Source organism: Hemiscyllium ocellatum, chromosome 23 (genome assembly GCF_020745735.1).
Source record: "Hemiscyllium ocellatum isolate sHemOce1 chromosome 23, sHemOce1.pat.X.cur, whole genome shotgun sequence".
Classification (NCBI taxonomy): Eukaryota; Metazoa; Chordata; class Chondrichthyes; order Orectolobiformes; family Hemiscylliidae; genus Hemiscyllium; species Hemiscyllium ocellatum.
In genome coordinates this window covers 13,533,218-13,821,575 of record NC_083423.1, presented here as the reverse complement: position 1 = coordinate 13,821,575, position 288,358 = coordinate 13,533,218, and the positions used below count along the sequence as shown (strand labels likewise).

Genomic DNA, 288,358 nt, shown 5'->3' with positions numbered 1-288,358 from the left:
TAGCTTCTCTGCCCACATTTGGACTAAGGCTGGTATAAGGTCAGGAGCTGAGTGGCCCTGGTGAAATTCAAACTGAGCACCAATGAGTAGGTTTTGATGGGTTAATACCAGTTAATAGCAAAGTTGATGTCATCTTCCAACACCTTGCTGATGAATCAAAGTAGACTGATGGGGTGTTAATTGATAAGATTGAAACATATAAGATTCTTAGGCAGCTTGATACAGTAGACGTGGAAACATCTTTTCCCCAGTGGGAGACGCTAGGACCAGAGGGCGTATCTCAGACTAAGGAGTTGTCCATTTAAGACAGAAAAGAGGAGGAACTTCTTCCCTCAGAAGGTTGTGCATCTGTGGAACTTGTTACTGTTTTGAGGCTTGGTGTTTCTACATATTCAAGAGTGAGATCGACAGATTTTTAATCAGTAAGGGAAGCAAGTCTGATGAGAAAAAGACAGGGAATTGCAGTTGAGGATTATCTAAACAACCATGGTCTTATTGAATAGCAGAGTGGACTTGATGGCCTACTTCTGCTCCTACACCTTACAGTTTTACTTAAGTTCTTCTCTTCTCATGAACATGACATACCTGGATAACATTCTACAACACTGGGTAGATACCCATGCTGAAACAGTAAGGGGGGAGTCAGTTCTGAAGTACAATTGCCTGAATATTGTCAGGGCCCATAGTCTTTGTAATATCCAATGCTTCCAGTCTTTTGTTGATATCACGTGGTGTAAATCAACTGGCTAAAGACTGGAATTTTTCATGCTGGGACCAGCTTAGACCAGATTGTTGCCTCAAAGCTCTACTAAACAAGAAGAACTGAACACTGAACTGTAAACATAGCTGTAGATACTCTGCGACTGCTGAGATAATTTAAAGAGCTATAACTAAAACTTTTTGCACACCTAGAAATTAGTGTTGCCTCTGCATTGTTCTGAGGTGAAAAACATACAAGATTCACTAAGTTAGAATATCATGGCTTAAATTTTATGACTACCACCGGAGCAGATTTGACAAAGAGTCATCCTCTTTAAAATTATTCATTTACATGTCACCGCTTTTCTGAACTAGAATTTTGAGTTTCAACAGTCCCCCATCCACCCATTAGACATAAATCTACTCAATGCAGGTTGCAAATCAAGACATGTCCTTTTATAATGGCACTAGTTATGATGTTTCGCCAGTTATTGCCAGGGTTGGAGGGCTTGAGTTACAGGAAGAGGCTGAATAAGCTGGGGCTATTTTTCCTGGAGCGTCAGAGGCTGAGGGGTGATCTGACAGAGGTTTAAAAAATCATGAGGGGTATGGGTAGGGTAAATTGACAAGGTCTTTTCCCATGATAGGGGGAGTTCAAAACTAGAGGACATTGGCTTAAGGTGAGAGGGAAAAGATTTAAAAGGGACCTAAGGGGCAACCTTTTCGTGCAGAGCTTGGTCCATGTGTGGAACGAGTTGTCAGAGGAGGTGGTGGAGTTGGATATAATTACGACATTTAAAAGGCATCTTGGTGGGTACATGAATAGGGAAGGCTAAGAGGGATAGAGGTCAAATCCTGGCAAATGGGACGAGATTAATTTCGGATATCTGGTCAGCTTGGATAAGTTGGACCGAAGGAACTGATTACTTGTTGTAAACATTATGACTCTAAATCATTTAACAGTCTCATACTTACTTTGGCACCTACTGATGAAAGGTAGGTGTGTAAGGTGAGTGAGGGAGTAGAATAGCAAATGGGTGAAGTGCAGCGGGTGCTACGTGGGTGAGAGGATCTGATGCCCAGTAAATAAAGAGTGCTAAGGGCATATCCAGGGTGCAATTGGATCAACAGCAGTGATAACTCAGCCGTTGTTGGACCATAGAGAGACTCTCCATCGGCAGAACATAACAACACGACGGCTGGAGGAGTGCCTCATCTTCCGCCTGGGAACCCTCCAACCACAAGGTATGAATTCAGATTTCTCCAGTTTCCTCATTTCCCCTCCCCCCACCTTGTCTCAGTCGGTTCCCTCAACTCAGCACCACCCTCCTAACCTGCAATCCTCTTCCTGACCTCTCCGCCCCCACCCCACTCCAGCCTATCACCCTCACCTTGACCTCCTTCCACCTATCCCACCTCCATCGCCCCTCCCCCAAGTCCCTCCTTCCTACCTTTTATCTTAGCCTGCTTGGCTACTCTCTCTCATTCCTGATGATGGGCTTATGCTCGAAACGTCGAATTCTCTATTCCTGAGATGCTGCCTGGCCTGCTGTGCTTTGACCAGCAACACATTTGCAGCCATAGAGAGATGGGTCAAGATTAGAGTGGTGCTGGAAAAGCACAGCAAGTAAGGCAGCATCCGTGGAGTAAGAAAATCGACATTTCGGGCAAAAGCCCTTCATCAAAGGCTTCCTGATGAAGAGCTTTTGCCCAAAATGTCAATTCTCCTGCTCCTCGAATGCTGCCTGACCTGCTGTGCTTTTCCAGCACCACTCTAATCTTGACTCTAACCTCCAGCATCTGCAGTACCCACTTCTGCCATAGAGAGATGGGTGTTGTGTCAGAGTTGCAGAAGGGTGTGATGTTCCACCTCAGGGCTTTTCAGGATCAGCAGGGTCAGTTTGGGGCAGGAGGGATGGTTTTGGGTTGGGTCTTGGGAAGATCGAATGGGAGGGGGGAAAGCTGATATCAGGTTTTGCAGGGTCAGGTCAGATGAGGGAAGTTGGGTATTGGATTAATGAGAGTGGGGGAGTTAAGGGGAATGGGGCCAGCAAGATTAGGTTGGACTGGGGAGGGGTACAGAAGGGAATTGAGTTGGTGGGAGCAGAGTGTTGACTTGGTGGGTGGCCAGTTTTGAGTCAAGAATGGAGTGCCAACTGAGGGGATGGGGATGTGGACCTGGTATGGTTTGCAGCAGGAAGGAAAGGTTGGGGGGTATTTGCTAGGTCAGCAGGCATCTGGGGCCAAGATTGGTCAGAGACTGGGCTTTATCAAGCCAGGGAGTGGCAGGGGGACAGCGGGATGTGGTCAGTGGTAGATCAGGTTTGGTTTACTCGGTAGAGTATATGAGAATTCAAGCAGGTGCTAAATTCTCTAAGTTTTCTCTACAGTTTAAATGAGTTGAAACATTTGGAAATCTCTGGATTTAAGGGGATTGTTTGGAGTCTTTCAATTGCAGAAGACTTCAATTTCACAGCTAACTCCCTCAGAATCAGCTGTATCACATTTACTTCATACAACTCTAGGAGGAGAAAGTACCGTCTGCAGATGCTGGAGATCAGAGCTGAAAATATGTTGCTGGAAAAGCGCGGCAGGTCAGGCAGCATCCAAGGAGCAGGAGATTCGAAGAAGGGTTTATGCCCGAAACGTCGAATCTCCTGCTCCTTGGATGCTTCCTGACCTGCTGCGCTTTTCCAGCAACATATTTTCAGTTCATACAACTCTAGTCAATGCTGAAGAAATCGCTCTCTGGACATGGGAGGTCTACCTGTGAAACAGCAGGGTCATGTTGATGGAATTGGTTGTGGGATGGTGGTAGCAGAAGCTTGAACGGTGGAGTGGACTCTTCCTGTGCACTGCCATCTCTGTAATTACCGTGTTTTGAACAATTTCAGCCCAGCTGCATGTTAATTATACCCAGGGGGTTTGAAATAAGTCCGATCGGATTTTAGCAGCAAGTGAGATATCATCTGCACACACAGCTGGTTTGTGCTCAAAGTGAGACTGTTGCATTAATGAAATGTCACAAAACTTTTTCAAATTGTTTCATATTATTACCACGCACCATCAATGTTATTGCATAGGCAAAGGTGGTAGTTGTTTCACTTATAATAAAGTTCCAATGGAGTGGTGAAAGAGCAATTATTTTCGGCATAGTGAAGAAAGAGAGAAATGTTACAGAGAATTTGCATCAGAGGAGCGGGCCATGTATCTAGGATAGGATGTACTGGCATTGGATGGAGTCCAGAGGCAGTTTATAATAATTATCCCAGAGCTTGTCATATGAGGAGCGTTTGAGGACTTTGGGTCTGTACTCGATGGAGTTTAGACGGTTGAGGTGGGACCTGATTGAAGCTTACAGAATACTGAGAGGCCTGGATAGAGCAGATATGGAGAAGATGTTTCCATCAGTAGGAGAGACTAGGACCTGAGGGCACAGCCTCAGAGTGATGGACAACCCTTTAGAACTGAGATAGGGAAGTATTTCTTCAACCAGAGGGTGGGGACTGTAGAGAACTCATTGCCACAAAGGATTATGGAAGCCAAGTCATTGAGTGTCTTTAAGTCAGAGGTAGATATGTTCTTATTTAGTAAGAGGATCAAGGGTTATGGGGAGAAGGCAGGAGAATGAGACTGAGAAAAATATCAGCCGTGATTGAATGGCAGGGTGATATGATGGGCTGAATGGCCTAATTCTGCTCCGATATCTTATGGTCTTATGGTCATTCAGCCCAGCTGCACAGCATCGACCATGTGAGTGTCACCCAACCTAGGCCATCCAAAGCCATCGGCACAGCCTTCTACCCTTTCCTTCCACATTTTAGTTTAACTTCCTAGGACTTGCAATTATGTTAGATGCCTCGATGATAGCTCCAAATTCCATATACTCTCCATGACGAAGCAATGTCTCATGGACTCCTCTGAGTTGAAACAGCTGGAGAAATCTGCTCTTTTTCCACATAGTACCCTGAGAGTTAAGATCACCACTTCCCCAGAGAGATACCCCTTTCCGTCTTATGTCTCCTGCCAAGTCCAGAGGCACAGTATTTACTCAGTACTGCACTGAACTGTAAGCTCAATTATGAAGCAAAGTCCATTTTGTGCCATTATTTTCTAGCTTTTACCATTACTCATTCAATAAGTCATGTCATTTATACAGGTCAAAAGGCTCATTTCTGCTTGTTAAGGAAGGAAATTTAAATCATTTCCAATTCTCCCAAATGGGATGGCTTAATTAATGAAAGTAAGTTAAAACCCAGTGGAGCATAAAATGCAGCCAATTGACTTGGCAGTTGCTGTCGGATATTATCACCCTTCTCAGTTTACAGATACTTTGCATCTGACCCATCATTATCACAGAAATCAAACAGGGAAGTGCAGATCCTAGATAACATTCTTAACCAGGAGCCTCTTAACTGAAGGTGTCTCCTTATTCCAAAAATATAAAGAGATACAGGACTCATGAAAGAAGATGGTTTGATTTAATTTTCAACTTAGCTGTACAGCCAGTAATGTTTCTTTGGATGGAGTCATGCCTGGCAAATCTGTTAGAATTCTTTGAGGAGGTAATGAGCAAGTTAGACAAAGGAGAGCCATTGGAGGTAATCTACTTGGATTTCCAGAAGGCCTTTGACAAGGCACTGCACAGGAGGCTGCTAAAATTAGATTCCCTACAGTCTGGAAACAGGCCCTTCAGTCCAACAAGTCCACACCGACCCTCTGAAGAGCAACCCACCCAGACCCATTCCCCTACATTCACCCCTGACTAATGCACCTAACACTACAGGCAATTTAGCATGGCCAATTCACCTAACCTGCACATCGTTGGATTGTGGGAGGAAACTGGAGCACCCGGAGGAAACCCACGCAGACACGGGGATAATGTGCAAACTCCACACAGACAGTCACCCGAGGTGGGAACTGAACCTGGGTCCCTGGCACTGTGAGGCAGCAGTGCTAACCACTAAGCCACTGTGCAATGGAGGGCTTAGGAAGAGTTGAGGATTCTGGATCTGTCCTAGATGGAATTCCAAAAGATGAGGGGTGTCTTACTGAAATGTACAGAATTCTTAGAGTTCTGAAGAGAGTGGACATGAAGAAGAGAAGAGCCCATGGTGCTAGAGGCAAGTACTGACATGGATAGAGGATTGGTTGACTGGGAGAAGGAAGAGATTGGGGAAAAGGGGGTACCTTTCAGGATAGCAGCTGGTGACTAGTGGAGTTCTGCAGGGGTCAGTGTTGGAACCATAACTACTCACGTAATACATTAATGATCTGGACAAAGGAACCAATGGCATTGTTACTAAGTTTGCAAATGACACAAAGATAGATGGAGGGACAGGTAGTATTGAGTAAGTAGGGAGGCTGCAGAAGGATATGGACAGGCTAGGGAAGTGGGCAAAGAAGTGGTAGATGGAATACTATGTAGGGAAGTATAAGGTATGCATATCGGTAGAAAGAATAGAAACATAGACTATTTTCTATATGGAACAAGGCTTCGGAAAGCTGAAAATCACTGAGCAACTTAGGTAGTTCCAGTTCAGAATTCTCTTAAGGTTAACATGCAGATTCAGTTGGCAGTTAGGAAAGTAAATACAATTAGGAAGGTAAATTCAGTTCAAGAGGGCTAGAATACAAGAGCAGAGATGTACTGCTGAGGCTGTGCTGGCTTTGGAGGGGGTCTAGAGGTGGTTTACAAGAATGATCTTGCAATGGAGGGCTTGCCATTTCAATGTCAAATGTTTTGATTCAAAGGAGAGTCTAGGGCCTGAGGGTACAATCTAAGAGTGAAGGGATGACCTGTTAAAACTGAGATGAGGAAGAATTTCTTCAGCTGGATGGTGGGGAAGCTGTGGAATTCATTGACACTGAGGGCTATGGAGGTCAAGTCATTGAGTGTCTTTAAGACAGAGATAGATAGGATCAAAAGGTGAATGGGAGAAGGCATTGGGGAAATGGGGTTAAGAAACATACAAGCCATGATTGAATGGTGAAGTAGACTTGATAGGCTGAATGGTCTTATTTTTTTCATATATCCTATGGTCTTTAGTCTTATGGAGTGCCCACATGCCTGTTAACATAATTCATCCAATGTTCAGGTGATGGATCTCAATGGGATGTCAATCAGACCATAGGTATACAATCTGCTTTGCTGCATTACCAATGTTGCAACAAGGTTATTAATTCTACATCATCCCTCCCAAAACCAAACTACTGTCCCACAACCTATTATATATAATGTGCATAATTACCTCACTATTAACAATGTCTTATTAGGTTTTGACACAGTCCATTACGGCGCTCTATTCTGATCTGTGTTTTGGCCTTTATAATGTGAGTATGTGGTAATCTCTACATGCTTTGCTAGCTTTCTGTGAATTTAAGAGATGAAAAGGTACCTACCAATAGTCAAAAGAAATTGACATCTTCCAACAGATTGTCAACAGCGTGTTTGCTATTCTCTTATTTAGTTCATGGACAGAAGCTGGTGAATAGCCACCGTCAAGATGTTCCAAAACACTTCTGATAATGGATATACCGTACTGGCTTCTATCCTGATCACCCCATGTGCAGTGAGCTAAATGGAGATGCCACTCATGCCTATCTTGGTTATTAACGTGTACTTCTTAAGAGCTAGATTCAGTTTTTGTAGAGTGTGAAATACTTAGAAAGGTGAAAGGAAGTGCAGGTGACAAGCTCATTAGGATGTTCCAGTCTCTGGAGCAGAGAAGTTGGAAAATAATTATTTATATTTTTGTGGGGTTTTTCCACATTCAACATCCCAGGGGACTTTAAAAACAATTAGATACTTTTGATATATTATTATGGACCAGATCAAACCCCCCTCAAAATATAAAGTCAGAACTTACACGACATCAGGTTAGAGTGCTCCTTCATCTGGTCGAGTGAAGAAGCGCACACAGCCACAGGATTTATCAGCAAAAAGATCAAAAGATTGTATAAATGGTGTAAGTGGAATATCAATAGGCTGAATAATAACTCTCTGCAGGTGAGCAAAAGTGTCAGACGGTGTGAGTAAAGTGTCAACAGCTGAATAGCAATTGAAGGGATGGCCTATAATCTGATTAACTCAGGCAGAGAGATAATTACAAACATTTGAAAATATGGTGGTGCTGGAAACAAACCAAATGGCTGGAATAATATGATGGGTATGACAGTCACATGCCGAGGAACTAACCAAAGTAACGAGTAATCCTAAACTGTAAAAAGTAATAAAGGTAGTAAGGTTATCAAGGTGATAGTGTCATAATAGAACAGTAAGGAAGATTTTACAGATATAGAACAGTGTGGTGGGGTTACATATAGTGTGACATGAACCCAAAATCATGTTTGAGGCTGTCTCCATGGATACGGAACTTGGCTATCAGTTTCTGCTTGGCAATTTTGCGTTGTTGTGTATCTTGAAGCCCGCCTTGGAGGACTCTTTACCAAAATACAGTATGAAGACAGTCTCAACTCTAAGTGTAAGGCACTGTGTTTCCAGGTGCAATTCAATTGGTCAAACCACCAGGCTTGAAGCAAAACACATTTCATTCTTACATTATAGTTATAATCCAGACAAAAAAAAGAATTTTAGAATTAACTGTAACTGTATTGAAATATGTAGTAAAATAATATACATGTTGAGTACCAATGATTTATTTTTCCATGATAGTAACATTCCATAAACACACCCTTGGCAAAGGCAATTCAGTAAAATAGTGTGTCCCACATGCAATTCTCCAGTCCTGGAGGAAAGAACATCAAGAGAAAACTCTGTGTAAGAGAGAGAGAGAGAACTCAAGTGTTTTGCTGTAGCAGAGAGAGATGTTTAACAGCTTCCAAACCCCACCAGTTACTGAAAGTTAAACTAAAGTCCTGGTTCTCTGGGAGCTTACCCCCACCCCTTTATGCTGCTTCTACTGTTTCAACTTTTAAAAATACCAAAGCTAGCTGGGCTCAGAGCAAATAGCTTAGCCCCAAGTTTACAACAATTGCTTGCAAAAGAAACATAACAGAACAAATCCTTCCTAAAGGCACATCTCATAACAGTATTGTCAAAGTTTTAATGCAATATAATGTAACAGCAAATAAAACTTAGATCCAAAAGAGCTGATATCCAAAATTAATGTATTGATCAACATGTCTATGGTGTATTATAGTGTTATCAAGTGGAAGTTTAACTTGCCATAATCATGTCAGCACAGATTGTGTGGATGTCCAGAGTTGTAAAGATAGCCAAGCATTATAAGGAACTGCAAGGAAGAGTTAGAACAGCAACCTACAACTTTGATGTACTGGATGAGTCAAAATTGTCTTATGTACTGTAACATTCCTTTATTTACATCTGCACGACATGTTGTCAAATATTGCTTCATAGTGTAGAGTCTAAGGCCACTCGCTTCACATGGTCGCTCTAGACTGATGTTGAAAGATTATCAGGATATGCAAGAATGTGAAGTTGAGGTCAAAATCAGATCAGCCAGATATAAATAGAAAGTAGGAGACAACAGCTTCGCTTCACTTGGAGGTCACCACTGATGATGTTACCTAGCCAGGTAATGAAACGTCTGGATATCAAACCTACAGCTCAGTGAGCAAACCTACACCCTAAACCTCAACCTGAGCTACAAACCCTCACAAACCTTGCGATCTTATTGAATGACAGAACAGTCTTAAAGAGCTGATTGGCCTACTGTTGTTCCTTGTTCCTATGTTCATATGCCTGAGTTCACTCTGCCTGAAGTCATCAGTATAGTCAACATGATTTATATGAATCCCTTTGCAACACAGAAAGGGGAGTTGGGTAGCAGGAATAGAATAATCTGAGGGCTCTCCAAACCAGCAGAGCCACAAAGTGATTAAATGACAAAAGGAAGGATGTGTAAGACCATAGGGAGGAATGATGAGACAAGGGCAGAAGCAAAATAATGCCTTTACAGGGGGCTTAGAATGGTTCCAACAAGAGGAAGCAAGAAAACCATGGAAAGTCTCACCCAGTGGAGAAGGTTGCAATGGTCCCAGAAAGTGATGAAAGAAAGGTAAGTGAATTTGATGGCATTGCCTTCTTTAAAAATCCATGGACCATAACCATTTTAGGTCTGACTGGAAATTCTCATGTGGAAAAATTACAAGCATGCCTAGATATCTATTGTTCAGCCAATTTGATAGGAAATCTTGATAAATACAATTGCTACATATGCGCTTCATATAGTTATTCGATTTATTTCAAATCCAATTTCAAAAGATGATAGGGATTTAATATTGAAATGGGAATTTATTTGATTTTGAATGAATGCAGTTGATATATGGGTCATGTTGAATTCTGAAAGATGTGAAGTAACTTGAGATTGCAACCTCACACTGGTATGTAAGCAGAGTTTGCACTTCACGTTCAAAAATGGCTATCCAAGATGGGGCAATGATCTGGGAGTCCCACCAAACATCTGTTTACTGAAATATATACGGTTGTCAACACTTGAGACTGTTAGTTGCTAATCTGTGAAATATCTCATCAGTGATCCACATATCGCTAAATCGCCGCAAGATTTACACAGGCCAATTTGCCACAGAATATAATCAGCACTCAGCATTTGTTTCGGGCATTTGTCACAATGCTTCACAATTTATTGTTATTGCACAAAGAGTGAAATAACGTTATGACTGAAATAGGGGAAGGCACTGGGAATTGAACCCCACTACTCCACAAGTGGCCCCAATCCTACAAATGTTTTGATTGATTCACCAAAATGTCCAAGTGTTTTCCTTTGGTACCTTCATCAGGCTTCCTAAATTATCCCAGAATATCTCATTCATTATAAAACAAAACTCATTTTTTAAAACAAGTGACAACAGTGATTTACATCTGAGCTATAATCCGTAATCAGATCTATATCCCCTTTCAAACCCAACAGAGACACATGCGTACAATATAAAAGACCACAGGACTCTGTAGATATGATATTTTTAAAAAGGCAAAATAAAAATATTTTTATCGGGCAATGGTCTAAAAAAAACATAAGACAGAGTTTGAAGAATTATCACAGTCCACTGGATTTCTCCTTAACCAAAGTGAGGAATTGCTGACAGTCACAGACCAATGAAAGATCATCCAAGCAAGCTTTGGTTCAGATAGAAATCAAGCTGGTTCTCAAGTCTTTGGGATAATGGTCACAGTTCAGCTTCTCAGGTTTTACAAGGTTAGAAAAATACTCAGATGTGTTGCCCCTCAGGTCCCTTTTAAATCTTTCTGGTTTCAGCTTAAACCTATGCTGTCTAATTTTGCACAACCCTACCCTGGGGAAAAGACTTTTGCTGTTCGCCTTATCTATGCCCTTGATGATTTTGTAAAATGCTGCCAGGTCACCCCCTCAGCCTCCTACACTTCAGGGAAAAGAATCCCAGCCTATCCAGCCTCTCCTTATATCTCAAATACTCCAGTCTCATTAGCATCCTTTCAAATCTTTTTTGCACCCTTTCCAGTTTAATAACATCCTTCCAATAGCAGGGCGACTAAAATTATACGCAGTATTTTAAAAGTGGCCTCAATAATTTCCTGTGCAGTTGTAACATGACATCCCAATGCCTGTATTCAATGTTCTGACCAATGAAGGCAAGTAGGCCTGACACCTTCTTCACCACCCTGTCTACCTGTGACTCCACTTTCAGGGAACTATGTACCTGCACTCTTGGATTTCCCTTTTTGACATCACTCCCCAGGGCCCTACCATTAACTGTGTAATTCTTGCCATGATTTGTGTGGACAAAACAAGGTCTGAGGTAGGATGCAGGCCACAAAGTTGTGAATGAGCTCAATTTATTGAGGTTGGAGAATAGGAATACAATTGTGGGACTATTGAACAGTTAAATTTGGAGGTAGCAATGGCACAGGTGCATGTTCCAGTTGCAAACAAACTGAGACAGTGGAGAAGATGCATAATGCTACGTCAAGCAATGTAATGTAGAGGTGGGCTGTCTCAGTTGTACCTACAGCTGCCAGTAGATACAATTTGTTTTGAATGGGCCATCCACCTTTTTGGTTTAAGTTGTAGAGATTTGGAGAGTAGAGTAAGGTAAATCATCATCTTTGGCAGTCCCTCGCAGACGAGGATGACTCTATTCCACTCTCAGGGTGAGTCTGTAGGTGGCAGTACAGATGGATGGGGCTACCGCAGGCTCTGTTACACTTGGGACAGAAAGTGGTTGCGGGAAAGGGTGGGTTGGGCAGCTCACTCCTGACGCTGTTCTCACACGGCTTCTGCGCGAGGTGTTCGACACCTTCCTAAACGCTCCTCCTCCACTTTGGACAGTCTTGGGCCAGTGATTCCCAGGTGTCTGTGGGAATGCCGTAAATAATACAATGTTTGCTCCATAGGAATTTCTACATCTCTCCACTGACTGTCTCAGACCCACAGTCTATACATGGCATTCATGAGAACAACTGGTGTTAATCAGACACTTCAAGATCTGAATCCTTTCAGAACCATCAACAACACTGATGGCAAAAATACTGCCAGGTGTTGAGACAGAGATCTATGAGTGCATAAAGAACTACAGTCCCTCCTCCATGTGTGAACATAGTGTATTCACAAGGTGGTATGCCATTGCTTTGCACATAGTTAAGCCTCACCTTATCTGACAACCACAAGTGCTTCATTTTCAACAGGAATTAATAGAGGTTTTTAACTCTCGCTCAAAAAAAGCCAGGTCGATTGTAGTATCCCAACCTGCCACCAATTGTCATGGAAATATCTGGATTCCAAAATGGCTGCTCTGAAACTCAAAGCATCAAGACAGCATGATTAGATTAAATTCCCTACAGTGTGGCAACAGGCCCTTCGGCCCAACTAGTCCACACTGACCCTCCAAAGAGTAACCCAACCAGACCCTTACCCCATATTTACCCCTAACTAATGCACGTAGCTTTATGGGCAATTTAGCATGACCAATTCACTTAACCTGCATATCTTTGAACTGTGGGAGGAAACCGGAGCACCCGGAGGAATGTGCAAATTCCACACAGACTGAGGCTAGGATTGTACCGGGTCCCTGGCACTGCGAGGCAGCAGTGCTAACCACTGAGCCACATGTGGAAATCTTTAATGCAGCCATGTTTTAAAATACTTTCCAGATATTTGGATTCATTTACCTGTACAAAGCCATCCATATCCTGACTAAACTTAACTACATTCATTAACAGGTTGGTGGAAAAACTGTGCTGGAGCTAATTATTCGCAATGTGATTATAACACACTAATAACTCAAAATACTGAATCAAGAAAGACAAATCAGGGCAGAACTTATACACTTAATGGTAAAATGCTGGGGAGTGTTGCTGAACAAAGAGACCTTGGAGTAGGGGTTTGTAGTTCCTTGAAAGCAGAGTCACAGGTAGCTAGGATAGTGAAGAAGGTGTTTGGTATGCTTTCCTTTATTGGTCAGTGCACTGAATAAAGGAGTTGGGAGGTCATGTTGCTGCTGCAGAGGACATTGGTTAGGCTGCTTTTGGAATACTGCATTTAATTCTGGTCTCCCTCCTATAGGAAGGATGTTATAAAACTTGGAAGGGTTCAGAAAAGATTTACAAGGATGTTGCCAGGGTTGGAGGATTTGAGCTATAGGGAGAGGCTGAACAGGCTGAGATTGTTTTCCCTGGAGCGTCAGATGCTGAGGATTGACCTCACCAAAGTTTAAAAAATCATGGGGTACATGGACTGGGTAAATAGACAAGGTCTTTACTCCAGGGAAGGGGAGTCCAAAACCAGAGGGCATAGACACATAAAGTCATAGAGACGTACAGCACGGAAACAGACCCTTCAGTCCAATTCATTCATGTTGACCAGATATTCCAACCCAATCTTGTCCCACCTGCCAGCGCCCGACCCATATCCCTTCAAACCCTTTCTATTCATATACCATTCCAGATGCCTTTTAAATGTTGCAATTGTTCCAGCCTCCACCACTTCTTCTGGCAGTTCATTCCATACACGTACCACCCTCTGTGTGAAAAATTTGCCCCATTGGTCTCTTTTATATCTTTCCCCTCTCACCTTAAACCTATGCCCTCTGGTTCTAGACTCCCCAACCCCAGGGAAGAGACTTTGCCTATTTATCCTATCCATGCCCACTCTTGACTTTATAAACATCTATAAGGTCACCCTTCAGCATCCAACACTGCAGGAAAACAGTCCCAGCCTATTCAATCTTTCCCTATAGCACAAACCATCCAACCCTGGCATATCCTTATAAATCTTTTCTGAACGTTTTCAAGTTTCAGAACACCCTTCTGAAAGGGTTTAAGGTGGAGGCGAAAGATTTGAAAGGGATCTAAAGGGCAACATTTTCATGCAGAGGGTGGTACGTGTATGGAATGAGCTGCCAGAGGAAGTGGTGAAGGCTAGTGCAATTACAACATTTAAAAGACATCTGGAGGGGTATATGAATAGGAAATGTTTAGAGCATTTTGCCAAATGCTGGCAAATGGGATTAGACTTGTTTAGTATATCTGGTCTGGCATGGACAAGTTGGATTGAAGAGTCTGTTTCCATGCTGTATTTCTCTATGACCTTTCTGACTTTTTGACTTGCATCATGAAAGCGACATTCAAACTGTTCTTTCGGTAAATATAAAAGATTGCAGGGTCCTATTTTGAAGAAATGTCGTGGGTCAATATTTATCCTTGTAAAGTCCCTTATTCTAATGAATGGGATATATCAGCAAAGATGTCTGCTGACTTCCAGGTACACTTGGAACTGGGCTGAGCCTGCAATGCTCAGGAATGCGTTACTGTAGTGACTGGAACCAAGTGGATCTTCTTGACTATGAGATCCTTGATTAGGGTAGTTAACCTGGATCAATCAGGAAGCCCTGGCTGACCAATAAAAAAACAGGGGATTCAGAATCTCCCCAGTTGAGGGACTGACCCCAATCTGGCTGGTCATAGCCAGTGTATTCTTCAGAAGTAAATAAAGAGGGACTTGGTAAGGGGATGCTGGCTTCTGTGCAGTTTTTCAGCTCCTTAACCTTGGTAATTAACAAAAGGTTCCCAATCACCAGTAAGAAAACTGACTTACCTCTCTCAGAAACAGCAATATGGCTTCACATCGACAACCAACCTCACTCAAAACGGATTAACAGGTCATTATCACATTGCTGTTTGTGGGGGCTTGCTGTGTACAGATTAGTCATCACAATCCCCTTCACTGCATCAATGACTACAGCCCAAAATACTTCACTGACCGTAAACTGCTTTGACTCATCCCCTCGTTGTTGATAACCCCATCCTGCAATGGGGGAGCAGTGTAGGTTGGATTTTTGCTGTTTGTCAGTACAGGCACAGAATGGTTACAGGAAGTCACAGTCTGAACAGAATTAAACACCTCTAGGATGATGCGAGTGTCATTCTTTCTGTGCACACCTCAGTTGGATTGCCTGACCTCTCGTCTAGTTTTTATGGACCTGAAGTGTGCCTGTATCATACCAAACAAGTGTGCACTTCTCTTTACTGGAAGAGTTTTATTTCATTTTATTTATTGCAAGCTCTGACCTTTCTTGACTCAAACAAAACTTTCTCATAACCATTCAGAACATTACTAGATTTAGCCCTCTTGCAAAGAAACTCTGTACTTTTCTTATGATTTTTTTTGCCCTTGACATTGCGTCAACCCTATCTAAATATTAATACAATACTGCTAAACTTTCTCTCCACCTCAAAACTCTTTGCTGCAGGCAAACCTAATTTTTTTTTCTTTCTGTCTGAAACATGTTGTCCTTTCCACTAGAAAAGTGTGTCAGCTGTACATCAGCTGACATTGCACTTACCCTGAATCTAAATGTTCTGGATTCCTGGCCCACTCTGAGAGAAGCGAATGCCTATTCCAGGCTGCGTTTCGGGTTCAATCCTGATGGGGCGCTGTGGCCGCCACAACCATAAACTTTGCTTATGCCAAAAAAAAAATGGAGAGGTGGTGACATGGTGATAACGAAACGAGACTGGTAACCCAAGAGTCAAAGCAAAAAGGCTGCTGGACACTGGAAATCTGAAACAACCCACAGAGAACAGTGGAGAAACTCAGTAGGTCTGACAGCATCAAGTTTGTTGTCACTCCTCTTTAGTAATCTAGGGCCCCAGATTAATGTTCTAACATAAAATCTGGGATAAAGATTTGCTTCATGTTGGCTATTTAACCAATGTCAATGGCCATAAAAGCCCATCAATGATACCCTTAAGCAAAGGAAATCTGCTGTCCTTACCCTGGTCTGGCCTACATGTTAGCAAATAAGTTTTCACTGCCTGCAAATCTGGATCAGAAGTTTAACCACGAACACTATCACATCTCTAGTGTTACCAGAATCACTAGCGAATCTTACAACATGGACTAGTGATCCAGTGAGGGATATCTGACCAATTTTCCAAGTCTTAGTGAAAAGGATATGGAGGTGAACATTATTCCACCTGAGATGTTTGACTTAATTAAAGGAATCATATCAATGCATGTTGTTGTTGTTTGTGATAGTAAGTCAACCACATTCAAAATGAGTCAGGGGTTGAAAAGGGACGAGATGCTGAGTCAGAGATGGGAACATCCAACATCCTTCTGATGGCTAATCACTAAGAATCCTGGAAATAAGAGGTGGTCATTCGGCCTCCCAGTTCCTGTGGAGGTACTTTCAAAGATCAGTTGTGCTTGGAACCCTATAAACTCCTCATTATCAAATACCTGTCCAACTCTCTTTTAGAATTAGTTCTGGAAACGTGTATCAGGTAGAGCATTACAGATCATGACAATTGTCTGAATGAAAACATCTCTCCTTATCTCTGTCTGACATCCTTTCCAGTGATTTTAAATTTCTGATCATTGGTTATTGACTCAGTTGCTAGATGGAATTGTTTTCTCTTCATCCACTCTATTGAAATCTCTTGGAAGGCCACTGGGGAACAGCAGCATGAGTTACCATTTCAAAACAAGGTATATACTGTTATTTTGTCCACTGGATTCCTGCCCTAGCTCCTGCTGGTGGGATTTTGATAGCTTAGGCTATCAGTAACAAATAACAATAGCCTGTATTGATAAAAGTGCATTTGATGTTAGAAAGTGTCCCAGAGACAAATCACAGGGACAACAGTTGACATTGAGCAATATCTGCAAGATGCATCAGAGAGTCACCTCAAGGAGGTGGGTTTCAAAGCAGTTCATGACTGAAGAGTGGAGAGCCCAGCCCAGACAGAATGTTGCAGTGTATGGAGCCAAGGTTTCTAACAGACCTGCTCCCTCAGCCTTCTCCCTCAACCACCCCTTCAGCAGCCTCTTCCCCATATCCACTGACATATCCTCAAGAGTTACTGAAGGGAGAAATGATGCAAAGAGGGTCAGAATTCTTCCACGAAACTGAATCCACTCAATGTCTGAGTGGATTTCAATCAACTTTACCTCACAATTTTCAATGTACTGGATATCCCAAACTTAAAGTGTCACATTTGAAGAATAGTCTGTTTTATTTTCATGAATGACAAGCAAATGAATAAAGCGCAAGATCCAAGGAGATAAATAAAACTCAATTTTATTGAAACCAAATTTGGATTCAGAATTCTCACCCTATATCTTTGCAAGCTAGCTGTCAATGTGCATAAAGAGTCAGCAACATATAATTATTGTAAAAATGGCGGCCACAATGAGCACCTGCCATGGTTGTTGCGATAATTATGTTCTTGGATGGCCTGAAAGACGCAGAGAGGTTACAGATGGCCTCTATGATTGTAGTTGCTGAATTAATGTCCAACTGTGCCAAATATAAAATGCAGCTTTGTGCTGTGAGCCTCCATTCAAAGATTGAGTCTTTGTAACTGTGTCAAATATCACTGTTATGGTGAAAATTACAGTGAACTAACAAGGCCAATACCCCTAAATTGGCACCAATGTGCTTAACTAGCAACAACGCTTATGAAATTACATGCAAATTGGTTGCTTTTCGAAATAATCTTTGCAAGGATGATCTCACCCATTCTCTGAAAGAATGCCCAAGAGGAGGGGCAGGGGCTCTGTCAGCAAGGGCTTGACTCTGCTCAAAACAAAACACTCCCGTTAATTATCAAGAGCTTGGATTCAATCCAGAATGGATGATTGAAAGACCACTTGCATTTCATGCTGAATGCAAGACTAATTACAGTCATTTGCTGGCTTAAAGAGTCCTTGTGGTATGGACATGCATTGGGTTCAGCTGTGCAGCTCTGCCCGAAGCCAAACCCAACTTGTAGAAAATGAACCTTATTGTCTCCATATCATAAGTCAACACTGTCTTCACCCCGTGATGCTGAAAATGTGGATAAAGACGAGGCAAACCAAAGACATGTTGCATTATTCTGTACAAGTCATTACAGACAATGCAACAGTGTGACATCCTTGATCAAACGTTTGGAATGGGAATCACAACAGCAAATGAGACTGAAAGAAACAGACTGACCATTTTATATAAAATTTGGAATGGACTGTTGTGAATTGTCAAAAACAAGTACTTGGTGCCCTCTGGCAATGACAAAACATAGTATAGCCATCCTCACATAGTACAAAGACCACTTGGTTCCAAGGCAACAATGTTTCTTCCAAAGAACAATCCTACAATGTCTTTTGAGATTCAATGGTATTAGTGTCATTGAATCTCCTACTATTAACAAACTGGGGGTTACCAAAGGCCAGAAACTGTACTGAACTGCTCAGATAAATACTGTGTCTACAAGAGCAGGGTGGAGACAGGGAATCCTGCAGCACGTAACTCACCTCTTGACACCCTTAAGTTTGTTTACTATCTAAGGGCACAAGTCAGGCGAGTGATGGAATACTCCACAATTGCCTGGTTGGGTGCAGCTCCAAAAACTGTCAGGAAGTTTGACACATTCCAGGACAAAGCAACCCACTTGATTGACATCACATCAACAACATTCACTCCCTCCACCACTGATGCTCAGTAACAGCAGTGTGTATCATCTACAATATACACTGCAGGAGGTACTCACCAGGGGGCCTTACAAAGCCACGACCACTTCCACCTAGAAGGACAATAGCAAGAGATACATGGGAACGCCAAGTCCCCCCCCAAATAACCCACCATCCTGACTCAGAAATAAATCACCATTTTCTCACAGTCACTGGTTTGTGTTTGTCCCAACATCAAATGATGTGAAAAAGTTCAAGATGACAGCTCACCATCACCTATTCAAGGGCAAACCAGGGACAGGCAATAAATGCTGTCACAGCCAGTGATGCCCACATCCCATAAATGAATAAAGAAAGGAATAAGCTGCTAAAGAAAATAGTTATGATGTGGAGCTGCTGGTGTCAAACCCGGGTGGATGCCTTCAATCACTTAAAACCTTTGAATCTCATCTTCAGGTCATTTCCATTTATAATTTCTTAATTATCAGGACTACACAGTTTTGTTAGTGCTACCTATTGAAGTATTGGCTGAACGTGGATTATAGAGTATCATGTCAGCCCAACTTACAGCAGAAGCAGTAGACATTATATTGACACTGACAATTTATTTCAATTTTCTAGACTCAGAGGTGTATGTACAACACAATATGTATCTGAAAAGGCAAGCTCCCTCACGGGAAAATTCAGTGGGTGTTTCTTCTTGATACCAGGGCTTTCTATAAACACAAGAGATCCTCTCTGACAAGTCAAAAGGAGCAGGAGACCTTCTCTGCAGCCCACAAGGAAATTTGCCATAAACATTCCCTCACTTTCCCTGCAATGGAACTACTCAGAGAAATGTGCTCATACACTGTAGTGTATATATGGTGACTTGCCATAGGCACCATGATCTCGAATGCAATCACTTTCTACTTAGGACAGAAAGGTTAAAAGCTGACGCGTGGACTATGTCATCAGAAGTGAGTAGCTGATTTTGAGAGCTGATTAAGTGCCAGCTGCTCTAAGAAGCATGATTGAATCATTCACAAACATTCGTCTGCTACACTGCACTGCTGGGTCAGTCAGTATGGCCGCGAATTTCCCAATCCCTGCTCCTGTGGAGATGAAGAGCGATGTGAGCTAGAATTGGAAATGCCTCCAATTTTATGGCAAATTATAAACCAGCCACTAAGTTAAACAGAATTTCTGAATAAATGAGAGTTGCAACTCCATTATGAGTGCTGGAGAAGTAGTGCTACAAGCCATATTAAACCTCACTGGAGAACAAAAAAATCCAGATTAGAGAAATTTTGAAAGCCTTGAAGTTTGATTTCTAAACCACTACTAACATTATTTCTGAATGGACTATGTTCAATATCAGAACTCAGGAAGAAAGGGAGAATATTGTCAGTGTACATTGAGACATCTAGATTGCCAATTTAGTAAATTGAAACACAGTATAATCAGAAATGGGACTGTATTAGGAATAGGAGATCCTACTGTGGGAGCACATCCACTGAGAGGTGGCACAGTGGTTAGCACTGTGTCCTAACAGTGCCAGGGACCTGGGTTCAATTTCTGCCTCGGACGACTGTCTGTGTGGAGTTTGCACATTCTCCCTGTGTCTGTGTGGGTTTCCTCCAGGTGCTCCTGTTCCTCCCACAATCTAATGCTGTGTAGGTTAGGTGAATTGGCCATGCTAAATTGCCCATAGTGTTCAGGGATGTGTAGGTTAGGGGTAAATGTAGAGGAAATGGGTTTGGATGGAATACTCTTTGAAGGGTCGGTCTTGACTTGTAGGACGGAAGGGCCTGTTTCCACACTGAAAAGACTCTTCTATGAGAGTGAAAAGCAACCCACTGTCAATGAAACTACGGACATATCCAGAGCTTGGAGGAGACTACATTATGAGCAGCAAAGACAACAGACCAGATTGAGTGAAGTGCAGGTAAATCACTATTTCACCTGGAAGCTGTGTCTGGGACCTTGGATAGTAAGCAGGAGGGAAGTAAATGGACATTGGGGAGATGAAGCATAGACTGGGTGATCGCTTTAGAAAACACTTCTGTCCTGTCCACAGAAATAATTCTGAGCTTCCTGTTACCTGCCATCTCAGCACAGCAGCATGTTCCCTGACCAACATCTCTGTATCGGGCTCGCTGCAGTGCTCCAATGAAGCTTGGCACCCGCTGGAAGAACAGCACTTGCTTTTCCGCTTGGGAGCCCTGCAACCTTCTGGACTTAGTGTTAAGTTCAACAGCTTTAGGGTTTAAGCATTTTCTCCCGTGTCCTTACCCCTTCCCCCACACACCAGGTCCTGTTATCTCATGGGCTGCTACCACAAAAATAAACATTGCTAATCACTAGTGGTCTCCATTAGCAACTATTGATTCTCCCAGGCTGACCTTTTCCCACTGCATTGTCTGTGTTACTCTCTCTCTCTCTGAGCTCCATCTCCACCTATCATTTACTCCTTCCCCCTTCCCTCATCCCTTCGTTAACATAAACAGCAGTCTTTCCCCAACTCTAATCAGTACTGAATAAGGGTCACTAGACCGGAAATGTTTTCTCTCCACAGAAACTGCCAGATCTGCTGAGCTTTTCCAGTAATTTCTGCTTTCTGGATTCAGAATGAGAGGCTACTCAGTACCTGCTGAGGTGAATTCCAGGTGGCCCCAAGTTCAGCCTGAAAAACAAGGTAAAGGAGTTAGAACAGAAAGGAGTAAGCATGAATGCGACAACTTCAACAGTTTGGATTAGCAACACAAGAGCAATGGAAAAGCAGGGAATGTTGAAAGTCTGTCGATCAAAAGAAAAGCTTTGCAAAGAGCTCAGTACTCCTTCCTGATCACTGAAGAAATAAAGAAATCTTGCCACAAAATGACATGCAAAGATCTTTGCTATTATAGAAGGAAAGGTTAGATCTCAGCATGTGCATTTGGAGGAAAGCAGCTGCCTTCTGAACACATTCTATGTGCTATTTGGGAAGGTACAAGTTGTTGTGTATGTTGTTTGACATGTCCACTACTCCAAAGCACATCAACACAAACAGCAGGAATTAGTCAATGAACTTTTCGATTGGAAGTGAATGTGGATGATCTGCTAGTCTATGAATGTAGCGACACAATGGAAGAAGCCATTGTAGACCACGGTCAAAATCCATTGAGACCACTAGAGATAACTCACCAGCTAAAGCTGAACCTTATGCGGAAAGGATATGCAGTTGTCTTTCCACCTTAGGCATTAATGCAAATTCAACAACATTCCCTGGAGCTGGAGAAAGAATTTCACTCCAGGAACAAGCGTACAACAGGCAGACAGCCAACAATATCTCACATGAGTATCATTAGAAGACGTGAACTCTTTAATAGGAATGTATATAGAAAGGCTGACAAAATTGGGACATCGGCTAATAGTCTTGAACTTGGGGACAGTTCTGAGCTGTAAGCCATCTGCATTGGAAACAAGTTTCTTTTTGGTATTTATCAGGACAGGAATACTGGATCTAAAATAGAAAGGGTTTATGGGTGGCACAGTGGTTAGCACTGCTGCCTCACAGCACCAGAGACCTGGGTTCAATTCCCGCCTCAGGCGACTGGCTGTGTGGAGTTTGCACATTCTCCCATGTCTGTGTGGGTTTCCTCTGGTTTCCTCCCATAGTCCAAAAATATGCAGGTTAGGTGAATTGGCCAGGCTAAATTGCCCGTAGTGTTAGGTGAAGGGATAAATGTAGGGGAATGGGTCTGAGTGGGTTGCTCTTCGGAGGGTCGATGTAGACTTGTTGGGCCGATGGGCCTGTTTCAACACTGTAAGTAATCTAATCTAACCTTACAGCACACAAATAGATAACAGTGGCATTTACCTTCTGTAAAAGCAGATAGGAGAAATCACATTTTATCATGGGCAAAGCCATCAGTTATTACTATTTTGAGTTGCTCTGAGAAAGCAGGCAATGCAAACTAACCATTTGCCTGTCGCTGGACCCCACTCCACCATTCACTTGTGTAATCTAATCTTGAACATGGACCTAGTTTCTACCTCAGCTCTCACTGGAAGGGATTTTAAGCATCTCAACTCTTTGTGCAAACAAGTTACACTTGTTGTTTGTTTTAAAGTTCCTGTAGTCAGGCCCGGTAACTTTAGCCCTTTGTCCTTGACTACCGCAACTATTGAAAACAGTCTGCATCTATCAATCCTGTGCCATCCTTGAGGATTTGTAAACTCTCCTTTCCTAACTTCCATTGACCTGTTCTAGTGAAATGAGGACTCCCTTTTTCTCAAATTTTGCTTTTCTAATTGTAATTCCTCACAGGAGGCAGCATCAGAGGGGCTGTATCGATTCATAGAGATGTACAGCATGGAAACAGACCCTTCAGTCTATCCCGTACATGCAGACCACATATCCCAATCCAATCTGGTCCCACCTGCCAGCACCCAGCCCCTATCCCTCCAAACCCTTTCTATTCATATACCCATCCAAATGCCTCTTAAATGTTGCAATTGTACCAGCCTTCACCACTTCGTCTGGCAGCTCTTTCCATACACGTACCACCCTCTGTGTGAAAAAGATACCCAGTAGGTATCTTTTATATCTTTCCCCTCTCACCCTAAACCTATGCCCACTAGTTCTGGACTCCCTGACCCCAGGGAAAAGACTTTGCATATTTACCCTATCCATGCCCCTCATGATTTTGTAAACCTCTATAAGGTCACCCCTCAGCCTCTGATGCTCCAAGGAAAACAGCCCCAGCCTGTAATATTTTTGATTTTTCCAGATCTTCATCCTACTTCATAAAATGTTAAGACTGAATCTGCACACACTAACTGAGGTGCTCTCCAGTTGCTGTGGTTCTGTTCACCGAGCTGGGAATTTGTGTTGCAGACGGGTTTCGTCCACTGTCTAGGTGACATCCTCAGTGCTTGGGAATCTCCTGTGAAGTGCTTCTGTGATCTTTCCTCCAGCATTTATAGTGGTTTGTCTCTTCCGCTTCCGGTTGTCAGTTCCAGCTGTCCATGTCGTTTCGTGGCTAATTGGTGTGACCAGCTATCCTTAGTAGCCACACACTCAGATGACAAGCAACATGAGTTCGACTGGGACAACACTAATATTATAGGACAAGCCAAACAGAGAACAGCCAGGGAATTCCTAGAGGCATGGCACTCATCCACAGATTCAATCAATAAGCACATCGACCTGGACCCAATAATACCGACCGCTGCAGCAGACAGCTGGAACTGACAACCGGAAGCGGAAGAGACAAACCACTATAAATGCTGGAGGAAAGATCACAGAAGCACTTCACAGGAGGTTCCCAAGCACTGAGGATGTCACCTAGACAGGGGACAAAATGTCTGCAACACAAATTCCCAGCTTGCCGGCCAGAACCACAACAACGAGCACCCGAGCTACGAATCTTCTCCCAAACTGTGCTCTCCAGTTTTTATGTAGGTGCCAAAATTGCCTCTTCACTTTTAAGTTCCAAACCTCCCCCGTGATAAAACCTAAAATCCCATTTTGTGTGTTTTACTGCCTTATCTAACTATAGATTGCTAACTCCAAATGCACCTGTTCTTCCACATTACTCAGCTTATTCCCAATAAGAACATGACTGCTTTTTTTTCACTAAAACATAGCATCTTAGATTTACTGGCATTGAGTTCAGGTTCGCGAGTGTGGTGCTGGAAAAGCACAGCCAGTCAGGAAGCATCCGAGGAGCAGGAGAATCAATGTTTCGAGCATAAACTCTTCATCAGGAATTATGCTTGTGCGCTAAAGGGGCTGAGAGATAAATGGGAGGGAGTGGGGCTGGATAGAAGGTATCTGAGAATGTGACAGGTAGGTGAGGGTGGGGGAGGTGATAGGTTGAGAGCAGGGTGGAGCGGATAGATGGGGAGGATGTTGGACAGGTAGGACAGGTCATGAGTTGGAAGATTGGATCTGGGATAAAGTGGGGGAGGGGGAAATGAAGAAACTGTGGCAGCAGGAGGGTCCCAAGGCATCAGGTGGTAAGTTTTTGGCAATGGAGGAGGCCCAGGACCTGCATGTCCTTGAGGGCGTGGGAGGAGGAGTTAAAGTGTTTGGCCATGGGGTGGTGGGGTTGTTTTGTTTTGTTTGTGTGTCCCGGAGATGTTCTCTGAAGTGTTCTGCAAGAAGGCATCCTGTCTCCCCACACTGGGAGCAACAGTCACAGGAAAGGAGTTCAAGTTGCCATACAGTTTCTAATATTCCCTTTTCCGCTTCCTTCAGTCTTTCAAAGAATTAATTATTCCTCCTACTTCTGTATCATTCACAAATTCTGACCAATTCTAAAATCGATAAACGGTAGTGGTCCTAGAATTGTCATTTGTAAAGCTTTGCGGGTTCCACCCTGACAGCTACTGTTGACTAGACTGTACGGGAGGGGACACTGTCAAAATCTTTAATTCCATTTTAGTAGCTGCATGCAGTGATTAGAATGGACAAAACGACGTTAGAATAAAATAATGACATTTTTAAAAAACTTGCACACTTTGCCACAATTTGCATAAATCCTATTTGCATATAATTAGAGTTTGATGTATAATTTGTATTTAAAATTATATGCTGGGTGTGGAGCAGCAATGCAGTACTGAAGAGCTGAACTTTAGAGAGAATGAAGTGAGAGGAAAGAATCCAGATTCACAGCTGAAGCCAAGGCTGCAGAAGTCCCATTGGGACCGCAGCTTGTGTCAGAGAAACCTTTGGTCATTGTTTGCTGATAAATAGTTCATCACTGCCATCTTGAGATGACACTACAGAATGAGCTCAGCACAATTAACTCAGTCATCAGCAGGACGGGTCTGCCCCCTCTCGCTCATCTGCCAGTACTTCAAGCATTTCTCAGTTGAGGAAAGACAGCGGGTTTTGCTACTAACTACGCACTAACCACTTGGGTCAAAGTTGGTAGGTACAGTGAGGTCATTGTCTGAACCAACGTAGCAATTTCCACAACCTCCTTACCCAGAGGGCTAAAATCGCAGTACCTGCCGAGTGAGTTGAAGTGGATAATAGATGGCTTTTGAAGGGAAGCTAAACAATCAAAGGAGTTTTATGTTTGAGTTATTTATTTATTGTCATATATGTCAAGAAAAGTGTTGTGTTGCCACAATTCAACACTATTTGAGTTACAAGAAGAATAAAAACAAATTGCACGTAGAGGGAAGAGGGAAATGATCTGCCAATTCGTTCGGCACAGTGGTTCAGTGATTAGCACTGCTGCCTCACAGCACCAGGGACCTGGGTTTGTCGTCTAGCCTTGGACGACGGTCTGTGTGGGGAGTTTGCACATTCTCTCCACGTCTGCATGGGTTTCCTCTGGGTGTTCTGGTTTCCTCCCATAGTCCAAAGGTGCACAGTTTAGATGGACTGGCCATGGGAAATGTGAGGAGTGTGGTTCTGGGTGGGATGCTCTTATCAGAGTCGACGTGGCTGAATGGCCTGCTCCCATGTTGTAGGGATTCAATAATTCTACATGGAGTAGGTGATGGCTCGTGATACTATTGGGGTGAACTTGTACATTGTACTTTGCTCAAAAACTGCACGAATCCATGTAAGACCCTGTTAACTCATTTTTTTATATAAGAATCAGTCGAAACATTATGGCACAGACAACAGAACACAGGAGGCTAACACCTTCAACATTTTAACATCTTACCTGGGCTGACACCAATTGTTACAGTTAACCTGAGAATGAAACTTTTTAAAAAAAGTTTTGTGATTTACATGTGAAAGAAGTGAAACTATCATGGTCATTCTAACAGATGAGAGATTTAACGAACAATCAAAATATCTTCCAATGTATATTTTCAGTACATCACACTGTAAACGTTTGCTATAAATTCTGTGTCTTACAATTGTGTACTCACAACCACCTGATGAAGGAGTGGCGCTCTGAAAGCTAGTGCTCCAAATTAAACTCGTTGGACTATAACCTGGTGTTGTGGGATTTTTAACTTTGTACACCCCAGTCCTACACCGGCATCTTCAAATTATTGCTAGATTATTTTCCAGAGACCAGGTAATGTTCTGGAGACCTGGGTTTGAAATTTGATGGTGAAATTTGAATTCAATAAAAATCTGAAATTAAGAATCTAATGATGACCGTGAATCCATTGTCAATTCTCAGGAAAACTCATTTGGTTCTCTAATGTCCTTAAGGAAGGAAATCTGTCATCGTTACCTCATCTGGCCTACATGTGACTCGAGACCTACAGCCATGTGGTTGACTCTCAATTGTCGTCTGGGCACTTCGGGATGGGCAATAAATATTGGCCTGTTTAATGACACTAACATCCCCTGAATGAATTTTAAAAAAGATCAATTTACATGAGGAGAGGTGGGAGAACCTCATGTGGAGCATCAATAGCAGCTTGAATGGCCTGATTCTGTGCTGCACATGCAATATCCTGTGTATTTTCAACTCATCGGTTACCTCTCCGGAGCACCAGCTGAGGCTCAGTGGGTTCTGAGGCAGACATTATGTGTTTAGAAATCCCGCTCTAGAGACTTGAATGCGTAATCCAGGCTGATAGTACAATGCTACGCTGAGGGAGTGCTGCACTGTCAAACCAAATGTTAAATCTCAGGGCCTTTCTGGCTGATGTAAAAGGTCCATGGCACAGAAGAAAAACAAGAATGTTGTCCCAAGTGAACTAGCGAAGAGTTATCCCTCAAACAACATTTAAACAAAAACTCATTAAGATAGTCTTATTGCTTTTAATGCAGCCTTTACAATACTGACAGACTGTCCTGATGACATTATTGTCAGAATGCCTCAAGGAGGTTGAAAGTGCTGTATAACTGCAGTTTCCATCTCTTCCTCAAGTGGAAAAAATGGAGGTCCTGGACATGCCCAACCAGGTAGGATTTGGCACAAGCACCACACAAAACTGACTATATATGATTCATTGCCGGAAACAGGAAAAATGGCACAAAAAAACACAGCCTCCGCAGAATCGAACCTCCCAACGCAGTAATGCCAAGATCCAGTTGCATTCCATAAAAAGAGAGGAAGGAAGTCACATTTATATTTCAACCTTTATGACCTCAGGATGATGTGAAGTACAGAAGAGCCAGTGAGAGTCCAGTCTTTGCTGTAATGTAGGAATGGCATCAACCAATTCACACACAGGAAGCTCTTGCAAACAGCCAATAAGCTGGGAATCTGTTTTCAGCTGCAGTCTCAGGGAGAAATATGGATTAAATCTCCAGGGAGAAGTGCCATGCTCAAAACTCCATTGGATCTTTGGCATCTGCTAAGAAGAGAGACAGGTATTTGAATGAATGTCTCTTCTGAAAATTGGAACACCCAACATTGCAGCACCGCCACAGCAATGCTTTTGGAGCAGAACAAGGAATAATCTCCACTCTAACAGGGGCATTGCTAATGGGGGAAGAGGCTTGAGCTGTAGGAGAGTGGCAAACATCCCACAGCACTGATGGTTCTCAGCAAAGAATTAACACTACATAAGAGATTAAATGCAAAGGAGAATCATTCAGTTTAAATACAGACATAAATTAACAGCAGCCAAGACAAGCTGCCTTCATTCCTGGAGTATGTTCATTGTTGTCTTCAGACATGCTCTATTGTACTCGAGGGGAATGTGATATGCACACCCATGTTCTGCAGTACGAACTGTGATCTTGTGATGATAGCTGCATTCACTGTCCTTCACTATTTGTATAATTCATGTTTTTTCTTTATTTTTTTCTCTTAAAGCATGAATTTAAATTTAAAATGAGAGAAGGAAGAATTCCTAATCTTGGTTGCCATGACTCCAACGATGGCTACACCAGGTTGGCCCAGTGAAGGAAATGTTGAGACATGTGAATAATAGAGAACCTTATTCTTCTGTACACAAGGGAGGCTGCCTTCTGGAAAAAAGTAGTGGGTGCATCAGATGCATATACACAACCACAGACATGCACCCTCACATACACAGACACACACATATACATACGTATCTATGTGTGTTCATACACAAACACATGGATTCACATTTACACACACTCACAAACACACATATATTCACACATACTGACACAGGCACACACACTCCCAGAAACTTGAAAGTGCTGCTAAGTGCCTCCGGACAGTCTCCTAGGTGAAAGGTGCTGTTAAAATGCACAAGATTGCTGTGGATGAGCTTCAACATTCTGTGCCTATGCAATAAGGCCTACTCAGAACATCAGTAATAAAGATGGGCACACTGATAGTCAGTAACAAAGACTGACACACTAACTGTCAGTTCTGCGAAGGATAGAGGGTGCAATAATTTGACGCAATATTTGAAAGAAATTTTTTAAATTGCTATTGTATAGTGCCTTCCACAACTTCAGGACCCCCCAAAGAATTTTACGACCAATAAGAATATGCTGAGGCCCAGGGTGAGCTTGCATATAGTACTCTGATGTATCTGAGGAGAAAGTGAGGTCTGCAGATGCTGGAGATCAGAGCTGAAAATGTGTTGCTGGAAAAGCGCAGCAGGTCAGGCAGCATCAAAGGAACAGGAGATTCGACGTTTCGGGCATAAGCCCTTCTTCGGCCTTCTCGAATCTCCTGTTCCTTGGATGCTGCCTGACCTGCTGAGTTTTTCTACACTGATGTATCTGTCAACAATGAACGGTTCCACATGTTCATTCTGAGAAATTTCACCCAAAAATCCACACTTAACCTGTAAATAAGGTGCCTGCATTCATATAGTGCTTTCCACAGCATCCTAGAGCAGACTGCTGTAAATGAATACATTTGAAGTGTTGCCACTATCAAACGTAGGAGCCTAGTTGCTCATAGTGAAGTGTCACAAAAATTAACAAGAAAACAATGGCCAGAAAATCTGTTTCAATGGAGTTGGTTGATGAATTAATATTAACCAAGACCAGTAAGAAATCCCACCTGCTCCTCATCAGTTGGTAGCATGGGATCCTTTCCATCCACTAAAGGGATAAAAGGAACTTGTTGAATGCTAGATGGCATGGAAGATAACGTTAAAAGGACACTTTAGCCAGATCTCATCTGTTCCAACTGTTTCTCTCTGTTCGTTTTTCTTTTCTGTGGCTTTGGTTCTTCTTCTCCTCTCTTCTTTCTTCTTGACCTTCAACTCCCAGCCTCGGTGCAGACCTGGCGAGGCATCCTCTCAGTCTCATATGGTGGACTCTCAGTAGTTCATGGCGGTCTCTCAGTGACCTATAATAGTCTCACAGTGACCCATAGTAGTCTCTCAGTGACCATAGTAGTCTCTCAGTGACCCATAGTGGTCTCTCAGTGGCCTGTGGTGGTCTCTCAGTGACCCATAGTGGTCTCTCAGTGAACCATGGTGGTCTTTCAGTGGTTTATGGTGGTCTCTCAGGGTGTATAGTGGTCTCTCAGTAGCTGATAGTGGTCTCTCTGTGGTCTATGGTCGTCTCTCTGTGGCTAATAGTGGTCTCTCTGTGGCCTGTGGTGGTCTCTCTGTGGCCCGTGGTGGTCTCTCAGTCTGCTGTGTTGGTCTCTCAGTGGCCATGACAGTTACTCAGCCCAGCATGGCCTTAGTGTAGACCTCCTGCCTCAGGGGTGAGTCCAGAGCGGTCTCCTGGGCTTCAGAGCCTCAATATGAAGCCCACAGTGGTCTGAAGTCATGAACCAGTGCAGACTGGAGGCTAGCTGCTAGCGTGGGCTGGGATGGAAGGACTGTCGTTCTGAATTTTTTATTTCTCTATTATCCCTATGATCTGTAATGCTGAACTTTTATTTCTTTTAATATTTCTTTTCCCAAGAATTTGCACTGATGTATCTTTGTCCCTAAGATGACGCCGTAAGTGGTGACTTGTAAACTTCTCACTGTACTCAGGTAGTACGTGTGACAATAAAGCTAATTCTAAAAGAATTGGAATTCATCTTGCCAACAGTGCTTCTGACAGTGCAGTACTCCCTCTGAAATGCATTAAAGGATTATAGGCTCATTTCCATGGATTGGGACCTGAAATCACAATCTTCTAATCAAAGAACAGTACAGCACAGAGCAGGCCCTTTGGCCCATGATGTTGTGCCAAAGTTTAATCCTAATGTAAAATATAATAACTTAACCTACCCACCCCTCAACTCACTGCTGTCCATGTGCATGTCCAGCAGTCACTTAAATATCCCTAATGACTCTGCTTCCACCACCACAGCTGGCAATGCATTCCATGTATTCACAACTCTCTGAGTAAAGAACCTTCCTCTGACATCCCCTCTATACCTTTTTCCTAATATCTCATATCTATGACCCCTCGTACCAGTCAATCCTGCCCTGGGGAAAAGTCTCTAGTTATTGACTCTATCTATTCCTCTCATTATCTTGTATACCTCGATCAGTTCTCCTCTCTTCCTTCTTTCCAGAGAGAAAAGTCCGAGCTTATTCAACCTTTCTTCATAAGGCAAGCCCTCCAGTCCAGGCAGCATCCTGGTAAACCTTCTTTGCACCCTCTCTAAAGCCTCTGTATCTTTCCTATAGTAGGGCAACCAGAACTGGACACAATATTCCAAGTGTGGTCTCACCAGGGACTTGTAGAGCTGTAGCAAAACCTCGCAGCTCTTAAACTCGATCCCCCTGTTAATGAAAACCAAAACACCATATGCTTTCTTAACAACCCTATCCACTTGGGTGGCAACTTTGAGGGATCTATGTATTTGCACACCCAGATCCTATATTCAGCATTCAAGTTCGGCCTTCCAAATGTATCACTCCACATTTATCCAGGTTGAACTCCACCTGCCATTTCTCAGCCCAGCTCTGCATTCTGTCTATGTTGTGCTGCAGCCTGCAATAACCCTTGATACTATCAATGGGACCTCCAACCTTTGTGTCATCTGAAAATTTACTAACCTACCCCTCAACCTCCTCATCCAGGTCATTGATAAAAACTCCAAAGAGCAGGGGCCCAAGAGCAGAGCCCTGCGGGACCCTAATCAACACTGACCTCCAGGCAGAATACTTTTCATCTACAACCACTCTCTGCCTTCCATCAGCCAGCCAATTCTGAATCCAGATAGCTAAATCTCCCTGTACCCATACTTCCTGACTTTATGAATGAGCCTACCATGAGGAACCCTATCAAATGCCTTGCTGAAATCCATATACACCACATCCACTGCTCGACCTTCGTCGACCTGTCTTGTCATCGCCTCAAAGAACTCAATAAGATTTGTGAGGCATGACCTGCCCCTCACAAAGCCATGCTGCTTGCCTTTAATCACACTAAACTTTGCCAAATAGCCATAATCCTATCCCTCAGAATTCTTTCCAAAACTTTGCTGACCACAGACGTAAGACTGACTGGTCTGTAATTGCCAGAGATTTCCCTATTACCCTTCTTGAAAAGTGGAACAACATTCGCCTCCTTCCAATCCTCCTGTACGACTCCCGTGGAGAGTGAGGAGGCAAATATTCTCGCCAGCGGCTTAGCAACCTCCTTTCTTACGTCCCGGAGCAGCCTAGGATAAATCTGGTCTGGCCCTGGGGACTTATCAATCTTAATGTTTTCCAAAGTTGCTAGCACATCATTTTCATCAAGCTTGATCTGATCAAGCCTGTATCCCAGCTCCTCAAAGTTTTCATTCACAACAAGGTCCCTTTCCTTGGTGAATACCGAAGCAAGAAACTCATTTAGGGCTGCCCCTATCTGCTCAGACTCCATGCACAAGTTCCCTCTGCTATCCCTGATCAGCCCTACCTTCTCCCTGATCATTGCTTTATTCCTCATGTATAAGTAAAGTGCCTTTGGGTTCTCCCCAATCCTTCTTGCCAAGCCTTTTTCATGCTCCCCCCTGGCTCTCCCCAGTCCATTTCTGAGTTCCTTTCTAGCAAGTCTGTAATCCTCTAAAGCTGTGTTAGATCCTTGCTTTCTCCACCTTACGTATGCTGTCGAGAAGCTTTTGACAAGAAGCTCCTCTGTTCTTGTCATCCAAGGTTCCTTCATCTTACCCCTTCTAACCTGTCTTAGAGGAACAACTTCATGTATCACTCACAAGAACTGCTCCTTAAATAGACTCCACATGTCTGCTGTGCCCTTTCTGTGGAACAATTGCTCCCAGTTTGAACTTCCCATCTCCTGTCTGATAGCATCATAATTTCCTTTTAACCAATTAAATATCTTCCCTCAGTAACTGCTCCTTTCCCTCTCCAAGCCTACGGTAAACGTGAGGCAATTGTGATCACTGTCACCAAAGTGTTCTTTCACTGTAAGATCTGACACCTGTCCTGCCTCACTGCCGAGCACCAAATCCAAAATAGCCTCTCCCCTCGTCTGTTTGTCTACATACTGAGTGAGGAAACCCTCCTGAACACACCTGACAAAAAAAGCTCCATCCAAACCATCTGCACATCGGAGGTTCCAGTCGATATTGGGAAAGTTGAAATCACCCATAACAACAACCCTGTTACTCTGCATTTTTCCAGAATCTGCCCGCATATGAGTTCTTCAATCTCTCTACTGCTATTAGGTGGCCTATAGAAAACCTCCAATGCGGTGGCTGTTCCTTTGCTGTCCCCAACTTCCACCCATGCTGACTCAGTAGACAAACTTTCCTCAACAACCTTCATTTCTGTAGCTGTGATGCACTCTCTGATTAGCAAAGCTACACCCCCTCCTCTTTTTCCATCCTCCCTGTTCTTTTTAAGTGTTCTAAACCCTGGAACATCAAGCAACCATTCCTGCCCCTGTGAAACCCACGTCTCCGTTATGGCCAAAACATCGTAGTCCCAAGTACTAATCCATGCTCTAAGTTCATCACTGTTATTTCTGACTCTCCTTGCGTTAAAGCAGACACACTTTAAGCGATCCCTTTGTTTCATCCCTTCCTGATAGATTCACTACATCCTGTCACTGCCCCATCTGCAACTGTCCCCCTCTCAGATATGTGGCTCTGATTTCTACACCCCTGCCAAACTAGTTTAAACTAGTTTAATCCAGAAACAACTGAGTGCAGGATCTTCCTAGCAAGACTATGGGGAATCTAGGTCTTGCCTTCCCCAGTTCAATTCCTGCAAGTTTTCCTTTTCTCCCAGAACATGCCAGAGTAAAACTGATAATTTTTTCTTCCGACTTGTCTCCATATCATATCTATAAATCAGTCACAGGCATAGTTGGAATCACATCTTGTATCAATTTCCAATGTTGCCAATTGTGAGCTATCTGCCTGTCCCATCACTTCTCCCTGTGAATATTACTGAACGTTTCCAACTGAGAAAATGACAATGTAAAGAAATGGAGGGGTAAGTGGGAAAGGGCAGCTGGTATATCATCTGTCCAAGGAACTCTAACATAAGGAGACAGGGAATGAAATATGACCACTTAGGCACAAGGTCCACTCTATGGATGCACCATGTGTAATTTGACCTGTGTTGGACTTATCAATTTGTTTACTCTCCTGAGGGAAGGTTCTGTGAAATATTTCTTTCACGGAGCCCAATTTGTCTGACCTTTAACCTCCATTATTTAAAAAGAGCTGCTGGCTTTCCATTGAAACCATTAGCATGATTCCAGCATCACTGTGTCATTGAATGTTTGACCACTGCTGTCTACACTCATCCCCATAACATTGAATCCTATTCCTACCTGGATATTTATCTCACTTTTCTCACCATAAGGACTTAATAGAAACAGTACAAACCTATTTACTTGGCATCAAGTCCAACACTTTTAAGACACACATATCATGTTCCTTTCAATGCAACCTGAATGCAATAAAAACTCTGTCTCCCATAACTACCTTGCATTGAATCCCATTCACCCTGTCCTTTCCAAGCAGCTTGGCTACTGGTCTGGCAAAGACTCGATTTTAAAATTCTCAGCCTTGTTTGCAAATTTCTCTGTAATCTCCTGCAGCCCCCAAACCCTCCACATGCCTGCAATTCTGATTAGATTAGATTACATTACTTACAATGTGGAAACAAGCCCTTCAGCCCAACAAGTCCACACCGACCCGCCAAAGCAAAACCCACCCATACCCCTACATTTGTCCCTTACCTAACACTACGGGCAATTTAGCATGGCCAATTCACCTGACCCACACATTTTTGGAGTGTGGGAGGAAACTGGAGCACCCGGAGGAAACCCACGCAGACACGGGGAGAACGTGCAAACTCCACACAGTCAGTCGCCTGAGTCGGGAATTGAACCCGGGTCTCTGGCGCTGTGAGGCAGCAGTGCTAACCACTGTGCCACCGTGCCACCCACCATGCCGAGGATCTCTTGCACATCCTCGATTTTAGTTGTCCCAGAAATGATAGCTGTGCCTTCAGCTGCCAGGGATTTAAGTTCAATAATTTTTTGCTAAATCTCTACACCTCTCCCCCATTAAGATGTTTGACTTTGATTTATTATTGGAACACGTACTGAGATAGAGTGAAAAGTGTTTTGCGTACTATTAGGCAGATCATACCATACAAAGTGCATCAGGTTTGCCAAACAAAGTGCAGAATATAGTGTAATGGAAACAGAGAAGGTGCAGAAAGAGAGATCAGAATTAACATTGAGAGGTACATTCAAAGATCTGATAACAGCAGTATCTGTTCGTACCTGTATTCAAACTTTTATACTTTTCTTAAAATCTTCCTCCTTCAAGTTTTGGTTACACTTTATGAGGGTGTAAGGCTCTGAAAGGGTTAATGCTGAGGAGTAGTGGCTCAGTGGTTAGCGCTGCTGCCTTACAGCAACAGGGACCTGAGTTTGATTCTATCCAAGGGTGACTTTGTGGAGTTTGCACATTCTCCCCGTGCCTGCATCAGTTTCCTTCGAGTGCTCTGGCTTCCTCCCACAGCCCAAAGATGTGCAGGTTAGACGGACTGACCATGCTAAATTGTCTGTAGTGTCCAGGAAAGCATAGATTAGGTGAGTTAAGTATGGCAAATTTGGGGCGATGGCGATAGGGTGGGATGCTCTTCAAAGGGTCAGTGTAGACTCGATGGGCTGAATGGCTTCTATCTACACTGTAGAGATTCTATAATCCTATGCGTGCATTAAACACCATATGTTGGGTGTGACATGGACTGAGTTGAGAGAAGTATTTTGGATCTTGAAGGACATTGATGCTACTGTCATTGTCTCTATACTGATGTCCAGTGCAATTTGTACCTGATTACTAACACGCTATAACCTACATCTTATTTAAGCAGAGAGCCTCGTCTCTTTAAACTACCAGGTATTTCTCTCCACCCACACCAGACTGACCAGGCCTGGAGATCTCTCCTAAAAAAGTGAATGGTGGCAGCATGGATCAGGCAGCCTGATTGCAACAGTTCAGCAGATTCAACAGTTATCGGTCCTAACATCTTCTTGAGCAATGAGGTGCCCAGTTCTGTTTGATGATGCTCGATAATGCTTGGGATGTTTTCACTGACACTAGATAAAAACACTTTCTTGTGACTGAGCACATACTCTCGATGCCGAGTCAGGAACACTGTGGGCTTCGAGTATGTCTGGAAGAACTGGAACACATGACATTAGGCTGCCACTTTGGTCCACATGGTCAGGGTGGATTTAGCTGCAGTGCTTCCAATGAGTAGGTGGAATTTCCTTAGGAGCTTCTGTGCTGAGGATAAGTATCAGAGCCTCCTTAGGGTCAATATACATAGCCAACATGTCCATTGGGAGCTCAGCCCTTCCATCGAACAGAACCACTGGGCATTCCTGAAGAAGGGCTACACGCCAACTTCTCCACCTCCTGAAGCTGCCTGACTTGCTGTGTTCTTCCAGCCTCCTGCCTGCGTCTGCAGGTTTTATTTTGCCTCTAACCACAATTTAAGATCGCAGACCACAGAGTTCTGATGACATGTCATCATCCCGACTTACTAAGTGTTTCTTGCAATTTCTATTTGCATTTCAGATTCCCAGCATCCATAGTAGTTTGCATTTGACGAGTGAGCTATTGGCCAATGATCTGAATCAAATCAACATGACTCAACGTGAAAATCGACCACCATCTTCTCCAAGGCATTGAGGGATGGGCAAAATGTATTGGCCCAGCCAGTGATTCCCATATCCCATGAATGATTTTTTTAAAATCCATCTCATTGCTGCTAATGGGACTTGGCAGTATGTTAAATATTGTTGTTTTCCTTTATGGTAACACACTACGTTTCAAGTGCTCGTAAAACATTTTGGACTATTTCAGAAAAGTGTGATAAATCACCCCGAAAAGGTCAGTTCTTCCTTCTTCCCATCGCACTGTGGCTGACAGATTTTGAAGACCCTGCAGAAGAAATAGAACAAGATTCAAGAAAAATTGTATTGTGAATTTGGTTATGAGGGTAAATGGATAATGTTGATTCTGTTTAAAAATCTCTGCATTGTGGAGCTGAAATGGACATGTGTCTCCAACCCATCAGTTTATCCCACTCCATGCAACCTAAACTATCACGTCAGTGTATGACACTACAATCTTTTGCTATAGATTCTGTGTCCTATGATCCTGCCCCACAAGCTACCTGATGAAGGAGCAGCGCTCCAAAATCTTGTACTTCCAAATAAACCTGTTGAACTATAACCTGGTGTCATGTGATTTTTAACTAAACTCATCTCAATGCTCTGGATCAAAATACAAAGATCAATAGTTCTACAGCTGTGGCAGTTCTGGAGCCACTTTAACTTGCCTGCAGGTTTAGGCTTCCGGTATATACTCATTAATGTGGGGTAATGAGAATGTGTACATTAAAGACATGACGTTATCTGAGATCAGGTAACTCTAATATTAGCAGTGACGTGTAATGGAGACCCTGTGAAGGGAGAATGGAGTAACTGCACTAGGGAACATCAATGTTCTGCATGGGTGACTTTTTTAAAAAACCATTCAAGGAGTGTGATCGTTGGTGGCCAGCATTTAATGGCCGTTGTGAAGTACCCATGAGAAGATGGTGGTGAGCTGCCAATTTGAACCACCACAGTTCTTGGAGTGTAGGGACGTCATCATGCTGTTAGGCTTTTGACCCAACCACAGTGAAGGAATGGTGATATCGTACCAAATCAAATTGGGGAGTGGCTCGGTATGCATCTGCTGCCTGTATCCTTTGAGATGGTGGAGGTCCCAGATCAGAAGGTGCTAACAAAGGACTCATGGTGAGTTGCTATATCGTGCAGCCAAGTACGCACTGCTGCCACTGTGTCGGTGGTGGAGGGAATGAATGTTGAAGATGGTGAATAGGGATGTAGGTTTGCTCGCTGAGCTGAAAGGTTCATTTCCAGACATTTCGTTACCTTACTAGGTAACATCTTCAGTGGACCTCATGCGAAACAATGCTGAAAATTCCTGCTTTCTATTTATATGTTTGAGTTTCTTGGGGTTGGTGATGTCATTTCCGGTGGTGATGTTATTTCCTGTGGTGAAGTCACTTCCTATTCCTTTTCTCAGCAGGGTGGTAGATGGAAATATCACCACAGGAAATATCATCACCACCAGAAATGACATCACCAACCCCAAGAAACCCAAACATATTAATAGAAAGCAGGAATTTTCAGCATTGTTTCACACGAGATCCACTGAAGGTGTTACCTAGTAAAGTAACGAGACGTCTGGGAATGAATCTTTCAGCTCAGCGAGCAAACCTACATCCAAAACCTCAACCTGAGCTACAAATCTTCTCAAAACTTGCTATGGTGAGTAGGGTATCAGCCAAGTATTCTGCTTTACCCTGGATGGTGTTGAGTTGCTTGAGTGTTGTGGTGTTGCATCCATCCAGGCCAGTTCAGTGTATTCCCTTGCACACCTGGATTTTGCCTTGCAGATGGTGGGCAGCCATTGTTGAGGAGTCAGGAGATAAGCCACAGAATTCTTTGTTTCTGCACTGCTCTTGTAGCCATCATATTTAAATGGCAGATTCTGTTTCAGATCAATGATAACTCCCAGAATATTGATAGGGGAGAATTCAATGACGATAATGTCACTGAATGTCAGGGTTGGGATGAGATTTCATTTTTCAATTATCTCTTGCTCGAGATGGTCATTGACTGGGACTTAGCGTCATGGAGATGAACAGCACAGAAACAGTTCCTTCGGTCCAACTCGTCCATGCCAACCAGATTTCCTAAATAAATCTAGCCCCATTAGCCAGCATTTAGCCCATATCCCACTAAACCCTTTCTATTCATGTAGCTAGCCAGATGCCTTTTAGATATAAGTCTAGCAGTGTCTGTGGAGACAAGTCACATTTCAGGTTGAGTGACTCTTTCACAGAACTCAATCTGAGATCTGAGTTTTGATAACCATTGCTGCTGCTTGTCTTACCCCCACCAGGAGATCTTCGGCCTTGCAATGTCACACTCATGTTTTGCACACCCACTGTAGCTCATCTGCAACATGCCCATACTATTCAACATCCAACTACGCCTAGACCGACCCCCCCCCCCCCATTCTGTGCCCCCACTTTGCTGTCTAGAAGAAATCTCTGTCAGTTTTCAGCTCTGATCGAACAGCCCAAATGCTGATGTTTTCTTTTCTGAATATTGCTTGTTAAAGTTCCTTTTGCTCCTGCAATTCCAAGTACCTTTTAATTTGTCTTAAAATCTATGCTTGGAATTTTGAGCACGTCTTGGCTTTCTCAGTTCAAAGGTCTTCGTTTTTTTTTGTAGACCTTTATTAATTAGCATCGATTTCACCAGTTTCCTCATCTCCCCTGCCCCGACTTCACCCCAGTTCCAACCCTCCTACTCAGCACTGTCCCCTTGAACTGTCCTGCCTATCCATCTTCCTTCTCACCCATCCGCTCCACCTTCCTCTCTGACCTACCACCATCATGCCTCACCTGTATCCACCCTTCGCCTTCCCAGCTACCTTGCCCCAGCTCCACCCCCTCCTATTTATCTCTCAGCCCCCTTTCACCCCCAACATTCCTGATGAAGGGATTACATCCGTAATGTTGATGCTCCAGCTCCTCGGATGCTGCCTGACCTGCTGTGCTTTTCCAATGCCACACTCTTGTCTCTGATCTTCAGCATTTGCAGTCCTCACTTTCTCCTAGACCTTATTGTCCAGGTTTCTGAGGCAGACAAACATGAATAGAATGCCCTACCTTACAAGTGTTTTCTTTGCTAAAATACTGAATTTTCTTGTTGCTAACACAATCTTCACCTTTACAAATAACTACTGTCTCTATTCTAATACTGACATTGCATCTACCGTCTCCTGTATTATCAGTTCTTTTAAATAGATAAACATATTGTTCTATTGTGACACCATCCACTTCAAACCTCACAATAATTTCTTCTAATTAGCATTTTTTTTTCAGTGTTCTAATGCCTCATTCACCATTTTCAAATAGTTCGCACACAAAGAAACAAATAGCAGACCCATAAAGGAATGTTGTTTCTCACTGCAATGTAAAAAGGCAGATCCTGCTCATCAGCGGGCTGACTGCATCAGCCAGGGACATTATCTTGACATGTGACATTGTTTACACCATAAGTACTTTCGAACTGGGAGAGAGCAACTTGACCCAACATGGCCCAATCATTTTAACGAAAACCTATCTACCCATCGTGCAGGCATATTCTTCAATCTCTTTGCCTTTCTTCCATCGTCGAATTGCTGGGATAAACAAAATTGTGGGTCTCTCCTGGGACCAGGCAGGGAGGTGGAGTGAAAGGCAAGTGCAGCTCCAGTCACAACAGTATTGAACAATGGGCTAGGCTTCAGGGGCCAAATGGCTCCTACTTCTTGTATTCAAATACCTGATTTCCTTTTTTGCAAAACATCTTAAGAAGGCTGCAGTTACAATGTTTAAAAGACATTTAGATAAGTACATGAATATGAAATGTCTGGAGGGATGTGGGCCAGGAGCAGACAGGTGGGACTAGTTTAGTTTGGGAACATGGTCGGTGTGGATTAGCTGGACCGGAGGGTCTGTTTCCGTGCTGTATGATGCTATGACTAAGCATCGCAACTGCTGCAGACAGTCTGTACTCTGTAAAATTGCAGTGCGTTTTCAACGACTCATCTTTCTTGCCATCTCATGCACGTGGTACAGGATCACTGGGTTCAGAAACTGCAGGCAGAGATTCCTAATGGGATGATCTTTTAAAGAGGTGGCTAATCAGCAGCTACCAGAGTCCCTAATATATGCCAAGCACTGGCTTGGAGTATTTCACACTGCCTCTTCAAAAACACAGGCCTCAATCTTCAGCAACGAGATTGAGTGAGATTGTAGCTTTCACACACATCACGAGTAGCTCATGTGGAGCAAAGCTTGGCAATCGTGTCCTTGTAGCACTGAACTGGCAGCTCAGACCTCATGAGTTTGGATCCCATTGAGCTCAGCAAGAGGACAGTCAATGACCCCTGTCACTCATACTGAAGCCATTGTACTCATGACTCCAATTCCAATTTTAACACTTCCTCGACTGGCAGGAAAGGTGCAGTTAGAATGGAGCGGCTCTGTTCTTCTCAATTTAATGTCACTGGCTTTGATCTTAAAGACCCAAAGTCTGACAAGATTGAAAGAGAGACAGACAGAAAGAGAAAAACACACATGGGAAGTAGAAACATGAGTAGGCTGTACTGCTCTGCCATTCAAACACAGCACGGCCGATCTGATATTGGTTTCAACTCCAGAGGACATATGTTTAAGGTAAGGAGGAAGTGGTGTGCAGGGGATATGAGGAAAGATTTTTTCACCAAGAGGATAATAGAAATATGGAACTCACTGCCTGACAGGATGGTGGAGGTACTGTCACAATATTTAAAAAAAACTAGATGAGCACTTAAAATGCTATGGATTATAACCAAGTGCAAGTAAAAGGAATTTGTGTGGTTCAATGTTTCTGTCGGCATAGACATGGTGTGTGGAAGGGCCTATTTCTATGCTGTATGACAGTATGCCTCCATTCTGTTACCTGTTCAAATGACTTTTGGCTCCCCTGTTAATCAAAACACTGTCTGCTTTAGCCACTAATATGTTCAATGTCTCATTGTTCACATTCCTCTGGGGAGAAAACTCCCAAAACATTCACGACTCTCCTTAGAGAAATTCCTCCTTATCTCCATCTTAAATTGGTGAGGTATAATTCTCGAATTACACATCCAATTGTAGATGTTGCTGAGAAGAGATAGAGTTCTCACCTTCAAGAGCGTGACATCACCTCTTTTTGGGATGGTCTGGCAAATCCAGCACCAACTAGGCACTTAATAGGATAACAGTAGCTAGGATGAAAGACCACAGGATCGAAATCTCACCTCACCCACTCATCTCAAACCCCCATCCTCATTCCAACTTCTCTTTGGCAACTCTTGGCTAATTAGAGACTAACAGTCATGCTCAGCAGCACCACTGGGAAGGCTTTGGCTGTTACCAGTAATGCACCATCCAAGGCCCACATTCGCGAGTAGTGGGAGTGCAGAGGATGAGTGTGGGAGAGGTCAGGTCTGCAGCAGTAAGCCCCCTCCCTTGATGCTGGATTCTATGATCAAACACTGAGGGTCTTTGATGATGGACATCCCTGGAAGACCAGAAGCAACTCTGACAGGGTTTACTTTTTGTGGTTCATGTGAGTTGAGTCCCCTGCCTACTGCTGGAGTGATGAGGCCCAAATTGGCAGGAGGGAGCTATGTCTGTCCACAAACCTTCCCACCTTCACCTTAATCAGGGGAGAAGCAGGAAGCCACTGGATGAGTACTTAAAATGCCAAGGCATAGTAGGCTATGGACTGAGTGCTGGTAAATGGGATTGGTGTAGTTTGATGTTTGTTGGACGGCATCGACACAGCTCCTCATATCAAACTTCCCAGAGCATTAAACCCCACCCACAGCCTCAGCACTGAACCCACCAAGACCCCTGAGATCTTAAGAGGTTCTAAGCCTTCCAAACAATGAGGAATGTCGGTGCAACCTCTTCTCATAAGATAGTCATTTCATTCCAGAAATCAGCTGAGTGAACTTGCACTGAACTACCTCGAATATGGGTTGTGATAAAAAGTCGTAGGGTCATCACCTTGCCACAGGATATCTCCAGTCTTCCAATTGTGATGTCCTGGCAAAACACTCTCATCTCCCCTCTCGCCCCCTCACTCATTCCACCCATTCCCCCGACACAAACATACATACCTCTCCCCCTAACACACCCTGATAGACTTCTCTTGCTACCAGGAGTTTCCTGGTGGTATCAAAAGGTTGCTTCTGTGTGAGACAGGTTTCTCTATTGAGGAGAGTCCTCTACACCCAAGGTAGAAGCACAATGGTGACGGGAGGGGTCCTACAGAGTTTCGCTCAGATACAACCTGGAAAACTGCATTCAGTTCTGGACACTGAACCTGAGGAGAATTAAATTTGCATTGGAGTGTGATCAAGTACAGATTCACCAGAATTATACCAGGGCTTAAAGACTTAAACAATGAGGGTGAGCTGCACAAATCTGTTTGTATTCTGTTGAGTGGAGAAACCTGGGGAGTAATCTGATTGAGATGCTTAAAATGTTAAAAGTATTCATCTCCTACTCATCTTCATGTCATCATCAACCTTAGAGGAACAATGAGGGAACATGTCCTTAAAATTTGGAACAAACCTTTCAAGACTTCAATCGGGAAACATTATCTTGTACAAAAAATATTGAAAATGCAGAACAAAAACCTTTGAATTCTGAGTGTTTTAAGACCAAGATTTAAGTTACAAGATTAAGATAAATAGCTTTTTCCGAGAGAGGATATAGAGTGCTGTAGAGCAACGGTTGGTAAATGTATTTGAGTTGTACTTCAGCAGTAATCTCTTGAGTGATGGAACAGACTTGAGAGGCTGAGTAAAGGGGCTGAGTGGCCTTTTCAGGCTCCTAATGTTGTTCTGTAGAAGTCTGATTGAAAGCAATTTCTATCGATTTTGCATGTGCTGAAAGTTAAAATAAAAATGTTATAAAACCAACTTAAGGAAGTGTTAATCGAATTTACTCACCTCCTGCCCTCTGTGCATTCTCTGTTTCGCTCTACCTATAGCTGAAATGCATTAGGCTAAGTGAATCGAGTGAGGAAATGGACCACCTTAAATAACTAAACGTAATGCAATCCAACCTCAAATATGGTCAGTGGAGGCAGTAATGTTTCTTTACCCTGTCTGCAGAGGAAACCATTCAAAATGATAAATATCTAGTCTGTTATCATACAGATCACAGAATCCCTGCAGTGTGGAATCAGGCCATTTGGTCCATCGGGTGCACACTGACCTCTAAAGAGGATCTCACTCAGATCCACATGCCTACCCTCTCCCTGGGTGACTTAACATGGCCAATCTACCTCAGTTGCTCATCTTTTGGACTATGGGAGGAAACTGGAGCACTTGGTGGATATCCACGCAGACACGGGGAGAGTGTGCAAGCTGCACGCCATCACCTGAGGCTGGAATTGAACCCAGGTCCCTAGCGCTGTGAGGCAGCAGTGCTAACCACTGAGCCACCATGCCTCCCTTTGAGCCAGCGTGCCAATCATCATAAGCTCCACCACCTTATGGTGTCACCATTTGGCACACACCAGATCTAAGCGTTTACATACTGCCAACAAAGCAGGTGCTTTCCATTCATAGTTCAACCCTTTTTATCATCATCTGTAGTCACAACAGCACTGACTCTGTTTTACTAAATTCCTTCTCAGTGACTCCTTTGTCCGGTTGGAAATTAACATTACACATCAACAAGAGACGGCCGCTTGGCCCTTCAAGAATGCTCGGTGATTCAACAAGATCATCGTTATTCTGATTTCCCCTCAACTTGACTTTCATACCTACCTCCGATAACCTTTCACCATTTTGCTATCTATCTCTGCCTTAAAGATATTGCATGCCTCTGCCTCCTCCACATTTTGATGTATAAAAGCTCACAACCTGCTGAGAGGAATAATGTCTCCTTATCTGTTTTGATTGGGCAACCTTTTGTTTTCAAAATAGAGTTCAACAATTTGTCCTCCATTTGATTACTTAGCAATTCCCACAGCGTGTCTTCTGGATTTGTTCTCGGACAAGCTAGCCTATTTTCTCAATTTTAAACCAACCATTAACACCTAGTTAACACTGCAATCCTTCCTTTACCACCATTCATACTCATTTTTGTGCTCACTGTCTGTTCCACTTGGTCCTTCTCTCCTCTTGTCAATGACTTAAAAGCCATCATTTTCTAGCTCCCTTTCAGTTCTGAAGAGGAGTTTTTAGACTCAAAACATTAACTCTATTTCTTCTCTACAGATATATCAAGAGCTCCTGAGCTTCTCCAGCATTTTCTGTTTTTATTTCCAATATTTGTATTCTGTTCCCTCAGAATCAGTAACAATGTTACATTCATTTTTCTAATTACTCACTGAATCAGCATAATAACCTTTTGTGATTCATGCAGAGGGACATTTAGATTCTGCTGCATCTCAGAATTCTACAATCTCTCTTGAGGTAATATGCTTTATTTTTATTATTGCTGTCAAAATGGACAATTGCACATTATCCCACATTACATTCCATTTGCCAGATCTTTACCCATTCTCTGAACCTAGCCTTTATCCTTTAGTAGCTTCCTTGAGTCATTTTCACAACTTACGTTCCAACCTATTTTTGTGATATCAAAAAAATTAGCTATCATTCTTTTGATCCCTTCAACCAAGTCATTTATGAAAATTGTAAACAGTAAGCTTGTTACATTTTTTCAACAAGAAAATTACCCATTTATAATTAATTTCTTTTTCCAGTTAGCCAATCAATCTCCTGTCCATATCAATCTGTTACCTCTGCACCATGAGCTTTGATTTTTCACAATAACTTTGATATGATACCTTATTAAATGCCTTCAGAAAATCCAAAAACAGTAAATTCATTGGTTCTCCCTTATCCAAGGTACGATTCTTCTAACATCTCCAATAAATTGATGAAGAATGATTTCCCTTTCAGAAAATAATGTTGACTCTTCCTGATTGCTTTGAATTTATTTCAGAACCTTATTATGGCATCTTTAATAATAGATTCTAACATTTTCCCTATGACAGATGTGAAGCTAACCGACCCATATTATCCTGATTTGTCTCCTTCCCGTTTTGAATAAAGGAGAAGTGTATTGCCATTCCTCACTATCTCTGGGTCAAAGTCCTGGAATTCCCTCCTTAAAGGCATTGTGGGTCAATGTGGACTGCAGCCATTCAGGAACACAATTCACCATCTCCTTCTCAAGGGCAACTAGGGATGGGCAACAAAACGCTGGCCAGCTAACAACACTCAAATCCCACAGACAAATTTTAAAAAGATGCATTAATTACTTTCTAATCCAATTGAACCGTCCCTAAATCTAGAGAATTTTGATAAATTAAAACCAATATATAACTGTCTCGCTATCTACTTTGTTTAAGACCTTAAGATGAATCTAGGAAAACCTAGGAGAAAAATTAGGAGCTGGGAATGTGTCAACCAAAATTTCAATAATTTGCTAAGTACAACTTTGAAGGTGGTTATAATTTTCTTGAGTTCCTTCTTCCCTTGTATTTGCTGATCAATAGCTATTTCAGGAATGTTACCTGTACCCCCTATAGCGAAAATTGATGCAAAATACCTGTTCATCTGGCATCTCCTTATTTTCATAGAGTTATATAGTGTGGAAACAAATCATTTGGTCCAACTCGTCCACCCTAACCAGATGTCCTAAACTGACCCCGTCCTACTTGCCAGCATTTGGCCATATCCCTCTAAACCCTTCCTATTCATGTATCCATCCAGATGCCTTATAAATTTTGTAATTTGTACCAGTCTCCACCACCTCCTCTGGCTTCTCATTCCATACACACACCACCCTTTGTGTGAAAATGTTGTCCCTCAGGACCCTTTTAAATTTTTTCCTTCTCACCTTAAACTGATGACCTCTGGTTTTGGACTCCCTTACCCTGGGGAAAAGACCTTGACTATTCAACGTACCCATGCTTCTTACGATTTCTTAAACTTCTAAACCTGCCAGCGGTCCATGGAAAAAGGCCCCAGTTTGTACAACCATTCCCTCCAATCCCAGCAACATCCTGGTAAATCTTGTATTAACAATTTCATAGACCCACTTTCTATCAGATCAATACTTGCTTTGCTTCTTTTTGTGAAATAGCTGGAGAAATTCTTACTGTCTGTCTTTCTATTTTTAGCCAGCTTTCTTTTGTAACCTATTTTTCCTGACTTATTAAGCTTTAAGATATTCTTTGTCTTTCCAAAAGAAATTCTGACCTGACCCCCAGCTCAATGTACTGAAATGCCTTCCTTTAACTGTAATCCTACCTTTAACTTTGTTGATTAACCACAAATAGTGAGTCCTCCCTTTGGAATTTTTCTCTCTCACTGGGATGTATCTATCCTGCCCATTCTTAAATATTCTTTCAAATGTCTATCACTGTGTCTCTATTGACTTATCCCTTTACCTAAATTGTTAGTTTACTTTCACTATCTCCGCTTTCATTACCTCATGTCCTTTCCTAAATTTACAATTCCAGCTTTACACTCAACCTGCTGCTCACTCAAACTTAATGTATAAAGTTAAAAATCACACAACATCAGATTATAGTCCAACAGGTTTACTTGGAAGCACTAACTTTCGGAGTGCTGCTCCTTCATCAAGTGGTTGTGCAGTTTAAGATCTTAAGACACAGAATTTATAGCAAAAGTTTACAGTGTGATGTAACTGAAATTATATATTGGAAAAGACCTGGATTGTTTGTTAGTCTCTCATCATTTAGAATGGGCATGTTGGTTTCAGTTCTTTCATATGTAAATCCCAGAACTTTCTTAAAGTTACATTCTCAAGTGAACTTTAACAATAGGTGCCATGTTGGCCCAGATAATGCATTGAAGGTGTGTGTGTGTGTGTGTGTAGTACAATGAGATCACCTGTAGTGTGACATGAGCCCAAGGTCCTGGTTGATGCCATCCCCATGTGTACCGAACTTGGCTATCAGCCTCTGCTTGGCTACTTTGCATTGTTGCCTGTTCCGAAGTCTGCTTTGGAAGATGGTCACCTGAAGGTCCGAAGTCAAATGTCCCAGACTGCTGAAGTGTTCTCTGGCTGGGAAGGAACACTCTTGTCTGTTGATTGTCATGCAGCATCCATTCATCCGTTGCCATAGCTTCTGCTTGGTCTCACCAATGTACCATGCCTTAGGGCAACCTTGCCTGCACCATATGAGATAGACAACGTTGGCCATGTCACATGAATATTTGCCATGTACATGGTGCGTGGTGTTCCCACGTGTAATGCACTCACGCTGACCCTCTCTCATACACATTCCACGTCCCAATGAACGTGTCAACTCTACACAAGCATCCCCCACAATAATGGCATCATGACAACAGTCTCAGTACTCAACACCAATTGTACCAATCTCCATGCACCATCCTACAACTCCGCCAACGTTGTCTATCTCATATGCTGCAGGCAAGGATGCCCTGAAGCATGGTATATTGGTGAGACCATGGATGAATGGGCACCGCACAACAATCACCAGACAGGAGTGTTTCCTCCCAGTCAGGGAACATTTCAGTGGTGCAGCACATTCATCCTTGGACTTTCGGGTGACCATCCTCCAAGGTGGGACAGGCAACAACTCGAATTGGCTGAGCAGAGGCTGATAGCCAAGTTTGGTATCCATGGGGATGGCCTCAACTGGAACTTTGGGTCCATGTCACAGTACAGGTGACCCTTCTACACTATATACACACCCACACACACCTCCCAACCCACCACTCAGGCAAACCCTCTGTCATATGCTCACACATACACTCCCACACTCACATGTAACTTTAAGAATGTAACTTTTAAAAAATTCTGGAATTTACATATGAAAGAACTGAAATTAAAATGCCCATTCGAAAAGATGAGAGACTTAACAAACAATCCAAGTTTTTTTCAATATATACTTTCAGTTACATCACACTTGAACTTTTGCTATAAATTCTGTGTCTTATGACCTTATACTCCACAACCACCTGATGAAGAGCGCTGCTTTGAAAGCTAGTGCTTCCAAATGAACCTGTTGGACTATAACCTGGTGTTGTGTGATTTTTAACTTTGTCTGTCCCAGTCCAACACTGAACCTCCAAAACCTCATGTCAAATTCAATAATTATTATGATCATTGTTACCTCTGGATACTTTCGTTAATTCTAGCCCATTGACCAACATCAGGTCTGCCTGTTGTTTACTTTGTGCCAGAACATGCTATTTCAAGAAACAATCCCAAAAATATTGTGTGAATTTCTCAGCTACCACGCATCTGAGTTTTTCTTTATGTAGATTAAATTCCCCATGATTTTACCCATCTGAGGTGTTCCCATTATTTCTTGGTCGATGCACTGCACTACCATGTGACCTCAGTTAAGCGGCCTGTTCACCATTCCCCTAAATGCATTCTTGCCCTTGTCATTCCTCATCACGACCCAACCTGCTTCCTTATCCTGGTTTCCAGAACTTCAGTCATCCTCCCCATTGTAATAAAATCAATTTAATTAAAAGAGCTGCCCATCCACTTTTTCCTAGCTTCCTGTCCTTCCTAAATTAATGTACCTTTCATGGGTCAGGTCTCAATGTATGTCCTCCTGCAGCAATGTCTCTGCAATATCTATTAGATCACACTTGTCCATCTCAATTTATACCACCGGTTCATCTGTTTCATTTTGAATTCTATCTGCATTCAGATACTGAGCCTTAAACATAGTCATTTTATTATTTTAGTAGCCTTCCATCTTATCTGTTGATTTCTTTGATCTATACTTTCTGTTGCTTCCTGTCGTGGTCTGTTTATCATTTTCCATATTAATATCTTTCTCTCTTGTCTTGTAACTGTTCAGTTCACCACATCTTACAAATGTGGTCCTTTGACCCTGATATTTAATTTAAAACCCTCTCTACTTTTGTAGTAAGAATAGTGGCCCCAATGCAGTTCAGGTGGAGACTGTCCCAATAGCCCAGCCTCTACTTTCCCCAGTACCGCTGCCTGGAGCGTGTGAACAGTTCTGATGAAGAGTCACTGGACTCAATGTTGTATAATCCTGGATGCATGAAGATTACATGAAGTTAGGACAGACAGGAAGCTAAGTAAAGGTAGATGAGTGACTCTGTTGATTAAAAATGGTGTCAGCGTAATCCTACTGAACAAACTTGGCATGTAAACACAACTTTATAATCTAGCTGTACTGAGTCGTAGAATCCTACAGAATGGAAAAAGGCCATTTGGACCATTGAATGCACACTGACCCTCCAAACAGCATCCCAGCTCAGACCCCCTCCATTATCCTATCCCTCTAACCCTGCATGTCCCATGGCAACTTCACCTAACCTGCACAGCTTTGGACTGTGCGAGGAAACCAGAACTCCCAGAGGAGACACGGGGAGAATGTGCAAACAGAGAAAGGAATAATTTGATTAGGGATAGTCACACGGTTTTGTGAAGGATAGGTTGTGCCTCACAAACCTTATTGAGTTCTTCGAGAAGGTGACAAAACAGGTGGATGAAAGTAAAGTGGTAGATAGGGAGTATATGGACTTCAGTAAGGTGTTTGATCAGGTTCCACACGGTAGGCTATTGCACACAATACAGAGTTTCAGGATTGAAGGTGATTTAGCAATTTGGATCAGAAATTGGCCAGCTGAAAGAAGACAGGGTGGTGGTTGATGGGAAATGTTCATCCTGGAGTTCAGTTATTAGTGGTGTGATTGCAAGGATCTGTTCTGGGGCTACTGCTGTTTGTCATTTTTATAAATGATCTGGATGTGGGCGTAGAAGGATGGGTGAGTAAATTTGCGAATGACACTAAGTTGGCAGAGTTGTGGATAGTGCCGAAGGATGTTGTGGGTTACAGAGAGACATAGGTAAGATGCAGGGCTGGGCTGAGAAGTGCCAAATGGAGTTTAATGTGGAAAAGTGTGAGGTAGTTCACTTTGGAAGAAGTAACAGGAATGCAGAGTACTGGGCTAATGGTAAAATTCTTGGCAGTGAGGATGAACAGAGAGATCTCAGTGTCCAGGAGCATAAATCCCTGAAGGTTGCCACCCAGATTTATAGGGTTGTTAAGAAGACATGTGGTGTGTTGGCGTTTATTGGGAGGGGGATTGAGTTTCGGAGCCACGAGATCATGCTTCAGCTGTACAAGACACTGGTAAGGCCACACCTGGAGTATTGCGTACTGTTCTGGTCACCACATTATAGGAAGGATGTGGAAGCTTTGGAAAGGGTTCAGAGGAGATTTACCAGGATGTTGACTGGTATGGAAAGAAGGTTTTATGAAGAAAGGCTGAGGGAACTGAGGCTGTTTTCATTGGAGAGAAGAAGGTTGAGAGGTGACTTAATTGAGACATATAAGATAATCAGATGGTTGTACAAGGGTGGACAGTGAGAGCCTTTTTCCACGGATGGTGAGGATTAACACAAGGGGACATAGCTTTAAATGAGAGGTAATAGATTTAGGACAGATATTAGGGATAGTTTCTCTATTCAGAGAATAGTACGGGCATGCAACGGCCTGCCTGCAACATTAAGGGGCATTTAAATGGGCATTGGACATACATATGGATAATAATGGAATAGGTTAGATGGGCATCAGATTAATTTCACAAATCGGCGCAACATCAAGGGCTGGAGGGCCTGTACTGCACTGTAATGTTTGATGTTCGACTCAGAGAACAACCTGAGGGTGGAATCCAGGTCCCTGGTGCTGGAAGAATGCAGTTCTGACCACTGAGCTATCATGTTCTCCTGTAATACCCAGCTGTATAGCCCTACCTTATCATCCTGCGATATAACCCACCTGGACAATCCCACTGCATAATGCTGCTTCGCCTGTCTGGATGAGTTGACGTGATCTTTCCCTTTTGAGAAGGTTGGGCGAGAAAGCTCTTGAGGGGTCCCACTCCCCACCCTCCCATCTGATTTTGAAACTGAATCGGGGTGTTTTTATTCAGTCTTTTCACAAGTGTTTTTGCAGAGGTCGGGTTGTGGGTTTTGCATGGGGAGCACTTGCCCATCACCTCACAACTTCAACAAGGTTCCAAATCAGTGGCAATGAATTATAGGTCGGTTTTGATTCAATCCATGCGAATGATGATGACATTTGATTAGAGATGTGGAAAGTGATAATGTACAAAATGCACACTTTGTACATTATTTCTATCCAATAATCACCTATACCCTCAAATGAGCCTGCCTCCACCACATTTGTGCATTGCAGACCTTAAATACTCACTTGGTGACTCAGTTTTTGTCTCACATCTTTTTAAAGGTGAGTTCTCCATCAGATACAGCCAGAGCTCATGTATATTAAAGAGATATGGATGGCAGTGAGAAAAAACAAGATAAAAACTAATGAAAGAATCTTAAGTGAATCTTAAATATGTTTCACAGCCACTAAATCCCTGAAATTCAATATTGCTGTGGGCCTATGCTCCAAGCATAGATGATTGATAGCTCTCCTGTACTTGATTCCTCAGCTAGCCAGTTCAAATCCCTCTTCAGAAACTACAGCACAAAGTCCAGGCTGAAGCCTTGCTGCAGTACCAAGGGAGGACTGCAACGTTTGAAATGGTTTTTATAAAATGAAACATTCAGCGAAGATTGTGCCCGTATAAGATCTCAAAGGACCATTTGAAGAAAGGTCAAAGGTGGTCTTCACTTTGTCATGGCCAATATCTATCACTCAACCAACAAATAAACAGACGATCTAGTGATTTATCCAACTGCTGCTTATGGGAACCTGCTGCTGAGTTTCCCAATATTACAATAATAGTCAGTAGTTAGCTCAGTGGTTACATTGTTGAACTGGTATTGACGTGGATTCATGAATTCAAATCCCGCTGGGGCTGTCGATAATGTAAATCTGATTAATCCACAGCATTGCTATTGTGCAGAAGAAGGCCATTTGGCCCATTATGCCTAGCACCAGCTATGTTACTGAGTGCCAATCTCTGGCTTTCTATCCACACTTTGTACATTATTTCTATCCAAAAATCACCTATACCCTCAAATGAACCTGCCTCCACCACATTTGTGCATTGCAGACCTTAAATACTCACTTGGTGAAGCAGTTTTTTTCTCACATCATCCTTGCATTTTTGTACATCACTTTAAACCTATGTGCTCTCAGTCTTGTTCCTTTTCCAAGTGAAAACAACTTCACCCAATCTATTCTGTGTGGCTCCTTCATGATTTTGAAAACTTGATCAAGTCTCCTCTCAGCCTTCTTCTTTCTGAGTAGAATAGTCTCAACTTCTTCAATCTGTCCTCATCACTGAAGTTTCTCGTCCTGGACCCGTTCTTGTACTCTCTAATTAATAACTAACTAATTTCAAAAGCTCGCATCAGTGATATTGGCCATGGAGCTATTGAATTATTGTCATAAGCACTGATACCTTACAGCCAGTGTCCCAGCCCTCTCTGGATCTGCCCTATTCCACCCAACAAGATAGACCCAACCAAAGATGGCGCTGGAATGGCCCGTGATTGGGAAGGAGTGTTCAACATCATTGACTCTAGATATCAAGTAGTGTCATGGTATCTGGTCAACCATGGGCAAGGAAAGAGTATAGCAAAATCACACCTCCAGGATGCCCCTGAACAACCACACACACACACACACAAAACATAAGGTACACACAGACACACACAACACAAGATACACACACACACACACACACACACACACACACACACACACACACAAAACATAAGGTACACACAGACACACACAACACAAGATATACACACACACACACACACACACACACACACACACACACAAACATTCTGCCACATAGGGCAGAAAGTGTTCAGAATATACTCTGGGTGGGGGAATGTCATCACTGCAGGTAAAGGGAAAGTTGTCATGGTTTACCAGACCATAGGGCTGCTCTCTCTTTAGGGAGCGACATCTGATGGTAGTTTTGAGTCATAGAGGTTTAAAGAATGGAATCAGGCCTTTTGGCCCACCTTGTTTGGGAGGCAGATTTTGGAAAGGTGCAAAAGTAACAGAGTTGTTGTCATGGGTGCCTTCAACTTCCCTAATATTGAATGGAACTTCCTTTAGGCAAATAGTTTGGATGGACCAGATTTTGTCAGGTGTATTCAGGAAGGAGTTGAAAATGTGTTGCTGGTTAAAGCACAGCAGGTCAGGCAGCATCCAAAGAATAGGAAATTCGACGTTTCGGGCATAAGCCCTTCATCAGGAATGAGGAAAGTTTCCTCATTCCTGATGAAGGGCTTATGCCCAAAACATCGAATTTCCTATTCCTTGGATGCTGCCTGACCTGCTGTGCTTTAACCAGCAACACATTTTCAACTGTGATCTCCAGCATCTGCAGACCTCATTTTTTACCCGTATTCAGGAAGGAGTCAGCTGTGACTCAGAATGTAGATAAGCTGACTAGAAGGGAGGTCAGATTGGGCTTGTTGCTTGGCAATGAACCAGGTCAGGTGTCAGATCTCTCGGTGGGAGAGCATTTCAGTGATAATGATCACAACTCCCTGATCTTTACTATAGTCATGGGGAGGGATAGGAGCAGACAGTATGGGCAAGTATTTAATTGGGGAAAGGGGAATTACAATGCAACTAGGTAGGAACTGTCGAACATAAATTAGGAACAGATATTCTCAGGGAAATGCATGACAGAAATATGGAGGTTGTTTAAGGAGCACTTGGTGCAAGTGCTGGATAGGTTTGTCTCACTGAAGCAAGGAAGGGATGGTAGAGTGAAGGAACCTTGGATGACAGGAGATGTGGAACTTTTGCCCAAAACATTGATTCTCCTGCTCCTCAGATGCTGCCTGACCTGCTGTGCTTTTCCAGCACCACACTCTCCACTCTGACCTCCAGCATCTGCAGTCCTCACTTTTACCTAAGAGATATGGAACATCTAGTCAAGGAGAAGAAGGAAGCTCAGTTAAGGTTGAGGAAGCAAGGATCAGACAGGGTTCTAGAGGGTTACAAGGTAGCCAGAAAGGAACTGAAAAATGGACTTAGGTGAGCTAGACAGGAGCATGAAAAGGTCTTTGGTGGGTAGGATTAAGTAAAATCCCACAGTATTCTACACTTACATGAGGAATAAGAGGATGGCTAGAGTGAGGGTGGGGCTGATCAGGGATAGTGGAGGGAACTTGTACCTGGAGTTGGAGGAGGTAAGGGAGGTTCTTAGTGAATACTTTGCTTTGGTACTCACTACTGAGAGAGACCTTGTTGTTTGTGAAGACAGTGTGAAACAGGCTGATATGGTCAAACAGGTAGATGTTAAGAAGGAGGATATGTTGGAAATTTTGAAAAACATGAGGATAGATAAATCCCCGGGCCATACGGGATATACCCAAGATTACAACAGGAATCGAGGAAAGAGATTGCTGCGGCTTTGGCGATGATCTTTGCATCCTCACTGTCCACTGGAGTAGTGACAGATGATTGCAGGATGGCAAAGGATGTTCGAGAAAGGGAATAGGGATAACCCTGGGAATTACAGACCAGTCAGTTTTACATCGGTGGTGGGCAAATTATTGGAGAAGATTTTGAAAGACAGGATTTATGATTATTTGGAAAAGCATAATTTGATTAGAGATAGTCAGCACGGCTTCATGTGGGGCAGGTCATGCCTCACAAGCCTTATTGAATTCTTTGAGAATGTGGCAAAACACATTGATGAAAGTAGAGCAGTGGATGTGGTGTACATGATTTTAGCAAGGCATTTGATAAGGTTCTCCATGGTGGGCTCATTCAGAATGTAGGGAGGCATGGGATACAGGGAAATTTGACTGTCTGGATACAGAATTGCCTAGCCCGTAGAATACAAAGGATAGTAGTAAGTGGAAAGTATTCAGCCTGGAGCTCAATGACCAGTGCTTTTCCACAGAGATTAATCCTGGGACCTCTGTTCTTTGCGATTTTTATATTTGACTTGGATGAGGAAGTGGAAGGGTGGGTTAGTAAGTTTGTCGATGACATGAAGGTTGGTGGAGTGGTGGATAGTGTGGAGGGCTGTCGTACGTTACAACAGGACATTGACAGGATGAAGATCTGGGCTGATAAGTGGCAGATGGAGTTCAACCTGGAAAAGTGTGAAGTGATTCATTTTGGAAGGTCAAATTTGAATGCAGATTAGAGAGTTAAAGGTAGGATTCTTGGCAATGTGGAGGAACAGAGGGATCTTGGGGCCCAAATCCATAGATCCCTCAAAGTTACCAGCCAAGTTGATAGGGTTGTTGATTTGGCATATGGTGTGTTGGCTTTTATTAGCAGGGGGATTAAGTTTAAGAGCTGCGAGGTTATGCTGCAGCTCAATAAAGCCCTGGCTAGACCATCTTTGGAATATTGTATTCAGTTCTGGTTGCCTCATTATAGGAAGAACGTGGAAGCTTTAGAAGGGGTTCAGAGGAGAATTACCAGGATCCTGCCCAGGCTGGGGAGGGGGACATTCTTGTGAAGAAAGGTTGAGGGAGTTAGGGCTTTTCTCTTTGGAGCAAAGAAGGATGAGAGGTGACTTGATAGAGATGTACGAGATGATGAGAGGCATAGATAGAGTGGATAGACAGAGAGTTTTTCCCATGGTGGAAATGTCTATCTTGAGGGGGCATAATTTTAAGGTGATTGGAGAAAGGTTTAGGGGAGATGTCAGAGGTAGGTTCTTTATGCAGAGAGAGGTGGGGGCATGGAATGCACTGCCAGTGGTGGTAGTAGAGTCAGATACATTAGGGACATTTAAGCAACTCTTGGGTAGGCACATGGATGATAATAAAATGAAGGATATGTAGGTCAATCGGATCTTAATGTATGATAAAAGCTCAGCACAACATCAAGGGCTGAAGGGCCTTTATTGTTCTATGTTCTTATCCATGCCACCTAGTTTTGACAATTAAGCTATTCCCATTTGCCTGTGATTGGTCCATATCCCTCCACACCTATCCCATCCATATACCTGTCCAAATGTTTAGCCTGAGGCTTACCATGCCTCAGACAAGTGGAGTGTTTGAGAAGGAGACTCCTCCATGGTAACCTCAGCTGGTGTAGGAATTGAGCCCACACTGTTGGTGTCACTCTGCATTGTAAACCAACCATCCAGCCAACTGAGCTAATCCAACCCCTAATCACCAGGCATGACTTGGCAAGACCACTACTGACTGAGCTGGTTGAATCTGAAAAGGATTCTGTCCAGATTGGGCTCTGGGGTAGGTGATTGGAGAACCAGCAACAGGGAGACACCTCCTTGACCTTCCCCCCACCTCCCTCTCCTACACCAATGTACTCGTCCATCAACTAGTCACAGCTGTCTGTCTGTCCATCTCAGTAATAATAGGAGTGACCACTGCACAATCCTGAAGCAAAGTCCTATCTTCAAACCCAATCGTAGTCCTGATGGACAAGGTCAGAGGTCAGACAACACCAGGTTATAATCCCACAGGTATATTTGAGATCACAAGCTTTCGGAACGTAGCCCCTTCATCAGACAAAGGAGCAGCACTCCGAAAGCTTGTAAACTCAAGTAAACCTTTTGGACTATAACCTGGCGTCATCTGACCATGGTACCTCCAACAGTGTTGACTGGCACCACCACAGTGTGAAACAAGGAGAGATTCAGTACAGAGCATGCAGCTCAACCTGGGCCAGTCATGAGGTGACGGGGAGTGGGAGGGGGGGGTGCGGGGTGTGGATCGAGTCATTTTTGCTCCGTGACTTACTGATAGTTTCCTGAAAACCATTGTGTTCTTTCCTTCCAAAACTGGGATCAGAACTTGTTTTTTTTTTATTTTTAGCGTTGATTTCCTTCAAAGCGAGCGATAATAAGCTTGCCTTTCCTGGAATACAGCAAAACATCTTACCACCTGACGCACTCCAGTGTAATTGTGAGGCTAATTAATGTAAAATTACTCTGAGAGCTGGAAGACAGTCTGCATTGTATAACCATCCAGTCCCCTTGTGACATATTTGACAATCTATTTCACCAATTAAGCAGCAAATTAACTTAAAATTTGAGTCTGTCATATTAAAATACAAAACCCACCAGAAGATGCACATATCAATAATCCCTCTGAGAAAAGAAACATTCCCGAAAAATTCCCATCTCAAGCAAACTTGTAATTTGGAACGAATCGATTGATAAACGTTTTGCCATCATTTGAGACAGGGAGCTTTTTACGTTAAGCATTGAACTGGATCTCACTTGAAATATTAATGAGTTTAATTATAAACTTGATACTGGCAATAAAATGAGAGCTTGAATTGTATTAGTTGCTGCATTAGAAGAGCTAATGGCTACAAGATGATGACATTAATCACTCAGAGGGTTAGCGAGGAGCTTTGGCGGGGGAGCGACTTTGTAGATTTTGTTTTAACGAAAGTGGACTCGAGATTTCATCCTGTTCCAGGGAATGAATTATGAATGTGAGTTTCAAAATGCATTTGGGCTGTTCAGCTACACAATTTCAGCACTGGGCTCATTTTACTGCAGTCATAACTTCTTAAATATTTAATGTTGGGGAAAAGGGCCAATTCTTTTTTCCAAACAATTTGAGAGATTGACAATCTGCAGTTCATGTGAGGATACACGCAATTGTTACAGCACAGGCGGAGGCTATTCGGCCCGTCGTACCTGCACCAGCTCCACATAGTAATCTCCTGCCTTGTTTCCAAAAATCCCTGCACACCATTATCACCCAATATCTTCTTGAATGCCTTATTTGAACTTGTCTCCACCATACTCCAGGTGTTCTTTGTCCACAGCATAGCCACTATAGTCCTATCAGGCTGCACTCTCATTAGACAGAGATGATGAATGGTCATTTAACCTGAGGGTCACAATGCCTCAGGTGAGGGGAGAGATTGAGAAGGACAATCCTTCGTGATAACCTCAGCCTGTGTGGGAATCGAACCCATGCGGTTGGCATCACATTGCATTACAAACTAGCTGACCAGCCAACTGAACCAATCAACCCCAATTACTTGCTAAGTGAAAAAGACTTTTCTCACATCATGTGTGCTGAAACTATGCCTTCTTGTTCAATTTCCCTGAATTAGTGGATATAGCTTCTCCCTATCTATTCTGCCCAGCCCATACATGACGTTGAAAATCTCTAAGTAAAAAGTGAAGTCTGCAGATGCTGGAGATCAGAGCTGAAAATGTGTTGCTGGTTAAAGCACAGCAGGTCAGGCAGCATCCAAGGAACAGGAAATTCGACGTTTCGGGCCAGAGCCTTTCATCAGGAAGGGCTTCCTGATGAAGGGCTCTGGCCCGAAACGTCGAATTTCCTGTTCCTTGGATGTTGAAAATCTCTATCAAATCTCCTTTCAACTTTCTTCTCTCCCAACTTCATCAACCTATCTCTATTCTCATTTCTGGAACCATCCTTGTAAATTGCCTCTGCATTCTCTCCAATTCATTCAGATCCTTCCTACAATGCTGCACCCAGAGCTGTCCACAATAATCCAGCAGAGTTCTATCAAGTGTATCATACAACTACAACGCCACCTTCTTGTTATGTCTCCATTAACAAATCTGATAACACTGTGTGCCTTATTTACCACTCGCCCCATCGATTCTGCCACCTTCAATGATCTGTGCACATGTAAACACAGGTCCATCGGCTCCTGCACCTCCTTTAAAATTGTATATCTTACTTTACATTGTCTTTCAATGTTCATCCGACCAAAGAGCATCACCTCATATTCCCCTGCATTAACAGCCACCTATCTACCCACTCTGAGGAGAAAGTGAGTACTGAAAATGCTGGAGATCAGAGTCGAGAGTGTGGTGCTGGAAAAGCACAGCAGGTCAGGCAGCATCTGAGGAGCAGGAACATCGACATTTCGAGCTTTAGTTCTTCATCATTATGCTCAAAACATTGATTCTCCTGCTCCTTGGATGTTGCCTGACCGGCTGTGCTTTTCCAGCACCACACTCTTTGATTCTATCTACCCACTCCACCAACTTGTCAATGTCGTTTTGGAATTCCACACTGCCGTCCTCACTCTTTACAATTCGAACAAGTTCAGTATCATCTGCAAACTTTGAAATTGTTCCCCTGTGTGCCAAAATCCAGATCATTAATGTAAATCTGGGAACAACTACAGATGTGGTCAGTATAGATTATGAGGTTTAATTCAGAATATCACTTAATCAAAGATATCTCCCAGGGGGGTCAAAACATCTATTTATGTATCCGTGTCACTGATGAAAGCTCTCCCAGTATAAGGCCCAGTCACCACAGCTGTTTTGTCATTTCGGTGAGATGTTAAGGCAAGGACTCAGTATGGATATACAGGTAGTCATTCTATAATGTAATGTTTACGTTCTTGTGTAACCCCGCATTATAGAAAAATTACGCTTTAGAAACAGCGCTTAAAGTGTTGGCGATGTAACTGCGTTACAGCCAACACACATTTTAAAGGTTTGTGCTTTAGAAATAGTGTTCCCAATTCGTCATGAATTTATACTAACGACAAGCATGTTATACCAGAATAACCCGTAAGAAAATCCTCAATCGTAATTTGAAGAATGGGAGGGGAGTTCTTCCTCATGTCATGATCAAGATTTATCCCCCAGTTGCTGACACTGAAGTGTGATATACGATTATCCATCATATTTCTGTAGAATAAACTCTATTATCGCCTGACAGCAAAGACAGGACTTTAATTTAAAATCTCGCCTCAAGAAATGTTATCTTTGCCTGTGCAGCACTGCCATATTTTACTGAGTATAATATCAAGGAGCCCAACAAAACTAGAGTCCGTGAGAATTAGGGGTAAAATTCCCATGGGTTAAAGTCAAACCCAATATATAGGGAGTTGGTTGTGGTTGTTGGAGACCAGTCACCTCAGCTCCAAGACATCAGAGCAGGAATCCCCCTGGGGAGTGTTGTTGGTCCATCTGCAATAACAGACAATCTAACCACAGCCTCAGCTCCAGGACATCAGAGCAGGAATCCCTCTGGGGAGTGTTGTTGGTCCATCTCCAATAACAGACAATCTAACCACAGCCTCTTGACATTTACTAATGTTTCCATCAGTGAAGCCCCCACTATCAACATCCTGGGGGTTAACACTGAACAGAAACTCAACTGGACTCACCATATAAATACAGTGGAGACCAACACAGCCAGTTGCTAGTGATACTGCAGTGAGTAACTCTTCCTGACTCCCTGAAACTCATCCACCTTCTCCAAGGCACAAGTCAGGAGTGTGATGGAATAATCCCCACTTGTCTGGATGGGTGCAGCTCCAATAACCCTCAAGAAGCTTGACACCATCCAGGATAAAGCAGCTCGCTCGACTGGCACCACATCTAGAAGCATCTACTCCCTCCACCACCAACACTCAGTAGCTGCAGGTGTGTACTATCTACAAGGTGCGCTGCAGAAGTTCACCAAACATCCTTAGACTGCACCTTCCAAACCCAAGACCACTTCCATCTAAAAGGAGAAGGGCTGCATATACATGAAACATGAAACAACGCTACCTTCAAGTTCCCCTCCAAGCCACTCACCACTCTGACTTGGAAATATATCGATGTTCCTTCACTGTCGCTGGGTCAAATCCTGGAATTCCCTCCTTAATGGAATTGTGGGTCAACCTCCAGCAGGTGGATTGATGCAGTTCAATAAGGCATCTCACTCCCACCTTCTCAATAGCAGCTAGGGATGAGCAATAAATACTGACCTAGCCAGTAATGTCCACATACCCATGAATGAATTTTTATAAATTCCCTTAGTATTGCACTGAAGCATTAGCCTGATCTCAGAAATGAACTTGGAAAGAATAGGTTTAAACAATCTAAGTTAAGGTACCTTCTTTGTGAACTTAAAATCTTCCTTAGACACTGGGGTTTAATACAAACAAATGATAATGCACTATCCTATTAAAATGGCAAATCCATTCACCTGTGGATTGGTAATTAGAAATCTCTGCAGTGCAGCATTGCCATCTGCTGACGGAGAGCAGTACTGCAAAGGTTATAGATGGGGAAATGTCAAAGTTTCAAAAGCCAAAATGCTGGACAAAAGATTGGTAAGCGTAAGAGAAGATAATAAAGTAAATTAGAAAGCAGGAGTTGAAATGTTTTGGTTTTGAAATTTCAGAATACCAGCCCAGTTCTAAAGTCCAAGTCCAGAGTCTCTCAGAGGCTTGGATGGTTTTGGAGTTCTGCTGTGAAAGTGGGAGAGGAAGGGTCATTGGGTACGTTGTAAGGCAGTGGTACATGGATTCATGCAGGAGGACAAAGATTTCTGTGGATCTCCAAGCACAATCAGACCAGACATGGTCTTACTGAATAACACGGCATGCTCAAAGGACCAAATCGCTTGGCCCAAATTTGTAAATTACAACAACAACTTTGACTTATGTGGCACCTTTAAAGTAGTAGAATATCCTGAAGAGCTTTGCAAATGTATGATCAGACAACATTTGACGGTAAGCTATGAAAGTTGATCTTTGGTGATTAAAATCTTGGAAATTCAGTTAGGTTTTCTTCAAGGAGGAGGGTGAAGTGGAAGCACAGAGGGGATTAGGAAGGGAATGTCGGAACCGAGGAAACTCTGGAGGACGTTGCAGTCCACGGGAATGGGTCTGGAAGGAGCTCCCTGTGCAGTTTCATTATTTTCCACTTTTTGAAGACTATATCTTTTGGTTAGAGTGGTGCTGGAAAAGCACTGCAGGTCAGGCAGCATCTGAGGAGCAGGAAACTCGACGTTTTGGGTAAAAGCCCTTCATCAGGAATGCCTGAAACATCAATTTTCCTGCTCCTCAGATGCTGCCTGACCTGCCGTGCTTTTTCAGCACCACTCTAATCTTGACTCTGATCTCCAGCATCTGCAGTACCCACCTCCGCCTAAATCCTTTGGTTACTGACTCACCCATCAGTGGAAACAGTTGGTTGTTTTTTACTCCGTTTTACTCCCTTCCCAATTTTGAACTCCTCATTTTGAAAACCTCCCCCTCATGATTTTGACATTTTCTTTTGTTCTTGTTTGATTTATTTTGTGGGATGCAAGCAAGATCAGTATTTATAGTCAAAACAAACACAGAGAATATTGGATAGCAGGTCTGGCAGCATCTGTGGAGAGATTAGATTAGATTAGATTAGATTACTTACAGTGTGGAAACAGGCCCTTCGGTCCAACAAGTCCACACCGACCTGCCGAAGCGCAACCCACCCAGACCCATTCCCCGACATTCAGCCCTGCACCTAACACTACAGGCAATTTAGCATGGCTAATTCACCTAACTTGCACATTTTTGGACTCTGGGAGGAAACCCACACAGACATGGGGAGAATGTGCAAACTCCACACAGACAGTCGCCTGAGGCAGGAATTGAACCCGGGTCTCTGGCGCTGTGAGGCAGTAGTACATACAAAGTTAACATTTCAAGGCTGGTATGACACTTCTTCAGATCTGAAAGCCTGAAATTCACTTCTGTTCAGTTCAGTTCTTCATTTCTGAAAGAGTCATTCCAGATTTGAAATCTTAACTCAGTTCCTCTCTCCATAGATGCTGCCAGACCTACTGAATTTCCTCAACATTCTCTGTTTTTGTTTCAGATTTCCAGCACCTGCAGTATTTTAGCATTCATTGTCCACTCCTCATTTTCCTTAAGAAGGACATTTTAAAAAATTTCCCGTAAACCTTTCTGTTCTGAGGAGAAATGCCGGACGCTGGAAGAACGCAGCAAGCCAGGCAGCATCAGGAGCGGGCGATGTCAATGTTTGGGTATAACCCTTCCTCAGGACATTATACCTGAAACGTTGACTTGTCTGCCTCCTGATGCTGCCTGGCTTGTTGTGTTCTTCCAGCCTCCTGTCTGTCTACTCCAGCATCTGCAGTTTTTTTTTGGTCTCTAACCAAGGGGAACCATAGCAGGCTTTTGGATCTTCCAGCATTATTGAAGCCATTCACCCCCAGTAACACTCTAATAATGTCCATTCTTCCTTAATTATCACGCCAAACATTGGACAGAATCATCTAGCTCAGGCACAGGCAGTAATTTGTAAATGTTTAGAAATAATGAAGTTGATTTAATACATTGCCTCTCATGATGCCAGATCATCGCAAAGTACTTAACAGTCAATTAAGTCATTTTGGGAAGATTTCCCCTCAATTGCAATACTCCTGGAAGTAATAGGCCGAGCAGAGTTTAATGAACAAATCAATTCCTGGACCTGAAACAGAAGAACCAGTGAATGAGGATTATGCACTTGGCAACTGCCACTAAAGTAAGCATTCATCCAAACTCCATTCCCAGGCTGACCCTGTTATGTGAAATAAACCATGGAATCATTAAACAGTGTGACAGAGAAGGAGGAAATTCACTGAGACCCTAAGGGACGGAATAGGGTGGATGCTGAGAAGAGGTTCACCATGTGTGGAATCTCACACTTGAAGATAGAACATAGACATAGAACATAGAAAAATACAACGCAGTACAGGCCCTTTGGTGATGTTGCGCCGATCCAAGCCCACCTAACCTACACTAGCCCACTATCCTCCATATGCCTATCCAATGCCTGTTTAAATGCCCATAAAGAGGGAGAGTCCACCACTGCTACTGGCAGGGCATTCCATGAACTCACGACTCGCTGAGTAAAGAATCTACCCCTAACATCTGTCCTATACCTACCACCCCTTAATTTAAAGCTATGCCCTCTCGTAATAGCTGACTCCATACGTGGAAAAAGGTTCTTATGGTCAACCCTATCTAAACCCCTAATCATCTTGTACACCTCTATCAAGTCACCCCTAAACCTTCTTTTCTCCAATGAGAACAGCCCCAAGTGCCTCAGCCTTTCCTCATACGATCTTCCTACCATACCAGGCAACATCCTGGTAAACCTCCTCTGCACCCGTTCCAGTGCCTCCACATCCTTCCTATAGTATGGCGACCAAAACTGCACACAATACTCCAGATGTGGCCGCATCAGAGTCTTATACAACTGCAAGATAAAATTTAAAAATTATGGGTTCCCTATTGAAGAGCAAGATGAGGAATTCATAGGGAGGTTAACCTGTGAAATTGCCTTCGCTAGACAACAGTGGAAGCTGGGTCATTGAATATGTTCACGGTAGAGTGTAATAAATTTTTGATCAACGAGGGGGCCTACGGGCATGAAGTAAGTGAAAATTGAGGCCAGGACTGGATCAGCCAAGGCCTGATTAGAAGGAGAAGCAGGATTGAGGGACTGAGTGGCCAACTCCGAATAATAATAATACAACAAATTGTGTTCTTATGACCCAAGACATAGAAATTAGTAGCTGGAGTAGGCTACTCAGCCCTCCAAGCCATTCCTATCCTTTAATATGATCATAGCCAACCTTCCAACTCAGTTTCCTGTTTTCACTTTCTCCCCATATCTTCGGAACCTTTCATTCTGAAGAAGTATACTACCTTCTGCTTTAAAACATTCAACTTTTCAGCCTCAGTAGTTTTCTGTGGAAGATAATTTCACGGGTTCACCGCTATCTGGTTAAAGATGTACAGAGTCATAGAGATGTACAGCACAGAAACACACCCTTCAGTTCATCTCATCCATCCCAACCAGGTATCATAAATAAATTTATTCCCATTTGCCAGCACTTGGCACATATCCCTCTAAACCCTTCCTTTTCATGTACCCATCCAGATGGTGTAAATGTTGCAATTGTATCAGCCTCCACCACTTCCTCTGGCAGCTCATTCCACACATGCACTACCCTCTGTGTGAAAAGGCTGTCCCTTGGGTCTCTTTTAAACCTTTCCCTGCTCACCCTAAAACTATGTTCTCTAGTTCTGGGCTCCCCCACAGAAGGAAAAGCCCTTGTCTATTCACCCTATCCATGTCCCTCATGATTTTATAAATCTCTATAAGGTCACCCCTCAGCCTCTGACGCTCCAGGGAAAACAGCCCCAGCCTGTTCAGCCTACTCCTATAGCTCAAATCCTCCAACCCCGGCAACATCCTTGCAAACTTTTTCTGAACCCTTTCAGGATTCACAACATCCTCCTGATAGGAAGAAGACCAGAATTGCATGCAATATTCCAAAAGTAGCCTAACCAATGTCCTGTACAGCTGCAACATAACCTCCTGTACTCAACACTCTGACCAATAAAGGAAAGCATACCAAATGCCGTCTTCGTTATCCTCTCTACCTGCAACTCTATTTTCCCTCGCCTCTTTCCTAAGTGGCCTACTCCATGTATATAAACTGTGACCCCTGGCTCTCTGAAGAGCAAACTAATTTAATTTTTTTCTCTCAGTAAGATTAGATTCCCTAAAGTGTGGAAACAGGCCCTTTGGTCCAACAAGTCCACACCAACCCACCCAGACCCATTCCCCTACATTTACCCCTGGCTAATCCACCTAACATTATGCACAATTTAGCATGGCCAATTCACCTAACCTGCACATCTTTGGACTGTGGGAAGAAACCAGAGCACCCGGAGGAAACCCACACAGACAGGGGGAGAATGTGCAAACTATACACAGACAGTTGCTCGAGATGGAATCGAAACCAGGTCCCTGGCGCCGTGAGATAGCAGCGCTAACGACTGAGCCACCGTGCCGCCCCTAAAGGGTACAACTGTCTGCAGCACCATGCTTGATAACTCACAGGAGCCTACTTCAGTAGCACCTTCTCTTCCTGTCAGTCTTACCAGCAAGAAGGACAAGGGCAACAGATACTTGGAAGTACCTGGCTCCCCGCCCCCCCCCCCCCCCCCCCGCCCCCCCCACTGACCCAGTCACCGTCCTGACTTGGAAACTTATTGCTGTTCCTTCACTGGTCCTTGGTCACATTTCTGTAACTCCATCCCCAAACCCCCAAGGCTCAAGCTGGCAGATCACCATCACTTTCTCTGGTGCAATTACAGTAAGGCAATAAACGCTGGCCCAACTAGTGATGCCCACATCCCGTGAATAAATAAACAGAAGACGTGATTCTGAATGTGGCACAAGTCCCTTACTTCATGACCAAGCTAAAGGAACACTGTATAACCACAGGAATTGGCCATGACTCTCCTGGGGATGCCTTGCAAGTTCTCTAAGTGGGAAGAATGTGATTACAAGAGATTTGGTTTATAAATATACTCATTACAGTAATTAGGAAAACACTAATTAGCATTAAACTAATCCAAGGTTTTTGTAACTTAAAATATGTTCAGTCTTGGCAATAGAAAGAAAGTTGGGGGAGGTGCAGAGGGAAGAGTGGGTTATTATGTGAACTGCAATTACAATTCTGTAAATGCTTTCTTTAATCGTTCATTTGAAATTATAGGCAACTGAGTTGCAAAAATAAAATCCGAGGTAAGAATACATATTAAATATAACCTTAACACTGCGAAACAAATGCAAAGATAATTTTGTTCTTTGAGTTAAATTATTTCAAACATGAATAACGTCGGAAAATAATAGTTTTCTTTAATTGACAGCACAATTGAGGATTTGAGAATCACATCTCTCTCTCCACCTTTAGCCACTGGTTTAAAACTAGGATTTTTCACACTGTCCCCAATCCTAACACATTCTGTCTCAGGAAGCTCCAAAATGAAGCTCTTATCATTCACAATCTTACCTTCTTTACATAACCTTCAAACTATTAAAATCTGAAAGCTTGTTTGTTCACATAAAGATCAGGGCCTTTACTTGTAAAGGCCACATGTCTTAAAGTACTGTTGATCACTATCAAGATTAGAGTGGTGCTGGGAAAGCACAGCAGGTCAGGCAGCATCCAAGGAGCAGGAAAATTGATGCTTCGGACAAAATCCCTTCATCAGGAATGAGGCTGAGAACCTCCGGGTGGGGAGATAAATGGGAGGGAGTGGGTCTGGGGCAGAAGGTAGCTGAGTGTGAAATAGGTGGATCAGGGTGGGGGTAAAGATGATAGGTCGGAGAGGAGGGTGGAACGGATAGGTGGGAAGGAAGATTGACAGATGACAGGTCATGATGGTGGTGCTGAGCTAGAAGGTTGGAACTGGGGTGTGGTGGGGGAAGGAGAAATAAGGAAGCTGGTGAAGTCCATATTGATGGCCTGGGGTTGAAGAGTTCTGAGGTGGAAGATGAGGCGTTCTTCCTCCGGACGTCGGGTGGTGAGGGAATGTCGGTGGAGGAGACCCAGGACCTGCATGTCCTTGGCAGAGTGGGAGAGAGAGTTGAGGTGTTCGGTCATGGAGCAGTGGGGTTGATTGGTGTGGTGTCCCAGAGATGTTCTCTGAAGCGCTCTGCAAGTAGGTGTCCTCTCTCCCCAGTGTAAAGGAGACCACATCGGGAGCAACGGATACAATAAATTATGTGTGGAAGTGCAGGCAAAAGATTGATGGATGTGGAAAGTTCCTTGGGGGCTTAGATGGAGATGAAGGGGAGGTGTGGGTGCAGGTTTTACAATTCCTGCGGTGGCAGGGGAAGGTGCCAGGAGGGGACGGTGGGTTGTTGGGGTCGTGCAACTGACCAGGTAGTCAAGGAGGGAGCAGTCTTTACGGAGGTGGATAGAGGTGGGGTGGGAAATATATCCCTGGTGGTGGGGTCCATTTGGAGGTGGCGGAAATGTTGGCAGATGATGCGATTTATGCGGAGATTGGTGGGGTGGAAGGTGAGGACCAGGGGGGTTCTGTCCTTGTTACAGTTGGAGAGTTGGGGTTTGTGGGCAGAGGTGCAGGATATGGATAAGTTGCATTGGAGGGCATCTTCAACCACATGGGAGGGGAAATCATGGTCTTTAAAGAAGGAGGCCATCTGGTGTGTTCTGTGGTGGAACTGGTCCTCCTGGAAGCAGACGCGGCAGAGGCGGAGGGCACGAAATGACATGACCAGCTATCCTTAGTAGCCACACACTCAGATGACAAGCAACATGAGTTCAACTAGGACAACACTACTATTAAAGGACAAGCCAAACAGAGAACAGCCAGGGGATTCCTAGAGGCATGGCACTCATCCATAGATTCAATCAATAAGCACATCGACCCGGACCCAATATACCGGCCACTGCAGCGGACAGCTGGAACTGACAACCGGAAGCGGCAGGTACGAACCACTATAAATGTCGGAGGAAAGATCACAGAAGCGCTTCACAGGAGGCTCCCAAGCACTGAGGATGTCACCTAGAAAGGGGACGAAACGTCTGCAACAGAAATTCCCAGCTCGGCGAACAGAACCACAACAACAAGCACCCGAGCTACAAATCTTCTCACAAACTTTGAAGAGGCGGAGGAATTGGGAATATGGGACAGCATTTTTGCAGGAGGCAGGGTGGGAAGGGGTGTAATCCAGGTAGCTGTGGGAGTCGGTGGGTTTGTAAAAATTATCTGTGTTAAGTCGGTCATCATTGATGGAGATGGAGAGGTCCGGGAAGTGGAGGAAGGTGTCAGAGATGGTCCAGGTGAATTTAAGGTTGGATGGAATGTGTTGGTGAAGTTGATGAACTCTGGACATGAGGTGGTGCTGATGCAGTCATCAATGTAACAGAGGAAAAGGTGGGGAATGGTGCCGGTGTAGCTCCGGAAGATGGACTTGTCTACGTAGCCAATGAAGAGATAGGCATAGCTGGGGCCCATGCGGGTGCTCATGGCTGCCCCTTTCATCAGGAGGAAATGAGTGGATTCAAAGAAGAAATTGTTGAGGGTGAAGAACCGTTCAGCCAAACGAATAAGAGGGTCAGTGGAAGGAGACTGGTGGGGCATTGGGAGAGGAAGAAACGGAGGGCTCGAAGTCCCTGGTCATGGCGGATGGAGGTGTAGATGGATGTCTACGGTGAAGATGAGGCATTGGGGACCGGGGAAACGGAAGTCTTGGAGGAGATGGGGGGTGGCTGTTGTCTCAAACGTATGTGGGAGTTCCGGGAGTACTGTTGATCACTAGCCAATTCAATGCGATATTCCAGTCCCATGGTTCATCAGACCTTCTATAAGAGTGTGGTAGAGATCTGATATCCTATATGAACGTACCAAATAGAAACCGAAGTAAACCATTCAGACCCTCTAGTGTAATCTACTATTCAATAAGGTTATGGCTGACCAGTTAAAGCTTCAAATTCCACATTCCAAATCGACCCAAAAACCTTCAATTCCACTGTCTAACAATAATCTGCCCATCTCTGCCTTAAAATATTCTCTGATTTCACTTTCATTGCCTTCAGAGGTAGAGAATTCCAAATCTCTAAGTCACACAAAATCCCTTCATCTCACTCCTAAAACTTGGAATTTTAAAACCGTGCCCCCTAATTCTGGACTTGCTCGACAGGGGAAGCATTCTCTCCACATCAACCTTGTCAAGACAATTGAGAATCATATGAACATCAAACAAGTCATACCTCAATTTTCTTAAACTCAAGTAGAAACAGGCCTGGGAGAAATGGAAAAGCACAGCAGGTCAGGTAGCGTCTGAGGAGCAGGAGAATCGATGTTTTGGGCAAGAACATTTTGCTGATGTTTGCCCGAAACGTTGTTTTGCCCGAAACACCGATTCTCCTGCTCCTCAGATGCTGCCTGACTTGCTGTGCTTTTCCAGCACCATGCTCTCGACACTGATCTCCAGCATCTGCAGTGCTCACTTTCCCTAGAAACAGACGTGGCCCATCTAACCTTTCCACGTAAGATAAACCGTTCATTCCAGGTATCAATCTTCTGATCTGCCTTCAAGTCATCTATAACTCTCCTCAAATAAAGAGACCAAATGTATAGTGTTCGAGATGTACTCTCATATACTTAGCTGCCAGCTCACACTATCTGTATAGCTTTTTATCTTCAAAGAATACATCTTATAGTTGATCAATCCTGATGTGTTTACAGCAAAGATAACATAAGAAGGTCACATAAATAACCGGATTATCTGTTTTTATCAACATAGTTGAGGGACAAGTATTGGCCAGGACACCATGTAGGATTCCTCTGCTGGTCTTCAAAGAAGTGTTATAGAATTGTTAATCGCACCCTGGAGAATAGATGGGGCCTGAATTTAACTGAAAGATAATCGCCTTCAATGGTCCAGCAATCCCTCAGTAAATTCCTGAACTGGAGCATCATCCTGGATTAAACTGGTCTGGACAGGAGATTGATTCTGAGGTGAGAGTGGTGGGCACAGAGCCACTTCCAGGACGCTGGGCAGCTGGATGGAGAGCCAGTGAGAGACTGCACTACCCTCTCCACGACAGGCCCACTCAGTACTTACATCAATTAGAGAACCAGAAGGCGTTGGCCTGGGGATAGAAAACCCACTCAGCAAGTTCTACCAGGTTGGCAGCTTTGGAGCCATGGAGAAAGCTGGAGCTACTACTGCTACTGGAGGGCTCCCTCAGAGTTCCACAGTCACAGGGACAAAAGGTAAGTGATCCAAACCCAGTAGGTCAGGTGGTGTGTGTGTGTGTGTGTGTGTGTGTATGTGTGTGTGTGTGTGTTTGTGTGTGTAGAGAGAAGTTATAGAGGGACCGTTTCCAATCTGGTATGACTCTTCAGAAGAAGAAGAAGAAAGGTAATTGATGTTGTGGAGAAGGGTTCCTGGAGGTTGGTGCCACGAGGAGAAGGTTGGAAGCAAGGACAATGTCATGGTGTTCAGCAGGAATGCCTCCCCACCCAATCCCATCAGTGGCCTATATCCAGTCCCTCAAACTGGCACTAATGCCTTTGTGCGATGATCCACACACCCTGTCACTCCCATGCCCACACAGGTAGCAAGCAGCCCCTCTCACTAAATGGGAACAGGCCTGTCCACTGCTGGGTTCCTTCTGCTCCAATGAAGCCTATAAGTCATTAATTGGCTTCATTGAGCAGCAACGTGGGTGATGTTGACCATAGCTCTTCCTGCCTAGAACATGATTCCAGTAGATGTGAGAATAAACAGGGTCTGAAGAAGGTCTTCCCGACTTGTACCTTTCCAACTCTGGGAGCAGATTAATTTGCGCATTCTTGCAACGAAACATCTCAAGTTGTGCTGACGTTTGTTAACTTTGCCACTCATACTAATGCTGTCATGCAGAATTATCACCGTGAGGGCACGACTGATCTGTCTTATTATATTGCAATGCTCTGTGATTGCACCCTGACCCCCTCAGCCATAAACAGTGTTCAGAGGCTTTGGAATAACAGCTTGCTGCCTGTCCACTGCATAAAGGGAAGGAGCTGCAAGAGACAACAGTAGTAGGCAGTGTCAGCCACTTACAGAAAGTTAAAAAATCAATCAGGAAATGTGACAAAGAAAAGTGATAATAGCATGGCTACTTGCTTGCCACTTAAGAATCCAGAGTGGGTGTCACAAGATCAAAATGGCCTCTTAACATTTTTTTATGTCTCTGCATCATGTGCCAACAAAACGAGCAAAATACTTGACATATTTGTAAGCCAAGGCTTCCTCAAGGATTTTCTTAACTACACTTTGTGGAATCTTTCTCCCTGACTGTCTGCACTGTTATCCCTTACATACTGAATGTGTTTTACGCTATCAACCCCTCACACAGTGAATGGGTTTCACACTGTTAATCTCTTACACAGTAAATGGGTTTCACACTGTTAATCTCTTACACAGTGAATTGATTTCACACAGTCAATCCCTCACACAGTGAATGGGCTTCACATTGTCAATCCCTCACACAGTGAATGGGCTTCACACAGTCAATCCCTCACACAGTGAATAGGTTTCACACAGTCAATCCTTCACACAGTGAATGGCTTTCATACAGTCAATCCCTCACACAGTGAATAGGTTTCATATTGTCAATCCCTCAAACAGTGAATGGGTTTCACACAGTCAATCCCTCACACAGTGAATGGGTTTCACATTGTTAATCCCTCACACAGAGAATGGGTTTCACACAGTCAATCCCTCACACAGTGAATGGGTTTCACATTGTTAATCCCTCACACAGAGAATGGGTTTCACATTGTTAATCCCTCACACAGAGAATGGGTTTCACACAGTCAATCCCTCACACAGTGAATGGGTTTCACATTGTTAATCCCTCACACAGCGAATGGGCTTCACACAGTCAATCCCTCACACAGTGAATAGGTTTCACACAGTCAATCCCTCACACAGTAAATAGGTTTCACAATGTTAATCCCTCACACAGTGAATGGGTTTCACGCTGTCAATCCCTCACACAGTGAATGGCTTTCACACTATACCATACACTATATTATTAGGTGTCCAGACACCTCTGTGGTACTGAGAATGGCTGTGGCATCACATCCAATGTATCGATCAGCATGCCTGAATTGGGTCACCACAAAAGGCTGGCAGTAATTCCATTTAATTCCTTGTCTTTAAAGGCGACTTGGCAATGGCTGGTGGACAGGGAAAGCACTGGTGTCTCTTGTGACTCAGTTTAGCCCAGACATAATGTCTGTGGTTTTAGATTAGATTAGATTCCCTGTATTATGGCTATTTGCCCCAACGAGCCTACACCGACCCTTCAATGTGTAACCCACCCAGACCCATTCCCATACCCTATATTTACCACTGACTAATGCACCTAACACTATGGGCAATTTGGCACAGCCAGTTCCCCTGACCTGCACATCCATGGTTTCTTTGGCTGTTCTTGATTGCAGTATGGGACTGAGGAAATAGTCCTCATGTCGGCCAAGTTTATCTTTTTCTTTCTTACTCTCAGGGCAAGATTTCCATTGTGTTTTAGCAGTGGGAATGGAGTCAGGGGTCAAGGTGGTCTCCTGCCAGTGACTGAGGTGTGAGCTCCAGGTGCCATCCTGCCTCTGAGCTACTCTCCCATGAGAACCAGATTGCGCATTAGTCTAACTGAAAGATGAATTAAAGTCAGCGATCAGAGGGTGACAAGAATTGCCCAGACCACCTGCAAGCCCCTCCCGCTGCCTGGGGTTGGCAGTTAGGCCAGAGGGTCAGCTCCTCCTATGCCCCTCAATTCACCCAGCTTCCCCCTTGACAATGTCCTTCTGTCAGCCACTCTTCCATGCCAACATTTTTTGGAGTTGCTGAGAGGATACGTCAAGAGGGAGGAACCCTTTCTATCTTTCTCTTGCTTGAAGAGCAGGCTGCATCTATATCTGCGCTACCTGTTAGGCCAACAACTTTGAAAGGTTACTCACCGTCTTTAGTTCATCAGGGAATGTGCATTCTGATTGGCCAACAGGGTGAGGGGACAGCTCCCAACACATCCAGACCAGTGTTTTGCCACGAGTACAAACTCTAGCCTTTTGGTTATGCCTGTCACTGATTGTGTTGTGCTGTACACTGGATTACTGTGTATCTGAGCAGCAAAGTCACCATATTCTCCCCCGCCCTTAGGGCCTTTGTTTTTGATTAGAGAGAGATGACTGGTGGTATGGTTTAACCTGAGGGTCACCAAGCCTTCCTGGTGTGAGATTGAGAAGTAGAGTCCTTCATGGTGATCTCAGTTGAGTCCATCATGTTGGTGTCACTCTGCATCGCAAACCAGCCATCCAGCCAACTGGGCTAACCAGGCCCCATTCTGTTTACCAAATGGAATACAGATCAAATCTCAGGACTGAGAGATTTATCGCTGCTCTTTTTTGTTATAATTATACAAAATGAAAGATGTTGGAATGAGACAATTTATTCAGGTTCATGTCAATTATGATCGATGAGGTTGATATGCCCATCTTGGACATGGATTTTCAGCAGGTGTGCAAGATGTCTCACTACAGGCACTTTCACATTGCCTCTGCCAGATTGGAGGAAATGCAATGGCTTTGACAGAAATATATTTGATAGGCAGCAAAGGACAGTGTGAAATACGCAGACAGGATTTTTATCCAGAGGTCAGTCCTTGCTGCATCTACGTTCTTGGTCTATTTAATTTGGGTCTGGATGTAAGAATCATAGAATTCCTACAGAGTGGAAACAGACCATTCAGTCCAACAAGACCCTCTGAGGAAGAAGCCACCCAGACCTCTTCCCTTGCCCTATTACTTTACATGTACCCCTGACTAATGCACTACGGGCAATTCAGCATGACCAATTTACCTGGTCTGCATAGGTTGGGATTGGGGAAGGAAACCGGAGCACCAAGAGGAAACCCATGCAGACACAGTCAGAATGCGCAAACTCCACACAGTCACCTGAAGCTGGAATCGAACCCAGGTCCCTGGCGCTGTGAGGCAGCAGTGTTAACCACTGAGCCACCGTGCCACCCCAATGTGGAACACAAGGAGCACAGCCTCACGATTTACTGTCGATATCAATGTGGTAGCTTTGGAGAGTAATGAAGAGGATTGTAATATACTTCAGGAAGGCAACCAAACTTGCCACAAGAATCTATTTTATGTGGATAAGAGGTAAATGATCAATGTTGGGAGGATAGGGGCTGGAGATTATGGAAAGCTATTGAAGGCTTTCGGTGAAACAAAGGACAGAAGAATTCAAACACGTAATCTCTGAATATGAATGTGCAGGCACACAAAGCCATAAAAATACGAATAAAATCCTAAAATGGAAACAGTAAGTGTTGGAGAAAGTTAACAGGTCAGGGGGCATCTGTAAAAAAAAGAAACAGCTAAAACCTTGAGCTCAATGACAGGAGTTGCCTGCCTAACACAAGTTATATTTGGATCTGCCTCTGTCTTGCAGGGGAACACAAGATATTCGTGAAAGGGCCTGGAGGATAAAGATGACATAAAGGAGCACCGGGATGGTACACTGCGATACAACACAAGACTTGGAGCAAGTTGACTGCTCAATTTCCACAAATGGACTTCCTCTTGTCCCTGACATCAACCACAAAATCTGTGCATTAATGTGCCAACTGACCCGTCATCTTAATCTAAACAAAGGAGATTGAAAGTTTGTGGGTGTCATGGTGGCTCAGTGGTTAGCACTGCTGCCTCACAGCGCCAGGGTCCCAGGTTTGATTCCAGCCTTGGGTGACTGTCTATGTGGAGTTTTGCACATTCTCCCTGTGTCTGCATGGGTTACCTCCCACAGTCACAAAGATGTGCAGGTCAGGTGAACTGGTCATGCTAAATTGCCCATAGTGCTAGGTGCATTAGTTAGAGGTCTGGGTGGGTTAATCTTCGGAGGGTCGGTGTGGACTTGCTGGGCTGAAGGGCCTGTTTCCACGCTGCAGGGATTCTCTGCAGATTCTCTGCAATTAAGAGAGATTCTCTCTCTTAATTGTATGTCCCAGACAGGCCTTAAAAGCTGAAGGGATTATTGAGTGATGGTATGCCTTGTTCCTATTCCTTCCTCCAGACAGACGCTTTGAAAAGTGTGAAGTTTCCTGAAGCATTGCAAACTGAGATCACTCCTTCAGAAGCACATTGACTCAGTCATGTTTCTCAAAAAAGCTTTCAGATAATTTGGGATGGGCAGCTAGGTAGAGAGTAGGCCATTCCTGAAGAAGGGCTTATGCCCGAAACGTCGAATCTCCTGCTCCTTGGATGCTGCCTGACCTGCTGCGCTTTTCCAGCAACACATTTTCAGCTCTGATCTCCAGCATCTGCAGACCTCACTTTTTCCTCAGAGAGTAGGCCACCCCCTGAACTTTGCAAACATTCCCCACCACACTAGTCCCCCTCCACCACCTTACAACCTGCACATGATGGAGAGCATGGGGTGGGGAGGGGGGTACAATCTTTCCTGTCCATTGTTTTCCAAAAGGACTTAGCTGAGCCCCAGAGAAGAAAGTGAATTGCAGGCCTTCGGGGGAAAGGGACAAGCCAGCTGGTGGTGCTTTAACATGAGGGTCCCCACACCTCATGTGAGGTGAAGACGTTGAAAAGGTGGGTCCTTCGTCGTGATCTCAGGGAATAGAGCTCATGGCATCACTCAGCATTGCAAACCAGCTGTCCAGCGAACTGAGCTAATCTCCCCCACCAAGTGAAGCTGCAATCCGCCGAGATGATTTCCTGTTAAAACACAGGAGCTGTAACTGGGACTTTAAAATGGTTAAAAGTTCTGATTAAAGAACTTGGGAATTGCTATTTCAGCCGTGCTGGGAGAGCCCACTGGCAGGGGCTCATCAATTTAAAAGGATCACCGAGAGAGTAAGGCAGGTGATAAGGAGAAATGTCTTTATACTGCGATTGCTGGAGCATGGAATGTGTTACCACTGGGAGTGGTTGAGACAAAGATCATTGCATCTTTTAAGATAAATATTTGAGGCAGAGGAAGATAAAAGCTATCAGGATGGAGCAGAGCAGTGGGAGTTGTTTAGAATTGCACACGTAAAGAGCCTGCACAGATAGAATAGACCACATCGCTGTCATCTGTGCTGCAGTCCTCATAATGACTTTTGTAAGCTTTGATCTCACTTTATTTCTTCATGACAACCACCACAAGCATGTATTATTTAATTATGTTGAATAAAACACACTGCAAATACCATCATGACTCCAGGATATTCATGGGTAAACTGTTTGTCTTGTCTGCTTAGCAATATCCCTCAGTATCAAACTGTACAAATCCTTTAGTAACGCAAATATCAAATGTTGTTAAGTGGAAACTGATTAACTAAGCTAGGCTAGCGACAGCCACACTGTCTACACCACATTTTAACACTATATGTTTATTTATGAAGTTATAATGTATTGGTGTTGTAAATCCTGATATTAAAGAGCATTGCGTGTTCATAATGCATAAGTGAACAATCCAACACTACAACAATAAAGGTTGACATATGAAATAAATCAGAAACAGTTTAGTCACAAGCGTATTGCCTTTATAGATTTAGTTTGCCAGATCTCAAAGTGTCGACTGACCGAACAGCAAAAAGGGAGTTGTTTTACTTTGTTATCGGGGATTTTTTTCCAAGTGTTAGACATTGTGTAGTGTGAGATAGAAGGGAAGGGGAGTGCAGTACTAAATACTCTTCAGTGCCTGCTTTATGATTGATTGTTCCTGTCCTGAGAAGTTTCAGTGAAGAGGATGGTACAGGGCGGGAAGTAGAATGAAAAATGAGGTAAACTGAAATGATTAGTTGACTCCTATCTTACACTTGGCTTTGTCGTAGACTGAAGGAGCTGAGTGGCTAACTCTCATTCCTTTGTTTCTCTGAGATGGGTTCAAAAAAGACCAGCAGAATAGAGGGAGATTGCAAAAATCCTGACAACTGTTGCAATCCTAGGAAAGAATGAACAATGATAGCCCCTAATCTGGGGCTAACAGAGCAGGCTAGACCCTCACCTTAGCCAACATAAAGCTGGACAGACTTAAGCAACTTCCATTTATATGGCAACCTTAACATGTTCCAAGGTTCCAGGGGCCTTCACGGGAGCATCCACAAACAACATTTGAGACTGAGCCACAAACGGAGATATAAGGATAGATGATTAAGGTTTACGGAGCACCTCAAAGGAACAAGAGAAATGGTCAAGAGGTCTTGGAGGGGGACATTCCAGATCTCAGTGACCAAGGAGGCAAAAGCACACCCATTGAAATTGTGGTGCAAGAGTAAACAGGGATGTGCAAGAAGCTTGGAGGAGTATAAAATCTCAGATTTATAAAATCATGAGGAGCACTGACAGGGTGAATAGTCAAGGTCTTCTTCCGCAGGGTAGGGGAGTCCAAAACTAGAGGGCATAGATTTAAGGTGAGAGGGAAAGATTTAAAGTGGACCTAAGGGACAACTTTTTCACGCAGAGGTTGGTGCATGTATGGAATGAGCTGCCAGGGGAAGTGGTGGAGGCTGGTACAATTGCAACATTTCAAAGGTATCTGGATGGGTATATGAACAGGAAGGGTTTGGAGGGATATGGGTCAAATGCTGGCAAATGGGACTAGAGTAATTTTGGATATCTGGTCAGCATGGACGAGTTGGACCGAAGGGTCTGTTTCTGTGCTGCACAATTCTATGACTCTATAACTCTAATTGGAGCAGGTTATAGAAAAAGACTATCAAATAGACAAGGCCTGATGCCTGCCTAAATCTGTTGTCAATGATGCAAGGAGAGTGGGAAAGAGAAATGTGAATACAGTGGACAAACAGAGTCAGGCAAAGAGAGAGTGCTGGAGAAATTCAGCAGGATGGCCAACTTCTGAGGAGAGAGAAACACAGTTAATGGATTGAGTTCAATCTGACTCTTCTTAGAACTCACTTGCTGGAAGTTGGTTCCTGCTCCAACAAGGAAATCTCTCGACAAATGAGAATGACTGAGCTTTTAAGTGATTTTCAGAAGTGCTGCTGATCCTTGGCCCTGGGTTTCATGGACAAAACCAGGCCCTGACTTCACTGAGGTCTTTACCTATCTGGGGTGAGGGCTGCAAAATGTGCCAGTCGGAATTTGCAATGGGCAGCATTCATGTGTTGTTCCTGATAGTATCAATCATTCTGCCTAAACTTTAATTTCCTTTTTCCGCTGCCCAAAATGGCCCCTTTTTTTCCTGTAAAATTTTCAATTATTTCAAACCCTATTGTCATGGTTTATTTCAACAACAATGATGATAGTCCTGGCAGCCAGAGGTAATACTTAGGACTTAGATCCCTCACTTTATTCATAAATGCAGCCCCTTAAATTTAAAGTTGAGAAGTGTGGTGCTGGAAAAACACAACACAGGCCAGAGAATTTTAGTGATTTTGTTTCTCTACAGATGATTCACTGTATAATAAATAGATACAGATCCCTATTTTCTCTTACTCCATTGCTTTAATTCAAACAGTTGCATTGATTATGTGTTAACATATGTTCCCAGCTGTAAAAATGGCATGAGGTTATCTATCACCTTCCAGAATTGGGATTAAAACTTTAAATTATGTCGATTAACAAAGTGAAATTAAATTAACATGTCACTGGGTTACAGTTTCCATAAATTGCATTTCAAGTGAATGAGCCATTAATAAAACAATGCATTGGCAATGATGCAGTGCAATCTATCATTAGAACAAATTATGATTGTAAATGAAAAGCAATGGAAGGCGGTCTCGCTAAAACACAATTTCGACAAGTGCACATCGCAAAAACATTTCGGCTCAATGATGTCCATTGGAAACTATAGGCCAGTAGCATAGCCCAATGATACTAGGAGAAAATGAGGACTGCAGATGCTGGAGATCAGAGTCGAAAGTATGGTGCTGGAAAAGCGCAACCGGTCTGACAGCATCCGAGAAGCAGGAAAATTGATGTTTCGGGCGAAAGCCCTTCATGAGAAATGAAGCATGAACCTAGGGAGTGGTGAGATAAATGGGAGGGGGTGGTGCTGGCGGGAAGAAAGCAATAGGTATATGGAGGTGGGGGCTGATGGTGATAGGTCGGAGAAGTAGGTAGACTGGATAGGTGGGAAGGAAGATGGACAGGTAGGACAGGTCATGGGGGTGGTACCGAGTTAGAAGGTTGGAACTGGGATAAGGTAGGGGGAGGGGAAATGAGGAAACTGGTGAAATCCACAATGACACACCAAGCACTACCTCACATGTGGCATCATGTATTGGCTCTGCTGACAATTGTCAGGTAGACGGAATGACTTCCATTGTTGTGCTTTTCTCACCTCCTGAATGTCTCACATTTACAGAGATTTACCAATATACTTTGTTCTTAAGTGTAGCTGTTGATGTAACATAGCAAACACTGTAGCTAATTTTGCATTCAGCAAACTCTTAAATCAACTATTTGATAAGGGTGATGTAATCTATTTACTGTGAAACTGATGTGAGGGGTAAATGTTGGCCTGGAAAATGGGGAGAACTACATTGCACTTCTTGAATATAGACCCATGGCAATTTTTACATCCCCTGGAACAGGCAGATGAAGCCTCGGTTTAGCATCTCATCTGAAAAATGGCGTCTCTTACAGTGCAGCACACCCTCAGCGGCACTATGGAGTATGGCCTGGATTTTTGTGGTTGAATGCTGGTGTATCTTGAATTCAACCAACACCTGACGGATAAGGAAAGCAGGGGGATGGTGGACTTACAAAAAGAAAACCTGGGAGGGAGTGATTTCCACGTGTGTTGCCAAATTTAAGTGCTTCCACACACAACAACTGGTGTGGGGGTCAAAAACATCTGGGAAGTGGATCACAGGTAGGTCTGACTTGAGGACACAGGAGGGGGCTCGATATTGTGGGGGCATAGATGGAGTCAAGCACCAGTGTAAGTGGGTGGGGTCAGATACCATGGGGGGGGGGGGTGGTGCAGATATCAGAGTGAATGAACCAGTTGCAAAATTAGCGTGCCAGAGGGAAGCACCTCCCACTGTCAAAATCCACTCCCACCCCCAATTCTTTCATGGGGTGTCTTCCTGCATCAGAGTGCTAATCAAGAATGACCTGCATTTATATAGCACCTCTAAGATCATAAAACATCCCAAAGTGTATACGAGACAAAAGTCAACATGAGCCACAGGGAGATAGAAGGAAACGTGACTAATAGTTTGGTCAGCAAGGAAGGTTTTGGGAGAGGTTTAGGGGAGAAAATTCCAGAGTTTAGGGCTTATGCAATTGAAGACACAGTCATTTGTTGTGGAGTGATTGAAATCAGGAATGAGCAAAACAGCAAAAATGTCAGAGTGCAAAAAAACCTGTGGGGTCACTGAAGGTTGTAGAAATGAGAAGAAATGAAGTCATAGAAGAATTCGATCATGAGAATAAGAAATTGAGGCATTTAAAGAGGGAGGTGATGGTCCACAGCAGATGGTGAAATTTGAATTCAATATAAATCTGGAATTAAGAGTCTTACGATGACCACGAATCCACTGTTGATTGTCAGAAAAACTCATTGGGTTCACTAATGCCCTTTAGGGAAGGAAACTGCTATCCTTACCTGGTCTGGCCTACATATGACTCTAGATCCACAGCCAATATGATTGATTCTGAATGAAGGATGGGTGATAAATGCTGCCTAGCCAGCGATGCCCTCATCCCATGAATGAATAATAAATAAGCTGCTGGCAAGGGAAAACCAGCATCAGAATTCTCTACATCTGTGCTGTTGGTGCTGGGGTTGGTTAGCTCAGTTGGCTGGATTATGATGTTAATAGTGCAGGTTCAGTTCCTACACCAGCTGAGGTGACCATGGAAGTCTTGTCTTCTCAAACTCAGCGGAGGAGAAAGTGAGGTTTGCAGATGCTGGAGATTAGAGCTGAAAATGTATTGCTGGAAAAGTGCAGCAGGTCAGGCAGCATCCAAAGAACAGGAAATTCGGCGTTTCGGGCATAAGCCCTTCATCAGGAATGAGGAAAGAGGACTTTCCTAATTCCTGATGAAGGGCTTACGCCAGAAACGTCGAATTTCCTGTTCCTTGGATGCTGCCTGATCTGCTGCGCTTTTCCAGCAATACATTTTCAGCTTCCCAAACTCAGCCTTTGCCTTAGGTCAGGTTATTCTCACCACTGGTTCTGACTCGCTCCAATGAGAGAGCAGCCCTGTTAGACTGTAGTGATTTTCTAGTGGCGAAACATTGCAGCATTCAGCCGTGCAGAGGGACCCAAGTGTCCTTGAGCATGAATTACAAAAACTTGGTTTGTCAGTGCAGCAAGTAATTAAGAAGGCAAATGGAATATTGTCCTTCATTGCTAGAGGGATGAAGTTTAAGAACATAGAAGTTATGCTGCAGCTGTATAGGGTGAGGCCACACCTAGAGTGCTGTGTACAGCTTTGATCTGCTTAGTTGAGAAAGGATGTATTGGCACTACAGGGAGTGTAGAGGAGGTTCACTAGGTTGGGATTCCAAAGTTGAGTGTTGCCTCATGAGGAATGAGTGAGTAGACTGGGACTATATTCATTGGAATTTAGGAGAAGAAGGGGGGACCTTATAGAAACATATAACATTATGAAGGGTATAGATAAGATAGAAGTGGGTGAAACCAGAACTATGGGACTTGGCTTCAAAATAAGGGAGAACAGATTTAGGACTGAGTTGAGGAGGAACATCTTCCCCCTAAAGGGCTGTGAATCCATGGAATTCCCTGCCCCGTGATGCAGTTAAGGTTACCTCATTAAAAGTTTTTAAGACAAAGATTGAGAGATTTTGAACAGTACAGAAATGAAGGATTATGGTGAAAGGGCGGGTGGTAAGTGGAGCTGAGCCCACCGAAAGATCAGCCATGATCTTATTGAATGGCCGAGCAGGCGTGAGGGGCCAGATGGCCTACTCCTGCTCCGAGTTCTTATGATCTTAAGTTCTTATCCTTTATAACTAGCTCCAGACACAAGCAGAAAGACCAGGAAAGAAGTCACCTTTGGCACAATCATCTCAGCAAACCATTGGATACTAGTGGCAAGAGGAGAGAAAAGAAAAGATACAAATTCTAGAGATCTTGCAGATTAGCCTTTCCAGCATGAAGCTTGCCTCACATTATGCGATTTCTGTCTTTAAATCAATGGGAAGTGCAGTAATTAATGGACCAAGACATCTAATAGAACAGTGTGAAGCCACTTCCAGCTCTGTCAATTAATCTGACTAAATGGTTCCTATTCACTTTTTAAAAACTTGATCATTGGATTGCCTAAAGCTCCATATCATTAACTCCATTCTTTATTTTATAATGATAATTACGTTCATTCGAGACATATTAAGCATAAAAGAGCCCCTAACGTTTTGTACTCAATCATGGGATGCCAGCATCGTTGGCTGGATCAGCATTTATTGCCCAAATCTAATTGTCTTCAAAACAACGTGCTGTCTTCTTGAGGCCAGCATTTTTTTGTGGAGTAGGTGGGTACACTGCTGCTGGGAAGGGAGTTTCAGGATCTTCACCCACTGAAAATGAAAAAAGAGCAATCCCATTCCAAGCCTAAATAATGTATGACATGGAGGGAAGTTGTAGTTGGTGGTGCTCTCTTGCTCCTGTTACATTTATTTGCCTCAACAGTACGAATGACTGAATGAATTAGCTATATTGCCACATATACTCAAATGAGTATCGTGAAAAGTTTATAAGTCTTCACTTACAGCGCCATCTTAGCTACAAAGTTATCTAGTAGATAGTGTGTGTTTGTGCGGTACTGTCAAAGAAGCCTTGATAAGTTACTATAGTACATCCTGTGGATGACAATAAACCCAGTTGCTCAGTCCTGGATGGCATCAAGCCTCTTCAGTGTTGTTGTAGCTACACTCGGCCAGGCATTTGTAGAGTATTCCATCACACTCCTGACTTACCCGTTATCTATCCTGATAACATTCTGGGGAGTTAATAAGCGAGTCCATCATCACATATTACCCAGGTTGTGACCTGCTCTTTTAGCCACAGTACTTATCCAGCTGGGTCTGTTAACTTTCCAGTCAATGGTTAACATCAAGGATGTTAATGGTGGGGGATTCAGTGATGGCATTGCTCTGAATGTCCAAAGGAGATGATTAGGTTTTCTTTTGTAAATGTTTATTGCATGGTCCTTGTGCAGTGCAAATGATACTTGCCACTTAAAAGCCTAAGCCTTAATGTTTTCTAAGTCTTGTTGCTTATGGACACTCAGTTTTGCATTCAATGGCTGCACGCTGCGATCATTTAGGACTGGGTTGTTCATGGAGCCTCCTCTTCTCCTATTAGTTGTTTAATTTTCCACAAACATTCACAACCAAATGCAGCAAAACCTCAAAGCTTTGACCTGATTCATGGTGAAATCACTTTGTTCTGCCTATAGCACACTGTTTAACAGGTATGTTGCCCTATACTGTAGCCTTACTAGGCATCACGTTGTTTCTTTGTTATATCTGGTACTGCCCCTCACTTGCTGTTTGATGTTTCTTAAAAACTAGGCTTGTTCCTTTGGCTAGATGGTAACTGTAAAGGGAGGGATATGGCCATGGGATTGCAGATTGTGGTGAGGTACAATTCTGCTGCTACATTGGCCCACATTTCCTCATAGATGGTCAGTCCTGAGCTGTTAGATTTATTCCAGTCAGCACATGATGCCACACAAGAGTGCGAAGAGCATCCAAATATGATGATGGGACTTGGTTTCCATTGAGAATTGTGTAGTGGTGGCACTGAGCAGATGCAGCTGCAACAGATCTCCTGATGAGGATGTGGCCAAACTGGTTTTTATTTAATGAACTCCTCCCACCGTTGATTATGGACCCAGTGTGGCAGGTAAGTTCCATAGGATTCAGTCAGCATGGGCAGAGTTGATGCTACCAAGTCACTTTGACATCCCACACTCAAGTGTATGCAATACGTCCATTGGCTATGCATTAATGCTTCCAGGATATATATGAATGAAGACAGACTATCAGAGAACATATCAAAATTCAATGCCAGATATTATGAATCAACTCCTCACCCTCCGCTTTCTACATAAAACCTTTGGTCATTAGCTATGATGCTAAGATCCAATGTGCTACTCATAAGTTCACAAATGTGCACTGTGCTTTAACTGCAGTAGCTGCCTTCAGTGAAATAATATAGTGATACCCATATCACTATATAAAAACTGCATAGCTTAGATCTAGCATATTAATCCACTTTTGCCATTATAATCATAGGACTTACTCATTCTGACTGGACTAGGACTACATTCCTTTCTCACCAACTGTGAATTTTCAACTTGCTTCTTCAAAGATACATTATACGTATACTTCATTCAGATAAATCTTTCAAAAGAGCTGAAAGAGATCATCAATTGTTTTAAAATCTATACTTTCCCGTTTAATTTTAAACTGGACTAAAATATGGCTGCTGCCAAATACATTTTGCAAGTTGATTATATTTCTGGAAATTTCTAACCAGCAGTTATCAAGACAAAGTTTGGAGGACACTGTCCTCCTAGAATCTCACACTTTCCATTGTGTGGTCAAAGGAGTGAAATCAACACAAAATAGTAATAGGTAACATGTCTCCCTAGCTGGATCTACTAAATAACAGGAAGGAATGAAAATGTATTATGCCTGACGTGGCGCTACCAGCCCAATAGTTGTCTCTTAGCATAAACAATTGTTCTTGCTGAAGGACACATGATACTACCCCATTAATGAAAGTGACTAATGTTTAATTAAACTATCTCATCACCAAAACATTTAGTCTTTTAAACAAAAGGTTTAGTTGTATATTTTCTGAACCACAGAATTCTTACAATGCATAATGTGTCTATACTAACTCTCTGAATGGGCATTATGACTTAGTACCATTTTCATGTCTTTTCCTCATAATCCTGAATATTGCTTGTACATAAAAATAATGTCCTTTTGAATATCTCGATTAAACCCCACCTCCACCATATTTCCAGGCAATGTGTTACAATCGCTAACTACTTGATGTGTTAAGACAATTGTTTTCAGATCATTTTTGCCTTCTTTGCAAAGTTCTTTGTATCTTGTCCTTGATTCTTTTGTGATTATGAACAGTGTGTCCATAGATTCTCCACTCAGCCTCCTCATGTTTTATCAAGGAAAACTGCCCTGACTCCAGCAATTTATTTTCAATATTGAAGTTTTTCATCCCCTACTCATAAAATTTTCTGCACTCCCTCAATACATTCACATAATTTGTAAACTATACACAATATGCCAGCTGAGCACTTATACAAGTTCAGAGTGTGTTCCTTGCTCCTGTGCTCTATGTCGCTAGTAATAAAACCTAAGGCAATGCAAGATATATTGACTGCATGTTCTAACTTCCCTAGCATCTTTGATGACTTATAGACAGATGGACCCAGGTCTGTCTGTTCCTGTACACCTTTTAGAATATTTCATGCTGCATCTCCAGGTTCTTTCAAATCAAAATGTATTGCTTCACACTTCTCCCAATTAAACTTCATTTGCCACCTATTAGCCCACTCTACATTCTTGGCAATATTCTTTGTAGTTTTAAACTGTCCTCGCAATGCTCACAAAGTTTGTATAATCAGTCAATTTTGAAATTGTCCTGGACACTAAGGTCTAGATCACTATATATGTGTGTGTGTGTATATATATATATATATATATATATATATATATACACACACATATATATATATATATAAAACAAGATTCCCAAAACCAAACCCTAAGAAATTCAATTGCCAACCTTCTCACAGTGCAAGAAATATCCAGTGACCATTAGTTTCTGCTTCATGTCACTCAGTCAATTTTGTACCCTTGTTGCTGTTGACCTGCATTTTCTAAGAGCTATAGTCTTTTCTACATTTGTGACAAAGCTGCTCCTTCAACAAGGTTATGTTGTCCTTGGTTGATTTTGCCAGAGAGAGCGTAAAAAAACACAGACCCAGAAAAGTCTAAGTTGAAGGGTTTTAGAGTCAGTTTGATAATAGCTAACAGATACTGCCTGAAGCAACAGGCTTTCAAGTATTTGAAATAAAATGCTTGTACAATGAAAGGGGAATGGCCAGTTCTCCCAGCTCAACGTTTTACCGGTTTGGTTTGGTTTTAGTGTTGTAAAAGCTACTAGACCATAAAGAAGCAGATCCAGACTGGTACACCCTCTCTCTCTCTTTCTCTCTCTCCTGACCACTCTCCTGTAAGACCCTGTGGTTGATTTTATCTTTTGTGCCAAGGGGTGTTTATGGGGATTTGGAACAGCATCATTAAGTTGGGATGATCTGTTGGGTTTTCAGTTAGGTTAAGTTATTCAGTATTCTGTTCTCTTTTGTTTGTGTTTCAATCAGTAATCTTGTTAAGAAATTCTGTTTTATTTAAAACTATGTGGCTTGACCAATTGCATCACTCCTAGAATATCTGCGTTACACTTACTTAGCACAACGAGTGAAGTTAGGGTCTGGGCTACTTTCTTGTAATGTTTTAAGGCGGTCTGGCATGGTCCATAACACATTTCCCTTTGGTGTCACTATATCAAATACCTTTTGGAAGCCCATGTACAGCATATCAACAGCATTACCCTCACCAGCATGTAGAACCAACTCTATTTACTCTTCATAACAAATCCCTCTAAAGAAAACCAGACTCCAGGCTGAGCTAAACAAAAACAAAATATGGCAGATGTTGGAGAGCTGAAATAAAAACATAAAGTACTGGAGAAACTTAGCATCTGTGGAGAAAATGTTTGTATCCAATGACGTTTCCTCAGAACTCAAAAGAGATCAGGTTCCAAACAAGAGTCATATCATACTTGAAATGCTATTTTTATTTCTCTATCCACAGCTGTTGTCAGACATGCTGAGTTTCCCCAGCAATTTCTGTGTTTAATCCAAGCTGAGCTATACCTGCCTCAAGTCCAGCACTTCCTCAAAGCTTTGTTCTCTGAAAGATTTTTGTTATCACAGCAAAAGTAGACCAAGTCCATACAGAAATGCCAAGTTGCTGCAATTTGTTAACTTCAGAAGAAATTCTGAAACTTCAACCAACTTCACCAACCTGAACATGAGCTTCTAAAGAAAATAATTTTCACTAGACACTGGCTTTCTGGACTCAGACAAAGCTGTGTGAATGAGCTTCTATAACGTTAATTTGTAGGTTATTCTTATTTGTAAATTGTTGTCCTTTTTTAAAAATTTTTCTTCCTTTTTTTGCTTGTACGTATGTGTATTTGTATGTGAATGTGTATATGCAAATTTGTGTGAAAAGGTGCATGTCAGCATTTGTATACATATCTGTGTGCATGTAAGTGAATGTGTATGTCTGTGTTTGTATGTGTATGTGTGGTGACAACTGTCCTCACATTTAAATAAACCGTAATTTTGTTTTTACTCTGAAGTGAGTCTCTTACAGATTGTTTAAAAATTGGATTTCATCGAGCCTATGAAAAGATTACACCATAGCCTATTTCAAACGGAAAAGAATAAAAAGAATCAAAATTATCTCTCTCTCCCAGTCTATAACAACCTGACAAATGAATAACAGCTAAGAATCAAGTTCTTATTTTTGTAAATGATCCGGCTTCATATTCATTCCAATTTCATGCAGGAGCAGATCAGTCTCTGCCCTGGATTGGTCATGAATCCTGACACATGATGTGATTAAAAACTCATGAAACCCACAGTGAATCAGTGAAGGATGAAAGGGCTCTTCGATTTCTAGTCAGGAGCTAATGAGCCACAGCATGCTAACATAGCACAAGAAAGCAGTGTCCTGGACAGAGCCTTTTCACTTTGCTCCGATAAGCATTTCCAATAACATTTCCGAAAACAAACCTGCCTTGTCGTGCACAGAGACAATGTGCAATTGCTGAGTAAACATGGTCACTTCTTCACTTGGCAGGTACATCAGAATACAAGAACTAAGAGTAGAGTAGATAATTCAGCTTCTCAATCCTTCCTCACCATTTAATACAATCATGGCTGATCTCAGCTCAGCCTCAACTTCACTTCCTGCCCACTCTCTGTAAGCCTTCAACCCGTTACTTATTAAATACTTGTCCATCTCCTCCCTAAACTTACTCAATGTCCCAGCAGCTTGGGGGTGGGGGAATGGTTTAGAGGGGGATGCATTCAATACAATCATAACCCTTTAAGAGAGGTTATTTGTCCCCATCTCTGGTTTAAAGCTTTACCTTAAAAAAGGACCTCTCATTTTAGATTGCCATACATGAGGAAGCATCCCTTCTATGTCTATCTTGTCAATATCAGTGAGCATCTTATCGCCTTCAATTAGCTCCCCTCCCATTCTTCTAAACTTCAGAGAGTAGAGGCCTAAACAGTGCAATCTCTCTTCATAAGACAAACCTCTCATCTCTGGAATCAATCTCCTCTGAACAGCCCACAATACAACTACTCCCCTCCCCAAATTGTATGCAATACCCCAGGTGCACTTTCACTAATGCACCCTCTGCCTTAATATGGAGCCTTAATAGAAAAGGATAGCCAACTCCCATTCCTAGACGTGATAGTACAGAGAACACCGAACGGAGAATTCACCACAAGGGTACACAGGAAAACAACACACACAGACCAAGTCCTAAACTATGAAAGTAACCACCCCAACACACACAAACGAAGCTGCATCAGGACACTATTCAAAAGAGCTACAACACACTGCAGTACACCAGAACTGCGAAAAGAGGAAGAGGAACACCTATACAAGGTATTCGCCAAAAACAGATACCCGCGCAACTTTATCAACAGATGCCTAAGAGACAGACCACAGAACGAGGACATGCCACAACCAAAAGGACTAGCCACACTACCATACATCAGGAGCGTTTCAGAACTGACAGCCAGACTACTGCGACCACTAGGACTCATAACGGCACACAAACCAACAGCCACGCTCAGACAACAACTTACTAGAACAAAGGAGCCAATACCCAACATGAGCAAAACTAATGTAGTTTATAAAATACCATGCAAGGACTGCACAAAACACTATATAGGACAAAAAGGAAGACAGCTAACAATCCGCATACATGAACACCAACTAGCCACGAAACGACACGACCAGCTATCCCTAGTAGCCACACACTCAGACAACAAGCAACATGAATTCGACTGGGAAAACACTACTATCATAGGGCAAGCCAGACAGAGAACAGCCAGGGAATTCCTAGAGGCATGGCATTCATCCACAAACTCCATCAACAGACACATCGACCTGGACCCAATATACCAATCACTACAGCGGACAGCTGAAACTGACACCCGGAAGCGGCAAGGACAGACCACTATAAATGCCGGAAGAAACATCAAAGAAGCGCTTCGCAGGAGGCTCCAGAGCACTGATGATGTCCCCTAGCCAGGGGACGAAACGTTTGCAACAAAAACTTCCAGCTCGGCGAACAGAACTACTGCAACAAGCACCCGAGCTACAAATCTTCGCACAAACTTTAATATGGAGCCTCAGAATTACTCTAGTGAATGGTAAGAGTTAGAACAATGACTGTGAAAAGTCTAGTCTTTGCACATAGTTAGGATGAGGGAGCAATTTCAAAAGTCCTGCCTGTTTAAATATTGACCTCCAACATGTGCATTCCTGAGGTATGCAGACGAGCTGATAAATAAAAGAAGGAACTTGTATACCATGATCAAGGGAGAATTCCACCGGAGATTACCAGGATAAGAAGATTCTAAATTGCAAGTTATAAAGAGATGACGTGCTGGCGAAGTGGTAAGCATTTATATCCTGTGTGGTTTACCCAAGATGGACTGAATAACATCCCACACCCCTATTTATCTTGTGGTGACACATTCTGGGGCTAGTAAACTCTTACAAGGTATCAGGTATGTTTACACACCACTCAAACCGTCAGCTGTTCCCGAATGGGTAGCACTCTTGCCCCTGAGACAGTGGATTTGAATCCTGCAACACAAACTTGGGTTGGAAATCTCAGTTGGCATTCCATTGTAGGATTTCACTAATAGAATTCTGTGTCACAGGATAAATCCTCAACACTGCTCATCGTGGTGTATGAAGCAACCTGGTAGATTAGTTGGAAAATCTCAGCAGGTCTGGCAGCATCTATAAGGAGAGAAAAGAGCTGATGTTTCGAGTCCCACCGACCATTTATCAGAGCTTTGACAAAGGGTCAGTTAGACTCGACACATCAGCTGTTTTCTCTCCTTACAGATGCTGCTAGACCTGCTGAGATTTTCCAGCATTTTCTCTTTTGGTTTCAGATTCCAGCATCCTCAGTAATTTGCTTTTATCTGGTAGTTTTGTTGCTGCTGTCTTCTTTCACATCTAGGATCAACAAGGCCTGCTTGGTCTGTGGTGATAATGGAAAATGACCTGGCATGCTAAAGAGTAAAGGTTCTTCTCTTTAACAAGGTGCAGTTCATTGTATGGTCACATCTATGTACAAGATACATTCATGTGATGAACTTTAGCGAGGTTTGAGAAGATTTGTAGCTCAGGTTGAGGTTCTGGATGTAGGTTTGCTCATTAAGCTGGCAGGTTCATTTCCAGATGTTTCGTCACCCTACTAAGTACGGAACTTTGATACAGAGATCACGAGGTTGGCCTCAATGTTCGGTCTTACTTTGCTAACATTCTAAGCTGTTCTCCCCTCACATCCATACAGGGTCATTGAAGGGGCAAAAGGCGCTCTACAAAGTTAATCCTTTTAGTCTATAGACTCTTATACATCATCTCCTCCAAAGCCTTTTCCCAATATCAACATTTATACATTTGTGTATTGAATAACCCATCCCACACTCCTTTCCCATCCCCTCAATCTCTGACTTTACAAATTCAGCAGGTATAGAGATTTCACTATTCTCCCAAAATAGAGCTTCTCTTTGGACATGGAAAATGTTTAGGTCTCTGGGTTGAAAACCATCAGCAACGATTGTTTCCTATGAAGTGTAAGGGTTGAACATACCTTTCAACAAGAGGACCTTTAATCTGCCGGATTTCCTTTGTGGAAAAGGGCTGTTCTTTTGAAACAGGCGCTTTCTTTCACTAAAAACCAAAAGAACTGTAGATGCTGTAAATCAGAAACGAAAACAGAAATTGCTGGAAAAGCTCAGTAAGTCTGGCAGCACCTGTGGAAAGAAATTAGAGTTAACATTTTGGGTTGAATGCCCCTTCCTCAGAACCCTCCCTGGTTCTGAGGAGGGGTCACTTGACCTGAAAACTTAATTGTGTTTCTCTCTCTGCAGATGCTGCCAGACCTGCAGAACTTTTCCAGTAATTTCTGTTTTTGTCACTTCCTTTCTTTGTTGTATCTTGGATGTCTGAACCAGATACTTTTCCCTTGATTGTATCTGTATGAACATTGGTCAACCTGCCTCCCAGGTGACATACACCAAGTTGTATGTGCCACATCTTCAAATTGTGTCAGCAGAATTTTATTCTCACCCTTTGGCTAAATCTGTGCTGAAGTGTGTGCACTCTTTGACCCGGTGATTAGATTTATTCATTCTCAGTCTATGTATTACTGGTGACATCAGCATCATCACTTCTGCAGTCGCTCTCTTTGAGTACTGTTTCTTGGTCAGCATGATCTCAATCACAGGTTCCAGGAATGAGAAACTTTAGTGTTGAGGCTGGATTGAAGTTGCTGGGACTGTCCTCATTGGAAAGAAGAAAGCTGAGAGGAGATTTGACAGAAATTTCCAAAACCATGAGTTGGCTAAAGATAAGGAGAAACTGTCCCATCACGTGAAAAAAAAGAATAAAAGGGCAGAGATCTCAATGAGCCCTCATTTCTAGGTGACACGGAGTCTCAAGTGGTTAGCACTGCTACCTCATAGTGCCAGGGATCCAGGTTCAATTCCCTCTCAAGCCACTGTTTGTGTGGAGTTTGTACATTCTCCCTGTGCACGGATTTTCTCTGGATGCGCTGGTTTCTTCCCAAGGTCCAAAGATGTGCAGTTTAGATGGATTGGCCTTGCTGTAGTGTCCATGGATGTGGAGGTTATATGGATTAGCCATGGGAAATGCGGGGTGATCGGGTTGGGGGAATGCATCTGGGTGGGATGGTCTTTGGAGGGTCGGTGTGGACTCGACAGCCTTCTTCGACACTGTAGGGATTCTGTGAATCAAGGATGATGCAAGAGAAAGCATTTTCACACAGTGAATAGTTAGGGTCTGAAGTGAGCTGCCTGGAATGTGATGGAGGCAGGTTCAACTGAGGCATTCAAGAGGGTTGGTTATTTAGAAATGGTGTGAAGGGATATGGGGAAAAGGCAGGAGATTGGCGCTTGTAACGGAACTGGCACAGTGGGCTGAGTGGTCTCCTTCTTCACAACAGCAACTTTGTACTGAGGACTCTCGCTGCGAAGATAAAGAAATGAAACGTTCTGCTTGAACTTGCATCACCTCAGTATCTAATAAATGATTTGAATCTGTCATCACTACACGTTCACCAAGTTGCATTGCAGTCTGAGTTACAGCAATTAAAGAAAAGTAAAGTAGGGCATTCTGCTCATTGGCTTTCTGATTGCTTGGGTTTACTCATATATCTTGCTGATCCTTTGAGTCTGATTCTCTGCAGTATTAATGCCAATCAAATATAGTCACAGAATCCCATCTTGCTGACAAGAGTATAAAACTAACTTTGTATGTCGACATAATTAATCTCAATGGATTCTGCTTACTCTTTGGGTTCCACCATGAATCTACAGAGTGCTGTGAAATCTTCTACGGGTAGTCCTTCGAGAGATTGTTTCGTGACATGGATTTACATCATTTACATGGATTGCATTTAAAGATTAGCAATAATTTAACCCAGGAACTGACAAGGTTAGATAACTTACATGAACCTTGTTAATGTCAGTTTAGGAGTAAAAGCTTGACATTATGAAAACTGGAACCTGATAAAGCATATTACATTCCAGAGATGTTCATCCTTGCATAAGAAAATAACAGCAGATAACTTTGAGTTCCACAACTTTAGATCATAAACAAAACACTCGTTTTCTCAGGCAACAGGTGGCAAGAATATTTCTGCATCTGCTCTAATGTCTGCTTATGTGGCTCAGTCAAATTTTATGAAGTACCATATGTGAAGTGTCTATATGCTCTTCAACTGCAAGCTGTTGTGAAATGCAAGAGTGAAGGGATAAACTGAGAATCAATTTGGGGCAGGTGGGACAAATTGCTGTTAAAATAGTAACAAGTAAGTAAATAAATAAATCATCAGGGACTCTGAGAAGTCTTGATGTATCACAGTTTCCTCACTGTTGCTGGGTCAAAATCCTGGAATTCTCTCCGTCAGGGCATTGTGGGTCAACCCACAGTGCATGGACTGCAGCCGTGCAAGAACTCAACTCACCACCACCTTCTCAAGGGCAACTAGGGACGGGCAATAAATGCTGGCCCAACCAGTGACACCTATATCCCACAAAAACATGAACTGTTTAGAGACAGGAGGCCTACATTGAAGTCCCACCTGCTCTAGGCGCATGTAATGATATCTCTGAACAGATTGATTAGGAAAGCTTATTTTTGCGCACTTACTTGTTCCTTCTGCCTTGCACATCACTCTCTTGTCATTTAATCATCCTACCTCCATCCTATCACAGAGTTCACTCCTTGATTCTACTCCCTCCATTGAATCTCCTTTTTTCCAGACCTCTTACTTATACAGAACTTATTAAATCTCCAGTTCTGAGGATAAACCACCAACTCAAAGCTCATTTTCTCTCTCCAAGCATACTGCCTGATGAGCTGTTGCATGTCTTTCAAGGTTTACTGGTTTCACTGTTCATTCTCATTGCTGTCTGTATCTATGCCGGAGTAGTTGAAAATAAGTACCTTTGAAAGAATGTGTCATCCAGACATCTACAACCCCTGAAGAACACACTGCAAATATTAACGTACCTCCAAACGCAAATTAATGGGGATATTAGTCTGTTGTAAAATGTATCCATTGTAACATTGGATAAAGAAACTGCATATGACAATGTGTCGAGTATTGTACACTAATATTGACACAGCTTAACTTCAGGATCTGAAAGTCAGTCCGTCTCCACTCTATTTATATGAATCAAACCCTGAAGCTAATCTGTTTTTGTTTGGAAACGTTACGGTTGAGGTTATGATCTGGAAAGGCATTGCCTGAAAAGGTGGTGAAAGTAGATTCAACAGTAGAAGACATGTGAGAAAAATTCTTACAGAAGTAAAGCAAAGAAATATTAAATTGAGAGTAATTGGCTAAATTACTGAAGAGCAAGAAAGAGCACAATGAACTGAATGATGTCCATCCATGCTGCACGGCTTAATGGTGCTGATGTTGACTGGGGGTCATTTTTTCAGAATACCTGGCTGGCAACTGAACATTCCACTGGCAAAAACTTTGAAACTGATGCCCCCATTCCCCACGTACTGATGATTTAACGCAGATGATTCATTACACTTATAGGTGTATACATTGAAGTCTGTCTTTTCAATTCTTGGTTCGGATGTCCAGAGGAGAATTTCTGGCTCCTTTAAAAGTGGCTGTCCACCCTCCATACTTTCAGTCCCCATTGAGTTCTATGAATGGAGCTGTTAATCTGGTCCAATCAGGGAGCCCTGGCTGACAGGTACACAGAGGAACCTCAATTACCCAACCAATATGGACACGGAGTATTTTGTTCGGATAATCGCATGTCCAGATAATCGAATGCCAGATAACACAGTTTAGTGAAGCATCGGGACCTTGCAAATTTGTCCGGATAATCCGAAATTTGGAAAATTGAATGCTGGATAATTGAGGTTCCTCTGTAAACAGGAATGTCAGAGATACTGAAATTCTGGATGTTGACTCTGACAAGGCTGCGCCAGAGTCAAGAACTTACCAAGAGTAAATAAAGAGTGACTTGGCGATGAGATACCGGCCTCTGTAGAGTTAATTCACCCACCATCAGCGTCCCCCTCACCAACCTTCCTCCCCCACCCCAGTCCGGCAGCCTAGGAATAGCTGAGGAACCGGCCTGTTTCCTAGATGGAGTGGATGAAGACCATAAGACCACAAGACATAGGAGTGGAAGTAAGACCATTCGGCCCATTGAATCACTCCGCCATTCAATCATGGCTGATGGGCATTTCAACTCCACTTACCCGCATTCTCCCCATAGCCCTTAATTCCTCGTGACATCAAGAATTTATCAATCTCTGCCTTGAAGACATTTAGCGTCCCGGCCTCCACTGCGCTCTGCGGCAATGAATTCCACAGGCCCACCACTCTCTGACTGAAGAAATGTCTCCGCAAGATAGAAGAATAAAAATTATGACGCCCCTCTAGTCCTCACTCTCCCTCTGACTCACACAGTTCCCATGTCCCTGCATCAAATTCCTCCGTTCATTACCCATGGACCCTCTCTGCTACCTTATATCCCTCTACTCATCTCTCACAGCCCTCAATGCTCTTTATGCCAATTTGTGCCCACCCCCAAGAGTAACTGATGACACCCCCACTACTGAAGGATTCCTAACCCCTCCACAAAGGATTCTTGAGTACCAAATCCCTAACCAACAAAGAAGCCTTGACCTCCATTCCCAAGGTGTCCTGGGACCATGTTCACACGAGTTGTTGAACTCTCCAAAGAGACACCCTAATTATTCAGAACAAATGCACTGACATACCTACTCTTATCAAGTCTAATTTTCACACTCACACTCTGGCTTCCAAACACCAGGGACTCCAAATTCCACCTTTCATGGAGAATTCTGATCATCACAACCCGAGCTGCCCCTGGAAAATATGAGTGCATGAACCCCAGCCTGCCCTTAATCTGCCTCTGCAAAACATCGAAAATGCCAGGCTCAGGGGCGGGACATAACATTGTCCATCATCTTCCCCTTGGGGGTGGAGAGGGCCTCCATCATGGCTGCTACATCTCTACACATTTAGGCCAACTATTAAGCAACCTCGGTTTCTTCTCAACACCAATGCCTTGCATTTATATAGCACCTTTAATGCTGCGAAACATCTCAAGGCACTTTGTAGGTGCATGTTGAGACAAAATTTAGCACTGAACCTAAGGAAGAAATGTCAGGGGAGGTAATTAAAAGCTCACACATTACAAGGTTATAGGAAGAAGAGAAGTAGGGTATTTGAACTCCCAGATATTGGCAGTTCAATAAGATCTTAGCTCCACTTTACGGCCTGCTCCTATTAGCTTTGACTGTCTTGCAGATCAAAACTCTGTCTCCATCTGCCTCCACTGATTTTTGGGGTAGAGATTTCAAGGAATTAGCATATACAGCTCAGCATGCTGTAACAGGGACAAAAAATCCTCCTTATCTCCATCTAAAATGGCAGATCCCTTATTCTGAAACTGGATCCTCCCCTTCCAAGTTCCGCCATGAGAAGGAACATTCTTTCAGCAGCTACTCAATTAAATAACCGTTTCTACCATCCACCTTTTCACTGAGCTCTCCTTTTGGCTCTTTTTCCCCTTCCCCCACCCATGGTCTCCCTGACATCATCCAGGCTAAATCTCCAGTTCTGATTACACCTTATGCATTTCCATAACATCACCTCTCATTCACCTAAATATCTGTGAGTGTAGTAGCAACGGCTTCTCAACCATCCCTCATGAAATCATCTTTTATCCCAGAAAGCATCCTAGTGAGCCTTCCCAGTGCACAAAAGGGTGGATTTTGGGGTTTAAGAGTTTCTCAGAGCTATAAAGAGAGGGTTAATGACTTGAGCAGTGTTTGTTAAGTGCAAGTCAGGTAGGTTAATTATGACATTAAAGGACCAAGGGGATACTGCTGATTGGAACAGGATAATTTACAATGAAATAGCATAGTTCACTGCAGTAAACTGACATAAATCAGACTTGTTAATTATATTTGTTAATGACAATGACAATGCTGAGCTGTATATGCTAATTTATATGAAAATGGCAGGGTTAAACACAGTAAACTGATCAAAGTGAGGTAGGTACTCAGAGAGAAATGTGGCGAAGTCATCAAACAACTGAGCCACAGGAAGACAACTTGGAAACATACTAACAGCCGATAATCCAACTAACAGTTACAAGCCAAAACGATTATGCACAGAGTCTTTACTCGTGAAAATCCCTACAGTGTGGAAGCAGGCCATTTGGCACATCAGGGCTATAACAACCCTCCGAAGAGCATCCCACCCAATAACCCTGCACTTTCCATGGCTAATCCACCCTGCCTGCACTTCCCTATACAAACATTGGGCAATTTAATATGGCCAATTCACCTAACCTGCACATCTTTGTTGGAGGAAATCAGGGCACCCAGGGGAAACCCATGTAGACACAGGGAGAATGTGCAAACTCCACACAGAAAGTCACCCAAGGGTGGGATCAAACCCAGGTCCCTGGCGCTGTGAGGCTGCAGCGCTAACCACTGAGCCACGATACCACCCACATTTTTCAAAAACTATATTCTGTCTGTAAATCCCTGAACAAGGCCTACATGGCAGGGCCTTGTAGAATGGAGACTGGAGATAGGAATTCGAGGGAAGACAGCTGGAGAACCTTCCTATGGAGCAGGACAATCTCAGTCAAAGGTCACTGCTAATCACTTGACCATTATCTCCATTTGACCACTGAGGGGCGGCTGTATGATTTGATTGGAAATGTTTTGTTTAAAAAAACTCAATAAAGTGGTGGATTTCATGTGAGATTGAATCAATCATCTCAGTCACTGAGTATGATGAAGAGGCAAAATCACTGGCTTAGGGCCTAGCTGTTGCTGGTATGGTTAGCAACTGCTGAACAATAGCAATTGGGAAAGTACAAGAAGATAGAATTTGAAGAGTCGTTGGATTGAATTGAATTGGATTGAATTTATTGTCACATGTACCAAGGCACAGTGAAAAGGTTTGTCTTGCAAGCAATACAGGCAGATCACAAGAGTTATGTAGCATAGATAGTAAATAATAGGTAAACAGCAGCAAAAACAAAAACACAGGTACAGGCGAATGCTAAGAGTTTGTGAGTCTGTTCAGTATACTAACAACAGTAGGGTAGAAACTGTTGCGAAACCGGCTGGTGCATATGTTCAGGCTTCTGTACCTTCTCCCCGATGGTAGAGGTTGTAGAAAAATATGGCCAGGGTGGGATGGATCTTTGAGAATGCTGGCGGCCTTTCCTTGACAGCGGGCCTGGTAGATGGATTCTATAGATGGGAGGGTGGCCTTTGTGATTGTCTGGACCGAGTTCACCACTCTCTGTAACCATCTCCGATCTTGAATGGTACAGTTGTCATGCCAGGTGGTGATACATCCTGACAGAATGCTCTCGATGGCACACCTATAAAAGTTGGCGAGGGTATTCACCGTCATGCCAAATTTCCTCAGCTGCCTGAGGAAGAGGAGACGTTGTTGGGCCTTTGTAACCAGTGCGTCCAGATGAAGAGTTCAATAAAGCTTGTTGTGGATGACCATTCCCAGGAGCTTGACAGTCTCCATTTGTTCCATCTCTGTGCTGTTAATGTGTAGGGGGGCATGAGTAACATCCCACCGAAAGTCAATAACATATCCCTTGGTTTTGCTGTCATTGAGAGCTAGGTTGTTCTCAGTGCACCATTTTTCCAGGTCTACCACCTCCCATCTGTAGTCTGTTTTGTCACCATCTGAAACTTGACTGACTCTTTGGTTTCATCAGCGAACTTGTAAATGGCATTAGTCTGGTATTTGGCAATGCATGTCATGGATATACAATGAGTACAATAGGGGGTTGAGTACGCACCCCGGGGGGTTCCAGTGTTGAGTGTTAGTGAGGATGAAATATTATCCCCAATCTTCACTAATTGTGGCCGGTGGGTCAGGAAACTACGGATCCAGTTGCAGAGAATGGGGTTTAGTCCGAGATCATTAAGTTTAGTAATCAATCTCGAGGGGATAATAGTGTTGAAGGCTGAACTGCAGTCAATAAGTAGGATTCTTGGTGGCAAGACGTTCTAGGGAGGAGTGAAGGGCAAGTGATATGGCATCTGATGTGGATCTGCTGGTTTGATAGGCAAATTGGAGTGGGTCAAGAGTAGTGGGGAGGCTGGAGTTGATTCATGCCATGACCAGCCTTTCAAATTACTTTATGACCAGTTCTGGAGCATTGTGTAGTAAGATTAGGGTTGAGAGATTCGGAGGTGCGAGGCCACTAAGGGATTTGAAAACAAGGAAGAGAATATGAAGATATTATTTCAAATGTTCAAAGCTTTGGTTGTAGAGCTAGGTTATTGACAGTGTCTTCAAGGAGAGGAGATGTGGCGAGTTCAGGAATGGAGCTGAGGGCCGTGGCCTAGTCAGCTGAAGGTAGGACTGCCTTCACACACTTTGCCTCCACCAAAAGTTGGCAATAAACCAGAAAACTCAGCCTTACCAATTTATCATGGCAAGGGGTAAGAAGTAGCTAAACTATCTGACCAGATATCCCTGCACTGCACAGCCCAGATGGCCTCCTTCTTCAAGGACCGCAGATTCCCCCCAAACGTGATCGACGATGCCCTCCACCGCATCTCCTCCACTTCCCGCTCCTCCGCCCTTGAGCCCCGCTCCTCCAACCGCCACCAAGACAGAACCCCACTGGTTCTCACCTACCACCCCACCAACCTCCGTATACAACGTATCATCCGGCGTCATTTCCGCCACCTCCAAACGGACCCCACCACCAGGGATATATTTCCCTCCCCTCCCCTATCAGCGTTCCGCAAAGACCACTCCCTTCGTGACTCCCTCGTCAGGTCCACACCCCCCACCAACCCAACCTCCACTCCCGGCACCTTCCCCTGCAACCGCAAGAAATGTAAAACTTGCACCCACACCTCCTCCCTCACTTCCCTCCAAGGCCCCAAGGGATCCTTCCATATCCACCACAAGTTCACCTGTACCTCCACACACATCATCTATTGCATCCGCTGCACCCGATGTGGCCTCCTCTACATTGGGGAGACGGGCCGCTTACTTGCGGAATGCTCCAGAGAACACCTCAGGGACGCCCGGACCAACCAACCCAACCACCCCGTGGCTCAACACTTTAACTCTCCCTCCCACTCCACCGAGGACATGCAGGTCCTTGGACTCCTCCACCAGCAAAACATAACAACATGACGGTTGGAGGAAGAGTGCCTCATCTTCCGCCTGGGAACCCTCCAACCACAAGGGATGAACTCAGATTTCTCCAGTTTCCTCATTTCCCCTCCCCCACCGTGTCTCAGTCGGTTCCCTCAACTCAGCACCGCCCTCCTAACCTGCAATCGTCTTCCTAACCTCTCCGCCCCCACCCCACTCCGGCCTATCACCCTCACCTTGACCTCCTTCCACCTATCACATCTCCATCGCCCCTCCCCCAAGTCCCTCCTCCCTACCTTTTATCTTAGCCTGCCTGGCACTCTCTCCTCATTCCTGATAAAGGGCTTATGCCCGAAACGTCGAATTCCCTATTCCTTGGATGCTGCCTGACCTGCTGTGCTTTAACCAGCAACACATTTTCAACAGATATCCCTGGCACTGACTATAGGATTATTTAAAATTTTAAAAATACAGAGATCCTGGATGCAAATAAAACCCAGGAAGGGGGATCCAGGGAACCAAATGGAAGAACAAATTACTATGTGATGGAAAAATCAGGCAGCAAGGATTTTGTTCATTCTCCATATGATGTAGGAAGCTAAGAGAGTGGATACAGCTGCAAATGTGTTGCTGGTCAAAGCACAGCAGGCCAGGCAGCATCTCAGGAATAGAGAATTCGACATTTCGAGCATAAGCCCTTCATCAGGAATTCCTGAGATGCTGCCTGGCCTGCTGTGCTTTGACCAGCAACACATTTGCAGTTGTGATCTCCAGCATCTGCAGACCTCATTTTTTACTAAGAGAGTGGATACACTGAGCGACCAATAGCAGGAGCACAAGGACAGGAGGCAGTGGTCATATGATGAAATCTTTTGCAACATCCACCCAAGTTGCCAACCAGAGTGTGCTATGGTTATAATGGGTTTTACATGGCTAAATTATGAAGAGTTCCCTCCATATGTAGAGGGACTTGGATGTAGGTGAATGTATTGGAAGCAGAAAAGACAGACTGTGTTCAGGCTGACTCACAATGCGAAGGAATTGTCAGCAAAGAAATGGTCAATCTCTGTACAGTCAGACAGAGAGGAAAAAGGAGTTGGCATGTCATAACGGAGAGAGAGCTTGAAATTAGCACTCCTTCCGCCTTATAAAAGACAAAGGCTGCATCAGGATTTTGGGTGTAATTCCTTCCTCAGAACAAACTGATGAAGGTTTAATGTCTGTAATATTAACCCACCCATCCTCTTTTCCAGAAAGGCTTCTGTCTTACTCCAGAGTGAGCTACTCAGTTCACTTTCCTTTACAGTTACTAGGCGCTGAATCTTACCATTTCTGTCGAAGTCTGTGTTGCGGCAAGTGTTTTGGAAGAATTTCTGTTACAAGGCCCAAAGTGATATTTCTTGCCGTATCTTAATAAACTCACCCCAGTAACTAAATAAAAACTGAAAGAACTGCCAATGTTGTAAATCAGAAACAGAAACAGAAGTTGCTAGAAAAGCTTAGCAGGTCTGGCAGCATCTGTGGAGAGAAATCAGATTTAACGTTACAGGTGAAATGACCCTTCCTCAGAACTGGGGAAGGTTCCAAGGAAGTGTTGCATGACCTGAAATGTTAACTCTGATTTCTCTAAGATAAAGCTGCCAGATCTGCAGAGCTTTTCCAGCAATTTCTACTTTTGCACTCCTATTATCTACCGCTCCTTTATCTGCTCAACTGTCTTTCTCCCTGTCTCTGGGCTCGATCTCCATTTATCCTGTACTCCTACCTCTCGTCCCCACCCCATCTTCAGTATATATACCAACATTTTCCTAGCCGCAACCAGTTCTGCAGAAGGGTCACTGGAACTGAAGCATTAATTCTGTTTCTCTCTCCACGGATGCTGCCAGGCATGTTGAGCTTTTCCAGCAATTTCTGTTGTTGTCTCTCATTTCCAGCAACCACGGTTATTTTTTAAATCATTAACTACCCACCTTAGAGTTCCCTCACTTCTGATTCCAACTCCATCATACCAATGCAACATTCCGTTACAGAGGTGTACAAGATCATGAGAGCACGGATAGGGTGAAGGCACTCAGTCTTTTTCCCAGGGTTGGGGAATCAAGGAGTGGAGGGCATCAGTTTAAGGTTAGAGGGAAAAAAAAATAAAAGGGAAGCTGAGGGGCAAGGTTTTTTACACAGAGGGTGGTCCGCATATGGAATGAACTGCCAGTGAAGTAGTTGAGGTGGGTATATTAACAATTAAAAAGCATTTGGACAAATACCATGAATAGGAGAGGATTAGAAGGATATTGGCCAAATGCAGAGTAACGGAGTTAGCGTGGACAGACATTTTGGGCAGCATGAACCTGTTTGAGCCAAAGGCCCATCTCCGTGCTGTCGGGTTCTATGACTCTATGACTCTAATAACCCGCCACTCTGAAGATACCCACTGAAAGATTGGTACACCCAGGCCCACGCCACCTTTAAAAGATTTCTGAGCACTGGCATTCCAATGGTGGCTAGTTCAGTCAAGGACAGTCATTGTGATGATGTCAGAGAACAGAGATGGCACAGCAGTTCACTTGGAGGTGAGGAGTCAGAGTCATCCTCTTCCCAAAAGAAGCGTCACCAGACACTGCCAGCCTGAGGTGGCCACTAGGATCAGATCCATCGCCACAGTCCAGGGGAATAAGCAGCAATGGTGTGAGAAGGTCAATGACCATGGTAAGTGCCACACTCACTCCATCTCTGCTGCTGTTCTCAGGACCAAACTGCTACTGCAGCTATTATTGCCTGCAATATCTTCTCTCTCTCTCTTGCTCTCGCTAACCCTGAGTGTGCCCCACCCCCACTGCCTTCCACCAATCTCCCAATTCTCGGACTGTGCTTGACCTCTGCGCTGCCTCTTCACTCCCTTGGACACACCTCAATACTCTTCACCCATTCATCGCAGTCAAACCCTCTTTTCCTCTCATTCCAGGAGGGTTGGGCAGCGCACCGGTGCTTCAGCGGAGGCTCACTAGTAGTGTTGCTTGGCGTGGTGGTGAGGCGTCTGGCGGCAGGCCACCAGCTCAGCGGGCAAACTTACAACCTGAACTTCAACCTGAGCTATAAATCTCAAAAATCACATTGAGAGTGGCACGGTTCAGAGACGGTAATTCCTTTGAATGTCAAGGGAAAATGTGAAGACAAACATTTTTTTGATTGTCTAACATTTCTGCCATTACCTTATCCCCCTTAATTATTTCTCGTCTCTGCCTGTAAAGGTTTTTATTTTTGCATCCTTGTAATAGCTTGTCAATGTGTTTTTATATATCTTATCAATTTACACTTGTTTGCTTCCCCTTTAGGTTTTTAAAAGTAAGTTAAAATTTCTCAGGTCAGACTTATTTTTTGGAAATATTATAAGCCTCTTTTAATCAAATGCTATCCTTAATTTCTCTAATTAAGCCACTTGTACCATGTTTCCAATAGAGATTTTATTCCTCAAGGGAACGTGGATTTAGAATTATGAATTATTTCTTCAATGAAATGTTAGAGGCTAGTACAATTGCAATATTTAAGAGGCATCTGGATGGATATATGAATAGGAAGGGGTTGGAGGGATATGGGTCAGGTGCTGGCAGATAGGACTAGATTGGGTTGGAATATCTGGTCGGCATGGATGGGTTGGACCGAAGGATCTGTTTCCGTGCTGTACATTTCTTTGACTCTTTGACTCTAAGACAGCCCACAATAGGACAGAAAGGAGCTCAATGAGCGTGGAGAGGTACCCAAAATTAAACTCCTCTGTCCCTACAAGGAGGGAACCCTGGTCCTCACTAGAGAAGACCAAGACCACTTCTTCTGTGTTGAGGTTTTTCATTGTTTCACAGATTCTTACAGTGTGGAGAGAGGCCATTCAGCCCACTGAGTCTACACCAGCCATCCAAAGAGCATCCCACCCAGACCCATGATCCCACCCTATCCCTGTATATACTATCTACCTAACCTGCACATCTTTGGACAGTGGGAGGAAACTGGAGCACCCGGAGGAAACCCACGCAGATGCTGGGAAACTCCACATAGACAGTCACCTAAGGGTGGAATCGAACCTGGGACCCTGGCGCTGTGAGGCAGCACCAAACCATCATGCCACTCCTTGCTCAGCTTGTTTGATAGGATAGAAAGATGAACATTAATGAGGCACACTCAATGTAAATAAGGCATTTAACAAGCAATAATCCCTCTTACTTAGCAACTCGCCACTGCCTATCCAGAAACCCACCACTCAGGAAACGATGGAGCGAGTTCCTCTCGATGTCTCAATGGGTTTTGCTGAAATTCCCACTGAACTTTGCCACAAACCATCGTGTTGCTCCGTTGCTTGGTGAAAGCAACAAGGCTATTTTAAAATGTTTGTTGTTTTAAAAACCCAGTCTTTTCAACTCCCTTCTCTAACTTCCATTGAGACAGGTTCTGCGTCGAGTGAGAGATAAGGAAGCTCTGTATTGTTAACAGTCACATAATTAGCTATGAAGCAATTTGGGATAATCTGAGGTTAGGAAATGTGTCTTCTAAATACAGTTCTCTCTTTATTTAAAATTTGGCATGTATTTAATTCAAAGTTTAATGTCTACCTAGTGTGCCCATGAGCATGTTTTTAAAATTGACATATTCAAACCAGATAATTTATTTCAGACGTTATGACACCAGGGGAAGGAAGATGGATTTTTTTGGTGTTATCCTGAGAGACCTAAGTGCTAGATTCTTGGGCAGATATTCAGCAGTATCCAGGACAAAGCAGGTCCAGTCGTTAGTATATCACCCACCCACCAGTTTTAAAATAAGCAGATCCAGAGGACAAAACTAAAGAACTCATGATATTTACCTGATGAAAGGCTTTTGCCCGAAACGTCGATTTTGCTGCACCTCGGATGCTGCCTGAACTGCTGTGCTCTTCCAGCACCACTAATCCAGAACCTGGTTTCCAGCATCTGCAATCATTGTTTTTACCTCCATAATTACAATGATGTTTTTTGAAACGAAGGCATGGAGAAAGTTAGGACAGCAGATGCTGGAGGCCAGAGTTGAGAGTGTGGAAAAGCACAGCCAGTTAGGCAGCATCCGAGGAGCAGGAGAATCTATGTTTTGGAAGGTCTTATGCCTGAGGAGCAGGAAAATTGACATTTCAGGCATGCTGATGACATGATTCCCTTATTAATTCCCTAATGGGAAAGACATGAATCCCCCATTATCAACATCCTGGGGTTACCATTGAACAGAAATTGAACTGTACTCACTACATTAAACATATATTAGCGGGCTCTAGATTAGAGTGGTGCTGGAAAAGCACAGCAGCTCAGGCAGCATCCGAGGAGCAGGAAAATTGATGTTTTAGGCAAAAGCCCTTCATCATTCTAACCTAGAATCTGGTTTCCAGCATCTGCAGTCCTTGTTTTTACTCTATAGAAGCAGGCTATAAGAGCAAGTCACAGGCTACGAAAACTGCATCAAGTAACTCAACTCTTAATTCCCCAAAGCCTGTCCATCAGCTACAAGACACAAGTCAGGAGTGTGAAGGAATACTCCCCACTTGCCTGGATGGGTCCAGCTCCAACAACACTCAAGAAGCTTGACACCATCCAGGACAAAGTAGTCCATCTGATCGCCACCACATCCTCAAACATCCACTCCCTGCATCACTGACAGTCACAGCAGTGTGTACCAGCTACAATGCACACTGCACAAATTCACCAAAGGTCCTTAAACAACACCTTCCTGATGAAGGGCTTTTGCCTGAAATGTCGATTTTCCTGCTCCTCGGATGTTACCTGACCAGCTGTGCTTTTCCAACACCACTCTAATCTTGGCTCTCCAGCATCTGCAGTACTCACTTGTGCCTACCTTCCAAACCCATGACCACCTTCATCTGGAAGGACATGTGCAGCAGTTACATGGGAACACCACCACATACAAGTTCCCTTCCAAGCCACTCACCATCCTAACTTGGAAATATATCGCCATTCCTTCACTGGCGCTGTGTCAAAATCCCAGTATTCCCTTCCTAAAGGCATTGTGGGTCAACCTGTAGCACATGGACCACTGCAGTTCAAACAGGCAGCTCACTAACACCTCCTCAAGGGCAGCTAGTGTTGGGTGATTAATGGTGGCCCAGCCAACAACACCCACATCCCACAAGTGAATAAAAAAAAGAACATGCCTGCGATTGTGGTATTATCTTCCCCATCTGACAAGACAAACACATCATTAGCACCCAATTCTGCTAAAATTAAAGGAAGAAAATCAGACATCATTCTCCAAGGCCAAGCCATTCCGCAAATACATTTACCAATTCTCTTGGGCATTGCACAGAGAGAAGCTGCCACTACATACAGGCTATAACCTGACATGTCCAGCCAACATTCCTTTGCATTCTCATGCAGTGTGTATGGTGTGAATGCCTGCTTGATTGAATAAAGGTAGCACCACCCATGCCCAGTGCCTCATGAGGAAACAGGCCCTTCGGCCCAACAAGTCCACACTGACACGCTGAAGCACAACCCACCTATACCCCAACATTTACCCCTTATCTAACACTATGGGCAATTTAGCATGGCCAATTCACCTGACCTGCACATCTTTGGACTGTGGGAGGAAACCAGAGCACCCGGAGGAAACCCACGCAAACACGGGGAGAACATGCAAACTCCACACAGTCAGTCGCCTGAGGCGGGAATTGAACCCGGGTCTCAGGCGCTGTGAGGCAGCAGTGCTAAGCACTGTGCCACCGTGCCGGAGAAATCAAACCAAGATGGATGGGCTCCACTGGAGATACATCTCACCAGCCCATTTCAGTTTCCTGTATCTCCAGCAGGAGAAAGTGAGGACTGCAGATGCTGGAGATCAGAGTCGAGAGTGTGGTGCTGGAAAAGCACAACAGGTCAGGCAGCATCCGAGGAGCAAGAGAATTAACATTTCGGGCATGAGCTAATTCCTGATGAACATCTTATGCCCAAAACTGTTCCTTGGATGCTGCCTGACCTACTGTGCTTTTCCAGCACCACACTCTCGACTCTGTATCTCAAATGGATCAGAATTTCCAATAACCATGGGCAATAGGAAACTCTAATTTAATTCTATTTGGATTTGCTGCCAATAATTTGGATGCTAGTGCATATTATTAAGGCAATGAGAAGGGTAAAAAAGTTTTAATGTACAAAATGTCGGCTTAGGTGCTTCACAGGAACGCTGTCTAGACATATATGGGGATCTGGGCAATTAGGGATGGGCTATAAATCTGGATAAGACAGAGATACCCACCCTTTAGGGAGGAAATACCAGGATTTTAATCCAGCACCAGTAAAGGAATGGTGAATGAATGAAAGCAAAATATATTAAGACAAATTAACATCATTTGACGCAAAGAGGGAAAGTTTAAGAAGGCTCTTGAAGGGGAACAGTGAGATGGAGAGAGTGGAGGCGGTAGTACAGAGTTTTGGGCCTTTGTAATAAAACTATTTGCAGGCATTGTTGCTGAATGCAATATAAAAACGGGAAGAATCAGCAACTGAAACTGAATCTGAGAGGAAGTTCGCCAAACCACATTCTGATTTGACTGGTTTCCCAAATGCGCTGTGAAGGACACCCATAGTGTGAGAGCCGTGGACCTCCTGAATGTCTCAGTGCTGTGGGATGAAGAGCAGCTTTGGGACAACGGCTCCAAAAGAGTTTCTGCCTCTACTGTGTTTCCTTCTATTTATTGGTCAGATCCCGGACTCCAGACAGCATCGGAGCAAGTGTCCAGCTCCAGCTGGGACTGGGGGTTGCTCACTGAAGAATGTGAAAGAGCAAACAGTTCAGGTTATCAATACGCCCAGTGACAGGCAGCACCAGGGCCCGAGTCAGGAGTTGCTCTCAGAGCATTAGCAGGTCATTCAGAGGAGATAACACCGAGCTGCGGTTGGGCAGATAGGATGCTAATTGCCTTCATGCATTCAAGCTTTTAAAACAGAAAATCAACAGATCAAGTGAATGTGGCGATCATGCATCTTGCTTCAAATTTTCATTCTATTTTTATTTGTCTCCCATCCCCTAGTCCCCTGAAGGCTAATTTGGCTCTGTGTCAGTTTTACACAAACACCAGCAGCTCCATTTAAACAGAAAGATTTCGCCTTTATGCAGCGCCTCTTGTAGGAATCCCAAAGTGCTTTAGAGCTATAGAAGTATTGGAAATGCAGCAGTGAATTTATGCACAGCAAGATCCCACTAACAGCAATGTGATGATGGCCATATTATGATTAGATTAGATTTACAGTGTGGAAACAGGCCCTTCGGCCCAACAAGTCCACACCGACCCGCCGAAGCGCAACCCCTCCATACCCCTACATTTACCCCATTACCTAACACTACGGGCAATTTAGCACAGCCAATTCACCTGACCCGCACATCTTTGGACTGTGGGAGGAAACCGGAGCACCCGGAGGAAACCCACGCAGACACGGGGAGAACGTGCAAACTCCACACAGTCTGTCGCCTGAGTATCTGTGTCATAGAGTCATAGAGTCACACAGCATCGAAACAGAGGCTTCTGTCTAACCCATCCATGCTGACCACATGTTAGTGATGTCGATTTGAGGGGTAAATGTTGGACAGAAGAGCGGGGAATAAGTTTCCTCAAATTGTTCCATCAATCTTTTAGGTTACTGTAAAGGTTACATGACATCTCGGCTTTCTGTCTCACACAAAAGACAGCAACTCAAACGGTGCAGCACTCCCTCAGAACTGTACCAGTGTGCCCTGATTTTTAAAAATTCGTTCATGGAAATTGCCAGCATTTATTGCCCTTGGCATGCCTTCTTGACTTATGGCAGTTCCTGAGGTGTTCCTGTAATAATGTTCAGGAGGGAAAGTTCCAGGTTTTAGACCCAGCGACAGTGAAGGAACGGCGATATATTTCCAAGTCAGGGAGATGAATGGCTTGGAGGGGAACCTGCGGGTGGTGGAGTCCCATGCACCTGTTGGCCTTGTCCTTCTCCGTGGTAGAGACGGTTGGTGGCGTAGTTTGTAGCTTCAGTGGGTGCTGTGAAATTACTGCAGTACTCGGGTAAGTGAGAACTCAGAGGCATGAGTGTTATCCAGCTCTGCATTCAGCTAAATAAAAAATATGCATCTCACTTCATGTTAGAAACTCCACCAATCTTAGGGCATTTCAGCTGTGCTGAAATTTAGCAATTAACATGGATTGTCTTTACATCTCATTGAGTAATGCCACAATGAAGTATAATGCTATAGTGTAGAAAATCTTACAAGCAAAAGCCAGAGCCTTCCGAACATTTCATGAAGTTGTGGAGGAAAGTTGCAAACCTACAACCTGTGAAGAGGCAGCAGGTCACAGACTTCACCAGAGGAACCTGTAAGTGGAGCTGACTCTGATTTATAACATTCAGGGGTTAGAAGAGGTTTAATGTTCAGTATCTTTACTGGTGTTTAATGTAAACACAAGAGAAAAGACTGAATCCAGCATCAATCATTATTAAACAATTGCACAAAATATAGTCTCAATTTTTTGCTCTTTCTGTCAAGGTTTCACTGACATGTGAACTGTATGAGTGTAGATAAAGGCATGAGAGGTTCTAACGGTGCACCAGCCTGTATCAACAACATCAATAAACTGCATCTACATAGCACCTTTTATATTGCCGAACATTCCACGACGCTTCAGACTCGAATGATTAGCCAAAACTGTACAGTAAGGAGATCTTAGGCCAGGCAATCACAAGCTTGGGGGAAAGGGGTAGATTTTAAGGAGAATCTTGTAGCAGACAGAGCAAATTAAAGAGAAGGAGAGCTGTGGGGAGGGAGTTTCAGGGACATCACAAGCCATCTACACACCTGAATATCACAAATTCTCCAGAGAGCTGAGGGAAACGCAAAAGTCAGGTCAATCTTTCAGCATGCTGTGGAGTTTTATTTCAACAGAATGCAAGGGATATCATTGACAAAGTTATTTTCCTGAGGTTCAGTTGCCAACTACAAATAAATATGTTCTTGGAGGTTTGCCTTGCTCTAGCTGTTAGAAACATAGAAGCATTGAAAAACAGAAGCAGAGTGGCCCTTTAAGCCTGCCCTGCCATTCAATATGATCATGGTTGATCATCCAACTGAGTACTTTGTTCCTGCTTTTTCTCTATAACCCTTTGATACTTTTAGCCCTCGTAACTGTACCTCACAATTAAACAACTGCACTTTCATTCTTTAGATGTCTGATTGCACGGAATTATTAAATGGGCTCATTTTATCTATCCTTTCCATCTTGTATGCATCAGGATACTTTGCAAGAATACCAATTCAAGAGTTAAAAAGTGAGGTCTGCAGATGCTGGAGATCAGAGCTGAAAATGTGTTGCTGGTTAAAGCGCAGCAGGTCAGGCAGCATCCAAGGAACAGGAAATTCGATGTTTCGGGCCAGAGCCCTTCATCAGGAATGAGGAGAGGGTGCCAGGCAGGCTAAGATAAAAGATAGGGAGGAGGGATTTGGGGAAGGGGCATTGAAGATGTGATAGGTGGAAGGAGGTCAAGGTGAGGGTGATAGGCCGGAGTGGGGTGGGGGCGGAGAGGTCAGGAAGAAGATTGCAGGTTAGGAGGGCGGTGCTGAGTTCAAGGGAATCGACTGAGACAAGGTGGGGGGAGGGGAAATGAGGAAACTGGAGAAATCCGAGTTCATCCCTTGTGGCTGGAGGGTTCCCAGGCGGAAGATTAGGCGCTCTTCCTCCAACCGTCGTGTTGTTATGTTCTGGCGATGGAGGAGTTCAAGGACCTGCATGTCTTCGGTGGAGTGGGAGGGAGAGTTAAAGTGTTGAGCGACAGGGTGGTTGGGTTGGTTGGTTCGGGCATCCCTGAGGTGTTCCCTGAAGCGTTCTGCAAGTAAGCGGCCTGTCTCCCCAATATAGAGGATGCCACATCGGGTGCAGCGGATGCAATAGATGATGTATGTGGAGGTGCAGGTGAATTTGTGGCGGATATGGAAGGATCCCTTGGGGCCTTGGAGAGAAGTAAGTGAGGAGGTGTGGGCGCAAGTTTTGTATTTCCTGCGGTTGCAGGGGAAGGTGCCGGGAGTGGAGGTTGGGTTGGTGGGGGGTGTGGACCTGACGAGGGAATCACGAAGGGAGTGGTCTTTGTGGAATGCTGATAGGGGAGGGGAGGGAAATATATCTCTGGTGGTGGGGTCCGTTTGGAGTTGGCGGAAATGACGGCGGATGATACGCTGTATACGGAGGTTGCCGTACAGCCCAGTTGGCCTCCTTCTTCAAGGACCGCAGACTCCCCCCAGACGTGATCGACGATGCCCTCCACCGCATCTCCTCCACTTCCCCCTCCTCCGCCCTTGAGCCCCGCCCTCCAACCGCCACCAAGACAGAACCCCACTGGTTCTCACCTACCACCCCACCAACCTCCGTAAAGTAAAACAATACTTTAAAAGTGTCCCAGAGATTGATTTCAATTCCAAGAGACTCCATGCTAATCCCAGGAGGTAAGCAACCTGATCCTGAAATCAACTTGGATGCCACACTTGGTATTTTGATTTACAGCTAGAGATCTAGGGGTTGGGGGAGGGGAGAGAAAGCAGAATCAAGAGTTTGGGGACGTTAGAGGGGAAATGGGATCTGATCTTGGCGATGTCATTCATTGGGACAGTCCAAGCCAGGATGGAACTGTGAGGTCAAGTCCTGAGGCACAGAGGATCAGAGGCTGGATAGTAGAATTTGGGAAGGAGTTTTCAAAGGTCCTAGAAGATTTGGAGATTGAGGGGATTCAAAGTGTGAAATCAGAGAATGGGAAAGGGGTAAAGTCAGAGACTCATTGCACATGTTGGTGGGAGGGCGGAAATGTTGGACCGAGCATTTGATTGTGAAGTTTGATGAGCAGATATACTGGATTCAGCAGTGAGTGGAAAGGTACTTATTGCTTGATTTGCAACAGTCCTGACCTCTCTGTAGCTGGTAGGTTTGCTCAGCATCAAGAAACCAAAAGGAGAGAGATAAATATAAAATTGCGCAAGAAGGTGAGGCATACATTCTAGTATTTCCACTATTAATGCTGGCCATCCCATTCCTGTTAAAACCAAAAGTGAATGCTTTGCAATTGGGATTGAGATGTTAACACGTTAACCTTGCTTTAACTCAAATGTGTCTATTTTTCAGCTTTAAAATTCGCCCCGGTCATTTTATAACATAATGCTCATGCAGACTAATTACTACACCTTCTATTGGCATTTAGTTAAACTTCAAAGCAATTGCAATGCATGTTTAATTTTCCTTTTATTTTCTTTAGACTTCCGCACTTAGCTATAATAAATGCATTTATTTATGCATACTGTATTTTTGCAGCTTGGATATCAAAATAGTTATGGATGGATGGGAGTTACTTCTTCAAAACCTTTTTTAAAAAGATCAGAAAGTCAATTTGGAACAGCTCCCATGCTGTTCTGAGAAAGCATGTGATGCAGTTCAGTGGTTCAGTGAATCCCTCTAATGTCAATGGATGGAATGTTTATATTGTTTCGTTTATGCCAGGCAAAGAAAATACATAAAGGCAATTAAATTATTTTCATTTTTGAACAGACGCCCAATGGTGAGTTTTGAGAAGATTTGTAGCTCAGGTTGAGGTTCTGGATGTAGGTTTGTTTGCTGAGCTGGAAGCTTCATTTTCAGATGTTTCGAGACATTTACCACCCCCCTGAGAGAAAGAACAGGAAATGACATCCCCACCGGAAATGACACCACACCAGGAAATGACATCGCCAACCCAAGGAATCCAAAACATATAAATAGAAAGCAGGACACTCCAGCAGTGCTTCATCCAGAGGCTCACTGAAGATGTTACCTAGTATGGAGATGAAACATCTGAAAATGAACCTTACAGCTCAGCGAGCAAACCTACATCCATAATGGTTCAATGCTTTAGTTCACTACAGTCCAAAGTTCTGTTCAGAAGTTGAACAGTTTCTCTTTGCAGGAGAATTAAGTCAGTTCAGATGAATCAGTCACCTCAGCAGAAATGGTTTCGAGTTGGTGAAACTTCCAACCAGGACCATTTGGATAGAAATTTTCATCTTATGAGAACTGAGAAGATTTAGGCATGCAGAATAGTAAGAGGTCAATACCAGAGCTCTTTGAAAAGAGTCAGTTAAAAATGATCTCAATAGTCAAAAGAATGACACTGAAAAACCTCAGGTAAGTGAAGGTTGAAAACCTTCTTCGACACTAGGTCTCTGTAAGATGATGCTAGGAAACAGGTTAAACTTTTGTTTTATGTTTGTGTTAAGCTCTTCCTAACTAAAAGTAAATTTAGTCATTTAGTAGTACCAAACTTGAGTAATGCTTGAAAGAAAAAAATTTTGTCAAAACATTTTGTCTGTCATTCATCAGGACAATTTGCAAGGTTACCATTTCAAGGGAAAAGCAAGGGAAATTTCAAGGGAACATTATGTTGCATGGGAGAAGTGTATTGATTGGTTGGCAGCACTCAGACTCTCAGTGCACTTGCCAACTAATCTCCTGTCATGCAGTACAACCATTGGTTTTTCCATTCAATTGGTATTCTTGTGAATAGTCCTGATCAATGCATCATAAAAAGCAGCAACAAAATATGTCCATTAATTTATATATATCGAGTTTTGTTTAATTTTTCTTCTTTTGTGTAACAATCTTATATTCTATTGTGGATCAAAACCGCAACCCATGGAAATTTGTTTCTGTGAGTAACAATCAAATTTTTACCTAATTAGGGGGGGCAATGGCTGAGTGGTATTATTGCTGGATTGTTAATCTAGAGACCCAGATAAAATTCTGGAGGCCTGGGTTACAAAACAAGCCATGACAGATGGTGGAATCTGAATTCAATTTTGAAAAATCTAGATTTGGAGTCTCATGATGACCATGAATCCATTGCCAATTACCAGAAAAATCCATCTGGCTCACCAATGACCTTTAGAGAAGGAAACCATCCTTACCTGGTCTGTGACTCCAGACACATAGCAATGTGGTTGATTCTTAACTGCCCTCTGGGATGGGCAATAAATGCTGGCTCAGCCGGTGACACCCTCATCCTGAAATGAATTGAAAAATAAGCAGCAGGACCCCAATCCAGAAGTAATCCCATCAAAAGTAGAATCCTCATATACTTCGCTAGTCACTATGGTAAAGATAACAACGGGTGCATTCACAGCAAGATGGTAGACTTCTCCAATTGTTAGGGTCTAACCTCTAAACTCCTCCATGCTCGATTTAAAATCCAGTCCCTGGAATATTACAGCACAGAAGGAGACTATTCAACACACAGTGCCAATGCTAATTCTTCTAAAATTCTTGGACCACGGTGTTGAAGAAAGAGATGGAACCGGTTAGCTCAGCTGGCTGGGTGGCTGCTTCCTGATTGCAAAATGACACCAACTGCGCAGGTTCAATTTCCATAAAGACTGAAATTATCACAAAGGCCCTACCTTCTCAACCTCTCTCTATGCTTGAGGTATAGTGACCCTTAGGTTAAACCACCACCAGTTGACTCTCAGTAATGAGAGAGCACCCTATGGTTGTCCAGGACTATGGCAACTTTGAAAACCAAAGTGATCACAGTATGGGTTTGTGGTATTCAAGTAACTGTCTGTGTGGAAGGACAAAACACTTAAAGGTCTGTTTCTCCGCCATAACTTCCCTTTACTTCTGTGTCGACCTGGGAATAAAATAGCATAGGAAATTATACAATTGCTCATAGAGGGAGAGAAGCAAACTTTTTTTCATTCATTAGATGTGGGCATCACTGGCTAGGTCAGCATTTATTGCCTGTCCTTAACTGAGCAGACAGCAGTTAAGGGTTAACCAGTTTGCTGTGGGTGTAGGAGTCACATGTCAACCGGACCAGGTAAGGATGACAATTTCCTTCCCTAAAAACATTAGTGAACGAAATCAGTTTTTCCCAACAGTCGACAATGAATTCCGGGTCATCATTAGACTCCTAATTCCAGATGTTTTTTCAATGGATTCAAACCATGAAATGGCAGGGTTTAAACCAAGGTTCCCAGACCATTACCTGGACTAATAATGCAGCGATAATACCACTAGGCCATCACTCCACTAATGCATGATTCCTGGGAAGGTCAGACAATATTATGAGCACAAACTCAGGAGTGTGCACCAATATTCTCTGGTGTCTTGAAGAATGAAAGTCGATCTTATTGAAACTCACAAAATTCTTACAGGGACCGACAAAGAAGATGCAGAAACAATGTTCCTCCTGGCTCTGGGTTATAGAACCAGGGGACAGTGTCAGAACAAAAGGCAAGCCCTTTATGACTGAGGTAGGGAGGAACCTCTTCACTCAGAGGATGGTGAATCCTTGGAATTCTCTACTGCACAGGATGCTCAGTCTTTAAGTAGATTCAAAGCAGCAATCAAGAGATTGTCAGTTATTAATTAATTCAAGGGGGATAGTATAGGCATGTCGTGTTGAGTAGATGGTCAACTAATAACCTATAACAGAAGGGCAGGCTCAAAGGGGCTGAAAGGTCCATTCCTGCACCTATGTGCCTAAGAACAAATCACCCCAATTCAGTGTCAACTCAAGAAAACCATGAATAGTTCCACAAGTTTACTGGAGGATACATTACTCTCCAGCAGCATAGCAAAACAACAGATAGTGAATCCCAGACCCAGACTCACAATTCTTCAAAAGTACAATATAAGACAGGATGTACATGTATTTGGAAAGGCAAGGACTGATTAGAGGTAGTCAACATGGCTTCGTGTGTGGGAAATCATGTCTCTCAAACTTGATTGAGTTTTTTGAAGAAGTAACAAAGAGGATTGATGATGGACGTGATCTACATGGACATTAGTAAGGTGTTTGACACGGTTCCCCATGGGACACTGGTTAGCCAGGTTAGATCTCATGGAATACAGGTAGAACTAGCCATTTGGACACAGAACTGGTTCAAAGGTAGAAGACAGAGGGTGGTGGTGGAGGGTTGTTTTCCAGACTGGAGGCCTGTGGCCAGTGGAGTGCCACAAGGTTTGGTGATGGGTCCACTACTTTTCGTCATTTATATAAATGATTCAGATGTTAGCATAAGAGGTATAGTTAGTAAGTTTGCAGATGACACCAAAATTGGAGATGTAGTGGACAGCGAAGAAGGTTACCTCAGATTACAACGGGATCTTGATCAGATGGACCAATGGGCTGAGAAATGGCAGATGGAGTTTAATTCAGATAAATGCAAGGTGCTGCATTTTGAGAAAGCAAATCTTAGCAGGATTTACACACTTAATGGTCAGGTCCTGGGGAGTGTTGCTGAACAAAGAGACCTTGGGATGCAGGTTCATAGCTCCTTGAAAGTGGAGTCGCAGGTAGATAGGATAGTGAAAAAGGCATTTGTTATGCTTTCCTTTATTGGTCAGAGTATTGAGTACAGGATTTGGGAAGTCATGTTGCGGCTGTACAGGACATTGGTTAGGTCACTTTTGGAATATTGCATCAATTCTGGTCTCTTTCCTATCGGAAGGATGTTGTGAAATTTGAAAGAGTTCAGAAAAGATTTACAAGGATGTTGCTGGGGTTGGAGGATTTGAGCTACAGGGAGAGGTTGAACAGGCTAGGGCTGTTTTCCCTGGAGCGCGGAGGCTGAGGGGTGACCTTATAGAGGCTTACAAAATTATGAAGGGCATGGATAGGATAAATAGACAAAGTCTTTTCTCTGCGGTCGGGGAGTCCAGAACTCTAGGGCATAGGTTTAGGATGAGAGGGGAAAGATATAAAAGAGACCCATTGGGCAACTTTTTCACACAGAGGGTGGTATGTGTAGGGAATGAGCTGCCAGAGGAAGTAGTGGAGGCTGGTACAATTGCAACATTTAAAAGGTATTTGGATGGGTGTATGAATAGGAAGGGCTGAGAGGGATATGGGCCAGATGCTGGCAGGTGGGACTTGATTGGGTATGACTCTAAGTAGTGCTTCTGACACACTGTTGTCCATTTTTGACCCTGTTCACGACTGGCATTGCAGAACTAAAGTATCCTCACCAAGAGTGAGAATGCCCAAAAGCAATTTTGTTGAGAATGTTTGGAAATTAACTTGTCAGCATTTAAAATAAATTGCTGAGGTCCATAAAATATTCACAGATCAAAAACAAAATTGGAAAATTACAGCAGACTATTGTTGAACATGCATATCAATTTCATTGAGGTTTGTATCCTGGGGAGTGTTTGTGTCAGGAATAGCTGTTAAAGAAAAATCTCAAATGGAAGCATATTTTTCATCTATAGTTTACGTCACTGAAGTAGTTATTTATCTGTCGGTGGTTTAATTAGGGAGGCTCATGTATGAAACATGTGGAAAGTGCCAGACCCCTTGATAAGTGAGTTGCAGATGTGCATGTACTCTCTCAAAGTGGAATGTTAGGTAAGGACTTTAAAAGCGAGCACCATCACAGACTCTTCCTCAATCTTTCACATTCTACAGACATTCCTATAATGAGAGCAGATCATGAGAGACAGGAATTTAGAACTAAACTCATATCCCTCTGTTCTCTAGCAAGTAAATACACCAAGTAAATTAACTTAAGGATTAGCAATCAAGGAGTCACATTTATATCACACTTTTTACCACTGAACATTGTAAAACAATTTACAGCAAGTTAAGTACTACTGTGCCTTCTTAGGAGGTTCTTAGTTTCACTGATGACATCTTCAGCCAATCTGATTCATTCCTCTTGATATCAAGAAATGGCTGAAGTCATTGGATACTGCAAAGCCAATGGGTCCTGACAACATTCCAACAAAGTACTGAAGACTTGTGTTCCAGAATTAGCAGCATTCCTAGCTGAGTTGTACCAGCACATCTACAGCACCACTGCCTACCCAGCCACTTGTAAAACTGCCCATGTATGTCCTGCCCACTAATAGTTGGATAAACCCAGTCAAACTAATTACCACCCCATTACACCACTCCTGGTCATCAGCAAAGTTATTAAAGGGGTCATCGACAGTGCTAACAAACAGTCTCCCTCCTATAGGAAGGATGTTGTGAAACTTGAAAGTGCTCAGATTTACAAAGATGTTGCCAGAGTTGGAGGATTTGAGCTACAGGGAGAAGCTGAATAGGTTATAGCTGTTTTCCCTGGAGCATCAGAGACTGAGGGGTGACCTTATGAAGGTTTATAAAATCATGAGGGTCATGGTTAGGGTAAATGGACAAGATCGTTTCCCTGGGATGGGGGAGTCTAGAACTAGATGGCACAGGTTTAGGGTGAGAGGAGAAAGAATTAAAAGGAACCTAAGGAACAACTTTTTCAGGCAGAGGGTGGTGCATGTATGGAATGAGCTCTCAGAGGAAGTGCTGGAAGCTGATACAATTACAGCATTTAAAAGGCACCTGGATGTCAGCATGAATGGGCAGGGTTTGGAGGGACATGGGCCAAATGCTGGCAAATGGATCTAGATTGGTTTGAGGTAACTGGTCAGCATGGACGAGTTGGACTGAAGGGTCTGTTTCCATGCTGTACATCTAGATTAGATTAGATTCCCTACAATGTAGAAACAGGTCCTTCAGCCCAACAAGTCCACATCAACCCACCGAAGAGTAACCCACATTTCCCTCTGACTAATGCACCTAGCACTACAGCCAATTTAGCGTGGCCAATCCACCCTAACCTGCACATCTTTGGACTGTGGGAGGAAACCGGAGCAACCGGAGGAAACCCACACAAGCACGGGGAGAATGTGCAAACTCCACACAGTCAGTCACCAGAGGCTGAAATCAAATCTGCGACACTGATACTGTGAAGCATCAGTGCTAACCACTGAGCCACCGTGCCACCCAAACTACTTCCCTGGGCAAGGAATTCCATAGATTCCCAATCCTCTGGGTGAAGAAATTTCTTCTCAATGGAGTCCTAAACCTAATCTTGAGGCTATGCCCTCTTGTCCTAGTCTCACCTGCTAGTGGAAACATCCTCTCTGCTTCTAACTTATCTATTCCCTCCATAATTTCATATGTTTCTGTAAGATCCCCCTCATCCTTCTGAATTCCAATGAATATAATCCCAGTCTACTCATTGTCTCCTCATAAACCAACCCCCTCAACTCTGGAATCAACCTAGTGAATCTTCTCTGTACCCCCTCCAGTGCCAGTACATCCTTTCTCAAGTAAGGAAACCAAAACTGCACACAGTACCCCAGGTGTGGTCTCACCAGAACTTTGTACAGATGTAACATTACCTCTCTGCTTTTAAACGCAATCCCTTTAGCATCTCTGTGAGTCTATAATACCTGCTCTACAGTAACCTGCTAACTGCCTCTCAAGTTGCGTTCCTGAGCTCCTGACCTTTGTCTGAAACATAGACGAAAGAGCTGAACTCCAGGGGTGAAGAGAAAGTGAATGCCCTTGACATTAGGGCAGCATCAATTGATGGTGGTATCATGGAGCTCCAGCAAAAGTGGAGTCACTGGAGTTGAGGGAAATCTCTCCACTTATTAGAGTCTTACCTCGCACAAAGATGGTTATGGTTGTTGGAGATCAATAATTGCAGACTCAGGACATCTGCTCAAGGTAGTGTGCCAGGCCAAACCATTTTCAGTCTGCTTCATTAATGATTTTCCCTCCATTAGAAGTGGGAGGTTCGCTGATGGTTGTAGGATTTTTTGCATCATTCATGACTTCCCAGATACAGAAGCAATCCATGTCCACGTGCATTTAGTCCTGGACAACATGCAAGTTTGGGCTGCTAAGTTTTAAGTGATATTCACACCACACAAATGCCAGGCAATGATGATCTCAAATAGGAGAGAATCTAACTATCTCCCTTTGATGTTCAATGGCATTATGATTTCTGAATATGAAACTATCAACAGCATGGTGGTTACCTTTGGCCAGAAATTGGACTGGACTGGCCATCAGAATAAAATGGCTACAAGATCAAGTCAAAGCCCAAGAATTCTGCGGCATATAATTCACAGACATCGAGGTGTCAGGAGATGAGTTACTTGCCACAGAATTCCCAACTTTCTTACATGGATTTGGTGCATATCCACTCAAGGAGGCAGCTGGGGTCTTGGCATCACATCACATTAGAAAGGCAACACCTACAACAGTGCAGTATTCCTTCAGTAGGGCACTGGAGTAACAAGCTTGATTTTTGTGCCTAAGCTCTGGAATGGGATCAGAACCCAGAATATTGTGTTTCAGAGCTGACATTCCAGTGAGAGATCTAAATCTTCAACATGCCTTGTCTTCACAATGAGTTACTTCAATAGGGAGATATGACAAGCAATTAGTGTTGAGCAACTTCTCAAGGCAGTAATGCGAAAAAGATCAGATTGTGTTTCTTCATGATGTTGGCCAAGATGGTTTCTAGTACTTGAAGAAGACTCTCTCCCATTTAGTTGTACAGTATCCCAAAAGGATCAAATGGAACAGTCTGGAAAATAATTGAAGTCCACCTTCAAACGAAGTGGGCCAGAATAAAATAAATTCAAAGGATATTATCACTTGGAATAATCTGAACAAACCCTTTAAATAACAGATTTATGAACTGAGATTTAGACTCAGGAGGAAATGAAGGGAAAGGCAGCTACATTCTTAGAATGTTTTAGTGTTTTGGTGTTGGGTAATGAGGCAGATTGGGGCAGAATCTCTTCAGGCTGAGAATGGAACTCAAACTATCAGCCATATTAAGAATGTAAACAGTTTGGAAGAATTATCATTAAACTCCTTTCAGGAATTTCCCACCCATTCCAGGCACTTTGCTTCATATTACAAAAATAACTGGTTTAGACAAACTTTGCTAATGGCATTTTTTAAAGAAAGTTTCAATTGGGGTATAAGGAAGCTGATTGGGTGTCACGAGGGGGCGATAAGGTTGAAGGTCAGTGAAGTCTATACACTGCCATAAGAAGTGGGATAAGTCAGTTTTGTATGTGCTCTGCTGAACCCAGTCAAGCTTCAGAAATTAAGGGCGAGGCTTCCTCTGCTCTGTTCCACTTCAGATGCTTTCCTAATACTTACGGAAGTTGTGGAGTATGTGAGGAGTATAGATATTGGAGACTTCTGTTCCTTGCTACCCCAATCCAATTCTGTCCCAAGAAAGTAACCAGTAGTAACCACTCAGCTCCACATGGTAGGTTCACAGCTCCTGTCTTTGGAAATCAATGCCATGACCCAAGTCTTTGTGACACTCAGTAGAGACATTCCTTCCCAATACCTCTCTGCCGGTGTACCTCTCTTCCTGCTCTGCTGTCCTCCACTTAAAATGTCCCCCTTTGACGATGCTTTTAGTTACCTGTCCCAATACCTCATTCTGTGGTTCAGTGTCAAATTTCATTTGCTAACGGTCCTGTGAAACACACCAGGATATTTCATGATCTGAAGGCAGTATACAAATACAAGTTGTTTTTTTCTGAGTGAGTGTTAAGTGAGAAATCAGCAGCTGCATTGTGAAACTGAAAGATGCATGAATAACACAAGGAGCATAAGAACATAAGAACTCGGAGCAGGAGAAGGCCTTTCGGCCCTTCAAGTCTCCCCCCCACAATCAATGGGATCATGGCCAATCTTTTTGTAGACTGGAACTGGAATTGTATTCCTGCACTAATCACCACTTCAAATGAGGGCACAGCATGTGAAGTCAGATGTTATCCATTCTCATTTTTAAATTCTTGTGTGAGAGAGAGAGAGAGCTATTCTGTCTGTGGATTCCCTGAATACATGTAAAACTATGAGAAACATCCAATAAAAATGCACTAGACAAAGTGTCTTTCAAAAATGGTTGATTCTGCAGTCAATTTGCACATAATGAAATGTAATTTCACGTACAACTCTTGTATCTGTCCATCTCTCTATCTATCTCCGAGTTTTTTTTCTCTTTCTCACTTTCAAAGTATTGTCTTTGTGTCTGGTCTGAGTAGCTATTTAGTTAATTTGTGAACTATTTATATTCTACTCCTTCATTTATCTAACACACTATCTATAGTGTAATTAGTGACTATTTTGCTGAACTCGCAATCCAAATCCTGGACTAATGGACAGAAGATGCAGTTCAAAACTCATCACTACAGCAATGGGGAATTTAAAATCAATAAGTGAAATAAAATTTGGAATAAAAACTGTTTATCCATAATGGTTCCTGGGAAATTACAAGAGTATCATTAAACATTCTATCAGTTTTACTTATGGCTTTAGGGAATGGAATCCTTCATCCTTAATCAACCGCATTTCAATGTCACTCTAGACCTACCGCAATGTGATTGATGCTAACTGTCCTCTAAAATAGAGTAATATCTCTTTCAGTTGTATTCAAGAAGGCAGCTCATCGCTATCAAGGAGATCACGGATTACAGGAAGAAAGCGGGAGAATGGGGATGAAAGATTTATCAGCCATGATTGAATGACAGAGCAGACTTGATGGGCTGAATGGCCTAAATTCTGTTCCTATGTCTTATGATTAGGTTCCCTCCAATGTGAAAACAGGCCCTTCGGCCCAACAAGTCCACACTGACCCTCCGAAGAGTGACCCACCCAGACCCATTTTCCTCTGACTAATGCACCTAACACTATGGGTAATTCAGCATGGCCAATTCACCTAACCTGCACATCTTTGGAGTGTGGAAGGAAACTGGAGCACCCAGAGGAAACCCACGCAGACACAGGGAGAATGTGCAAAGTCCACACAGACAGTCACCCGAGGCTGGGGTCGAACCTAGGACACTGGTGCTTTGAGGCAGCAGTGTTAAAAATTGAGCCACCGTGCCGCCCTATTATGGTCTTAATTATTTTCACAAAGCCAGTCAGGGGCCAAGCATTAAATGCTGATCTCTTCAACAACACCCACATCCTATGAATGAATTAAAGGAGAGCTCTATTTTCATAAATATCCCTGTCTGCATCTCCTTTGAGATTCTCCCTGTGTCCGTGTAGATTTCCTCCTGGTGCTCCAGTTTCCACCCAGAGTCCAAAGATGTGCAGATTAGGTGGATTGGCCATGCTAAATTGCCCATAGTGTCCAGGTATGTCCAGGCTAGGTGGATTAGCCATGGGAAATGCTGGGTAACAGGGATAGATTAGGGGGATGAGTCTGTGTGGGATGCTCTTTGGAGGGTTGGTGTGGACTTGATGGGCCAAATGGCCTTCTTCCACATTGTAGGGATTCTACAATTCTACTGAAAATGTGTTGCTGGTTAAAGCACAGCAGGTTAGGCAGCATCCAAGGAATAGGAAATTCGACGTTTCGGGCATAAGCCCTTCATCAGGAATGAGGAGAGTGTGCCAAGCAGGCTAAGATAAAAGGTAGGGAGGAGGGACTTGGGGAGGGGCGATGGAGATGTGATAGGTGGAAGGAGGTCAAGGTGAGGGTGATAGGCCGGAGTGGGGTGGGGGCGGAGAGGTCAGGAAGAAGATTGCAGGTTAGGAGGGCGGTGCTGAGTTGAGGGAACCGACTGAGACAAGGTGGGGGGAGGGGAAATGAGGAAACTGGAGAAATCTGAGTTCATTCCTTATGGTTGGAGGGTTCCCAGGCGGAAGATGAGGCGCTCCTCCTCCAGCCGTCGTGTTGTTATGTTCTGGCGGTGGAGGAGTCCAAGGACCTGCATGTCCTCGGTGGAGTGGGAGGGAGAGTTAAAGTGTTGAGCCACGGGGTGGTTGGGTTGGTTGGTCCGGGCGTCCCTGAGGTGTTCTCTGAAGCGTTCCGCAAGTAAGCGGCCTGTCTCACCAATATAGAGGAGGCCACATCGGGTGCAGCGGATGCAATAGATGATGTGTGTGGAGGTACAGGTGAACTTGTGGCAGATATGGAAGGATCCCTTGGGGCCTTGGAGGGAAGTGAGGGAGGAGGTGCGGGCGCAAGTTTTACATTTCCTGCGGTTGCGGGGGAAGGTGCCGGGAGTGGAGGTTGGGTTGGTGGGGGGTGTGGACCTGACGAGGGAGTCACGGAGGGAGTGGTCTTTTCGGAACGCTGATAGGGGAGGGGAGGGAAATATATCCCTGGTGGTGGGGTCCGTTTGGAGGTGGCGGAAATGACGGCGGATGATACGCTGTATACGGAGGTTGGTGGGGTGGTAGGTGAGAACCAGTGGGGTTCTGTCTTGGTGGCGGTTGGAGGAGCGGGGCTCAAGGGCGGAGGAGCGGAAAGTGGAGGAGATGCGGTGGAGGGCATCGTCAATCACGTCTGGGGGGAATCTGCGGTCCTTGAAGAAGGAGGCCATCTGGGCTGTGCGGTGTTGGAACTGGTCCTCCTGGGAGCAGATGCGGCGGAGACGAAGGAATTGAGAACATGGGATGGAGTTTTTACAGGGGCAGGGTGGGAGGAGGTGTAGTCCAGGTAGCTGTGGGAGTCAGTCAGTTTATAGTAGATGTCTGTTTGAGTCGGTCACCCGAGATAGAAATGGAAAGGTCTAGGAAGGGGAGGGAGGAGTCTGAGACAGTCCAGGTGAATTTGAGGTCGGGATGGAAGGTGTTAATAAAGTTGATGAACTGTTCAACCTCCTCGTGAGAGCACGAGGCAGCGCCGATACAGTCATCGATGTAGCGGAGGAAAAGGTGGGGGGTGGTGCCAGTGTAGTTGCGGAAGATGGACTGTTCCACATATCCTACGAAGAGACAGGCATAGCTGGGGCCCATGCGGGTGCCCATGGCAACTCCTTTAGTTTGGAGGAAGTGGGAGGATTGAAAAGAGAAGTTATTCAGGGTGAGGACCAGTTCAGTCAGTCGAAGGAGGGTGTCAGTGGAAGGGTACTGGTTGGTGCGGCGGGAAAGGAAGAAGCGGAGGGCTTTGAGTCCTTCGTGATGGGGGATGGAGGTGTACAGGGACTGGATGTCCATCGTGAAAATAAGGCGTTGGGGACCGGGAAAGCGAAAATCCTGGAGGAGGTGGAGGGCATGGGTGGTGTCCCGAACGTAGGTGGGGAGTTCTTGGACTAAAGGGGACAGAACGTGTGTCGAGGTATGCGGAGATGAGTTCGGTGGGGCAGGAGCAGGATGATGCGGAGATGAGTTCGGTGGGGCAGGAGCAGGCTGAATTCTCCAATTCTACAATTCTACACCTATCTGTCTTAGTTGCTGCAATCTATGCATCTTCTGCAGCTTCTTTTTTTGAAGACATGTTTCCTTCTCCATTTACTTACCAGGGTAGCCTTCTTCCTCCAAGCTCCTGCGAGTATGACCTTTTCCATTCACCAGTTTCTTCATAATAAAACTGTTTCTTTGTGTAAGCATTTATTGTGTTAGACATGAGGCCTCTCCATGTCAACTAACTCAGGAGAGGTCTCAGTCTTATGCAGTGTTGCTTGTCATAGCTGGATGCTGACAGTGTATGTGGTGAAGGATGACTGGGCCCACCAAAGACGCAGCCACACCAAAAGAGATTGACTGTCCCAGGCAAACAATACTCAACTACAAAGGCCCACAGAAAGATGGGTCAGGTGGAACAAAACAGTGGGGAACACTTCCCAAATGATGTAGTTATCAGGGGCACTGAAAGGATGCAGAGAAGGGAGGGAGAAAGGTGGGGTGCAGAGGGGGAAAATCACAGTGAAAGCAAAGAGGGGGAGAAGGAAGGGCGGGAGTCTTACATTGAGATTGGGGGGACACAATGGGGTCACTGTGACTGTTTCAAAGGGAGAACAATCAGGTGAATTGTCTGGGAAGTGATTTTAAGGCTAAAGCTGGGTTTGGGAATTTTAGACAAGAGCGGGATCAAGAGGAAGAGTGAGAATATAGAATGAGATAGCAAAAGGACCAATAGTCACAGTGAGAGATTGTGAAAGGTAGTCTTGTTCCCTAAACACGACTTCTCAGCATTAACACTGTCACGCCTCCTCAGCATCTTATATGGTTTATAAGCACTCCTCATTTTTCTGAACTCTTCCAAATTATTTGGTAAATTATTTACACTGGCTGCATTAAATTAAAAAGGATGTTCGTCACTAAACTCGGATATCTCCCTCCAGCCAGAAATGTGGCTTGGGCTTTTAATTCACTGAGGAGAGAGTCAATAACTAGAAGCCACTGGCAGTGCCTGTCCCTTTAAGAAGGAGTGACGCCTGGGATTTTCCCTTTGGTCTGTTTCAACGGGACTGGCGCTTTTGTCATTTCAGTTGCTGAAGGTCTGGGAGCATCAGTGAGGCAGGGTGCAGATTTTACACACACACACACAGGAGAAAGAGGACAGGGAGGGAGAGCAAAGATCGGATTAGTTAGGGAACAAACCTGCATCAAACCAAATTCAAAGCCCCAGCGAAGTTTTAACTTGAGTGAAGAGTTACAGATCAAAAGAACTCAACAAAAAAAACTCCCCTACTCAACTCCATCACTGCGATCTGAGACCAGGAAAATGAGGCTGTTGCTTGTGGTTTGTTTGCTCGGTAAGTCTACCACTTCACTTTATATTTTGGTTTGTAAAATAATTGCTTTATTTTTGGAGTGGAAAATGTGTAATGGTGCGTTTACTGGTAGCCTGCACCATAACTATAGCCCAGTGACGCTTTCAGACTGTGGTTTCAACTTGTCCGGGGGAACTGTAAATGTACTGACCTTTCAAAGGCATTTACGATGGCTTTATATACAGCGAACAGAGGAATTCAGAGCGCCAGGAGACTTTGCAAAAAGTGTTATGCTGATCTTATTGCTGTACGTTATCTCAATAAATTACTATTCATGTCTGGAAGACTTCACTTATCAAATAACAGTTTGCTTGTTTTGCTACAACTCTGATGGTTTGCAGTGTGTGATTGAATATTTCACTTGTGAGCATGTGAATAAAATGCGACTCTTGGTCTGGGTGAGTTTGCTCTGTTCTGGGGCTCCCATTGGTCACAGTCCCTCTCTCGACCCACCTGCTGAATGTGTAAGGGACGGTTCGGGAATCTGGGTCAACGTGGCCATTTGCTTAGAGCTGTGCCCATTACTCCCTGGCAGAGGTTTGGGAGGACAATGCACTGTCCCTGAACAGCATCGTTGAGTGGCTCAATTCATGTTTGAGTAGCTTCCAACTTCAACACCATTAGGATTACCAACTCTCGAGGATGGGGTACTCCTGGGCATTTCATGGTATCCTTACAAATGCCCCACCCAGTCAAACAGCCTCCACCCACCAATCTTCAATGTTAAATAAAACAGTAAAGGCTGGAGAGACTCAGCAGCTCTGGCAGCACCTGGACAGAGGGAAGCCGTTAACTTTTTGAGTCTAAGGTATGATTTCTTTGGATGAGGGAGGTTCATACTGAATGCAAGATATTGGCTATATTTCTCTCTGAAAATGTGTTGCTGGGAAAGCGCAGCAGGTCAGGCAGCATCCAAGGAGCAGGAGAGTCGACGTTTCGGGCATGAGCACTTCTTCAGGAATGAGGAAAGTGTGTCTCCGCTGATGATGCCAGATCTGCTGAGTTTCTTCGACATTTTCTGTTTTTATTTCAGGTTTTCAGTGTCTGCGGTATTTGACTGTCGTCAATATTGTTTTGCAGCTGAAAACACTGGGCAGTCTGCTGCTTTATTTTGACATGATAGAAGGCAGCAAATTGATCTAATAGAGATGTTTGAGAGGATAGTCTTTTTTTAAATTTTCATGCAATGTGAGTCTAAGGACAGCACAGGAACATTCAAACATGGTACAGTAATAGGCCATTCAGCCCATTGAACCTGTTTCACCACTCAATCAGTTCATAGATGGGCTGATTGTTACCTCAAGTCCATGTTACTCTTGCTAACCATTCACTTCCTTGCTTAAGAAGAATTTGTCTATCTCTGCCTTTAAAATGTTGAAGGACTGTGATTCCAATACCTCTTCAGAAAGATTCCCAAAGACTCTGAGTATTTACTAACATCCCTGATTATCCTTGAAATGAATGGGGTCCACTTTTCTCTCCCAAGTCGTAGAATCCTTACAGTGTGGGAGCAGGCCATTCTACCCACTGACCCTCCGAAGAGCATCCCACACAGACCTTTTAATCCTGCATTGCCCAGGGCAGATCCATCTGCCAGCACCTCCCTGGACACTATGGACAATCTAGCATGGTCAATCCACCTAACCTGCATATCTTTGGACTGTGGGAGAAAACCCACACAGACACAGGGAGAATGTTCCAGCTCCACACAGACTGTTGTCTGAGGCTGGAATTGAACCCAGGTCCCTGGCTCTGTGAGGCAGCAGTGCTAACCACTGAGCTACCATGCCACCCCACATAGCAATCATAGGACAATCCAAGAGCATGTATCATACACATTTCTTAAATGTTAAACCTCAGAATTGCTTCCCAACACCCACTAGTGGGAGAATTACATTGAACAGGGATCCATTAGAGATTTAAAAAGTCATTATCACAGCAAACTAAGGCTTGAATGGAAACAGAAAATTGCGAGAGAAATTCAGCAGGTCTGACAGCATCCATGGAGAGATAAACAGAATGAATGTTTCAAGAGTCAGATCCACAGATGCTGCCAAACCTGTTTGTATTTTGCCTTATAAGGAAAGGAGCAGAAGGTTCGGAGGGGATTTGAGGAAAACCTTTTTCACCCAGATGGGTGTGGGTATCTGGAATTCACTGCTAAAAGAGTGGTAGAAGCAAAGACCCTCAATACATGAAGATGTGTTTAAATGAGCACCATAGAGTAAAGGTGACAAGCCCAATGCTGGAAAATGGGACGAGAGGTAGACAGATGCTTAATGACTGGCACATACGTGATGGGCTGAAGGGCTTTTTTCTGTGCTGTAAGAACTCTATGTAGTTTCTCCAGCATTTTATATTTATGATTTCTAGCATTTGCAGCCATTTTGCTTTTATATAAAGTTTTAACTCTGAGCATTGTTGTATTCTGATGACTACCTTTATAAACTTGAAGACTCTGCATCAAAGCCAAATACCTGAGCAGAACAAAATAGTGGATTTAATCCCTATTCGATTGGTTATGGGAAACTCCAATCAGTGCTAGAACTGTGCATACTTCATTCGGACACACTCCCTCTCCCCCTCACTGATGTGCTTTCTGGAGTTGGATCCTGAGTTGCTCTCTTCAGTTGTATCCTGTAAAGTTTGTTTCTCTTAACTTAAAACTGGTTCCAGAGGTTTCTTTTAAATATGCTATCTTTTACATCTTGTGCAAGTGAGAATTCTCTGTTTATAATATTTATAATGAGTTCCTTTTTGAAACTTTGTTCTCTGATACTTTAATGAGAGTTTTAAATAACTTGAAGTGAAATAAGATCCTCGAAGTGAGTGTTCAGTTTACATGTGAGCGTAAATAGTCCAACAGGTTTATTTGAAAGTACCAGCTTTCACAGCTGATGAACAAGCAGCACTATGAAAGATTGTGGTTTCGTATAAACCAATTGGACTATAACCTGGTGTCGTGTGACTTGTGACTTTGATCACCCCAGTCCAACACCAGCACCTCCATGTCGTGAATGTAAATAGGTTTGTTACTAACATCACAGTCACTAATACATTGCTAAGAATTTACAATTACTGACAGAATGAAAAGCCAGAACTGAATTATACCATTGGGTCTAAATGTCCTGATGTAAAAGATTTTAATATTTAAAGTTACTGTCCTTTACCCCAGTCTGGCACCAGTTCTCTAAAATGGATTCAGAATCAGTCCATTGTTGGACTCGAACTGATATTACTCTCTGTACCTCGAATGACAAGCTGAAAAAAAGCTTCATTTCATTGCACTCTTCTCTACATCAGATGTTAGTCCTCTCCCCATGTCTGCAGCGTGGGGGTCAGAGGCAAATGCATAACTCTAACACCTTGTTGGATTGTGGGCTTTGCAAGCTTTCACATGGTTGTAAATACCTCCGGAGGAGTAACTCTTGAGCACAAACAGTGGAATGTGCCAGAAAGATACCACACTCAGGTCTGCTTACTATCAGCTCACTTACAGCCTTTGAACAAGCCCTGGGTCATCCCCAGGCATGATTATAATGTTCTACAAGCAAGGATGTGATTACACTGGAGGGGGATGCAGAGGAGATTCACCAAGATGTGGCTTGGAATGGAACAGTTTAGTGATGAAGAGAGGCTGCATACGGTCAGGTTGTTTTCTTTGGAGCAGAGAAGGCTGTGAGAGGACCTGATTGAGGTGTGTATGAGTAGGAGGAGCATGGACAGAAAGCAGCTGTTCCCCTTAGTTGAAGGGTCAACAACACAGGGCATAATTTTGAAGGTGAAAGGCATGAGGTTCAGAGGGAAAAAGAAGTTTTCATCCAGAGGGTGGTGGGAATCTGAAATACATTGCCTAGGAGGGTAGCTGAATTGGGAAATATCACAACGTTCTAAAAAGTACTTGGAGGAACATTACAACATCCGAGGTTATGGGACAAGTAGTGGAAAGTGGGACCAGTATAGCATTAGATTGGTGTGCACACACACATGATGGGCTAAATAGCCTCTCCTATACGATATGATTCTCCGAGAAGTGACTCCATGTGGACATTAAAACTATTATTTCTTCTGGATTCTTTCCAGGTAAAGGTCTGCTGTTTAATAAAAGATTTGCTTTCTGTTCAAAATTAGATTAAAAGCTGCAACAATGGCGTGCCACTTGCAAGCATCAGCCCCGCCTACTGTAGGTACAAGCTGCAATAATAGACAATAATTCCATCAGTACCACAGACGGTGACTGTGGATTTTATCACTTTGTTAATGATTCGATGTCAAACAGCAACAGTATGTTGTGATAAGCAAATCCTCTATAATCATAAGCATTCCTAGTCAGTGCGTGATAAGTCTGGTCCACAGTCTGTTGTATTTCATTTCGAGTATAGTCCCACGTCAAAGGATTGAGATTCTTTGCCATTTCCATGGAAACCTAGCCCAATCTTCAAGAGTTTGTGAGCCTGACCACCAAGAGATGCCCATACATGGAAAGGAGTGTTTTATAGCTTTATTCTTAGGTATGCAACATTTGAGCACAGCAAGACGCCGCAAACTCTGGTAAGGTGAATATCCTGATCATCGTCAGTTTGTCAGGACACCCTTTCCCCTTTTCAAGTACCACCCTGGACCTTTGTACATCAGCCAAGAAGATAGATACACGCTATATATCAGATTACAGAGCAATCCCTCAGTACCGCCCTGAAGCATGAAATAAGATTGTATGGTCAAGGCTGTGGAGTGGTCTTGAACCCACTACCTTCTGTATCAGAAACAAGAATGTTTCCACTGAGCACGTGAGAATTTGTTTCCTTATGGTGGTGTTGCACAAAGTTAAGATGAGTTCTCTTTGGTTTGGAAACATCCTAATTACATAAGACTAGAGATTATCAGTCTAACTATGTAAGGTTAAGTCAAGGTAAAAGGATAAAGAGAAATGAGAGTAAGAAAAAAGCTCTTGCATTAATTAACAAGAACAATTTTTAATGAACTACTAGGATCAAGAAGACATCAATTAATTCAAACAGTCAGGGAGAGATGACACAGCAGGTGATCAAGACTTGATGGCTGAACAGAGTAAGGGTCTTCTCTACGTCAGGGAGACCGAACATAAACCCAGGGAACGGCTCATCGAGCATCACAGTTGAGTCTGCAGGGGCAGATCGGACCTCCCCAGTTACCGCCCATTTCAATTCCCCTGACCATTCCCTTTCTGACATAACCATCCTTGGCCTCCTCCATTTCCAAAATAGACCACAGCGCCTATTGCAGCAACAACACCTTATCTTCTGCCTGTAGGCACCCGATAGCCTGGAGGACTCAACATAGAGTTCACCCAATTTCAAATAACTTCCCTCCCTATCCCCTGACTCCCTTCCTAGCCCCTCCCCTTCACTGCCACTGCTCCCAGCCACCAACTAGGTTCATTCCTCCCATTGACCAACCGCCCTTGACCTGTCTTCACCTATCCCCACTCCACCACCAGGCCCCCACCTCCCCCTTTATCTGCAGCTCCGCCTACACCCTGCCTCCAGTCCTGAATAAGGGTTACACACAAAATATTGACTTCTGCACCACCAGGTGGTGCCTGGCTTACTACGTTCTTCCAGCCTCCTGCCTGTCTACTAGAGATTAGAATAAAGCAGATTTCAAATAGACCCCAGCATGTAACAGAAACTGCAGTAAATAATGGAAAAAAACTGGCAGAAAGGTCTTAGCATCTGAATTTTGTTTTGTATCTCCATCTGTGGTCAGATATATCCTATCCCAGGACATACTAGCAGGAAATGTTTTGATCCACAATATCCTCTCTTCAGAACTTTTTTGCAAGGCCATCTAAGATATGTTTATAATCTTGCTACAAATAACAAACAGAGGAAATCTTCTTTCCTCCAGCACCCCTCCTGCCTCACTCCTCTCCACTGCTCCCCAGCGCCAGAATTCAAAAATGTATTGTGATCATCCGAAATACGCAGCTTTGCCATGTACAGGTGCTACCATCTAACACCACCTAAAGATAGATGTGGGTTTACCAATTGCCAAGTCTCCATCGTTGAAGAGTTTATTTAACCACAATCATCATTTGCCATAAAATAAAACATAGAACTACAGAGGCTGGAAATCTGAAACAAAAAACAGAAACTGCGAGAGAAACTCAAGCAGTCTGTCAGTGTCTGTGGAGAGAAAGCAGAGTCAACGTGTCAGGTCTGGTGACTCTTCATCACATGAAGGCCTTTCCATCATGTCTTCCTCTGATGAAGAGTCACTGGATCTGAAACATTGATTTTGCTTTCTCTCCACAGGTGCTGCCAGACCTGCTGAGTTTCTCCAGCAATTTCTGTTTTTAGTATCATCATTTGACGATTTGATTTGTTTAGAGCAGTTGAGTCCATCACAGAACTTCAGAAAGCAGCTAAGGTATTGTTGATTTGATTTGAACGTGTGCCTTTCTTTAGTTGAACCTTGTGTCACTGATGATGAATTATAATGCTGGATTACTTGTGGACATGTTGAGCATTTAAGTCCATTATGTGCTTTTTAAGAGAAGTGCTACTGCTGAACAAATGGTTATGGATGTAAATTCAATGGCTATTTGGAAAGAAACCCAGAAATGCCAGACCTGATGGTTTTCAGGGAAGCTTCAAAGGGATGGATGTAAAATGGAGACAATGAATTACAAACTGATGTGAATTCTCCTTGACATGATCTCAGACTGTGAACATGGTGGAAGGATAGACAGCAGTCTGGGCAAAAGACATGTTTTGTGTCTCTCTCTTTTCTGAAGGTTAGAGAAGAATTGGGGAGGTTAAAATACACTTTTAGATTAGATTACATTCCCTACAGTGTGGAAACTGTATCCCAGTCTGTGTGTACAAGTGGAAGAAGGTGTATTGGTGAACTGAGATACTCGTGTGCCAATGGTGTGAGATTGTTATGTGTACTAGCTGAGGTTTGAGCACTGGTGTGCTGCGAAGGTCACTTTGTTGTGAAGGCCACTCAGTAACCCCTTCTACATTGTCGGTAAATGTCTGTTATTCAGAATGCTAGAAACCAGCCATGAATCCCAGAATCAATGGTTTATTTATCAGTATTCCAATATCTACTCCATATCTGATCCATATGTCATTCACCTTCATTTTCTCTCCTTTTGGGGTTCTACTCTCTTTCTAACGTGCATTTATGCGTTGTGTTAATGTTTACTCTGTTCTTAAAGTTTTGGTTAAGTTGGTTCCTTTTTAAAGCATAAATTCACTTCATCTGTGAGACAGGTATCTAATTTATAAGGAAGGGAATCCTTTGTACACCAACCTTGTTGGAGCCAACTGAGGAAGAAATGAATAAAGAGTGGGAGATAGTTCACACCTCCTCACCCAAGAGTTTGACTTTTTTTAGGGTTTCCCATCTGAAACGCTGCTCGCTTATAATAGTAATGTACTGTCTTAGCAACCTAGCAATCAAACTCAGGCTATTACACATGAATACCTTCGCTCACTAGCACACACTGGCACCTCCATTCACTGATACATCTTTAGAGTAATTGAATTATAAACAACTCCGCCTCAAGTAGTCCAGCTATAAATCCTCGGATAATATTAATAAACTCTCCTCCAGATCTGACCATGTGTAGGCCTCTTCAAATGAAAACACAACTCCATTTAGAAAGAAAACTGTCCTCCACGATTCCAAAAAAAGTCTCTTTATTCATCTTAAGAATCTCCTACAATTACTTTTAAGCGAGAGAGAAAAGAGACTTGAGCTGTCATCTTGCAGGCTTTCTGTAAGTACAACTCCGTTGTTAAAAAGCCCACATTCTTTTTTTGTTGACTATTAGAGTATCAAAAAGAATCAAGATAAAAATCTTAACTACTGAACTCTAACAACTATAATGAATTTGGAAGCAAGCCTGCAATATCAGGGGCTGCTGCTAAATCCACGCTACCCTCCGTCCACCATTTTCTTCTTTGGGTCATGACCTCTTTTGGGGTAGACATGACCTGTACAAGAAGGACGGATTGCACCTAAATTGGAAGGGGACTAATATACTGGCAGGGAGATTTGCTAGAGTTGCTCGGGAGGATTTAAATGAGTAAGGTGGGGGGATGGGACCAGGGAGATAGTGAGGAAAGAGATCAATCTGAGACTGGTACAGTTGAGAACAGAAGTGAGTCAAACAGTCAGGGCAGACAGGGACATGGTAGGACTAATAAATTAAACTGCATTTATTTCAATGCAAGGGGCCTAACAGGGAAGGCAGATGAACTCAGGGCATGGTTAGGAACATGGGACTGGGATATCATAGCAATTACAGAAACATGGTTCAGGGATGGGCAGGACTACCTGCTTAATGTTCCAGGATACAAATGCTACAGGAAGGATAGAAAGGGAGGCGAAAGAGGAGGGAGAGTGGCATTTTTGATAAGGGAGAGCATTACAGCTGTGCTGAGGGAGGATATTCCTGGAAATATATCCAGTGAAGTTATTTGGGTGAGACTGAGAATTAAGAAAGGGATAATAACCTTATTGGGATTGTATTATAGACCCCCTTCTAGTCAGAGGGAAATTGTAAGGATATCTCAGCTATCTGTAAGAATAATAGGGTAGTTATGGTAGGGGATTTTAACTTTCCAAACATAGACTGGGACTGCCATAGTGTTAAGGGTTTAGATGGAGAGGAATTTATTAAGTGTGTACAAGACAATCTTCTGATTCAGTATGTGGATGTACCGACTAGAGAAAGTGCAAAACTTGACCAACTCTTGGGAAATAAGGCAGGGCAGGTGACTGAGGTATCAGTGGGGGAGCACTTTGGGGCCAGCGACTATATTTGTATTCGTTTTAAAATAGTGATGGAAAAGGATAGTCCAGATCTAAAAGTTGAATTTCTAAATTGGAGAAGGGACAATTTTGACGGTATTAGGCAAGAACTTTCAAAAGCTAATTGGGGGCAGATATTCGCAGGTAAAGGGACAGCTGGAAAATGGGAAGCCTTCAGAAATGAGATAACGAGATTTCAGAGAAAGTATATTCCTGTCAGGGTGAAAGGGAAGGCTGGTAGGTGTAGGGAATGCTGGATGACTAAAGAAACTGAGGGTTTGGTTCAGAAAAAGAAGGAAGCAAATGTCAGGTACAGACAGGATAGATCGAGGGAATCCTTAGAAGTGTATAAAGGAAGTAGGAGGGAAATCAGGAGGGCAAAAAGAGGACATGAGATAGCTTTGGCAAATAGAATTAAGGAGAATACAAAGAGCATTTACAAATGCATTAAGGACATAAGGGTAACTGGGGAGAGAATGGGGCCCCTCAAAGATCAGCAAGATGGCCTTTGTGTGGAGCCACAAAAATGGAGAAGATACTAAATGAGTATTTTGCATCAGTGTTTACTGTGGAAAAGGATATGGAAGATATAGGCTGTAGGGAAATAGATGGTGACATCTTGAAAAATGTCCATATTGCAGAGGAGGAAGTGCTGGATGTCTTGAAATGGGTAAAGATGGATAAATCCCGTGGGCGGCGCGGTGGCACAGTGGTTAGTACTGCTGCCTCACAGCGCCAGAGACCCGGGTTCAATTCCCGCCTCAGGCGATTGACTGTGTGGAGTTTGCACGTTCTCCCCGTGTCTGCGTGGGTTTCCTCCCACAGTCCAAAGATGTGCAGGTCAGGTGAATTGGCCATGCTAAATTGCCCGTAATGTTAGGTAAGGGGCAAATGTAGGGGTATGGGTGGGTTGTGCTTCTGGGGGTCGGTGTGGACTTGTTGGGCCGAAGGGCCTGTTTCCACATTGTAATGTAATGTAATGTAATCTAAAAACTGACCTGATCAGGTGTACCCGAGAACTCTGTGGAAAGCTAGAGAAGTGATTGCTGGGCCTCTTGCTGAGATATTTGTATCATAGATAGTCACAGGTGAGGTGCTGGAAGACTGGAGGTTGGCCAACGTGGTGCCACTGATTAAGAAGGGCGGTAAAGACAAGCCAGGGAATTATAGACCAGTGAGCCTGACCTCAGTAGTGGGCAAGTTGTTGGAGGGAATCCTGAGGGACAGGATGTACATGTATTTGGAATGACTGATTAGGGATAGTCAACATGGCTTTGTGCATGGGAGATCATGTCTCATGAACTTGATTCAGTTTTTTGAAGACGTGACAAGAGGATTGATGAGGGCAGAGTGGTAGATGTGATCTATATGGACTTCAGTAAGGCGTTCAACAAGGTTCCCCATAGGAAACTGATTAGCAAGGTTAAATCTCATGGAATGCAGGGAGAACTAGCCATTTAGATACAGAACTGGCTCAAAGGTAGAAGACAGAGGGTGGTGATGGAGGGTTGTTTTTCAGACTGGAGGCCTGTGACCAGTGGAGTGCCACCAGGATCGCTGCTGGGTTCTCTACTTTTTGTCATTTACATAAATGATTTGGATGCGAGCATAAGAGGTACAATTTGCAGATGACACCAAAATTGGAGCTGTAGTCAACAGCGAAGAGGGTTATCTCAGATTACAACAGGATCTGGACCAGATGGGCCAATGCGCTGAGAAGTTTAATTCAGATAAATGCCAGGTGCTGCATTTTGGGAAAGCAAATTTGAGCAGGACTTATAGACTTATTGGTAAGGTCCTAGGGAGTATTGCTGAACAAAGAGACCTTGGAATACAGGTTCATAGCTCCTTGAAATTGAAGTTGCTGGTAGATAGGATAGTGAAGAAAGCGTTTGGTATGCTTTCCTTTATTGGTCAGAGTATTGAGTACAGGAGTTGGGAGGTCATGTTGCGGCTGTACAGGACATTGGTTAGACCACTGTTGGAATATTGCATGCAATTCTGGTCTCCTTTCTATCGGAAAGATTAGATTAGACTTACAGTGTGGAAACAGGCCCTTCGGCCCAACAAGTCCACACCGACCCGCCGAAGCGCAACCCACCCATACCCCTACATTTACCCCTTACCTAACACTACGGGCAATTTAGCTTGGCCAATTCACCTAACCCGCACATCTTTGTGACTGTGGGAGGAAACCGGAGCACCCGGAGGAAACCCACGCAGACACGGGGAGAACGTGCAAACTCCACACAGTCAGTCGCCTGAGTCGGGAATTGAACCCGGGTCTACAGGCACTGTGAGGCAGCAGTGCTAACCACTGTGCCACCGTGCCGCCCACATGTTGTGAAACTTGAAAGGATTCAGAAAAGATTTATTAGGATGTTGCCAGGGTTGGAGGATTTGAGCTATAGGGAGAGGCTGAACAGGCTGGGGCTGTTTTCCCTGGACTGTTGGAGGCTGAGGGGTGATCTTATAGAGGTTTACAAAATTATGAGGGACATGGATAGCGTAAATAGGCAAAGTCTTTTCCCTAGGGTCAGGGAGTCCAGAACTAGAGGGCATAGGTTTTGGATGAGAGGTGCAAGATATAAAAGAGACATACGGGACAACTGTTTCACAGAGTTTGGTACGTGTATGGAATGAGCTGCCAGAGGAAGTGGTGGAGGCTGGTACAATTGCAACATATTAAAAGGCATTTGGATGGGTATATGAATAGGAAAGGTTTGGAGGGATATGGGCTGGGTGCTGGCAGATGGGACTAGATATGTGGTCAGCATGGCTGGGATGGACCAAAGGGTCCGTTTCCATACTGTAAACATCTCTCTGATTCTATGACTCTATTTGACTCAAGGGTCATGCATCTGTGTCTCAATCAAGCTGGTGTGGTTTCAAGCTGCACTCTGTGTTTTGGCTAATTAATATAGGCTGATTGGTCACTACAGGACTGAGGAAGTGTTCAAGCTGATCCTGGACACTTAGGTAACTCGTCTGTTCTTCCTCACAACCTTCATGAGATCCTTTTGCAGGTAAAAGGTAGAAGCAGCCTCTGGTTAACCTCTCAACCAGAACACAGCATCTCTGCCACTCCTTCAGTACTACACTACTCTGGACTTTAAGCTAGATTGAATGTTCATCCCTCTGGAGAGGCACTGTGACAGTCACCATCCAAAGTTAAAAATCATGCACCACCAGGTTATAGTCCCACAGCTTTATTTGGGAGTACTAGCTTTCGGATTTTTTCAGATTGCATTAATTCTATGTCCTCTGATGCTGCTCCACACCTACCTGATGAAGGATCTGCGCTCCAAAAGCTAGCAGTTCCAAATAAACCCATTGGACTATAACCTGGTGTTGTGTGATTTTTAAGTTTGTCCAGCCCTGTCCAACAACGGCTGCTCCACACCATCTGAAATGACAGTGTTATCACCACGTGGATAACTGATCAAATAGCCTTACTCATTCAGCTTACCTTAACACACATCCTTCAGTTTCCTCTTTTATAAAGATGCCACACGCATCGTTAAAAGGGGACTCAATCCATTGATAGCAAAGTGTCAATAAGTAACAAGGGTTAAAACCCTTCAGCCTGAAGTGTGAGTTAGTTCCTCAGGAATTAAATAATCCTGCTTAAAGATTTTCAGCGCCAAAAACTCCATTTTGCCAGAGCGGCGAGGAGAGAAGGAGAGGTGAAGCGAGGGCGGCCGGGAAGGGTGAGTTTTCCCGCATTAAAAGGGACTTACCTCGGCAGTCGGGCCTCCATTTGCCGAGAGGTGCGAGGGAAGAGCAAAGGACTTCTGGAAGTCATATATTTGTGTGGTTGCGTTACCCGAAACACTACTCGGGTAGTGTCTCCCACCCAACCTTCTCCTCTAGCCAAAAAAAAGGACCTGTGCGCCAGATTGGTCAGGTAACAATTTTTTTTATTCCTTATTTTTTTCAACAGTGTCTTTGGGAATTTAGAATAGCGGGAATGGAGGTTAGGGCAGTTGAATGTTCCTCCTGCCGAATGTGGGAGGTAAGGGTCACCGCTAGTGTCCCTGCTGACTACATCTGCAGCAAGTGCACCCAACTCCAGCTCCTCAAAAACCACGTTAGGGAACTGGAGCTGGAGCTGGATGAACTTCAGATCATTCGGGAGGCAGAGGGGGTTATTGAGAGGAGTCACAGGGAGGTAGTCACACGTCAGGTAAAAGAAAAAGGCAAATGGGTTACAGTCAGGGGACGGAAAAGGAACTGGCAGGCAGTACAGGGATCCCCTGTGGCCATTCCCCTCAACAATAAGTATACCGCTTTGGATACTGTTGGGGGGATGACTTACCGGGGCAAGCAGTGGGGCACAGGGCTCTGGCACAAAGTCTGTCCCTGCTGCTCAGAAGGGAAGGGGGAAGAGGAGCAGAGCGTTAGTCATTGGGGACTCCACAGTTAGGGGGACAGATAGGAGTTTCTGTGGGGACGAGAGAGACTCACGATTGGTGTGTTGCCTCCCAAGTGCCAGGGTATGTGATGTCTCTGATCATGTTTTTGAGATCCTTAAGGGGAAGGGCAAGCAGCCCCAAGTCGTGGCCCACATAGGCACCAACAACATAGGTAAGAAGAGAGATGGGGATTTAAGGCAGAAATTCAGGGGGCTAGGATGGAAGCTTAGAGCTAGGACGAACAGAGTTGTTGTCTCTGGTTTGTTGCCTGTGCCACGTGCTAGTGAGGCAAGGACTAGCGAGAGAGAGGAATTGAACATGTGGCAACAGGGATGGAGCAGGAATGAGGGTTTTGGATTCTTGCATAATTGGGGCTCTTTCTGTGGTAGATGGGACCTCTACAAGCAGGATGGTCTTCATCTGAGCCAGAGGGGTATCAATATCCTGGGGGGGAAATTCACAAAGGCAATTGGGCTGGGTTTAAACTAATCCAGCTGGGGGATGGGGATCAAAACTGTAGTTCGAGTATAGAAAAGGTTGAGAGTAGGGAGGTCCGAAATCAAGTTTCAGGGACGCAACATGGCACCGGCAAGCAAGAAGTTGGTTTGAAGTGTGTCTACTTCAACGCCAGGAGCATCCGGAATAAGATGGGGGAACTTGCAGCATGGGTTGGTACCTGGGACTTTGATGTTGTGGCCATTTCGGAGACATGGATAGAGCAGGGACAAGAATGGTTGTTGCAGGTTCCAGGATTTAGATGTTTCAGTAAGAACAGAGAAGATGGTAAAAGAGGGGGAGGTGTGGCATTGTTGGTCAAGGACAGTATTACAGTGGTAGAAAGGATGTTTGGGGATTCGTCAACTGAGGTAGTCTGGGCTGAAGTTAGAAACAGGAAAGGAGAGGTTACCCTGTTGGGAGTTTTCTATAAGCCTCTGAATAGTTCCAGAGATGTAGAGGAAAGGATAGCAAAGATGATTCTCGATAGGAGTGAGAGAGACAGGGTAGTTGTCATGGGGGACTTCAACTTTCCAAATATTGACTGGGAACACTATAGTATGAGTACTATAGATGGGTCAGTTTTTGTCCAGTGTGTGCAGGAGGACTTCCTGACACAGTATGTAGACAGGCCAACAGGGGGCGAAGACACATTAGATTTAGTACTGAGTAATGAGCCCGGCCAAGTGTTAGACTTGGAAGTAGGTGAGCACTTTGGTGATAGCGATCACAATTCTATTATGTTTACTTTAGTGATAGAAAGGGATAGGTGTATATCACTGGGCAAGAGTTACAGCTGGGGGAAAGGCAATTACGATGCGATTAGGCAAGATTTAGGAAGCATAGGATGGTGAAGGAAACTGCAGGGTATGGGCACATTAGAAATGTGGAGCTTATTCAAGGAAAAGCTACTGTGTGTCCTAGATAAGTATGTACCTGTCAGGCAGGGAGGAAGCTGTAGAGCACGAGAACCATGGTTTACGAAGGAAGTGAATCTCTGGTCAAGAGGAAGAAGAAGGCTTATGTTAGGATGAGATGTGAAGGCTCAGTTAGGGCGCTTGAGGGTTACAAGGTAGCCAGGAAAGACTGAAAGAGAGAGAGCTCAGAAGAGCCAGGAGGAGACCTGAGAAGCTGTTGGCAGATAGCATCAGGGTAAACCCTAAAGCCTTGTATAGGTATTTAAAGAACAAAAAGAATGATGAGAGTAAGATTAGGGGCAATCAAGGATAGTCGTGGGAAGTTGTGTGTGGAGTCAGAGGAGATAGGAGAAGCACTAAATGAATGTTTTTCAACAGTATTCACTCCAGAACACAACAATGTTTTCGAGGAGAATACTGAGATACAGGCTACTAGACTAGGTGTGATTGAGGTTCACAAGGAAGAGTTATTAGAAATCCTGCAGTGTGTGAAAATAGATAAGTCCCCTGGGCCGGATGGGATTTATCCTAGGATCCTCTGGGAAGTCAGGGAGGAGATTGCCGAGCCTTTGGCATTGATCTTTAAATCGTCATTGTCTACAGGAATAGTGCCAGAAGACTGGAGGATAGCAAATATGGTTCCCCTGTTCAAGAAGGGGAGTAGAGACAATCCTGGTAATTATAGACCAGTGAGCCTTACTTCAGTTGTTGGTAAAGTGTTAGAAAAGGTTATAAGAGGTAGGATTTATAATCATCTAGAAAAGAATAATTTGATTAGGGATAGTCAGCACGGTTTTGTGAACGGTAGGTCATGCCTCACAAACCTTATTGAGTTCTTTGAGAAGGTGACCAAACAGGTAGATGAGAGTAAACCGGTTAATGTGGTGTATATGGATTTCAGCAAGGCATTCGATAAGGTTCCCCACAGTAGGCGATTGTACAAAATGCAGAGGAATGGAATTGTGGGAGATATAGCAGTTGGGATCAGTAATTGGCTTGCTGAAAGAAGATAGAGTGGTGGTTGATGGGAAATGTTCATCCTGGAGTCCAGTTACCAGTGGTGTACCGCATGAGTCGGTGTTGGGTCCACTGCTGTTCGTCATTTTTATAAACGACCTGGATGAGGGCGTATAAGGGTGGATTAGTAAATTTGCAGACAACACTAAGGTCAGTGGAGTTGTGGTTAGTGACGAAGGATGTTGTAGGTTACAGACAGACATAGATAAGCTGCAGAGCTGGGCTGAGAGGTGACAAATGAAGTTTAATGCGGACAAGTGTGAGGTGAGTCACTTTGGTCGGAGTAACCGGAATGCAAAGTACTGGGCTAATGGTAAGATTCTTGGTAGTGTAGATGATCCAGGTACACAGATCCTTGAAAGTTGCCACCTAGGTTGACAGGGTTGTTAAGAAGGTAGGCAGTGTTTTAGCTTTTATTAATAGAGGGATCGAGTTCCGGAACCATGAGGTTATGCGACAGCTGTACAAATCTCTAGTGTGGCTTCACTTGGAGCATTGTGTACAGTTGTGGTCACCGCATTATAAGAAGAATGTGGAAGCTTTGGAAAGGGTGCAGAGGAGATTTACTAAGTGTTGCCTGGTATGGAGGGAAGGTCTTGCGAAGAAAGGCTGAGGAAAGATTTTCGTTAGAGAGAAGAAGGTTGAGAGGTGACTTAATAGAGATATATAAGATAATCAGAAGGTTAGATAGGGTGGACAGGGAGAGCCTTTTCTCAAGAATGGTGATGGCGAGCACGAGGGAGCATAGCTTTAAATTGAGGGGTTGATAGATATAAGACAGATGTCAGAGGTAGTTTCTTTACTCAGAGAGTAGTAAGGGTATGGAATGCTTTGCCTGCAATGGTAGTAGATTCGCCAACTTTAAGTACATTTAAGTTGTCATTGGACAGGCATATGGACGTACATGGAATAGTGTAGGTTAGATGGGCTTCAGATTAGTATGACAGGTCAGCGCAACATCGAGGGCTGAAGGGTCTGTACTGCGCTGTTATGTTCTGTGTTCTATGTTGTATAAAGTTAAACCTTTCTTGCATTTCATTTTTATCTCATTCTCTCACTCTCTCTCTCTCTCTCTTTCTCTTGCTCTCGCTTTCTGTCACTCTCTCCCTCTCCCCCTCCCATCCACTTCAGTCTTGGTGATGTCTTCCATCTTGTTCCTATGCCAAGTTCCCTCAATTTGAAAATAAGGTAGTTAGAACAGTACAAAGTGTTCAAGGTGGTGAATGGGTCTGGCATTACCACTAGAAACGTGGATCTCTACAGCCAATGGTTGAAGGTGCATCAATCTTTCTGGACTGTGTGTTGTGGCCTGACCTTGATTCCAGCTATGTTAGTACATCCCAGCTGTGTGCTGTATGTTCCTCCATCCCCCACCCCACCCCACCTTCTCCAGAAAAGATAGTTTTCAAAATTACAGCTTTAACTTTGGTCAGTTGTGCTCCCATTTGGATATGTAACATTTTGCTAAAGGCCTGTGAACGTAAGGACGTTCAATTAACACTCTGGTTGGAAAAGGACAGGAACACTTGTGTCTGGCCAAACTGAGTAATCCCTTGACTTGGCCCATAAGGCAATTAGTAAAAATAGTGATGCAGACGGGGCGTGAGAGATCATGTAAAGGCTGTGATTCCATCCACTGACTAAAAAGTCAGGAACAAACTCATGATTTGGGAGACCGGTGTTGGACTGGGGTGTACAAAGGTAAAAAAAATCACACAACACCAGGTTATAGTCCAACAGGTTTATTTGGAAGCACTAGCTTTCGGAGCGACGCTCTTTCATCAGGTGGTTGTAGAGAATAAGATTGTAAGACACAGAATTTATAGCAAAAGTTTACAGTGTGATGTAACTGAAATAATATATTGAAAAAGACCAGCACTGTCAGAGTGTTTATCCCTATTAGCATGCAGCATTACCTCAGTAAAATAAAAAGGCCTGGAGACAGGAATAAGCTGAGAATGAGCATCATTGATAGAGGACCTGTTTTCAGTTCTGCATTGCCTTTGAGCTTATCCCAGAGGGGACTGAAAATCCGACCCTTGGTGTCTGGGAATAGAAAAGGAGAGAACTCGGGTCTGACAGCACGTGCTATTCACCTGATCCATTGGTGCTTGCCATGCCTTATACGTAATGAATCCTGAGTACTTAAATGTTCCGTGTAAATAATCCTAAAGTGACAGCAAGAACGTTCTCAAATTTCTCTTACTTTTCGTGGTCTGCAGACTGTCACTTTTAATATTGCTTGCTGGGACAAATCTGTTGTTTTTTTTGTGTTTTGTAGCAATATGTTGGTTATGAGCTAGCGTGAACATTTCAGTCGTAAGCATTAACATTTCTTGGAATTCTTCAAGCAACTCTCATCCATCCAAGGGTCAGGTTAGCTAACTCGAGAGTATAGAGTTTGGTTGTACCTTGGATGTGGCATATTCAAACAGCAGGAACTTGCATTTGTATAACACCTCTCACAACCTAAACTGATCATAGGGCCCTTTACAGCTCATGAAGTGTTTCTGAAGTGTAGCCATAATGTGGCAGTCATCTCGTGCACAGCAAGTTTGCATCATTAAAATAATGAGCTATATAATTAAAGTTGTTTGAGAGATAAGTATTGGGTTGGACGCCAGCCGAAATCTAGTCCTTCAAATCTTTCACATCCAAATGATGTGAGTTTAATGTAAACAAGATCTTAATGTGTCACCTGAAAGATTTTGTGTTGTGCAATGAGGCAGACTTGATAAGGGAGCTTCAGGTAAAGGAATCATTAGGAATCAGTGATCATAACATGATTGAATTTACTCTGCAATTTAGAACATAGAACAATACAGCGCAGAACAAGCCCTTCAGCCCTTGATGTTGCGCCGACCTGTGAACTATTCTCAGCTCATCCCCCTACACTATCCCATCAGCATCCATATGCTTATCTAAGGATTGCTTAAATCTCCCTAATGTGGCTGAGTTACCTACATCAGCAGGTAGGGCATTCCACGGCCTTACCACTCTCTGAGTAAAGAACCTGCCTCTGACATCTGTCTTAAATCTATCACCCCTCAATTTGTAGCCATGCCCCCTTGTACAAGCTGGTGAGAAAGAGAGAGAGAGAGGATAGAATCAGAGGTAATTGCATTTCAGCTGAATAAAACAACAGAGGAATGAGAGAGGATCTGGGGAGAATTGACTGGGAGAGGAGCCTAACAGGAAAGACACTGGAATAGCAACGGCAGGAGTTTCTGGGAGTAATTCAGGAGACACAGCAGAGATTCATCCCGAGGAAAAGGAAGCATGGTACAGGGAGAATGAGGCAACCATGGCTGACTAGGGAAGTCAGGGATAGCATAAAAGCAAAAGGGAAAGCATATAATGTAGCGAAGAACAGTGGGAAACCAGAGGATTGGGAAGCTTACAAAGACCAACAGAGGGCAACAAAAAAAGAAATAAGGAGGGAGAAGATTAAATATGAGGGTAAGCTAGCCAGTCACGTAAAGGAAGACTCTAAGAGTTTCTTTAGATATGTAAAGGTCAAAAGTGGATATTGGGCCTCTGGAAAAAGACACAGGAGAGATAGAAGTGGGGAACAAAGAAATGGCTGAGGAACCAAATAATTACTTCACAGTGGATGATGCAAGTAATTTCCAAAAAGAGAGTGAGGGGACAGAGCTGAGTATGGTAGCCATCACCAAAGAGATGGTGCTAGAAAAACTGAATGGCCTGTAAGTGGATAAATCATCTGGACCAGAGGGACTACACCCCAGAGTTCTAAGGGAGATAGCTGCAGAGATAGTGAAGGCATTAGTGGTGGTGTTTCAGGAATCCCTAGAATCAGGGAGCGTCCCAGTGGACTGAAAAATCGCTAACATGACACCCCTATTTAAAAAGGGATTAAGGCAGAAGACAGAAAATTACACACCTATTAGCCTAACCTCAGTTGTGGGTAAGGTCCTGGAATACATTGTGAAAGATGAGATTTCTGAATACTTGGAAGAGTATGGTAAAATAGGGCACAGTCAGCATGGTTTCATCAAGGGGAGGTCATACCTGACAAATCTGCTAGAATTCTTTGAGGCACTAATAAGCAGGTTAGACCAAGGACAGCCAATGGATGTTATCTACCTGGACTTCAAGAAGGTCTTTAACAAGGTGCCACACAGGAGGCTACTGAGTAAGATAAGTGCCCATGGTGTCAGAGGCAAGGTGTTAGCCTGGATAGAAGCCTGGTTCTGTAGCAAAAAGCACAGAGTGGGGATAAAAGTGTCCTTCTCAGGATGGCAGCCGGTGACAAGTGATGTTCCGCCAGGCTCAGTGTTGGGACCACAACTTTTCACTTGATACATTGATGAACTGGATGAAGGATCTGAGGGCATTCTGGCTATGTTTGCAGATGATACAAAGATAGATGGAGGGACAGGTTGCATTGAGGAGGTGGGGAGGCTGCAGAAGGATTTGGACAGGTTAGGAGTGTGGGCAAAGAAGTGGCAGATGGAGTACAATGTGGGAAAGTATCAGGTCATGTACTTTGGTGGGAAGAATAAAGGCATGGACTATTTTCTAAATGGGAGTAAATGCAGAAATCTGAAGTACAAAGAGACTTGGGAGTTCTAGTCTAGGATTCTCTCAAGATAAACTCTTTCAAGGTAGAGTCAATACACTGTCATTAGGAAGGTGACTGCACGGATGGCATTTATTTTGAGAGGACTTGAATACAAAAGCAGTGATATGCTTCTGAGACTCTGTAAGGTTCTGGTCAGACCATATTTGGAGTATTGTACACAGTTTTGGGCCCCGTATCTCAGGAAAGATGTACTGGGCTTGGAGCATGATCAGAGGAGATTCACGAGAATGGTCCCAGGAATGAACAGCTTTACACATGAGGATCATTTTAGGACTCTGGGTCTATACAAAATGGAATTTAGAAGGAAGAGGGGCGATCTAATTGAAACTTACAGAATACTGAATGGCCTGGACAGAGTGGATGTTGTGAGGATGTTTCCATTGGTAGAAGAGACTAGGATCTGAGGGCATAGTCTTAGAGTTAAGGTAAGACCTTTTAAAACAGAGATAAGGAGAAATTTCTTCATTCGGAGAGTGGTGAATCTATGCACTGCCACAGAAGGCCATGCAGGTCAGGTCATTGAGTATATTTAAAACATAGATAGATAGGTTCTTGATTGTAAAGGGGATCAAGGGTTACTGGGAGACAGGGGGAGAATAATTTTGAGAAACCCATCAGCCATGATTGAATGGTGGAGCAGACTCAATGGGCTGAAAGGCCTTATTTCTGCGTCTAAGTCTTATGGTCTTATAAAGTGACATACAAATGGGAGTCAACCCTTGAGCCTGTTCTTGTGATCAATGTGATCATGATTTTGCAACCAAAATTTATACATCCAGCTCTACCCCATCACCCTTAACACATATGATGGATAAAAGCCAATCAGTCTCATGGTTGATGTTCAAGATGGCGGTGGCAGAAAAGGCAGGGTCTGGGCTCCTGTGCCTGGGTTTCTCCCCTTCATCTGCTTTTTCCTTTTCCCCTTCTCCTTTTCTCAGTTCTGTTTAGCTTTTGCTCAAAATTACCTGATATAGAGAGCTCTTCTTCAGGAATGTGGTTTTGATGGGTTCCAGAGCAGTGGGGGGATCTTGGCATGGCTACAGATCCATTCGGCTGGAAAATCTGAAACTGAGACACCCGCTTCCACGTAGAGTCAGCTCCTGGTGGCAGCATGGCATGGGCTGGTGTAGTCCAGAGAGGGGACTCCGGTGGGGACATGGTGTGGGCTGGTGTAGCCCAGAGAGGGGACTCTGGTAGGGGGCATGGTGTGAGCTGGTGTAGCCTGAAGCTGGACTGTAGCAGTGGAGAAGGAAAAGTTGGATTCTCTTTACATTATCTTTCTTTTTTTAAATTTTATATTAAGTTAATGTTTATTGTGCGTGAATGGCAATGGTACACATTTTTCACTGTATTTTGTATTGAATACACAAGACAACAAATAAATGATTCCGATTATTCAATTAAATATTAAAAAGTTTAATTTAGATGAATGTGAGGTGCTACATTTTGAAAACACAAATCATAGTAGGACTTATACACACTGAGGAGTGTTGCTGAACAAAGAGACCTTGGATGGAAGGTTCATATTTCCTTGAAAGTGGAGTTGCACGGAGATACGATAGTGAAGAAGGCATTTGGTATGCTTTCCTTTTTTGGTCAGAGCATCAATATCAGAGTTAGGAGGTCATGTTGCAGCTGTACAGGACGTTGATTAGGCCACTGTTGGAATATTGCATGCAGTTCTGGTCTCACTCCTTTCAGAAGGATGCTGTGAAACTTGAAAGAGTTCAGAAAAGATTTACAAGGACGTTGCCAGGGTTAGAGAATTAGAGTTACAGGGAGAGGCTGAATAGGCTGGTGCTATTTTCCCTGGAGTGTCGAAAGGTAAGGAGTGACCTTATAAAGGTTTATAAAATCATGAGGGGCATGGACAAGGTGAACTGACTAGGTCTTTTCCTTGGGGTGGGGGAGTCCATTATGAGAGGGCATAGGTTTAGCGTGAGAGGGGAAAGATATAAAAGAGGCCTGAGGGGCAACTTTTTCACAGAGTGGTGCGTGCATGGAATGAGCTGCCAGAGGAAGTGGTGGAGACTGATACAATTACAATATTTAAAAGGCATGTGGATGGGTATATGAATAGGAAGGGTTTGGATGGATACGAGCCAATGCTGGCAAAAGGGACTAGATTAGATTGGGATATCTGGTTGGCATGGACGAGTTGGACCGAAGAGTCTATTTCCATGCTGTACATCTCTATGACTCTATAATTGATCCAACATCACCATTTGGCAAAGAGAGTTGAAAATTCCTGTGAAGAAGGGATTTCAGAAATTACTGACGTTAGTGAGTGAAAACAAGAAACATTTCTTCACACACAGGCTGGTAATCTTACTTTAAATTCATTCATGGGATGAAGGCATCACATTTAGGTCAGCATTTATTGCTTAGCCCTAATTAAACAGAGGGCATTTTAAGAATCAACCCTATTGGCTATGAGAATTACATGTAGGCTAGACCAGGTAAGGATGATAGTTTCCTTCCCTGAAGAATATTAATGAACCAGATGTTTCTTTTCCAAACAATTGATAATGGAATCATAGTCAGTCATCATTAGACTCTTAGTTCCAGGGTTTTTTCCCATTGTATTCAAGTCCCACCATCTATTGTGGGATTTGAACCCGGGTCCCCTGGCAAGGTCCTTCAGTAGAGGAAGTTTGCCATCTTTACCCAGTCTGGCCAACAGATCCACAGCAATGTGGGTGACTCTCAACCACCACCTGAAATGGCCTAGCAATCACTAGTTCTAACAAAACCGTGACAGAAAATGGTAGGGTGGATGTTGAGCTGGAAAAGCACAACAGGTCAGACAGCATCTGAGGAGCAGGAAAGTCAACGTTTCAGGCTATTTTGGCCTGAAATATTGACTTTCCCGCTCCTTGGATATTGTCTAATATGCTGTGCCTTTCCAGGTTCACATCTATTGACTCTTCTGCCAGCATCTGCAGTCTTTACTGTCTCTAAGGGAGAATGTTGGGTGGACTGCACCAGATAAAGCTATCCTCTTGAGCGTTCATGGATGGACAAGAAATGCTTGGCTAGACCACAACAATTGCGTCTCTGGAATAAGTAAGTGGAACAGCTGATTGGTTTAAGTTTCTGTACCTCTGAAAGTCATGATACTTCAAACTCTTGCTGCTATCTAAGCCAACGAACATTTGTCACTCGCTAACTGGGTTTTCACTTCTTCATTGAAGTGAGATTTGGAAACCTATCTTCCTTCAGGTAATGTATCGACAGTCGTCCCTTAGTCTGTAGATACCACACAATCTTAACACCCTGAATTGCTGGAAGGTGAGCTGTCAGGTACAATTTTTGCAATTTCTTAGAAACATTCATCAACAGGATATGGGTATCTAGGCCAGCATTTGTTACCCACACCTAACTGCAAATAAGAGTCCATCACATTGATGTGACTTTGAAGTCACATGTAGGTCAGACCATGTTACTGGATGTTGGTTTGCTCGCAAAACTGGAAGGTTTGTTTTCAGACATTTTGTCACCATACTAGGTAACATCATCAGTGAGCCTCCGGATGAAGCACTGGTGGTATGGCCTACTTTTTATTTATGTTTAGATTTCCTTGGGTTGGTGATGCCATTTCCTGTGGTGATGCCATTTCCTGTTCTTTTTCTCAGGGGGTGGTAAATGGGATCCAAGTCAATGTGTTTGTTAATAGAGTTCTGGTTGGAATGCCATGCTTTTAGGAATTCCCGTGCGTGTCTCTGTTTGGCTTGTCCTAGGATGGATGTGTTGTCCCTGTCGAAGTAGTGTCCTTCCTCATCTGTATGGAAGGATACTAATGAGAGAGGGTCATGTTTTGATCATGACCAGGTTACGCTGGCAGTTACCTTCCCTAAAAGGGACATTAGTGAACCAAATGGAACTGGAAGGTTCGTTTTCAGACATTTCGTCACCATACTAGGTAGCGTCAACAGTGAGCCTCCGGATGAAGCACTGGTGGTATGGCCTGCTTTCTACTTATGTGTTTAGATTTCCTTGGGTTGGTGATGCCATTTCCTATGGTGATGCCATTTCCTGTTCTTTTTCTCAGGGGGTGGTAAATGGGATCAAAGTTCCACCTTCCAGTGAACTTTCCAATCATTGATGAAGGTTTAATGGTTGTCATGTTTACAAAGCACCTTTTTAAAACAGTAAACCCTCTCAAGATGTTTCAGAGAAGCTATATAACAGAAAATCTGGCATAGTGCCATGCAAGGAGATATCAGGACGTGAGACCTTGGTCGAACAGGGTAGATTTTTAAAGTTCCACCTAAAGTAGGAAAGTGAGGTTGAAAGAGGTTTAGGGAGGGAAATCTAGAATTTATAGTTAAGGCAGCCAAAAGCACACTGGCCAATTATGGAGCATGGGGAATTGAAGATGCACACAAGGCTAGAACTGGAGGAACAAAGTGATTGTGTAGGTTTGTTCAGTCAAAGGGATGGCATGGTGGTTCGGTAGTTAGCACCGTTGCCTCACAGTGCCAGGGACCCGGGTTTGATTCCAGCCTTGGGTGACTGTCTGTGTGGAGTTTGCACATTCTCCCTGTGTCTGCGTGGGTTTCCTCCTTTAGTCCAAAGATGTGCAGTTTTGGTGGATTGGTCATACTAAATTGCCCACAGTGTAGAGGAATGTGCAGGCCAGGTGATTAATCAAGGAAAACATAGGGTTACAGCAGTAGGATAGGGGGTGGGTCTGGGTGGGATGTTCTCCAGAGGATCCGGAGTGGATTCATTGGATCGAGTGGCTGGCTTCCACGCCATAAAAATTCGAGGATTTTAAGGAAAGGAGGCCACAGACGTAGGGAAAGGAATGACTTCATGGAGGGATTTGGAGTGGGTCTGAGCTCAAAAAATGCACACAAGTGCATTGCTATAGGAGAGTTGCAACTTGTAAGAGTTACGTCTTGGTGGCTTCTGCCTGTGTAACGTGCAGCACCCAGATACTGGCACCATACCAGACCTTTAGAACACGTCACATTACAAATTAAAGCAAACGGTAACAACAGTCAACATTAGCTGTCAGCTCTTGAATGATGGCTTCTAACTTAATTAATTCCCCCAAATACTTTTGATATTTTCAGTTGGGGTGTTTATTATTTTAATAATCCCAATAATTTGTTTCTTGCGAATCTGGCAGTTTACAAAGGGGACAACGACAATTTAATTAAAAAGGGAGATGGAATAGAGGGTTCCAGAAACTTCTTTTTTTTTCAGAGATGTGACTGCAACTGGATTGTCATAATTGGAAACAATACATGTCCGCTTCAAGGAAACGAACACTTTTCCTTTCTTGGTTTATCTGGGCTATAATTCAAAATGTAATCCAAATATAACAGTCATTTTAGAAGTACGTCCTTAAATTGTTAAATATGGCTATTGGAACATTTTTAACTTTGTTCTAAGTGGACTTCCAAACCGGTGATTTTTAAAAAGATGGTGCTCCTTATCAAATAATTTTCTGATGAAATATTTCCGTTCCTTTCTGCACTATTAGTAATCCCATGTCTCTATATAATGGGATTTACTTCCAGAACAATGACATACTACTACTAGGCCATTATGAATAAAAGCAAAATAATGTGGATGTTGGAAATCTGAAATAAACACAGGATGCTGGAGAAGCTCAGGGGGACTGGCAGCATCTGTAGAGGGAGAAAAACCGTTACTGTTTCGATGCCAGTCTTCTGAACGGAAAGTTTTAAGTTTTGTTCAGAGTTGCATCAGACTCCAAATATTAACTCAGTTTCTCTCTCCACAGATGCTGCCAGACACTTTGAGTTTCTCCAACAGTCTCTGTGTTTGTTTCAGGTCAGGCTTACACCCAGAGGACCAAGAACAGTTCTGGGCAGCACAGCCTACAATGAATATGTTGGCCTCGGAAGGAGTGCCTAATAGGTTTTCCAGAATACTATCTGGGAAAATGACACGGGTCTCTGCTATCAGTGAGCTAGCCAATCAGTCTCCCAGATTATCTCTTTACAAGTAAACCCATTGCACGTTGTGCCACCTGGGCATCCGACAGGTCAATGGCATGTCATGGCTCTGGGGCGAAAGACCCATAAACAGACCACTGTCAGTACAGTACCAACCTGAGATCGCCAAGATGACCAGTGATGAGAGGAGGAAGGTTGCATGGGAGGGCGTGTCAAGGGCAGGCTGCAGCTGTCACTGGATCGGAGTATCCTTGGATGGACTGAGGAAATGGAGCCGCGGTGGAGTGGGAGAAAAATCGTAGCCATATCTCACTCAGTGCCCTTGCTGGATGTGGATAATCGCATGCATCTTCCTTCATATCTTGGAGGACACGTATCTTGCTTTGGGATACCAATCAGGTTAACTTGGTTAATCCTTGTTTAATCACTGCCATCGCCAAGCAAACATTCAGTTATTGAGGGTCAGATGCCATTCTCTCTGAAATCGGTGATTCGTGCTCCGGCCTCTCTGAGCCAAGCACCTCCAGCTACATCTGTGGGTTTGTGAATGTCACAGCATGGTGAGAACTCTGTATTTTATTCCACTGCTAAGGCTCAGAAAGGCAGTTTATTGGCAACTTTACACTCTGCTGCTGTGCAAGTTGGTAATGTAAAACAATCCTTCATTTTCATCTACAAAAGAGCCGTTTGCATGGATTTAGCGACAGGAAGGTAGTTATTGGTCATTGCCACCTGAGTGATGTCAAATCCATTGCACAATTGTTTTTGTTTCATCAAATTAAATGTGGTTGCATTGTACGTAGAAGACATTTGTTGTCTGCATTAGAAACGTTTCAGGTAAGAGGATGCTCACTGAGGTGTCTAGAATTGAGAGGTGTGCTGGAATGGTGAGGATTGGTCTATTCCCCTTGGTCTATAAACAGGGGACATAGATTTAGGATAAGAAATAGGAGGAGGTTTGGAGGGATACAAAAGGGCTTTTTTTTCCACCCAGCGGATGGCAGGTATCTGGAACCTAATGCGAGAAAGGGCTGAAGATTGATGATTATATATTTAAGATCTATTTTTATATTAATGTTTGTGCTTGAAAATTCTGCTTATTTTTGTAAATTTGTCAAAATGTTAAACTTCCAATAATAATATCTATAAAAAAAAAGAAAGGGCTGAAGATACTGATACATTTATGATGTTCAACGAATAATTGGTCACTTGAACAAAACTGAGAATGCTGGAAGGTGCTGTCTAAGAATCTTTGGTGAATTTTTGCTGTGCACATTGTGGATCATGCATATTGCTACTTCTGAGCGTCAGTGGTGTAGGGAGTGGATACTCGTGGTGTTGTGCCAATCAAGTGGGCTGCTTTGTCCTGGATGGTGTCAAGCTTCTTGAGTGTTGTTGGTGCTGCACCCATCCAGGGCAAGTGGGGAGTATTCCATAACACTCCTGACTTTTGCCTTGTAGATGGTGGACAGGCTTTGGGGAGAGAGGAGTCAAGTTACTTGTTGCAATATTCCTAGGTTCTGACCTGCTTTATAGCCTGTTTAATTGTGTTTTACAACGGAGTTTAAGCAGCGATTCCAATTCAATGATCAATGGTAGCCCCCAAGTGTGCTACTAGTTGGGGGATTCAGTGATGGTAACACTATTGAATGTCAAGAGTGATTAAATTGTCTCTTATTGGAGGTAGCCATTGCCTGGCATTTGTATAGTGCAAATGTTACTTGCATCTTGTCAGCCCAAGTCTGGATGTTGTCCAGATCTTGTTGCATTTGAGCACGGACTGCTTCAGTATCTGAGAAGTTAAAAATGGTCCTGAACAGTGGGCAACCATCAGCAAATATCCCTACTTTGAAAGTTATGATGGAGGAAAGGTCATTCAGAAGTAACTGAAGATGGTTGGGCCAAGGACAGTACTTTAAGGAACTCCTGTAGAGATGTCCTGGAGCTGAGAGGACTGCTCTCCAACAACCACAGCCATCTTCCTATGTGTCAGGTATGACTCCAATCAACAGAGAGTTGCCCCCTGATTCCCATGGATTCCAATTTTGTTATATTGGCAGTTTTACTGTAGTAGGAAAAAGTGAGGACTGAGATGCTGGCGATCAAGTTGAAAAGTGTGGCGCTGGAAAAGCACAACAGGTCAGGCAGCATCCGAAGAGGAGGAGACTTAATGTTTCGGGCATAAGCCCTTCTTCAGGAATGTGCTGGCTCTGAGGGAGCCAGACCAGTGTCAAGAACCACATCCAAAACGTCAACTCTCCTGCACCTGCTGTGCTTTTCCAACACCACACATTTCAACTGAATTTTAAAGTACTGTAAAGGGTTAAGTCTGACTGGCTATGCTAAGGTAGTGACGCATGCTTATATGCAACATCCCATCAAATTTTGTTCTCTGCTGCATGAATCTCCAAGGATAATATGCAGTAAACCAATGCATCAACACGTCAATTGTCATGCACAGTACTCCCAACAGCTATGAAACCGCGGGGTTTAGAGAGAATGTTGGTTACGTGATCTTGCTCTCTCTCTCTTGCAGCTTGGTGAGCAATATGCAGCCGTGATCTGATATTTCTTAAATGAAGTTAATGTTTTTGTCGCATCAGCAGACATTGTAAGTATTCTTTAGCAGCCCACCAAGACCAATTGCACGGTGTCCCTCGAGCTGTACATTTCTAGGAATTCAGTGAGAGGTGGAACTTGAATAACTTCTCCAATAGATGGACCGTCTTCTTCGCTAAGATACCACTAGATCACTGCAAATAAACTTTTCAGCTCATGCCCCAGGAAATCAGTGTCATGTCTTGGAAGTAATTAAAATGAGCTACTTCCCCGACTGAAGGCTGTTGGTTTGGTAAATGTTTACTCTGTCCTCCTCTCAATTTAATGTGACTTCATTCAGATTAGCTGATGAAGCCAAATTTTTCAAACCCTGTGCTCCCGACTTCGCTGCTACAAAATCCTCAGATGCTGGAATTTGGAAATAAAATCAGGAAAACGCCTGAATTACTCAGCAGGTCAGCCAGCATCAGAAAGGTGGAGACAGTGAGGACTGCAGATGCTGGAGGTCAGAGTTGAGAGTGTGTTGCTGGAAAAGCACAGCAGGTCAGGCAGCATCCGACGAGCAGGAAAATCAGCATTTCAGGCATAAGCCCTTCATCAGGAATGCTGCCTGACCTGCTGTGCTTTTCCAGCGCCACACTCTCAGCATCAGAAAGGTTTTGTACCTTTTCCCAGTTCTGACAACAGGACTATTAACTAAGACAATGATTTTTTTCTTGCTCCATAGATGCAGCTTGCTAAGCATTTTATGTATTTTCTCTAATTTCATTTTTCTGTGTTATTCGAATGATTGGTTGACTCAAATTTATTTTTGTGGCTGTAGCATTTAGTTTTGAGTTTGTGTGCTGATGTGTAGAGGGAGGAGAAAGTTTGTTACAATGTTTCTGGGTTTGAAGTGTTGCAGAACCGAAGGAGAATTGGTTCCTGTGTAGCAGGAGCTGGATGTTTGCTACAGTGCCCGGTGGTTTCCTGTCTCTTCTCTCGGGTCTCACCTCTGGCTGAGAAATCAGATCAGATGATGATGAGGAGGATGTGGCCAACTGCTTCAGGAGCTGGTTATCTGTGATATGTTGTTCTTTGAGGACCCCTCCCTTCTGATCTATTTTAAAAGGCACGCATGTTATTATTTTCAACTTCACCATTCTATCAGCTCAAGTTGTTAGGGAACATGAGACCTTCATAGAGGTTTATAAAATCATGAGGGGCATGGGATAGGGTAAATAGACAAGGTCTTTTCCCTGAGGTCCAGAACGAGAGGGCGTAGGTTTCGGGTGAGAGGGGAAAGATTTAAAAGAGACCTAAAGGGCAACTTTCTCACACAGAGGGTGGTACGTGTATGGAATGAGCTGCCAGAGGAAGTGGTGGAGACTAGTACAATTGCAACATGTAAAAGGCATCTGGATGGGTATATGAATGGGAAGGGTTTGGAGGGATATGGGCCGGATGCTGGCAGGTGGGACTAGATTGGGTTGGGGTATCTGGTCGGCATGGACGGGATGGACCGAAGGGTCTGTTTCCATGCTTGACAACTCTGTGACTCTAAGTCACTCCTCCTTGGGTTTCTGGCCTTGTTAAAACATGTCTTTAGGCTAATACAAGCTCCCAATAAATCTTCACAGTAACCATTAAGAGGGAGAGTGTTTGCTGATGCCACTCATTTAATAATAAATTCTGGCTGCACATGATCACCTCAGATTTTATTTTCAAAAACGTGTGTGCGTATGCTGACCAGGATGGCTGAGTGGTTAAGCTGTTGGATTTAAGATTAAATGGATATATACCTGCACAGGTTCAAGCCCCACTCCTGCTTGTGGATTGTGGGTAGCACAGTGGCTCAGTGGTGAGCACTGCTGCCTTGCAGCACCAGAGGCCCAGGTTCAATTCCCGCCTTAGGCAACTGTCTGTGTGGAGTTTGCACATTCTCCCCGTGTCTGCGTGGGTTTCCTCTGGGTGCTCCAGTTTCCTCCCAAAACACAAAAATGTGCAGGTCAGGTGAATTGGCCACGCTGAATTGCCTGTAGTGTTAGGGGAATGGGCAGGTTGCTCTTCAGAAGGTCAGTGTGGACTTGTTGGGCCGAAGGGCCTGTTGCCACACTGTAGGTAATCTAATCAAAAAAAAGTTCTGCTAATTCTTCCTCTTCACTTATATATTTTCTTTTAACAACTTTTCAGGGTTGTTAGTTTTTTTAATCATTCTTTATTTCAATTTATTTTGGAGATTTCACTGCTACTACACATGCCTCAGGTTGTCAGCAAACTGTTAAACTATACTATTGTTCACTGCCTTAGGTTAAACTCAGCATCAGAATCTCCCTGAGGAAAGCAGCCTCAAAGACTGGAGTTAGGGATTTATAAACAGTTGCTAATCTGTGCAAAAGTCCCTCAACAATTAACTTCTAATTTAATGTCACTGGGTTAGTAATCCAGAAATCCAGGATAATGCTGTGGGGATAATCCTACTGCAGAGCTAGTGGAATTTTGAAATTCGATCAATAAATCTGGAATTAAAAGTCTCAGTAAGGGTGGGAGAAAGTGAGGACTGCTGATTAGATTGGATTCCCTACAGTATGGAAACAGGCCCTTCAGCCCAACAAATCCATTCCCACCTTCCAAAGAGCAAACCCCAGACCCACTCCCCCACCCGATATTTAGCACCTAATACTATGGGCAATTTAGCATCGCCAATTCACCTGACCTGCTCGATATCAGAGTTGAAAAGTGTGGCGGTGTGAAAGGTCAGGCAGCATCCGAGAAGCAGGAGTATCGATGTTTTGGGCATAAGCCCTTCAGCAGCAATGTGAGGACAAAAGTGAGGGTGACCATGAATCAATCGTCAATTAGTGTGAAAACATCTGGTTGTGTCATTCTTGCCTGCTTTAATGAACACTTGACTCCTGCCCCACAGCAAGTGGTTTACTCCTAACTGCCCTCTGAAATGGTCTAGCAAGCCACTCACCTCAAGGATAGTTAGGGCTGGGTAATAAATGCTGGCCTTACCAGTGACAACAGATTGGTAAAATCAAACCAGCTGGCTTCGGATTGTGCCTATTCTGACCATTCCTCATATTTCGTTATGAAACTGGCCAAGTGGAGACAACTCTGTTTCATCACGGCAGGTTCCAGGCTCCTGGGATGGTTTTCCTCAGGCATTCAGTTGAAGAGTAGGGCATGCATACCTCTTCTTTGGGGTGATGTGATTATAAAGCGGGATGTGTTCAGAGTGAACAGGTACATCAATGGGAACTGTTGAAGATTTCCGCTGCTGTAGAAATCATTTGAGAAATTGCACAAAGTTGTATTTTAAGACTATAAGAGCTGAATTAGGCCTATTGTGTCTGCTCCATCATTTGATTACCACTCTCGGGGAAAATCCAGCCCAAAATACTGTGAAGATGTAACTGTAAAGGTAGCTGCGCTGCCTCAGTCAGTAGCACTCTTGATAATGAGTCACCAGATTCTGGATTCAAGCCCCAGTCCAGTTTGTGTTAAGCATAAAAATCAACTGACTGTTCAGTGAAGGGCAGAGGTGCTGTACTTCAGATGGGACGATAAATTGAGACCCCACCTGTCCGCTCAGGTGGACGTAATCAGTCCTGCAGCACTCTCTTGAAAAAGAGCAGGGAGGTTCTCCCTGGTTACCTGGCCAGTGTCTATTGATCAACCAACATCACAATACCTGGTCATTGTTATATTGTTTGTAGGAGTTTGTTGGATGTACAATGGTTGCAGCCCCTGCAGCAGTTACAACATTTTTTTTTACTTTACTTCCAAAATTAGCATAAAAGTTGTGAGGTGTTTGAGAGCTCCGTGTGGTTGTGAAAAGTGTGTGCAAATGCAAGTCTTCTTTAAAATTCCTCATTTCTCACAAAGTATATGAAAGGTGCGCTCCAGGATATCAGCCCAACATTGGGCAGTGCCAAGGCTATTTCTGTATGATCGAGTCAAAAGGTATTCCCTCAACAGGAAGTGACATTGGAAACAAAAACAGTGGAGTCGTTTTTACATTTTGACCACCTTGGCACAAGTGCTAAGCCATCCAGCCTTTGAAGAAGCGATAAGTTTAACATTCCATCCATTTCAGAGCAATGCACTGGAAGAAACATAGGAATAGGCCATTTAGTGCTTTGAGCCTGCTGCACCATACAATATGATCATGACCAGACTCCACCTCAATTCCCGTTTTCTACCTCTACCCCTTGATGCTTTCAAAACCTAAAAAAAAATCATCCATTGCTTGCTTGAATAATCTCAGCATTCTGCCTAAACTATCAGGTTATAGAAGAGTGACTGGTGTAAAAGAAATTGACATGGTTCTGCAGCCAAAGTGGATTGAAGCCCGGTTTCCTGCTTAGTTACCCAGTGATGCTTGCTTACAGATCCCATGTATGATGGTTGGTATAGTTCTTGAGAATCGGACACAACTGGAAAATTCTCATCCCTGTAAATTATAAAGTTCTCATTTCCATGTTCAAATCTCTCCACAATCTCAGCTCTTCTTTATATCTGCAATTTCCTCCAGTCTGAACCATATGAGACATCTGCTGTCTTGCACATCCACCATTTTCTTTGTCCCTTCTTCAGTGCTTTCATCTATTCGAGTCCTGAACTCTGGAATATCTTCATTTTAAGCCTGTCCATTTTGTCTTTCTCTCCCCGAATCTATCCTCTTGGACCAAGCTTTTGATTACCAGTCACCATTTCACATTATCACAGTTCACTGCCATACTTTTGACAAGGCATACCAATGGGACAATTTTAATGCTAGATAAACATGAAGTGTGCCTGTTGTGAAAAGGGTGTATGGCACATCACTAATAGACTAACATTGAGTGGAAGAAAAGCAGAATTAGCTAGAAAAACTCAGCAGGTCTGTCAGCATCTATGGAGAGAAAGCAGAATTAATATTTCGGGCCCAGTAACCCTTCTTCAGAACTATTTGTTTGATTTGATTGATTATTGTCACATGTACATAGGTACAGTGAAAAGTTTTGTTTTGTGTACAGTACCGGCAGATTAAACCATACAAAGTGCATTAGGGTAATAGAACTGAGTGAGGAATATAATGTTACAGCCACGGAACAAAGGACACAAACAGCCAGATCAATGTTAAATGTAAAATTTGAGAGGTCCATTCAGAAGTCTAATAACAGATGTTCTTGGCACATGTGTTTAGGCGTTTGCATCTTCTGCTTGATGGAAAAGGTTAGGGATTATAACCGGGGTGGAAGGGTTCTTTAATTACGTTGGCTACCTTTCCAAGGCAGCAGTAAGTACAGATGGAGTCAATGATTGACTTGTGTGATGGATCGGGCTGTGTTCACAACTCTCTGTAGTTTATTACGATTGTTGGTATATATACTGAAAACTCCATTCCATCTTCAGTATATATGCTAATCTTTTCCCAGAGGTACAAACAGTTCTGAAGAAGGGCCACTGGACCCGAAACATCAACTCTTTCTCTGTTCACAGATGCCACCAGACCTGCTGCGTTTCTCTAGCACTTTCTCAGTTAATTTTGGTTTCCAGCCTCTGCAGTTATTTGGGGTTTTTTTTAAACATTGTCTGACTGGAAGTGGGCAAGGCCCTTTGCTCACAATGCCAGTTACAATGGCTGAAATCAAAGGACGACACAAAACAATCACTTGATGCATTGGGCTATACAAATACCACTATAAATTATGTAAAAAGGAAAAGTTTCCTGTAGCTGTTGTGAAGTACAGTTGCAAACCTTTTTGGTTTCTGATGCATAGTTATTGCCTCCCATGTCAACAGGTTATTTTTCGTATGCAGGAAATAAATTCATTCAGCTCACTCCCTTTGGTGCCATGGGTTTTGATTGTTAGTGGATCCAGCCATGCACCAAAATAGGATCTGCTTACTGCCTGCTGAGAGTAAACATGTCTTTAGTGCTGGAGACCTGAGCATCCTTGTTCAGTGTGAAACACTGCCCGTGTAACAAAACCTTTGCAGCAGTTCCTCTCGTGTTGTGTCAACTTTTAACAATCAGCATCTCTCACGCACATGACAGAGTCATTTTTCGGTCAGTAATGAGCTGTCCTCAGCAATAATTGATTCTGAAATGGGGGAGTTCCTCAGCTGCAACTCTCACCCCCTTTGTCACCTCCTCTGACTGTCAAAATCGAGCTGCAAATGTGTTGCTGGTCAAAGCACAGCAGGCCAGGCAGCATCTCAGGAATAGAGAATTCGACGTTTCGAGCATAAGCCCTTCATCAGGAATAAGAGCAAGGGCTTATGCTCGAAACGTCGAATTCTCTATTCCTGAGATGCTGCCTGGCCTGCTGTGCTTTGACCAGCAACACATTTGCAGCTGTGATCTCCAGCATCTGCAGACCTCATTTTTTACTGTCAAAATCGAGACCTACTCGCCTGGTGGCTCGTATGTGGAAGGAACTGCCAGAGGACGTGATAGATTCAGGTACAGTTACAACATTTATAGAATCATAGAATCCCTACAGTGTGGAAACAGGCTCTTCAGCTCAACAAGTCTACACCAACCCTCTCAAGAGTAACTCATTCCCATGCCCTATTACTCTACATTTATCCCTGACTAATGCACTTAACCTACACATCCCTGAACACAATAAGCACATCTTTGGATGTGGATTGAAAGACATTTGGATAGGCACATGGTTTGGAGGGATTAAGGCCAAGGGCAGGCAATTTGGGTTTAGTTGAGATTGGGTAACCTGATCGGCATGGATGAGTTGGATCGAATGGTCTGTTTCCGGCTGTATGATTCTATTTTCCTAGATGCCATTGGAAGCAGTCATGCAGTAAGAAAGAATCTCACTCTCAGTCTGCAGCACTGGGCCTGAGTGTAACCAGGAACTGCTTTGCTGTCAGTAGCAAAAGTGTTAACTGATTGTGCAAAGGAATGTAGGAGCTGAGATGTTATATTAAAGGCATTATCAAATTTCAAAACATTATTGATCCGCTGGATGGAGGCTCTTTTCATCACTTCCATTCTCTTTCTCTGGAAGATTACCTTTGGGAGTGATGCAAGGCAGCTGCCACTGAGTCGAGAGCATGTTGCTGGAAAAGCGCAGCAGGTCAGGCAGCATTCAAGGAGCAATAGAATCGATGTTTCGGGCATAAGCCCTGATTCCTGAACAAGAGCTTATGCCTAAAATGTCGATTCTTTCTGCTCCTTGGATGCTGCCTGACCTGCTGTGCTTTTCCAGCACCACATTCTCGACTCTGAACTCTAGCATCTGCAGTCCTCACTTTCTTCTAGCTGCTACTGAGCAAGAATTGGGACAACCTGGGATTTGGGGAGGGGGGATAATGAAGTGAAGACAATAAAGCTTTACAACAATAAAGTGCTTCAAGGCACTTGTGGACTCTCTAAGAGCATTATCAGAAAGAACCATCCACACAGAACAAAACAAGGAGATTTGATGAAAGAGCTGGGGTTTAAAGAGTGCTTGAAACAGGGAGACACAGGCAGAGGGCCTAAAGGATTTGAGGAGGGAGTTTTGGAGTTTAGGTTTTATAAAAAAGAAAGCATGCCAATGATGGAAATGAGGAATATACAAGGCATCAGTATTGGGGGAGGATAGAGCCCACAAGAATTACAAGGATAAAGGAGGTAACAGAGATCAGGAAAGCACAAGTCTGTGGAATCCTGGAGGATCTGAGCATGAAGATGAGAATTTTAAAATCAGTGCATTACTGGAACAGACTCGAAGCTCATGGAGGTCAGTAAGATCGGGGTGATGGGTGAACAAGCAAATGTGTGTTAGGATGCAGGCAACAGACATTTGGGTAACTAGAATAATGGAAAGTAGTGCTGAAAATCATAAATCACACAACACCAGGTTATAGTCTAACAGGTTTAATTGGAAGCACACTAGCTTTTGGAGTGTCGCTCCTTCATCAGGTGGTAGCTCCGAAAGCTAGTGTGCTTCCAACTAAACCTGTTGGACTATAACCTGGTGTTGTGTGATTTTTAACTTTGTACACCCCAGTCCAACACCGGCATTTCCAAATGCTGAAAATCATGACATGCTGCCGAGATTTTTATCTTGCACTTGTCAGGATAGAATTGCAAGAATAACAAGTCTCAAAGGGAAGTACAATTTATGAGAAGACTATTCTGATTAGGTGGCAAGTAGATTCTGATTGGTTGCAATGTTGTAGAGTGTCCAGAGATATGCAGGAAAGGTGGATTAATCATGGGAAATGCAAGGTTACAGGGATAAGGTAGGGGGTGGATCTGGATGGGATGCTTTTCAAGGGGTTGGTATTGGCTTGATGGGCCGACTGGCCTGCTTCCACACTGTAGGGGATCCTGTGATTCTATACTAGGAGTGGTGAAGTTGAATACCATCGGTGCCTTTACAGGAAAGCTGGATAATTACTTGAGGAAGCAGAGAATAACATCGAGAGCTGCTGCAAAAAGGTGAGATGAGATAGAGTCACAGGTGGCTTGTGAGGAATGTAAATGTTTCATGAGGCATTTTAAACAGCGAGATAAAGAAGAAGGTATTGTTGAGAGTGGGAATATAAAAGGAGATTACACAAAAAGTGTTTCATCTTCTATTTGAGGAGGTGCGGGGGGGGGGATGGTTTCTTTGGATGATCATTCATCTCCTGTGTCTGAGTGGCAGTAATCCTGTTTGACATATCCTTTCAAATGTGCCAGAAGATCAACTGGAAAGGAGCCTCATTGTCTTCATCAGAAAGCCTGCCTCTGTTTGGCTGCCTGTTCTGGGATTTGCGTGCATCGGGTCCTTTTATTTTTACAAACCTTTCTAACGGATTGTTTCGAATACTCTTTGAACCTATTCTCCGGCAAAAAGGCACTATTTCCTATTGCAACAGCAGGGAGTGACAGCAGAGTCTCAGACAGGGACATAAACTGGCTTCCCCAGAATCTTCCAAGACAGGGAACATTATTAAAAAGGCAAGAAGCTAAAAACAGTCATGGAGCAGAGAGATTTTGGGAATTGATGTTTTGAAATTACTAAGAGCCCGTGGGTAGGAGGTACCAAGTACAAGGCTAATATAAGGTTAGTCTTTATCTCAAGGGATTGGAATACAAAAAGGTGGAAGTGATGGTGTACAGTAGTTATATAAAGCTCCGGTCAGATCCCACTGAGAGCACTACATTTACTTCTGAATACCACACCTCAGGAAGGATACACTGACCTTGGAAGCCATAGTTTAACCTGAGTCATACTGTGACTAGAAAGGATTAATCTGATGAAAGGCTACACAGACCAGGCTTGTATTTCCTGAAGTATGGAAGATTAAATCATGATGGAAGTGGGGTGTTTCAAGGAGTCACCTTGAAACTATTTCCTCTGTTGGGGAGGGAGTCGAGGACAAGGGTGCATCTACTGAAAATCCAAGCTAGATTCACAAAGCACTTCTTCATACAAAGTTTCGGCGTATCAACAGCCATCAGCCCCCCTACCCCAGCAACTCCAACCCCTCAGTCCAGATTGTTTTCAAATTTATCAAACGCGCGTTTTGTCCTTGGATTCCTCAGAATGAGACTCTGTGCAGGGCTACACCTCGGGAGGGCCCCCCCACCGGGGATTTTTGACACCAGAGTGGCAACTGGGGCATCTGGAAGTAAAAATAAAGACCTGAATTTATGTAGCACCGCTCATTCCTCCAGAAAGCCCCAATGTGCTTTACAGCTGTCAAAGTACTTTTGAAATGTAGGGATGAATCAGGATGGCGGGTGCGGCGAGGGGCGGGGGGGGGTGGGGAGAGGGAGGAGGGGGTTGGCCCTTGTAAAGTGGCAAGTACGTCCCACTTCTGGGATTCCCACCACATGCCTGGGGTTTCTGATACTCGCTGGGGCTTATACAGGCATGGGCTACCTCAGGTTGTGGTTCTCCCGACTTGCCCAACTCAATTAAGGAGATAGGCGTGGCCTTCTCCTCTTCAATATTCCTTGCGTTGGGCCAGTTTTTTAAAGGGTTGTGATTCATGGCTCCTTTTATCATGCTAAGCTCAAAAGATACTCATCTAATGTCTCCCATTTTCTGCCGTTCACCCACCCAATCCATTGACGTATGGCCAATGACAAGACATGGTACTGTAATTAAGTCTGGAGGCTTTAAAGAAATTCATTGATAACTTTCTTTGTTAAAAATGCTCCTTTTCCCTCCAGTCCAATTAAAGTATCAGTTATCCAGATCCTTTAAGGTTTCAATAGGTGAAACTAAGAGCACCTGAAAGCTCCTTAACTTAATGTAAATAAATGTTGTGAAATTAATAAGGGAGATCAGATAGCTAAAGGTATGTTGTGAAATTAATAAGGGAGATCAGATAGCTAAAGGTATCTATCGAGTAAGCGTTCAGGTTATTCAAGTAATTAATGGATATTTAGGCTTTCAGTCAAACATGATTGTATGTTCTTTACGGAGAGTGCAGACATCCACTACTCTCTTGAGCTCCAGCTAAATTGACAGCTTTGCCTGTCTGATCGCTAACATCGATTTCACAATGTCGATTTGCACATGGTTAAGTTTCCAGTGGCTGCGGGGTCAGCTATCAAAACTTGGAAGGGTCTATATGATTGAGTTTTTCTTAACATGTTGGAAATATCATTATATAAGATTGATTGATTGCTTCTACACCATGTAAGTCTCTAAATAGGGACCATGGAGGATAGGTAGAGGAGCATACAGTGTGGGACTTGGGGAGTGCATGGGGCAGGGGGCACTGGGTGAAAGTGTATAAGTTGAGAGCCATACCATTTTCATTCTCACTGGGTCAAAGTCCCTGTGACTGCCTCCAATCTGTTGATGGTCCAACTGTCACCAACAGCAATGACCATCCCCCAACAAGGAAAATCCAGTCCTCCTGGCCTTTGCTCACCAGGTGGACAGGCCAAGCTGGGAATTTTCCCAACTCCTCCTTCAAGTGGATTGGAGAATAAGATTGGGGAAATCTTACTGCAACTGTACAAGGTGCTGGTGAGACCACACATGGTATACTGTGAGCAGTTTTGGGCTCCATCTTTAAGGAAAGATAGCATATCATTGGAGACAGTTCAGAGAAGGTTCACTGGGATGATCCCTAGTAAGTAGGGATTGTCTTATGAATGAAAACTAAACTGTTTAGGACTGTACTCACTGGAGTTTATAAGAATGATTGGTTATCTCATTGAAACGTATAGGATTCTTAAAGGGCTTTACAGGATAAATACTGAGAGGATACTTCCCCTCACTGGAGAGTTTACAACCAGAGGGCATAGTCTCAGAATTAAGGGGCTCCAATCCCTGAGGAGGAATTTCTTCTCTCAGGGAGTTGAGAGTTTTTGGGAATCTTTGCCACAGAGAGCTGTGTGGACACAGCCGTGTCTGTATTTAGGGCTGAGATAAATAGATGTGTAGACTCTTGAGCATGAGGAATGTTGAATCAATCATGGTCCTGTTGAATGGTGGAGCAGACTCAAGGAGCCAAATGGTCTACTCCAGTTCCTATTTCTTATGATCTTGTGCTCTACCTTCCTGGAGGATGATTGTCTAGCCATTGGTCACCATTGAATTGCAAGAAATGCCTTTTTTGAAAGAAGTTGATGGCATTTCCCTTCCAGCATTTCATCCATCTGGGAGCTGGATTACACACCAGACAGACTCGGAATCGATTTACATCAGATTAAACCAGGAAAACGGAATCAGAGAACATTGATTTTTTTTAAATGACATGTACATCAAGTTCAAACCCCATGTTGGTCAGAAGGTTTGATTGCTAAAGCATAGAAATGTTTAATGTTTGGTTAAGTTTTTTTTGTCAGTCACCCAGGTGAGTTCTTTTACAATTCATTCAAGGGAAGTAGGTATCGCTGGTTTGGCCCACATTTCTTGCCAATTCCTAACAGCCCAGAAGAGGCAATCACTTTGCTCTAGGTCTGGAGTCACATACAGGCCAGACCATGTGGGGATGGCAGATTCCCTTCCCTAAAGAACATTTACTGAACCAGATGGTTTTCACACCAGCTTTTAATTTCAGATTTTTATTGAATTCCGATGTTAGTGTATGCCATGGTGGGATTTAAACCCAGATCCTCAGAAGATTAGCCTGGCGTTCTGGATTGCTTAAAGCAAATAGGCATCTATCACTTGTATCATCACTGACATAATGCGAAATTGTCCTTTAATAAAGGAACATGTTCTTTCTAATCGTTAATTTGCCTTTGTTGCAATATTCTGTGAATGACATGCCACTATAAAGGGAAAGGAAAGTAGCAATGGTCAAAAAGCACTGACTTATCAATACTGACTAGTGTGTATACTAGGAGAAAGTGAGGACTGCAGATGTTCCTGAAGAAGGGCTTGTGCCCGAAACGTGGATTCTCCTGCTCCTCGGATGCTGCCTGGCCTGCTGTGTTTTTCCAGGACCACATTTTTCAACTCTAGTGTGTATACTGCATTACTGTGGCTCAGAGTCCTGAAACAAATAGCAAAAAGGACTTAAATCAAAGGAAAGGGCCATTTGCTCCTTAGTGTATACATGACTGAACACAAATTTATTGCAGCATTGTTTCCTGTGGGTCAGGAAGGGATTCAAAACATTGCTTGCTGATCGATGGGTTGCCTGAAGAAGGAAAGAACAAACAAAGAAACGAAAGGAAGAGAAAGATTTGTGTCTGTTTTAAGCAATATCCCAGAGTGCTTTGTAGCCAATGAGGTACATCTGAGTGTAGATGCTATTTTAATGTAGGGTACGTGGTGGCCGATTACAATAACAAGCTCCCACAAGCAGTGGGATCATCTGTCAGATCATCTGCTTTTAGTTTTCTTTGTTTAGAGTTAAGGATGGCCTACACCAAGAAACCACCCACACCCCTCTATCCACCTACCCCTACCCCCGCCCTTTCACTGTGGGGCAGCATGGTGGCTCAGAGTCTAGCACTGCTGCCTCACAGCACCAGGGGCCTGGATGTAATCCCAGCCTCGGGCGACTGTCTGTGTGGAGTTTGCACGTTCTCCCCATGTCTGTGTGGGTTTCCTCCGGGTGCTCCAGTTTCCTCCCACAATCCAAAGATGTGCAGGTTAGGTGAATTGGCCATGCTAAATTGCCCATAGTGTTCAGGGATGTGTAGATTAGAAGCATTAGTCAGGGGTAAATGTAGAGTAATGGGGAATGGATTTGGATGGGATACTCTTCGGAGCATTGGTATGGACGTGTTTGGCTGAAGGGCCTGTTCCACACTATAGGGATTCTATGAAAATAGTGCCATGGGACCTTTTGTATCCTCCAGGGAGTGTAGATGTCGTGTCACAGTCCAAAGATGGGCAGATTAGGTAGATTAGCCATGAAAAATTGTCCCATTGTGTCCAGGGATGTGTAGGCTAGGATTACCAACGGTAAATTCAGGGTTACAGGGATGGGGATGGGTCCAGGTGGAAGGCTCTGGAGTGGTTGGTGCAGACTAAATGGGCTGAATGGCGTCTATCTGCATTGTCGGGATTCTCTGAATTTATGTGCCTCAGTTTAATGACTAACCCTCTCAGCTGCCTAATCCTGTTGCAGAACTGATTAGTTCAAACGATTTAGTTGCAAACTGAACTTGCAATAAATAATTAAAAGCAAGAAAGTTTGCACCTAGGAGATGTGTACACTCATAAAACAGGAGTCACAGGCCCACAGGCATCCATTTCTTGAGTGGTTTTGTTTTCAATCGAAAGGCTGAGGGAATCAGTGGTTGTGCCGGGCAACTGGCGGACTGTCTCACAGATGTGCTCATGTTGTTTTTTCTTTCACTGGGGATGTTTGAGACGCCTGTGGGAGTCTTGTGTGTAGGAGGACAGGATTCTGAAAAGTAGTCTGCACACAGATGGAATCCGACTAAAGATGCCACTGGAGTCAGAAGCCGCTGATGTTAATGTGCATTGAGTGATTCAGACCGCCCCTGACAATAAACAAAAAAAAAGACCCAGTGTTAGGGTGCAGGAGCAACCCAAGAAGCAAGCTGTGCTTTAGGAATTTCATGAGGTTAGTGTTTCTAGGGAGACAGACAGCAAAGGAACAAAGTCATGAGGGATTTTACTGCAGACTGCCCTTGGTAGAGCAGGTGGCTGAGAAGATGGAATTTAAGACATAGGCATAGAAATTAGGCCATTCAGCCCATCAAGTCTGCTCCATCATTTGATCATGGCTGATAAGTTTCTCGTAGGTGAAAGTGAGGACTGCAGATGCTGGAGATCAGAGTCAAGATTAGAGTGGTGCTGGAAAAACACAGCAGGTCATGCAGCATCCCGAGAGCAGGAAAATTAATGTTTTGGGCAGGAGCCCTTCATTCCCGAAAAGTCGATTTTCCTGCTCCCCTGTTGCTGCCTGACTTGCTGTGCTTTTCCAGCACCACTCTAATCTTGACTCTGAGACGTTTCTCATCCCCATGCTCCCACTTTCTGCCCGTAACCCTTGATCCCCTTTACAATCAAGAGCCTATCCATTTCCACCTTAAATATACTCAATGACCTGGCCTCCACAGCTTTCTTTAGCAATGAATTCCACAGATTCACCACTCTGACTCCCAACATTTACTCTGTCTAGGCCATTCAGTACTCTGTATATTTCAATTAGATACCACCCCCACCCCCATCCTTCTAAACTACATTGAATAATAACCCAGAATCTACAAATGTTCCTCATATGTTACGTTTTTCATTCTTGGAACTATTCTCGTGAACATCCTCCGAACACGCTCCAGAGCCAGTAATGCTTCCTGAGATATGGGGCACAAAACTGTTCTAAAAGGTCTTCCCCTGTACTCTAAGACTATGCCTTCCAATCCTATTCTCTTCCACAAATGGAAACATCTTCCCAACATCCACTCTGTCCAGATCATTCAGTATTCAATTAGATCGCCCCTCTTCCTTCTAAATTCCATCAAATGTAGACCCAGAGTCTTTGAATGTTCCTCATATGTTAAGCTATTCATTCCTGGGGCCATTCTCGTGAATCTCCTCTGATCATGCTCCAAGCCCAGTACATCACGGTGGCACAGTGGTTAGCACTGCTGCCTCGCAGCGCCAGAGACCCGGGTTCAATTCCCGCCTCAGGCGACTGACTGTGTAGAGTTTGCACATTCTCGCCGTGTCTGCGTGGGTTTCCTCCCACAGTCCAAAGATGTGCAGGTCAGGTGAATTGGCCATGCTAAACTGCCTGTAGGAGTATGGGTGGATTTCGCTTTGGCGGGTCGGTGTGGACTTGTTGGGCCGAAGGGCCTGTTTCCACACTGTAAGTAATCTAATCTAATCTTTCCTGAGATATGGGGCCCAAAACTGTGTACAATACTCCAAATATGGTCTGACCAGAGCCTTGTAGAGGCTCAGAAGCACATCCCTGCTTTTATATTCAAGTCCTCTCAAAATAAATGCCATTATCACATTTGCCTTCCTAATGACAGAATCCTTTACTAGAACTCCCAAGTCTCTTTGTACTTCAGATTTCTGAATTTTCTCCCCATTTAGAAAATAGTCCATTCCTCTATTCTTCCGACCAAAGTGCATGACCTGATATTTTCCCAGGTTGTACTCCATCTGCCACTTCTTTGCCCACTCTCCTAACCTGTCCAAATCCTTCCGCAGCCTCCCTTCCTCCTCAATGCTACCTGTCCCTCTACCTATCTTCGTATCATCTGCAAACTTAAAATGCCTTCAGTTCTTTCAGCTAGATTGTTAATGCATAAAGTGAAAAGTCTTCCCTCTGAGAGAAACAGAGTTGCATCTAAAAAGCACCATTCACAATCCACACACATCCCAAATAACTGAGGGCGTATTTTGCAATGTGTTCATTATGGGAAACATCACAATCAATTTGTATGCAGTAAACTCCCACGGACTGTAGCGTGGTAATGACAAGATTCTCTGGTGTTTGTAATTCAGCTGAGGACTCAGTATTGGTGCCATAACATCTTTTATGAAATGTTAAAAATCACACAATACCAGGGTGTTGTCCAATAGGTTTAATTGGAAGCACACTAGCTTTCAGAGCACCGCTCCTTCATCAGGTGATTGTGGAGGACACAATTGTAAGGCACAGAATTTATAGCAAACATTTACAGTGTGATGTAACTGAAATTATATATTGAAAAATACCTTGATTGTCTTTTGAGTCTTTCATCTGTTCAAATACCATGATAGTTTCACTTCTTTCATGTGTGAATCACAAAATCTTTTTTAAAAAAGTTGCATTGTCAGGTTAATTGTAAAAATTGATGTTAGCTAGATAATATGTTGAAGGTGTTAGCCCCCATGTTCTGTCTATGCCATGATGCTTAGTTTGATTCTAATCTAAAAAGTGAGATGACGGAGTTTAACATGAATTCATGCAGTTTTTGAGCGAAGTATAATGTAACTCTGCAAGTACAAATTCACCCCACAAAATATATGGGTGCATGTGGGTCTTTGTGTCTGTCTGTGTGTCTGTCTGTCTGGGCTGGGGGTTGTGAGTGTGAGAGAGAGTGTATATGTGTGTGTAGTGAGTGTAGAGTGTCTTAAGTCTGTGAGGGGGTGCAGGTGTGAGTATGTGAGTGGATGTGTGTGTCTGGGGTGGGGGGTTGTAAGCGTCTGTGGGAGAGTGTGCATATGTGTGTGCATGAGTGTAGAGTGGTCTAAGTCTCTGAGAGGATGTGTGTGTGTGTGTGTGTGTGTGTGTGTGTGTGTGTGTGTGTGTGTGTGTGTGTGTGTAGTGCAATAGTGGTCACCTGTAATGTGACATGAACCCAAGGTCCCAGTTGAAGCCCTCCCTATGGGTATGGAACTTAGCTATCAGCCTCTCCTCGGCCACTTTTCGCTGCTACCTGTCTCGAGGTCCACCTTGGAGGATGGTCACCCGAAGGTCTGAGGTCGAATGTCCTGGACCGCTTATGAAAGGGTTTCACTGTGTCCCCACATGCTCTTGAGTATTGGCTCACAGTATAGCCAAAGAGGTTTATTGATAATTTTGTGTTTACTTTTCATATTTAGACCGAAGAGGAGCCGGATTATTCAATAGTGCTCTGGGACTTTTCACATTCTCTGCATCCACCACCATTCTTTGCCCCATCTTTGCCTCCACTTGCAATTGTAAACTAACCTCCTGCTCAGTCTCCATTGTCCCCAGTCTCATTTCCATCCCAACTTGAGGCCCTCTTTAATCTCCCCACCTCCTTGTCCACATTCCCATTGCCAGTGTTAGCTAAGGCTAATCTCCAAACTCTGATTATTTAAATTCCAAGCTCAAGTGACCACTTGCTAAGTATCCCCAAACCCTCTGAAAAATGCAGAGCAAGCTAGTTCATTCAAGGTAAATGTGCCGTGAGACTGAAGTCATGTGTAGGCCAGACCAGGTAAGGATGGAAGATTTCCTTCCCTCGAAGGAGTGAACCGAATGTAACAATATTTCAATGCATCTTTACTGCTTTAAATGAATAAATAGAATTTAAATATCAACGCTGCTATGGTTTGAAACTGTGACTCCAGAGAATTGTCATTATCCCCAGAAATTTGTTTTGTAAAAGATGTTAAATTATTTTAATGAACTGACTTAGGCCACCCCTCAATCTGCTGGGGAGAATACAGTCAAGCTTACGTGTCTGTTCTTGTGATTTAACAGGAGACAGGACTTTTGCAAAAGAGGAGAAAATCGGAAAGTTGCAGTAGGGATGAGGCCATGCAGCCCATTATGCCTGTGCTAGCCAACAAGTAGCCATCCAGCTGCTGGACTGTAATCATAAAATCCCTACAGTGTGGAAACAGGCCCTTCAGCTCAACAAGTCCACATCAACCCTCCAAAGAGTATTCCACCCAGACCTATTCCCCCTACCCCATCTTTACACCAACTAATGCACCCACACATCCCTGAACACTACAGGCAATTTAGCATGGCCAATTCCACCTAACCTGGATTGTGGGAGGAAACCCATGCAGACACAGGGAGAATGTGCAAACTCCACCCAGACAGTCGCCCGAGGCTAGAATCGAACTTGGGTCCCTGGCACCGTGAGGCAGCAGCCCTAACCACTGAACCACCATGCCATCCAAACGTAGAAGTCAAGGCTGTTCAAATGCACATCCCAAGAGCTTTTTAAATATTAAGATTGTGGTTGCTCCCATCTCAAACAGTCCTTTCACCCTCTGATTAAAATGTTTCTTCTAAAATTTCTCTAGTGTTCAAACAGAAATTTTATATCCTTCCGCAGCCTACTTTCAGGACCACCATTAATTGAGGGCTCCTGGGAAGGGTGGATATCTAACCTCCTTCCACCTATCCCACCTCCATCGCCCCTCCCCCAAGTCCCTCCTCCCTACCTTTTATCTTAGCCTGCTTGGCTACTCTCTCTCATTCCTGATGAAGGGCTTATGCTCGAAACGTCGAATTCCCTATTCCTGAGATGCTGCCTGGCCTGCTGTGCTTTGACCAGCAACACATTTTCAGCTGTGATCTCCAGCATCTGCAGACCTCATTTTTTACTCAAAAGTCACACCTTCCTTCCCCGACAATGAGCAGACTCTACTACTGTTTGAGAGACAGCTGTTTGAAGCTCCTCGCAAAGTTAAATAAATAAAGCATTCCAATTCAAGAGTAGCACAGTGACTCAGTGGTTAGCACTGCTGTCTCATAGTGCCAGGGACCCATGTTCAATTCCAGCCTCAGGTGATTGGCTGTGTGGAGTTTTCACATTCTCCCTGTGTCTTGTGTAGGCTTCCACCTGGAGCTCTGATTTCCTCCCACTATCCAAACATATGCAGATTAGGTGGCTTGGCCTTGCTAAATTGCCCATAGTGAGCAGGGACGTGCAGGCTGGATGGGTTAGACAGGGGAAATGGAGGTTTACAAGGATTCGGTGGGATGCTCTTCAGCAGATTGGTGTGCGCTGAATGGGCTGCTCCCACACTGTTGGGTTTGATGATTCATGTCTCTCAATTTTTGTGGCAGGATGGTCTCCCAGCTTTCTCCCTCAGACAGTCTCAATAAAGCTTTTATTTTTCATGTAATTATCACAAAGTGAATCTGATGTGAAACACCTGACCCTTAAACTGATGGTTCAATATATACTTCAGTCACTTGGAAGAAATGACAAGGAGAAATGCATTTCTTTCACTCAGATACAGTGCATTAAATGATGGTGGTATAAGAACGATTTTACAACCTTGTTCATTCCTGAGATATGGGTGGCTCCAGTAAGGCCAGTATTTATCACTGTCCTTGAGAAGGTGGTGGTGAGCTATTTGCTGATCCATTTTAGTTCATGCAGTGCAGATGCACTCCTGTTGCTCTTAGATTAGATTATATTATATTCCCTACAGTATGGAAACAGGCCCTTCAGCCCAACAAGTCCACACCGACCCTATATTTACCCCTGCCTACGGACAATTTAGCATGGCCAAGTCACCTGATGTGCACATCTTTTGGATTGTGGGAGGAAACCAGAGTACCCGGAGGAAACCCATGCAGACACGGGGAGAATGTGCAAACTCCACACAGACAGCTGCCCGAGGCAGGAATCGAACCTGGCTCCCTGGTGCTGTGAAGCAGCAGTGCTAACCACTGAGCCACCGTGCCACCCCCATTAGACAGTGAGTCCCAGGATTTTGACCTGAAAGGAGTGGAGGAGGGAAAACATATTGCCACGCAGTATGGTTTGTAATTTGTATGGGAACTTGGAGACAGTGATGTCTTTGTCCTTCTATAATAAAAACAGAGTGCTGGAGAAACTCAGCAGATCTGGCTGCAACTGTGGAGAGAGATAAGCTATTTACATTTTGAGTCCAATGTGAATCTTCTTCAGAATTGTTCTGTTTTTCTCTCCACAGATGCAGACAAATCTTTTGAGTTTCTCCAGCACTTACTATTTCCAACATCCACAATATTTTGCTCTTCTAGTCAATGGAAGTGCCGGGTTTGAGAGATGCTGTTACTGGAGTTTCGGTGGGTACACACAGTTGCTGGTGTGAGATCATAGCATGTCTGTGTAACACTGGAAAACCTGACATTTAAATGCTTTGTTTCAAAATGTGTTTCTCATCTCCTCTGGTGATGCTACACTTTGACAGCTCAGTCCCTCTGAACTCACATTCTTCCTTTGGACAATAGGATATCTCAAGTGCATCTGAATCAGCTGCATTTGTGCTGTTAGTCATCTGTCTCTCTGAGTCAGAAGGCTATAAGTTTAAATCTCATTGTAGCGACTGTGGAATGTGTGGGGGTGAATGGTGTTGCCACCAACCCTGTTTCCTTGACTGAGTCCAGAGGCCTCTATGGTTTATCATGTTAGAGGAGCAACCACTAGCAAGTTGAAATGAGAACTGGCTCTTGTCCTAAGAAGATTCATGAAAAAGTGAGAAGGCAAGTAGTGAAGACATGACAAAGTGTTTGCAGGATGGGGGGAGATATAGACCAGTTAACCAACTGGATGAAAATGTAGCAGATGGTATAGAATATGGGAAAATGTGAGTTAATGTAATTTGGAATTTTTGGATCTCATTGAAATTTTGATAGTACTGGAATGAGCGGACATAGAGAAGATGTTTCCACTCATATGAATTAGCTTTATTGTCACGTGTACTCAAATGAGCACCACAAAAAGTTTACAAGTTGTCACTCACGGTGCCATGTTAGGTACAAAGGAACCTAGGTACAGATTCCTAAACACAAAATCTTCAGAAAAATGTATAGAAAATTAAAGAAACAAAAAGTCCAGCATTTCTGATTATTGGAACAAATTAGACAAAAAGAGAAATTTACAAGTTCAGTATAACAGTCCTTCCAATCCAGTCCACCTTGGCTCTTGTAACTAAGAGTCCTCCACTTCCACAATGCCATCTGTGGCAAACCTACCAATGCAAGAGTTGCCACTCTTCAGTTTCCATCTGTTCACCACTGGGCCCACTACTGCCGAGTCCCATGCTGAACCCATACCCGCCCCTCAACTGCTGCCTCACCCATAACCCAAAGGCTCCACTCCAGGCCTGCAGTGACCACAACCTGGTTCCACCGCTGCCTCAATGATGCCAAGAGTGCCCCTCTGGGCATATCATGCTGCTGCCACAGCCACTGCTACCTCACCAGTGCCAAGAGTCCCCACTCTGTGCCCACCTGCAGCCAGGAGTCCCTGTGCCAATCTGCAGGAGTTCCTGTGCCCACTCTGTCCACCTGCAGCCAGGAGTCCCGGTGCCCACTTGCAGCCAGGGGTCCCTGTGCCCACTTGCAGCCAGGGGTCCCTGTGCCCACTCTGTGCCCACTTGCAGCCAGGGGTCCTTGTGCCCACTCTGTGCTCACTTGCAGCCAGCCTTGTTGCTACTGCGCCCTCCCTGTCCATCGGGAGGCTGTCACCACTACATGCATGGCCCACTCTCAATGTTGTGCTGATGCTGCACCAACTAACCAGTCAGATAAACAAGAAACAAAAGAAAAAAAATGAAAGAAAGGGCGAAATTAAAAAGACACAAAAGATAAGGGGAAAGAAAAGAAACAGGGAGAGGCAGATGAGTACCGGGCCCTGTTACACTGCCGCCATCTTGAATAGCAAATTAATGAGAGACTAGGACCTGAGGGCACACACCTGAGGAGGAATTTCGTCAGCCAGAGGGTGAAAAAATCTGTGGAACTCATTGCTGCAGGGGACTGTGGAGGCCAAGCTGTTCTATATATTTAAGGCAAATATAGACAGATTAGTCAGGCGATCTAGGATTACCAGGGAGAACGGGATTAAGAAACCTATCAGCCATGATTGAATGGTGGAGTAGATTCAGTGGGCCGAATAGCCCCCTAATTCTGCTTTTCTGTTATGGTCTTCTGGCAGGCAGGGTAGTGGAGCTGAATAATATTTAACAGGGGAAAAACTACAGCCAGCTACAGCACGGAGAAGTTTAAGTATCCTCTTGCAGAGATCAAAACATACAGGATTGTTGGGGGGTGGATAGGGAGAGATTGGGGCTTGACGGGATGGGTGTGGAGAGGTAGTTTCTCCTTATGGGTGAGTCAGTAATCTCAGAGGAAGTGGTCACCCATTTAAGACAGAGATAAGGAGGAATATTTACTCTGTATTTAATGTATGGAATTCTTTATCACAGAGGGCTGTTGGGGTTGCATGGTTAAGTATATTGAAGCCTGAGATAGATTTTGAATCTGTAAGGAAATCAAGGCTTATTGAGTAAAGGATAAGAAAGGGGACTCTCATATCAGCCATGATTTCATTGAATGATGGAACAAACTCGATAGGATGAATGGACTTAATTCTGCTCCCATATCTTATGGGAGAAAGTGAGGACTGCAGATGCTGAAGCCCTTCCTGAAGAAGGGCTCATGCCCGAAACGTCAATTCTCCTGCTCCTTGGATGCTGCCTGACCTGCTGCACTTTTCCAGCAACACATTTTCAGCTCCCATATCTTATGGTCTAACCAGATTGTACAATAACAACCAGGTATAGATTTCATTTGCTGGTTAGACATCGCCTTTATTGGGAGACAGAGAAGATACATTTGTTCCCTTTGAGATCCAGAGCTATTCTCTCATTTTCCCCACCCAAGGCCAAATGCAGTGTCCAATGTTAACCCTTTCAGAACCTTTACGTTGTACAACAGTGACTTGAGCATAAAGTCTAAGTGGAAATCTAAGTGTGGTGGGAGTGCTGCACAGTCAGAGGTGCTGTCTTTTGTTTGAGATGTTTAAATCTCCATTATTTCACCCAGGTGGATGCCAAAGATCATGTAGCACTCTGTGTTATCAAGTGGTTGTGGAATTTTCCTAATGCCTGATTGGTATTTGAACTTCAAGCTCTCATTGTTAGTGAGGTTTTGCCATGTGTGAAATGGCTGTCACATAACTCTACATTCTCTATAGCAAATACACTTGTGTTTCAGTTGGTCCCATGTGCTCTATGACATTCTTAGTTTGTGAAAGCTCACTTCCTGTGAGCTCAATCAATTGCATAGTGAGATACATCAGCCAGAGGAAACAAGCCATGTGGTGGAACTGAGCTTGACTAGCTTCACCTTAACCTGGCCCATTTACAACAAGCCTCAACAAGCAGGATCAGTTTATCATTCAACCACTGGGAAACTGTAATTAGCAGCCAGTCCTGTCCACAACTGAGGATTAGACTTCGGTATTTCCCATTATGATACTCAAGTTGAAGAGTGAAGCCCTGTGTAGTGATTGGAGCAATGTCAGCCAGGTGGATCTCATAGGCTGAGTTCCCTGATTGGGGTTGTTAACCTGGTCCAATCGGGGAGCTCTGGCTGACACATTTAAACAGGAGTCTCGGGAAATCTGTTCATTCTAGGAGCTGGCTCTGAGCTAGCTGGGTCAGTATCATGTACATGCAAATGAAGGGTGACTTGGTGACAAGATATTGGCCTCTATGATCCTGTCTGAATGATCACTTCACTGGAATGCGAAGCTGAGACCAGTCATAGCTCATGTACCCACCGCTACTGGCTGCGATCAACCAACTGATCACCAGGACTGATTGAACCTGAAACCTTCCAGTGTGGCTGAATTATCAAATGCCGGACCATGGCCTGACTGGTAGCAAGTCATCGGGGTAACAAGAAAGCTGCTTTTGAATCCTCACAAAGACAACCATTTGATTTAGTTAGATTTATTATTGTCACATGTATCTAGGTACAGTGAAAATTTGGGTTTTGCATTCAATACAGACAGATCATACTATACAAAGTGCATTAGGGTAATAGAACAGAGAGAGCAATACCTTGCTGCAGAGAAGGTGCAGAAAGAGCAAGGTCAACATTAAATTTGAAATACGATAGTCCATTCAGAAGTCTAATAACAGTGGGGGGGAGGGGGGGAGCTGTTCTCAAATCTATTGTCCATGTGTTTAAACTTTTGTACCTTCTGCCCAATGGAAGGGGTTAGAAGCGATCATGACCAGGGTGGGAGGGGTCTTTGATATTGGCTGCCTTCAAAAGGCAGCCAAAATGTGATTGGAGTCAATGGATGGAAGGTTGACTTGCATGATGGACTGGGCTGTGTGCATAACTCTAGAGTCTTACTGTCCTGGGCAAAGCAGTTGCTGTACCAAGCCATGATGCATTTTGATAGAATGCTTTCTATGGTGCATCTATAAACATTGTAAAGAGTCTTTATGGACATGCTGAATTCCCTTAGCCTCCTGAGGAAGTAGAGGCATTGCTGAGCCTTCTTGATTATTCCATAAACGTGGATGGACCATAACAGCTTGTTGGTGATCTTCACTGCTGGGAACTTCCTAGGAAATCATCTACCATCGGCACAGAGGGAGACCACTCATCCCCTGGAGGCTGCTCCACTATTCAAAGCAAACATGACTGATTTGTAACTACATTTATCATTCTTCAATCCTTAATGCTTCTGCCTAACAAAAATTTTATCCTCTTCCATTTTGGAATTTTCAGCTCATTTACCATCTCAATAGGCTTTTCCAGTTGAGTATTCCAGACGTTAGCTGCCCTTTGTGCAAAGTAGTGTTTCCTGACATTGCCCCTCAATGACCTGGTTCTAATTTTAAAGTTTGATTCCCATGTCCTGAACTCCCTTACATTTTCTTTATCAACAGAAGAGTCACTGCAGATAATTATCAGCTCCTTAAACACTTTAATTAGCTCACCCTTTCATTACTGTTTCTCTGTGGCATACAAGTGGAGCCAAGAGAGGGACTTGACATTCCTGCTAATTCTCAAGTAAACATACATCAACTTTAACAAAAGAGATTGTGATTGTATTTTTGGTGTGTATGTGTATTGGAATGCAAGTACATTTGTGTGCACTTATCTTTGCAATTGTGTTTTTTGCATGCGTGTGGATAAGTGTGTGTCTGTATGATTGTGTGTATAAGAGTGTGAGAATGTGTGTGTGTGTATATGAGTGTGCATGTGGACGAATGTGTGTGTATATATGTGTGTGGCTGTCCGAGTGTGTACTAGTGTGTGTATGAGTGTGTAACAGTTCATCAACTTTACTAACACCTTCCATCCCGACCTGAAATTCACCTGGACTGTCTCAGACTCCTCCCTCCCCTTCCTAGACCTTTCCATTTCTATCTCGGGCGACCGACTCAACACAGACATCTATTATAAACCGACTGACTCCCACAGCTACCTGGACTACACCTCCTCCCACCCTGCCCCCTGTAAAAACGCCATCCCATATTCCCAATTCCTTCGTCTCCGCCGCATCTGCTCCCAGGAGGACCAATTCCAACACCGCACAGCCCAGATGGCCTCCTTCTTCAAGGACCGCAGACTCCCCCCAGACGTGATCGACGATGCCCTCCACCGCATCTCCTCCACTTCCCGCTCCTCCGCCCTTGAGCCCCGCTCCTCCAACCGCCACCAAGACAGAACCCCACTGGTTCTCACCTACCACCCCACCAACCTGCGCATACAACGTATCATCCGCCGCCATTTCCGCCACCTCCAAACGGACCCCACCACCAAGGATATATTTCCCTCCCCTCCCCTATCAGCGTTCCGCAAGGACCACTCCCTTCGTGACTCCCTTGTCAGATCCACCCCCCCCACCAACCCAACCTCCACCCCCGGCACCTTCCCCTGCAACCGCAGGAAATGTAAAACTTGCACCCACACCTCCACACTCACTTCCCTCCAAGGCCCCAAGGGATCCTTCCATATCCGCCACAAATTCACCTGTACCTCCACACACATCATCTATTGCATCCGCTGCACCCGATGTGGCCTCCTCTATATTGGTGAGACAGGCCGCTTACTTGCGGAACGCTTCAGAGAACACCTCTGGGCCGCCCGAACCAACCAACCCAATCACCCCGTGGCTCAACACTTTAACTCCCCCTCCCACTCCACCGAGGACATGCAGGTCCTTGGACTCCTCCACCGGCAGAACACAACTACACGACGGCTGGAGGAGGAGCGCCTCATCTTCCGCCTGGGAACCCTCCAACCACAAGGTATGAATTCAGATTTCTCCAGCTTCCTCATTTCCCCTCCCCCCACCTTGTCTCAGTCGGTTCCCTCAACTCAGCACCGCCCTCCTAACCTGCAATCCTCTTCCTGACCTCTCCGCCCCCACCCCACTCCGGCCTATCACCCTCACCTTGACCTCCTTCCACCTATCCCACCTCCATCGCCCCTCCCCCTAGTCCCTCCTCCCTACCTTTTATCTCAGCCTGCTTGGCTCTCTCTCTCTTATTCCTGATGAAGGGCTTATGCTCGAAACGTCGAATTCTCTATTCCTGAGATGCTGCCTAACCTGCTGTGCTTTGACCAGCAACACATTTGCAGCTGTACACTTGTGTATGTGTGCATGTGTTTAGGAGTGTGTGTGAACGAGTATATATATGTGCATGTATTTATGAGTGTATGCGCATGATTGTGTACAAGTGTGTGTGTGTAACAGTGTGTACAAGTGTGAGTGTCTGTACGTGTGTGAGTGTATATACGAGTATGTACAAGTGTGTGTGTACAAGTTTGCATATGTATTTGCAAGTGTGTGTGTGTGTGTGTTTACGAGTGTGTGTGTATGATGTGGCCTTACAGTACCGTGTGTAGGATGATGGGGGTTTTGGACCCTGCATGACCTTGCCTGGGGGTCGCTGGTCTTTTGTTTTTGCTTCTCGGAAATAAAAGGCAGGAAAGATTTTCACACAGAGACTGACATAAGAGAAAAGTTTGTATAAAGGCCATGACAGCTCTTAACCCAGTTGGCTGTGACAGCGAAAGAATGGAAGTTAGGGAATTGCTTGCTGAAACAGCTCAACTAGAAGATATTGTGCTTTGTTTCAAGCACTGTCTGTGACCATCGGTGACCATCAGCGACCATCGGTGAACATCAGTAATAAAGAGCAGCACCATATTTTATCTGCATCTCACTAATTGAAAGTGAAAGGGTTTCCAGGGTGGGTACCTCTGCTCGGAGAGCTCGCTCCAATCGAATAAAAGCTTTTTCACGTCTGCTTCTCAGACAAAGAAACAATAATGAGGGAGGCTCCTAGCACCTTAGTAGAAGGAGACAGTAATGCAGTGATTAGGTTAGTGGACTAGAAATCAAGAGCCTGGACTATTGAGTTGAATGTCCCCAGTCGAAAGGGGGATCAGAGCTGGGATTGGAAATAAATTTGTAACACAGCGAGGGGTTGGCCAATCAACCAACACAATCCCACCTCCAAGCGAACTTGCTGGAGGTGAGTTCAACAGAATAGAGACTTCCCGTCCAGCATCAGTGAGTAACCAACTCCAATTGTTAATAGAACTGGGGCAAATCTGACAGTCCCTGCTACCAGTCTCCTGCCTGCTTACAACTGAGGCCGAGATATAACTGAAAGCAGCCTCCATGTGTTGAGCAGGGGAATGGCCAAACCTTCCTCTCAGACTTCCCAGGACAGAGTTGCTGGGTTGACGGTTGAGATCATCAATTACCCACTTCTCCACACTGAAGGCTTGGCAGAGTGCTTCTAATTGTAGATGCCCTTGCTGTCTCTTACCTACCACATGATCATTCTCTTGTCCCAGTGAGATTGCTGGCCAGACACCAATGTGGGTCTTCCTTAACCCACCCATCAGCTTTAATGGCACAGGGCTCCTTAACTGGGAAGCTACCGGGTGTCTCGCCCCCAGTGTCCCCGTCTGGCTAATCCTGGGTTCCTAACCTGCAACTGACTCTACAGGCACAATCATTTAAAACTTTAGCAATCAAGCCTAGGGAATTCCAAGGGTCTGGTCCAGCCCCTGCTTCACTCTGTCTAAGCCGATATTACCAAAGAGGCTTAGAATATGTGCATACTGCCTAATGTGTTAGGGGCTTGACATTTGTTTGAGACCTGCAAATCTGTTTGTACCAGTAGTTCACAGTGGGCATTTCTCGTGGACAGGCTGCTGAAGGTTTCAGCTCACTGAAGAGATTTTTCTATCCAATCGTGTTCCTTTCCTTTCTCATTGCTGTCACTGTGTTCCTTTACTGTCTCTGACTGCTGTCACTGTGTTCTTTTACTGTCACTGTGTTCTTTTACTGTCTCTGTGTTCTTTTACTGTATCTGATGCCATTGAAGACAGAGATAAGATTCTTTTTATCTCTGAGTCATTGGAACTTCTCTTTCTACAATAAACCCCACGAAAAGGTACACTTGCACCTCAGAGACAACAAGAATGGGAATACGGAAGCTGAGGGATGACCTTGTAGAGGTTTATATAATCATGAGGGGCATGAATAGGGTAAACAGACAAGGTCTTTTCCCTGGGGTGAGGGTGTCCATAACAAGAGGGCATAGGATTTAGGGTGAGAGGGGAAAAATTTATAAGGGACCTCTGGGGCAACATTTTCACATAGAGGGTGGTATGTGTCAGAGGAAGTGATGGAGGCTGGTACAATTACAGCATTTAAAAGGCATCTGGATAGATATATGAATAGGAAGGATTTAGATGGATGTGGATCAAGTGCTAGAAAATGGGACTAGATTATTTTAGGATATCTGGTCAGCATGGACAAGATGGACCGAAGGATCTACAGCTCTATGACTCAATGAATCACTTGTCTTTCATCTTCAGCATGAAAATAAACCATTGGTTCCATTTCTGTGGTCCAGTTGTGAAGTCTAGCTCTGTCTGATCCACGTCCTCCTGCTGTGCAATGCTCCATTCAATCCTCCCAAGAGCACACCATTCTTATCAGCTGCTGATTGACAGCTGTCAAAGTCCGGTTCCTGTTTTGAGGTTTATCAACTCTTGGGGAAACTCTAATTTTTAAAGAGTTAACACGACAATGAAATAAATGCCAATCCTGCAGCAATAAAGCATAGCAGTATTGTGAATAAGAATGACTGATTTCTTTCTGTTCTATTTTGATGTTCCTTTGTTCTTTGCATTGTTCTATTCTAACGTTGACTATAAAATTCAATGGTCTGAATATTTCTAAGCCCTTGTTCAAACAATTTAGACAGCTCCCAATCATGACAGGTTTGAAATTCCAGTTCTGCTGAATACCTCTTTGACAGTTCTGAGTTGCGCGCAAGAGAGTCATTATTTTCGTGTTAATCTTGTCTTTTTATCTTTCTTTTACACTCTGTAAACATCGCTCCTTTTGTAGATGAGAAAAGAGGGGAATCCAGTCACATATACTGGGATTTTAAATGCTGAATGCATTTAAATAGCGCCTTTCTTGACTGCAGAATGTCCAAACACACTGTATAGCTAATAAAATATTTCTGAATTGTAGCCACTACTGTCACCAAGGAAATAGGTCAGCCACAGCAAGATCCCACAGTAGCAACATTTGTCAGCAAATATTCTGTTCTGCTTTTGCAATGTGGTTTGAGGGATAAATACTGACCAGGACACTTGGGAAATTCTCTGTTTCCCCTCTGAAGTGCTGATTAATTGATTAAGGAAAAGTTGCTTGGTTGGAAATCCAAGATCTCACAGTTAGGCTATGTATCTGAGCTAAGAGCAAGGTTAAACAGAGTAGGTGAATTAGCTGGACCAGATTTGAAGGTGGAACAGCACATAATGAAGCAAGAGGCAGATAAGTATGAATTAATTCAGTGCTTGTGTCACTACACAAGAACAAAGGATAAAGCTAATGAGGCCCACTACATCCCATGGGCGGCATGGTGGCTCAGTGGTTAGCAATGCTGCCTCACAGTGCCAGAAACCCGGGTTCAATTCCCGCCTTAGGCGACTGACTGTGTGGAGTTTGTACGTTCTCCCCGTGTCTGCGTGGGTTTCCTCCGGGTGCTCCAGTTTCCTCCCACAGTCCAAAGATGTGCAGGTCAGATGAATCGGCCATGCTAAATTGCCCGTAGTGTTAGATAAGGGGTAAATGTATGGGTGGGTTGCGCTTCGGCGGGTTGGTGTGAACTTGTTGGGCCTGTTTCCACACTGTAAGTAATCTAATAAATGGGCATTTCCCAGACGGGAATGTGGGACGTACATGAGGATGCAGGATTACATGATTAATTGGGCAACAAATGTTCAGTGCAGCCAGACTCCATATAGAACCTCCAGTTTAAGGACAAACTGCTGATTTATCTGTAGGTTATCAAGTACAAAGCTAGGGGGCAGTCCATGGGGTGGAAGTCCCATAAAGAGCAGTGAAGGTTAGGGCGTGTGAAGGGCCTGTGTATATCTCCAAATGGCTCCCTGCCCTGATTTCCAATCTCTTGATTGGGCACTGGTTGCAAACCTGCTTCCAACTGCGTTAATCCCAGTGCGACGTGGTCCTTAATTGAGGGCATCAGTTGACAGTACACCTTCCCTTCCAGAATTTGATTCTGATGGTGTGAAAGAAAATGGGGTTTGGATGATCGACAGTGCACCTAATCAAATACACAACCTGCTTCAAAGGTGACTATCGCCAAGAGCAGAAACTTTCCATCCTAATATGCTATTCTCAGAAACTGTGAATATAAATGCTGTAGCTTCAAGCGCAAGTCATTAGCTGTGAATAACGCCACTCCTGACTACTTATAACCTGTCCACAAGTCAGGAATGGAATGGAATGTTCCCCACTTGCTTGGCTGAATGCAGCTCCAACAACACTCAAGAAGCTCAATACCATCCAGGGCAAAGCTGACCATTTGATTGACATCACATCTACAAACATCTACTCCCTGCACAAATACAGCATAGGAACGAACAAACAAGGAACAAGAATGGGTTACTTGGCCTTTCAAGCCTGATCTACCATTCAATAAGAGCGTGCCTGGTCTGATTTTTTTCCTTAACTCGACATCTGCATCCATTGTCTTTTGAGAAAGGAAATTCAACCCTCTGACAGAAAATAAGTTCTTCCTCATCAAGGGTTATGGGAATAAGGCAGGAACTGGATACTGATATGATCAGCCATGATCATAATGAATGGTGGTGCTGGCTCAAAGGGCAGAATGGCCTACTCCTGCACCTATTTTCTATTGTCTATCGTCTCATCTCTATCTTAAATGTACGACCCGTTATTTTCAACCTATGGCAGCTAGATCTATAAGATGCACTGCAGAAACTCACCAAGACTACTCAAGTATCACCTTCCAAACTTAGGACCTCTACCTAAGGAATATTACTGCCAACAATTTCCCTTCCAAGCTACCCCCATTCTGACCACTGCACCTCAAATTCCTGGAACTCACCACCTCCTTCTCAGGATTGATTAGGGATGGGTAATGAATGCTGGTCTAGCCAATGATGCCCACATCCCATGGATGAATTGATTAAATGACCATTCACTTCCACATCCATTATATTGGCCCACTCAGCCCATTCGTTTCCTTTAGTGGATTAAACTCTTACCTATGGCTTTCTTACCCTGCAGACTCAAGTAGTCGAATGAAACTTGGGTTGTCCATCCTTCTTGAATCCTGAATGCACTGCAGCCCATTCGCAACTGGGCTGCTGCATCATAAATGACACTAAATCCCATTAACCCATCGCCATTGTGCTTGCTGACCCGCGTTCATTCCCTCTTGACGACCAGGAATCCTAACACAAATGTACTGTACTTCCCTAATGGACCTTGCCTCGGGAGGGTAGGGTCAAGGCTGAGGCAGTCAGGAGTGGTGAGCGAAAGTGTCCTCCCAAGCAGCTTTGAAATCCGCATGGGGACACATTCCAACAGGCATCACTTGATAGAGAAGAGGAGATGGTGCCTTGTCCCACTGGGCTAGGGTGGAAATCACGAGGGTGGGACACTGTTTAAAATTATTGGGATACATGAAAGAGCACGAGGCTGAGTAGGCAAGGCAGCATTTCCCGTTATAGTTGCACAATGTCAGCTTTTCTCTCACAAAAATTAAAAGTGGAGATAACGAAGGTGCCCAATATGATTATAACGAACACTTCTGTCACGAATGGGAGGGGTATTCAATGGTTTATGACAATATATTGATAAATAACTGTCTCTCCCACTGTTTGTTGATTGTGGAAGTATTCAGGATCTGCGTTTGTGTGGCTTTTGAGATTTTCTGCCAAAACAGTAGATCAGCTAATTTGATTGTCTGACAGCCAATCACTTTGTGCATGTTTACTGGTGGGAATGCCAGTCTGAACCATGACAGAGGGATTAACTAGTTAACCCAGTAAAGGCAAAGTTTAGTTAGCTGCTGGCGGAGACTGAGCTGAGAATCAACCAGGACTCACGCCCTCAGTCGCCATCACAGTAAAAGTATTCTCGGAATTTTGTATGTAGGCCCCAGACACGTCCCCCAAAAGTCTGGCTGAAAATTTGGTTTTGAACTGGTCAGTCCAACTGGCCGCCATTTATTGGTCATTGGGATGTTAAATGGTTCGAGGTGGGCCCTTTGTTCCATTGGGGGGATTTTGTGACTCCAAGATTTATCTGCTAATCAAATGCCCACAGCTCTCCTGTCTCTAGTAGCGCCACCAGGAACAGTGGCCATCACTGGGACTGCAGGCGGCCCTGCTCTCTGTAGCCTGGCAATCTCCCTAAGTCTCGATTTTCCAACAGGACTGAAATACTAGTTCTGGCCAGCAGGGGTGCTCAGCTGGGTTGGCAGAGCAGGTACGGGGATAAAAAGTGGGGCTGAGAGGGGTGACTATGCATAAACAGAGAGGTAACACCCCTTCCCCATTCCCAGCCTGACAACAGGTCAATCCTTGACATTTGGCTCTGGTATATCCACTCTGTATGTAGAGGCATGGCAGCACTGCTTTAGCCCCCAGTTGCGCTTATAGCTCCCCACCAGTGGCGCCACATCCGACTGACAACCCATACCTGAGGTGAGGGTGTAAAGGTCCAGCCAGAGAGTGAGGACACAAACAGGCTCAGCTGCAAAGACCTTCAAGTCCCATTGACCTATCAACATTGACAATTCCATTTATTGCTGGGTACATTACCAGGCAAAGCACACAAACCTGTGAAGTCTTGGGCTGGAAATGAAACAGATGGTTGTGAGACGTAAGAGAATGATACGATATCTTTGCAAGTAAATACAAAAGAAATAAAGATGGAAATCGTCAAGATGGGAGTGATGAACTGGAGTTCGTTTTAATGCTTCTCAGTCACTGACAAAATAAACAAAAACATTTATCTCTCATGTCATTGCTATTGCTTTCACCTCCTGACCGGGGACTGCAGAAATTTTTCAAAAGTTTGGGTTGTAAAGGCACTAGAAAGTGTTTGTGGAGATAAGGTTTTGGGAATTGAAGGCAGTCCTTATCTTCCCTGAGTCTTTCCCATCAGTCATGTTGTGGTTTCTGTTAACTATCATGTCCAGCTGATTGTCTCAGGCCTGAACCTGAAACAATGTCCTTCCTAGCAATGTTTTGTTTCCAAGATATTATTTCCTCTCCAGTCCCCCTCTCTGCTGTATTTTTTCCTGATGGTACTGTTCCACAGGCAAAATTTCTACCAAATGACTGCGTTGGTATCTACGCTGATAGCTCTCTTGCCTCATTGCCATGAGGTTATATATTTAATTAGTTAGGGTGGCACAGTGGCTCAGTGGTTAGCACTTCCACTCACAGTGCCAGGGACCCAGGTTTGATTCCCACCTCAGGTGACTGTCTGTGTGGCATTTGCACGTTTTCCCCATGTCTGTGTGGGTTTGCTCCGGTTTCCTCCCACAATCCAAAGATGTGCAGGCCAGGTGAATTGGCCATGGTAAATTGCGGGTGGTGTTAGGTGCATTAGTCAGGAGTAAACATAGGGTAGGAAAATGGGTCTGGGTGGGTTACTCTTCAGAGGTTGGTGTTGACTTGTTGGGCCAAATCGTCTATTTCCACACTGTAGGGAATCTAATCTTTATTTCCTTTTTCAAGACTCACAGTACTGAGGGAGTGCCACACTGCTGGAAGCACTGTCCTACAGATCAGAGAATCATACGGAGCAGCACGGTGGCTCAGTGGTTAGCACCAGGGACCTGGGCTCGATTGCACATTCTCTGCGTGGGTTTCTGCCGGGTTTCCTTCCACAGTCCAAAGATATGCAGGTGTTAGGTAGGTTGACAATGCTAAATTGCCCATAGCATTCAGGGATGTGCAGGATAGAGGGATAAAGCCATGGAAAATGCAAGGTTACAGAGATAGGCTAGCAAGAGGTGAGTCTGCGTGGGATGTTGTTTCAAGGGTCAGGATGGGCTGAATGGCTTGCTTTCCCACTGTAGGGATTCTACAGATGAGATGCCCCAAGGTGCTTGTAAAACCTCACGCAGTACTGTTCTGAAGCATGCCAGGTGAATTATCCCTGTTGTGCTGATCAACATCACAAAAACAGACGACCTGACTATGACCCCATTGCTGGTTACGGGAGCTTGCTGTGCACAAAATGGCTGCCATGTTTCCTACAGCAGTGGCTACACTTCGAAAGGACTCCATTGACTAAAGCACCTTGAAACAAAGACTCCAAGCTCAATAACTCTATGACATGGAGTGTATATGAAGCAGAGAACTCTAGACGCCATAATCTCCTGGATAATTAAAAATAAACAAAAGATTGGCTTTTGTTTTGCAGAGAATAGAGTATTGAAATGCAAGCTTTTCCATTTTTGTCTGTCGGATGTGAGCTTAGATGGTGTAAGCATCTTGTGGTGCAGTAGTGCTTTCCCAAATTTTGAGCCAGGAGACCAAGGTTCAAGAATACTAGCACCTCCAAACAGGTTGACTACAAATAGGAAAACAAGTTTCGAGACGGGGGGGTGTTGTGAGCTATTTGACAGCGTGGCTCCATTTGCCCACTTCTAGCTGAACACAGGGTTCTCAAATTCTCAAACATCTCTTATTACCGGTGTGCTTGAGAATAACTAACTAAGCAGCTGATTAATAATCCAGCCTGAGAGCTCCCTAGGTGTAGGGCTCATCAATTCACTGGATTAAATCAGTGAACATCCAGATCTTAGCTTTAAACAGTATAACATCCTTATCGATATTGATGATTCAGAGTATGGATAATACGATGCCACGTTATTTGCCTCCAGTCCACCACCAAATACCTCAGTGCCTCTGTGATACCAGGTACATTGGCTATAAACCCCAACAATTGACTGAATCAAACAGCATGTCCATAATGGACAGAATACATATTGTGCTTAATAGGCACTTGCTCTCGAAACCTAAAAGAAAGCACTTGTTAAATGTGAGTCCACATTTCAATGCATTTGCTGAACAACCCCAAGTGCACTAGCAACAAACAAAAGACAGACTGTTGAACTCGTAACGTTATTTATGTTTGCTTGAAGCATTAGAAATTAATTCAGACACCTATTCTCTGCAAAACAAAAGCAAATCCTTTGTTTTATTTTAGTTGGCCAGGAGATTATGGAGTCTAGAGTTCTCTGTTACAACTTTATGGTAATGTCTTGGCCAATCAGAGGGGAGTTTCCAAATGAACAGCGCTTATTTTCCCTTCGTATAAATGAGAGTTGTTTGAAATGTTGGCATTCTTTAATTTGACCTGATGAGTATGAGGTGGAAAGCAGTGCCAACACTTCTTTCAGCAAAGCCTTTTTGGTTTCCTCCGACGCAGAAAGAAACAGTGAGCCTGAACTATTAGCCAGACCCTCACCCAACAGAAACGACACAGTGAGTCAGCAACACCAAGGACACTGGTTCGCTTCCAACCTGGGGTGATTGTCTGTGTGGAGTTTGCACATTCTCCCCCTGTGTCTGCATGGGTTTCCACTAGGAGCTCTAGTTTCCTCCCATAGTCCATAGATGTCTGGGTTAGGTGAATTGGCAATGCACAACCCTGGACACTGCAGGCAATTTACTATTAGCCATGGCAAATGTGGGATTGTGGGGATGGGATAGGATAGCGGGCTGGAAAGAGGTGCGATGCTCTTTGGAGGATTGGTGCAGACTATAGATTCATATAGCACAGAAATAGACCCTTCAGTCCAACCAGTCTGTACTGAACATAATCCCAAACTCAACTAGTCCCACCTGCCTGCTCCTAGGCTGAATGGCCTCTTTTCGCACTATTGGGATTCTATGATTTGGCTGGACATTGAAGAAATGATACATCCAAAGAGACAAAATCCAACTCCAGTTTAACTCTGCCAGATAACGCTTGCTCAGACCCACATTTGCAGCATTAGACAGAGCTCGTAACCTTGTACCTTCCTACTACTCCATTCTACGCCTCCAGAAATTTCGCCAAGTGAGTCCCTAACACACACACAGTCATTGAGAGGTTATGGTTTGTTCAAGAGCAAAAGAGATTTCAGGCTAATCCACTTCTTTTTGCTAAAAGAGATTCTTAGGTAATTGCCAAATGTACCAATTCAACACCTCAAGGGAATATAGTTAAAAATCACACGCACCAGGTTATAGCGCAACAGGTTTATTTGGAAGCACTAGCTTTCGGAGTGCTGCTGCTTCATCAGATGGCTGTAGAGTATAAGATTGTAAGACACAGAATTTATAGCAAAAGTTTACAGTGTGATGTATGAAATTATACATTGAAAAAGACCTGGATTGTTTATTAAGTCTCTCATTTGTTAGATTAGAATCTGTTTTTTTTAGATTAGAATCAGTCTGGCCATTGTGGCACAGACAGTCTCACACTGGGAAGCTCATACCTTCAATACATTATCTGGGCCGACATGACATCAATTGTTAAAGTTCACCTGAGAATGTAACTTCTAAAAACATTTTGTGATTTACATATGAAGGAACTGAAACCAACATGGTCATTCTAAAAGATGAGAGGCTTAACAAACAATCCAGGTCTTTTTCAATATATAATTTCAGTTACATCACACTGGAAACTTTTGCTGTAAATTCTGTGTCTTACAATCTTATTCTCCACAAACACCTGATGAAGGAGCAGCACTCCGAAAGCTAGTGCTTCCAATTAAACCTGTTGGACTATATCATGATGTTGTGTACTTTATAACTTTGTACACCCCAGTCCAACACCGGAACCTCCAAATCAAGGGTACATGCTCTTGATATTTTAAGATACCAACTTGCATTTATATGCACTATTCCCAGACTATTATCAGACACTGAAGCACAGAAGAGGATATTCGGTCTGCTGGCTAACAGATCAATCAAACAACTCTTAAAGGGGGAAGTGGAAGACAGTAAGGTTTATTGAGGATGTTCCAGCTGCTTCTGTCTGGAAATTCACATTGATAAAATAAAGTTGCTGCGCATAAGTAACTACCTGAATTACGTGAAAATGTTTTACTTTAACACAGAGTCCAAAAGCCAACAGCGAGTTTGTATGGGGAGCAGCAGTAGTACCTGATTAGACTTGTTAAAACAAGGCTATATGAATGCTGAGACGTTTAAACAGTGATTTTCAGTCAGTAAGGAAATGGCCCCCAATCTTTACAAATATGACTCATAGTGGTTTACTCACAAACAGGATCCTCCAAGCATTATTGTGTATGGGTGGGGTTATGCAGCTGACTTCCTCTCTGTTTCAGGACTATGCTGGGCAGATTTCCCGGAGAAGATTGTCCTGGCCAGGATACATTTTCCACAAAGGCTAGGTTACATCACATGACCATTTGATGATAAGCAAACAAATCTTTCTGCTTGGATTCTTGCTGGGAATGAAATCCATAGGTACTCTGGAGAAGAGGAGAATCACTGCCTGAGTAATGGATGGTTTGTAAATCCACCCACTCTTTTAAACCGAAAGTAAAGCTCCCTCCACACTGTCCCCATCAAACACTTCCAGGGCGGGGACAGTAATGACTTAGATACTGAGTGAAACTTTCTCTACCCTTTTTCTTTAAATGAAAGGCAGCAAAATTGACTTAAACAGTGTCCGATGGGGCATTGTAACAAATTAACAGCTAATGGAGAGTTATATATGGAAACAGAAACTTAATAAACTAAAATGTCCAAGGTGATGAGACAGCTCAACCCGTGTGGTTCCCATCAGTCTCAAAAGGACTCTATCGTGTTGGTGAACTCTGCATACTCTCACTCCAGTGACATCCAAGCAATGACTCAACGTGAAAGAGGGGCAGACTCAGGGAAAACAGCTCGCTCGCTCACTTCACTCACTCTCTCTTCCATGTTGAGTACTCTTAGGGCAATTCCCTGCTGACTATCTACCAATTTGAGACCGCCTCTGGTGGGCATGTCAGGGGCAGCACCATTGATGATGATTCGATTGTCTGGGATATTGTCTGTAATTTACGATTCCATGTGTATGACTATGTCAGGGTATTGTACAGCACAGAAACAGACCCTTCAGTCCATCTCATCCACGTTGACCAGGTTTCCTAAACTAAACCAGCCCCATTTGTCTACTTAACTATGCTTAGATGCTTAGAAAGAACAGGATAGTGGGAAATACTGGCTGTTTTGGTTAATGATGGTCTTAGCACTATTGAGGGGGATAACCTAATTCAGGAAATAAAGACATAGAAAAGGTTTGGTTTGGGTAAAGATGAGAAATAATAAAGGCAAGAAATCACTTGTGAGTGTAATTTACAGGCCCCTAACAGTAACAACATGGCAAAGCAAAATCTGAAGGAAGAAATAGTGGGAACTTATCCAAATGGGACAGTGACTAAGCCTGGGGATTTAAATCTGCAAACAGATTGAAGAAATCGGGTGGGCAAAGGTAGCCTAGATTTTGAATTCATAAAATGTTTTCAGGATAATTTCTTAGAACTGCATGTTCTGGAGCCAAACATAGTGTAGATTTTACTAGATCCAGTTTTGTGTAATGGGATGAGTAGTCAAACATCACCATCTTTAGATGAGATTAACCATAATATGATTGGGATTTTAAATCGGGTTGAGGGCGAAAAATGTATACCAAGACTCGTATTTAAATTTTTAATGATGGCAATTATGAGGCTGTGAAAACATAGCAAGCTAAAGTGACCCAGCAGATTAGGTTGAGATCGATGTCGTTAAAGATACTGTGGCAGATATTTCAGAACAGGTAGACTCCAATGGGAAAGAAAAGTGAGGACCCACTGCCTATGGTTAATGAAACACTTTAAAAATAGTAAACAAAAAGATATAATTACACTCAGTTGAGAGAGAAAGCTGGCCAGAAATGTGAAAAAAACAGACAGTAAGAATTCCTGTGGGTATTAAAGCAAATTAATCAACTAAGTGAGTGTTAGTGTCGCTAATTAAAATAGAGATGACAGAGGAATTGTACAGGTATTTTACATTTGTCTTCACTATAGAGGGTACAAGTAATATCCAGGAATAGCTGTGGATCAAAAGTAGAAAGAAAGGAGGATCTTGCTAAAGTTACAATTAGCAGGGAAGTGGTCTTGGGTAAATTATTAGAGTTGCAAGTTGACAAATCATCACATCCTGATGGACTTTGTCCGAGAGGGTTGCAAGAAATTGTTAGTGAGATGGTTGATACATCATGTGTGATTTTCCAAAATTCCTTCGATTCTGGAAAGGTTCCATTCTTTTAAAAAAATAGCAAAAGTAACACCTTTATTCAAAAAAGGGAGGGAGACACGAAATCATTTACATAATAGCTCTGTGTTAATAAATACTCAGTGCTATTCACAGAGTAGGGAGTTACTCCAGCGCCGTAGCCATTATTCATTACAATCTGATATCACTGTTTAAAAATAAAGGACTACACAATTAACAGAGATAAGGCAAATGTTTTGTGAGAGTGTCATAAATCTTTGAAATTCTTTTTCTCAAAAGACCTTCAATATTTTTAAGATGGAAATAAAAAGGTCTTGATAAGCCAGGGAGTTAGGTGGTGGTGAAAGGTGATCAGGAGTAGGTGAGAATGTGGAATATTCAGATTAGCCATGATATGATTGAATGATGGAGTAGGCATGAAGACCTACTTTTAATTAGTAGCTCCTATGACTTGTCAAATAACTGCAGAGGGCAATTACATCAATTGGTCATTTGATTATATTAATAGTAATTAGTAGTTAACCTTCAACTGCACCATATGAACTACACTTTCAACTGCAGACTGGCCAGTTTAGTTACCTGTGTGTCAGGAAGCCGATCAAAACATGTCGTGCAAACAGGAGCCACAAGACTGGTCCCTCATTTTGGAGGATTCTGGTATGAAGGAACACAAATTCTTTAACCTTGAAATAAATCAATACATAAAATAAAAGATTAGATACTGTAAATATACACCAGGAGAAAGATCAAGAGATAGACTTTAACCAGTGGAAAGGAAAATCTAGAACTGATATCAAGACATAGACAAGCATTCACCTGAGGTGTAACGTTTTCATGTGAGGTGTGATGTATGTATGGAACAAGCTGCCAGAGGAAGCGGTAGAGGCTGGTAGAATTTCAACAGTTAAAAGGCATTTGAATGGATACATGAATAGGAAGGGTTTAGAGGGATATGGGCCAAATGGGGCTAGATCAGACTGTGATATCTGCTCGGTGTGATTGAATTGAACCGAAGGGTCTATTTCCATCCTATATGACTCTACGACTCTATGCACTTGCTTTATTACTTAGACTTTAAATGATGCTTTAAACTGTCTCCTTAAAAATTGCGGGTAATTAAGTTAACTCTCTTGACAGAATGATAGAATAGTTTTTATTCATTCATTATGTGGGTAGCACTGGCTCAACTAGCATTTATTGCTCAGGGGACAGCTAAGTGTCAATCGCATTGCTGTAGGTCTGGAACCACATGAAGGCCAGACCAGCTAAGGATGGCAGTCTCCTTACCTCAAGGACATTGGTGGACCTGATGGGATTTTCTCCATCAATCAGCAATGGTTTCATGGTCATCATTGGACCCTTCATATCAGATTCTTTACTGAATTCAAATCTGTTATGGTGGGATTTGAACCCAGGGTTCCCAAGATGTTAGCTGAATTTCTGAATCAATAATCCAGTAATAATACCACTAGACCATTGTCTTCCTACAATTGTGTGTTTTTGTGCAGTTGGGTGGCTTTGGTTAAAAATCCTCTCCTTGGTTTCTCTGTAGGAAGAAAAGTAACATTCACATAGAAAAGCAAGGATTCGGGGGGTGGGTAGGTCGATGCAATTTTTTTCTTTCATTGCTGTTGAAAGGGGCCATTTTGATTTTGGGACAGTGAGAAATTTACATCAGAAAGGAGGAGAGGTGACAGAACTCTTAACCTTGAGATCTTGGGAAAGACTAAGCGTGTGACTAGCACGTTGAAAATGAAGAGGAAGAAAAGAGCGTGAGCATGAACTGACAACTGTCGGGTTGTGTGTGTGTATATGTGTGTGTGGACAAGGAAGTTCCGACGATATGTGGAGTGTTTTGCCATCTAGATGCTCGATAATGTTAGTGGTGATTAGATCCCGGCTGGTTGTGTTTTCCTTTTGTTCTCTGCCCGTGCACGCACACTGTTGACAATAAAAATGCAAACACTGACTGGCAATAATTCCATTGCAATGTAGCAACAATAAGTTGGAAGTGGAAGTAGATGGAGAGTAACTTAATCCAAACATGGGCAACTGTAGATGGTGTGGGAGTAAAAGTAGGGGTCACCTTGGATACTCAAGTTCTCCTGATGCAATTGCCAGGCAAAGATGTCCATGGGGGAAAGGGTAAACGATAGGTGGAGAGGTGGAGCCCAGAGAGAGAGAGGTAGAAAAGCAGCTGGGCAAACAAAGGAGTGGGTAAAGGTTAGCCTGGAAGAATTAATAGCTGCTAATGGAGACCATTAGTACAGGCAATAGCTCGTTTGCTGTAGCAGGCCACATGATGTTTTCATTCAAGCCCCACTATGGGCAACATTAACTCTGCTTTCTCTCCACAGATGCTGCCAGACCTGCTGTGTTTTTCCAGCAATTTCTATTTTCGCTCTTGTACATTGGACTACCTGAAGTGGAGGTGCTGGTGTTACAATGGGATAGACAAAATTTAAAAATCACACAACAGCAGGTTATAGTCCAACAGGTTTATTTGGATGTACCTGATGAAGGAGCAGTGCTCTGAAAGCTAGTGCTTATAAATAAACCTGTTGGACCTGATGTGGGATTTTTAACTGAATCTTTTTTTTGAGCAGTTTAAATGTGCAAATAAGGGTTCAATAGCCATTGCAAGAATTTCACTACAATTTTTAAGTAAAGCAAACATTATGTGAGTGTTGTTCCCCCCCCCCCCCCCGATGACTTACACCAGGCACTGAGTAGCCTAAGCAGGGGTCCTCAAAAGGGACCTCAGGCTCATTACTCCAATTGGGTGCAATGTTATGTTTCTTTGAGGGTTTTTGTGGTGCCAGGAGTTATTGTTGCTTTAACATACTGTTCCCCACTCCCACCATAGAAAGCAAGAGTGCCAGTCCTCCAGTACACGGGATTTTTTGTTGTTTTCTTTATTATTACGGATATTTTGGAAATGGAGAAGGAAAGTTTCGTTTCGATTCAAGGGAGCTGTTGAAGGTGTGAGGTCTCCTGGTGAACCCACCCAAGAAATACATCTCGTGAGAGTTGGCAACAGCAGCCTAGATCACTATTTGGCTGATTACCTGCTAATTCCACTAATTGCGGGACTGAAGCAGGAGACCCATACTTTCACCGAAATGAGGCCCACACCTGTTTAAAAAGGTCCCCGCCTCCCATTTAGTCTTTCGGCAAGTACTTGCAGCCAATTTTCCAGTATTAGGCATTTAAGCCCCTCCCCATCATTTGTGTTTTCAATGTCTTGCAAGATGTACAATCAAGTTGAAGAAAATCCCTCAGCCTAATTTAGCTTCTGCACCCAGATCGAAGACTACACAGCTGCATTCATTTAGCACCTTTTGTTGTGTACCGTCCCAAGGCATTACTGAGCAAAATTTGACACTGAACCATGGAATGAAACATGGAGACAGGTGACAACAATGTTGGGCAAAGATGCAAGTGTTAAGGAGCATCTTAATGAAGATAAGATGGGCAATGAGTAACAGAGGTTTCGGGAGGGAAGTTCAGAGGTTCAGGCCTGGGGAGGGGATCACATCACTGCCAATGGTGAGCTGCTGAACATTGGGAATTGTAGCCGAGGGCAGGAATGAAGTAATGCAAACGTCTCGGAGCGGTGTCAGTCAGGAGGAGGTTACAGAGATGAAAACTGGAAGGGTCGCAATTGGAGGGATTTCAACGAAGGGGTGGCACGGTGGCTTAGCGGTTAGCACCGCAGCATCACTGCACTGGGGACCTGGGTTTGGTTCCCACCTTGGGTGACTGTCTGTGTGGAGTTTGCACATTCTCCCTGTGTATGCATGGGTTTCCTCTGGGTGCTCCAGTTTCCTTCCACAATCCAAGGATGTGCAAGTCAGGTGAATTGGCCATGCTAAATTGCCCATAGTGCTAGGTGCATTAGTCAGAGGTAAACATAGGGTAGGGGAATGGGTCTGGGTGGGTTACTCTTTGACAGGTCAGTATGGACTTGTTGGGCTGAAGAACCTGTTTTCATACTGTAGGGAATCTAATTTAAATGTGTGGGTAAGAGTTTTAACATTGAGGGAATGGTTCCTGATTGGCAGTGTCACTCGTTAGGCACAGGACTGACAGACAACCAGGAGTTAATAGAAGTTGGGACTGTGGAGCAGCAGAGCTTTGGGATAGGCTTTAGTTTTAAAGTGTGCAGCTAGGTGGAATAATACTCTGATGTTCATTTATATTAAAAAACACCGTGAGTAACAGAAGGGAACGTTTATGTTGGAAAGAGCTGGTTTCCTCCATTCTCTTTCCTCTTTCAGTGGGAAAAGCTATTACAGGTTGGATCTGTTTCAGTCATCTGGCATCCTGTGCACTCTGCCAGGCATATCCACATGAGGTACAGTTCATGTTTTATGTGAACGCAAGACAGTCGGGGAGAGGTTTATATTCCAGACTGGTCACCATGACACCCTACATGTAAACTTGGCAGATGAAGGAGGTGGGAAACATGAAGCAAATGTTGTATTTAAATGATGCCAGAAACTCAGGGAGCCACTATCTCCATGTGAGTAGCCAAGATAAGAGCTGGCCGAGGAACACTGAGAATTATCTCACGTTGCACACAAAGAGCTGGGCTTATCTCTCCCAAACTCTCCTTGGGAAACATTCCGTTCCCCAGCCGTAGTACTGAGCACAGTTTTTTTTATATCCTGAGCTCTGATACACACATTGCCTATAAACTCCACTTCCAACCTTTTGTTGGTGGTCAACAGTTAACATTATATTTACTGTTACAGCTTGGAATGCGTGTTGGCAATAGTTGTTCAGCAATCAAGAGAGTGGTGCTGGAAAAGCACAGCAGGTCAGGCAGCATCCAAGGAGTAGGCGAATCGACATTTCGGGCAAACGCCCTTCATTAGGAACGAGGCTGGGAGCCTCAGGGATGGAGAGTTAAATAGGAGGGGGTTGGGGAATGGGGTGAAGGTAGCTGAGAGTGCAATAGGTGGATGGAGGTGGGGGTAAAGGTGATAGGCCGGGGAGGAGGGTGGTGCAGATAGGTGGGAAGGAAGCTGGACAGATGGGACAGGTCATGAGGACGGTGCTGAGTTGGAAGGTTGGAATTGGGGTAAGGTGGGGGGAGGGAAAATAAGGAAACTGGTGAAATCCACATTTTTGCCATGGGGTTGGAGGGTCCCAAGGTGGAAGATGAGGTTTTCTTCCTCCAGGTGTCGGGTGGTGAGGGAATGTTGGTGGAGGAGGCCCAGGACCTGCATCTCCTCGGCAGAGTGGAATGGGGAGTTGAGGTGTTCGGCCAGAGGGCGGTGGGGGTTGGTTGGTGCGGGTGTCCCAGAGATGTTCTCTGAAGCACTCTGAAAGGAGGCGTCCCCTCTCCCCAACGTAGAGGAGACTGCATTGGGAACAACAGATACAATAAATGATATGTTTGGAACTGCAGATGAAACTCTGATGGATGTGGAAGGCTCCTTTGGGGCCTTGGACATTGGTGAGGGGGGAGGTGTGGGTGCAGGTTTTGCAATTCCTGTGGTGGCAGGGGAGGATGCTGGGAGGGGAGGGTGGGTTGTTGGGGGGCGTGGGCCTAATGACGTCAGGGAGGGAATAGTCTTTACGGAAAGCAGATGGGGTGGGGAGGGAAATATATCTCCGGTGGTGGGATCCGTTTGTAGATGGCGGAAATGGCTGAGGATGATGCGATGTATACAGAGGTTGGTGGGTTGGAAGGTAAGGACCAAGGGGGTTCTGTCTTTGTTGCGGTTGGAGGGTAGTGGTTTGAGGACAGAGGTGCGGGAAGTGCATGAGATGAGCTGGAGGGCATCATCAACTACGTGGGACGGGAAATTGCGGTCTGTAAAGAAGGAGGCCACCTGGTGTGTTCTGTGGTGGAACTGGTCCTCCTGGGAGCGGATGTGACGGAGGCTGAGGAATTGGGAATACGGGATGGCGTTCTTCCAGGAGGCAAGGTGGGAAGAGGTGTAATCCAGGTAGCTGTGAGAGTCTGTGCGTTTGTAGAAAATATCACTGTTGTATTGGTCACCGTTGATGGAGATGGAGAGGTCCAGGAAGGGGAGGGAGGTGTCAGAGATGGTCCAGCTGAATTTAAGTTCGGGTGGAATGTGTTGGTGAAGTTGATGAACTATTCAACCACCTCGTGGGAACACAAGGTGGCACCGATGCAGTCATCAATGTAGCGGAGGAAACGGTGGGGAATGGAACTGGTGTAACTACGGAAGATGGATTGTTTCACGTGACCAACCAAGAGACAGGCATAGCTGGGGCCTATGTGGGTGCTCATGACTACCCCTTTCATCTTGAGGAAGTTGGCGAATTCGAAGGAGAAATTGTTGAGGATGAGGACCAATTCAGCCAAACGAATGAGAGTGTCAGTGGAGGGGTACTGGTGGGGCCATAAAGGAGGGGAAGAAACGGAGGGTTTGGAGGCCCTGGTCATGGCGGTTGGAGGTGTAGAGAGACTGGATATCCACGGTGAAGATGAGGCATTGGGGACCGGGGAAACGGAAGTCTTGGAGGAGTTGGAGGGTGTGGGTGGTGTATTGAACGTATGTGGGGAATTCTTGGAACAGTTTTGAGGTAGGTGGAGATGAGTTCGGTGGGGCAGGAGCAGACAGAGATGATGGGTTGGCTGAGGTAGTCAAGCTTTTGGACCTTGGGTAGGAGGTAGAATCAGACAGTGCGGGGTTCCCGAACTTTGAGGTTGGAAGCTGTGGGTGGGAGATCCCCTGAGGTGATGATGTGTACAGTTTGGGAGATGATGCTTTGGTGATGGATGGTGAGGTCATGGGTGAAGGCTGGTTGGAGGAGGTGTCTTTGAGTTAGCACCTGGCTTCAGCAGTGTAGAGGTCAGTGCGCCAAACTACCACTGCACCCCCTTTATCCACTGATTTGATGGTTAGGTTGGGATTGGAGCAGGAGTGGAGGGCAGCGTGTTATGAGGGTGAGAGGTTGAAGTGGGGTAGACAGGTTGAAGCGATCAATGTCTCGGCAGCAGTTGGAAATAAAGAGATTGAGGGTGAGTAACTGATAGGTACGGGGTGTTCAGGTGGATGGAGTATGTTTGAGGCAGGTGAAGGGGTCCTTGGAAGGTGGGCGGGAATCTTGATCGAAAAAGTAAGCTCAGAGGCGGAGGCAGCGGAAGAAGTGTTCGCCGTCATGTGTTTTGAATTTGTTGATCCATTACCTCAGTTCCAACCTTCCAGCTCAGCACCGGCCTCATGACCTGTCCTATCTGTCCATCTTCCTTCCCACCTATCCGCTCCACCCTCCTCTCTGACCTATTACCTTTATCCCCACCTCCATCCACTCTCAGTTGCCTTCCCCCCCAACCCCACCCCCCCCTCCCATTTATCTTTCCATCCCCGAGCTCCCAGCCTCATTCCTGATGAAGGGCTTTTGCCTGAAACCTCAATTTTCCTGCTCCTCGGATGCTGCCTGACCTGCACCACACTCTGGACTCTAATCTCCAGCATCTGCAGTCCTCACTTTCACCTGATTGTTTAGCAGCTCTACCCAGGTCCTCAATATGAGCTGCAACCACACACACACACCAATCCCACCCACCCCTACCCATTTGTCAGCTGTCTCATTTCAAGATGCTGAGGTAAAAACTCGCACTTATGTGACTGCTTTTCACAACTTCAGCATTTCCGAAAGTGCTTCACAGTTGTTAAAGTATGTTTGAAGTATAGTATGGTAGTGTAGACAGTGCACAGAAAGCTTCCACAAACAGGAATTAACAGGATTTTTTTATTAGTTGTATTAGTTTTGGATAAATAATGGCTCAGACCCTGGGGGAGCACCCAACTCTTGTTTAACTGCGGCTGAGGGTTACTATATGAATAAGCGTACATAGAAATTCATGAGGAGTATGTCCCTCTCCACCATTTAATGACGTTATGGCTAATATTATAATCCTTAGTTTCCTGTCTACCCCATTCCATTTGATTCTCTCATCAATCCCGAATCAATCCAACTCTGCCTTAAAACTAATCAATTATCTTCCCTCCCCTGCTTTCCAGTGAAGAAAATTCCAATGACTAAGAAAGAAAAATCTCTTCATCTCTATGTAAAGAGGAAGACCCCCTTTTGTAAAACAAAATCCGTTCGTTTCAGTCACTTGCACAAGGGCAAGCATCTCATCAGCTCATTATACTGTTAATTCCACTGAGGATCTTACAAGTTTCAAGAAGGCTATGTCTTATTCTGCAAAAGTCCAATGGATACAATCTGTTCAATATTCTTTCATAAGCCAACTTTTTTGTCTCAGGAATCAATCAAGTGAACTTTCTCGAAACTATGGTGAATGCAATTATTAGCTTTCAGAGCGTAGAGCCTTCATCAGGTAGCAAAAGTCTGTGTGTTATGATCCTGCTCCACAGCTACCCAATGAAGGAGCAATGCTCTGAAAACTAGTACTTCCAAATAAAGCTGTTGGACTATAACATGGAACAACGTGATTTATAACATTTTTTTCTACCCCAGTCCAACACCAGCACCTCCACATATTGCAATTATGTCCATCCTTGAATAACAACACTCAAAAGAAGCTTGATACCGTCCAGGACAAAGCAGCCCACTTGATTGGCATCACATCCACAAGCATCCACTCCCTCCTTCACCCGACGCTCAGTAGCAGCAGTATGTACTATTTACAAGGTGCAGTGCAGACATTCACCAAAGATACTTATAAAGCACCATCTAAACCCACAACCACTTCAGTCGACAATGACAAGGGCAGCAGATACATGAGAACACCATCACCTGCGAATTCCCCTCCAAGCCAGTCACCATCCTCACAAGAAAATATATCACGATTTCTCTTAGTGTGTGTGGGTCAAATTCCTGGAACTGTCTCCCCAGCAGTACTACGGGTGTACCTACAACAAATGGGCCATAGTAGTTTGTGAAGGTAGCTGAGCACCACCTTCTTAAAGCCCATGTTCCATCATGAATGAATAAAAAAACCCCACCAATATTATACATACTATTCTAGCTGTAGGATAGCGAAGAAGAAGTTTGGTATGCTTTCCTTTATTGGTCAGAGTATTGAGTACAGGAGTTGGGAGGTCATGTTGCGGCTGTACAGGACATTGGTTAGGCCACTGTTGGACTATTGCATGCAATTCTGGTCTCCTTCCTATCAGGAGGATGTTGTGAAACTTGAAAGGGTTCAGAAAAGATTTACACGGAGGTTGCCAGGGTTGGAGGATTTGAGCTACAGGGAGAGGCTGAACAGGCTGGGGCTGTTTTCCCTGGAGTGTCAGAGGCTGAGGGGTGACCTTATAGAGGTTTACAAAATTATGAGGGGCATGGATAGGGTAAATGGGCAGAGTTTTTTTCCCTAGGGTCAGGGAGTCCAGAACTAGAGGGCATAGGTTTAGGGTGAGAGGGGAAAAATATTAAAGGGAGCTAAGGGGCAACTTTATCAAGCAGAGGGTGGTATGTGTATGGAATGAGCTGCCAAAGGACGTGGTAGAGGCTGTTACAATTGCAACATTTAAAGGGCATTTGAATGGATATATGAATAAGAAGGGTTTGGAGGAATATGGGCAGGTGCTGGCAGATGGGACTAGATTGGGTTGGGATAACTGGTCGGCATGGACGGGTTGGACCAAAGGGTCTGTTTCCGTGCTGTACATCTCTATGACTCTGAGTCTATGTAGCCTCACCAATGCCCTTTGCATCCTTGTGATAACACTTCACAACTTCTATATTCCATTCCCTTCGCATTCAATTCTCCTCGTAAAATAATTATCTGTGCACCTGATCAGAAGCAACCAGCTGGTAGTGCCAGATCTATGCCCATTACAGTTCCCCAGATGCTTGTCACTCTTCACTTTGTCATCCAAGGGACCACAGGCCTGGAATGTAACTGTTAGTTTATATGCTCATGGGGAGTACCATAATTTCAGCCCAATACTGCCCTCACCCAACTCTTCACACGTAAACATGATCCAGTCAATTGTACTGGGTAATGGCCAGAAGCGGGAATCCTCGTTATTCCTTTTCCTCTTCACCTCCTTGGCTAAAGGATTCTAAAATCCACTTAAATATTTGCTGTTAGGCAGCCCAAGGTGAGATAGCTCAGTAACAGATTGCAGTTTGGAATTGGGAAGTCATGTTGAGATTGTACAGGACATTGGTGAGGCCTGTTCTGGAGTACTGTGTGCAGTTCTAGTCACTCAGTTTTAGGAAGGATATTATTAAGCTGAAGAGAGTTCAGAAGAGATTTACCAGGAAGCTGCCAGGTATGGAAGGTTTGAGTTATAAAGAAAAACTTGATAGACTTGGACTTTTTTCACTGGAGGATAGGATATTGAGAGGCTATCTTATAGAGGTACAGATAAAATCATGAGAGGTACAGATAGAGTTAATAGTAGTTATCTTTTCCCTAGGATGGGGATTTCAAGATTAGAGGACACATTTTTAAGTGGAGACAGATTTGAAAAAGATTTGAGGTAAATTTTTTACAGAGATTGTTCGTATGAGGAATGAACTTCCTGAGGAAGTGGTGGATGTGGGCACATTTACAATGTTGACGAGACATTCGGATAGGTACATGAATAGGAAAGGTTTAAAGGGATATGGGTCAAGTGCAGGCAGGTGGGACGAATTTTGTTTGGGATTATGTTTGGTATGGATTGGTTGGACTGAAGGGTCTGTTTACATGCTGGATGACTCTGTGACTATGATATGTGTGGTCCACTTCCACCCAAGAGAGCGATCTTGGCATCATTCGACTGATCCTTCAGAAAATATGATAGAACTGTAAAAAGGAAAATAATAATGCAATGAAAACAAATATCCTCCAAAATCAATTGATGTCCTCTGGATCCAAAATCCTATCAGTTTCTGTCTTGAATGTACTCAACGAGTTGTGATTAAAAACCTTCTTGGACAGAGAATTCCAAAGATTCCCACCCTCCTGAGTGAAAAAAATGATTCCTCATCACAGTTCTAAGTGGCCAGTGCCTTATTCTGAGATTCCGATCCCAATTCCTGTTTTCCCAGCAAGAGAGAATGTTGCTTCAGCAACAAGCCTTTCCCTGTCCTGACGAGTTTGCTGACTTGCAGTGAGACCATCTCTTAAGCATCTAAATCTCAAAATGTCTCCATGTCTCCTCATAAGGCAATCCTGTCATTCCAGGAATCACATTTGCTAGTAAATCTTCAGTAGACTCTCACCAAGGAAAGTATGTCAGTCTTTAGTTAAGGAGATTGAACCATATGCAGTGCCCTGAGGTGGTGAGTTATGAAAGCTCGATATACTTGCAGCGAGGCTCCCTCACTCTGATACCACAAACCCGTGTAAACATTGCCCACTATACCTGCATGTTAGCTTTGTGATTTGTAAACATGGGTACCTCACATTGACACATATAAAATAGAGAGCAGGAGTAGGCCGTTTGACTGCTTGAGTTGACTTCCACATTCATTATGATCAGGCTCAATACCATCTTCCCATCCTCACTCCCCAAAATCCATTGATCCCTTTAGCCATAAGAGCTATATCCACTGCTTCTTGAAAACATAGTATTTTGGTGTCAATCATTTTCCACAAGTTTACCGCTCTCTAAGTGAAGAAATTTCTTTTCATCTCGGTTCCAAAAGATTTACTCCTTATCCCTGGTCTGGACCCACCATCTTCGGGAACAGTCTTCCTGCATCTAATCTGTTTCGTCCTGTTAGAATTTGATAGATTTCTGTGAGATCACTCCTCATTCTCCTAAACGCCTGTGAATATAAACTTAACTAACTCAATCTCTCCTCATACATGAGTCCTGCCATCCCTGGAATCAATTTGGTGAACCTTCATTCCAGCCCCTCAAAAGCAAGAACATTCTTCCTCAGATAAGGATGACCAGCACCACTGGGAGTGGTGTGGTGCTGGAAAGGCACAGCAGGTCAGGCAGCATCCAAGGAGCAGGATGATCGCCGTTTTGGGCATAAGCTCTTCCTCAGGGTGAAGATTCCAGATGAAGAGCTTATGCTTGAAATGTCGATTCTCCTGTTCCTTGGATGCTGCCTGACCTGCTGTGCTTTTCCAGCACCACACTCTTCAGCTCTGATCTCCTGCATCTGCAGTCCTCGCTTTCTGTCACTAGGAGTGGTGACCACTACTGGGACTGGATCAACCTTCAACAGTCCACATTCCCCACTATTCACAGAATACCATGAAGTTGGAAAGGGGACAAACCTTCCAACCTCCAATTCTTTGGACCTTTCCCCTCAAATCCAGCCCCTAACAGGTTCCTGCAGACCCTGTATGACATAGCCTGTGGGATCTGCAGCCCGACCTCTTGAAGGCAAAAAAAATAAAGAGAATGAGAATGAAGTGAGCTTCAAGAACTAAAATAACCTCAAGTAAGACCTAACACATTCCCTTTATCCCACATCCTGTGGTGATTAAATATACTCTATATTCCATAGGTGTGATCATGAACAGGGTGGCACAATGACTCAGTGGCTAGCACTGCTGCCTCACAGTGCCAGGGACCCAAGTTTGATTCTAACCTTGGGTGACTGTGTGGCATTTGCACATTCTCCTTGTGTCTGTGTGGGTTTCCTCCCACAGTCCAAAGGTGTGCAGGTCAGGTGGATTGGCCATGCTAAATTGCCCATGGTGCCCGGTGTGTTAGTCAGAGGGAAGTGGGTCTGGGTGGGTTACTCTTCAGAAGGTCGGTGTGGCTTGTTGGGCCTGTTTCCATATTGTATGGAATCTAATCTAATCTGACTCACCAAGGCATTGTACTGAATCTCCTTTTTAACAGTAAGTAGTATCACATGTTTGAACTCTAAGGCCAGACTTAACCAGACAGCGCACAAATTTCAGATTTTTGTTTTACGATCTAGATTCATCACGGAGAGAGAAAGTAATTCAGGTGAAATAAAAGTGACACAGCAAAGTCAAAGTCGCGTTAATTCTTGTTTTTTGGAGCAGCCTGTTTCCTATTCACAGAACATCAACCATTACGGTTTATATGACTTTTCCCAATCATCTACGGTTGTAACTGCAGTAGGGGATAAAACAAAAGAAAGACTTTATGTATACAATTTTTCACAACCACCAGGTGTCTCAAAATGCTCTGCAGCCAATGAAATATTTTTGAAGTGCAGTCACTCTTGTAATTTAGGAAAAGGAGCAACAAATCTGTGCACAACAATTCTCTTAAATAACAATGTGGACTGGAGTTAGTATCTCTGCGAGATAGCGGCAGCGGAGGCTTCTCCATACTGTCCACTCTCCTTTACTTTTTTTCTCCTTTTCTCTCTTATGGTGATGACATTGAAAACTTTTCATTCTTTTGTATTTGAGTACATGTGACAATAAAGTCTAAATCTAAATAACAACCAGATAAGCAGATTTTATGATGATGGTTGAGGGATTAAACTTTTGCCTGGATAACAGAGAGAATTGTTTTGCACTTCTTTGAAACAGAGCCATGGGATCTCCTACCTTCTCTCAAACAGACATACGGGACCTTGATCAGGTCTAATGCCACTTCTGAAAGACATCATTCTCTGAGTAGTGCACTGGAGCGTCAGATGAACTTTCATTTATATAGCTTCTTTCATAACCTCAGGATGTCCCAAACACACAACAGCCAATTTTGGAAGTGTAGTCTCTGTTGGGAGCGATCCCACTGACATACCAATGAACTGATCTCATCCCAGCCACACATAGGGTATCTCGCCGTGTTCCAGCCACACAAACACAGTGTCTCCCCATGTTCCAGTCACACACAGGGTGTCTCTCAGTGTTCCAGCCATACACGGTATCTCCCCATGTTCCAGCCACACACTGTGTCTCCGCATGTTCTAGTCACACAGACAGTGTCTCCTCATGTTTCAGCTACACACATGGTGTCTCCCCATGTTCCAGCCTCACACAGGATGTTTCCCCATGTTCCAACCACACACACACGGTGTCTTCCTATGTTCCAGCCACACACAGGGTGTCTCTCCGTGTTCCAGTCACACATGGTGTCTCCCCATGTACCAGCCACACACACGATGTTTCCCTGTGTTTCAGCTGAGGGGACAGCTTGGAGGAGATGCAACCACCAGGCCCAGGTCCACCTCTTCAGGGCAGTATGGTGGCTCTGTGGTTAGCACCTCTGCCTCACAGCACCAGAGACCTGGGTTCGATTTCTGCCTCTGGCAACTGGCTGTGTGATGTTCGCACATTCTGTCTGTGTCTGCATGGGTTTCCTCCCACAATTCAACGACGTGCAGGTCAGGTGATTTGGCCATGCTAAAGTGCGCCATAGTGTTCAGGGATGTGTAGGTTAGGGGCATTAGTCTGCGGTAAATATAGGATAGGGGAATGGGTCTGGGTGGACTACTCTTCAGAGGGTCAGCATGGACATGTTGGGCCGAAGGGCCTGTTTCCATACTGTAGAGATTCTATTATTCTTCATGGTCACAGGCATGGCTGAAGAGCATCACGTTTGGAGTCTAGTGGGTTAAATTGTATAATTCAAACACATTGTGGATGCTGTGTCTGTCGGGATGGGTGTGCATTGTGCCGTTTCCTAAGCTATTATTCTAAGTTTCCTTTCAACTAAAAATAACCAGAGCAAATTCAATTTATTTTAATTTTTTTTTAGCGTGTAGCTCTATGAAGCACAATACCAACTATCCGGATGTCAAACAAGTAAATTTTTAATAAGCATCAAACCTATTTTCTTTGACAGTTTCCTACAATGGTTTAAGGGTTGGGATGTGGAGCAAGCTCATCTCCTGAGATTTGATTGAGAATTGTGAGCCGTAAAGAGGTAGATCCACGTTGCTCTCAACAAAGTAACAACTGCAGTTTTGATGGCAATGAAAATGAAAAATCTATCACACACACAGTCATAGGTAACGGCAGCACCAGAGGGTTAATGTACTCGGCCAATTACACCTATACTGGCTCGTTCAAAGAGTACTTGCACTTATTCCCACGGCCCCTCCTTTTGTTGTCATCCCATATGTTTCTCCGTGTCAAGCACCAATTCAAACCTTTTCAAAACTATTTAAGGCATCAGCTTCATCAGCCAGAAGGTTCCAGATTCTGACTCTCCTGGGTGGGGGAAAAGAAAAACAATTGTTACACCTTCCACTTGGACTTTTTGCCAAAGTTATAAACTTATGACCTCTAACCATCAGGAATGGTAATTCAATTTCTAATCTCTTGATGTCTTTCTTGATTTTGATAATATCCATTTGGTCACCTCTTGACCTTCTGTATTCCAAGGAGAAGTATCCAGTCACTTCAAGCCTCCAATCGCAACGGGTTCCCCTTGTTCCAGGTAACGTTTCTGGTCAATCTTCTCTGCACATCTTTTTTAAAAAGATCTTTTCTGAAATAGGTTTTTCTTTACTCACTCGTGGGATGCAGATGTTGCTGGCTTATCCAGTTCTTCTTGCCTGTCCCTAGTTGCCCTTGAAAAGGTGGTGGTGAGCTCCCATCTTGAACCGCTGCAGTCCGTATGCTGCAAGTTGACCCACAATGCCTTTGGGGTTGGCAGTCCAGGATTTTGGTTCAGTGACAGTGAAGAAACAGGCCCTCCAGCTAAAGAGAGAGAGTGGGGGGGGGGGGGGGGGGGTGAATCATTGTGAGTCAGCCTGCAGTCACAAAACTCCAAGTGCCATTGAAACGCCACACCATAGTTCACTGCAAATCTTTCCATTACCCACTCAACCTAACCCAAACCCGAACCCAGTCTGGTCAGAGCAGGGGCCACCAGGCAGATGGTAATGTCAATACTCAGGACAAGAGCCATGGCAAAACCACTCATTAGGAAACTGGGCTCACAAAGCCCACATTTTTTAATGTGTTTCGGGGAAATAGGCAGTTAAATGAAGGAGAAAGTTAAATGAGTAAATATCCAGAGTGATGAAGTATAGAAAAGAATAGCAGGAGTAGGCCATTCAGCCCTTCATTCAATATGATCATGACAGATTGTCCAATGCAATCTTCCGTTCCCACTTTCTCCCTGTATTCATTGATCACTTGAGCCCTAAGAACTGTATCTAGTTTCTCCTTAAAAACATGTTTTTGTCCTCAATTGCTTTCTGTGTCAGAGAATTCCACAGGATTACCATTCTCTGGCTGAAAACATTTCTCCTCACCTTGGTTCTACCCCATATCCTGAGATGGTGAAAGCGAAAGATAAAGATGACAAGCTCAAATCCACTGGGACAGCATAGCAAAGAGCGTTTCCTTGATACTGAGGCGAACTTCCTCTTCTGGGAAAGACTGAAAAACAACAAAAACAAAACTTTCCACACACAGCACGAAGAGAAAGAAAGCTTGAGTGAAGATTGTGAAGAAGTGTTCATGAAGCTTAGACCCCACAAGAGGATTGTTGGAAGCATCTTGACTCCAATTTCAAAAAAAAGAGGAAAGACTGAGCCAGAAATGAAATAGTTCCATCACAATGTAACCCAGGAGCAGCAATGAATCATCTTGACAGCAGTGCATGGAGATGCTAATCCAATGGAGGCAGTTCAGGGCAGCCTACTTCAGTGCTGACTGACCTTCCTTTTCGGGTGAAGGTAGAATTTTAACTCAGAGCAAAGTTGCTGAATGAACAAAAACTCCTTCTTCAAGTGGTGAAGACACACCCATGATGTGATTTGACACATTATTTTGGCCCAATGAAGTCAAAAGATTGACCATGCTGAGGTGTTGGGTGACTAGGAGGGGGATATAAAGATAGTGGGGCCCCCTTGCACCCATTACCCTTGTTCCTCTAGAGGGCAGAGGTCACAAATTTGCTGCCATAAAGTCATAGAGCTGTACAACACGGAAACAGCAACCCTTCCATCCAACTTGTCCATGCCGACCAGATATCCTAAATTAACCTAGTCCCATTTACCAGCATTTGGACCAAATCCCTCTCAACCTTTCCTGATCATTTATCCATTTAGATGTCTTTTAAATATTATAATTGTACCAACTTCCACCACTTCCTCTGGCAGTTAATTTCATATTAGCATCACTTTTCTCATGAAAAGTTGCTCTGTAGGTCCCTTTTACACCTTTCACCTTAAACCTATACCCCTTAGTTTTGAACGCCCATACCATGGGAAAAAGACCTTGGCTAGTCACCTTAACCATGCTCTCCATAATTTAATGAACCTCAATAAGGTCACTCCTCAGCCTCCAGGGAAAGTAGTCCCAGCCTATTCAGCCTCTCCCTGTAGCTCAAAACCTCCAACACTGGCAACATCTTAGAAATCATTTCTGCACCCTTTCAAGTTTCACAACATCCTTCCTGTGGCAGGGAGACCAGAATTAAATGCAGTATTCCAAAAGTGGCCTAATCAATGTCCTATACAGCCACAACGCGACATCCCAACCCCTACACTCAATGCACTGACCAGTAAAGGCAAGTGTGCCAAACACCTTCTTCAGTAGGAGAAAGTGAGGACTGCAGATGCTGGAGATCAGAGTCGAGAGTGTGGTGCTGGAAAAGCACAACCGGTCAGGCTGCATCCGAGGAGCAGGAGAATCAACATTTTGGCATAAGCCCTTCATCAGGATCTAAGGAACCATGCACCTGCACCCCAAGGTGTCTTTGTTCAGCAACAGTCCCAGGACCTTAGTGATTTGGTGCAGTGGAGCTAGCATTGAGTAAAGTGAGGATTTTCTTCATTTTCACTTGGCCACTCCACACTTTCATTGCATGCATTTCCTGGTTAGATTAATGATCAGATATTTGAAGGGTCAATGGCTGTTTAAAATGTTCTGCACAATTATTATCACAGATGCATCCTGATTACACAATTTTCTTTTGTTCCAATTGACAAAAACAAGTTGCATTATATAAAGTGTGTCTTTGGCCAGGCATCCCCACGTTTCCATTAACAGCATTTTGGAAACAACAAGTATTTTGTAATTATCCACAAAAGATGATTTTATATAAAATCTCAGTTGACAACCTAGTGAAATATGGCAATCAGTTTGTCCACAAGAGAGTCACACGAACAGCATTGTCAATATAGACAGGTCATCTGACTGACGTGTGGCTCAATGGTTAGCAATACTGCCTCACAGCATGAGGGACCCAGGTTTGATTCCAGCCTTGGGCGACTGTCTGTGTGGAGTTTGCACGTTCTCCCCGTGCCTACATGGGTTTTCTCCCACAATCCAAAGATGTCAGGTTAGGGTGAATTGGCTATGCTAAGTTGCCCACAGTGTTCAGGGATGTGTAGGTTAGGTGCATTAGTCAGGGGTAAGTATGGGGAAGGTGAATGTGTCTGGGTGGATTACTCTTTGGAGAGTTGGTATAGACTTGTTGGGCCGAAAGGCCTGCCTGTACACTGTAGGGATTCTACGATCGTTTTATCAATTCACTGATCCCAAGCAACATTAATTCTGCTTTCTGTACACAGATGCTGTCAGACCTGCTGAGTTCTTCCAGCAACTTTTGATTTTATTTCAGCTTTCCAGCATCTGCAGTTCTTTTGGATTTTTTAAAATCAGTGTTGGTGATCAGGCAACAATTACTGGGTAGAGCACCCCTACTCTTATTTGAGTGGTATCTTGCATTCTCTTGGTTTAAGGTGGGGAAGCAGAAAGGGTCTTGATTTAATATAGCATTCAAAGAGGAGGTTGGAGTCTTCACCGCTGAGATTTTGTCTTTGAATCTGGAGCAGGACATGATCCCACAACCTTCTGCCTCAAAGGTGTCAATATTGCCAACTGAGCCACAGTTTTACCACCTTTACTGCAGCCAGCTTCATCACTTGATGCCATCATCTTTGCTGGAGAGGGCGGCAACTTAACTAACTTGCTATATCCTTTTATACAGCAAACAGTCGAGCAGTTAAATACCCAAGGGAGAGTGAGATGGGAGGGCCAGCCATGGGCCCATTAAATTTGTATCAACTGGAAGTTCAGCAGGTCACATAATGGGATATGTTTTACCCAACAATAGAAATGTCTCTCTGTTTTTTTTTCTGATCCATTTTTATGAAAATGAATAGGTCAAGTGCCACAAATCCAACTTAGAATGAACAATAGGTTTCCTGTTGTAATTTATGGCCTTTTAGCAAAATCATGGAAATGCATTCTTTGACATAATGCAATTCATGGGGTAGCCATTTTGTTCATGTTGATGAAGAAATTGCGATAATCATGGCACATGTGCAATGATGAATCATTGTCTCTCGAGCCCCTAATTAACCTAAAGATTTATTGATCTAGCTTTGGAAGGTGCTGATATTAAATTCTCTCACCTTGCCCTCCATTTGCTTTTAATGTCAATTGCTGAAATTCAGGAGATGAGTTTTGGCATAGGAATATATGTCTATTTATATAAAATGTCTTGGTAAACAATGTATTTAGTGCAGAATTGCTAATCCATTTATTTATTTTATTCCTAGGTTAGTTGGAAGTTGCAATTTTTATTTCAAGATTTGATTTATTATTGTCACATGTATCGAGATACAGTGAAAAGTATTGCTTTGTGTGCTAATCAGAGAAATCATACCCTACATAAGTATATCACAGTAATAGAATAGAATTCAGAATATGATCTTACAGAGAAGGTGTAGTGAAAGATCAACTCTAAAATATGAGGGGTCTGTTCCTAATTCTGATAGCAGTGGGCAAGAAGCTGTTCTGAAATTTGTTGGTACAGTTTTCAAACATTTGTATCTTCTGCCCAACAGAAGAGGGTAGAAGAGAGTATAACCAGGGTGGGAGGCTCTTTGGTTATATTGGCTGCTTTCCTGAGGCAATGGTAGGTGTACATGGAGTCAATAAAAGAAAGGTTGGGTTTTTGTGTTAGAACATCAGGTAGGCAAATGGATTTGCGTGAGAGATCAGCGATAAGCTAATTGAATGGGAAATTGCCTTGAGAAGTCAAATAGACTGTCCCCATTGCTATATTCACATTGAGATCACATTCCTCTGATCAACATTTTCACAGTAACACAATTTGACTCATTCTGAAGTTATGTTACTTGCTGCCTGTGGAGCAAAACGAAACTTGCAATTGAATAGCAAAGCAGGCTTGAGGGGCTGAATGGTCTCTTTTGGTTCCCATTATCCCTGGATATAGAACAAGTGAAACTTAGACTTTCACTTCCCCACACACCTATAGAAAACGGTGCAGGTTAGAACACATTCATGCAAATTGGTGTGTGTGACCATCAAGAGCCTGGGTGGGGTAACAAAATTTAGTAATGAAAGCTAGACTTTGAGAATTCTTGACATGCATGTCAGACCAGGTACCTGGTGAATTCAGCTTTCCACTGGCTACGACCAGTTCTCACGTTGGACACTGGGCACCAACATCCCAGGGTAAGTTCCATGGACAAAGCACCCTCTGTCCACAAATGTTGACATCTGATATGTGCTAACCTCTAAGAACCCTCATGACACATCCCCAATCCACTTCCAGTATGCTTTGGTACTTTAGTGCTGCACCAGCAACTATCACTATAATACTGCAGTAAGGAAGGATGCATGCATTCAGAAGCATGCACCCAGCTCAAGAACTGGGCCATACTGATCCTCAGCTTCTTCACTTGCTGTCCGAGCACTTCCACACTTTGAATCGACCTGGATACTCACAACATTCCAGCTTTACATTGCCTGACATTGTCTTTTTGTGCATTTCCCCCCTCAGCCAACAAGCTTCCTGTTATTTATGCCTTGCCTTGCTGCTTAGCGCAGACACGAAGCCAGGAGCTTGTCATGGCTGTCAGCAATCATCAGCCCATTGAAGGGAGATGACTTTCAGTCAGGGTTTCCCAACACAGTACGGTGAGGGCAGAATCTCATACCAGTCCAGGAACTAGGACACAGTCATACTTGGGATGGTCAGAGTTAGCATCTTTTCTGCACAACAGTTGAGGAGCTGAATGTTGGGCAACCCGCCACCCATCTTGTCTTTCTGCTCTATTGCAAGCTCTTGTCCTTCTATATTGAGGGAGGGAGATTATACAGAAGATGAAAGTGGGCGGCACAGCTGATACTTTGAGTGCAGGTGGGCAGGTGACCCACGCGAGTGAGTAGATAGCACAGCGAGTATGCAGGTTTAGTGACGTGGCTGAGATGCTCTAGCCCAGGTGGCATCCCCTGAGCAGGCTGGCATGGTCTGGCATTGTGGTCTTCCTGGGGGCAGAGGAAGCCCTATACCCTGCACCACCATGTCCAAGCAGGACCTCCAGGTCCTCGACTAGGGCAAATGCCTGGAACTGTATGGGGCAGTTCTAGACTGACTGTATTTGTTCAGGTCCACAACAGCTTATTATAGATGGCCTCACAGTGACTATCTCTCCAAAAAACATGATGCCACTCATAATTAACCAAAATAAAAGCTTTTGACATACTTTTGTACCTGCAGTAGATGAAACGCTAGTGGACTACATTAACCAGAGAACTCTTAAAGAAATAGTTCGCATGATTTCAGAAGTGATAAGACAATTCATAGAGCCCTTACCATTCTTTAAGGATATGAATGAGGATTATGCAATGGTACACTCAAAGAATATAACTACATGTTTCATAATTGTCTCACTGAATTGTAAATGTAAACCCAAAACTCAATCTTCAATGAACTAGGAGGAGCTTCTCAAAGACGACACACAAACCACGCTGCTTTATAATCTGGCATTTTGCTGCTGCTGACCCCACTTATTCCTCTTTACTCACACTGCGTCCTCTCTCCATCACCACCTCCTGATTTCCCAGGGCTGGAGGTGTCTGGAGCTGGAGTCACGGTGTGGGATGAAATAGTTGAGTTTCCAGCTCACACTACATAAAAAGGGAGGAGAAAGTTAGGAATTCCTGATGAAGGGCTTATGCCCGAAACGTCAAATTTTCTATTCCTTGGATGCTGCCTGACCTGCTGCGCTTTTCCAGCTCTACATAAAAAAGGGAACCTTGTACTAATCAGGTGTGCTCAGAGTTCTGCATTCATTGCTAAAACCAAACATTGAGATCCTTGATGAGGTTGAGTTTTGATGATGGACTACACACCTCACTCCATTAGATTTAACTCACTAAGGGGATCAATACATCTCTAAAATATGCGGGGTCTGTTCCTAAGTCTGATAGCAGTGGGCAAGAAGCTGTTCTTTAATCTGTTGGTACGATTTTCAAACTTTTGTATCTTCTGCCCAACAGAAGAGGGTGGAAGAGAGTATAACCAGGGTGGGAGAGGTCCTGAGGCAGTGGGAAGTGTAGATGGAGTCAATACATCCTGTCCGTGGAGTAAGCCCACCAATACCCTCAGCTCATTTAGTCAGGAGCATTGACAATATTGCCCCCTTTTGTTGACTTGCCTACTCGACAACCAAATGCTTTTCTTCTGCACATTAAAAATCAGATTCAGTATCTATCCAGGGTTTCTCAGCAATTCTGAACTCTTACATTCCCATCTCAATGTACCCCAGCTATTAATGAGTGAGAAGGACATTAATGGTTATCCTTCTGCTATTACATTCCTGTGCTACACTACACAAAAGTCACGTTGTACAAATTACATTTAAAGTGTTGACATGCAATCGCACTATAGCCAACACACGTTTTAAAAGTTTGCACTTTAGAAACAACGTCCCCTATTCGTTAATCGCATTACAACAACTTGCATTGACAAAACATACGTTATAGAAGAACAACCAGTACTTAAACCAATCATTTAATTAACAATATTAAAAGATTACAATCCTTCCCTGTTTAGCAAACATACTCTGTAGAAACTAAATAACCACAAATAACTATTTCGATTTGATATTGTGACTTCAAGCCCCATTCCAGAATTCACAGTCTAGGATGTGGGACTGAGGGACTGCTGCTGTGTAAGAGATTCTGTCTTTCCAATGAAACATTAAGCATCATCTCGTCTCTCTCATGGGTATGAATGGTCATTCGCAGAGTAGGTTATTTGGTTGGTTAGCTCAGTTGGTTGATTAGCTGCATTCACAATGCAGAGTGATACCAATAGCATAGGTTCAAATCTTGCATTGAATGAGATCACCATCAGGGTCCCACCTTCTCAACTTCCCCCTCCTCTGAGGGGTAGTGACCCTCAGGTTAAGCTCACTATCTGTCTCTGCGCTCCCCCCCACCCCCACTAAATAAAAAGAAATACTAGGATCTGTAGCTATTTCAGATTTAAAGTTAACAACAGATCTAGTAAACAAAATAGAAAATCTCTGCGCCTTACGTAGTGTCCATTTTTGATGAGGCTTCTCTGGTGGCTTTCTTTTGCAGATTCACTAGAATTTACTGTTTTTTCGAAATGATCTGGTAGGCCCTAGTATACCCCACATCCTGCCAAAGAAGTTGCACAGTTGATGCTTTGAAGAAACTGTGAAACTTCAGGGGGGAATGGTTGTCGCAGAAGGAATAGGGACATTGGAGTTGGGAGCGGGAGTAGAATGTTCACTCTTTGAGTCTGATTCACCATTCAATAAGATCGTAGGCAACCTGGTTGTGGTCTCAACTCAACACTATCCTGATGAAGGTTTCCGACCTAAAACGTCGACTCTCCTGCTCCTCTGATGCTGCTTGACCTGCAGTTTCACACTTCATCGACTCGACCCTCTGTCCACCTGGAGGCTCCCTGCCTCCATTCCTGATGAAGGACTTTTGCCCAAAACGTCGACTTTCCTACTCCTCGGATACTGCCTAACCTGCTGTGCTTTTCCAGCACCACTCTGACCTAAACCTTCCCATTACCCTTGACTTTCTTGTCTGACCAAGGTCTCGCTCTGCCTTGAAAAAGGTCCAATGACCCGACTTTCACTGCTCTCTGGGGAAGAGAACTGCAGATTAATGACCCTTTGAGAGAAAATGTTTCTCCCCATCACCACTTTAAAAGGCAAATCACTTCTTCTTAAACTGAGTCTCTTATTTCTAGTTGTCCCCACAAAATCCTCCAGTAATTCACCCTGTCAAGTCCCCTAGCATCTTGTGTGTTTCAATAAGATTACTTCTCATTCATCTGACCCCTGATGGGTATAGGCCAAAACTACTTCACAAGCTGCCCTCTTCATTCCAGGAATGAGTCACGTGAACCTTCTCTGAACTACTTTTAGTGTAATCTTATCTTTTTTTCAAATGAGGAGACCAAAACTGTTCAAAGTACTCTTGCTCATTGCTACGACTGGGATACAAAACATACCTGGTGTTCACACGATACCCTGAACAAACTTCATTTAAAGCAGAACCTTATGGCTTAGCAAAGAACTACACTGACAATGGCAGAGCCGAACCCAATACATCAGGGCAGTGCAAGCCCAGCTCCATTTGTGCAAGTTAATTGATTGTACATGGAACTGAATTGGTGATGCTTTCATCGGTCTCAATACTTGGAAGATTTTATAATCTTTAGAATAAAAAGAAGTACTAGGATCTGTAGAAATAGGTATTGGAGTAGGCCATTTGGCCCCTTGAGCCTGTTCCACCGAACCATTGCCAACCTGACTTTCCTTACGCCCCTCTCCAGCCCATCCCCTGTAACCCTTGATTCCCCTACTGATCAAGAATCAGCCTTGCATATACACAAAGACTCTACTCCTTCTGCCACAGTTGTCTTTGGCAAGGAGTTCCAAAGATACTCAACTCTTTGAGAGAAGAAATTATAGAGTCGTAGAGTCATAGAGTAATACAGCATGGAAACAGGCCCATCGGCCCATGCTGACCATGGTGCCCACTCAGCTAGTTCCAATTGCCAGTGTTTGATCCATATCCCTCTGAACCCTTTCCAACCCTGTACCTATCAAAATGATTTTTCAATGTTGCTATTGTACCTGCCTCAACCACTTTCTCTGGCAGCCCAGTCCATACACACGCCATTCTCTGTATGAAGAAGTTGCCCCTCAGATTCTTCTTAAATCTATCCCCTCTCGCATTAAAACTTTGCTTTCTCGTATTCACTTCCCATCCCTGGGGAAAAGACTAAATGCATTCATCCTATCTATGCCTCTCATGATTTTGTACACCTCAATATGGTCACCCCCTCCTTTCTCTACATTCCAAGGAATAATGTCCTATCCCAGCCAACCTCTCCCTATAACTCAGGCCTACTAGTCCTGCAACATCCTTGTAAGTCTTCTTTGCACTCTTTCCAATTTAAATTCCTGCTAATCTGAGCATTAAATTGTCACTCTTTAATTCTGAGACGATGCCCTATGTTTCAATGAAATCATCTCTCATTCTTCTGAACTCCAGTGGGAAGGGTGCCAACCTGTTTAGCATTTGCTGATAAGCCAATCCCTCCATACCAAGGATTACCTTAATGAACCTTCTATGAACTGCCTCCAATGAAACAATATCTTTCCTTAAATAAGAAGATCAGAACTGCTCACAGTTCTGCAGATGTAGTCTCACCAGCACCTTGTACAGTTGCTGTAAGACTTCCTTATTTTGATACTCCAACCCCCTTGAAATCAGGGCCAATATTCCATTAACCTTCCTGATTAACTGCTGTACCTGTGTTTTGTGCACACATACTCCGTTGTGTTGCAGCTTTCTGTTGTTTAGCTCCTTTTAAATAATATTCTGTTCTTTTGTTCTCATTTCCAAAATGACAACCTCACAATTTCCCGCGTTCTACTCCATTTGCCAACTGTTTGCTCATTTACATAACCTATCAATATTTCTCTGTAAACTGTTTGTATCTCTCTCACAACCATCTATTTTAGTTTGCACATTTGGCCACAGTACATTCAGTTCCTTCCTCCAAGTTATGAATATATATTGTAAACAGTTGCAGTCCCAGCACTGAGTCCCTGCAGAACCCCACTGGTCACAGGTCATCAATCTGAAAAAGAATCCCTTAGCACCACTCGCTGCTTACTGTCCATGAGCCAACTCTCTAACAATGTCAATATACTACCTCCAAAAACATGAGCTCTTATCTTATGCTTTAATCTTTTGTGAGTTGCCTTCTCAAATGCCCTCTGAAAGTCCAAATACAAAGCATCTATTAGTTCCCCTCTATCCACTCCAATTGAGACTTCCTTGAAAACCTCTAACAAATTAGTCAGACACAATTACCCTTTCATGAAGCCATGCTGTCTCAGCTTGATTAGTCCAAATGTCCTGTTCTTACTTCCTTAATAAGGGGTACCAATACTTTTCAAACAATAGAGATTAGGTTAATTGGCCTTGACTTGCCCACTTAATCCCTTGCTCACATTTTGAATGGGGATGTCACATTTGCAGTTTTCTGGTCCTTGGGTACTTTTGCAGAATCCAGTGACTTTTGTAAAATTACAACTAATGCATCCACCATCTCCATAGCTACCTCTTTCAGGATCCTACAATGCAAGCCACCAGGGCAAGGGGACTTGTCTGCCTTTGGCCCCATTAGTTTGACCTCATTATGTTTAGATTATCTGAGGAGCAGGAAAATTGACATTTCAGCAAAAGCCCTTCGTCAGGAATAGAGGCAGGGGGCCTCCAGGGTGGAGCGATAAATGGGGGCAGGAGAAGGGGGAGGGGGGTAGCAAAGAGTACAATAGGTGAATGGGGGTGGGATGGAGGTGATAGGTCAGAGGGGAGGGTGGAGCAGATTGGTGGGAAGGGAGATTGGCAGGTAGGACAGGTCTTGAGGACAGTGCTGAGCTGGAAGGTTAGAACTGGGGTAAGTTGGGGGGAGGCGAAATGAGGAAACTGGTGAAGTCCACGTTGATGCCCTGTGGTTGAGGTGTTCCAAGGCAGATGATGACCCCATTATGTCTCTATTGATGGTGGTGGTACTTGATTCCTCTCCTGTATTTTTTTACTTTGTTTTAACAAGCACCTCATGAACCAGCACTCAATAAACTGGCAAAACTTTCAAGTCAATCTCTCCTCAAACACTGCAATCTATCATGCTATGTGAGTAGTCAGTTGAGAATGTGAGTGAGGAAGCTCTGTGCCGGTAAGTTTTAATTAAGGCAAATTTGAATGATTATTTAAGTGATCCACACTGTAAATAAAGTAGAACTGTGATGTATATATCCCCTGCGTTATGTTTTTTTACTTAGTATGTGTTTTAACATTAATTACGTGCACCTCTTGATTATCTGGAATATTTGATCAACTTGCATATCCTTGGTGCCAAAGGTTTCAGATGATAAAAAGTTTACTGTATAAATAGAATCAACCATAAAGACTGATACAAAATATGCAGGTTTCTTAGTGCTGATCACTGTTATAACCCATGGACATTCGAGGGTGATCTAAGCTGAACAGCTTTCTTCTGTAATACAAAATTATGTGATTCTACAGGCTCTCAATGCAAGTGCACAGCCCATAGCCACACAACATTGGAACCCAGAAGTAAATTTCGAAAATCATTTCCTGGATTTCATTCCAAACTCCCCAGAATTAGCCAATTCTCTAGCCATGTCAAAATTCTCCAGCAGTGTGGGCTGTTACCTTATGATTTAAACTTTTGTGAGTTACCTTCTCAAATGCCTTCTGGAAGTCCAAATGCAGCACATGTATTGATTCTCCTCTATCCACTCCAGTTGAGACTTCCTTGAAAAACTCTTACAAATTAGTCAGACTTACCCTTTCATTGAAGCCATGCTGACTCTGCTTGATTAGATCATGATTTTCCAAATGTTGTGTTATGACCGTATCAGTACATCTCTGAGTTCCCTTTCTCAATGGATATAGGACCATCTCCAAGTCAACCATGAACACAAGGGGTGATGGTGAGGGAGTATAGCATCCTAAAGAGTCATACATATTGTTCAAAAAGGGGAGTAGATACAACCCTGGTAATTACAGACCAGTGAGTCTTACTTCAGTTGTGGGTAAAGTGTTGGAAAAGGTTATAAGAGGTAGGATTTATAATCATCTGGACAGGAATAAGTTGATTAGGGATAGTCAACATGGTTTTGTGAAGGGTAGATCTTGCCTCACAGACTTATTGAATTCTTTGAGAAAGTGACCAAACAGGTGGATAAGGGTAAAGCAGTTATTGTGGTGCATACGGATTTCAGTAAGGGGTTTGATAAAGTTCCCCGCTGTAGGCTATTGCACAAAATATGGAGGCATGGGATTGAGGGTGATTTAGCGGTTTGGATCAGAAATTGGCAAGCTGAAAGAAGATGGAGGGTAGTGATTGATGGGAAATATTCATCCTGGAGCTCAGTTACTAGTGGTGTACCACAAGGATCTGTTTTGGATCCACTGCTGTTTGTCATTTTTATAAATAGAAGGATGGGTTAGTAAATTTGCAGATGACACTAAGGTCGGTAGAGTTGTGGATAGTGCTGATCTATGTTGCAGTTTACAGACGGACATAGATAAGCTACAAAGCTGGGCTGAGAGGTGGCAAATGGAGTTTAATGTGGAAAAGGATGAGGTGAGTCGATTCTCCTCTTTGAATGCTGCCCTGACTTGCTGCGCTTTTCCAGCAACACATTTTTCAGCTTTGATCACCAGTATCTGCAGTCCTCACTTTCCCCTAGCGGGATCTCTGTGTCTAGGTACTTGAAAGTTGCCCCCCAGGTTGATAGGGTTGTTAAGAAGGCATACGGTGTGTGAGCTTTTATTGGTAGAGGGATTGAGTATCGGAGCCATGGGATCGTGCTGCAGCTGTACAAAACTCTGGTGCGGCCGCACTTGGAGTACTGCGTACACTCCTGGTCACCTGCATTATCAGAAGGATGTGGAAGTTTTCGAAAGGGTTCAGAGGAGACTGACTAGGATGTTGTCTGGTATGAGGGAAGAGCCGAAAATGTGTTGCTGGAAAAGCGCAACAGGTCAGGCAGCATCCAAGGAGCAGGAGAGTTCCTGAAGAAGGGCTCATGCCCGGAACGTCGACTCTCCTGCTGCTTGGATGCTGCCTGACCTGCTGCGATTTCCCAGCAACACATTTTCAGCTCTGATCTCCAGCATCTGCAGTCCTTACTTTCTCCTGGTATGAGGGAAGGTCTTACGAGGAAAGGCTGAGGGACTTGAGGCTGTTTTCATGAGAGAGAAGAAAGTTGACAGGTGACTTAATTGACATATAAGATAATCAGAGGGTTAGATAGGGTGGACAGCCTTTTTCCTTGGATGGTGATGGCTATCATGAGGGGGCAAAGCTTTAAATTGAGGGGTGATAGATATAGGACAGATGTCTCAGAGAGTAGTATGGGCGTGGAACGCATTGCCTGCAACAGTAGTAGACTCACTAATTTTAAGGACGTTTAAATGTTCATTGGATAGACATGGATGAGAATGGAATAGTGTAGGATAGATTGGTTTCACAGGTCGGCGCAACATTGAGAGCAGAAGGGCCTGTTCTGCACTGTAATGTTCTATGTTCTATGTTCTATGAAAGCAAGACACTTGTTGAGTCAAAAGCCTTGTCTCCTCCAAGACTTTTACATTCTTAGAAGTGAGCTTTTTCTTGTCTCCCATAAGGGTGACATGATGTCCATTTTGGACTGGGCTTGAAAGGTCTCTGAAATGATCTCCAAAAGTGTTCAAGTGTTCATACTCATTCATCAAAATAACACTTGAACATCAGGATTAGCTTGTAAGGGCAAGTTGCATAAGCCATCATGTATCTCTCTGGAGGATCAAAGACTAAGGGCTGGTGAAATTGAAATATTTGGATTAAAGGATTTAGCAGATGTAAAATAGAGAGATAAGATTCGCTCTAATGGAGGGATATCAAGAACAATTCAGGACCTTCAAATTAGAACAAAGCTCTCCTGGAAGCAGTCCCTCTGGAAAACTGAAGGAATCTAGTACTCCCTCCCCAAAATAACATGGAGCATGAGTGCTACTTCAGAATTTCAAAATTGAGATTAATTCTTTCTTGAACATTAGTATTAACATTATGGAACTAGGCCGAATAGATGATAAGACACAAATTAGCCAAAGTGCGTTTGATTAGTGGGGGATGCCTGTGGGTGGAGGGAATGGCCTTCTCTTCTTGCTGTAATAACCTGATTCTCATTACTTCAACAGGTTCCTGGTCAACCACCTTTCTAAACCTTATCAATGCCACCACTCTGACAATGACATTAAAAACGAAGCTCACCTCCACTGGAACTACTCAGAGGATGAGCTCACCCACCATCACACCAAAGTCCAGCACTGTGACACAAACGACTGAAACCGCTCCAGCTTCACGTGCTGGAGATGAAAAAGGAAAAACCAGTGTTGCAACTGAACAACCCAAAGTGACCTCGATCACTGCCAGTACATCTTCAGAAGCAACGACCACCGTAAAGATTTCGCTGACCACAGACACACCTGTAACAAGCCTAATTCAGAGCACCATTCCATCTGTTCAACCTCAAAATGCCAACTCATCACCTGCTCCTCATTCAACTGATAGCACTGCCTCCTCAATGAAAAGCTCCCCAATTCAAAGCTCCACAGGATTGTCTGGGACTGGTAAGGAGAAAGTACCCTGCAGATAATAAGCTTGTAGAATTGTACAGCTCAGAAAGAAACAATTCAATCCATTTGTGATCTATGAATGTGGTATCCAGTTGGTCCCAATTCCCCTGCTCTATCCCTGTGGCACAGGATTTCTGTTCCTTTTCAGGTTTAGTTCTGATAGCCTGTATGTTATTACTGAATCTGCTCCCACCAGCAATTTATTCCAAGTCATCATAATTTACTGCAGAGAAAGTAAATTATCTCATTTCCCCTCAAATTTTTATTCAAGTAGTTTAATTCTGAACTCTATTGAATATATCAAGACTCTTCATAATGTTGAACAACTCACGTTGTAACATAATCATGGATTTCCTAGTGTGGAACCATTGAGTCCACACTGACCCACCAAAAATAGCATCGCACCCAGACCCACCCCATCCCTGTAACATTTCCCATGGTTATTCCACCTCGCCTGCATATCCCTGGACACTATGGGCAATTTTAAGCATGGCCAATCCACCCTAACCTACAAATGTCTGTGGGGTGTGGGAGGAATTCAGAACACCCAGTGGAAACCCACACAGACATGGGAGAACATGCAAAGTCCACACAGACAGTTGCCTGAGGCTTTAAATTGAGGAGTGACAGATATAGGGCAGATGTCAAAGGTAGTTTCTTTACTCAGAGAGTAGTATGGGCATGGAGTGCATTGCCTGCAACAGTAGTAGACTCGCCAATTTTAAGGGCATTTACATTTTCATTGAATGGACTTTTGGGTGAGAATGGAATAGTGTAGGTTTGATGGGCTTTAGATTGGTTAGAATTGAACCCGGATCCCTGATGCTGTGAGGCTACTGTGCCAGCCCATAATGGGCAGAAGTGGCAGCACTTGACGTAACATGCTTGCTGTGCACTAACACAAACTTCACTCCTCTAAATGTGTTTGCAGGGAAATGGCATTGATGTGGACAAAAAGGGGAATGGACGCTCCGTCAGACTTTTTTGTTTTCTTTCATGAGACATAGACACCTCTGGTGAGGCAGCACTGATTGAAGAGCAGTTGAGAGAGAAGCACATTACTGTGGGTCAGGAGCCCCATGTCAGCCATACCAGGAGTAGACGCCAGCTTTCCTGCTTAAAAGGGCATTGGTGAACTGGATCATTTCGTGATCATCATCGCTGAGATTGGCATTTCAATTCCAGATTGATTTATGTATTATGGAATGGAGGTGCCAATGACTTGACCAGCATTCACTGCCCATCCTTAAATGTCCAGAGGCAGTTAAGAGGCACTCACATTGCTGAAGATCGAGGTTCACAGTCCAGGTGATGAGAGGAGGGGCTGGGGGGTCAGAATTCCTTCCCTACAGGATGTTAGTGAACCAGATGGGTTTGTACACCAAGCAGCAGTGGCTACATGGACCGCGTTAGCTTTATCGTTCCCATTTGTTTTATTGAATTCAAATTCACCACATCCTACAGGGGTAGGGTAGGGGTGGGATGCTCTTCGGAGGAGTTGGGAGGGACATGATGGGCCGAATGGTCCATTTCCACATTGTAGGGCTTCTATAATCAGCCCATGTCCTCAGAATGTTAGCCTGAGTTTCTGGATTGCTAGCCTAATGACATTGCCACTATACTGCCATCTCCCACAATCAAAAAAAAAGAATATTTTACAAATACTGTCAATCAATGATAACTTGTTATGGCTTTTAAAAATAACTTGTATTATTTTTCCAGTTGATCATATAAAGACAGTAAAGGCAGGACCAAAGCATCTGCTTTACTGATATATTTGTAAAATGAGTATCTTTCCAGTACTCACTGGTGTACTCATGTTAGTGTTAGGGAATTAAACTTCCTTCAGCTTCTCTTCATGAGTGACTATGTTAGGTGCAAAGTGAGGTTCAATCTCAGAACAGCCTTGCTCCAAATGATTGTTGATTCACCTGTCCCACCACCTCTCTGTATATATCCACGGTCTCACGCCAAAACAATTTGTGAATGCAGTATTATTCTGGGATTACAGAAGTGACAAGTGGGTCATCCTACCTACAGACAGGAGCATGGACATATAAGCAGGCACTCTCAGTGAAGTGCTGCAGGAATGCTGCACTTTAGAGGTGCTGTCTTTCGGATAAAAATGTGAAACAAGTCCCTGTCTACCCTTTCAGACAGACATAAAAGATTCCTTGGTTCTATTTGAACAGGAACAAGGGGTATTCTCCTGGTTGTCCTTGCAAAGTGTAAACGACCAAACTATTGAGATCAAATGTACTGAAGATAAACACGTTTATGAGATGACTTCACTCAGAGTACCCCTGTCTTTGCGTTAAAAGTTACAGGTATTCTACTCAATTCCTTATTAAACCACTGACAAGAGGAACAAAATCCTGAGATTATTGCAGATACTTTGAGCAACCTATTCTGATCTGTTATGACATACCTCTGAAACAGTTGGAACTTAGTTCATAAGACCATAAGTTGTAGGAGTAGAAGGATAGGCTATTGAGCCCATCGAGTCAAGAGTGTGTTGCTGGAAAAGCACAGCAAACACAGCCAAGCAGCAGGAGAATCAACGTTTTGGGTAAGAGCCCTTCATTAGGAAGGCTTCCCAAAACATCGGTTCTCCTGCTCCTCGGATACTGCCTGATCGGCTGTGCTTTTCCAGCACCACCCCCTCGACACAGATCTCCAGCCCTCACTTTCACCTCATTGAGCCCATCCAGTCTGCTCCACCATTCCGTGAGATCATGGCTGATCTGATCATTCTCCACACCTCTTTCTTGCCTTTCCTCAACCCTTGATTCCCTTCCTGATTAAAAAGCTATCTACCTCAACCTTGAATATAATTAATTACACAGCCTCTGCAGTCCACTGTGCTAAAGAATTCCATAAATTTGCTACCCTCTGAGAAACAATTCCTCCACCTCTCTGTTAGAAAAGTGCAATCCCTGATTCTGAAATTCTTCCCTCTGGTTCCCAAGAGGAAACAACAACTCTGCATCTAACCTGTCAAATCGCCAAACAATCTTGTATGTTGAAGTATGGTTGCCTCTCATTCTTCCAATGAGCACCACCACTACCACACCAATCTACTTAACCGCTCCTCATAACACAATCTGTCCATACCCAAGATCAGCCAAGCAAATATTTTCTGAACTACATCCAACGCCAGGATATCTTGTTTTGAATAAGGGGGGTAGAACTCTTCAGCTTCCAGGTGTGGTCAGGAAGTAGGCATGAGGTGAATTGGCAGCTTGGAACTACAATGCATTACACCTCATTGGATTGACAAATCTTCAGCTTCCTGTCTTTGTATCCCCTGTGGTGATGCGGACTGATGACGTCAGTCTGCATACATGCTCATGGTCGGCATCACACCACACATTAATGTTTGTCATGAATAAGTCATCGTCGGGACTGGGCAAAGCTCAAACAGTGAACCTTTACCTTGTACAACACTTCATAGAATCCTTACAATGTGAAAGCAGGCCATTTGGCCCATTGAGTTCATACCAATCCTCTGCACATCTTTGTCTGTAGTGTATCCACCTAGCGGAAACAAACATGGACATGGGAAGAACATGTAAATGCCACACAGACAGTCACCCTGGGCTAGAATCAAACCCAGGTGCCTGGTGCTGGGAAGCAGCAATGTTAACCACTGAGTCCCCCTCGCTTAGCCCAATCGAAGCTGCCAAATTAACTTGGCCCAGTTTCATATATCCTATCTGCCCAATTAACATCTTTCAACACCAAGAGAATTTGCATTGATACAGTATTGTACACGATGTCAGGATGTCACAACTGAATTTACAGCCCTTAAATACTTTCCTTGAAGTGTAGTCATGGATATAATCTAGAAAACACAGCAACTAATTTGTATAAATCAAGGTACCGACAAAAAGCAAGATAATAATGATTGCATAATCTTTGTTTTTGTGGTGTTATTTAAGGGATTAAACTGTGGTAAAGGTTTGTAACTCTTCCTCAAATAGCCATAGATGCTGTTAATTTTGAATCCGAAAAATATACATTTTTGTTAAGCAACAGTACTAAGGAATATGGGCAAAAGGCAGATGTATGGAATTAGGCCATAGATCAGCTATGATTTCTTTGAATGGTAGAGCAGGCTTGAGGGGCTGTATAGCCTACTCCTGTTTCTATGTGCCTATTGTCCAGGATACGGGGAATAATTCCTATGTTCTGCATTGAAGTAAGGCTATTGATCTCATACACTTACTGCAGTTTAATGGCACACCCAAAAGACAGTACCTTCTGACCCCAAGATGACAATGTTACCAACAAAACTACAGTTCAAAGGAATCACCAGGTAACAGTACGCTGTGAAAGGAAGACTGATAATTACAAAATTCTGTCATTGTACAGGACCTACAGGGCAGCACGGTGGCTCAGTGGTTAGTATTGCTGCCTCACAATGCCAGGGACCTGGGTTCAATTCCACCCTTGGGTGGAGTGTGGAGTTTGCACATTCTCCCTGTGTCTGTGTGGGTTTCCTCTGGGTGCTCCAGTTAAGGGCGACACAGTGGCTCAATGGCACTGCAGCCTCACAGCACCATGGTCACAGGTTCGATTCCAGCCTCGGGTGACTGTCTGTGTGGAGTTTGCACATTCTCCCCGTGTCTGCGTGGGTTTCCCCCGGGTGCTCCGGTTTCCTCCCACAGTCCAAAAATGTGCAGGTTAGGTGAATTGGCCATGCTAAATTGCCTGCAGTGTTCGGTGCATTGGTCAGAGGGGAAATGGGTCTGGGTGGAATACTCTTCAGAGAGTTGGTGTGGATTGGTTGGGCCAAAGGGCCTGTTCCACACTGTAGGTAATCTAATCTAATCTACTCAACCCTTGGTGGGCATACTCAACATAGCAAAGCTTAATGCCTGGAAAGCCACGTTGCAAATCTTGATCCTAATATTAAATCATTCCTCCAGTGCAAATTAGATTAGAGGCATAGGACATGATCATAAAAATGGTGATTTTTTAAAAAATTCTAAACCTGTGTCTTTGCAGAAAACAGTAACATCACGAGTATACAAAGTACCACTGCCGGTCCGTATGGCACAACAGCAGCAGCAGATTCTGGCCAGGTTGCACTGAGTTCAACGCAAACTCCTAAGACATCCGAATCAACATCATTCAGCAGCAAAGCCACAGACACCACCGTCATACAAGCAACAACAGCTGGCCCCCAGACTAGTGAAACCACATTGCAAAATACATCGACTAACGAGTTTTCCACAACTACTCCCACAAGTATTCCATCAACCGAATCGAAAAGTAAATCTACATCCACAGAGACACAGGACATTGTGATTACAATGGTGCAGAGAAATGATACAAACATAACTGTAAAGGTAAAACACAGAAGTGCTGGAGTCCACTGTCAACATTGACACAAACTCATCTTTCTTGCTGAAAGTTTCCACTTCATTCTAGGTGTTGATTGGCCCAATATTACCAAGGAGTGGCAAGTTCTCACACAGTGATGGGATGGGTGGCAGGGGGAGGGAGGGTGTCCGGATCCAGAAAGGCTGAATGGAAATCAGGTCCTGAGAGGTTTGAATCCTGAGTGTCCAATCAGGTGGCTCAGTGGTTAGCATTGCTGCCTGACAGTGCCAGGGACTCAAGACTCGATTCCAGCATTAGGCAACTGTCTGTGCGGAGTTTGCATATTCTCCCTCTGTCTGTATGAGTTCTCTCCAGGTGTTCCAGTTACTTCCCTAAGTCCAAACTGTGCAGGTTAGGTGAATTGTCCGTGCTAAATTGCCCATAGTGTTCAGGGATGTGCAGGTTAGGTGAATTGTCCGTGCTAAATTGCCCATAGTGTTCAGGGATGTGTAGGTTAGGTGAATTGTCCGTGCTAAATTGCCCATAGTGTTCAGGGATGTGTAGGTTAGGTGAATTGTCCGTGCTAAATTGCCCATAGTGTTCAGGGATGTGCAGGTTAGGTGAATTGTCCGTGCTAAATTGCCCATAGTGTTCAGGGATGTGTAGGTTAGGTGCATTAGTTGGGTAAATATAGAAAAGGGGAATGGGTGGGTTACTATTCAGAGGGTCAGTATGGACTAGTTGGGCCAAAGGGCCTGTACCACACTGTAGGGACTCTATTTGGAAGTGTGGAGAAAGGAGGCGGATCCCAGGTGGTTGTCAGGTCAGCTTCTGGTGTAGTTGGGGATGCATGAGTTAAATGTGGGGTCCGCTAAACAGCTCATTAGGACTTAAGACTAAACTGTGACTTCTCCTGAATAGCTATTATAGTTAATTTCATAGGAACCCTCCAAGGTCTTCAATTTCAAAGGAGACTTCTGGCGAGGCCCAGGAGTATAGGAACTGCTTAGCAGAAAATTCAGTTTTCCAGCCAGATCCACAGGGTGTCCGTGTACAACTCTGATATAGGCTTATATATCTGACTGGGGGGGGGAAAGCTGAAACTAAATACTGGGATAAGACAGGTGATCACACTCTCACCAAGTGTGACACAAAAGTAACAATGAGGATAACACACAGAGTCGACAAAGAGATGTAGACAGGTTAAGCATATGGGCAAACAATTTGGCAGATTGATATGAAGTGATGATAATATAATAGGAACTGAATATTATTTAAAAAGAGAGATCTGCAGCACAAAAGGATTTGGGAAAGCTTGTTTGTAAATCACAAAAAGCTGGCATACAAGTTAAGGGAAAGCAAATAGAACGTTGACCTTTATTTCAAAAGGAATCATAGAATCCCAACAGTGTGGAAGCAGGCCATTCAGCCCATTGGGTCCACACTAACACTCCGAAGAGTACTCCATCCAGACCCAACCCCCTACCCAATGTTACAGAGCGAATGTGCAAACACCGCACAGACAGAGGCCCGAGGCTGGAATCGAACCCGGGTCCCTGGCGCTGTGAGGCAGCTGTGCTAACCACTGAGTTACAATGCTGCCTACAGTATAAATGGAGTATTAAAATTATTAACTCATGCTAAAACTATACAAGGCTCTAGTTGAACTATAATACTGTGAATGGTTCTGTACCCTGATCTAACAAAAGATATAATGGTATTGGAGGCAGTTCCAGAGAAGGTTCATTGTACTGATCCCAGCTACGGTGGGACATTTTTATGAAGAAAGATTGAGTAGATTGGATCGGTACTTTGAGGAGAATGAGAGGTGACCTTATTGAAATATAGAGGATTCATGGGGTCCTGTTTGGATGCATGCGGACAAATTGTTGCCACTTGTAGAAGAACCAACCGGAGAGCATAATCTTAGAATAGAGGGACACCCATTTCTTCGGAGAATTGTGAATCTGAGGAATTCTTTACTACAGTGGGGCTGGGTCATTTCGCATATTCATGGCTGATATAGACAGTTTTCTTAACTTGTAAGGGAATTGAGGAAAGGCAAGAGAATGGAGTTGGGGAATGTCAGATCACCTACGATTTCATTGGATGGCAGAGTAGATGCGATGGGCTGAATGGGCTATTTCTACTCATGCATCTGTGGTCTTATTGTCTGTCAGACTTAACGAGATGTTTTCATGATCTGGCCATGCCACGTTTTGCAAGAATAATATTTTGTGCAGTTAAAACAAAACTTATTATGAATGATAGCTGGAAATTTCAATCCATTTTGTCCATGATTCCATGACATAAAACAGATTTTGACACTGATCGATGGCCTCATTCAGTGTGTTCAAACCATCTGCTATTAGTGCCACCAGTTCAAAGCATGTTCCTATGCAACTTTGATCTAGGCTGGCATATCGATTGTCTGACCAGTGGAAAAGGTGAAACTAAAGACTGGGATGAGAAAGGTGAACACACACTCACCACGTATGACACAAAAGTAGCGGTGAGGATAACACACAGTCGACAGAGGGGTGTACTCAGGGTGAACAAGTGGGCAAGCAGTTTGGCAGATGGAATATAACGTGATGATACTATAATAGGAACTGAATATTATTTGAATAGAGAGAGACTACAGAAATCTGCAGCACAGAAGGATTTGGGAATGCTTGTGCGTAAATCACAAAAAGCTGGCATCCAAGTTACAAGAAGGCAAATAGAATTTTGGCCTTTATTTCAAAAGGAGTCACAGAATCTCCACGGTATGGAAGCAGACCATTCGGCCCATTGAGTCCATCCCAACACTCCGAAGAGCACTCCACCCAGAGCCAGCACCCTACCCTACCCCTGCATTTCGCATGGCTAATCCACCTAGCACAGAACCTGGCACTAACAATGCTAAACTAAACATTAGAATTAGTTGATGACTGAGGTCAGTGTCTGTTGCGGAAATGTTCCATTCCCTCCCTGTCAGAACACTTAACTTTACAAAGCGTGCAATTCAGGAAAGAAAGTCACATTAAAAAGAAACTGTTGGCACACCTTTGTGACCATTATATCCTGAGTTGGCATTGTAATCTAGACCTCCTACCCCCAATATAACCACTATGCCACAACACCCGAGGATAGAATTCATTATCTGCTCAACTACTTTCTTGGAGTCAGCACCTTTTAGGTGACAACTACTGACCTATGTTAACCCACCTTATTTGGAATTCTCTTTTCCTGCCAACATTTCTTTCATATCAGCAGGGTCAATACTCAACCATTTTCCTTTATGCATTGTCGAAAACAGAGCAGTTATCCATTCAAGCAATAGAATTTTCTCACATTGCTTCTATGATGGGATTTCCTTTAGAGTATTGGATAAATACACCCCATTTTCCATAACTTTAATCAACGTAAATGTTTCAGCAGCTGAGGCACAAATAACCACCCTTTTTATGTTCTTAGCATCCCTGTAAAACGGATTATTTTTAATATCCTTTTCCCCCAATAATATGTTAAAAGGGAATAGTGTCATATCTTCTGGGTCACCCAAGGCTGGAAACTTGAGTCAGCATTTCTCTGAATTTAATTAAACTGTTTTGTTTATTTGCTCTCAAGACATTCTTGATAATAGAAAGTTTCATCACAGTAGTCAGTTCCAGGTTTACAAAATTATGAGGGGCATGGATAGGGTAAATATCTTTTCCTTGAATCCTTGAATGGTTCCTTGAATCAGGCAAGAGTGATACAAAGTCCACACACAAGTACACCCAGCAAAGAAGATGGAACATGAACTAGCCTCCTTAACAGTTGTAGCATTGTCTGCTGCCACTCCAAATCAGACAAGGTCCTGTGTTATTCACCACCACTCAGGATGGTGCATTTACCCGTTAAGCTTTATCTTTCAATCTCCAATATAACAATATTTGTAAACCTTTCAAAAACATTTAATTCCTCTTACCATGATAATACCAGTACCATGATATTGTCACATTTTTCTATCTCTTTATGTCATACATCTACATTTATAATGGAACCTGCGATAGGGTTAGGGTTAGGATAACTACCTCAGTAAACGCATCACATTCCAGTTACACACCCCCACCAGTAGTGACAAGGCAGAGTCTCAAGTTCAAATTTTTCCAACCCTCATCTTATACTGCAGAAACAACTCCTCTGCTTTAATCCATTTCTCCACCTTCCAAATTGCTTTGTTACATCACCATAAATAAAACTTAAAAACAAATCATTATATGAAAGATCAGAAATGATGATTTTGAAATGATGTCTGCCGTTAAATGGAGGAAGGATATTCTCAATGACCCGGGAGTCCAGAACCGTCACTCACAGTTTAAGGATGTGGGGTAGGTCATTTACAACTGAGGTAAGGAGAAATGTCTTCACCTAGAGAGTAGTGAGTCTGTGGAATTTTCTGCCACAGAATGCAGTTGAAGCCAAAACATTGAATGTTGTCAATAAAGAGTTAGATATAGTCTTAGGGCAGAAGGGATCAAAGGGTATGGGGAGAAAGCGGGAACAGGGGATTGCATTGAATGATCAACTATGATCATACTGAATGGCAGAACAGCTTTGAAGACCTACTCTTGCTCTAGTTTCCTACGTTTCCGTGTCTGAATAAGTTCCATCTGCCTTGGTCCTAGTATTTGACGCTTTATCTGCAGGCTCTCATGGTATTGGCCTCTGACATGCTATCCCGCGGAGAGTTTTTTTTAATGTTAAAATATATTTTGAACAAGCCTGCCTTGACATTTGATATATACTATATCTGTTTTCCAGGTCTCTTGTGGGCCTGAAGGCAGCGAGGAAGATGACTACCTGGAGTTTGATAAGTTTATCAACTGCGTAAGTAATTCTGTGTACATTTCAGCTAGGAATATAATGATTGCTTAATAATGAAGGTTCATGATCCGTCCAACTCCCCATCCTGGACATTGTGTAGTTCATCGATAAGGCAGTTATTGACAAATTGGCGCAATCAATATCCACCCATTATTATACAGCTGACTCAAAACTGGTCTAAAGATAACAACTCCAATGGTGGAAAACTTCAGGAACTATTGATCCAAAGTCAGTGGTAAAATGGGATTCCAGGTTGTTCTGCTTTAGCACACATTTTGTCAGCATGAATTGGCCACAACACGATTGACAAATTTTGGATGCTGGTTGGATAACCAAACTTTGTGCTGAGCAGGTATAGCGATTTTCTATTAGCGATCTTCCATAGTGCACTTGTCTGTAACAGTTTTCAACAGTGTGACTTTATATAGTGCCATGTTGCAGAGGAACACAATTGTCGCATTATAGCAGAAGGACCTGTATCTTCAGGTTGTACTGGGTGTTAGGATGAATGGGATGGAAACTGAGCAGGTCCATAAGCGTGTTGATGAAATAAAGTTAAAAAGAATTCAACCCACTGTTGATAAATACTCGGGGAAAATTGTGCAGAGTTGCAGGGAACGAGCAGGAGGGAGCAGAACGTGCTTGTTCAAGGAGCTGAAACAGAAACAATTGACTTAATGGCCTTCTCTTTTGCTTTATCATTCTGAGAATGGACTTTTCGAATTAACCACTTCATTCTTTCAGCGTTGGTTGTTTTTGAATTTTGGTTGGAGGACATGAATTTTAAATGGAAAGTTTAGTAAAAGAAATTCTTGGATATTTATGAAAAGATATCAGACTGGAGGGTGATCCACGTAGATCCCAGTAGGTTCTGGTCCAGCAGTAAAGTGCAGAAATAAATGTCCTGAAGTGCCCATGTCCATGGTAATGCTCCTGAATTTCTTTGCTGTCCAGTTTGGACAAAGCCTTAAGCTGTTGAGCTGGGTCGTGATCTAAGTTTACGCTTGGTAATGGTTTCCCACAAAAGGGTCCCTGGTTCATAGCCACGAACAAGGTCAGAAGTCACATGACACCAGGTTATAGTCCAACAGGTTTATTTGAAATCACAAACTTTCAGAGCAAAGCTTGTGATTTCAAATAAGCCAGTTGGACGATAACCTGGTGTCATGTGACTTCTGGCCTTTCCACCCCAGTCCAACACCGACACCTCCACATCATAGCCATGGATTCATTGTTTCTCTCTTGAATCTTCCAAATTCAAGTTCTGAGCCAGACCACTAGATGGTGTAAACCACTTTGGAGAGAAAGTGAAGCAAATTATCCAATCTTTGACTTTATTGTGACTAAACCACTGCTCAATTCTGAATAATCATGGGTAAGTTGGTAGAGGATTAATGTTATTCAGGGAAATTGTAAATCGGTCCTCATTCCTAGCTTGTCATGATACTTGACCAGAGGACACGGGAGGGAAAGCAAGCGCTCAAGTGTGGCTGATGAATAGATTCTGCTAAATTCTATCTTTAAAGCCTGACTCCAAGTCAGCATACCGATATGCAATAAATTGAAAGCATGTTAGCTCTCATCTCAGAGTAAAAGGTGAAAGGTCATGCTGGTGTCAAAGATTATCAGAAGTGGAATTTGAAGTTCCATATAGCTTTGGTGAAAGCCAACAGTATGGTACAACTTGCCCCAGATGTGATCAATCAAAGATGCAGGACTTTCCACTGTGATAGCTACAAGTTCCACTGGTGACCTTGTGGATGAAAGGTCACTTACATGCCAATTAAGAGAACAGTGGGATGTAATTCAAGTGAACAAGTACCTGATAAATGAACCTGCTGCTGTTCTCATTCACATCCAAAGTGTCACTGTTTTTTCTCTTGCAACACGAGTAAAGTATAAATAGTTCATTCAAAACATGTCAGGCCTATGAGGGAATTATTTACTTGCCATGAATTATATCCGAGAGCATGCACTAAATCAGAAAACATCAGGCATGCACTGAACATGCACCTTTTGATTGCCAGGACGTAAATACTTTCTGGTGAAAGTATTTGTTAATTCAGTCAGCAAAGTGACATTGCTGACTCTGAACATAGCCACCAATAAAAATTGTAGTCATCCCCCGATGAGTTTCATCCCTTTCCAGTTTGAGTCTGCCACCAAGCAACAGGATGTCCAAAATGTGATGCCATTGGTAGACTCATGGGCCAATCAGATTGAAATATTGAAATAGTCGCCAAGCCAGGAAGTAAAATGCATTCTTGTAAAAATAAATCATTAGGACATAGGCTTCAGGTAGGTGTTGAAATGTCACAGCAACCTTTTAAAAAAATCATGATTCTAAAAATGTAGATTTTCTTTCATCATAGAGGAGGAATTTGGTATTCTACAAATAAAAATAAACTTTCAGAGCCAAATGGTCTTTTTAGCTGTAAATATGAAGTTAACACCAATAAAACCTTTACCTGCACCTGATTTAATAGCGTACAACTGTTTTCAGAGGTTTTTGTTGTGAAATGTAGAAGACAGTTCAGTGTTTTACAATAGTTGGTCTGCTGGATCTTCATCAAGACATCCTCTCTAGAAGTGTAGAATCACCATCAGCACTTTAAGGAATGTTGCGTTTAGCTGCAGATGTGTGGACTCCAGGAGTTTCACTGGACTAATGATGGTAAACGCTGACTATTGGCTTAACAGCATTTCAGAAGTTCATAAATTCAATCATTGTACAACATATTAATGTGATATCTACCTAATTACTATCAAGCACTAAATTACATAATTAAAATAAGAGCAAGTTCTTGTTAAGATTCAGTAGTGGGTGCTACAAACCTTAGAGACCTTTAGACCCAATCATGACAAGAGGATTAGAGGTAACATCATTTTATCCACATGTATCATGCAGTTCACAAATTTACCCCTTACAAATCACGAGAGTTAACAATGGAACAAGCATCTTTGTCCTTCACCCTGCAAGACAAATAAAGATCAAGTTGCCTCGCAGTTCTAGCAGACCAGGTTCCTCTTTCATTGGAGAAAGAGTGACAGATGACTAGTAATGGTTTAACATGAGGATCACCATGCCTCAAGCGTGGTGGAGAGGTTGAGAAGGAGAGTCCTTCATGGTAATCTCAGTCAGTGTGGGAATTGAACCCATGGGGTTGGTGTCACTCTTTATCACAAACCAGCCATCCAGCCAACAGTATAGATACAACCACTGCTCATATTATGATATCCCACTGCACTCCGTGTAGCTATTTACCTTCATACATAATAGATTGTCTGTACAAGAAAAGAAGAATTAAATGCTAAATGTAATCTGCAAAATACAAATATGAAAATTTGGAATAACAAGCAATGAAAGTGAAACTTCTACAATAATCCATTGGGTTTATTTCAGAGTTGCTTACACTTCTAAGGTGGCATCAATCTGTTTTGAAGTTGGGTGTTGACTTAGAGTCATAGAGATGTACAGCCATGGAAACAGACCCTTCGGTCCAACCCGTCCATGCCGACCAGATATCCCAACCCAATCTAGTCCCACTTGCCAGCATCCAGCCCATATGCCTCCAAACTCTTCCTATTCATATACCCATCCAGGTGCCTTTTAAATGTTGCAATTGTACCAGCCTCCACCACATCCTCTGGCAGCTCATTCCATACACATACCATTAGGTCTCTTTTATATCTTGCACTTCTCACCCTCAACCTATGCCCTCTAGTTCTGGACTCCCTGACCCCAGGGAAAATACTTATCCATGCTCCCCCATGATTTTATAACTCTCTATAAAGTCACCCCTCAGCCTCTGATGCTCCAGGGAAGACAGCCCCAGCCTATTCAGCCTCTTCCCCATAGCTCAAACCCTCCATCCCTGGCAGCATCCTTGTAAATCTTTTCTGAGCCCTTTCAAGCTTCACCACATCTTTCCAATAGGAAGGAGACCAGAACTGCACACAATATTCCAACAGCGGCCTAACCAATGTCCCGTACAGCCACAACATGACCTCCCAACTCCTGTACTCAATACTCTGACCAATAAAGGAAAGCACACCAAATACCTTCTTCACTATCCTATCTACCCACGACTCCACTTTCAAGGAGCTATGAACCTGCACTCCAAGGTCGCTTTGTAGGTGGAAGGAATATACATTTTAGAGAGGAAACCGAAGAATGAAATGAAACAGAAGATGCAGTAATGATTCTTTATGACAAGTTAGTTAGGACATAGAGATGAGGATGTATATGTACAGTTTGTATGAAATTTTGCAATGATCAAACAAATAGTGGCTCAGTGGTTAACACTGCTACCTCACAGTGCCAGGGATCTGGGTTTGATTCTACCCTCAGGGAAACTGTCTGTGTGGAGTTTGCACATTCTCCCAGCGTCTGCATGGGTTTCCTCCGGGTGCTCCAGTTTTCTCCAACAGTCCAAAGATGTGCAGGTTAGGTGGATTGGCCATGCTAAATTGCCCAGAGTGTTTCAGGGATGGGTGGATTAGCCATGAGAAAAGCAAGGTTACGGCGATTGGGTAAGGGGATGTGACTGGGTGGGATGCTTGCACACTGTAGGGATTCTATATGTATCCAACCTCCCCAGTTATCATGTTGGAAGGTATCATGAAAAGCTAATTTAGAAGTTAAACAGTTTTTGAGACTGTTGTGAACCTGAATATGGTTTAAGTGTTTTCCCTAAAGTCAACCATGTAAGACTAACATGATGAATGGTCATAATTGAGAGACAACAATTATGGGTTTTCTTGACTGAATGGTATGAAATTGATGAGCATACAAAGTACTGTTGCTTTAAGGAACTCAAGTCAAAAGAGAGGGTAACCCGAAATGAGCCATGTATCACCCTCTTAAAGAAATGGGCACAGCTTTCAGAATCAGACTATGGAATGTTTTAGTTTATTAACCTGAATTGGAACACTGCAGCTTCTTTTAGTGCACTTTCTTGCTGTTTACCATCTCGGGTGGACATAGCTGAATCATGTCAATTATTTGTAAAGCTGAAAAAGAGAAGTAGGGTCCAGCTCCTAACTCTACCTCCTTGTGTCTGGGTATCTCCTCCCAAACGCTATGGCAACATTATAGACCATCCTCAGCTTTCACAATACACAAGCATACTGGCAGGCTAGAGAGTGATGGTATAATCATTAGGTTACTGAACTGGTAAGCTCCTGGATTGCTCATAGAGTCATGGAGTCATACAGCATGGAAACAGACCCTTCGGTCCAACCAGTCCATGCTGAACATAATCCTAAACTAAACTAGTCCCGCCTGTCTATTCCTGGCCCATACCCCTCCAAATCTTTCCAATTTATTTATCTATCCATATGTCTTTTAAACATTGTCATTGTACCCATGTTCGATGAAAGTCTTTTGAGAACATAAGAAATAGTAGGAGTAGACCAATTAGCCCCAAACCTGTGCCACTATTCAGTAAGAACATGGCCGATCTTCTAACTCAACTATTTTTACCTGCGCTACCCACACTTGATTTCTTCAATATCCAAAAATCTATCATTGCTGAAAGAATAGATCATAGAATCTCTACAGTGCAAAGCGAGACCATTCGGCCCATCAGGTCAGCACCGAACTTCCGAACAGCATCCAACCCAGACCCAGGCCTCTAGCCTATCCTCTTGACCCCACAATTCCCATGGCTAATCCACCTAGCCTGCACATCGCTGGACACCACAGGGTAATTTAGCATGGCCAATCCACCTAGCCTGCACATTGCTGGACACCGTACGGCAACTTAGCATGGCCAATCAACCTAACCTGCACATTGCTTGACACCACAGGGTAATTTAGCATGGCCAATCCACCCAGCCTGCATATCTTTGAATCATTTACATGCCAGCAATTTCCTGCATGGGTTTGAGTGTTTAAATTCAGTTTGAAATAGGGAAAGGAACAGATAGCCCACGGATCTCCCCGGCTGCTTCCCAATAAATTGAATCACCATGCGAATCACCATAGTCTCTGTTGACCTCTCTGCTCCCGGTATTATCATTCCACAAGGTAGGAATGCCAGGCTGCATTGCCCAGTTGGTGATATTGGGCAGCAGCAGCATTCTCCTGTCTTGTCATTGACATTTACACCAAGGCTTCTGGTGTAATGAAACAAATAGATCTCACATACCACAGACCGGACGCTGAAAAAATGTCATAGCAACAAGTAAAAAGCTTTTCAATAGAAATCTCAAACACACTGTCTGGTATAAGCCAATGAATCAGAGATTCTAGCACAGTGGGAATTCACTAAGGCCATCATGTCCAAGTCATTTATTTCCACAACAGAGCCGGTTTGCATATTGGAAAGTTGTCTGCCCTTTTCTCTGCTGGAATTGCAGTTTGTAATGGTATCCCCTCACCGTGAGTGACTGCTGATTGATCTAGTAGGTTTCTGAAAAGTCTCTCATTTATAATATTGTTCACAATATTGTCATCTGCACATTCATTTCTACCTCGTGCAGAAAGTGTCAGGCTTTCCCCCCAGTCTCTGCTCATGTTAACACACATTATCATATTCATTCTCATTAAACCACGAGAACTGTCCAGCTGAGTCCCACTTTTCTCAGGATGACAATCTCAAGCTCGGGATAGTGAAGTGACACCTTGAAATAGGGCAGTGAGGAACGGCAGTGAGAATGAGCAAGGCCCTGGTACTGGGAGCTCATAGGAAACAGCTCGAGTATACGTGCTAGATAGTATAAAGGAAAGATGGCAGGAATGGCATTCTGGGTAAAAGATGGTAATGGGTAAAAAATGAGGTCTGCAGATGCTGGAGATCACAGTTGAAAATGTGTTGCTGGTTAAAGCACAGCAGGTTAGGCAGCATCCAAGGAATAGGAAATACGACGTTTCGGGCATAAGCCCTTCATCAGGAATGACATCAGGATGGTAATGCTCATCTTGACTGTTCCTGAGAATTAAAAGGGTAATTTTCAAAAATATAATTTCAAAGAATATCTTGAAGAAAATATTGAGGGCGGCATGGCAGCTCAGTGGCTAGCACTGCTGTCTCACAGCGCCAGGGAGCTGGGTTCAATTCCACCCTCGGACGACTGTCTGTGTGGAGTTTGCCCATTCTCTCTGTGTCTGTGTGGGTTTCCTCCCACAGTCCAAAGATGTGCAGGTTAAGTGGATTGCCCTTAGTGTCGAGGGATGTGCAGGTTATTTAGATTAGCCATGGGAAATGCGGGGTCGCAAAGATAGGGTAGGGAGATGGATCTGGATGCTCTTTGGAGGGTCAGTATAGACTCAATGGGCTGAATTGCCTGTATCCACATTGTAGGGATTCTATGAATTCACTACCAGTCATGCCACCACCAGTACCACCAGCTATCCACACTAAAAGAGAGACTGGAATTATATAGCACCTTCCAAGACCTCAGGTAGTTGTGCACTTTGAAGTATAGTCCCTGTTGCAGCAAGTTTCTGCTCAGCAAGCTCCCACAATCAATACTGAAATAAATATCCAGTGAATCTGTCTTCAAGAGTGGACTGAGGGATAAATATTGTCCAGGTGACATGGGAAAACATAGAGTCATGGAGTAGAGAGGAGCACCTGACTGAACATATTATCTGAAAGGTGGCTTCTCCAACAGTGCGGCACTCCCCCAGTATTGCACTGACTTGTCACTCTGAGTTTTGTCAAGTCTCTGGTGTGGAACTATCATATTGAGTACATTTTACAAAGCAGTGGGAATCTTTTAAGACACAGAATACAGTCAAGGTAAGGCACATACACAATTGGGCAGCCTTGGATTCTCTTATTTTTGAAGTTTAATTCAGAATTTTTCTGAAAAAAATCACATTGAAGGTCAACACGAAGATAGGCCTCCCATTTTTTACAGGAGACAGTGAGGTCCGAAGATGCTGGAGATCAGAGTTGAGAGTGTGTTGCTGGAAAAGCACAGCAGGTCAGGCAGCATCCGAGGAGCAGGAAAATCAATGTTTCGGGCAAAAGCCTTTCATCAGGAATGAAGGGCTTTTGCCCGAAACATCGATTTTCCTGCTCCTCGGATGCTGCCTGACCTGCTGTGATTTTCCAGCAACACATTCTCAACTCCAATTTTTTACAAGCGAGTGAAATCTGTCACCTCACCATTTTTACCTCATGCTTGCTGACCTCCACCTGTAACTATAGTCTCAGTCAGAAGTAATCCTACCGTATATCTGAATTAAATCCACAGGTTACCAAAAATTAACTTGTTTTCCCAGGTAATGCTTCTTATAATCCACAATATTAATAGTTGAAGGATTTTATTGATAAAGCTTTTTGATGTTATTTTGAACTCTCTGCTGTTAATGTTTAACTTAAATGTCCTTACACCTCATTGGAACTTCTTTATGCATATAAATGAGGCAATATAAGCTCCCATTTGTTAAAAAAATGTGCTCATAAAATTTTAGGCTGAAAGTCTCTAGCATCTGAATTAATGTACCATAGGATCTCAACAGTGTGGAAGCAGGCCATTCAGCCCATACTGACCCTCTGAAGAGCATCCCACCCTGCCCACTACATTCCCAATGGCTAATCCTCCCAACCTGCACACTACAGGGCAACTTTACATGGTCATTCCACTTATCCAATACATCTGTGGACTGGTGGAGGAAACCCACACAGACACAGGGAGAATGTTCAAACTCCATACAGACTGTCACCCAAGGGTGGAATCAAACCCAGGTTCTTGGCACTGAGTCACCATGGCACTGGTAGGGTTGTATTGAAGTTAGGAGATGTGCTGCAGGAGCTGATAGAGATCCTCATATATATATATTTTTATATATGTATATATACATACACACACACACACACACATAGACACACATCACACACACAGACGCACACACACCCACATACACACCCACACACACGTGCGCACACAGACACACACACCCACACTGAAATTTCCTGGGCTGGTTGGTGCAGCCTGGGATCCTCTGTGAATCATTCCTGACACCGAGCTGAAAGTCAGACTTCGACCAGGCATACAAGGGATACCTACTCTGAAAATGTCCCCCTCGTAAACATCTGACATAGACCAATGATTAACCGGAGAAACGGAATTGAAGTCAACTGACTCCCAATCAAATTACTCTCCTCTTCCCACAACTCCCCCCTGCCCCCCCATGTCACAACCCAAACACCACTACTCCATTTCACTCACTCATAAACACTTTTCATTCAGTCATCCTCCCAGTCACCCACACATACACTCACAAACCCGTTTCACTCACTCATCCATTTATTTATTCTCTTACTCACTCATTTACGCTCTTCATTCACCCATTCGCTCATTCACCCTCTGACCTACTGAAAGGTTTGGAGCTTTAAAAAGTTATCTGAATATGGCAAGTATTGACGTGAAAAGGTGGGGAAAGGGGGGACTGTTTTTATGTACCTTCTCTTGTCCCCAGCAGTCTTGGCAAAAGTTGTGGGGGCACAAGAGAATTTGTGGGCAGCATCAATGCATAGAGCATCAACGATGACCTGAAAATCGGAGCCAGTGTACCCCATAGATCAGAAGCAGACCATGGAAACAGGAGGAGGCCACTTGGTCCCTTGAACCTGTACCAATGTTAAATTAGGTCATGGCTGATCTACTTCTCAACCTCATTTACCCAATTCGTAACCCTTAACGGCCATGAAGAATAAATACGTATCAATCGTAAGTTTAACATTTTCATTGATATCCCTCCAAGATTCAGCAGATTCTTGGACAGAGAGTTCTTGTGTGAAGAGATATTTCCTGTTATTAGCCCTGGCTGTCGTAGATCTCAAACCGATTTTGAAATTTCAGACTGCGTTCAAAAACAGGACCAACGTTACCCAATCACATAAAAGGCAGAGTTTGCATGATGTTCAGCCAAACAGTAATGTGTACTTCATTTATGTCCTGAAGCCAATGTGTAACATTTCCCAGTAGTCATGACGATTCCTGAGTTTTTTTTTAACCATCTTGACCTTCAAGGCAAGAATAACAGGAAAGTGAGTGGAAAAGCAGATGCCTGGATCAACACACGGGCTGCTTTCAACCAGTTCCCCTTGTTCTTGTCCAAAGAATCCACACTCAATTGCTCAAACATTGACTCAAATTATTAGCCGCATCATTCTGGAGGACTGGAGTGACAATAGTTAAAACTGGGGCAGGAACACTCATTTTCAATTGCTGACCCATGCTTTCTGATGATGGATGATAGCAACAGGTTGGAAATTCTGCCATTAAATCCATACTACACAGGGTGGTTACAAAGAACACAAAAGTAATGGACAGCCAAGAAGGTTACCTCAGATTATAACGGGATCTTGATTGGATGGGCCAGTGGACTGAGGAGTGTAAGATGAAATTTAATTTAGATAATGACGAGATGCTACATTTTGGAAAAATAAATCAGAGCAGGACTTATACACTTAATGGTAAGGTACTAGGGAGTGTTGCTAAACAAAGAAACCATGGTATGCAGGCTAATAGCTTCTTGAAAATAGAGTCGCAGGTAGATAGGATAGTGAAGAAGGCATTTAGTATGTTTTCTTTTATTGGTCAGAGCATTGAGTATAGGAATTGGGAGGTCATGTTGCAGCTGTACAGGACATTGGTTAGGTCACTTTTGGAATATTGCGTGCAATTCTGGTCTCCTTCCTATCAGAAGGATGTTGTGAGACTTGAAAGGATTCAGAGAAGATTTACAAGGATGTTGCCAGAGTTGGAGGGTTAGAGCTGTAGGGAGAGGCTGAATAGGCTGGGGCTGTCTTCCCTGGAGCGTCAGAGGCTGAGGGGTGACTTTATAGAAGTTTATAAAATCATGAGGGGCATGGATAGGATAAATAGACAGGATCTTTTCCCTGGGGTGGGGGAGTCCAGAACTACAGGGCATAGGGTTAGGTTGAGAGGGGAAAGATATAAAAGGGACCAAAGAGGCAACTTTTTCATCCAGAGGGTGGTCCGTCTACTAAATGAGCTGCCAGAGGAAGTGGTGGAGACTGGTACAATTACAGCATTTAAAAGGCATCTGGATGGATATATGAATAGGAAGGGTTTGGAGGGTTATGAGTCAAGATTAGATTGGTGCTGGAAAAGCACAGCAGTCAGACAGCAACCGAGGAGCAGGGGAATTGACGTTTCAGGAAATGAGAGATTAGAGAGATACGAGCGAAGTGCTGGCAAATGGGACTAGATTAATTTAGGATATCTGGTTGGCATGGATGAGTTGGACTGAAGGGTCTGTTTCTGTATTGTACATCTCTATGACTGTGTTAAAAGTGCATTTATCCATCATTGATATCTTTGTCAAATGACTTGAGAATTGTCCATATTGATCCTCAGCCTCAGAGTCGTTGGAAAGATTGGATTTCTTGCCAGAATAAGAGTGCAGCTGGCCTGACAATAGAGTTTTCCTTCAGTCCCGGTGTGGACCGTAACCTGTGAGGCTATAATCAACCTCCTGCTTACATTCTCTCAGATTAAGCTGCTCATTTGAGTCTGAGTTCTTGTTTTGATGCAGGATGTTTGTTTTAGATTTTTGTCAGTGTGGGAAAGAGGCATTTTCAGTTTCTGAGTGTGTAATTTAAATCTTGTTGAGTTTATTTTTCCATCTTAAATTACCAGCACACTGGCCTCAGACTCACTATGTGTTCAGCATTTCCAGGCATGAACCTCAGGGGTCAGTCATTTGAAATCTCTCAGTGCACTTGTTGCTCTTGGTCTGTCACACTTGTGCTTATTCGAGAGGATAAGGGTTAATTAAGTTTGTCCAGAGATGTGGGAGTTTGGGAATTTATATTAATTTTGTGTTTGCTTAACATTTAAAGGAATCCTTCAAAGAAGCTTCGCAAAGCCAGGGTAATGTCTAGTGTGCTGTGGCATTGCATGAGTAAAAGGTGCAAAGAGGTAAAAGATGCCAAGGTTTTTAAATCCAAAAATGTCTCGCACCGTTTCAAAGTTTGATAAGTTGCAGTGGAGCTCCGAGGCTGTTCCAAGTTGCATTTTAATGGAACCTCACTAACCCTGCACCTGCACTCCTAGCCCAGAGTATTTACTTTCATCCTACTCGCTTGTGTCCAAACTTTGAAGGTATGCAGCTGCTAGAGCTACAGTGCATGTTGGTGACTCCTGCCTGATGCCTTTTTTAGTGTCTTTCGCCCTATATTGTTGGTGTCTGTGTAAAGTTAAGGCCGCAAGAAATAGGAACAGGAGTAGGCCATTCAGCCTCTTAAGCCTGCTTCCCCATTTGATAGGATCATGGTTGATCCAACGTTCCTGCCTTTACCCATAACCCTTGATTCCCCAATCGATAAATTATCTATTTATTTCATGTTAAATGTACCCCACTGTGGTAAGGTGTTCCAAAGGCACTCAATCCCCTGAGAGAAAAACTTCCCCCTCATCTCTGTCTTAAATTAATGCCAGACAAAACCCTCTAGTCCTGGACTCTCCTGTGAGGGGCAACATCCAATCAGCCTTTGCCCTGTCAACCCTCTTAAGAATCCGACATGTTGAAGGCGGCTTCCCTCCTAGAATGAAACACTAGCCCCACCCACACTGGTCGTGGTGGCAGCCATTTTCAGCTCCATTGTGTAATGGTCCTTTATATCATGACGGAAGGATACAATAGTCGTTCCTATGCAGAGAGTCGCTATGGTTCAATCTCTTACCCTTGGTGAAGCCCCAAATGTACACATGCCCTTCTTGCTCTTCCTATCAGTGCCATCAGCTTTGACCTTTCCTGTGTTCCCAGACAACCTGTCCCCATTCTGCAACCGCCCCACCCCAACCGAGTCTGAAACATAACAAGTTGACGTGCCAGATATAGTTGTGCACTGTACCCCCTTTGAAACCTGGATGTTCACTGTTGATGACCACCCTCCTTTACCCCTGCAATATAATTTTCCCTCCTCTTACCCCCACACCTTCACAGTTGGGACTCAGACAGAATAACAGCATGCTGCCTCCAACCCCCACAATGGAGTTACCCACAATGCAGCAGTGGCGCCTGATAATCCCCTCCTTGACTTTTGGCAGATGGACCTTCAGGACCGACTGGGATCCATCCCATCATTTGACTTGGATGGACAGTCCCATGACTGATGACCCGCAACCTCCCAGACTATTCACAAACCCGTGCAGCTGAGAGGTTACTATCTGGGGTCCCAGATGGAGGTCGAGAGGAGCAAATCGTGACCTGGGGATGAAATAACTCACGGAGGCCAGTGTCCCATCAGCAAGCCACCCTTTATATACATGAGCATAGTAATTGACACGGGTCCAACTCTCCCAGAGCCAGCTGTTTATTTTTTATTAGCTCTCAGAGTGAACAGGGTATTTGACACTCCTTTTTTTTCTTTCTTACCCACACACTACCGCCTAACCGCTGTAGTGCTTACTTTTCTTCCCAACACCCATGTTGTGTATGCGCTAATGCAAGACACAGTGAAAGACACAAGTTGCATGAATCTTTATTCAATTTCTACCACCAGGAAAAAAAGAAACACCCAAGTGCCCAGTGACTAGCACTCTCCTGTTTATATTTCTTTCCAGCTCTCAGAGTGACCAAAACCTCTGTCACTCCTGTTCTTTTATCTTTTTTTGAACAGAACCACTCACCCTCCTGTTTATTATTTTTCCTTTTTTTCCCCACACTACCGCCGGACTGCTGTCATGCTTATTTATTCCCCAGCACCCATGGTGTGTGTGTGCAGGTGTGAGACACAGTGAGAGACACAAGGTGCACAAATCTTTATTCAGTTTCCACCACCAGGAAGATAGGAAAGCACCTGGGTGGCCAGTGACAAGCAGTGCCCTTCACATCAAAGGGCAATGCTGTGTGATCAAACAGTGAAGGGGAGAGCAGGGACACTCTCCTGTTTATTTTTTTTTGATACAACGCACACTTTTATTGGAGATTTAGCTCAAACACAAACATGCCGAGGACACCAACTGCCCCAACAGTTACTTCAGCTTCTTCTTTGGGCGCAGGTTGTTTGTGTGGCCACATTTCTTTTTACGACAATTTGATGCCCGAGGGTGGAGGCGTGCATAGCACTTACGGCAGATCATCTTGTCACAGTTATATTTCTGAGCAAGAATGCGGAGGGTCGGGTCCAAAACACCACCTCTCAGACGCAGCACCAGATGGAGAGTGGACTCTTTCTGGATGTTGTAATCAGACAGGGTGCGGCCATCTTCCAGTTGCTTCCCAGCGAAGATTAAATGCTGTTGATCCGGGGGATCCCCTCCTTATCCTGGATCACTCTCCTGTTTATATCTGACAGGCAGGGCTCCCTGATTGGACCAGGTTAACAGCCTCAATCAGGGAGCTCAACCTGGCTGGCCTTGTCACAATCCCTCCACTCGACTCACCCGGTTTTACTGACACATTGCGAATTGTCACCTTCTGGTTGCTGACCTAGCAGATGGGAGAATGGGAAACTGCATCACAATGAGAGGAGGCAAATTAATGTTGAGGTACTAATGCATACTCACGGCCTCCCACTAAGTGAGGATCTCACCTTGCCTTTCAACACTCAGCTGGAAAATGGGACTTTTTGCTCTTGATGCCAAGAAGTTGGCCGTCTTGCACAATTCTCCCAACTTTCACCCACATTGCTCCATGCCATGACAAGAGTTTTATTTACAATGCTTTCAAGATGTCGACTCACATGCTTACAGCTTCTTGGTGTTGTCTACCTTTGTTTACTTTCTATCATCAAACCCAGACATGGTTAAGATGATCAAGAAGGCATTCAGCAGTCAGGGCATAGAATACAAAAGTCGGCAAGTCATGTTGGAGCTGGGTAGAACTTTAGTTAGGTCGCATTTGGAATATTGTGTACAGTTCTGGTCACCACTCTACCAGCAGGATGTGGATGCTTTGGAGAGGGTACAGAAATGGTTTACCAGCATGTTGCCGGGTTTGAAGGATATTAGCTATGCGGAGAGACTGGACGAACTTGGTTTGATTTCATTTGAAAGTCGAAAGGGGCAACCTGATAGAGGTTTACAAAATTATGAGAGACATGGATAGAGTTGATAGTCAGTGTCTTTTTCCCCCAGGGTAGAAATGTCAGTTATAATTTGATATAAGGTGTAAGACCCGTGTGTTCTCGTGTGATCTCATGTTATAAGAAGATCATGCAATAGCCACACCATTTAAACTCATGGGGCCGCGATATCCACTACAGGTAGAGAAAGTTGGCGTTCTACAAATAACAGACTAAATTCTTCAATTGCGTTAAAACCACTTTGCGTTGAAGAAACATGCATTATAGCAGAACCGACTCTACTTGGTGACGTAGGTTTAAGGTAAAAGAGGGTAAATTTAAAGGAGATGTGAGAGGCAAGGTTTTTTTTATACAGAGGGCAGTAAGTGTCTAGAATGTGCTGCTAGAGGAGATAGTCAAGGCAGATACAAGTTCAGAATTTAAGAGGCATCTTGACAGGTGTTAAATAGACAGGGAATAGAGGGATATGGACTGTGTAGAGGCAAAGGTTTTTTAGTTTAGAAAGGTCTTGTGTTGCGCAGTCTTGGTGAGCTGCAGGACTGTTCCTGTGTTGTTTTGTTCTTTGTTAACAGCACAGTGAGAAAAGAGAAGAGACAGCAGACATACGTAATCAAATGCTGAACATATGAACAATTCGGTGCTACACAGCCACTCCACTAACCTGAATATCTGACACTTATTAAGCTGAAGTCTTGACTTGATGGTGAATGCATTGTTTATAGCTGAGTTCCATGAAAGACAGAGGGAGACCTGTTTTTCAGATATAGTTTCCATTCCAATCTCAGGATTCCCACAGACTGAACCTTATTAAACATCAAGGAGAAGGGGCAGCTGCCAAGGGGGTGGCACTGGCTAAAGGAGAAAACTCTGTTTGGCACAAGTATTAGCATTAGAAGGCTTGATATCTTTGTGTCCAACTCCTTTGTCCTATAATTGGATTAATTTCTGTTAAAATAAGCAATGAAAGATTTACTAATGACTGTGTTAAATATTTCTGTGCTACTCCCTGCAGTGCAGCATTTTAAGATTGCAATCTGTCAAGAACATTTCCTTTCCTGCCTTTAGATAAAAGTTGCAAACTTCAAAAAAAAAGTGCTTAATGCCCAACCTGCCAGAACTTGTCACAGAGTCTTTCAGCTGATAATTATTTTGGTTTACAAAAAAATAGCGTTTGTAAACTTTAAATAAACTTAGCATTTTTGAAGTCAGACGGATTAAAAGTCTCCAGTGTGACACCATTAGGAAAATCAGAATTTAGCAACCTCAGGGTATGGGAGGGAGCGATCAGCTTCTGGTGCCCATCTGCTGTTTTATAAGGAGACGTAAAGTTGGAATATTTTGTTCGGACCACGCAGCTAAGGGAGACTCACTGGTTTCCCAGATGAGGTGTGGCTGGTGTCAATGGAACATTCTGCATCTTGAGTCAATGCTGTCTGCACAGTGAACTATTCAACTGAAAATTCTGTCTGGTGAACATGAAGAATCCTGTGATGCTGTTTCAGAGAAAGCAAAGTTCCATGATGCCCTGTCCAATGTGTATCTGCACAACAATATCACTAAAAAATTGAATATCTTGGTAATTTATTTAAAAATCGCTCAACACCAGGTTATAGTCCAACAGGTTTATTTTGAAGCACTAGCGTTCAGAGTGCTTCTCCTTCATCACCTGACTAAGGAGCAGCGCTCCGAAAGCTAGTGCTTCCACAGAAGCCTTATGGACTATAACCTGGTGTTGTGTGACTTGTAACTTTTTTCCACCCCAGTCCGACACCAGCTCCTCCGCATCATTGGTAATTTATGACATTGTTACAGTTGCAAGAGACTTTGGTGAGATCACATCCGCGATACCGTGTTCATATTTAAAGGAGTATTGGAGGCAGTGTGGCAAAGCCTCATGAAATAGTTTTAGCGATGACGGGCCTGAGTTTAGTGGGTCAATATTCTCTTGCACTTGGAAGGAGAAGAGAAGTTCACATCGAAAGATACAAGATTCTGAAGGGACTTGGCAGAACTAGACACTGAGGGATTATCTCTCCTGACTGAGATATCGAGAACCCAGCCTATGGGAGAGTTCGAGACAAGGCTTAGGATCAAAATGAGGGAGAGTTTCTTCATCAATAGGGTTGTGAATCTTGGGCATTTTCTGCCCTGGAGGATTGTGGATGCTCCATTGTTGAATGTATTCCAAGGGCTGGGCTGGGCAGGGTTTTGGTCTCTCAGGGTGTTGAGGGAGATAGGAAGTGGGAGAGTTATGGCCTAAGATCATATGAATGGTGGAGCAGTATCGAAGAATCATAGACTCTGCTCCTGCTCCTATTTCTGATCCTAATGATCTTCCCAGCATTTATGGGATCTTGCTGTGTGCAACTTGGCTGCTGCATTTCCTACATTTTGACAACGAGCACATTTCAGAAGTAATTCATTGTCTAAAAAGCACTGAGTTTGCACAATAGCATTCAGCACTAGCTTAAAAACACAAGAGTCTGAATTCTCGGTTCTATTTAATACAAAAATATACTTTATTCATACAAACAATGTCTCTGCCCTAACTAGTGTGATTCCAGAGTGTTTCTTGGCATGGATACTGCTGAGCATTCCTGCTACAGGGATCTGGCTGAGTTAGATAGCATTCTCCATTTTATCAGAGTTACTGGCTACTCCCTCACAATAGAAACACAGTCTGTTTCTGAGAGGTATCGTAATTCTCCGCAGTAATGTGCATTCCATAGTGAGCTGTTGTACCTCACCCATATTGACAGGGGAAGATACCTTGGGAAAAATAGCAAGTTGACTGCTGGGGATTAAGTTATTCAAAATTGGTCCAAAATTATTCTTGCAAAGTTCTCCTACTCACATTTAGCGAGGGTCATCAGTGGAATAAAAATTTCACAGGATACCGTGCAGACCATGTTTGACACTGGGCCATATAAAGAGATATTAGAACGGGGTTTCTGAAGTGAAAATTACTGTCAGGCTGCAGAGAAAAGGTAAGATTTGTCTGTGGGCCAGCATGTTTAGTTTTATATGGAGGTGTGCGCTTATTGAGAATAACACCATGAAGTGTTAAAGAATTTCACCATATCTGGGAGCATCTGTGGAGAAAGAATGAGTTTGCGTTTCCAGTTCAGTTCAGAATTGAAAGGAACTAGAAAATGATGACTTTAGAGGCAGAAGAGTGAGTGGAACAGGTACTGAGTGTGCCCAGTGCCAAAGACAATGATGGTGTTAATGGTGAACTCTCTTTCTTATTCCAAGCATGCTGCCCTCCAAATTGCTCCAGCTTTTTCTGATTTTATTCTGGAACTCCAGCATCCACCGTATTTTGCTTTGATCGTGGTTGTTGAGAATGTTCTTCTTCTTTGGTACCTCTTCCTGCCAATGACGGTTTCAGCTTTCCAGGTGAAAGCTGGTGGGATCCAACAGGCAGCATCTCCTGCAATATTACCTCGTAATCCCAGCCTCAGGAGAACAATTTCCCTCGGCCGTGTGGCATCTTTTAGTTCCCGTGGCAACCAGTTCATGATTTGTAACTCTGAACATTCCAACCTGTATCTGACCGATCTCCCACATTCTACTTTCAACGGATCAATCTTGTATAAAACTCTTATTGTCGGTGTCTCAACTCATTCCAAGTCCCTTTCACTCCTGTGCTCACTGCCCTACACTTGATTCTGGTCAAGGACCAGTTTGATGTTAAAATTCTCATCCGTCTTTAAAACTCCCTCCGTGGTCTGGCCCCCTCCCTAACTCTGACATCTTCTCTCAACCCCACAACCCTCCGAGATATTTGCACCAGGGATTCGAGCCCAGGGAAGGTCCCCAATTTTCATTGATCCATCCCTGGATTCATTTTATAAGGCTCTGAAATTCCCATCCTGATTTTCACCCCCTCATTTTGTTTCTGCAACTGCCCCCCGCCCCTCCCCCAGAGACTTCCTCAAAACCTACCTCTTTGACTCATCATATGGTCTGCCCCAAAACCACTTTATGTCACTTGGTGATTAGTTTTGCTTCATAACACTTTCCTGAAGTACCATCATTTCAAAGGCACTATATTAATATATTGTTGTTGGACTAAGTTAGAATGGCAGTTATCCCAAGTTTATTGACTTTTCTATAGAAATCATAGAATCACTACAGTGAGGATTGAGTCCATTTGGCCCATCGGATCTGCACGAACCCTCCCACCCAAACCCCACATTTCCCATGGCTGCACATCCCAGGACACTTTGGGCAATTTAGCATGGCCAATCCACCTCACCTGCACATCTTTAGACTGTGGGGAAAAAAAACAGAGCATCCAGAGAGACATGGGGAGAATGTTCAAACTCCAGGCAGACAGTCGCCCGAGGGTGGGATCGAACCTGGGTCCCTGGCGCTGTGAGGCAGCAGTGCTAACCACTGAGCTACCATTTTCTCTGAAGTAAGCCCACAGTACACTCTGAATAGGGCTATTACTGCTATGTAAACAGCCAACAATAAATTAGTACAATGTTACTGTCCGCAGGTATTAATGTGAGGCAGGAGATCAGTTGTGAGGAGTAAGGGTCTTGTGAAATTTGATTCTGCAACCACTTGTTGCTATAACTCTTGGTCAGTACACAGGCAAGCTGACTGGATACCTTCCCAAGGACAATGGCAGAACCTACCTATTTGAAACTACTGCTCCCTCACGTTGATTTATTTTCACTGGGATCTGGAAATCCAAGATGATCGACTGCCTGTGTCACTGGCGTGGATCAGAGAGAAACCCAAGAGCAGTGACAGAAACAGATACCTTCATGGGGAGAAATCCCAGCAAAGTCACTCGTGCAAAAAGGAAGGCTTGCATTTATGTAGTGCCTTTTTCAACCTCGCAATGTTACAAAGCCAATGGGGTCCTTTGTGAAGAATGGAGTCTCTGCTGCAATATAGCAACCACAGATGCCAGTGTGTGCACCGCGGTCTCCCACAAACAACAAGGAGGTAGCAGTCAAATAATCTGTTTGTAGGATATTAATTGAGGGATAAATATTGACTTGAACACCAGAGAGAATCCTATTGCTCTTTAAAATAATGTGTAAGTAGGAGTGTTTTTTTCTACAGAGCTGTGAAAGGAAGAGTCCGGATGATTTGGTTTATAGCAGCTGGTTTCCTGATAAATTGCCTTTTTTCATCTGATTTAATTAAATCACTCAATGGTTGAACAAAATCTGTATTATCTCTTGTCCAACTGAGATAAAGACAAGCAAGGTGATTTCCGAGTGATATTACCACTGGAATGTTCACCCAGAGACCCATTTGTCATCAGTTTTTTTCTAAATTCTAGAATTAAGAGTCTAACGATGAGTATGAATCTATTGTCAATTGTCAGGAAAAAAACGCCATCTGGTTCACTCATCTCCTTTATGAAAGGAAACTGCCATCCTTACCTGGTCTGGCCTACGTGTGACTCCAGACACTCAGCAGTGTGGTTGACACTTAACTGCCCTGAGGGCAATTAGAGACGGGCAATAAATTCTGGCAGAGAAACCGACACCCTCATCTCATGAATAAAAAAATAAGTGGCCCACTTATACCTGGAGCAGGGATCACACACAGTTAGTTCCAAGGCAAGCGACAGGTGTTGGGGTTTTGCGGGACATTGTCCTATGGAGCATACCTGTGTTCTGTGGGGCGTATGCTTATGTGAAGTGTCAGAGTTTTTGGGAGGTACAATAGTAAGAAACAAAGTGAATCACAACAGCTCCTCGATAGTCCAACTTGGGAATTCAGTCAATGATTCCAAAGATATAACCTTGAGAGAGGAGTAAGCCTGACTGAGTTAAGATATCATCAAAGAGAAAGTGAGGACGGCAGATGCTGGAGATCAGAGCTGAAAATGTGTTGCTGGAAAAGCGCAGTGGGTCAGGCAGCATCCAAGGAGCAGGAGAATTGACATTTTGGGCATGAGCCCTTCTTCAGGAATGGGCTTTCCTGAAGAAGGGCTCATGCCCGAAACGTCGATTCTCCTGCTCTTTGGATGCTGCCTGACCCGCTGCGCTTTTCCAGCAACACATTTTCAGCTCTGAGTTAAGATATCAAACTACTAAAGGTCAGCTACAAGCTATCATTAATATTAATAAAACCCTGCTCTGCTTCCATTATTCCTCTCTCTATTGCATGTACAGCTCCAGTGGCCACCTTATGGTAATATCATGTACAGCTGCCACAAAGAGATAAGAAGTCAAGTGTTTACAGATGAAGCTGTCCTAAGCCAGCTTGCTGTTGATAAGTACCTACTATTCAAGTCTCCCAGTCCTGATTTCAGAGAAAATTTCAACTTCGTTTTCTTTCCTAGAACAGAGGTAAACGTTTTGTTTGCAAAGTCAGCATGAATAAGGGCCACTTCACTGAATGTCACCCATTACCACAGACATTGTTACATACCGTATGTACTCGAGTAAACATTGATCTCACGTAAAAGTTGACCCCTTATTTTTGGCCAAAAAAATCTGGAATTTTCCATTTATCTCATGTAAAAGCTGACCCTAGTTCTTCGCCAATAACAGATCGACATTTGTGAGTCAAGGTGTTATTCTGGACATCAATGTTACAGTGAGGAAATGGATTTTGTTTTCTCATGCTATTATGTGGTTTGATGTCCAGATCACACCAATTTGGCGGGAAAGTTTAGGATGCATTAGGTCAGAGTCAGGTGACAACCTCCCTTTGTGTGCCATGCAGCTTACTGTAACTTGTTGTGTTTCTTTTCTTTATTTGTTGAGTGAGCAGTTGGGCTTCTGCTAATGAGATGATAATTTGGACTGTAGCAAGAATTTCAGCTCCTCAAAATTAGTATGTAATAGTTGACCCCATTACTTTTACCTTAAAAAATGGTCTTAAAAAGTTTGACTTTTACGCGAGGTTGTCATTTAGATTTAGAGGTGAGCTGTAGATGTCTATAGTGCATTATTTAATCAATGCATTTTTTTAATATATTCAGGCGTACTATTACACACAGCTGAATATATTTATTCCAATCACTAAATCACTCATTTGACTTTTCAATTCTTATCTACCGCTGCAAAATCACCCAATGAATCAATTTACTTACAAAGCCTGATAAGGGCAGGGCAATAGAACAAAAATCAGAGAACAATACAGACAAGGAACAGGCCTTCAGCTCTCCAGGCCCACACTGACACATTTTGCCCTTCCATTCTAAAACTGTTGTCACTTACAGGATCCGGATCCCTCTATTCCCTTCCCATTCATGTACTTGTCCAGGAGCTTCTTGAATGCTGCTATTGTGAGGTGAAGGGGAGTGTCATAGAGTCACAGAGATGTACAGCACGGAATCAGACCCTTCAGTCCAACCCGTCCATGCCAACCAGTTATCCCAAACTAATCTAGTCCCATTTGCCAGTGCTTGGTCTATATCCCTCTAAACCCTTCCTATTCATTTACCCATCCCGATACCTTTGAATGTTGTAATTGTACCAACCTCCACCACTTCTAGCAGCTCATTCCTTACACATACCACCCTCTGCATGAAAAAGTTGCCCCTTAGGTCTCTTTTATATCTTTCCCCTCTCAACCTAAACCTATGCCCTCTAGTTCTGGACTCCCCCACCCCAGGAAAAAGACCTTGTCTATTTACTCAATCTCATAATTTTAAAAACCTGTACAAGGTCATCCCTCAGCCTCTGACACTCCAGGGAAATTAAATCAAAACGGAATTGTGGGGGGTGTAAATCGCTCCAGCCCTTGCGGTGCCGCCTCTCTCAAAGCTTCAAGCATATTATTGGACACCACAAGCTCCCTCTGCATGGAAACCTGGGCACCAATGTTGCTACGGAACAGAGACAGACAGCCTGGAAGTAAGACCCTCCTCCATGATCTACCTGTTAGTGACCACTTTGGCCAGTACATCTTATAAGAGGTTAAGCCAATTACTAATTGGCTGCCTGGCCCGTTGGTGTAATAAGGCTGTGGAATCGCGCAATTCAAACTGGCTCAAAGTTAGATTTTACAATGCAGAGCACGTGGATGTTTTCACATTGGCTGGGATTTGAGGGGGGTAGTTGCTGTTCCTCCTGAGGCAGAAGGCTATGGGCTCAGCTCTAACTCCAGGGATATTGACCCTCTTTGTGCCGTGCTGCACTGTTGGGAGGATAACTTATTTTCTGTGCCATCAGGCAATTTCCTTCTTGACCAATGTCGAAATGCACAATGTAAGCAAGTTGGAAGTAAAGAAAGAGCTTACATTTATATAAGCAGCCTTCGCAAGCTCAGGTTGTGCCAGAGCACTTTCACGGAGTGGACTTAGTGTTGTAAATGTTTGAGAATGCAACAATTGTTTGCACTCCCGTGAACAACTGCAAGAAAAAACAAACTGTTGTCCTGATGTTGATGGAAGGAATGCTGTTGACTAGGAGGGAATAGTACACCATATCCATTTTCCACCGCCCCCTTTATTGCCAATGTTTAGAGAAGGACTTTTATAAACTCAGACTCTGAGGTCAGTGGTTGGGATGGGGAAGGGGGTAGATGCTGTGCTTGGGTCAGTGGGGGGGGGGGGGAATGGGGGAGGGGAGACCTTGTGCTGAGATTGGTGATCAGACCAGGTCAGGAGCAGCAACAGTTATAGAGTCATAGAGATGTACAGCACAGAGATAAACCCTTCGGTCCAATTCGTCCATGCCGACCAGATATCCCAACCCAATCTAGTCCCATTTGCCAGCATTTGGCCCGTATCCCTCCAAACCCTTCCTATTCATATATCCATCCAAATGCCTCTTAAATGTTGCAATTGTACCAGCCTCCACCACTTCCTCTGGCAGCTCATTCCATACACATACCACCCTCAGTGTGAAAAAGTTGCCCCTGAGGTCTCTCTTATATCTTTCCCCTCTCACCTTAAACCTATGCCCTTGAGTTCTGGACTCCCCCAACCCAGGGAAAAGATTCTATCTATTTATCCTATCCATGCCCCTCATGATTTTGTAAACCTCTATAAGGTCACCCCTCAGCCTCCAACGCTCCAGGGAAAACAGCCAAAGCCTATTAAACCTATACCTGTCGCTCAAATCCTTGTAAATCTTTTCTGAACCCTTTCAAGTTTCACGACATCTTTCCGATAGGAAGGAGACCAGAATTGCAAACAATATTCCAACAGTGGTCTAACCAATGTCCTGTACAACCACAACATGACCTCCCAACTCCTGTACTCAGTACTCTGACCAATAAAGGAAAGCATACCAAACGCCTTCTTCACTATCCTATCTACCTGCGACTCCACTTTCAAGGAGCTGTGAACCTGCACTCCAAGGTCTCTTTGTTCAACAACACTCCCCAGGACCTTACCGTTAAGTGTATAAGTCCTGCTGAGATTTGCCTTCCCAAAATGCAGTGATGTTTCACCTTGAATCAGATAACATGTGACCAGACTGAGCTATGTAGATGGTTATTAGTTCAGTTCTCGGGGGTACAATGGACTTAGGTGCTAGCCCTAAGCAGCAATATCACATGGGCTGTGGGTTTTGTCTGATATACACTTCTGATGCAGTCAGTGGAGTGGAATAATGGATGGAACCTAGAGCAGACAGCTCCTAGCTAAAACCCCCTCTGCACCCTTCCCCCACAGCTCACCACCCCCACCCCACCCCAATCTCTGCCAAGCTAACTGGAGAATTGGCCTCAGTATCTTTCGGCCTGTGAATGTGAGGGAGCAAGCACACCATTAATCCTGACGGCCACTCTCTGGCAATCTGCTGGGATTCTCTGTTTAACTGTAACAAAGGACTAAACAAACTGTGGTCTCTCATCCTGGGAAAGCTGAGTCTGACAGGTGACCTTGGGGCGGCATGGAGGCTCAGTGGTTAGCACTGTTGCCTCACAGCACCAGGGCCCTAGGTTCGATTCCAGCCTGTGTGTGGAATTTGCACATTCTCCCCGTGTCTGCGTGGGTTTCCTCCGGGTGCTCTGGTTTCCTCCCACAGTCCAAAGATGTGCGGGTCAGGTGAATTGGCCATGCTAAATTGCCCGTAGTGTTAGGTGTAGGTTAGGTGCATTAGTCAGGGGTAAATATAGGGTAGGGGAATGGGTCTGGGTGGGTTACACTTTGGAGGGTCATTGTGGGCTTGTTGGGCTGAAGGGCCTATTTCCGTGCTGTACATCTCTATGTCTCTACATTATTAGGAAAAGACAGGGTAGATCAAGATAAACGATTTCGACTGGTTGTGAGTTCTAGAAATAGAGGGCACAGTCTGAGAGTTAGGGTCAGACCGTTCAGGGGAAGGGTTAGGAAGCACTTCTGCACAAAAAGGATGGGAGAGTTTTGGAACCTAGAGCAGACAGCTCTCAGCTAAACCCCTTCTGCACCCTTCCCCCACAGCTCCCCCCAGCCACCCCAATCTCTACTAAGCTAGCTGGAGAATTGCCCTCAGTATCTGAGAGTTTTGGAACTCTCTTCCACAAAATGCTGGATCTGTTGTTCATTTTAAATCTAAGGGAGATAAATTTTTGTTAAGGTCATTAAGGTATACAGATTAGCCATGAGCTTGAACTGTGTTTCTTTGTTTTTCTACTTTTTAGTAAGAAAGACTGTAATGTTGAACTTTTTCCACTCTGTGCCAAGATTCTATACCTAGCTACCTGTGTACCTAAGGTGGCGCTGTAAGTGGCGACTTGTAAACTTTCCACTGTGTACATGTGAGTACATGTGAGGATAATGCTAATTCAGTAATTCAGTCCAGGCTTGAAGGGCTGAATGGCCTGCTCCTATAGAATATTGGTTAATGCTGATGAGAGGTATATAAAGTACAGATGGAAGGAGGTTTTTGTGGAGTATAAGCGCTAGTATAAATCTTGGGCAGTCTCTTCCAGCCCATTCAGGTAGACTGAATGGCTTGCTCTGTATAAGAATATCCCATTTGATGTTCATCGGCTCGGTTTTTTAGGCAAATTTGGATGATACTTGGTACCTAGAGGTCAACATCCCAGCAGGAACTAGGAAAACCCCAGCTCCAATCCAGTGAAGACAACAACTGGCTTGAAAGCTTTCCAACCATCCTGCAGGAATGTTCTCCATTATTTCTCATGTACAGATATTTTAACGCCCTGTCCTGATGTGCTTCACTTATTCCAGAGTATGTACGTGCGCGACAAAGGAAAGAAGCTGGGTCAGTTGCTGTGCGGGAGTCTCATCAAGAAACAAAACATCGAAGGATGCAGCCACTGTTTAATCAAGCTCAGTAAGGTGAAAACTTCCGACAGAAGGCTAAACATCGATATCTCCTTTAAAGGTTAGACTATCTTGTAACACTTTGTACCCGCGATAGCTCATCCCCATTCTCATCCTAATACTGTGCAAACTGGTGTCTAAGAACAAACAGTTCCCCCAACTCCAATTACTTAATGGATAAGTACACAGCTCCCTATCTTCAGTGGTATTGCTCTACACAGATCTGATTCCATCCTGGGGTTGCATTAGCTCTCTGGTGGGAGGGCCACAATTCTTGGGCGCAGCACAGTGTGTGCACATGCATCAGCGACCTGGGTATCTTCGTGTATGAATTGCAGCAAGTTAAGATACTGTTTAATATAAGCAACTTTGAGAATGAATGGTATGTCAGCCTTTGTAATAGGGGAACTGGATCTTATTTGTTGATGGGATATGGGCGTCGTTAGCTGGGCCAATAGTTATTGTCCAACTCTAATTGCCCCTTGAGAAGGTGGCGAACTGCCTTTCAGAAACCCTGAAGTTACTGGTGAGAGTAAAAACACCCACAGTGCTATTAGGAAGGGAATTCCAGGATTTGGAAGATTGGAATAGTCTTGCTGTATACATACCACAGTTATGTAGAGTGTCTATGTAGTTGTGTCCAGAGGACAGTGTATAGTTTTTGTCACCTTACCTAAAAACAGACATAAATCCCATCCCAGGGAAGGAATGCAACAAAGAATCATCAGGTTGGTTTCTGGGATGAGGTGACTGTTGGGAAGATTGAGTAGACTGGGCCAATATTCCTGGGTTTAGCTGAATAACAGATGGCTCAATTGAAAGACACTTAAGGGCAGATAGTCTGAAAATGCTTCCTCCTGGCTGTGAATCTAGAACATGGAGTCAGGAATAAGGAGTTGGCCACTTAGGGCTGAAGTGAGGATAAAGTCCTTTGCTCAGAGTTACGACTCTCAGAGAAAAATGTCCAGATTACAGAGGAGGAAGTGCTGGATGTCTTGAAACACATGAAATTGGCTAAATCCCCAGGACCCGATCAGGTGTACCCCAGAACTCTGTGGGAAGTGATTGCTGGGCCTCTTGCTGAGATATTTGTATCATTGACAGTCACAGGTGAGGTGCTGGAAGACTGGAGGTTGGCTAACGTGGTGCCACTGTTTAAGAAATGTGTTAGGACAAGCCAGGGAAGTATAGACCAGTGAGCCTGACCTCAGTGCTGGGCAAGTTATTGGAGGGAATCCTGAGGGACAGGATGTACATGTATTTGGAAATGGAAGAACGGAATTGGGATAGTCAACGTGGCTTTGTGCATGGGAAATCATGTCTCATGAACTTGATTGAGTTTTTTGAAGAAGTAATAAACAGGATTGATGAGGGCAGAGTGGTAGACATGATCTATATGGACTTCAGTAAGGCATTCAACAAGGTTCCCTATGGTTAGCAAGGTTAGATCTCTTGAAATACAGTGAGAATTAGCCATTTGGATACAGAACTGGGTCAAAGGTAGAAGACAGAGGGTGGTGGTGGAGGGTTTTTTTCAGACTGGAGTCCTGTGACCATTGGAGTGCCACAAGGATTGGTGCTGGGTCCACTACTTTTCGTCATTTATATAAATGATTTGGATGTGAGCATAAGAGGTACAGTTAGTAAGTTTGCAGATGACACCAAAATTAGAGGTGTAGTGGAAAGCAAAGAAGGTTACCTCAGATTACAACAGGATCTTGATCAGATGGGCCAATGGGCTGAGGAGTGGCAGATGGAGTTTAATTTAGATAAATGCAAGGTGCTGCATTTTGGGAAAGTAAATCTTAGCAGGACTTATTCACCTAATGGTAAGTTCCTAGGGAGTGTAGCTAAACAAAGAGACCTTGGACTGTATATAGATAAAATAGTGAAGAAGACATTTGGTATGCTTTCCTTCATTGGTCAGAGTATTGAGTACAGGAGTTGGGAGGTCATGTTGCAGCTATACAGGACATTGGTTAAGCCACTTTTGGAATATTGCTTGCAATTCTGGTCTCCTTCCTATCAGTTTGATGTGAAACTTGAAAGGATTCAGAAAAGATTTCCAAGGATGTTGCCAGGATTGGAGGATTTGAGCTCTAGGGAGAGGTTGAACAGGCTGTTTTCCCTGGAGCGTCAGAGACTGAGGGGTGACCTTATAGAGGTTTCTAAAATCACGAGGGGCAGAGATAGGGTAAATAGACAAAGTCTATTCCCTGGGGTGGGGGAGTCCAGAACTAGAGGGCATAGGTTTAGGGTGGGAGGGGATAAGTATAAAAGAGACCTAAGGGGCAACATTTTCATGCAGAGGGTGGTACGTGTATGGAATGAGCTGCCAGAGGAAGTGATGGAGGCTGGTACAATTACAGCATTTAAAAGGCATCTGGATGGGTATATGAATGAGAAGGGTCAGGAAGGATATGGGCCACATGCTGGCAAATGGGACTAGATTAGGTTAGGATATCTGGGCGGCATGGATGAGTTGGACTGAAGGCTCTTGTTTCCATGCTGTACATCTCGATGACTCTATGACTCGTGGATGTTCGGTCATAAAGCTTGTCCAAGACAGAGCTTTGAGCATAGAAGTTCATCGACTAGAATCATAAAATCCCTACACTGTGGAAGCAGCCCATTCAGCCCATCGAGTCCACACTGACTCTCCAAGTAACATCCCATCCAGACCTAACTCCTCCCCCCCCCCCGCCCCTTCCACCACCCCACCGTATCCCCGTAACCCTGCATTTCTCATGGCTAATCCACCCAGCCTGTACGTCCTTGGACACTATGGTTCTCAGCAGGTGTGGCAGCACCTGTGGGGAGAAATCAGAGTTTACACTTCGGGTCAAGTGAGGATTCCTCAGACCTGCTGAGCTTTTCTGGCAATTTCTGTTTTGCCCATGGAGAAAGAGCAAGCCAACGTTTCGAGTCTGGATGACTCTTCATCAGAGCTGATTGGGAAGTGTGGAGGTACCAGTATTTTTCCAAACGTTGGTGGGGGTGGAGCAGCGGAAGAGGATGGAGCGCTGGGGACCAAAAGATGTTGATAGTTCAGATTAAGTGATCGGACAGTGAGAATGGCAGAACAATGGTGTGTCGAACTGTCAGACTGGGAAGGACAGACAGTTCCATTGGAGTTGGGGGGTGGGAGTGGAGAGAGGACATGGTGACAGAGAATGTAACAAGTGAAGCTAAAAGAAAGGGAAATAATCTAAAGGTGTTGAACTCAATATTGAGCCCAGAAGGCTGTAAAGTGCCAGTCTGAAGATGAGACATTGTTCCTCCTGTTTGTGCTGGGATTCACTGGAATGCTGCAGCATGCCAAGGACCATGAGACACAGGAGCAGAAATTAGGCCATTCAGCCCATCAAGTCAGTTCCACCATTCAACATGGCTGATAAGTTTCTCATCCCCATTCTCCCACTTTCTCCCCGTAACCCCTGAGCCCCTCTACAATCAAGAACCTATCTCAGTCTTAAATATACTCAATGACCTGACCTGCACAGCCTTCTGTGGCAGTGATTTCCACCGATTCACCACTCTCTGGATGAAGAAGTTTCTCCTATCTCCATTCTAAAGGGTCTTGCCTTTACTCTAATGTTATGCCCTTGGGTCATAGTTTCTCCTACCAATGGAAATATCTTCCCAACACCTACACTGTCCAGGCCATTCTGTATTCTGTAAGTTTCAATTAAATCTCCCCTCATCCTTCTAAACTCCATCAAGTGCAGGCCCAGAGTCCTCAAACGTTTCTCATATGTTAAGTTTTTCATTCCTGGGACCATTTTTGTGAACCTCCTCTGAACTTGCTCCAGGGCCAGTACATCCTTCCTGAGATATGGGGCCCAAATCTGTGCACAATACTCCAAATATGGTCTGACCATGGTCTTATAGACCCTCAGAAGTACATCCCTGATTTTATATTCAAGTCCTTTATTGGTCAGAGTATTGAGTACAGGAGTTGGGAGGTCATGTTGGATTGTACAGAACATTGGGTAGGCCACCTTTGGAATATTGCATGCAATTCTGATGTTGTGAAACTTGAAAGGGTTCAGAAAAGATTAACAAGGATGTTGCCAAGGTTGGAGGATTTCAGCTACAGGGAGAGGCTGAATAGGCTAGGGCTGTTTTCCCTGGAGTGTCAGAGGCTGAGGGGTGACATTATAGAGGTTTATAAAATCATGAAAGGGTATGAATAGGATAAATAGGCAAGGGGTGGGGGAGTCCAGAACTAGAGGTTTAGGGTGGGAAGGTGTGTTTCAGCTCCTGATATGTAAATATATTACAGTCAAAGAAATTGTAAAGTCTTAAGGTATTTTACAGTATCAAAGGTGTTATAACCAATACGGATAACTGTTGTAAACTAAGTGTGAAAAGGATGGGTGCAGAAATCTATTCTGCCGGAATCAACCGAGCATGAAGACAGCCTCGCAGTTCCTCAATGGATAACTCTTGATCAGAGTGGACTCTGAACATCACCACAATCAATGTCATAGGTGGTGTTAATCTTGAATATGTTTTCTTTTCTTTCACAGTGGATACAAATAATGTCAAAAGTGTTCTGAGTGAAACAAAGGAAGAACTGAAAGAGGTAATTTTCTGTATTGCTACATCTTCCTTTTCTTTGCAATGTACAATTTAAGACTGACTCCCTTAATAAATCAGAAATGTAGGCAGTGGAAAATCAAAGGTGAAGGAAGAGCTGTTAATCTCACTCCTTCCAGGGCTGCCTCGTCACTCCTGGATCTATTCCATCTGCTCATGATCCTTCTCCACCTGGACTCCCCCTCATTATTTTAAGGAAATCTATAGAGCCAGTTTTTAAAGTGTTGCGTTTTAAATGAGGAGCTTTCCTAATTTTGAGTACTCTGGTGCATCGTTTTTCTGGTATTCCTTATGGAAAGGAAAGCAAAGGAGCTGTCCTTACCCAAAGGGGTGGTTTAACCCCCAGGCACCCTCCTCACTCACACCAAAGCCAGCTGAGCCAGTCCCTTAGAGAGTCTCAAGTTCAATTTGATGGCATTTTATGAGGATTCCTTCGTGTTAGTTCCCATAACATACACCACAGAGTTCTTCTTGAATCAGGTGTTCGACATTGATTGGTATCATTAACTTAGAGTCAGAGATATACAGCACGGAAACAGACCTTTCAGTCCAACTCGTCCATGCCAACCAAATATCCCAACCTAATCTAGTCCCATTTGCCAAAACCCAGCCCATATCTCTCTAAACCCTTCCTATTCATAAACCCACCCAGATGCCTTTTAAATGTTGCAATTGTACCAGCCTCCTCCACTTCATCTGGCAGCTCATTCCATACATGCACCACCCTCTGCATAAAAATGTTGCCCCTTAGGACCCTTTTATATCTTTCCCCTCTCACCCTAAACCAACACCCACCAGTTCTGGACTCCCCCACCCCAGGGAAAAGGCCTTGTCTATTTATCCTATCCTATCCATGCCCCTCATGATTTTGTAAACCTCTATAACGTCACCCCTCAGCCTCCAACGCTCCAGGGAAAACAGCCCCATTCTATTCAGTCTCTCCCCATAGCTCAAATCCTCCAACCCTAGCAACATCCTTGTAAATCTTTTCTGAACCCTTTCAAATTTCACAACATCCTTCTGATAGGAGGGAGACCAGAATTGTATGCAATATTCAAAAAGTGGCCTAACCAATGTCCTGTCCAGTTGCAATTAGATTAGATTAGACTTACAGTGTGGAAACAGGCCCTTCGGCCCAACAAGTCCACACCGACCCGCCGAAGCGCAACCCATCCATACACCCCTTTTACCCCTTACCTAACATTATGGGCAATTTAGCATGGCTAATTCACCTGACCCGCACATCTTTGTGACTGTGGGAGGAAACCGGAGCACCCGGAGGAAACCCACGCAGACACGGGGAGAACGTGCAAACTCCACACAGTCAGTCGCCTGAGTCGGGAATTGAACCCGGGTCTACAGGCGCTGTGAGGCAGCAGTGCTAACCACTGTGCCACCGTGCCGCCCCAATATGCCCTCTCAACTCCTTTCTTAATGCTCTGTACAATAAAGGAAAGTATACCAAACACCTTCTTCAGTATCCTATCCATCCGCAACTCCACTTCCAAGGAGCTATGAACCTGCACTCCGAGGTCTCTTTGTTCAGCAACACTCCCTGGGACCTTACCATTAAGTGTATAAGTTCTGCTCTGATTTATATTGGAAAATGCAGCACTTCGCATTTTTCTAAATTAAACTCCATCTGCCACTTCTCAGCCCATTGGCCCATCTGATCAAGATCCTGTTGTAATCTGAGGTAACCTTCTTCGCTGTCCACTACACCTCTAATTTTGGCATCATCTGCAAATTTACTAAATGTACCTCTTACGTTCACATCCAAATCGTTTATATAAATGGCGAAAAGTAGTGGACCCAGCACCAATCTTTGTGGCACTCCACTGGTCACAGGCCTCCAGTCTGAAAAACAACCCTTCACAACCATCTTCTGTCTTCTAACTTTGAGCCAGTTCTGTATCCAAATGGCTAATTCTTCCCGTATTCCATGAGATCTAACCTTGCTAATCAGTCTCCCATGGGGAACCTTGTTGAATGTCTTACTTAAGTCCATAAAGATCACATCTACCGCTCTGCCCTCATCAATCCTCCTTGTTACTTCAAAAAACTCAGTCACGTTAGTGAGACATGATTTCCCACGCAGAAAACCATGTTGACTATTCCTAATCAATCCTTGCCTTTCCAAATAGATGTACATCCTGTCCCTTAGGATTCCCTCCAGCAACCTGCCCACCACCGAGGTCAGGCTCACTGGTCTATAGTTCCCTGGCTTGTCTTTACCGCCCTTCTTAAACAGTGGCACCACGTTTGCCAACCTCCAGTCTTCCCACACCTCATCTATGACTATCAATGATACAAGTATCTCAGCAAGAGGCCCAGCAATCACTTCCCTAGCTTCCCACAGAGTTCTAGGGTGCACTTGATCAGGTCCTGGGGATTTATCCACCTTTAACCGTTTCAAGACATCCAGCACTTCCTCCTCTGTAAAATGGACATTTTTCAAGATGTCACTATCTTTTTCCCTGCAGTCTATATCTTCCATATCCTTTTCCACAATAAACACTGATGCAAAATACTCATTTAATATCCCCACCTTCCCCACCCCATCTTGTGCAGCTCCACACAAAGGCCACCTTGCTGATCTTTGAAGGGCCCTATTTTCTCGTTAGTTACCCTTTTATGCTTAATGTTTTGACAGAATCCCTTTGGATTCTCTTTAACCCTATTTGCCAAAGCTATCTCATGTCCACATTTTGCTCTCCTGATTTCCCACTGCCTTTACACTCTTCTAAGGATTCACTCAATCTCTGCTGTCTACACCTGACATATGCTTCCTCCTTTTTTTTTCAACCAATACCTCAATTTCTTTGGTGATCCAGCATTCCCTACACCCACCAGCCTTGCATTTCATCCTGACAGAAATATACTGTCTCTGGTCTCTCACGATCTCATTTCTTTCAAGGCAATGAAATCACAGACTTACACATAGTCTGCTGACATTTCATGGTATGATGTCATATAACTTGTCTTAAAGATAGCCATGATGTGGAGGTACCGCTATCGGCCTGGGATGGACAAGGCCCAAAGTCACACCATGCCTGTTAATAGTACAGCAGGACAACTTTACCTGACAAAGGAGCATAGCTCCAAAAGCTTGTGATTTTAGATAAACCTGCTGGACTATAACCTGATGTCTTGTGACTTCTGACTTTGTCTTAAAGGTACAGGCCCATCTGGTGTATAATCTGTGTCACGCTACAACATTACCCCTTTTCCCTTTAAAGGATAGGAATCAATTTCTGATAATATGTACACAAATCTGCATCCCCAATTCTCTCAATGCATTTCAGTCACATTTTGTTGGACACACCATAGGTCCATATATAATCATCACAGCTCTACAGTCTGTGGTCTGTCATCATGGATGGATGATTATATTTTGTCATAAATACGTGATGGTTGTCTGGTATAACATACGCACCCTCTGGGACACATGGTCGATGAAAAGTAATATTGTCAATTTGTTCCCAGGACTTGACCATTGCTCATTATAATGTCATATGACCTAGGCTGGATAAAACAATATAGCTCCAATCCAGGCACCCATGTGTTTGTGTGAAAATCTCAGGCTCTTATGTTTTATCCTGATTCAAGTTGGCATAACCGCTTGATTTTCCTTCCTCTTTCCAATGACGTGGTCATGTCAGTGTGTGTCAGTGATGAGAGTCTGTCACCCAAACATGAGAGTCTCTCGTGAGGGTAAACGTGGATGAGAAGCAGAGATTTAACATCGCAATCCAAAAGAATGTTGGCAAGTCACTCTTAATGACCATAGATTTCACATCATGAACAATGGGCAGCAGGATGGCTCAGTGGTTAGCACTGCTGCCTCCACAGCACCAGGGACCCAGGTTCGATTCCAGCCTCAGGCGACTGACTTTGTGGAGTTTGCACATTCTCCCTGTGTCTGCATGGGTTTCCTCCGGGTGCTCTGGTTTCCTCCCACAGCCCAAAGATGGGCAGGTTAGGTGAATTGGCCATGCTGAATTACCCATAGCGTTAGGTGCATCAGTCAGAGGGAAATGGGTCTTGGTGGGTTACTCTTCGGAGGGTCAGCGTGGACTGGTTGGGCCGAAGGGCCTATTTCCACACTGTAGGGAATCTAAGCTAATCTAATGCATTCTGTGACAAAAAGTGTGGCGTTGGAAAAGCACAGCAGGTCAGGCAGCACCCGGGGAGTAGGAGAGTCGACGTTTCAGGCATAAGTCCTTCATCAGGAATCCTGCTGTGCTTTTCCAGCACCACACTTTTTGACTCTGATCCCCAGCATCTGCAGCCCTCACTTTCTCCAAATGCATTCTGTGAGACCATTTGAGTGAAGGTGGCGATGGGAAGAGGTAGTCTGCTGAACATTCTATTTCATGCATGTCTTGGAAGGGAACGCCAGTGTGCTGCGAACTATTATCAGACAATTTGTTATAGAACACCAAATGTGGCAGTCAACAGGCTAACAACCTTTCTTTTATGCACTCACGGGACAGGGTTGCCACTGCCTGGCCAGCATTTAGTGCCCATCCCTAGATGCCTCTGAGAGGGGGGGGGAGGGGGCGGGGGTCAGCTACCTTCTTGAACTGTTGCTGACCACGTGCTGTAGATTGACCCACAATGCACTTACTGTTGTACTAGTCATATCTTATCATATCGTAAAGAAAATCTGGTGAAATAGTCACTCGCCTACTCTAAAACAAGCAACACAGGGAGAGACAATGAAATAGGAGGCTAAGCTAACTGGCAGTAAAAAAAAATCATGCAATCCTCTTTTATAAGTTAAATAAAAAATGAGAGAGAGGCAAGAGTGGACATTGCACTGCTGGGAAAGTAAAACTAGGAAACTAGTCACTATAGGCCGGTGAGTCTCACTTCTGTTGTGAGGAAAAGTCTTAAAGAGAATTGGAAGGGATAGGATTTATGAACATCTGGATAGGAATAATGTGATCAAGGATAGTCAGCATGGTTTTGTGAAGGGCCGGTCGTGCCTCACAAACCTTATTGAATTCTTTGAGAAGGTGACTAAGGAGGTGGATGAGGGTAAAGCAGTAGATGTGGTGTATATGGATGTTAGTAAGGTGTTTGATAAGGTTCCCCATGGTAGGCTACTGCAAAAAATACGGAGGTATGGCATTGAGGTTGAATTGGAGGTTTGGATTAGGAATTGTCTGGCTGGAAGAAGACAGAGGGGAGTAGTTGATGGTAAAGGTTCATCTTGGAGTGCAGTTACTAGCGGTGTTCCACAAGGATCTGTTTGGGACCGTTGCTATTTGTCATTTTTATAAATGACCTGGAGGAGGGGCTAGAAGGTTGGGTGAGCAAGTTTGCGGATGATAAGAAAGTAGGTGGAGTTGTTGACAGTGAGGAAGGATGTGACAGCTTACAGCTGGATATAGATAAGCTGCAGAGCTGGGCAGAAAGGTGGCAAATGGAGTTCAATGTAGCTAAGTGTGAAGTGATTCACTTTGGTAAGAATAACAAGAAGATGGAGTACTGGGCTAATGGTCGGATACTTGGTAGTGTGGATGAGCAGAGGGATCTTGGTGTCCATGTACACAGATCTCTGAAAGTTTCCACCCAGGTAAATAGTGCTGCGAAGAAGGCATATGGCGTACTGGCTTTTATTGGCAGAGGAATCGAGTTCCGGAGTGTTGAGGTCATGTTGCAGTTGTATAAGACTCTGGTGCGGCCACATCTGGAGTATTGTGTGCAGTTTTGGTCGCCATACTATAGGAAGGATGTGGAGGGACTGGAACGGGTGCAGAGGAGGTTTATCAGGATGTTGCCTGGTATGGTAGGAAGATCGTATGAGGAAAGGCTGAGGCACTTGGGGCTGTTTTCATTGGAGAAAAGAAGGTTTAGGGGTGACTTGATAGCGGTGTACAAGATGTTTAGGGGTTTAGATAGGGTTGACCATGAGAACCTCTTTCCACGTATGGAGTCAGCTATTACGAGGGGGCATAGCTTTAAATTAGGGGGTGGTAGGTATAGGACAGATATTAGGGGTGGATTTTTTACTCAGCGAGTCGTGAGTTCATGGAATGCCCTGCCAGTAACAGTGGTGGACTCTCCCTCTTTATGGGCATTTAAACGGGTATTGGATAGGCATATGGAGGATAGTGGGTTAGTGAAGGTTAGGTGGGCTTGGATCGGCGCAACATCGAGGGCCAAAGGACCTGTACTGCGCTGTATCTTTCTATGTTCTATGAAAGTAGCAATAGGGTATAAAGAAATGGCAGAGGAACTAAATAGGTACTTTGCATCAGTCCTCGCTGTTGAAGACACCAGCAGCCAACCAGAACTTCAAGACAGTCAGGAGCAGAGGTGAGGGTAGTGGCCATCACTTGCCCACCATCAGCTGGGGAAGCCGAAAGGCCTGAAGGTGGATAACCCACCTGGACCACACCCCGGAGTTCTGAAGTAGATAGCTGAGGAGAATGGAGAGGTATTGGCATTGATCTTTCAGGAATCACTAGAGTCAGGGAGAGTCCCAGAGTTCTGGAAATTGGCTAATATAACACTCCTATTCAAGAGAGGGAGGCAGAAGACAGGAAACTATAGGCTGCGGAGCCTGACCTCAGTCATTGGTAAGACTTTACCAAATCTGTTGGAATTCTGAGAAAGTGACAAACAAATTAGACAACAGACAGCCAGTGGACATGATCTATTTGGAATTCCAGAAAGCCACAAGGTGTTGCCTACGAGGCCTATAAATAAAATAAGAGCCCATCGTATTAGGGAAGGGTATTGGCATGAATTAAGGATTAGCTGACTGACAAAGGCAGAGAGTAGGAATAAAGGGGTCTTTTTCAGGATGGCAGCTGGTGACCAGTGAAATTCCACAGTAGCCCGTGTTGGCACCACAACTATTCACATTACACTAACAATCTAGACGATGGAAGTGAGGTTTTTGCTGCTGAGTTTACAGTTAACACAAAGATAGGTGGAGGGACAGATAGTGTTGAGGAAGTGGGGAGGCTGCAGAAGGACTTGAACCGGCTGGGCAAAGAAATGGCAGATGGAATACAATGTGGGAAATTGAGAGGTTATGCACTTTAGTAGGAAGAATAGAGGCATAGATTATTTTCTAAATTGGGAAGGACTTTGTAAAGGGCAAAGGGACTTGGAGGTCCTAGTTCAGGATTCTCTAAAGGTTAACATGCAGGTTCAGTTGGCAGGTAGGCAAATGCAATGTAAGCATTCATTTTGAATGGGGCTAGAATACAAGAGCAGGGATGTAGTGCTGAGGCTGCGTAATGGTCTGGTCAGACTGAATTTGGAATATTGCGAGCCCTTCTGGACCCTGTATCTAGGGAAGGACGTGCTGAAGTCAGAGTGGGTCCAGAGGAGGTTTACAAAAATGATCCCGGGGATGAAAGAGGTGTGTTTGATGACTCTGAGTTTGTACTCGATGCAGTGGATGAGGAGAAGATGTCTCCACTAGCAAGAGAGACTAGGTCCTGAGGGCAAAGCCTTGGGGTGAAGAGACAATCCTTTAGAAGTGAGATGAGAAGGAATTTCTTCAGCTGGAGGGTGGGGAATCTGTGGGACTCATTGCTACAGAAGGCTGTGGAGATCACATCATTGAATACGTCTAAGACAGAGATAGGCAGGCTCTAGATTAGTAAGGGGTCAAGGGTAATGGAGAAAAGGCAGGAGAATGCGGTTGAGAAACATATTAGCCATGATTGAGTGGCGGAGTATAATTGGCCTAATCCATACCATATCCAACAATCAGCGTGGTCACATCATTGGAACTGCTGTGGCATAACAGCTGGTCGTCCTCAGGCTGCAGCCCTAACCCATCGCTGGCCTGGTGCCCCTGTGGAGGAGGGATAGCAGGATCACTTCATCTGCTGTCACATCTACCTTCTACTTCCATGTCTCATCACCCACAGTCCCCCTCTTCCCTGCGGTATAATCACTTCTATGCAGTTGTCTTATGATGCAGTTGTCTGGAGTGTTAGATCGCAATCTGGGCCAGACACTGTGTGAAAGCCTCTCCATTATTAATAACATTATCTGGACAGGGACTTTTTCACATTAAGTACCACCTCGGTCACCTCATACTGAAACCAAACTGACTGCCACGATCCACAATCTGCAGATACCCGCAGCACATTTCCCACAATGCACTACATTTGCACGCCCTTCTTGATTCAGAAAACAAGAAACTTGAAGGTTGCTGAAAGAAAACTTGTATCAGCCAACATCAGGTGAGCCAAATACTCATCTTCTGATGTATGTTGAAGGAGAGATGCTGGAATACACTTCCTGAAGCTATTTCTCTCATATGGACACCAACGATGTTTCAATACTGGATCAACTGCACTCACCAGAAGCAAACCAGGGCAGCAAGTCTCCAAGAACAAAGATCTCTGAAAAGTTCCCATTGGCGGAGTAGTTTAGATTAGATTAGATTAGACTTACAGTGTGGAAACAGGCCCTTCGGCCCAACAAGTCCACACCGACCCGCCGAAGCGAAACCCACCCATACCCCTACATTACCCCTTACCTAACACTACGGGCAATTTAGCATGGCCATTTCACCTGACCCGCACATCTTTGGACTGTGGGAGGAAACCGGAGCACCCGGAGGAAACCCACGCAGACACGGGGAGAACGTGCAAACTCCACACAGTCAGTCGCCTGAGTCGGGAATTGAACCCGGGTCTTCAGGCGCTGTGAGGCAGCAGTGCTAACCACTGTGCCACCGTGCTGCCCACATCAAACTCCTGTATTGTAATAAGATCTGGACTGGGTATCAGTGTCACACAGGAGAAATTCTGTCAGCAACGCCCTCGCCACATTCCGAGGGTTCAAGGGGAAGATGCTCAAAAAGTTGCCAGTGTCCTTCTCACAGCCAGCTCAGCGTCCTGGCCAAAAACGCCTCAAAGATCAACTTCATTGTTTTGGACGTTATGGCTAAAAAGTATCTTTGCCGTCAGGAGTTGCTTTCCCAATTCTCAGATGGACAACAATCCAGGAGAGAATCATCTAAATTCTTTACATTGACCCCTGAAATCCCTCCTTGAAGCTCAGCAGCATCAATGTTAGTGACGGGGAGAGGGGTGTTACCAATCAAACAAATAGCGACAATGTAGCCATCAGTTTCCACGATGCTTTGAGTCACACTGGCTTAACGTCGAGGCTGGATGGTGATGGAGGAGGAAGGATAAGAGAGCAAATGCCACACTCAGCAATCCCAGTACCTTGAAGGACATCCTACCGTGTACACGGAGAGCTGCAGCTTAATAATCAGCCTGTTCAATCAGATAAAGATCTGCCACTCACAGTCCTTAGGAATTGCCATCCTCAAATCGAGATGAGAGATCGTTTCTGTCATCACACACACCCATTATGTTAAGTGCAGACCTCTACCCCATTGTTCTTTCCCACCATATTGCTACCTCCACTTAAAATTCCATTACAGAGCAGTACAGCACAGGAACAGGCCCTTCAGCTCACAATATTGTGTTGAACATGATACAGAGTTAAACTAATCCCTTCTGCCTGCCCTTGGTCCATCTCCCTGCATATTCGTGTGCTTATCTTAAAGTCTCTTAAATGCCCCAATAGTACCTACCATCACCCCTGGCAGCGCAAACTCCTATCACACTGATTAAAAACTTGCCCATCACATTTGCTTGAAAATTTGTACCTCTCACCTTTAGCACGTGCACCCTAGTCCCAGACATTTCAACATCTTTCCCATTGCTGAAAGATCTTGCTCTCTGCATTCGCTTTATATATTTAAACAAAAAAAAAGAATGGTCAGAGGATAATTTTCCAGCTTCTGTGTAATTTGTTGTTTTTTTTCTTTTGTTTGATTAAATTCTCAGTGATTCTTACAGTTCCCCTCTTTGTTTTTTTTTAATGAAGTTGGGTATTCGGTTTTTTGCCAACCAAGGACACAAAATTGAGCAGCAGACACCATCCGAGCTCAAGAAACGCATTGCCATGGTGGTAACTGGCGCCTTGCTGCTGCTCATCTTGCTGTCGGTTGTTGTGTACAGGTGTTCACAACGCAAGTCACACAACAAGAAGGATCAAGTAAGTGGAACTCTATAAAGAGAGTGCCAGTAACAGCAGGCGTAGAATTGTACTTTTAAAAAAGAAAAATTTATTTCAGCCTCAATCCTCACATAAAGCAGGGCCAACACAAATACTTTGTGGTATCTCAGGCTGGGCCCATCCTGAAGATGATTCACATTCTCAAAATGTTTCATTAGTTTCTCCAGCACTTCCTGCTTTTTAGTTTCAGATTTTCACCATCCGCAGTCCTCTCGTTTTTATGTGAGCAGTCCTCAGACTATTAGGAAGGGAATTCCAGGGTTTTCACCCAGTGACATGAAGGGACCCATTAGAGACCGAAGGAGAAACCGGTGAATGAAGGCAGTGGATGAAAATACTCCTCACGTGTACTCACTGAAGAGAAAGACATTTTAGGAGTTGGGGTGAAGGTTTTAGAACATGCTTAGATTAATAAGGAGGAAGTTTAGAGGCATAAAAGTACACAAATACCCAGGGACTGATGAAATACACCATAGGCTGCTATGGGAGGCAAGGGAGGGAATTATTAGGGCCCTATCAGAGATATTTAACACTTCGCTGGTCACAGGTAAAGTGCCAGATGACTGGAGGATAGCTAATGTGGTTCCTTTGTTCAAGAAGGGCAGCAGGGATAGGACAGGTAATTACAGATCAGTTAGTCCAATGTCAGTGGGTGGGAAAGCGTTGGAAAAAATTCAAAAGGCCAGGACTAATCAATACTTGAAAAGGCAGGAGATTTCCAGTCCCGAGATCTCTGCACTCCTCAAATTCAAGGAGCTTCAGTATGTCGGAGTTTGATCAGTCAACTGTTGGCAGCAGTGCCTTCATCTGACTAGGCTCTAAACACTGAAACTTGCTGCTAAATTTTGTCTGTCACCACCTTGCTCATCTTTAAGGTCTTTAATGTACTAGATTGTCCCCTGTAATATCTCCCAATATGACATTTTGCAAGATCGAGTTTTGCAACTCTCCTGTGAAACGTATTTACATTACATTACGGGTGCTACATATATGACCACCTGATGAAGGAGCAGCGCTCCGAAAGCTTGTGCTTCCAATTAAACCCGTTGGACTATAACCTGGTGTTGTGATTTTTTAACTATTAAATAACAGTACAAATTGCAGTAGTTAGGAGACAGCTCCCTCTGCTGTTCTTACATTGGGTCTGCACTTTGTTTCCAGACACACTGGGAAGCTATTGCAAGTTGTGAGCAGCAGATGGCAATCTTGCATTAGTCATTAAATCCTGAACTGCTCATTCCCCAGGAACCTGGGAGACTTGCATTTCTTTAGCACCATTCGCCACGCTATGCCCAGGGGTGTTTTACAGCCAGATAGGATCTGCCTAAGAAGGGGCAGTCACCTGCTGTAATGCGGGAAACATAGGCAGCCAAGCTTAGCACAGCAGGATTCCACAGTGTTTATTAACTGACCTGAAAACCCTGTTTCTGAAAAATCTGCGGGAGGGACTGGGCCCTCCATTAAAACCTCTGCTGTCATTGTGTCCTTCTCCCTTTCACAGTACCTCACCGAGGAGACTCAGCCAGTGGACAACGGTTGCCATGACAACTTGGCCATGGACATCACCGAATGTGAGCCGGAGATGCAGGAAAAGCCGAGCTCAAAGGTCAACATGCAAGACAACATGGACAACTGGATTGTTCCCATGGATAGCCTGACCAAGGATGAGGTGGAGGAGGAGGACACTCACTTATAAAGCAGCTGAACTATAAGATGACTGCTCCCTCCAGCCCCACTACACTCCCATATGATTGCTTCATTATATAGGGATCTTATACCGCCAACAGAACTGAACCTTTCACCCAAGCAGCAACCTCCTGACCTCCATATTATTTTTAATAGGTTTGGTTTTATTTGGGAAATCAGAGGTTCCAGGATTTATTGAGGTCTGTTACGAACATAGCCGTCACTTCACAAGTAATCTGGATGCCTGATGCTCCAAAGACACAAGTTCAAATCCTGCCTCAGAACTTTAGAATTGAAAATCGAGTTTCGAACGTAATCTGAAATGAAAAGGTCATCTCATCACCGATGGCCCTGAGATTATGGATTGATAGGAAAATCCCATCTGGTTCACCAATGCCCTTGATAGAGAGAAATCTGCCACCTTTCTCCGGCCTGTTCTATACATGATTCCAGATTAGCATCCATGTGGTTGATTCTCAAATGCCTACCCCCGTCCACCACCCCAGAAATAGCCCTAGCATGCTATTCGGTTCCAGTCCAATGTATGGTGGGTAATAAATATTGGCCTTACCGACAATACCCATATCCCACATAGGAATTCCAAAGCAGAATGCACTGGGTCATTGTTAAAAAAACGTGCTAAGGGCTGAGCCAGTAAATTTGAACAAATTATTCCAAGGGAGAATATTTCTAGTGAATTTACTATCAAGTGTCTAATGAAAGTCTGCAATTTGCAGGTCACTGCTGTGAGCAAAATGAAAAGGGCATTCATAAATAGTATTTTTTTCTATTAACATTTTCTTTGAACACTTTTGTTATAAAACTCTCTGATATGTCAGTACTTCCCAGACATTTCGATCCCCCCACATTCAGAGCCGAGTGTGTGATGGGCCCTGAGTGGGTGACAGCTGTTGTCAGTGTCAAAACTGCACAGTGGCCAATCAAATAAGGAATTGTGGATGCCAGCGATCTGTAAAAAAAAATAGAAATTGCTGCGGAAACTCAGCAGTGTGGAGAGAAAGCAGAGTTATCGCTTCGAGTCCAGTAACACGTTCATGAGTTCTGATGAAGATTTTCTGATGGAGAGTCACTGGACTTGAAAGGTTAACTCTGCTTTTTCCCAACAGATATACAGAGCTTTTCCAGGAAATTTCCGTTGTAGTCCACTGCGACTGTTGCTGCTTCAGAGCTCATAACCCCACATTTTCTGCCCGTGACCCCATTTTGGGGTCCCAACTCCCACTTTGATTTTCTTCCACGGGGCTTCCCAAAGACTTGTTTCAGTGACAGCCAGAAATTTGACAAACAGGTGATATTCACTTCACAAAGGAACCTCTAAGAGTGGACATGTTGGGTGACCAGTAGTGGGAAATTGAGGTGCAGGGAAATGGACCTTTGCAGGTCATGTAATGAAACGTCCCCAGTTGGGCCCAACCAGGGTTGGGCAACTTTTAAGAAGAGAAGCACCTTGAACTTCTAACCCCTCGACATTGATATCTGGGACTAATGGAGTGGTGCTCCGATATGGAAAAGGTTCCTAACTTCACAAAAAGTGAAAACCCCAAAGTTCAATCAGTCAACTTCCAGAACACCAACACCGTCCAGTCACCTTCCAGAACAGCAACGCCACCCAATCACCTTCCAGAACACCAACGCCGCCCAATCGCCTTCCAGAACAGCAACACCGCCCAATCACCTTCAAGAACACCAACACTGCCCAATCACGTGCATTACAAAGCAGAAGAATCTGGCTTTAACTATTTCATGTTGGAATTGCAGTCACAATTTTTTCAGGTAAAATACTTGAGCCCCCCCCCCCACCCCAGTGAGTTGAGACACCACAGACTACCATCTAACACAGTGACTAATGCTGAGGAGACAAATCAGTTTTTTATTATAGACTGAGAACATCAGATGGTTTTGTAGAGTGGTGGATGCGGAGTCATTATTTTGTTGCAAAGCCCCATGTTTAAACAAAAATATTCAAATCTTTTGACACCTCTGTAGCAATATCAGATAAATTGGCCAGGAACGTTACCTGTCCCTGTAGGATTATATTGGTAAGGCCTATAATTTTTCCAAAATTTTCCACTGATGGTGTGACTTTACATTTTTTCTATGGAAGTTGGATCTTTAACACTTAATCTCAGTGTAATTGGATCATCACACAAATGGGGCACATCCATCAACAGAACGAATGAATCTTTCGATGGATTTGAATTTTACATTCCCCTAGCCTTCAACATGTCTGCTCATTGCTCACTGCTGCTGAGTTATACATCATCAGTGTTGGGCTTCTGTTTATCCTAAGCTGCTAATCTCAGAGTAGCGTAGCTCCATAAATTAGAATTCTTGCCTGACTTCTAAACATTTTTAAACAAATCAGTTAGATTTTTTTTTAAACTTACAGATTGGAAAAGGGGACATTATGTCCCATCTTGTGTCTGCCCCTGAAGGTGGGATTACAGCATTGACCGGCTCTCCAAGTGAAAGAAAGAATACTTACGTAGCATCTTACATAAAACATCCCAAAATGTTTTACAGCCAATGTTGAAATGCAACCGTTGTAATATCAGTATGGTTGCACATACCTGGTTCTGGGAAACAGTAGTGCAATAATGGACCACCTAATCTAGTTGTGATGCTGACTGAGCTCTTTCTTTCATTGGTGCTATGGGATTTTTATACGTCCACCTGAAAGAGGAGACAGGGCATCTTCATTTAACATCTCAACTAAAAGACAGCACCTTCAACAGGGGAGCATTCCCTCTGTTATATAGTGGACTGTGCACCTAGAATTTAGTGAAGTCATCTCTCTACTTGAATCTGAAACCTCAGACTCCAGTGAAAGTGCTACCCGCTCCATTATCTAAAGAGAAGACAACTGCCAACATTCTTCCCTCTGTGTTACCCTTGCCATCCCATATACACAATCCATCATTCTCTTTCCCCTCACCATATCATCAGCCTCTTTGTCTCTGCCAAAGGTTCCACAGTAGTCAAAGGGTTTTTTCCAGGACAGCAGTAATTATTCACTACAATTCCACTTTCAATACTTGAGACAGTTCCAGAGACACAATAATTCTGTCACTCTTCTTTATCTTTAAAATAATCACCAATCCAGGCTTACAGACCCGTCCACGTTTATGATTAAGTTTACTTTAAGGGACAATGTAAATGAAGCTAGGGCATTTTAAATTGCTATGCACAAAACTGGTTGTGGGAAATGCATAGAACAGTCCACGTGTAGCTGTTGGTTCAGAGAGTAAATGTTTTCTTTATTAATCATTAAATAAGTCATCAGGCCACACATTGGAATAGTCAAACTGTTAAGTCATACCCAATTACCGTTCTCAATCAATAAATCTTTATAGCTGCTCTACAGATGATTGTTTAATAGGCTGGGTTGCATCCATTCCCCTGACCACTCAAAACCAGAAATTGCTGGGAAAACTCAGCTGGTCTGGCAGCATCTGTAGAGATGTTTCAGGTCCAGTGACCCTCCTTCACTTGGTGTGTGTACTGCTCCACATCCATGTTAATGAAATGAGTCCGTTTTAACAGAAAGATGTACTGTCACAAAGAGACCTCTGTACATATTATCAGTAGTTGTGTTAACAAATAAATACAGCACCTAATAAAATAATCCTTAAATTCCTTTAACTTGAATATCTACAAATTAAATTAGACAAATTGCTAAATGTTCTTATTCTCAGTTGAAAACTGGACTTGGCTCCATTTGAGAATACTACAGGAAGTGAGGACTCTGACAATGAAACTGCCGAGAATGTGTAGACACATTGCTTTATGCTGGAAACTTCAGGTGAGAGAACAATGTCTTTAATTGTCACAGTAACTGTTCCCAACAATGCAGACTGACTCTACTTCTCCCACTCTGTGATACCCATACACCAAGATTCTACCACACAAAAAAAGTTAAAATCCACAAACGAGGAGGATACAAGAAAGTCATGTTAAATTTGCTTCTCTGTTCACATCTACTTCATGATCATTCTGACTTTATTTTATGAAAGAGACTTAAGAGCAGTCTTCTGCCAAGTAACCCAGATTATTTCCCACTGGAGAGCTACCCTTTGTGCAGCAGCTGTGGGTATTCGTCATTTAGTTGAAAAGTTAAGTCCACGACTGTGGAGACAGGATCAATTTGGAGTGTGGTCCCAGAATTGGGAGTGATAAACATGACAGTGCGGTAAACGAGGGCAACAGAAGAGCGGTTTTGTGAAGATACCTTTTTCAAAAGTATCTACAATCGGTCTATATTTCACTCTCTCTGCAAGGAAGGAGAAGCTAGTGGTACTGAGGGGAAAAGGATGATGGATTGTATAAATGGGATTGAAGGGGTACCAAAGAGTTACACAGCATGGGAAAAATTCAAACAGTCCAGTTCCACTTGCCCACATTTGGCCCATATCCCTTTAAACCTTTCTAATTCACGTATGTGACCAAATGCTTTTTGAAAGTTCTAACCGAACCTGCATCTATTACTTCCTCTAGCAGTTCATTTCACACCCTCCGTGTGAAAAAGTTGCACCCGCCACCCCCCAGATCATTTAAAAATCTTTCTCCTCTCACCTTAAAAATATGTGTTCCCTAGTCTTCAACTGCCCTACCCTAGGGAAAAGGCTTCACCTTATGGCAACTAATTAGTAAATCTTTTCTCGACTCTCTCCAATTTAACATCTTTCCAACAGCAAGATGATTGGAACTGCGCACAGAACTCCAAAAGTGGCTCACCAATGTCCTGTACAACCTCAGCATGACAACTCAACTCCCTTGGAGAAAGTGAGGACTGCAGATGCTGGAGATCAGAGTCAAGGGTGCGGTGCTGGAACAGCACAGCAGGTCAGGCAGCATCCATGGGCTAAGAGAATCGGCGTTTCGGACAAGGGCTTATGCCCGAAATGTTGACTCTCCTCCTCGGCTGCTGGCTGACCTGCTGTATTTTTCCAGCACCACCCTCTCTAATCTCAACACCTTTAGACATTGGTCTGTGCAATGAAGGCAAGTGTACTAAACACCTTAACCACCCTGTCTACATGCGGTGCAACCTTCAAAGAACTATGTACTTGAACTCCAAGGTCTCTCTGTTCAGGAACACTACCCAGGGCCCACCACGAACAGTATAAGTCCTGCACATGTTTGTTTTACCACAATGTGGTACCTCATCCAAATTAAAACTCCACTGCCACTCCTCAGTCCACTGGGCCAATTGATAAAGATCCTTTTATAATCAAAGATCATCTTCTTCACTGTTAACCATGTCACCAATTTTGGTCAGTGAAGGAGTAAGGGGTATCTGAGGGGGAGGTAGAATATAAAGGGTTAGGAACAGTCAATGAAGGGATTAGAATACCTCAGAGATGTGGATCGTGTGAAAGGTAGTTAGTGGGTGATTAAGAGGAGGTTGGAGTAATGAAGATTTGGGGAGTTGCTGAGTGGGACGGTGTATGGATTACTATGAAGGAAGGTAGATTAGATTAGATTACTTAGTGTGGAAACAGGCCCTTCGGCCCAACAAGTCCACACCGACCCGCCGAAGCGCAACCCACCCATACCCCTACATTTACCCCTTACCTAACACTATGGGCAATTTAGCATGGCCAATTCACCTGACCCGCACATCTTTGGACTGTGGGAGGAAACCGGAGCACCCGGAGGAAACCCACGCAGACACGGGGAGAACATGCAAACGCCACACAGTCAGTCGCCCGAGTCGGGAATTGAACCCGGGTCTCAGGCGCTGTGAGACAGCAGTGCTAACCACTGTGCCACCGTGCCACCCACAAAAGGTAGTGAACTCTTCTGTATTTAGTCCTTCAGGAACAAATAGGAGAGCAATGGCAGGGTTTTCTATAAATTACTCAGCATTGGTGTACATAAAATTTTATCTTGCAGGTCAGGAATCTAAGATAAGGTGAGCCAAAACCTCAGTACCACCCCCACATCATTGCAGCATAATTCTGAATTGGGCCATGATCCTAAGCACATAAGTTATAACTCCTTAATATGTTAACCTGACAGGAAATATAAGGAAAATTGCAACAAAATGGCATTGAAATGGCAGCACACAGGTAATTTAGCCCAGAGCTCTCTGAAGCAAGTTATTCCAGTCACATTTCTCGGTTTCTTTCCAAATCAGATAGTCAGTTCTGTAACCAAATCTAAAACAGTTAGTCAGCTCTGCAGCCAATTCTTAAACATTAAGATGCTGCCTCTTTTAACCACTCACTTTTCTTGTGCACTCACCATGCTATTTTTCTTTCAGAAATACATATACGTAAAACACTGAATGAGTTTACAGTTGGGAGTCAAATTACAACCTACATCTAGTCATTCAAACTGATTACAGCGAGGAACAATTACAACCCTTGATATACTCAGATTTGATTCCTAATGTTCCTTTCCAAAATCAATTTTAAAGTGAATGGACTAGGTTGTACTGTACTTTGAATCCAGTTGCAAACTGTGACTCTGTTTTAGATATTATTTATTTAGCTCACTTTAATCTTTTATATTTTGTTGCTTATCAGAACTAGAAATGCCACCCATTATAGCGGTTATAATCTGTTTATATCTACCTGCAGACAATAATCTTGCATTTCAAGTGCCCAGAATTTGTTCCTGTGGTGTAAGTTTTACAGCCTGCCTTCTGTTCACATTGGCCATTCGCAGTTGGCGTAACAGTGGCCTCTTTCCCCAAGCTCCAATTTAGTGCCATTTCCCTTTCACTTGCAAAAGCAGCAGTATCAGGATTCAGAGTTCAACTAAAGAGCAAATTCAATGACCATTATTAAAACATAAACTCAGAATATAAGAATCCAATGGAATAGTTGATCAGTTTTTGTTACTTCCAATAGTGAGGAGTAGGTCTAAATTTGTCTCCACTTTTAAACTTCCCACAATGGCACAACCAGATCAGCTCTCCATGCGAAGGTCACAAGTTTAAGGCAAGTCCCACGACTGTGTCCTATAGCATTGACGTGTCCTTGGCCAAGGAATGGGTCTGTGAACCAGAGGTCAAGCGTCACATGTTTATGTAAAAAAAATGGAAAATTCAATGTTAAGTATGGAAGTAATGAAGGATTTATTTTGTATAAATCACCTCCCGATCTTTGCTGTTCATTAACGAGAAATGCTCGCATGGTGACCATGATATGTTGCTGAACTTCTCTCTCAATCCAAACATTAACAAGCAACCTATCTTCCTCTTTTCAATACAAATCCTACATCAATACTGATCTGCCCAGATTCATTGCTCACCAAGGGTGCAGACCACAGAGTCTGGCTGATCACTCCAAACACAATTAGGTGAAATCTCAGAGTAATGGAAAGCAGAACAGTAGACAATACTCATTAAAGATTTGTTGTAATTTTAAAATTGATTGGTGCCCAACAAATACTTCTTCAACCATCAAGATTTCAGAGTTTTGGACCAATAGAACAGAGTTTTACTTCACTATCATTCAGGTGGACCTGCTCAAAGTCAACAGATGAGAACATTAATTGTCTGCCAAAATCTCTTATAAGAATTCCCTGCCCCACCATCTCAGTAACTGAGGAGCAAGAGTTGTTTATAAATAAAGTTTGTTTTGTTGATTTAGAGATATTTGAGACATTAGCAATGTCGATTTACTTTCTAACTACAGGCGGCCAGAGTTGGTGGACTTTACTTGGAACTACTGCACACTACTTTTGGTGAAGGTTGTGCATGATGGTATTTAGATAGGCAACTGTTTAGATCTGCAAATGAAAGAATGGCTAATACCTGCAGGGTAAGACGCTGTGTCACTTTGACATACACTCTGAACATTAATGCCCTTAAACTTTACGATATTGGTGGTCAGAACAGTAGGATGTAACAACTTGGTAAGCTGTTCTGGTTAGTTCCACAGCAACTATCAATTTGCAACTCATTGGATTTTTTTTGCCAAGAACAATTACAGTTCTTGTATTTACAATTAATGTAAATCTCATAGTGCTTGTTTATGGAGGAAACTCCAATGGTTAAACAATAAAAATGAATAAGTACCGATACATCACCACTACCTGGCAAAACTCTGGTTCCAGATGATGTGATGTCCGAGTGTCCACATGAATAAAGAGCATGGTTTAAATAAACAATGTTTAGCCATTTCACAACGCTACAGAGAACATAGCAATAGGTGAACTGACTATGAAAGATCTGCTGTATTCAGAGTTCTTGCAAGAGCTCAAGGTGAAAAGTGGAGATGGTACATTGAGCTAATCAGCAGCTGCTTGCACTGACAGAAGTGGGGATAAAGAAGCTTCTAAGTCCAGCTTATTTTCAATCATCCAATTCTCTCAGTTGGGTTCATGGATAATGAGGCATACAAACATTGGAGGGTGAGAAGGTCCTGTGATCTCGTGGCAGTGTCCTTACCTCTGGGCCAGAGATTCCATTTGGCAGAGGTCCATCATAATAAATCCAAATAGGCCAAATAAAATTGAGATTGCATTGCAGTACTAGCAAAGCTGATAATACTGTGCTAGATAAGAGTGAGACTCAAAGGCTAAAGCATATCTCAAATGTAATTTACCGAAACTATGAGCAAGATTAGAGATCAACTCAACTCAGAGAATGGTTTTGGAAAACTGAATTTTGGATTCATGAGGCACTGGCACCAGTACTGTGGAAAAAAGGGTGCAATACTGTTGGGATGGTCTCTATCTGAACTGTGCTGGGATCAGTGTTCTTCCAGGGCTTTAAACTTGAACGGGGGGGAAAGGGGAATCAAGTGAGGGTAAGATGTGATAGGGCAAGGCAAGAAAGTGTTACCTGAAACTGATTTGCACCAGTCATGTAAACACTGCGGCAATAATTATGGATTAATTTAAATCTACACATCAAATTATTGAATCAGAATGTCAAAAGTGGTCTAGAGGATGAGATCTTGGAGCATTTTTGGAGAGATTCTTAGAACATCATGTTCCAGAGCCAAGCAGAGGGGTCATTATTCTAAGATCTAGTGAAATAAAAGCAGTTAATGACCACACAGTAAAAGGTGACCCAGGAAGGAGTGACTGTAACATGATTCAATTTCACATTTGGTTTGAAAGAGAAAAGAATGCTAAGAGTAGTGCTTCAAACTTAACCCAGCCACTGATGACGGTAGAAACACACAGATCTGGTTAATGAACGCGAAAATTGGATTAAAGGGTAGGACAGCAGCAATGCAGTGACAGATATTAAAGGTATTTCAATAACATTTAGCAAAGATACATTGCAATGAGAAAGAAAAACAAAGATGCACCACTCTTAACTAAATTAAATATAGGTTCAAATGGAAAGGAAAAACATACAATTCCATGAAGAGGCAGGTCAGAAGATTACATAGAATATTGAAGTGGAAAAGCATAATGAGGGATGATTTGAGTATGAGAGAACATTAGCTAGAAACATATTTTAAAAAGCAAGTAAACATTTCTACAACTATCTATAAAAGGAGAGTGAAAAGTCAGCATTGATGTCGAGGGAGAATTAATGAGAAGAAAATGGCACAGGAAGATATTTTGCATTGGTCTTCACTGAAGATCATACAACTATGATGCTAGAAATAATTGAGTGTTGAAAGGGAAGGAGAAACAAAGACAATCATATCGTGAGGATACTTGGGAAATTTAATAGAACTAATAACTGACAAGTCTTCAGGTTCTAATTGAAATCATCTTAGTTTTTTGAAAGAGGCAGCTACCGAGGTAATACATGCATTGGTTTTAATTTTTCAAAATTCCTAGAGTTTAGACGAAGCACAGTGAGTGTATCTGGTCAAGACAGGACACAGAAAGCAAGAAGCTACAGTCAAGTTACCTTGTCATCCATCATAAGGAAAATAGGTGAATCTATTAAGGATGTTCTAGGAAAGCACTTCAAAAATCTCAATGCGATTAGACAACAATTTTGTGAAAGGGGGAATTTATTTCACTATTTTATTAGAGTACTTTGAACGAGTAATTAAAAACTTGAATAAAGCAGAACCCATGAATGTGGTGTAATAAGATTTCCAGAAGGCATTTGACAAGGGACAGCATACAAGGGTACAACACAAAACAGTCAATGGGTACAGGGACGAATTAGCATGGATAGATTAGCTACCAGGCAACATAGAGAAGACACCAAC

At 43.7% G+C, this 288,358-nt stretch overlaps 1 protein-coding gene across 1 annotated transcript; it reads left to right on the top strand.

Moving 5' to 3' along the window:
* The first annotated feature begins 126,776 nt into the window (after positions 1-126,776).
* On the top strand, positions 126,777-281,855 carry podxl (podocalyxin-like). Its single transcript, XM_060842702.1, has 8 exons — positions 126,777-127,056; positions 224,991-225,422; positions 230,439-230,782; positions 235,548-235,613; positions 261,738-261,894; positions 266,366-266,421; positions 276,321-276,491; positions 278,014-281,855. Exons 1-8 carry the CDS (start codon positions 127,026-127,028, stop codon positions 278,206-278,208), a joined length of 1,452 nt encoding a protein of 483 aa, XP_060698685.1. The 5' UTR covers positions 126,777-127,025; the 3' UTR covers positions 278,209-281,855.
* The last annotated feature ends 6,503 nt before the right edge of the window (positions 281,856-288,358 follow it).

Bases quoted from the DNA above. Each gene is read 5' to 3' on its own strand.
- podxl (XM_060842702.1), top strand. From the start codon at position 127,026: ATGAGGCTGTTGCTTGTGGTTTGTTTGCTCG. The intron at 127,057-224,990 runs GTAAGTCTACCA...TTACTTCAACAG, and splicing joins GCTTGTGGTTTGTTTGCTCG to GTTCCTGGTCAACCACCTTT. The intron at 225,423-230,438 runs GTAAGGAGAAAG...GTGTCTTTGCAG, and splicing joins CACAGGATTGTCTGGGACTG to AAAACAGTAACATCACGAGT.